General features: G+C 38.6%; 1 protein-coding gene, 1 long non-coding RNA gene and 1 pseudogene across 10 annotated transcripts; 1 reads left to right on the forward strand and 2 right to left on the reverse strand.

The window, feature by feature from the left end:
• Positions 1 to 98,594: 98,594 nt before the first annotated feature.
• On the reverse strand, positions 98,595 to 183,674 carry TMEM64 (transmembrane protein 64). 5 transcript variants are annotated; one of them, XM_057307672.1, is made up of 5 exons: positions 182,702 to 183,665; positions 167,637 to 167,792; positions 162,322 to 162,493; positions 146,945 to 146,997; positions 98,595 to 101,812 (listed from the first exon to the last, which is right to left on the reverse strand). In XM_057307672.1, exons 1-4 carry the CDS (start codon positions 183,497 to 183,499, stop codon positions 146,969 to 146,971), a joined length of 1,155 nt encoding a protein of 384 aa, XP_057163655.1. In that variant the 5' UTR covers positions 183,500 to 183,665; the 3' UTR covers positions 98,595 to 101,812; positions 146,945 to 146,968. The 5 variants fall into 5 exon arrangements, with proteins under 5 accessions (XP_057163655.1, XP_057163654.1, XP_057163656.1 ...); XM_057307671.1 differs by lacking the exons at positions 98,595 to 101,812; positions 146,945 to 146,997 and adding an exon at positions 152,168 to 155,822; XM_057307673.1 differs by lacking the exons at positions 98,595 to 101,812; positions 146,945 to 146,997; positions 167,637 to 167,792 and adding an exon at positions 152,168 to 155,822 and having other exon boundaries at positions 182,702 to 183,674.
• LOC130542861 (uncharacterized) lies at positions 183,388 to 243,521 on the forward strand. Of its 5 annotated transcripts, XR_008957709.1 has the most exons (7): positions 183,388 to 183,578; positions 186,167 to 186,402; positions 193,035 to 193,606; positions 196,693 to 196,891; positions 198,736 to 198,829; positions 216,814 to 216,917; positions 242,794 to 243,521. It is a non-coding gene; the product is annotated as an uncharacterized LOC130542861 (long non-coding RNA). The 5 variants fall into 5 exon arrangements; XR_008957706.1 differs by lacking the exons at positions 183,388 to 183,578; positions 242,794 to 243,521 and adding an exon at positions 183,690 to 183,819 and having other exon boundaries at positions 193,035 to 193,102; positions 216,814 to 242,055; XR_008957708.1 differs by lacking the exons at positions 216,814 to 216,917; positions 242,794 to 243,521 and having other exon boundaries at positions 198,736 to 215,142.
• A 16,107-nt stretch (positions 243,522 to 259,628) lies between these two features.
• On the reverse strand, positions 259,629 to 260,391 carry LOC123000819 (protein FAM133B-like; annotated as a pseudogene).
• Between the last annotated feature and the right edge of the window lie 14,671 nt (positions 260,392 to 275,062).

Below are 275,062 nucleotides of genomic sequence, written 5' to 3' on the forward strand. Positions count from 1 at the left end.
TTCATGGTTATATAAATAGTATGGCATTTTTAGAAGATGAATTGCAGAAACTATGTTTAGAGGAAATTTGCATACAAATATAGGTAGGTCTGAGGAAGGGGATGGAAAATGACAGTGGAGAAGGGGAGAGAAGAAAGATGAACACTTGTTATTTTGTATAGTTCTTTATCATTATATGTTTTAGAATGAGAATATATTTACGTATTACTTATGAATTTATTTTTTTAATTATTACTTTGAGTTAGAACCAACTACAGAAATAGAAAACACATCACAACCTTGAAACCCAAATGTATTCACTAGAGTTTACTCTCATGTCAAATGAGTACCCATTGCTCTAGCATGTATAGCTTAGATTCTAAATAATCAAAATGTACTTTCATTTGTAAGAAGTCAACATGGAACATGGATTGCTCACAGTCTCTCTGCTGCTACTAACACCTTTGTAAACTTGCTTTTCTTTCCTTGTTAATGAACACAAATTCAGCTTCTCTGTCGAGTCCCAGATACTCCACAGTTATTTTTATTGCATATGCCTCACTAAATCGGTCTTTAGTTAATTAAATTTGCTTTACAGCTGCTACAATTTTGGGGGGCCATTAGGCTTAAGGGAACCTATTAAATACATAATTTTATGGTGTCAAAATCAGGGAGAAATTGAACTTGGACAAGGTAGTGAACTATTTCTGAGCAAATTCAGAAAATTTGTCTATCCATTATTCCTGTGTTTAATAAGCAAATTAAGAAAACTCTGCTGTCTATCCATTATACTTAGTTGGCCAATCTCCAAACAGGGCTCAATCTTAATGTTTGCCTCTTCTTTGCCTACATCTTGATTGCTAAGTCCTGCTAAAGAAAGTTATAGAACAGTCGAGATGAGTACCACTAAATATACACTTAATGACTTCAACTAGGCCTCAAAGCTCAGAATTTCTTTTATTCTCTCAAAACTTACTCTCTTCAAACCTGGATTTCTGTAGGAGTCTTGCCTTCTATTCCACCGAGAAATTAGATACCATCATAATGTATATTTCTCAATTTTCCACTGGGAAACCTATAGAACTACCCTCCTTCCTTTATTCTGAATTCTGAACTGTAAGAGACATTCTTCTTCCAGTCTAAGACTATTATATTCAGCCATAAAAAAATAAAAGGAAAATTTGCCTTTTGCAACAATATGGATGAAGCTTAAGGGCATTATGCTAAATGAATAAACCAAACAAAAAAAAAAACAAATACTGGGGTGCCTGGGTGGCTCAGTTGGTTAAGTGTCTGCCTTCAGCTCAGGTTATGATCTTTCTAATCTGTTCCGTTGATATATTTGTCTATTCCTTCACCAATACCACACTGTTTTGCTTACTGTAGATTTATAGTAAGTTTTGAAATTGAGTAGCATCAGTCCTTCAACTTTGCTCTTCTCCTCCCACATTGTGTTGGCTAGTCTGGGTCTTTTGTCCCTCCACATCATCTTTAGAATCATTTTGTGGATATTCATAAAATAATATGAAATTTATTTATTTGAGACAGAGAGAGAGAGAGTACAAATGAGGAGGAGAGGCAAAGGGATAGGCAGAATCAGACTTCCTGCTGAGCAGAGAACCTGACATGGGAGAAAACACACATATAGTCTATCTCTGACAAAGAAACAAAGGCAATACAATGGAGCAAAGATTGTTTCTTCAACAAATGCTGCTGGAACACTGGATGTCCACATGCAAATAATCTAAATCTTATACCCTTCACAAAAATTAATGCAAAATGGATCATAGACCTAAATGGAAAACACAAAACTATAAAACCCCTACAAGGTAACATAGGAGATAACCTAGATGGCCTTGGGTACAATGATGCTTTTTTAGATACAATACCAAAGATATAACCCATGAAAAAATCATTGATAAACTGGGCTTCATAAGATTAAAAACTCCTGCTCTTCAAAAGGTAATATCAAGGGAATTAGAGGACAAACCACAGATGGGGAGAAAATATTTGTAAAAGACACATCTGATAAAGGATTACTATCCAAAATATACAAAGAATTCTTAAAACTCAAAATAAGAGAACAAACAACCTGATTTTAAAATGGACCAAAGACTTAATAGACACTTCACCAAGGAAGGTACACAGGTGGCAAATAATATGTGAAAAGATGCTCCACATCATATGTCATCTGGAAAATGCAAATTAAAACAACAATGAGATGCTATTACACACCTATTAAAATGGCCAAAATCTGGCACATGGATAATACCAAATGCTGGTGAGAATGTAGAGCAATAGGAAATCTCATACATTGTGGTAGGAATGCAAAATGGTATACCCACTTTAGAAGATAGACAGTTTCTTACAAAACTGAACATGATTCAGCAAATATGCTCCTTGGTATTTACCCAAAAGAGTTGAAAACTTATGCCCACAAAAAACCTGCACACAAATGTTTATAGCAGCTTTATTCATAATTGTCAAAATTCAGAAGCAACCAAAGTGTCCTTCAGTAGATGAATAGATAAATAAACTGTGGTACATCCAAACAATGGAATAGTATTCAGCTCTAAAAAGAGATGAGCTCCTAACCATGGAGGAACTTTAAATGTATATTGCTAAGTGAAAGAAGTCAATCTGAAAAGACTACATACTCTATGATTCTAATTATGTGATATTCTGGAAAAGGCAAAACTATGGAGACCATCAAAAGATCAGTAGTTGCTAAGAGTGGCAGTGAGAGTAGGGTGGGGGGAGAGGCGTGAGTAGCAGAGAACAGAGGATATTTAGGGCAGTAAAAATCTTCTGTATTCTAATGATAAATATGTCATTATGCATTTGCCCAAACCCATAAAAGGTACAACACCATGAGTAACCCTTAGGTAAACTAAAGTCTTAGGGTGATTATGATGTGTCGATATAGATTAATCCTTGGTTTTTAAAAAAAGTGTACAGTTTTGGTGAATGATAGTAATAATGGGGGAGGTTATACATGTGTGGGGGGCAGAAAGTACATGGGAAATCCATGTTCTTCTGTGTTGTAAACCTAAAACTGCTCTAAAAATTGTCTTTGATAAAAATATCATACCTTAAATATATACAATTTTGTCAATTATATTTTAATAAACTGGGAAAAAAATAAGACTATTAGACTCCACAGAATTCTGGGTGCCAGCCTCTATTACCTTCACAGGGACCTTACTCTACTGTTAAATCCCTCTTTGTAGCTATGTCTACTTCTCTCTTTCTCTAGGTCCTTCTCTTTATTATTAAATATGCTTGAGTAAAAATAAAACCCTATCTCAAACTGGCATCCACCTCTAACCTCCATATTTCTTTCTTTTATGGCTACATTTCTGAAAAAATAATATCCTCTTATATGGTAGAAATATTTCTAAGTTATTAATGTCAAATGGTTTCTCATAATATTTCCTATTTCTCTTTCTCTCTATTCAAGCAGGTAGTTGCCTCTGGCTATTTTCTCAAGAAGGTGACTGACTAGAGAGAGAAAAGAATGTGCCTTTGAGACCTCCCTTTAATTCCATTGTGGAAAAAGATGTTTGGGTTGTAGACAAAGTGAATGGAAAAGAGAAGAATTACTATGCTTGTCCTGACACCCCCTTCCCCTGTTGAAAGATGACCTCGAGTTGAGGAGGGAAAGAAATAGTTTAAGTAATGAGGATAAGGCAGTTCCCCTGTGAGATTTGTAGCATTTGAGGGCAAAGATAGAATGCCTCTGCTTTTTAGGCACAACTTTGAGGGGGGCCCAAGAAAGATAATGTCCCTCCCTGCTGTATCTAGCCAAAGAGACCACTGATACTCGTGTCAAAGTGTGACACAGATGGCAGGTGGGAGCCTCAGGATTTAGGAGCCCATGTAGGCACAGTCAGGAGATGTCTAAGAGGCACCCTGTTTGTATCAGTGAGTAAGAATCATCTCCTCTTGCATTCCCAAGCACCAACTCCTCAGAAACTTGACTGAATCTTGAAGATAGAATGAACCTCCAAAAGAACTGAGATTAAGTAGATGCCACCATAATGAACTATAGACTTGAAATAGCATAAGTAAGTATCCAGAATGAGGTTTCTGCCAAAGTAAGCAACAACTTTTATTCCTGCTAAATTCAACTGATATACATTTTCTTATTTGACCTGTTACAGGTAACTCATTGACCACTCTTTCTTTTAAACCCTCTCTTGCCCTGAAGTTCACGACACTGAAAAATTCTGGTATTTCTACCAACTTTCTGGCTGCTTCTTATTCCAATTTTGTGGTTTCTTTGTCTGCTTATTCTTTAACTGGTACTATGTATTTATTAAATTGATATTTGTTCAGCATCTGCCATGGACCTGGCATTGTTCGAGGCACCAGACATAGGACAATAACAAGGCAGATTTGGCCTCTTCCACTATAGAGTTGATGGCCTAGTGGAACTAAGAAACTGAGTCTGAACAGAGATGAAATTTGAACCCATGTCAGGTTTGGATCACCCACTCCCTGTGACTTCGTCAGCAAATATTGATTCAACAACCTGTGCTGTAGGAATGACTTAGACATCTCCAAGTCAGGCTAGATATCTGTCTAGAGTTTTGGACATTTTTATCCATCTGCATCCTGGATATGTTTTCTTGGATATCCTTTTGCACCTCAGACTCACGATGTTAAAAACTGGCCTGTTTTGCTTATTTTATGAATGTCATGTATGTCATCCTATTGCCCAGGCTAAAAACTTGGCCTTTATTCTTTTTTTTTCTCCCCCTTATCATCCTCATCTGTCAGTTCCTAAGTTCTTTTGTGATATATCCTATCTATCTCTTAATTTTACCCACTGCTAACCCTCCCTTAGATTACTGAAATAGTCTCATGGCTTTTAATTTTATCACACCCAAATTGTTCTTTATGCTATAGTCAGAGTCATCTTTCTAAAGCAACTCTTATCAGGACACTGTCTTTCGTAACTCTTCAGTCATTTCCCCAATTCTGTTGGGAAAAAGCTTAATAATTTATATGGTCCCTAAATTCCTGCGAGATCTTATACCTACAAACCTTCCCATTCGTATCTCCTGCCACCCCATCTTTGCCCTCTTCTACCATTCCTAGACCACATGCCACAATTTGATCATCTCATTTTTTTTCAATTTTGCAAACATGCCACAAAGTTTCTTTCTTGCATCCAGTTCTTTGCATACATTTCCCCTTGTCTCAGGAACTTTAAATTTTTGCCAAACTTCCTCCCCACTTTCATTTGGAAAACTTCTGATCATCCTTCAAGACTTGATTTGGATTTTATTTCTTCCCTCAGTAGGAATTCTATTCCTCCAACACGCTTCCATAATACATGGCACTTTTTGGAACACCACTTAGTCACATGTATCATAGTTGACTACTTATTTGTGATCCTCCAACAGTAAGTTCTTTGAGGGCTAAGACTCTTGTTCTTTTCACCATTGCTCACACATAGTAGGAGCATTATATATATACACACACACACTTAAATATAAATATTTATATTTATTAAATATATAAGTATATATGTATTTTAAAAAAATTACACATTATATTTACTATGGTACTTTAAATAAATAAAAGTATTTATACGGTAGAACTTCTAAATAGAACTGAAGTCACATTTATAGTACACTAAAAAGCCTATTGAGTTTTTCATTTGATGAGATGCTATTTGAACTTCTAGGACATCCTGGGTAGTGACTTTAATCATTAGGCAGATAGAAAACTCGCCTGGATTTTCCTCCCAGGCAGATTTACTATGAAGCTAATGGAGTTGAAGTTGCAGGGCTCCTCCATTGCATGGCCTCTTCCAAAGTCCCAGAGGGGCCCTAGCAATGTGGTCACAATCATATGGTCTCGTAAACTTTGAACACGTAAGATACTTATCCACAATTGTCTCTTTTCATTCCAACTTATTTTCTGACATTATTTCCTCGTATATCTGGTAATGTTGGAGTAGTTGTAGGCATTTTTGAAATCTGAATAAGGGGAAGCTGAATGCTAGGTATACTTAGTGGGATATATTTATTTAGTTTGCAGTTATTTCTATGCAAGTTGCTAGTTAATTAATAAAAATATTTTTCTGGATTGTTTGACATTTATATTTTTTATGATTTTTTCCTTATTAATAAATAATTGCTTTTCTATTTGTTTTAAATTTATAATTTTGTATTATTTTTATTAAAGAGCCCACTCACAAATTATATAAGCCTCAGGTCTTACATAACCTGGATGTTTCCTTGATATGGACAAAAAAATGGGAGGCAAGAGGGAATGATCTGTGGTTTCTATCCTAATCTATTTTTTGTCTTCTTGGCAAGGTCCACTTAAGAAGGTGATGTGAATCACAGAGTCACGCAGTTGTCAGGCAAGAAGATATTTACTTCATCTCCAGGTCCCAGTCTGAGATTATCCTTAAGGTGACTCTTCCTTAATTCACTGATTACATTCTTTAGATTGGTTCCTTCACCACGTGCAGCCCACTAAGGAATGATAAACATTCCCAGAAAACAATGCAAATGTACGATGCCATAGAAGTTATGCCATTTTTTTCCCACTGGTGTTTTGTAACTGCCTGTACTACCCTAATACTGGGGATGATCCCACCCAGCAAGGAGCATCCAGTCTAACAGCACAAATAAGAAAATGGGCAACCACCGCAACTACCCAGATGTCTGTCTTTACAGTGGTCTTGCATTTTTTTACTTACTCAAATATTAATTGACCCCATACTCTGTGCAAGAATTTTATCTCTAAATGTGAGGTAAATGAATAGAGCACTCAAGTATGACCTCTGCCAGAAGAGTGTCTGATTTAAATTGGAGCCAAGAGATACCAGTGAACTGTCAGGTGACAATCTTCAGGCAAATCTCATCATCGCTAATTGAAAGCAGAGAAATTTCAGCTTCCACCAAAGAGCCTTAGTGGTAGCAGTATTTAAGCAAGTCAACATGTGTAAAATGATCTGATGTTGAAAATATTCTGCTTCATAAAGAAAATCAAAAAAACATCTCAGAGGAAATTGAAAATTATGAGCTTTCTGCTGGCTCCACTAAGGCACAAATCTCTCGGCTTTTGATTAGACAATTGGCTATTTCATGTTATTAAATAGAAACACTTCTCTTCTCAACAGTGAATGACTAATTAGCAAGGGATATGAAATAATGTCATCTGTCTTCAGGAAATCTCAGGGAAGTAAAGAAAATATGCTTTATCCCCATTGCAGTTAGCATGTGTAATGGGCTAAACTTTCTTCTCCTCTTTGCCTGATTCTCCCCCTAATAGACAGAAATGTTTTATATGGTGAAGGAGAGAAAATTAAGCCTCTGCACCAGAGGTATGTACCATTTATTGACGATCTATTATTTCTGCATACTATTTGTTTCATTCTCACAAGAGCCCTGCAATATAAATATCATTACCTCCATTCTCCAAAAAAGAACCCAGTCTCAAGGATTAAGTAACATGCCCAAAGCAGCTAGTAAGTGGTTGAATCAGAGGTGAAGTTCAAGTCTTACTGCACCAAATCACATTCCCTCCTACAGTGCGAAAGTATTCATTCCTCTTGTATAGGCTTGAGCTTTTGTAGATTTTGCAGATGAGCTCAAGGGTTAGGAACTCTGTGAGGCAGAGCTGGCCAACATGGTTATGTAGCTGACTCTAATCTCCATAGAACAGAAAATATTCATACATGTAGATTTGGCTCCTGCTTCTGCCAAATAGCAGTGTCTAGAAGGGATGACCACTTGACTATGAGTTGTTTGCTTTGGAAAATATGGGAGAATTGGAAAGAAAAGGTCTTTTCCCTCCCGCATCTCAGATACACACTATGAACTAGTGACTTTCCTGTCATCACATATATAAGCCCAAGTACCATATAAGAAATCTGGCTGAAGAGATAAAATGCATCCATATCCTTCATTGGATTAGAAAGCATGCCCTTCCATGTTTCAATTCTTTGCTCTCCTTTTGCTTCAGGATAATTCCAAACTCCTGAGAATGACAAATCTTGCAGTAATTACTCCTCACCCTAATCTGTGCACACTCCAGACCCGAGGAACAAGTTAACATTTCCACACCTTCCTGTGTTTTCATATATTCTTTGTGTCTTTGACTCACTTTATTTCATGTACCAGAAATGCCTTCAGCACCTTCTTCTCCATTTGGTGAAACTCTTATGAGTCTTCAAGACGCGGTTCAGTTAATGTATTTCTGAAGAATCTCTTGACCCTTTTAGGCAAAATTAATTTTTCCAGCCTCTGAGTGCCTATGTTAATTTGTGCATATCTTTATTTGAATATTAATCATATTATAGTATGATTATTTAATGGTTTCTGTGTCTGAGTCCTCTGCTGAATTACATCTATTTCCTATTCATCTTTCTATCTAGGTTCAATTAAGAAATGGATAATGTCCTGATTGTTCCCTCTTCTATTTTATTTAAGTTGGGGTCACATGCTATACTTGTCTTCTTTTCCTTTCTGGAACTATAGAATCAGAGACTTAATTTCAGGAACAGGTGCAATTCTACCCGAGGAGCCAAAAGAAAAGATGCAAGAATGCAAGTAGAAGGGGTGGTGATAGTCAGTGGATGCCAATCTGATGACAGTCTTCACCGGCCTTTCTGAAGGGAGAATCATCTGTTTTTGAACCAGTGCTTTCTCTTACTTCCTTGTCAGAATGCCATTAGACATGGAACATTTGAAATGTGACTGGGAGAGAATGAATACAGATCATGACAGAAAGGAGATCATGACAGTTTCTAAACTGTCCAATATTCTTCAGAGATACCTTGGTTCAACCGAGGTCAGGAGTGAACAGAGATTGATGTGTCGCTCATGGAACTGAGTGCAGCATGGTACAGCTGAAAAGACATGAGGTTCGCAGTGTGACAATTCTGAAGTCACACACCAGCGCTGCCATGTAGTCACTGTGTGTCCTTAGACAGGTTATGTAACTTCTCCGTGCCTGGCTTTACTAACCCCCAATGTAAGAACAACAGTTCCAACCAGCATAAAATCTATCAATGTCAGGTTCACAGTAAGTGCTCGTTAACGCTATGTACCTCCCTTGGGAAGAAATAAGTGGCATATATTTACATGAAGAATGAGGTATATCCAGCAATTTTCTCAAAACTGTAACAGATGCAGTTGGAAATTTTCTTGGTTTCTCAACTCCTTAGTTTGTGAAATACTCGAGAATGCTGTTATCTGGTGGTAACATATGTGAGATGGAATTAGTTATCTCTGATGGGAAAGTCAGCAAAGTACTGAGCTAGAATTCCTTTTAATGATCTTCCCTGATCCAGAAGGGAAAAGCATCCATTGCTTGGATCTTGGGCAGAAATGTTTTCAAAGAGAAAATTGTAGGCATTTCTCATGTTGATGGTATATGGATCTGCTCAGCTTCTAGATGAAAACATTCTTATTTAATCATGGGTCAGAATATGCACTTCTCTTAAAATTTGCCTCATTGGAAGCTTTCAAACAGAATTGGCATAGTTCTCTCTTTTTACTTTCAAAATAAATAGTACATAATTAGAACTGGGGTGTCTGTGGCAAAACCCCCCAAATCATGAGCAAATGAATTAAGGTAACACAAGCGCAGTGTGACATTACTTAGTTTCCCCTGCAATTTTGAAAGGTTAATTGAATTGTTGAGCAATATTTTAATTTATTCTAATTTGCTTCATTGAGATTCATCCTTCTAATAGTTTTGAATATCTTTGCATGCATTAAGGTCTATAAAGTAAAGCCTTTTTTTTTTTAACCAAATAGTCATTTGTGGTCACTTTCTCCATTTTAAATTTGAACCCCATTGTTAGCCAAATGTCAAACACTTTAGAAATCTTTGCATTAAAGGTCACTTTTCTGATAGCTGAAGTCATCTTACTCACATAATATCCTGGAAAAGAAAGTGCTGGGTTATTCAAAAGTCTCATTCCTATCTTTTAAATGGGGTGCAGATAAAGACTGTAGTATTTTTATGGATGTGGAAATGTTGCCAAATCAATTCCTAGGATTTCATTTTTATAATGGCAAGTCAGGCCTCTCCTTGCATCCTAAGAAGAAAATTTGCTGAACCGCAAGTATGGAATCAGAAGGCCATATGTTAAAGTAAATTGTTACTATACGAGGAAATGGCACACTGCCACCATCAGAAGACATTTTCATTACTTCTCATTCACTACAGGCGCCATAGTTTCCCCACCAGTTGTAAAGATCATTTTAAGTAAAGAGATAGAGCAACACTTTCAGGATGAGATGTTTTAAGAATATTTTATGCAGCTATGCCAGAGCTTAGTGAACAAAATGAACATCCTAGTGATGAAAGGAGAGAAAAGAAGCTCCCACCAATGAATTAATGTCAACAGTCAGCGAATGTCCTTTTTTCTATCTTTTAGAATCACAGATATGAGGAAATTGCAACCAAAATTTATTCTCAGATGTCGAAGTATAATTATCGGAAGCTAAAATCATAATTCTCAGGCAAATATAAATATTGTATGTGCAAATGATATTATTTTATTCATTAATTAATGGGGAAACCAATAAGATATCAATGATTGACTCAAAGAACATTTACAGTGCTAGAATATTTATAAGAAATTTAACAAAGAAGTGTTGGGTTAAGACTGCTGATTTCCATTTAAAAATACAACAGATTTATGATGGTCCAACAAGTCATAAATCTTTGGCAGCATTTATTTGACTGAACAGGAATTATTTTCATCTTTACTAAACAAAAATATATGAGTTAAGTAACTTCATTAAATCTGGGACCTCTAATAATAAATAATGAGACAAACTAGGTACATTCTTCTAGACAATCATTGAATGGCCTTTGCCCTGTATGATATTGAAGAGACATACCCCACCTTTATAACTTGTTCCCCAAGTTTTAGATAATTCTCTGACACAAGTAATGAATTATGAAGTAGATGCCTGCTACAAGTTTTAAAGTACCACTAGTAAATGAATTTATATTTTATTGGAACATTATGCATACTCAATCCTGTTTTGGCCTTTTTTGCACACAGGAATTTTAGGAATCCTGCTCAACCTTATATTAGCATATATGAAAGTTGAGTTACAACTAGGTAATGAGCATTTTTAAGACATTTTATACTGTTTTCATATTCTGAAGCCACTACATCTCTTAACACATGCAGTTTCATAGGCCTTTGAAAACTGTGAAGAGCTTAGACACCATAGGTCAAATAGATAAAATGGCCTTGTTCTAACACACATAGACCCACCAACAATGAAATCTTCTCCAGGTTAAGGAATCACTTTTGTAACACACAGGTCTACATGCTACTGCCTACATATCAAGGTCTTCCATAATTCCTTTGAAATTGCTTCTCTGCTATTTCCCAACACACATGCCTGGTTTGGAAACAGATCAGGATGAATCAGTGGCCTGCTGCACACATACATGGGCTCTTTGCACTGAATCCTGATTAATCAGAATTCTACTCTGGGCAAATTATTCAACCTCTCTAAGCCTCTCTCCTAATTTCTAAAATGGGTCAATAAAATTACCTTCCACAAAGAGTTCCCATGAGAATTAAATGAATAAATTTTCATCATTTACATAGGACGTTGCCTATGTCATTGTGAATGTACAGTAATCGTCAGCTCTTCTTGGTCAGATAAGCCTCTTCATCCTCCATTCTGTGCCTCCCTTTTTTTTTTCTTTCTCACTTTTATCTCTCCCCACACCTGTAAAGTTCTCTCAATCAGAGCCATCCTTCAATGCTCTAGCACAATCTTTAGTTTCTCTAACTCTTAATGAATGCTCTTCTAAACATCATCCCATTTAAGTATATACTCTCTTATACAGTTAGAGGCTGCTTCATGTATCCTATTATTTCTGCAACTAGACATAAACACCTTTAGGACATTGTGACATCAAGAGGCACCAATAGTTGATTAACACATATTTTGTATGTTATATGTATTAAGTACTATATTCTTAGAGTAAAGGAAGCTAGAGAAAAGAAATGTTACTAAGAAAATCATAAGGAAGAGAAAATACATTTATAGTACTGTAGTGTATTTATCCAAAAAAATCTGTGTGTAAGTGGACTTACACAAATCTGTGTTCAAGGGTCAACTGTACATTCAATCTCAAATATGGATCATCTCTACTCTCTAGTATTTCTGTTCCATGGGAGACCCCTGTAGGAAGAGAGGAGCTCATATCAACTCACCTTACAGCCACCTTCTGTAGATTTTGTACACGAAACACTTAGGCCCAAGAAGCATTTGTTCCATGCGCTGGGACTTTGTTCTCTAAGAGGTCCTTCTGCTGTTGCTGCTGGTGTCACAACTGAAGCTGTGTATGCCCCAACATCATGGGTAAACAGTACCGTGCTTGCCCTTGCATCTTCGCCATGGTCCTCTGTGGAAGGTAGCATTGTGAGTAGGCTGCCCAGCCACCCCCATCTGCCTGGTTTGAGCACCAAAAGGCCTGCATGCCAGGAAATTCTTCATTCCTGGGCAAACTGGGAGCCTTTTATGCATTGGCAGAATCTTCCCTCCAGCAGTGCATCGGACAATCGGTATCCATTCACTCCTATGCCAGGCAGTAAGTCGTTCCCTGCTTCTTTACTTTACAGCTTTTTCAGGAGCTTGGGGGGGTCAATTCCTCCCTCCCGCTGAACTCTGCATGAGTCACCACCAGTTTCCTAGAGATGAGGTGGGTTCCTGTGAGGTGCACTACAATGGCAGCTTTAGGTTCTGGTGTTGTGTCCGCCTGCTTCTTCCCATCAACAGCTTCAGCCCCTCTCTCGTTTTCCTCTTCCTCCCCACCTCCCCATAGCTTCTGTCTTTTGGGAAGAATCACCCATTAGCTCTCCATACATTTGCATATTTAAACATAGCTCCTTAGTATCTTTTTATCACCTCTGAACCAAGATCCTTGCCTCAATGTTTTTTTCTAACTTTCTAACTATATAAGAGAAATACATCTGCCAAGTCTGCTATATTTAAATATCTGAAGCTGGAGTCAAGGCCGTTTTTCCCTTGGTCAGACAGACTGTGTTCTTCGTTTGGTTTTACTAAATGCTAAATCTGGAAAAAAAAAAATATATATATATATATATATATATATATATATATATATATATATATATATATCTACTTTAAGAGTCATAAGAGTAAAAAGAGAAAAGCTGAAGAGCATCCCAAGCTGAAAAAGTTATTTCTCATTTGATTAATGCAAGAAGAAAAATAGTCACAAAGTTCTCTAAATATCTCTTTTTCAGAAAAAGAACCAAAATGTATATTTGATTCCCCAAAACGTATTTTTCAAAGTTCTAAGCTACCGAACATATGAGTTGGTAGGAACCCTGAAGAATTCATAATTATAACTCTGTTATCGTGACACAACAATATGCTCCAAAGCAGTATTTGGATAATCTTCCAACATAATTGATAGCTAAGCATATGCATTTTAACTATGGGGGTAAGAATCACATGTAGAAGTTTATGTCTTGGTGTAGTTTGGAGAGGGTATATGAGGAGATAAAAGGATTATTTTATGGGAAAAAGAAGACACCCCTCCCTTACATGCCATAGTACTTCATAGACTACACGAGAAATACAAATCTTTCACCTAACTTTCCTATTCAAATCCTTCAGGTACCTCCCACAAATTTTTATATGGTCTGAGGGGCCCTGTGTGATCTGAACAGGTGGTTATTTGGCTCTCCCATGCCTCTACGGGGGCATTTGGCAATATCTGGAAACATTATATGTTGTCATGAATGAAGGGAGAGAGGTGATCTTGGCATCTAGTGGGTAGAGTCTAGAGATGCTGATAACATCCCACAAACAAGAGCTTCCCACAGCAAAGAGTCATCTCACCCCAAATGTCAGTACTGCTGAGCTGGAGAAACCCCTTATTCTAGCCCCTCTCCACCTATCTGAATGCGTCTTCTACCCCTTGCAGCCTTCTTTGCTATGTTCGTCTCATACTTGCCATCTTGCCGTTCCTTGAATGGGCCCTTATCCTTCCTACAACTGGTACTTTACCATATTGTTCCCACTGCTGGAACATTTTCCCCCAAGACTCCTCTTTCTTTGCCTGGTCAAGTTTCTGTTCTCGAGCTCTCAGCTTCAAAAGCACTTTATTAGAGTGCCTCACACCATGAGATCAGGCAGAACTTATATGGACTCCTGGCAGCCTTCACTTTTCCTTTCTAGCTTGTTTCACAGATTGTAACTATATATATGATCAATGGCTTAATTAATATCTACGTCCTTCATTAGGCACCAAGAAAGGGCCCTGTTTCTTTGCCCACATTGAAATCCCTAATCCAGAATAATTCATACAGGTAGAAAAGTCTCAATGAATATGCTTTTGGATGAATGAATAAATATTCAAGTGCATGCTTAGAACAAGTAAAGAAGTATGATATCAAACATTTATTGAATGTGTGCTGTAAGTCAGGCACTGTGCTAAATGCTTTTTGAGGATCATTTCCTCCTTGTACCATCCTCATGATAAAAGTACTCAGCTCTTATTATCCTGTTGACAAGTCAGGGAATGGAGTCATTGAGAGGTTATATATCTTGCTTAAGATCTCCTAGCTTTGTAAGTGGGGGAGCCAAAATACCTACACAGGTCTGTCTGACTCCAAAGTCTCCCACTTAAAAAGTGCCTAGCAGAAGAGTGGAATATTCAGGGAGAAAAGAAAGCAAGGAAATAAAGGAAGCTGTCATCTGCTTCTGGAGGAGACTTTTTTTTCTAGTAGATTGTGCCCAGAAGTCATTGTTTCTTAACAAAAACCATCAGGTAAGCACATGCTCAGAGAAACTTCTGTGCATAGTCAACAGATGTCACAGTCAAGGGTGAAGCTGGGCATAGCTGGTGGCTCAGTATGATAAGGAGAAGGTAACCATAGAGAGTAGGGGTCTTGCAACTGTTTGTGTAGAGTTGTGTCCTCCACAACAGTGCCTCCCAAGTCTGATTACTCACCTGAACCTTCTGGAAAACCTTTTAAAATTTCCATGCACATTCCCCACTCTTGGCATCCCAATCAGGATATCGAAAGTGATGTTTGAATTCTGTTTGTTTACTTGTTTTGTAACGGTTTCTGCTGAAGTTACCAGTGTGCAGGCCAGGTTTTCCTTTGGAGAATTCTGATGAGAGAGGAAAGCAGCAGCCCAGCGAAGGCTAGCCCAGCACCCAAGGAGAGGGTGGGGTTAGAACTGTGGTCTTACCAGGTATGTACGCTATGTGGGAAGGTTTTGTCTGCCCGTCAGTTTTCCTGGGTTCCAGCTTCTGGCCACAGTGCCTGCTTTCCCGAGAGGAATTCCTCCCCCTCCGTGTTGTTTTAGTTTGGCTTTTAACTATAGTGATAACCACACACACATACACACACACACACACACACACACACCCCTACCTCTGTCTCTCCAACAGGGAAGCACATGAACTAGAATGGGCCCCTAATGGTTATCCATCCATTCCTCTTCACAATTAAGCTGGAGTTGAGCATTGTCAGTGCTGATAGAATCCTCCTGGAGATTGTCACGTATAGGTTGGGAGAGAGAAGTTTTCTTTTCACTAGGGTTGTGAAGCCATGAACATACAAAGTGGTCATATTTCCTGGTTGTACAGACAAGTCTAGCATAGGAGAAGATGTCAGAGGAGGGGAACAGAATTAAAAGATGGAGAGAAGAGAGGGTCCCGGTGGCATAATTAGAATGGTCTCTATATTACACAGTCATATGACCCAACACATCCTTGAGAATGCTGTGTCCTTAGGAAGTATGTGTATATCCATGTACACATTGGCTTTTCTCTTGATAGCGAATTGAATAGGCTTGTGTACAATTCACAATGGGAGATGATCTTGAAGGGAACATAAGCAAAACTGCCTGTGCCCACACTGAACTCTGCTGCTGAGCTTGGGCTTCCAGTGACTCTAAATGAGTGCCCTGCTCAAGCTCTCAAAAATGACTTAGAAAAACATGTTGCTGGGATGGTTGTGTGGGGGGATGAGGTACTTGGTGGAAAGAGTATGGGATGAGATCAGAAACTGTGGTGGGGGGGGTGAGGGCTTCCTATAAGTTCATGAGACTTATGATAGCAGCTAGAAGAGTTAAGGGCAGGGACACAAAGACAACAGAGAGCATCACCATACCCTCTGGAGAATGTAAACCACAGATGCTTCCTTATGAAATATGGGAAAAGTCATATTTAAGAGCACAGGTTTAACACTGTCCCTTTCACATTATAGTTGTTTTAAGTGACCCAAACTTTTCACTTTATTCTGATGCTCCTATCTAGCCTCGTGTGTTATTGGGGGTATAGGAAACCAATGGCGTTGGTAAAGAATTCCTTATGATCCTTGGAATTCAGCCTCTCCCTTGACTCTTGGATTCCGGCAAGGAAAAGGTAGCTATGGCACACAGGGAGCAGACAGCAAGAGCAGGAAGAGCCAGCGGCTGCGGGCAGGGGCGCCTGAGGAATTCATTGATAAGACTTTTCTTCATTCTTCTTGCAGGGCAGAGAAAATTGACCCTTGATGTGGGGGTGGGACAGCAGGGGGCAGGGGCAAGGAGCTGTACCAGAGATGCAGATATTTGTGTTCTGATCAAAATTAGGTCTAGACTAGTCACAAATTATAGAGCCCTAACACTAAATATGGAAATAATTCCAGAAGAATTTCATTCCTTTCATAGTTCATCCTTATTCTGGAGACTGAGTTACTATGCTTTTCTTGTTGTTCTTGCTTATTCTGGGAATAAATCATGAGCAGGTAATCTAAACAGGGTTTCCTTAAATTTCTGATTATAACAAGGTCTGACTTCTAATGAACCTTGAAAGCTTACTAATAAAGGCACTTCCCACTCACCTCTAGCAGGATTACCATAGATTGCATGAGACTGCAGTGATTTTTCAAAGCTGCAAACATTTGATCTAAGGGCAATAGACAAAGTGATAGATGGCTGTCCTTTGACCTGGCCTCAGGAAACAGATTTCCTCCAACAAATTTTCCTCTTCAACATTTTTGTGCTGAGTGAGAAAATGCTGTGCCTCTTAATGAGAGAACCAAACAATTAGGATTTAAGTCACAAAATAAATATGAACCAGCGTCCTCATGAAATCTTTACGTGGGAAAAGTGAATGATGAGTAGAAACTCTATAATACAAATCATTGGTCCTCAATTGAAATAATGCCATCGTGCTCAGGGTAGGGGACCTAAAATTAGTTCCTGGGTGGAGGGTAGTGGAAAATGTGAAATGATATGTCACAGTAAAACAAGATCAATAAACGCAGTTAGAATTAAAATCTGCATGAGTCCATTTGGAACGAGATCCTTCTTATGGTTGTGTCTGTTACAGTGTGAGACACAATATGGATGCTTACTTGGGAAAGGAAATGTAAAATATGACCCTTATTATAATTTCAGAAGTGCGAGTCAGTAATGTGTAAATCACTAGTGTATTCTGTAGCTTATAACACCGAACATTTTGATTAACCTTAAGATGTAAAGTAGGCCTCTATCAGAAGGGACATAGTAACCCTTATAACTGTCCTAAAAATGTAGAAAGAAGTTCAATCCCTGTAATCCATAGGAAGGAAGACAGGGTTGCATTAACCTCAGAAGGAAAGCAACCTCTTTCTTTATTTCTTCATTCATGCAATGTGCGTTTACTGATAGGATGAAGGGGGGGTAAACAGAAGGGGGAATGAACCATGAGAGACTGTGGACTCTGAGAAACAAACTGAGGGCTTCAGAGGGGAGGAAGGTGGGGGATTGGGATAAGCCGGTGATAGGTATTAAGGAGGGCATACATCGCATGGTGCACTGGGTGTTAAATGCAAACAATGAATCATGGAACATTGCATCAAAAACTGGGGATGTACTGTATGGTGACTACTATGACAAAATAAAAATTATTTTTAAAAATGTGCATTTACTAAGCATCTAGTATATGCCAAGCACTTTGGTAAACTCCGGGAATAGTTCAGTGAATCAGTCGTATGTGTCCCATGATATGAGGCTTGCATCTAACAAGGAATATAGAAATCAGTAACATTATCAAAAAGTAATAGTCATTACTCATCCAATGGATTTGCTCAAAAAGGGCTGTGGGTTACTTTCCAGGAATTGTTTCCCCTCTGTAACCAGAAGACATAATCAGTCATTTCTTTAACAGTATTTCGTGTCTGCTAAGCACTAGGCACTATGTTTTGTTTTGGATTTTTGGTGGAAAGCAAGACAGACATAGCCCCTGCATTTTTAAATGTGAAATCCATTACTCCTAATCATCCCTGAATTGGCAGAGCTGCTGAGTTATTAATGACTATGTTAACCTTTCATTTCAATAAGAACTGCAATGGGTAGTTGCTAAGCATTATATTTTTCTCAGTAAAATATTAATATAAAGAACAGTGACTCAAACATGAAATGCCAGCGGCCTTAATTTCACAGGCATATCACATCCATATGCACACGCTTTGGGCAGACGTCATGTAGCTCTGAACTCATTATGGGGTGATTTTCAAGTTCTATCAAGCTTTATATGGAAAGGAGAGAGAATTGTTCCCTCACTCTGGCAACAAGTGGGCAGCCTCAAACCAAGCCCCCGAGTCTCTCACGGGATGAGGCTACAACGGGGCTGGACAGGGCAACACTGTAGGGGCAAAGCCACCTGTGCGCCAGCCCCACGGTGGTGGTCTTGGTATATCCTCCATAGTAAGGTTGGAAATTTTAAAAATTTAGTGTGGACACCATGGGATCCAGAGAAATTATTTCTTGTCAAAGTGTCTTGGCCTGGTTAAAGCAGGCAATGAACAAACTACGACTTTCTTGTTCCTCTGTCCCTCTAGTCCTTCCATAAGCGCCTGTTGAGCTAATGGCCATTCTTTGGAGATGCCCCGTGATCATCTTTCATATTATGCTTACATTTTCTGTTTGTCAGTCTATGTTCAAGGAAGATCAGATAGCTGAGACATTTTTTCTCTAGTCTCACCATACTTAAACAAAGGTATCCAAGGTACAGAGCCATTTCATTTCTCTATCATAGCTTCATTTCCTTCTTGAGCCTCGGCTGAAAGTGTAAACTTAGCTCCAAATGAATGAAATCCTTTCAAGTTTAAACACAGGTAATTCGGAGTTTTTCCCTTGAACCGCTTCTCCTTGGGGTAACACTTAAGTCCTGGATATTGAAACAATTTCGGCTTACAACCAGGCCTCAGTGCCTTCTAGGCCAGAGCCCGTACAAGCTCTAAGAACCAAACTGTCCAATGGGATCCCTGAGATCAGGTTGTGTACGTGTGCATATGTGCATACGTGCATACGTGTGGTGGGGTAAGAAGGGAGAGCAGGGGTACGGGATCTGGAGCAAGGACCCTGCTTTGTGCTTCTCGAATGATATTCCATGAACAGTTGCTTACAGTGGATCAGAAATATATATATGGATTCTGTGGTATTGAATTCTCAGTGTTATTTTAAAAAGCCCACCTGTTGGTTTTAATTAACCAAAAGGTCAGTGAAAGCTAAACAATCACTTTTATAAACCATCCATTCAAGGTATTTGAATGGATGTCAGACAATGGTTTAAGTCACAAATATTCAATGTTTTCTGAATCCTGGACATTACATTGTGTTTAGGGAGCTACTTCTTATGACTGGCACTATCACTGCCAGTTTAGTACACTGTCGGTAAGCAGGAATCACTGAAACTGTCACGTCAAATGCCTCCTGGATTTCCAGAATCCATCACTGGCATTCTTCTCCGGAGAGAGATGAATTGTTCTTTTGTTGTTGCATAATCTGACTGCCGCGACCAACGTGAATAGGGTCTGTTGCATCAAGGAAATTAGACACCGTTTCTCTTGTAATAATTCTTAAGAGCAAGAGTAATAATTCTTAAAAGTCTTCCTGTCTGCTAATCCCAGAGAGGATCACACTAGCCTAAGAGGCACTGGGTACTGCTTAATAAGCATACGTCATCACACTGTGTTTTCATGGGGGGGGCCGTTACCCTGAAAAAGACAGTGGGGTGTATGCCAATACTCTCACACTACCAGAGACCCTTCAAAGAGGGCATTTTCTGTTTTTACCCTGCTTTCCCACTTTCCACCATTTCATGTTAAATAGCAAAGGATTTTTTTAATGCATTACATTTAAAAATTGCATGATAAAGAAACAAATGTAAGCCTTCATATTTTTCTGTCAGAACTATCAGAAATAAGTCAGGCGGTTCTCAGAATTTGCTTATTTGTGTCACTAAGAGACAGTAACTGAGACCATGGACAAATCAGGTAACCTCTTCAAGCTACATTGTTTTTATCAACAAAAGAGTTTTGAAATAGTAACTTTGCAGGGTTTCTGTGAGTAATAGATGATAAAGTGGGAGTGAGATTGCACAAGGCAAAGGGCCTGGATTCTGGATTCAGATAACACTCTATTTGAATTTGAGCATTAGCTCCAATTTAATGATTTTAGACAAATTACAAGAATCCTGAGAATTTAATGAGAAAATGCCAACAAATCACACAGCACAGTATATGGCTCCAAATAAATTCCCAATACTCATGGCTTTTTAAAAATTACAATTATTATAAAAAGTATGTGAATATATATAACACAATACCTGCTACACTGAGATATCTAAGCCATAAGAAAGCAGTGCTTTCTTCCTTTCCTATTTCTATTTATTTTCCTTTCTTCTTTATATTAAAATCAGTCACTCCTGATTCTGACCAAATGAAACCAATATCAAAGACTAAATTTAAATGACTGGAAATAAATCAGCTATGTTTCCAAAATTACACATGATCCACCAATTGTTGTATTTTGGAAAAAAGCTATGGACTTTGAACCAGGACTCGAAGTCAAGTTTGAATTTCACCATTCGCGGCTGTGGGAATTTAGGCACATCCTAGAAATTCTCTGAGCCATTTCCCAATCTCCTTTTGCACCCCATGCGTTAGGGCTGTAGTTGCAGACTTGAGCTTTAGGTCAACTAGTCTGATCATGGAGAAGTTATGAAAATTTATTAAGTGATAGTAGTGCAATAATACATATAAAGCATTTAGCTTACTGTTCAATAAAAATGGTAGCTACCATTGTTCTTCACAGCTATTCAATTATTATTCATAATGACCAAAACACTAGACAATTATTTAATTGATATTTTTGTTATTGCCATCTAAGCCGACGAAGTTGACCTGTAGCAAAAATGACTGAGTAAGAGAATCACTAACAGCAAGGATGGATAGTAACAACTGAAGAGAATATGTCAGGAGGATAGTCAGGAGGCTGCTGTTCAGGGAACTGAGAAGGAGCAAAAAGGATTTACTGTTGCATGGATACAAAGTAGGTACAGACAGGCGCTGCTCACCAGCTCGATTTGCTGCAATCAGGAGTCAGTGGTAGCCTCCTCCTATGATCACTGCCTGCTCTTCCCTGGAGTGGATTGGTTTTATGGGTGGTAAACAAGGTCAGGAAAAATTTGCTGTAGACACAGCACAGCACTGAGGTTAAGGCTTTGGGCTTTGGATGCAGACACCTGGGCTCTACGTATCTGGCATGCTCCTTTACGGCTTTGCACATCAGCTCCCCCTTTTCTAAATCGGAGGTGCTAAAAATAATATCTTCCTCATCAGCATGTTGTAAAAATTAAATACGATTATTCACTTGAGAGTTTAGCACAGTGCCTGACACACAGTAAGTATCAATAAACGTAAATTCCTATTTTTCCTAATGCCTTTGTGCAGATGTTGTATCTAGGGAAATAAGGACTGTGTAATCTGCCACCTAGGTAGTTGACATTTATTGAGTCTGAAAACAAGAATGAAAAGGTAAAGGCAGAATTTATGCAAAGACTTGATTGAGTTTGTGGCCTAGTAACCCATGACATAATTTTAATAGCTGATTATTACTTAGTAGCTGATTTGACTCTAGGAAAGGAATTCTTTCATTAACTCACTGTTAAATTACAATCTTTAGCCAGCATTGAAATTTAAATTCTTCCCATTCACAACAACAAAAAACACCCCTAAACATTTGGACCAAATGTATATAACCTAGTGATAGCGACTTTGCTTCATATATCCTGGCTTTAGGTCAGGATAGCTAAATACTGCTTAGGCAACCAAGGATATCCTGGGTGTTTGTAAAGTCTCTGCACAATTTTAAAATCAAATAACTTTATACACAATAGCAATAAACCGTAAACATCATTTGGAAGAATATTATTACTATACGGATATTTTAAATGCTAATTTTAATGTTTCATCTTATTCACAAATCAAACACAATGTCTGTGAATAGTTCTTTTTTGAAAGAGCAGCAGTTGGTGAATATTCTCAAATAATGTTGCAGGATTTCTTTATATATGAGTCATGAAAATAGAGCCTTTCCAACTGTAACTTCCTCAAGCACTAGTGTGCTTCCTTATAAGATGCTTACAATACGTGACATTTAGAAGAATGATGGATTTTTAAGACAAGTGCTTTTGTAGAGGGCTGAATTGCTTATCCATATAGTTTTACCTAAGCGTCCTCATTTCAATAATTTCCATTTCAAAGAGCTATCTTAACCCTACTAAGCGTGTCATAGCCATTAAAAAAAAAAATCAGATGCTTAAGATCAATAACTTCAACTTAATTCAGGAAATAACAACATCAACTGGAGAGTACTTCGCAAGTTGGAAAATCAGAATTCAAGGTGCTTTACTAAAGATTTCACAGTGGGCAGCTTTTGTTGATGATTCATCTCCATAAGGAAGCCCCTTCTCTAGAAAGCTCTTCTCAAAATGTTGAGGCAGAGCCTGAAGCGGCCATGCTCTCATACCCTGAGGCTTTGGTCAGATTTACACAAAAATAGTGTTTAACAAATGAGAGCTTTGTTAAACTTCACTATGTGTTACCCATCAGAAAGCAGGCCGATTATGCTCAGGGCTACATATTTGAACCATAGTCTTAAAAAAAATCAGTAAATTATACTTTCATATGAAATTCACAAGCGCTTTCATGGGGCTACTTAGGTTGTTCCAGAGCTGCATTTGCACATATTTGGCCCCCTATACCCCTGAAAGGACACCTCGATTTTTCTGCTTGAACAGAGCAAAGCAGTTTCTTAGTTGAGACTTTGAAGGTTTTTTTTTTTTACTTCTAGTAAGCGTTCACTGAAAGGTACATTGTTGTCTCTGTTGCTGAAAATGATCACTTATTGAGCTATTACTATGGGTCAAATGCTGAGTTAAATGTGTCTGTTTGCTCACCTAATCTACACAGTGGTGCTGTGAGGCCGTTATTCTCTCTTACCAGATGAAGAAGAGATTAGGAAAGGTTAAGCAGCCTGTTCAAGACTGGCCATAAGGTCATAAGTGGCAGACCCGATTCAAAACCAAGTCTGAGATGGTCCTATAAACCACAAAAAGGAATTGGGATGATTTTTTGTAATGCCAAGAGCATTAAGCGAGTAACAGAGGGTTCTTGGCAAGGGAGAGAGAAGATATGCCCTGAATATACCCAAACACCTTATCTGCAAGAAAAACAAACTTTCTGGGCTAGAATAATCATGGTGCTAGTAGGCATAAAGGCCCATGATGCTTGTCTTTCCAAGTTCCAAAGTCACCCACTGCCACTAACAGGACACTAGCAAATGATGACGTCCTTTCCCAGAATAGCATCTTGATAAGATTTGCCCTGCCTCCCTTTCCAGCAGCCATTCCGCATCTCCCCAGCTCTGCTCTCCAGTTGCCTGAGTGGCTTCCTGGTCCTGTCTCACCAGGTGCTTTCACACGTCAGTGTCTGCGTGCACGGTACACTGTGCCAGGACCTCTTCTTGTGATTAGTGCCTCCTGGTCCTTCTGGGTTCCTCTCCCCCAACATTCCATTCTCTTCCATAGATCGTACTTTAAGTTCCCTGAAAGCCGAGCCTGGGCCAAGGGCTTGATGCAGCTAGATTATCTGGGAAGTGATTCCAGGAAGTAACGGTGTGGGAAAAGCGAGAGTGAGAACAGGAGGAGGATGAAGCCAGTAATGATTACCTTTGTGGGCAATGAGGCTTCTTCCTGCCGAGGCCTCTGAGAAGCCGTGTAGAATTCATTCCAAAATTGCCCTGGAGAACCACCAGTTAGGTTCCCTTTTGATTGAGGATTGCGCATGGGGACCTGACTTCCCTACATTCCCAGGCGGAGCCAGCCCACAGGGAGGGCATGGGAAGCCCTCAACAGGACTGGGCACTCCCCCCACAGCTGCAGCAGGTCAGAGGGGACCGGAGGGTCATGGTGTGGGGCACTGAGAGTCTCCACTACGTAAAGCGAACTATTTCCCTCATACACTTGTCACAGTTTGTGATTACTCATTTTTTATGTATTCATTTGTCTGCCCCTCACTGAACTATGAGCTCTTTAAGAGTCAGAACAAGGACCCTTGTTCACCAGCCTCTTCTAAGACTCTGAGAATTTTACCTGGCATTTAATCAGCACATAAACAATGTTGCTGAATGAAAAATGTAATTGCTTTTGGCTTTCCTACCAATCCTTCAGCTTACATTAATTGTAGAAGAAGCCTCAGCACCTTCTCAAGGGCTTTTTCTCTTCCCAAAATGGAAGCGTCTCTAAGCAAGTCCCTCTTGTCCGTGTGAGCAGACACCAGTTCTGAGATCCTCAGACTCCGTTCTCTTTAACATTGGGATAACCAACATTGAGGCAGCTTTGTGTCTTCTCTGAGAGTGACACCCCTTTTTCTCCCAGGATTCTCTTTACCAGCAGAGGTTTGTGCTCTCCTCAGTTATCAGAAATTGCTTGTTTGTAGGAATCAGAATTGTCATTCTTAAAGGGGGTATCTCAGATCCTTTCACAGCTTGCTCTTGGACCCATTATATTAAATTAAGAAGTAAGTAAAAAAAAAAAAACAAAAAACCAAATACTAATCAGAGTTTGCACTATCTTTTAAATTTCAGGCACAATAGTAAGGTTTGAGAAACTGGCTGTGTTCATAAACTCTCATTAGATATTAGGCTTTTTCAACACTAGGATGACTTGCCATCCTCCTCCTCCTCCTCAAACATAATGGCTATTATTCTTAAGCGTGTACAAGAGAATGTCCTAGAATTTTATTCAACTAATCCTTACAAAAACTTTATAAAGTGGGCATCATTCCTCTTTTAACACGAGGAGAGTTGGACTTGGAGAGTGAAGTAACTAGCCCAGAGTCACTAAACTAGTTTGTGAAAGGGCCAGGCCTTCACTGTCTTTCCTCTTTGAACCCCCATCAGCATAGCACAGTGGCTGGCATGTGAACTGGGTGCCAGGTCTTCACCACGTGCCAGGGTTATAGTGGAACTCAAAGTGTTTGCTCCCAGTCTCTCCCTACAATGGGCTTCTGTGCCTGTGTCTAGAATCTGTGCTGGATTTCATTAACCAGATAGACAACATAGGACCTGCCTTATTGCCACCACAGGTATAGGCCATCTGGCATTCGTGAACGAAAAGGGAGGCCAGGAATATAGGAGGAGAGAAGAGATGCACAGAAAGAAATAATTAGAATTGGACACATATATCTCACTGTTCTTCTCTCATGAGTCTCCAGAAAGGTCTCCATGCCCTCCGAGCATATGGAGAATACAAATCATTCATCCCCAATGTTGCCCAGACCCTACTTCCCCAAGACAGGGCCAATATTAAAGAAAATATATACAGAACAGGAAAAAGGATTGTGGAAAGCAGTAGGAGATAGAGCTAGAAAAAGATAGGCTAGGTTGGGCCATTCCTTTGAGAGAAGGTTAAAAAGTATAGTGTAGGGCAGTAGAACATTTCCTAATGTCCATTGTTGTTTTTAATTGGATTTTTTGCAAACAAGTTTAATTTTGTAGAATTTTCTGCCTGTTCTTGTGAGGTTTTGAATCTTTTCTCCTAGTCAATTTTTTTATATAATTTGCTTTTCAAAAGATGTAGTTTTATGAAATAACCAGCCTCACAGTAGATGTACTTTTTTCTTTAAGAAACTGTCTTTGATCTTGATTGCATAAGAGTTAGGTGAGGTACTGAAAGAAGTTAAAAAGCTCACACAAATTGGAAATGAGAAAAAATCAGAAGTTGTAATCATTTCCTTCATCTTTGGAAAGACCCCAGAGAGCAACCAGTTTAAACTTGACTGGAGGCTATTATTATGAGCACTCTAGAAAGAGAATGAGTTTTTACCCAATTCTATCATTTTTCTGACACGTGCATTTTTTTTTTCAAAGCCTTCTGCAAACTGAAGTGGGTATTTTCAATACAATTCTCAGTTCTATTAGAGTAGATAACTAAATAAATACTTGTTGAATAAATGGGCCAATTATTGACAATAAAGGGTGGAGTACAAGACAATGAAAAGGGATGATTGAAAAATCATTTCATTTGATATTTTATCATCCGTTAATTTTTGCAGCAAAGTTGTATGAATCATTTACTGTGTGTAAGACACTGGCAGTGCTGCGGCTGGAGTAACAAGTAATGCTTATATAAGTGGCAGGCACGTTCTAAGCAGTTGACGCATATTGCATTATTTCTCACAGTGCTGTGTGGTAGGTATTCTTATTTCCCCCATTTCAGAGACAAGGTCACTGAGGCACAGAGAGGTGAGGTAACTTGCATGAGGTCACACAGCTAAAAGGTGGCAGCAGTGGGATTTGAACCCATTGCAGGCATTCTGGCTGCAGTGTCTGGCACTTGGCAACCAGGGAGTACTACCTCTAATGAAGCCTAACAAATGAGTAATGAAAACGGAAAATATATCGTCTCTGCTCTTGAGGAAATTACGTGTTACTGAAAGAGATGGGACTAAACACATAAAATTACAATAGAGTGTGGTAAGAACTGTGAGGATGGTAGGAAGAGGATCCTACAGAAGCAGGAAGGACGGCCTCAGACCCTGTCAGGAGAAGGGGGTGAATGATAAACAGGAGTTAGGAGACAAACTGAGGAGAAGGGTTGGTGTTTCCAGTGTGGAAGAAGCATTTGCAAAGCCATTAAAGTAATAAGCCTGGGAGATTCAGGTAAGAAAAATAATTCAGAAAAGCTGCTAGAAAGAGAAGAGGCTGGCAGTGCTGAGAGATGGGGTTGGGGAATTAAGTGGGTTCTAGATCATGAAGAACCTTATAAACCAGGCTGAGGAGTTTTAGGTGTTCCCTTTGAGGGATTTTATACAAGGATGTGATTCAATCAGATTTTCAGGGAGACCGTGTAGATTCAGTTAGAAAATATTCCTCCGTGTGGAGAACAGGTTGGAAAGGATTCAGGGGGGAGATATTGAAAGATATTAGGGGATTTTTTACAATAATTATGGGGAAATGGTGAGGACACGAAGTCTCAAAAGTCCTACTTATCAGTTGGGCTGTGGAGAAGTAACCTTTCCGAGGTAAGAAGCCTATATTTCCCATGTATTTTTTCAATTACTTTTAATAAGAATTTTATTTTCTGAATAATGAAACTTATTTCACATCAAATTTTTCCTGTAAATGGGCCAGTGGTAATATGTGGATGACTTTGTGAATATCCAATTATTATACTTTATGCACCAAACAAAACATTTTCGCTTAACTAGGTTGAAGCATTTTTGGAGGTCTTTTATCTAATTAGTCTGAAAAAAATTGTATTGGGAATTCAAAAGGGAATCTAAAGAGATAAGACATTACAATATTAGAAAGAATGACCACATTCTTCACTTTTGAGAATTGAATATGGAAAAAAATTATGTTTAGAGGAAAGTGGATTGTATCAACATCCCTTCAGGTCAGTTTATCCGTCCTTTCCCTTTTATTTGGTCTGGGTTCATAATGAGCTTCCATCACTTTGTACTTATGTCTTGAGAGAAGAAAGCAGCCCCTCTCGGCTAAATTTAGTGCAGCCTAGGCAAACACTACATTTATTCTTCATGCTGTAGTGCTCTCTGCAAAGAGGGAAAACTGATGTGACTATTATATTCAGGGCAGAATTTCATACACTTTTCAAAATAACAGTTTAAAAACGTGGAAAAGGTTAATGTGAAAGAAAAGAGTTGTGCTCTGAGGGTAAATGCAAGGGCACCTTACGTAGTAATAATCTATTTCTACATCACAACTGAAATAACGCAATGCCTATGTGCTAAAAGAGATGTTTCCTAAATGCCCAACCTATTACCCAAGCATAACTGGGGAGAATCTGGCTTTGAAGCTGAGGTTTCTGTCTATTTTATAGTATTCTTCCTGTAATTTAGCCAATTAAGTCCTTATTGTCATAGCAATTACAATCATTTCTTGTCCATAGTTATTCTGGAACAGTAATATCTAAATTGTTCAATAAAGGCCATTCACCTAAAGAAATGCACTGTGACCATTTATGGCCCCAGGTTTTCATATATTTCATAGATAGATGGACAGATCAATAGATAGATAGAGAGGTGGATGGATAGGTAGGTAGATAGATAAGTATATAAATATATGTGCTTTGAATAGGTTGGTAATAAAAAATTAAGAGAAGTTCATTACATGCTCTCTTGTCATCTGCTCCAATTTAATAATATTTCTAACATTATTAATAGGCCTAAAGTAAATGACAACTGGCCTGAATTTTTTTATTGGTAATTCAGGCATTTTATAATATGGAGTTCAACCTTGCCAATCATCTTGTATCAGTTTAAGAGCTCTAATCCAGACAAATAGATATTAGTTACAACTCCATGTTGGGAATACTCTCCCACTTCAACCACACTAGGTCCCCTCATCACAGGAAACAGTAATTTTTCCACTAACTGGTCTTTAAAGTTGTTAAACACTTTCATAATTTTCTTGGAAAAAGTTTATTCAGATAACCTGACAGTTTTGAGTGACCCCTTTACTATGCGTTCTCCTGATTTATTGGCATTCATTATAATATTTATTCTAATATTTTAGATAGTTTTTATTTCCACAAAGCTGGGCATAAACATGGAGCAGGTTCATTTCTTGTGAATCCTGAGTTCAGTGGCCAAGCCACTCATTAAGAAACAGGTCAAAGGAGATGGAAATTCTGATCATTAAGATTTTGAAAACAATTAAGCCATCATGGAGAAAATGAGAAGTATAAGTTAATGTCTTACAAAGGGCATCATCAGTTGGGCTACTGAGAAAGTAAGCTAAGTTTATGAATCAGAAAGGATTGAGTTATCACTGTAATTCAATTCACACATTGAATTGGGACATAATCAGAGGGTTTCATAAGATGTTCTCCTTGAAGTCCTAGAAGAAATGCTGCTAGAATCTTCATGATTGACTTTGTGTAGAAGAGCAATAGAGTCTGCAGCTGGTCAGACAGGAAGTTCAGCCCTTCCCAAACATGCCATTCCAATGGCTGTCAAACTAAGCGAGGTTGCACATCACGAGTTCTCTCCTCTGTGCTTGCGAGCGCAGGTTTCAGCCAGTACTGACCCCAGCTCATAAGTAGACACTAGGACTGGCCCAAACAGAGCTGGGTCCAGATTCCAGGGGAGATTTTAGTAGGGGAACAAGTTACCCTACCAATTAGCAAATCTGTCCCATCAAAATAATGACAGTGCCCATTGCTTCCTAAGGTGTCCAGGGATCCCAGTGGGCAGCCTGCTGGGTACCCATCTTAGGAACGTGACACCCGACGAAACCACACGTCAGAATGCCTTCTCTCTGACTGTTCAGCATGGCCTTTTCCCAGAATAATCTGAATTATGCTAAGGGAGGAACTGACCTCCTTTTGGAATCCCATAGAGAGCCAATTCACTTTTTTTTCCCTCATGGACCAGTTTCAGAGCAGCAAGCATTCAGTGTAAACAGAAGTGTGGAAGGAAATGAAGACTAAACCTAATTCTTCACATTTCAAAATTCACTCACTGATTTTTACTTATTTTCAAACTACTTAGTCAAATTTTCAAGTTTTAGAGACAAACTCCAACTTGATATCGTTCTTTAATTTTAGTACAGCCTAGTTTTAAAATCTTAATTAGGTTACCATACCCCTATTCTGTGCTACAAAAAACCTTTTTCGTATATTTAGTATATTTAATAATACACTAAACATAGTAACATTACCTTATATTTTTAAAACGTCTAATTCTTTTCAAAGCACCTTCACATGCAGTGCTTCAAATGACCCTCACCTCTTACCTCTCAAAATAAAAATTAAGCAGCTAGGTCAGGCGTTAATTACTCCATCTTACAGATGAGAATACAGGTGTGTTGATGTTAAATGGCTGTAAATGGCACAACCAGCCCCAGATTTTAATCACATGATTCCTAGTTCAATACTCTTCTCACAAACTCAAACATTGTTCCTTTTAACATTTTCATCCTTAATATATTCTTAATTATGAATTTTGTGCAGAGGCAGAGATATTTGTGGAAGTACTATCATTTTTTTTTCTGTTAAAAGATATGTTCTAGGATTTTTTTTTTTTTTTTTTGTAATTTTGTGTCTTAAATCTGTAAACTTCTTGAGACATTTCTCTGGAAATTTGGAATACGTGTTTAAATTTTCTTATTTTCTATTGAAATTTTCAAACTTACTTTGCTGGAAGATCCCAGTACTTCTGATAAAATGCCCTTGTTGATTCATGATGGGTTGCTGAGAGAGTAGATCTTAAATGATCTTACCACACACACACACACAAAATAATGTTGTAACTGTGTGTAGTGATGGATGCTAACCAGACGTATTGTATGTCAATTATATCTCAATTAGGAAAAACAGTAAAAGGGGAGCCACTTGAGAGAAGAAATTTTTTTTTTCATCTTGGCATGACATACCATTTGCACCAATAGATGCTAGGACTATCAGTCTTCGCTCAGAAAATTATGCTGGTTCTTTAGTACCTAATGATTACCACCCAGTTTTTGTCTATTACATTTCTAAACTGAGCTTCTTTTATTAATTGCTCTGTTTGGCGTGTCAAAGGCTTAACTTCTTCCTCTTTAATATTCTAAGACATATGTTAAGTATGCAAGCTCTTTCTATATTCTACCATCTACTAGCTTTCTATTTGCATTCCCCTTTTTAATATTTGAGAATACACATTTCTTTTTTTTTTTTTTAAAGATTTTATTTATTTATTAGACAGAGATAGAGACAGACAGCGAGAAAGGGAACACAAGCAGGGGGAGTGGGAGAGGAAGAAGCAGGCTCATAGCGGAGGAGCCTGACGTGGGGCTCGATCCCATAACGGCGGGATCACGCCCAGAGCCGAAGGCAGACGCTTAACCTCTGTGCCACCCAGGCGCCCCGAGAATACACATTTCTAATAGAGTTAACCATCAAGTTCCTATAGGTCACAAGTATTGTTATCTATTCTGCTTTATTACTTATTGATAAAGGCAGGATTTTTAATATCTTGGCATGAACTAGAAGAACATGCCTTTTAAACCAAAATAATGGTTTCTTATTCAGTAAAAGTATAAAAATTAGTTTTGTTTTAGGCCAAAATATTTCACCAGTTTAAGTACTAATACACTCTTTTCCCAGTGGGAAGGGAGATCAGGAATCTAGCATAGAATCCAGTAAAGAATACAACTATATCCCTTGGATTTTACTATCGTAATGGCATATTTAAAAGATGATTACCTGGGGCGCCTGGGTGGCACAGCGGTTAAGCGTCTGCCTTCGGCTCAGGGCGTGATCCCGCCGTTATGGGATCGAGCCCCACATCAGGCTCCTCCGCTAGGAGCCTGCTTCTTCCTCTCCCACTCCCCCTGCTTGTGTTCCCTCTCGCTGGCTGTCTCTATCTCTGTCGAATAAATAAATAAAATCTTTAAAAAAAAAATAATAAAAGATGATTACCTGAAAATATTACATACTCCTATCAAATATGGGATAAAATTTTATAAAAGCAAAATATTAATTATAATGTTTTGGACTGGCAGTGACTTTTGATGGCTTTTACCTCTGATCTCTCCAATAAACAAATAAATAACTTTTGTCAGGTATAATTTTATAATATCTACCATCTGTTTAGCATAACAATAATTATTTTTTAAAAATTTCTAGAGGTTTTAATTCCTCTCTTTAAGTTGCATTTAAACAGCTCACATTCTAATATTATTTTCAATATTAGAATTAGAATACTCTTAGCATGTTATAATTTATTTTATACATGATGAAACTCTTAAGAAATAATTTCCAAGCCTTAGAATTTTATATACTCTTGAGTTAGAGTTTTATGTGATATGTAATTGCGTATTTGTCCTTATGAGCTATGAATCTATGTAGGAATGGCTGTTTCAACTCAATACTACCTCCTTATTTTTAAACAAATATAACCAAAGCACAGGAAATAGGAAATGAGCATAATGGTAAAGCAAGAAGGCAATGAGAGCGATGTTGGGTTATCCAAGCCATTTTTCTTCTTCCAATAACTTAGAAGACCAGAAAGGAGGTTGATGATTCTTCATTGTACTGAACTGTCTGTCCTCCAATGGTTAGATTTCTATGATTTAGTTTCTGTTTTTGTCTTTTGAAAAAAAGCATTCTTGAGTTGTTTGAACCACATAAACTGACAGTGTCTTATCTACTTGTATTTATTAGTTTTTAATGTATAAGAGTTTTCCTGTGGTTTGCTATTATATAATTGTTTTTGTCATCTATATATCACCAATTCCTTTCCATTCATAGAACTGGAGAGAGATGGGGAAGTCACATTTTATGATGCTTTTGTGCTTCTCCAATCTGTGCTGGTAATGGATTGCTTTTCCATTCAAATTGATGAAAAGCCTTGGCTCAAGCAAAGCTTTAATTATCAGTGAGCTTGTTAGTTCATACTTTCCCTGAGGAAGACAGGCTAGTGTTTCAGCTTATACAGCATAATCTCGGGGGTTCTGCAAACTAAGAATTCTGCTTTTATGAAAAACACTGAGTTGGACTGACTAGATAATGTATCACTTTTAGAAAGCTATAAGTTAACTATTCCAATAAAAAATATTTCTTTTCTTATCAATCATTGATACAGGAATCAATATAACTGCAGCAATGTTTTTTTTTTTTTCTTTAGATCTTTTTCTCTTACTGTCTTATTGTTGAACAGAGACTCCAAGAGACTATTTTTCTAACAGATACAAGATGGTCTGGAGGGATTTACAACACTGTAGGGTGACTGAGCCCTTGGGAGGACATCATACAAAGAGAAGACACAGTGAACATTGCCCTTGATAATAATCTTAGTAGAGAGGATCAGTCATCACTGTTATTGGCCAGGGGAACCTGTGCTTCTCTACTTCCTTATAGATACCTTAAGGAAAGGTCAAAGTCCACAAGAAAAACCTTTGACTCAGCTCAAGCACTGACTGCTTTCTTGCTGATGAGCAAGTCAATCCATTACTTTCAGAGTGCATGTAAGACGTCTCCTGGTTTCCTCCTTCAGACTTTCTCTTTTGTATGCAGCTGAAGTGGAGATAAGAAGCAACGCTCTTCATATTTGTTTGCAAAAGAAGTAGGGCAAAAGCTTTTCTTACCAGCATACCTCCTATCCTGCCCCCCCCCCACACACACATCAAATAGGAGATGCAGGGGATAGAGATTTGGGGAACAATGGAAGAGAGGATAAGGGGCTTTTGGACCTCCTTTGGTTTCAGGTTACTTTAATGTTGGTGTATGCAAAAGCAGAGCCCTTCATGAGATCCAGCAAGTTATGAAATTTCTCTTTCCTTGCTGTGCCTACTCCTTACATCTCCTGGAAACTTTATGGGCTTATATGCCCCGTGGCTCACAAAGAACCCATTCCACCTCTCTGCACTCTTTGTTCTACCTTCAATATGATACACTTTATTTTACAATGATGTACATTACAGCTTTACAATGATGTACGTTACAGCTTTACAATGATGTACATTACAGCTTTACAATGATGTACGTTACAGCTTTACAATGATGTACGTTACAGTGGAAGCTACTTGGTCAACAGCCATCTTCTCCACTGAAATGAAAGTATGAATGAGGGAGCCCGACGAATGAAGGACTATGTATATTTTGTTCTCTGTGGCATCCTCCAGCACATAGCACAGTGACTGACAGATAGTAGAGGTTCCGTAGGGAATTTACCAAATTAACAAGGGATTAAATGAGAGGACAGGATTCAAAGTCCAAATTACTCCTCCTTGCTTTGCCAACATACTGCCTCTAGCATTTAAGCCCTTCAGATCCCTCTTGAATGTCATCGCTTCACAGGGACTTTGCCTGACCTCCCTACCTGCAGTAGCTGGCCCTCCTCACCTCCCCCTGCCACCCATTATTCAGGTTCGCAGCACTGTTTTCTTTTCTTCACATTTATCAACTTGTTTGCTTTTTCTCCCTCCCTCTTCTCTGTCTTTTGCTTGCTTGCTTCCTTCCTTCTTTCTTCTTGAATCTATCTCAGTCGCTACTACCATTGAAGCAACCTGAGGATGAGGCTTATTCCCTCTTGTTCTCTGGAATGTATGCATCATCTAACTGGAGGCAGAAGCTCAATTAGAATAATTCTCATAGTCCTACTTTAGGTTAAAAGTATGGGGATATGAATCCAGTATTTCTGGAAACAAAAGACACATCTGATCTTGGAGAATGTGGGGGTTCTTAGCACCAGCAAAAAAAATTATGTATATATATGATTTCTGTCCCTAGATGAAAGCAGACATGAATGCTATCTCAACAGCATCTCATTTTGCCTTTCCTATTTTCTAGTCCAAATTACACTAGGTAAAGGTAGCCATCTATCTGCATTGAGGAAGAATGCAGAGACTATATACTATTAAAATATGATTAACTTTGTCCTACATGACTCACAGCTTTGTTATCTCTTTTTTAAAAGATGTTATTTATTTATTTGAGAGAGAGAGAATCTGAAGCAGACTCCTTACTGAGCATGGAGCCCGATGCAGGGCCCGATCTCCTGACCCTGAGATCATGAACTGAACCGAAACCAAGAGTCAGATGCTTAACTGACTGAGCCACCCAGGTGCCCCAAGCTTTGTTATGTTATGTAAAAATAGTTTAAATCACCTTAGCACCAATGAGAGAGTAAATCATTAGGTATTATATGTATAAGGATGCCTAAGTGGATGCTTTTTATTTTTTGGAACAACCAATATTACCCCTTTTTCAGAATTAGTATGCCTTAGGTCAGAAATCACTATTTTAGGAGCTCTCAGAGGACCGATATTTATCTACCAAACACATTACTTACTCTCTTGCACGTCCAATAAATGTTGGCTTAGATTTTCTCTCTCTTTCCTTTTTGACATGACTTGACATATTTGAATGTGGCAAAATGATTTCTCCTTGGCCAAATTCCCAGCTCTGTATTTAATCACCTTATGCATGCTAATGCAGCATTTGCGTCAACAACAGTAGCCGAAACCTCTGGAGAAGATTTTGAGACAATGTTTGAAGTCTCTGTCAAGTCCACCTTTGAGGCTGTCTCCTCTAATTACTAGAAATTTGCTGCTGGTTTTAGGTTCACAATGGGAGATAGAATGTATTACATAGCACTTTCAGTTCCTGGTCAGTAGTCATGGCAACACCAGAGGCTAGGTCTCAAAATAAGGAATACTCTCCAAGGGCAAGAGTTTATATCTTGCTGCCAGATGTTTGCCTTTTATTTTTGGAAATAAATATGCTATTTGGGTTTTGAAAAGCTTTAAAAATCTATTTTAAAGGTACAGTGTTTGTAAAAAATTTCAAAGTGAAGAACTCCATCATGTTTTCTAAATATCACCATATGCTAAATTTCCTTTACAGCTTTTTTGAATGCTTTTTTTGAATTTTCCCACTTGGGAATTATATGGAATGTTGTTTTAATGCATCCACACAGTCACTAAATATTTATCGAGCACTTAGTACGTACCAGACACCTTACTAGATATGGAGAATTCAGAGGTATTTAGCTGGCTATGAATCTGGGAGCGAGATTGTTTCATTAATGCAGGCCCAGAAAGCATTAATATTTGTTCTATTTGTGACATGAATCCACAAGAATCAGAAATATGTACCTGAGAGGTATAAAAAAAGAGACAAGATTATCATTTTTCTATGATACACATTGTCTAAGAACCACATTGATTATAATTATATATTTTTTATTTATAAACTGAGATTTAAGTAATAATTGTATATTTTAATATTAGGTAACACTGGCATAATAACAGGCATTATTCTCATACATTGGTACCTTTATCCTCAGGTAAAAACCACTGTGCCTTGCTTATAGAAAAATATCAAGGGTTATAAAGGCTTAGAGTTAATAAAGTGCTGGTACTTTTCAAAACACAGTAGAGACTGGATGTTCTGCTCTTTTCCCCTATTCTCTATCTTGGGACTCTCTCATCCTTTTCTGAACATCAAAACAAATCTATAAAATTGTCGAAAAATCTAAAAACAACTAGTTTGACATCCTCTCAATGTTCACATCTTCGATTTCCTATTTCCTGCGGAACATTTCCATTTGGAATATTGCCAGCACCCCAACCTCCACCAACGGAGGCTTTATGTGGGTTTGGAAAGAAATTATCAGAAGAGCAGTTTGGCCTGATAGTCATGAAGAACAGAGCACCTGGTGGAGTGGTGACTCCTAGAGGGCCTACACAGCAGCGGGGCTCTGGGGGTGCCCCTCTCTAGTGTCTTGTGAACAACAGACCTATACAAAAGATGAGTAGAGTGTGAACAAGTTTGTTCTGAAGTATCTGAAGTTTATCCTCTGGGACCTCCAGAATTCACTAGACTTGGGTGGTGGTTTTTATGTTCCTATGAAGAAGTGATGGCAGAGACCACATACTGAAAACAAAATCAGCTGTTAATATTAACCTAAAAAGGCTGGTGATGCTTGGGAGAATATACTTACAAATGATTTTTGAGATTGCTATCCAATTTTTTAAAATGGATTTATAGTCTACTGTATAAAGTCCAAAATTCTTATCTTTGTCCATTTAAGATCTTTCTCAAACTCATTCCAATCTCCTGTTCAATACTTATCACCCCTAATTGTGTGGGTTCAGTTCAATATAACAGTTCTTATACCTATCTTCAAGGTGCCAAGCACTGTGTAGGGACTAGTGATACAAAGATGAATAAATCAGAATCTTTTCCTTCAAGGAATACCCAGAACAGTAGAGAAACAAATAGAACCAGTAATATTGCAACACAATATATACAATAATTCATAAGTATACTTAGGACAGATATAAACCAGAAGGGAGAATGGCTGTGTGTGTGTGTGTGTGTGTGTGTGTGTGTGTGTTTAGAATAGAGCACTTGAAGAGTAAAAGGACTTAAGGAAGTCTTCACAGAGGAGGTGATTTTGAGGGATGAATACAGTGTGTTCTGTTAGAAGTAAAGAGGGTAGAAAATAGCATTGCAGACAAGCCTAGCACTTGTCCACCTTTTTGTTTTTCCTTAATATTCCTTTTACCCATGATCTCCTCCCTTTCTACACTTCAGTGCCAATTTTATTTATTTATTTTTAAAGATTTTATTTATTTATTTGACAGAGAGAGATATAGCGAGAGAGGAAACACAAGCAGGGGGAGTGGGAAAGGGAGAAGCAGGCTTCCCGCCGAGCAGGGAGCCCGATGGGCGGCTCCATCCCAGGACCCTGGGATCAGGACCTGAGCTGAAGACAGACGCTTACCGACTGAGCCACCCAGGCTCCCCATTCAGTGCCAGTTTTAATAGCAAATTCTCCATAATCTTTTCTGGCCACTCCAGCTAAGTTGAACACTTCCTTAGTTAGTGGCTGAAGGATACGTTCAGCAATTCCTAATACACAGTGTTAGGACTTCTCTCTTATCATGATCCCGATATGCATTTAAATCTTTTATTCACATTATTTCATTAAACTTTCAAATTCCTTTAGAGCTTGGATTGGTTCAAAAGGCTTCTCTGGAGTAACAGCAGAGCTTTGATTTAAAAACTACATATGAATTGGTTTGGGGGGAAGGCCAAGACAAATGAGGTAGGTGAACCTCCAATCTAGTGAAGTGTTGGTTTCTTAGTGGAGGTTTATGTTTTGGGATCCAGTTCTATTTCAGAACTTTACAGTTTTCATCAATTATTTTATAAATTCTACATCCAGAATTACTCTTTCCATAACACTTAGTTTACTCCTTTCTTTAAATTAGAGCTACCCTTTTTTTTTTTTTTAAGATTTTATTTATTTATGTGACAGAGAGACAGCCAGCGAGAGAGGGAACACAGCAGGGGAGTGGGAGAGGAAGAAGCAGGCTCCCAGCGGAGGAGCCCGATGTGGGGCTCGATCCCGGAACGCCGGGATCACACCCTGAGCCGAAGGCAGACGCTTTAACGACTGTGCCACCCAGGCGCCCCTAGAGCTACCCTTTTATTGTGACTATTTATATGCTTTTATTTCCTAGCACACTATGAACATCTTAAAGTCCCTGAATAAGTTCAATTTACATTTTCTTCCCTATAATATCTTGCCAAGTATCTTCTACTACTAGTCAGGTGAAAACTGTCTCTTGAATTAAGTGATACAATATGTGCACTGAACCAAAAAAAATTATATCCAGGAATAGCATAATTGAATGCAGAGTTAAAATTTCATGATCATGTAGTAAACATAATGAAGATTATAAACATTTTTTTTAAAGATTTTATTTATTTATTTGACAGAGAGAGAGAGACAGCCAGTGAGAGAGGGAACACAAGCAGGGGGAGTGGGAGAGGAAGAAGCAGGCTTCCAGCGGAGGAGCCTGACGTGGGGCTCAATCCCACAACCCCGGGATCATGCCCTGAGCCGAAGGCAGACGCTTAACGACTGTGCCACCCAGGCGCCCCCAAAGATTATAAACATTTTTAATGCTTAGTGACACATTTTTCTTTCAGACCCACTTCTCTATGCCACTCACATAGCCAAGATTTGAAAATTTGACAAGGAAAAATTTTCATGCTTTTTAATATATGTTTTCATATAGGTACACATATCCCTAAGGCAATAATGCTTCTATGAAAATGATATTCAATTCATATCATTTGTAAGAACTGTAAGTCATCCACCACCCTTCACTTTCACTTTCCACTGGATCCACTTAAGAGTTTGTGACATAGGTCTTATAAGTACCTGCCATCTGAGGAGGTTCCAAGGAAGAGGTAGGCTGCAGACACCAAATATTCCCGTCCCTGAACCCCCACCCCGGGCTAAAAAATTAGCAAGAATGAGAAATCAGACAGACACTGAGAAGGAAGTGGTTACAGAATAGAGGACAAATACAGTACCAAAGAAAAGGATGTGAGATTGAAGATAAGTTTTACCTATAGCATACTTGTATGAGATGAGCTTATCTGAATATTTTGTTCATTTAAAATGCATTTCAGTAAGTAGCCTCATCATTATCTTCAGTAGAGCTCACACTGACATGTGTTTCATGGTTTATAAAACACTTCCAAGTTAATTAGCTCTTTTGATATTTACTACAGTTCATAAATGAGAAAGTAGAGCCTTTAAAATATCATTTCCTTATTCACTATCAGGTAGTTATTGCCAGGGCTAGTCTGGAGATGTACTTTCAAGTCAATGAAGAATTTCAATTTCCCAAAGAATTACTAAAAATGAATCTTCTCATTATTATAAGTCCTGAATGAGTTTTCTGATTTAACATGCAAGGGTAAAAGCTTTCCGTTTTAGAAAAGCAAACTCCCACTTTTAAGTGGGACTGTGCAAAAGGATTGTCTCTTGCTTTGAACCTTGGCACTTTCCTTTCTTCTGTCTTAACTTGTTTTTGGTTTTATTAGATCCCCAAATCCCTTTTTTCTGGGAGGGATTAAAAGACTAATAGTATCTTTAATCCAAATACATGAAGTACTAACCTTTAAAGGTCCATCCCATAAAATGCTGATGTCTTTCTGCATGACCTTTTATGCTTGAACTCTAAGTCAACATGTAGAGGAAGCCATTCAACTTGTTAATGTTACAAATCTCTTCTTTTCCAAAGGAGCACTGGCATTCAAGGGAACACCACTGAAAAATCCTTTCCACGTCAGCCGTTCAGAGTGGCCTGAGCAGCAGTGGAGGGCATTTTACAGCTGTGTGGCTACACTCGGAATGCCATAAACACTCCACGGGCTTGCCATCAAATTCCGTTCATTATGTAGCATTTATTTTTGCCTTAATTGAGTTTACATATTGCTCCAGTAACATTCCATCAAGTGTATATTGCAAGTAGGGAGACAAAACTTGCTGTGAGAGGTAAGAGAGAGAGCAAAATGTCAAGTCAGGGCCAAAATAAGCTCTAGAGTATACTGAAACATATAAGGAAGAACAGGCCAGGCAGGAGATAATTAGATTCAATATAACACAGTGCTGTAGGGTCAACCCAGGAATTGGTGTCATAATTGTACATACTTTTATAGGCACTTTAAGGCACTGTAACTCGGTAACAGTGATTTCATTGCCATCATTGCTGATTTGTTCAGTATTATTATGAGTGCTGTATCCCTTCTTAAGCACCATTGAAAGGCTAATATTCACACGTGTAGTATATACCCCCCCCAAAAAAAAGCAAAACACCTGTTTTAAGGTTGTGGGAACATTGCTAGAGGAGTGGGAGACTAGAATCATCCTAACTTTAGAATTGTGACAGCATGTAGTATTTTGTTTGTAAGACCAAAACTACTTAAATAAGTGATTAGCTTTGAAATATCTCTACAATAACAATATGTTTCTGCTCCAATCCATTGATTCATTGCCATTTTATTGCCCATGAATTCTATGGCTTCTGTAATATGGCTTCCAGAATTTGAATTGAGGCCCCCCCCCAAAAATACTAATTATGCCCCAATATCCAGTTTCTCTTCTTTCCTTCCAATAGTAGACTTCTTTGAATTTTAACTGGTAGCATGGTTGCCCAATGTGGAAATGGCATTTCCCCACCTCCCTGGCAGCTTGGTGTGGCCATATGAAAAAGTGAAGCCAAAAAGGTGAGTGGTGATGCATGCAACTTCTCCTTGCCTGATTTTCCCCTCACTGGGGAGTTTCAATGACTGAAGAAAACTTGAAGGCCATATCTTAAAGTTGGAAGACCTGCTGCACTGGCCCTCGACCACTCACTTCAGAACTGTCTATGAAGGAGAAATAGGGGCGCCTGGGTGGCTCAGTCGGTTAAGCCTCTGCCTTCAGCTCAAGTCATAATCCCAGGGTCCGAGGATTGAGTTCTACACTGGGCTCCTTGCTTGGCGGGGAGCCTGCTTCTCCCTCTGCCTGCTGCTCCCCCTGCTTGTGCTCGCTCACGCTCTCTCTGTCAAATAAATAAAATCTTAAGAAAGAGAGAGAAATAAACTTGTATTCTGTTTAAGCTGCCAAATAACTGTGAAAGCAGCTTCATGTGTTCCTTAACTAATAGAGGGGTGCAGAGACTGTGATCATGAGGCTGAATGCATTTCAGCAGTCTAGAAAGTTATCGAAGGTACTGAACTCGTCGACTTCATGTTCTAACCAACACAACCCTCACAGCATCATAGACTCACAAGACTGGAAGAAACCCAATGAAATGCCATAATTTACAAAACAGAATTAGGTTTAAGAGAATTAACTTTTCTGAGGATACATATCTTCTGCTAAAATAATGGATTCTTTGTTTTGGATATCTCTGCAAAGCAAAAGTGAAACATTTGTAAGACAAAAAATTTCAAGTAAGTAATTATGCCACGTGCCATTGTCTTTTAAGTTTGAATTTATAAGAAACTACTTACTAACTAATAATTAGATTTAGAGTATGCTACTCCCAACTAGATATTGAATTTAGATCAGGGCCTGCCATTCTAAACAACTACTCACTATAGATTTGCTTACTTGGAAATACACAGATTAATATGTTTTTCATCCAATTCCTCTTCTTACAATTAGAACTCTTATACTAACTTATTCAGTTATATAGACCCCAAAAGCATATTTGTGCATAATAACTTGAGATGCAAATATTAAAAGAAGACTAAATCCTACATACATCAAAAGTCTTATAAGTTCATCCTTAATGATTATAGATTCTTGCCCATGTTTACTTTTCCCTTGGTGGTATTATTCATTTCCCTTCTTTGACTGAAATATCAATAGTCCGTGGCTCTTAGAGTTTATATTCCCTTTCATTTTCCAAGAGAAAAAAATAGGCTCTGAGTGTGAATCTCAATTCCACTATTTATTTACCAAGTGCTTTCTGGAAATTATTTACTAAGCCTTGGGTTATTTATTAATAAATTTGGGGATTTTTAAAATTTGAGTACAGCTGATACACAATGTTACATTAATTTCAAGTGTACAACATAGTGATTCAACAAGTTTATACACTATGTTATATTTACACGTGCAGCTACCATCTGTCAAAATTAAGGAGTTTTTAATGTTTACCTCACTGACTATCCTTGGTCTTGCTCCATTACTCTATTCTCCACAAAGAGTTCCTTCTAATTGTTAAATCAGATGGTCTCTTCTCTGCTCAAATGCCTTCACTGACTTCTCATCTCAATCAGAATAAGAGCCATTCCCAACAATAGCCTCAAAGGTCCTGAAAGATCTGTAGACCTCTGTCTTATCCCATTTTCTGTCCCACTTTCTCCTTTGCCAGCCCAATCCCGCCACACTGGCTACCCTGCTTGTCTTTGAACAGGCCAAGAAAATGATTTCTTCAAAACGTTTGCATCTGCTAATTCTCCACCAAGAATGCTCCTTCCCTGGAAGATGCCCCTTGAAGATCTTTAGATTTCTGCTCCAATGTCAATATTTTGAATATTGTCCATCAATGCCTTGTATAAAACAGCAATCCCCTAAGGAATACTATCCCCTTTACCCAGCTTTATTCTCTATAGTTCCAATAAGGGCAGGGATTTGTTTTGTTCACTGCCATGTCCCCAACATTTAGAACAGTATCTACAGCATAGTAAGCACATAATAAACATTTGTTGAATGAATGTGTTATTGGGAGATTAAATGAAAGCATATAAATTACTTAGGGACATGGAAAAATATAAGGGCTCAATAAATGGTAGCTGTTATTGTTTTATCTCTATCATAATGACAGCTGCTTGCTTTCCTGGATTCTTCCTTGCTTAGCTATTGGGATAATTCCACAGATATTTTTAATTAATTTCTTTACAATTCAACTTTTCTCATACATATAAATTGGTTTTTAAAATACATAATAGATACACAAGACACTGTAGTATGCCTTCATAATTATCTTTTACTAAACAGGAACGAGTAATTTTTTAAATTTCAAAGTGCAATCCTGCCCATAAGATCCAGTATTTACAATATTTTATTTTTTTGATTGAAGACGAAGTGTTCTAACATCCCTATCCTAGTAAGCAGAAATATTATTCAAGGTCTTAGTTACTGAAAACTATTATTACAAATTAGAACATTGTATTTTCAGAAATACCTCAATTAGTTACATGTTAAATCCCTGCAAGTAATTACCATTAATTTTGTTTTGTTTAGTTTAGTAGATCATAATCTACTTTGAAGTTGGAGAAAGGCATTACATTTAAGGGAATGGAGAAGATTAGAGGGAGAAGGAAAAGAGGAAATATTCGATGAACCAATTCATTGAATAAAGGAATCTAATTCAGTAATTTTCAACTGAAGGAACTTTCCCCACCCCATCAGGATATCTGGCACCTTCTAGAGATATTTTTGGTAGTCGTAGCTGAGGGCGGGGTAGTGCTTCTGGCATCTAGTAGGTATCGGCCAAAGATGAAGGATGTGGGACGCAGCCAAACATCCGACCACGCACAGGACAGCCCTTCTACAAAGAACTCTCCTTCCCCAAATGTCAACAGTGCTGAGACTGAGAAACCCTAATAATCCAACCTTTTCCAGTCCCATTAGCCGACCTGATATTCGGTCTGTCAGCAGCCAGCATCTGTGCTGATTCGCCTGAGCCCTATCAGCTGCTTAATGTTTTGAAAAGTACTGCTGATCATGAACTGAGTGATCCAATATGTAATGGGAGAAGTAAAACAGTGACCTCTGTCTTCAGGTTCTCGTCATCCCTTTTCTTACTACAGCGCTACTTCATGCGACATGTCGGGAGCGCCGTGGTGTGATTACGGGCTCCTTTTGCAGGAAAGTAATAGCTTGGCATTCGCCGCATATGAGGAGGGGAAAACCCTGGGGAAAAGCTTGCTTTGTTTGCATCGACTTGCTCTCTGGTCTTCTGCTCTACCGTGTGTGCTGCACACAAACAGAATGAAACAAATGAGTATTCTTCACTTCTCTGAACTTTGGTAAAGTCAGAAAAAGGTCTGTTCCTTGACCATCCTGGCTCCTCTCTGCCGAAATGACTTTCTGTGCTCTGCTGTGTTAAATAGATTTCAATACTGCAATGTGTGTTCTTTTCTTGATGGTGACAAGCTGTGGAAATGGGATTTTATGTCTTTTATGGTTTCATTTACTAGGTAACTCCTAAGTATGGGATTATATTTCACACATATTAAGGGGTGAATGAAAACCCTCTTGCTGATTAGACCCTCAAGTCTGTTAATAATGCCTTGGTTCCATCAACAGCCGTTCATCATGTTTGAGGGAGAGTACCATTCTTTCTAATTCTTAAGAATCAAATCTTTCTCTAAAATAAATTGAAAATAAATTTCTAGTACTGAACTCATTCTCATCTCCCTGTTCAAAACACATTTCAATTTGTTGTGATTAGTACCCTTGCCCCGAAGGATCTTGGTGGTAATGGGAAAATATTAAAGGGTTTCAAAGAAAGCGTTGCAGAAGGAGATTTGGGATATAGGTTATCAGGGGGAGAATAGTAAAGCATCTGGTTCCAGCTACATTTCCTAGATGAACTCATTAGTTTAATTTATTAAATACAAGGTTCCCCCCCCCAAGTGGGTTGTTTTTTTGTTTGTTTGTTTGTTTTTTCCAGTAGGTTTTAACCAACAGTTTAGAACTGAGGACTAAACTCAACTCCCAGTAGTATTCAGACTACCAAGTGCCCTTTCTAATTGTATTCATTCTTTCTTTTCAGTTTCCACTGCCACTGCTTAGTTGAGGTTTCTATTACTATTGCATTGCAATAGCTTCATAACATTCCACCTCCCTTCAGCTGTAAGCTCCAGTCTAACCACTAAAATTCTCTGCCATATTGGTAACACTGACCTCTTGGAAGGCACAGTCTTGATGTTAACTGTTATCCATCTCCCCGTATCGCTTATTTAGGAGGACCTGCCATCAGTGGGCACATATATTTCCAGGGTCTTATCTCTTCATAGACCATGTAGTAGCAGCAATGATTCACAGCCAATTAAAAAATACCCCAGGAAAGTCCAATGTTCTCCAGGGAAGGGCTGCTTGTCCTTCTTCTGTCAACCAGCTGTCCTGATGCTAAAAATCATTGCCTTCTTCAGTGGGGACTTCCCCAATTGGAACACATCACTGTTTATTGTTTTTGTTTTTGTGTTTTTGTGCCTTGACCAAATTTCCTAGGAATCATAGTATGTAGACAACTAGGTCTTTCGTTTCTTGCTCATATTCTAATGCTGATTGGGTACAAATCTTATATATATTTCATTCTTATTCTTTTTTTTCCCATTTGATTTGCAAAAATGTTGTTTAGAATTTGTGTTCCTAGGGATACCAGCCTGTTGTTTGTTTTTGTAATGTCTTTTTCTCCTTTTGGAATCAGAGTAATGCTGACCTCACAGAATGAGTTGGGATGCTTCCCATATTCTGGAAGAGGTATGTAGAATTGATATTACTCTTGTTTCCTTAAATGTTTGATGACATTTATCAGTGTGGCCATTAGGGCCTGGAAGTTCCTTTGTGGGAAGGTGATCTGTAAAGTCAACTATTACCACTTTGTGTCTTCTTTTCCTGATCACTCTGGCTGGAGTTATAAATTGTATTCATCTTGAAGAATCAGCTTTTGAGGGGTGACTGGGTGGCTCAGTCGTTAAGCATCTGCCTTTGGCTCAGGTCATGATCCCAGGGTCCTGGGATCCAGCCCTGCATCGGGCTCCCTGCTTGGTGGGAAGCCTGCTTCTCCCTCTCCCACTCCCCTTGCTTGTGTTCCCTCTCTCGCTGTCTCTCTCTGTCAAATAAATAAATAAAATCTTTAAAAAAAAAAAAAAGAGTCAGCTTTTGACTTCTCTCTATTATTTTTGTTTTTTCTTTCATTGATTCCTGCTCTGATTTTTATTCTTTCTTCCTGCTTACTTTGGATTTAATTTTTTTTTAAATAGACTTTAATTTTTAGAGCATTTTTTGGTTACAGAAAAATAATTGAGCAGAAGGTATGGAGATGTCCTTGTATGTTTTCCCTCTAGTTTCTTAAGGTGGAAATACAAAGATCATTAATTTAAGAACTTTCTACTATTCCAATACAGGTATCAGAATAGCGCTCTAAGTTGTATCATGCAGATGGTGCAAATAATTAGATGAGAAAATTCTTCCCAACAATTATTTGCATAATACTGTTGCTTATTTCTAAGCCACTTGGTTGGATTATAGATGTTTACTGTCATGATTTTTATATCATTCCAAAGAATCAACAGAAATAGTAAAAATAGGATTTATGACAAAGCCTAGCTGGGACAGAATTTCCTTCCCGCTCATCTTCTCTCAGATGCATTAAAAAAGAACAACCATTCCTATATTTGCAAGTAGATTGCTTTGATGGGACGAGTGTGATCAGTAGATTTTCTTTTCAACTATTTTCATTGGTAGAGGGTCTAAAACCAAGAGAAAACTGAGCATCAGGTGAAAATTAAGGAAGCTGTACACCCCACCATCCTATTGAGGATTTCTCCATTTTTTTAGAAATGAGAATTGGTAGAGAAAATTGCCTTTCTTTTCTACTTCAAGAGTGAACATTTCTCCCAAAAGATATAGAAGTGGCGAGGCATGAGTCTGTGCTTGCAATGGTGTGCCTAAAAAGAAGGAAAGGGACAAAAGATAAAGAGAAAATAAAATAGTTCGTGACTCATGTTTCCTTTGGAGAACATTTAATGCATTCTATGAGGTAGTATATAGATGGAATCAAACGACTTAGGGAAAAAGTGTGTGTGTGTGTGTGTGTGTGTGTGTGTGTGTGTGCGCGCGTGTGTGTGTGTTTGACTACCTAACACCTGGCGTTTAACAATCAGCAAATATTTTAGTGGCCACTAGCAGAGTTCTTTTTGCATTAGTATCAGCACACACATCTAACAACCTGCCTTGTGGTCTGTTGGCTAGCTCCCAGCCCTTTTCTATGGAGCCAGCAAGAGTTTTCTTGGAGCAAATCTCTCCTTCCTTATTTCAGAATGTTCACCTCCCTATTTGAAGCGTAGGCCTCCAATTAGAAAAAAAAAAAAAATGTAAGCCTTGCTCAACGTATCATTGTCAGTACAATAGAGTCTTTGATAAAGCTCTGTGTTCTGAATTTTGATAAAACAAATTGCGTAATACAGTATAAGCAATGATTTTTAATAGGTTTGGGAAAAATAGTATAAACAATGATATGAACATTTAAATGTATGTTTTTGTTGTGGGGCTGATTACTCCTTTCTACAGTAAAATGTTCCAGAATGTTTTAAGAAATAATCACATTGGATTTTCAGTCAACAATTTTTCTTAGCAATTAACCTTTCACCTAGGCGCAACCACATGTCAAGTATTTTTATCAGTAATATTTATTTCAGTATTATTTGTGTTACCTTTTCAACCTGTCCTTAGCTGGGCAGCTTTTTAAACCTCCCTACAAGCAAGCTGTTTTCCTTCAGTAATTAAGCAGACATTTACTGTGTTACTTTCTGACTGACTCCCCTGAAAATAGCAAATGTCTGTTATCGGATCTTGGAAGAGATTCATTGCTTCTCCCTTAACATCAGCATTGTCCGCAAGCACAGCAAAGTCAGCCCTGTTTTTTCATTGTTCTGTTTCATGGCGATGTCTATTTTACAGAATACAAGTGACCATGGCAACCTGCAGTTGCAAAAGCAATGCCCAGGAGGTGGCAGCAATTTTCAGCATTTCAGTACATTTCCTCTCGTTAAACTACGCCTTGTATCTGCCCCTTTTACTGTTTAACTAGCTCAGTGATTTAGTGTTTTCTTAATGTACCTCTTACCCCCTGCCGCTTCCCATTTTTCCCTTCCCCTTTCCTTTCTTTGTTACTCTGGACGGAGAAACCCCCTTAGGGTCCCTGTGCGGGGCGCACACCTGTCTGGTCAGCCTAAGAGCAGCTCCCGCTCCAAGTGCTCATCTAAGAGCTTGCCAGAGCTTTCGGCTATTTGTAGTCTCTCTTTTACTTCGATCTGCCAGCCCCGTGACAAATGATTTGGGGTTTTACTATATTGAGTGGCCATCATTCTTTTCACAGGGAAAATTTAAGCAATGCCATGTTGACTACTGACGGCTGGTTTTCCTCAGAATGGCTAATAATTTCTAAATAAATTTTATTGAATATGTCTTTATCTTTTGTCACACAAACCACTGTTAATATTTTTTAACATTATACATGTATATCAAACGCTTAATATTTTTCTGGTGTGTGTGTGTGTGTGTGTGCGTGTGTGTGTGGTTAGGTAAATAGATAGTGTGAAAATAGAAAATATATATACTGGTCTCTACTTTGAGCTCCTGGCATAGAGCTCCTAAAACCCTTCTAATTTCTGAAGTGATGAGAGCGCTAGGAGCACCTTCTGTGCTAATATTCGGTATTAGACCCTGGGTCTTGACAAAGAGCTCCTAAATCCTTGTACGTTTCGAGGAGCACTAGGAGCCTCTTTTATTCCAATGAGGTGACTCTGGGTGGGCTCCTGGATGGGGGCTGCTCAACAGAAAGACCAAACCATGATTAGAAGCTTGGCATTTTCAGCCTCACATCTTATCCTTTAGAGAAAGGGAAGGGGCTGGAAATGGAATTCATAAGTGAGCATGCCTATGTGAGGAAGCCCACATAAAATGCCAACCGTCTGGGATTTGGAGAGCTTGGAGGTTGGCGAACACATCCACATACTGGGAGTATGACACACCCCAGTTACACAGGGACAGAAACTCCTGAACTTGGGACCCTTCCAGAGCTCACCCTATGTATTTCTCCATCGAGCTGTTCATGGAAGGGTCCCATTAATGAACTGGTAAACTAGCTACTCTAGCAAATTAATCGAACCCAAGGAGATGGTCCTGGGAACCTCAGATTGGTAGCCAAGTCTGACAGAAGCTGTGGGTAACCTACTTCTTCCGATTGGCATCTGAAGTGAGGGGCATTGTCATGGGACTGAGCCCTTAACCTGTGGGATCCTATGCCATCTCCAACTTGATAGTGTTAGAACTGATTAAACTGTAGGACACCCAGCTGGTGTCGCAGAATTGCTTGTCATGAAAACTCAAACATCTGGGGTCAGAAGTGTCAATGTGGTAGTTGGATGACAGTGAAGGAGAAATGGGGGAGGAAGGATGGAGGTTTTCTGAGAAAGGGAGAGACATTTTTTCCTAAGGATAGGCTAGTAATCACCGTTCTAACAAATAAAAGGCTTTGAGAGTTCATAAAACCTTGATGGTATCCCAAAAGAAGAGTTTCTCCTTTTTCTTTTTCTACCTACCAATAGCTCAAAAGTTCATGTGTTAAGTATTTGAGTCTTTTAAGAGAGAGGTAAATACCAATTATTTAGGAGGACGATTCTCCTGATCTATTACAGTTATTCTGAAACTATGCTTTTCAAATATTTTGGGGGGTTGCAAAGCCATCTTTTTTTCTAAAGGCAAGTGTATTACACACACACACACACACACACACACACACACACACACCTAATACAGCAAAGTGGAGCAGAAGTGCTCCTATTGAAGGGAAAGAGGTTCACAGACTTTCTGCTGGCCTCCACTTACCTCACTCATTCCCTAAAGTGACTTCTGAGATACCACCAGGGGTCCCCAAATTCTACAGAATAGAGTTTGAAAACCACCATTTTAGAATACTCCTTAAGAGTCCTAGAGTAAGGACGCCTGGGTGGCTCAGTCAGTTAAGCGTCTGCCTTTGGCTCAGGTCATGATCCTAGGGTCCTGGGATGGAGTCTTGCACCGGGCTCCTTGCTCAGCAGGAAGTCTGCTTCTCCCTCTGCCTGCCAAGCTCTTACTCTCTCTCTCTCTGACAAATAAATAAAATCTTGAAAAAAAAAAAAAGAGTCCTAGAGTAAACTTAAATTGTGTAAATACCAGACAAAAATAGAGAAAAGTCTTATTAAATGACTCAAATGGCTTTAAGATCTAGTCACGTCAAGATAACCTCTTTATTTCCCAGCAGACAAGCATTGTGCTAGTCTTCACATCTTTGTAACTCCTGGGGCAGCTTCCTCTGTAAGGAGTGGGAGTCGCAACTGTCATTTCATGCGTGAGACCCAGAGTAGGAGTGAGCTGTTAGCATACAATAGAGCTTTCATTTCCTCTGGGTCCAAAGCTCTCCACCTTGGCTGTGGATCAGCATTACCTGGCAAGCTTTAAAAAATACACAAACACAGGCCACACTCATGTATAGTTTAATCAGGCTCTGAGAATTAGGCCTGGGTAGCCCTGTTTCTAGAATCCACCCTTGCTTGATTTTAATGAGATTCCAGAATACGGCACAAAGAACTCCTGATTTCCCTTTTTCTGTTTTCAAAAGAATATACAGTTGACCCTTGAACAATGCAGGAGTTAGAGGCACAGAGCCCTGTGCAGTGGAAAATGCATATATAAATTTCAATTCCCCAAAAACGTAACTACTAATAGCCTACTATTGACCGGAACCCTTACTGATAACATAAAGAATCAATTAACACATGTTTTGTATAAGTATTATATACAGTATAATATAAGTAAGCTAGCGAGAAGAAACTGTTAAGAAAATCACAAACAAAAAGTATATTTACGGTGTTGTGGAAAAATAAGAATCAGACTGGCAAGAGACCAAGTGACACTCAGAGAAGTAGGAGAAGTCGGATTTATTTTACGCCGTTGGACCCAGATGAGCTCCTGCTCCAAATTCTGGGCCCTGGGCAACGGGGTTACAGGGCTTTCATAGGGCACTGCAGGCATTCAGGCTCCAAGGGCTATGCTGACTCCAACGGCTAGATGGATTTAAACTGGGAAAGTGCGGGAACAGTAGTGCAGGGAGCCTGTGTCAGGAAGCCTATTTACAGAAGCAGAAATGGCTGGTTATCTCTTGCTCGAAGTAGGGCTTCTGCTTATCTCTAGCTTATTGTTAGTAACTTTCCATCTTCTGGGGCCTCCTGGCCTGGGCCTGCTCTGGGCAGTTTCCCTCTTCAACAGTCCTATACTGTATTTATATTTTGAAGAATCTGTGTTTAAGTGGGCCTGCACAGTTCAACCTGTGTTGTTCAAGGGTAACTTCATATCTAGTTGAAGTTCTGACATTTCTAACCTTTCTGACTTCTGACCTCTCAACTCCCCAAAGTTGAGTTGTTTTCCTCTAGCCATTCACATGAGGAGATAGACCCACAGCCTGCTGGGCATTATGCCACACCTAAAATGAATTAACTCCTCTAAAGTAAAAACATGGATGTCAAAAATAAAAAATTATTTGCTAAAGCCATGAATGTTATACTTCTTCAGGCTGTAGGGATTGTTGTCTCAAAAATGCAGGTTTAGTGTTAAAATACAGAAAAAATGATATTCTAGGTAAGTATGTTTTGTAATATACTTGATTTAAGGGACCAAATTGAATTATAAAATTCTATAATTGTTTGTTTACTGTGTAAACTTTTTAAATTTTCCTCTGTGCAAAATCTCAGCACCTTGTTTATCTTGTTCTGTCCTAATCCATCCTTCCTCCCTTCCTCCTTCCCTCCTTCCGTCCTTCCCTCCTTCCTTCTAAACAATATGATTGTTTTTCCACCTCTACTTTCAGATTAAGACTTTCCTTATCTGGCTTATATTGCTCTTCTTTCTTTATTTTACATATAAATATAAATGAAATGCTCTTTCTAAAACACAACTTGTTTAAAACTTTTCATTAGGGTTCCATTGCCTTTGGGAAGAGTCCAAACTCATCACCATGAGACTCAAAGCTGGACATGGCCTGGTCTTGCTCATCCAGCTCCTTCCATCCCAGCCTCCCTGAACCACTTCCAGTTTCTCCAGCGCTGAGCCATTTCATTCTATGTGCCTTTGCTCGTGTCCCACCAACTCAAACTTCTTATGATTTCCTGAACATTCCAGGATATTTAAAACCCTAAGCCTCCGTACATGCTGTTTCTTCTCTGTGTTAAAAGCAGTTCCCCAAATCTTCACCGGGGCAATTCTTGGTCATCTTTCAAGAGCTCAAGCTACATCTCTTCTCTGTCCTTTCTGAGTCTGCTGTCCTCCACAGTCAGCTAGAACAGTAAATTACTTCCTGTCACTTTACTTCAATTATGTATTTGTGAAGTTATTGCTCTAATGTCTCTTTACCTTGGTATATTTCAAGGTCCCTGAAGGCAAAATTTCTCTCTTTTATTCATAATGATAGCTCCTGCACAAGGACCATGCCAAGCTCAAAGAACACTCATTCATTTATTGACTTACCAAAAATTTTTGGGTGTCTAATTGTGCCAGGCACTTTTCTCAGCCCTAATGATATAAAAGTGGACGATATAGACAAAAGCTCTGCCTTTATGAAGCTCACATACTAGGAGGAGATTAAAAATAAAAATCACATATATGTCAGACGGTGACAAATTATGCATAATAAATATTTGTTGAATATATGACCACCCTTTCCTGAGTACGTTATGACCTGTAGTTACTTCTAATCAGACCATACGTTCCCTAAGGGTAGATTTAATGTTATTAGTTCCTCTCTATCTAACACAGAGCTTGATATATATAAAAAGAACATACCTATTTTCCTGCAGAAGCAATAAAGAACTGTTCTGACAGTAACATTTTATAAAAAGAATCTCTTACCATCTTTGGAAATGCAATTGACAGGGACCTAAAAGCATAGCTATTCTTGTCGCGTCTTCATTTAGAGCAATGGTGTTCTTTCTTCTAAACAGCATTTGACAATGTACAATGAACTCATATTCTTTTTATTTTACTTTATTTTGTTGGATTCAATATGGATGATGCCTTTCTAGGATGTCCTTATCATTCCCTCCCTCTAAGTTTTTCCTCTCCTGTTCCTTATCAAGTCCTTGGAGGTTAAAATCTGGCAACTGCATTTGTGCTGGGCGATCTTGCCCTTAAGACAGTTGTGATGACAGAGAACCATTGGATTCCTGTCCCGTGTTGGGACAAACAGATTCTCTGTCCCATGGGTTTAGACCTGGCTCTGAGAGGCAGCATATTGTTCTCCGTCTATGCTGGCACTCTAAGTAGCTGGGAGCTGTGGGACAAGAGGAGAGAACTGAGAAGTTTGAGGTCATTGAAGAGATGTATGTGGGAGAGAGCACAGAGAAATTAAAGGAAAGGAAGCAAACAGATCTGGAAAGTAAGGGAGGATGGTCAGGCAGGGGGATGGTAGTAAAGGCTGGGTGTGGAGGTGCTGGGAAGCTTGCTGTAAAATGCTGCAGGCCGTGCTGAGCGCCTCTGTCATGGGCTACCATTTGGGTAAATACAAAGATAAAGAAAACGTTAATTGTTTTTGTTTTCTCTCATGGCTTCACTAATCACTTTTTTCTCCCCATCTAAAAAAAAGAGACATTTTATTTTATTCTTTTGTTCTGGATAGTCTCGGCAAATTGAATAGAGTTTTGAACTAGCTTTGTCAGTGTGAAGAGTTATTAAATATTAACATGTTGAGGCAATTTCCTTGTCATTTTGGGAACAATATAGGCCAGGTCTATCTGTCAAGGTTAATTGCAGTTAAATAATGTGTTTATAATTTCCTGGAAGAGGTGCTTATAAACTTGGGTAACTGATCTAGAAATAGCATTGTAATTCCTAATTGTATTAATAATTATGTATTATTTACACGGTAACTTTTATGTGAGGCTATTAAAACACATTAACTCTACCAACTCATTTGTAATCTGAATATTTAAAGTTACTGGACAGGAAGAATTATAATAAGAATAACCCAACATAAGATGTAATAATGGAAGAGCTTCATATTTATCAAGTCCTGGGGCCATATACATGTAGTATTAGTTGGTCTTTATATCAACCTTCTTTGGCAGGAAATCTACTCCAAATTCATAGGTGGATATGATTTACTGACATCTTTTAAAATTCCCATTGACTAGAATTCCGGAATTACAAGGGAGCTTCGAAATTAATCTATAAAATCTCATCTAATTTTATAGATGAGAAAATTAAAGCCCAGATAATTTAAATGATATGTCTGGGTCACATATTTACTTTTTACCTCTTCCACAAAGCATTTGTAACTAACATAAAACAGAGAGCAGAAATCGATCTTCTGAATCTTAGAGTTCTTCGTATATTAGGACTTATGTCCCTACCCTATCTACCCTTATAGTCCAGGAGACCATCTGCAATAGGCAAAAACATTATCCTTCATACCCACCCAGAGGTTTATTTCAAGCCCAGTCCCTACCTTTCTGACCTTAATTCTATTCTTTTCCCACATTTTCTGTTATTCTCACTCTTACTTCTTCTTACTCTAAACACTACACATATGCCTCAGTCTCTCTAATCCGGGGTTGGAGGAATTACAAACTCTCACCCTTTGTCTAAAGCCATCATCTAGCTACTGTTGGATCTCTCACCTTTCTTTCTCAATTAACTTTCTGGAAATATTGGTCAGAATCCCCCATCTGCTCCAACCTACTACAATCCAGCTTCTCACTACTCCACTGATGCTGTCCTTTTTAAGGACAACAAGCAACCTTCAATATCCAAGTCAAATGATCTTTTCAGTCCTTACTTGAAAGATAGTCTTTCATTTCCAGGGCGGAGCATAGTGCTTGGCATATATAATGTACTCAATAAATCTGTCACAATCAAATAATGAATGCAAAATATTACAATTTCAACATTACAAGAGATGAATACAATGAACACATATGCATTTCAAAGTGTTCATTAGTTCACTCTAACAAAGGAGTGAATTCTTAAGAAGGTTTATGAAAGAAACAAGAGGGACCTGTGGTGATTTATTTGGTATACTCTTTGGCTCTCCCACACATCTCCTCATAAGCTATGAGGTTATTGTCTTTTTTTTCCCCTCTTTCTTTCTTTTTTTAGATGCTGCAGAACTGAACATAGTTGTGGGTGGCATCTGAAGTATTTTTTAGTATACTTAGGAAGGCATGGAAAGGAGGCCTGGCCATCCTCACTGTGCAGAAGGAGCCTGTTCCCAGGTGTGAATGAAATTCTTAATCCTAGTGAAAATAGTGAACTTCTTTGCCCAAAGTTTGATTCTTTGGAATTAGAAAAAGTTGTCCTAAGTCAGGTCACAAGGCTGCTATTTTGTGCTGTAACAGTGAGCCTTATTTACCCAGGAGGAGGAAGAAAAGCCACTGTCCTCACTCATATGTGAAGGTATGGGCAAAACAGATGAACAGAGACATATAGGAAAGAGTTTTAAAAATTTTGGACCTAAATAACAGCAACAGAGGGGAATAAATATGTATCCCTCAAACTTAGAAACATAGTCCTAAGAGTTTCCATTGAATTTATGAATTGTCTTTAGAGCTTCATGCTTTATCTTAAGAATTTATAGGGTTTGGGCATTCTGACTCATGATCTATGCAACTTAGTTTTAGTATAAAATATGCTTTAGAAAAATGTGCTATTCCTGTGGATCTGTAAGCTCTCTGGTAAATGTACCAACCATGAGAATAATTTACCCTGGATTAATTGCATTAAGGTAACATCACTATGATAGAATACTCTTTCATTTTAACTTCATCCCACTGAATGATCTCCTGGAGGCCTGAAAGTGTTCTACAGCCAAAACACTGATGTCTTGCAGCGAACTTTATAGATTTATTGAACCACAGGAGGTGATACCTACTTCGTTTACCATAATATATAAAATGAGATTCTCTAAAATTTCATATCCTATTAAACTTTAAACCCATTCTATATAACTGTATTACATTTTACTCCAGTCTTTTCTGTTCCGTGGTAAGACTAAACATTTTCTTTCAAAGTATATAGAGATTGTTTGTCTAGATAAAAGTGGAATTGGCTCGTTTTTAAATCCAAAACAAAGAGGAAATAGGATATAGTTATTTAGTAATTAATGCCATATCTTTTTCCTTCAAACACATTTCCTTCTGTGAAGATTTTCCTGACTCACAGGAAGTATAAGGCAAAGGAGGCCATCTTGTGGAGAACCGTACTCCCTTTAAACTTCATGGTTGACCTAACTCCTCTGCAGTACATCAACATATAGATTTTTTTCATGAATGTTCAAAGCAGTGTTATTCACAATAGCCAAAACACTAAAACAATCCCAATGTCAATCAATTGGTGAAAGGATAAATAAAAAGAATACATCCATATGATAGAGAACTTTTCAGCAGAGAAAAGGAACAAAATCCTGATACATGCTACAACATGAAGTAACCTCAAAAACATTGTGCTAAGTGACAGAAACCAGACACCAAAGACTATATATTTTATAATTCCATTTGTACGGGCTATCCAGAAGAAGGAAATTTATAAACATAAAGAGGAGATTACTGGTGGCCATGGACTGGGGCTGAGAAAGGGAAGTAACTCCAAATGGGCACAAGGGATATTGGTGATGGTGGTACTACTGAGAAATTTTACTAAAAATTGTTGAATTGAGCCCTTCACATGAGTGGATTTTGTGGTTGGTAAATTATACCACAATAAAGTTATTTTTAAAACTCTGTTTTAAGAACCAACTCAAATAATACCTTCACTAGGAAGACTAGGAAGTCTAATCTCTCCTCCCAATCATCTTTTGTGCCCCACCTGTACCCTTTATCTGTCAGCCACAGAATTGTCAGAATTGCATGTGTTATTGTGTATATGTTATGATCCTAGATTATAAGAGCACAGACTTTTTCATAAGACCGGTGCCTAGCATAGGGTCAGAAACACAATAGGTGTTTTTTGTAGTGTTTGCTGCACTTTAGCTAAAATAAACTAATCCCAATGTCTAATTATAGGCTGCAATGAATTTAGCATAATTTAAAGATAATTTGTCCCTTTTAACAAAACATTTATGATATTAATATTCAGCTTTTGGAAGGGAACCAGGGTATAAGGGAATCTGAACTATTATTCTAGCATGCTTTTCTTCTTTATTATAGATTTTCCTTGGTGGTAACCAATATATGTGTCAAATACATTTCCCAGAGTTGATGATCATGAAGCTTGTCTTTCATTTCTAAAAACGTGAATTATGCACTTTTTTACCCAATGTGTGTGTGTGTGTGTGTGATTATCCCTTCTTCCCCTTTTTTTTTCTTTCCTCAGCATTCCCTCAACCCTTTACCTCTGGATGAGGAGAGAATATTTAATATGACTGTAAAAAAAAAAAAGGTATCTTTCTTATACAATAACTCATTGAAGATACCCTGTTCATTACATTGAAATCAATATTGGCAGGAGAACACTGGTCTTATAGATGCTCCACTTTGAGGGATAGAGGAGACCTAGGGCTTTTTCCTTCAATATGCAATCACTAGATCTCTACACTGGCCTTCAGGGTAGAGAACGTAGTCACCACTCAGAAACGCAAGGATCTGGCTGCTCCTCCTGATGTGGCCAATACCCTGAGGACAAGTCAGGAGGTAGAAAAAACCCTGAGGGCACGGTGAGGGGAGAGAAATGAGAAGGGGATTCAGAGAAAAGGAGCAGGAAATCCTAAAGAACCACCAAAGTGAACCATACAAGGATTATGTTGTGTACACATACAATTTTGAGTAGAAAATACCCAATCTGAGACCAAAGGGGGTAGGATGATCCTCTCTTATCTCTTACCTCTTAAAAGGTAAAACAGAAGTTACTGGACTAATATCAACCCATTGAATGCTTCACTACCCCAGGATTCTGTCTCCTGGCAGAGACAAAGCACGAATGAAAATTCCTGGTCTAGGGCAGCAGTATATGCGGTGAGAGTGGTGATGCCAGCAACGTCTCCTAACCAGACCTTCTCGGAGCATGATTTTGACTGTAGTTCCTGCTACCAGTTCACCCCCGCCTTCTGCTCATTTTCTGAGCCGGATGCTCTAGCGTGCTTGCAGTTTTCACAGCTACCCAGCAGATTTCCAGGAAAGCCTCTTTGTGCTCAAAATAGCTAGAGGTGGTTTCTGTTGCTTACAACCAGGAATCTCAACCGATTTAGACAGGGAACATGACAGAAAATGCAGGATATTCCTCCGTCTTCTGAATTTCATAAATGTTCATTATCAGGCATTATTAGAATTGTTTTCTTTCTGATAACAAGCCTGCCTGTTACTACGCACATTGTGGACATCATTAAGGAGAGACACTGCTGCAGAACCAGTATCAGCATGCTTCCGTTTTAAAAGAAATATCCTAAAATGGCAGCATCAAAAATTAACATAATACTGGGGCGCCTGGCTGGCTCAGTCGGTGGAACATGCTCTCGATCTCAGGGCTGTGAGTTCGAGCTCTGTGTTGGCTATGAAGGTTGCTTAGAAATAAAATCTTTTTAAAAAATTAACATAATTCTTATATCAATGTTCCTGAAGTAGCAGAATTTACATCATGTAGGAAGCCATGAAATCCACTAAGTCTAATATAAAATAGAATAAAAAACAACTTTGCAAAATTTAGCTTTTACAAAAATAAGTTAAAACATGAAAAAATCACATATATCCCTTTTATTGATTGAAATTAGAAATCCTTATTTATGCCAACTTTAAAAATTATTTTTTATTTTATTTTTTCATATTGAATAGAAGTTGCTGTTAACTAAGGTGTTAATTAAATTTATGAATCCTACTTTTCAATTGATATTTGTTGAGAATCTGTTGCTAATTTCTGGTGTCTAAAACAACATACTTGCTTCAAAGAAAGGAAGTTGAGATACAAATTTTTGCTTTGTCCTGGCTCTTTTTTTCTGAGTCATATAGATATATAGTTTGGAAGTCGTCCTATGACTAGAAATATTTTCGATTCAACTCTTGTTGTCCTCATTGTGATTTTGTCAAATATAGAAAAACATTTAAAGATCAATTTATAGGTTATAAAAAGAAATATCTGACATCATTCTGAGTTAAACAAACTCAGCATCACAAGAGTATTAGGAAAAAAAAAATGTAAGAAATAATTGTGTTCATCCAACCTCACTCTTTCAATATAGAAACCCATTTTCCCTTAGGTGATAGTCAGGTTTTACTGAATAAAATAAGTTTTTATATTTTTCCAGAAACTTTGGCTTCTGCATCATTGTAGCTGTTTATTTTATTTCCAGTAATAAGGGCTGTATGAAGACAACTTCTACTTCTTTTAGATTAATGGTTTTCAAACTAGATGTCACAACACACTGGTAATTCATAGCCAATAATGAAGCATTACAGTAACAGTTAAAGTACTAAAATTTGCAAATGAGTCCTTTAAAATTTAATCATAATTTCAATGCTATCACTATAAATCTTTACTGTCATTCACTTGCTATCTGAGATTACATATATTAGTAATATATAATATATATGTCATATAGAATAACTATATATATTCTCCATCTCTCTTCATATGGTTGTAGTTATGGTCAAGAACCAGATCATAAACAACCCCTGACATACCCAAAAGGCAAGAAGCACCTGACTTCCCACATTTTGAGTTGTGTTAGGCAATGATAACCACTACTCTGGTTGGTGGTTCTCAGGCAAGGGTGAGTCTGCCTCCCAAGGGGTATTTGCCAATATCTAGAGAAATTTTTGGTTATTACAACTGGGGATATCACTGGCATCTAGTGAGTAAAGGCCAAGGATGCTGCTAATATCCTACAACTCATGGGAAAGCCTCCACGATGAGGAATTATCTGGCCCAAAATATCATTGGTGCTGAGGTTGGGAAACCCTGCTCTAATCCACCTCTTTGATATCCTGTCCTACTTATTTTACCCTGTGTTTTTGTGTGGTACAGTCATGCCAGGAAAATGTGAGCATCACCCTGATATGTGAGGACTGCCCTCACTGCTAGTAGTTTAGGCAGTGATTGAAGATGCAGTAGGAGGGGTGCAACAGGGACAGTATTTTCAGGCAATAGTATTTTTTAAAGAAAATACTGTTTGTTAAGAAAAAATAAATACTCCAAACTGGCCTCCATCATATTTATTTTTTTAATAATAATTTTTATTATGTTATGTTAGTCAGCATACAGTACATCCCTAGCTTTTGATGTAAAGTTCCATGATTCATTACTTGCATATAACACCCAGTGCACCATGCAATACATGCCGTCCTTAATACCCATCACCAGCCTATCCCAATCCCCCACTCCCCTCCCCTCTGAAGCCCTCAGTTTGTTTCCCAGAGTCCATAGTCTCTCATGGTTCATTCCCCCTTCTGTTTACCCCCCTTCCTTCTTCCCTTTCTTCTCCTACTGATCTTCCTATTTCTTATGTTCCATAGATGAGAGAAACCATATGATAATTGTCTTTCTCTGCTTGACTTATTTCGCTTAGCATTATCTCCTCCAGTCCCGTCCATGTTGCTGCAAATGTGAAATCATTCTTTTTGATGGCTGAGTAATATTCCATTGTATAACTAAAGCGCGACGTGTGTATGTCTGCCCAGAAAGATTGTTAGCAATGGTTTCTTTTGGAGAGTGGAAATGAATTAGGACAGAGATATGGAAGACATTTCTGTATATGTGAATATTTCACAAGGGAAACATTACATTTTTGTTAACATAAACATGTTATAAAACATCTTTTTAGAAAAAGTTGATGTTTTCTAAATGGAACCTAGAAATGAACTCTTGTAGTGTTTAGTCATATCCTTTTTATTAAAATGAAATACTACATTATTTCAAAGTCAAACCATGGGGGAATAATACTACCCATGCCACAAACAAATGTGTATTAAGTGCTTATCATTTGTTCATGTATATAAGGAGACAGTACTGAAGGATATAATTTTGTCATCAAGTTACTCATTGTCTAGTTCAGGAGACAGACAAGCAAAGCAGCAATAAAAGTATCTTATGGAAATTATTATGTGGACACAGTGGAGGGATACCTAACTCAACCTGGAAGTATCAAGGAAGACTTCTTGGAAGAAATGGCTTAGTCTGAGTTTCCAGGAATGAATAACAGCAAATCAGGAGGTTGGTAAGGGAGTATAGTCAGAAAAGAAAGAACCTGAAGGCAAAGGATATTGTGTTTAAGAACCAAAAGGCTTTGTGGGCACAAGGTACTAAGGAGTAGAGACCTTCTGCTCCTGGCCCTTCCTCTTTCCACCTTCCTCTTCCCTCTCCTTATCTTCCCCCTTAAAGTTATGAGAGGGGTGCCTGGGTGGCTCTGTCGCTAAAGCTTAGACTCTTGATTTTGGCTCAGGCCATGATCTCAGGGTCGTGAGATCGAGCCCCACGTTGGGCTCTGTGCTGAGTGTGGAGCCTGCTTAAGATTCTCTCTCTCCCAGGATTATACTAAGTGAAGTAAGTCAAGCAGAGAAAGACATTTATCATACAGTTTCACTCAGATGTGGAACATAAGCAATAGCATGGAGGACCATAGGGGAGGGAGGGAAATCTGAAGGGGGAGAAATCAGAGAGGGAGACGAACCATGAGACATTGTAGATGCAGGGAAACAGACTGGGGGTTTCAGAGGGGAGGGGGTGGTGGGAGGCAGTAACAGGGTGATGGGTATTAAGGAGGGCACCTGTTGTGATGAGCACTGAGTGTTATACATAACTAATGAACCATTGAACACTACATCAAAAACTAATGATATACTATACAGTGACGAACTGAACATAATAAAAAATTTAAAAAATAAAAAAAGCTTTGTAGTTTTACACTTCAAAAAAAAAAGATTCTCCCTCTGCCCTTCCCCCGCCCCCACTCACATATGTGCACTCTCTCTCTCTCTCTCTCTCTCTCCCAAATCAATTAATTAATTAATTAATTAAGTTAGGAGAGAGTTGAGTATTTTATATATTTAATAAGCCAATAAATAGATGAAGGTAAAAATACAAAAGAGAGGGAAGGAATACATTATGAAGAGACATCTACCTTTTGGAGAGGCAGAAAATCTCAAAGCAGGGCAGGCAGGGGGAGCACAATTAGCCTGGGATAGGGAAATGGCAGCCATTCCACTGAGATCAGAAAGCAGAGAAGGAAGGACATGGATGAAAATACATTTAATGGGTTGGTTTGGGATCAGGAAACAGATCCTACCTGATGTTATTCTGTTTCCTGAGATTGTGGAATTTACTGAGTAAATGAAGTGCTATTGGTGATTTATGTAGCTTTATTTAAAGGTATGTTAAATAAAGGTCCTGTCTTCATAGAATCTAACAGAAGAGAGAAAATGCATATTGAGATAACTATTATAAAAAAGAGTGAGTTGTAGGCTTAATAAAAGAATTAAAGCTGAAATGTTAGGGGATTCAGAAATGGGGATATTGTCTCAGGCAAGGATATTATTGCATATTGGTATATTATTGCCAGATAATAAAAGTAATTGCACAATAGTAATAAGCTGGAGTCTGAATTAAAAATCAAATGAACAGATAAACGGGTCAATCCAAATTAATCATCATAGTGAAAATTAAAAATAGGCTGCCATCATTATCTCCAACACAACGGGTGTCAATTGCTTCTCAATTATTTATGAAAATGGTTTAAATTGTGTATTATAATCTGTCCTCTCTCTCTCTCTGTCTCTGTCTCTTTCATCATCTCTCACTCCCTCCTTCTGTCCTCTCTCTCATCTTTGGAAATTTCTTAAAGTCTACTGGGACTTCCTGGGCTCATCTTACTCTGATGAGACGCTCCAGAGGTCTCACTAGATGAAGCCTAACAAGAAAGTTTAAGAGAAGTGGGGGGGGGGGGGAGAAAGAGGAGGAACACTAACAAAAAGCAATGAGGAGAAGAGAAAGAAGAGTGTGTTTAGATTGAGTTAAGAAGGATGAAGAGACAGAATAAACCCATCCCTGACACCCCAGGAGATTAGAGAGACGGATACATTAGACTTGTGAAACATGAGAACCAGGAACTAATCCTTTTACTAATTAAAAAGAGAAGACATTACAATACTCAGGTTGTGTTTTCTTCTCTAGATGATAATGGAGAAATTGGAAGAGGCTTGGAGAAGAATAAGTCACCAAATGTTTATTAAGCCCTGAAATATTCCAGGTAGTATGATACACATACATATCAGCTGTAAGTCATTGAGGGGATAAAAGTAAAGAGTATCCCTTTCAGCAGCCGTGGTCTTCTGCAAGCGCCCTGAGCAGAAGGTAGGGAACTTGCTCTTGGGGATGTTCAAACAGCCTTCCTGCTCCCCTCAGCCACTCTCAATTTAGGCAGACTTCTTGACTATACCTCTGACCTTTCTTTTCATCCAGTATTTACTTTAGAAGACTTGTGAATTCTTTCTCTGTCCCTTTGAGATGTAAATCTTTTAAAAGCCTCTTGCCAATTTGGCAAGACAGGAATGTCTTTCTCAAAAAGGCATCCCTTTGAAATGTAATTATCAAGGAAGATAGCACCCCTGTCTCCCAGTCTTTGGGAGGGTAGGCGTTTCTCTTCAGTTGACACCTAGCTCCAAGTTGTAAAACTACCTCTTGTCAGGAAGACAAAAATTTGGCCCCTATAGTGAGGAAGACAGGCATTAATCAAATTCATAGCAATTAATGTATAATAACAATAAGAAAAGTCCTATAATGGAGTGGATCACAGATATCTGAAGGCACATATCGAAGGAACCTAATCTAGATGTTTGGGGGTAGAGCACTGTGGGAAATTCTAATTAGAAATTTGAGCTGAATCCCAAAGACCACAAGTTAACTAGGTAAAGGGTGGGGTGGAAGGGGAGGCATGAATAAATGTTCCTGGAAGAGGAAAGAGCAAGGGCAAAAATCCTGCAGTCAAGACACATGGTGACTTAGAGGAACTCAAAGAAACTCAAACTCAGACTGTGTGGGTGGAGCACAGAGAGGAGGGGGACATCTGGTGCTGCATGAAGTTTGAGAAAAGAGACACAGGCCATGTACTAAAGACAGAAGGTAGACACCAAGTCAACCCATAGGTAGTTACTGACTCTACCTCCAGGTTTTAAGCCTAAGCAGGGGGAGGAGACATATTCAGACTTTCATAAATTGGTGCCAGATTTAAAAAAAAACTTTTTTTTGGAGCCATATATAATTCCAGGAATCAGGAGATGCTTGCAATAATCCAGGTGATAGATGATGATGGCTTAGACTAGAGAGAAGCACAGTTGATAGATTCAGGAGGGTGGTAAGAGGTTACAGGAGATGGGGCCTTGTAGGCGACCAGTTGTTTCAAGTTGAGCACAAAAGGCTGAGTGGGTTGTCCAATGAGTACTCTGGGGAAGATGCTAATTATAAACAAGACTTTATGTTGAATTTTGCCCAGGGTTCTATTTGACTGCTCCCATTTTTTATTAATGTAGATTCAAGTCTCAATACTCTTAATGGAGAAAAATCCTTGAAAAAAGTTCACAAAATCAGAAAATCACTAAGTCCCTAACAGGATAGAGAGTATGAGCAAGGAATTCTTAAAAGAGCAGATACAAATAGTGAATGAACATTGGAATATATGTTCTACTTAATTAGTAATGAAATAAATGCAAATTAATGTAGCAAAGAAATAACATATTTGACTTGTAATTAAAACAAAATGAAGACCTTGCTAGTGAAGGTGAATTGAGACAGCCCTTGGGATCTGCTGGTGGGTAGAGAAAACTAATACAACATTGTTGGGGGAAAACTGGCAAAAAAGTATCAAGTGATTTAAAATACTCATGGTCTTGGGCCTAATAATTCCAGTTTTTGGAAAATACTCAGTGGAAATGACTAGAAGTTTAGACATAGACTTATGTGCAAAGATGTTTATTAAAGAGTTATGTTTAATAGCAAAAAAAGGAAAGAATGGAAATAGTTCTAATTCCCAAATCTAAAGACATAGATACATCATGATCTATTTATATGTTGGTATATTATGTGATTATATTAAACAATGATTATGAAGATTTCTTAATGACACAAAATATTTCTGATACATAAGCTGGGTTAATTAAGCCAAAGTACAAAATTACAAGTGCCATACAATGCATAGATGAAAGACGAGAAGACTATATGGGAAGCTTTAACACTGGTTAATTCGGGGGCTTTACAAGTAACTTATTTTCCATTTACTTTTCTCTATTTTCCAAAGATGTAATAAAGAACATATTTTATGTTTTAATTTAAGCAAACACATTAAGGGTGCCTGGCTGGGTCAGGCAGTTAAGCATCTGCTTTTGGCTCAGGTCATGACCCCAGGGTCCTGGGATCGAGCCCGGTTTGGACTTCTTGCTGAGCAGGAAGCCTGCTTCTCCCTCTCCCCCTGCTCGTGCTCTCTCATTCTCTCCCTCTCTCAAATAAATAAATAAAATCTTTAAAAAAATAAATAAACAAATACATTAAATAAGTCTGATAGGATGTGTAGTTTGCATCAGCTCTCTGGAAATTTAGTTTGGGAGCACTAGTATTTCATTTTGCCAATCATTAAAATAAGGACAATCAACCTATATCCATTTAGAACATTTCCAAAATGAGGCTACTAACTGTTCTTGCAGAGAATAAAAACTATAGTCAGACTGGGTGTTTACCCCAAAGATACAGACGTAGTGAAGAGAAGGGCCATATGCACCCCAGTGTTCATAGCAGCAATGTCCACCATAGCTAAATCGTGGAAGGAGCCGAGATGCCCTTCAACAGATGACTGGATTAAGAAGTTGTGGTCCATATATACAATGGAATATTACTCAGCTATCAGAAAGAACGAGTTCTCAACATTTGCTGCAACATGGACGGCACTGGAGGAGATAATGCTAAGTGAAATAAGTCAAGCAGAGAAAGAGAACTATCATATGATTTCTCTCATCTATGGAACATAAGAACTAGGAAGATCAGTAGGGGAAGAAAGGGATAAAGAAAGGGGGGTAATCAGAAGGGGGAATGAAACATGAGAGACTATGGACTATGAGAAACAAACTGAGGGCCTCAGAGGGGAGGGGGGTGGGGGAATGGGATAGACCAGTGATGGGTAGTAAGGAGGGCACGTATTGCATGGTGCACTGGGTGTTATACGCAACTAATGAATCATCGAGCCTTACATCAGAAACCGGGGATGTACTGTATGGTGACTAACATAATATAATAAAAATCATTATAAATTAAAAAAAAACTATAGTCAGACATGAGGGGGAGGTTACTGAGTCTCATTTCATAAAACACAATTCATAATTAGCACCTTGGTTGTCTCCCGTCTGGTTTTTATCTCATGCATGCCATTCTTTGAGCTATAATTGGATCCTACCAGATTTTTCTAATCCTCACAATATCTAGTAGTATAAAGTGGAAATGAGAGCAACAGATGACTCTCCATCCCTGTACCTTGGAAAAAGAATGGAAACATTCTCTTTTGTTTAGGTATCACCTGACTTCACACAAAGTCTGGGACCAAATGTATACTTGAATTCCATTCAGGTCCAATTATCTTATGATTGTACTATAGAATACTGCTCAAAATTAATTTGAATATATTATGATCTCTGCATGACTGTTATTTTTCTGTTTGTCATAATAGCACAGGTCTCAATTTTCCGTGCATTAGCATCAGCCTGGTGGAAGGCTTGTCATATTAGAGTGCTGGACCCCCCACCCCCATAGCTCCTGATTCAGGAGGTCAGGAGTCCAGCCATGACTTTCCATTTTTAGCAAGCTCCCAGGTCATCCTGATACTACTGCTTTGAAGACCACATTTGATTGCCACATTGATTATTTTGACTTCCTATTGTAAACTTACTTAAAGCAGTAAATGATCTGTTTTCATTAGCAATATTTACTCTAGTTATTTATTTCATTATACAAGAGGATGAGAGTGCTTCTCATTCCTTCCAGTAGACATTTTTGATATTGAGAGCACAAGCACCCATCCAAACAGAAAGAGGACTATAGGTCAAGTACATGAAATACAACATTACTGCCTCTCATGCCCGTTACCATGGCTGCAAAATGTGCAAAGAATAGTGGTACATTTCACATGAGCTTTGGGATTATGTGCTCCTTCCTCAATGACACATATTAATGAATGAACATGGAGTTTTGAAATAAATCTCTTAGAGGACAATATCAGGGGATTATCTATAAAATGTGTAAAACCTACCGTCAAAGAAAAGATTACACTGAGTATTATATTCTGACAATTTTCTGCCACATTCCAGGCCTTTCTAGCACAATCAGAGTTCTTTACTTTCAGCCTGGTTTTAGATGAGTTTCTTAAAATAGTACAAGGTCTTGACCTATGAGCCATCAGGATTAGAGATGAAAACATAATTTTGGATTAAATTAACATTTAATTAAGCTATGTTATCTTTTATTTAATTTACACAGATATGAATTTGATTGTACTCGGTTAGTATTGCATATTAAATTCCCACTGTATCCATTTAAATCAAGTTAGGTAATATAGGTGAAGGAGCTCTGAGAAAGAGTTCAATAGAAATGTAGAAGTGTAATGATCCTAATGATCTTCTCCACTATGTGAATGAGAAAACTGAATAGAGAGAGTTTAACACTATAATTTCTCAGGGTTGGGGCGCCTGAGTGGCTCAGTCAGTTAAGCTTTTCAGCTCGGGTCCTGATCTCAGGGTCCTGGGATCTAGCTGGCATCAGCCTCCGTGCTCAGCATGGCGTCTGCTTGGATTCTCTCCCCTCCCCGCCTCTGCTCCTCCCCTCACTCACACAGGGCTCTCCGTCTTTCTCTCTCTCTCAAAATGATAAAATCTTTAAAAAAATAATTTCCCAGGGTTGATCAAGAACCAATTTCACAGGTATGATCAAGAACATGATAAAAAAAAAATCACCATTTATTGGGTGGCAAGATGAAGTGAGAAAGCTTGCACTTTAAAGTCATATAAACCTTTGTTAAAATACATGTGAGGCTTTCGGCAACCTGCTTAGTTTCTACGAACCTGACTCAGTGTGCTTCCCATCCAGATGATGCTGATGATAGCTACCACTGAGATTAATAAAAATTATCAATAGAATATTTGATTCTAACTCCTGAAGGAAACTATAGTACATTATCGTAACCTTTCCGAACAGCAAGGATAAAGAAAATCCTAAAAGCTTGCGGGGCTGGAATGAGAGAACAGCATTCCAAACATTTGTATCAGAATGGCCTCAGGTGCACAGCCTTGGATACTAGAAGTAGACAGAGTAATGCCTTCAAAATGCTCAGGCAAAATCATTTACAACCTAGAATGTAAAATTCTTAGACAATATTCTTAGATAAAATGATTTATAACCTAGAGATACAAATAATCAAATATGAACATAAAACAATGACTGACTAAAAATGAATGGTGCCAAAAACTTACAGTTGAGGACATGACTGGAGATCTTCTTTCACCAAGATTTTGAGGACACCAAGAGGGAGAAAAACTAGGAACTAGGGGTTAAGTTAAGGAAGAGGAGAGAGAAAATTCCTAGGTGATAGTGAACTGTTAGGAACCCCAACAGGACAAAAGAACAAGACATCTACATTGGAGGAAAGATGCTTCATGGAGATGCCTCCAAAAGAAATGTGTTTAATAGTATTGAAAGGAGTGTTGTCATTCTCCAAGAGAGTTAGTGAAAGAAATAACAATACCGTAATAGATAGCATTATTTACTCAAAAACATTTGCTCTTTTTCCCTGACACTTTTCTCCATGAAAGTAGTATATTTCCTGCATTACTGAAGTCAGAGATGGCTGTGTGATCTGCTCTGGCCAATGAAATGAGAGCAAAAGTAGCACGGCCACTTCCGTGTGGAAGTTTTAAGAACCATCTTGTGGTTATTCCATTCCCTTTCCTATGTCCCAGCAGGTTCCCGATAAGGACTGGTCCTTCATCCCAGAACCTAGAAAAAAGGAGCCTGGAGGAGACTGAGAGCCAACTGAAGTTGAAAAGAACAGAGTAAGAAATAAACCTTTGTTGTCATAAGCATCTAGGATTTGGGGGTGATTTTTTATCTCAGCATAATTTAGCATAAATTGATTAAGTGGTTTCTATGCAGAAACCAAACAATCCAGCAAACAAAAGCAGTGTTAATGCCAGGGCAGACAAACAGTTGCATAAGAAATGAAATGAACAGTAGTGTATTACATGGCTCAAATATGAACCATTCATTCATTCACTCTACAAATCTGTCATTAGAATCTATTATGTGCCAGGCATTGTTTAGGCCCTGGAAATAGAACAGTGGATGAACTAGACAATACTGTTGTCTTCACAGAAATTACAAACATGTGTGCATACAGACAATAAACAAAAATCAGGTAAATATATCATAGTTCAGTGAAATATTAAGTAAGGAAGAGGAGCACCATGGGGTGTATTTTACACAGGACATACCATTTGCACTGAGACTAGAAGGAACGGAGGGATTGAGCCATGTGATAGCTGAAGTAAGTCTTCCAGGAAAGGAATAAGCATAAGGACTCAAGGCAGAGCACATCTGGCATTTTTGAGAGGTGGCAAGCAGGCCAGTGGGGTTAGAAAAGAATGGTGAGAATGACAGAAAATGACAAGATGGGGGGGGCAGTTCTTTACTTGGGATCTGAAAGATCATTGCAAGGGGTTTGAATTTTACTTTAAATGGATGGCAAGCCATTGGCTGTGGAGCAGAGAACTGCAAGGATCTGACTTAAGAGTGTTGAAGCGCACTCTGACAGCTCTGTTGAGCACGGTCTGCAGGTGGACAAGGGCAGCAGCAGGAAGACTATTTAGTACGCTACTGCGGTAATTTAGCAAGAGGGGAGGGTGTCTTGGGCCAGGGCTATAGCCATGTAAATGATGACAAGTAGATGGATTTGTATATGGAATGGGCAGTGTTATTGTGACTATAGAAAAACATAATTTATAAAATAATGTGAACACTGAATGTTGAGTTAAACCACAATAGCAACATAAATATATTGAAGTGATGAGGAGAAAGACATCTGTGTATTTATGTGTGTGTGCAAGTTGTGTGTGTGTGTGTGTGTGTGTGTGTGTGTGTTGGAACTGTGTTTAAAAGAACTGGCACAACAACAGACACATAGATCAATGGAACCAAATAGAAAGTGCAGAAATGGACCCACAACTACATGGTCAACTAATCTTCAATGAAGCAGGGAAGAATATCCAATGGAAATAAGACAGTCTCTTCAACAAATGGTATTGGGGAAATTGGACTGCTACATGCAGAAGACCACTTTCTTACACCATATGCAAAAATAAACTCAAAATGGATGAAAGAACTAAATGTGAGACAGGAAACCTCAAAATCTTAGAGGAGAACACAGGAAGCCATCAAAATCTTAGAAAAGAACACCTCTGACATCAGCCGTATGTCTATGACTAGGTATGTCTCCTAAGGCAAGGGAAGCAAAAGCAAAAATGAACTATTGGGACTTTATCAAGATAAAAAGCTTCTGTTCAGTGAAGGAAAAAAATCAACAAAACTGAAAGGCAACTTTGGAATGGGAGAAGACATTTGCAAATGACATCTGATAAAGGATTAATATCTGAAATCTATAAAGAACTTATCAAACTCAATATCCAAAAACAATTTAAATAAATAAAAATCCAGTTAAACGTAGGGCAGAAGACAGGAATAGACATTTTTTCCAAAAAAGACATATAAATAGCTAACGGACACATGAAAAGATGCTCAGCATCAGTTATCATCACGGAAGTACACATCAAAACCGCAATGAGGGACCACCTCACACATGTCAGAATGGCTAAAATTAACAACACAGGAAACAACAGATAACTGAGGAGGATGTGGAGAAAGAGGAACTCTCTTAAACACTTGAATTCCTTTGTAGGAATGCAAACTAGTGCATTCCGAGAGTGGAGCCACTCTGGAAAATAGGATGGAGTCTCCTTAAAAAATAAAAAATAGGACTACCCTATGGTACAGCAGTTACACTACTAGGTATTTGCCCAAAGCGCCTGGGTGGCTCAGTCGTTAAGCATCTGCCTTCAGCTCAGGTCATGATCCCGGGCATTCTGGGATCAAGCCCCACATCAGGCTCCTCCACTGGGAGCCTGCTTCTTCCCCTCCCACTCCCCCTGCTTGTGTGTCCTCTCTCACTGGCTGTCTCTCTCTCTGTCAAATAAATAAATAAAATCTTTTTAAAAAAAATTCTGATTCAAAGGAATACATACACCCTGATGTTTATAGCAGCATTATCAATAGCCAAATTATGGAAAGAGCCCAAATGTCCATCGACTAATGAATGGCTAAGGATGTGTTATATATATACAATGGAATATTATTCAGCCAACAAAAAGAATGAAATCTTGCCATTTACAACAACATGGATGGAGCTAGAGTGTATTAAGCTAACTAAAATAAATCAGTCAGAGAAAGACAAATACCATGTGATTTCACTCATGTGGAATATAAGAAACGAAACAGATGAACATTGTGGGGGAATGGCTCTTGACTATAGAGACTCTTGACTATAGAGAGCAAACTGAGAGATGCTAGGGAGAGGTGGGTGGGGAATGGACTAAATCAGTGATGGCTATTAAGGAGGGCACTTGCTGTGAGGAGCACTAGGTGTCATATGTAAGTGATGAATTACTAAATTCTACACCTGAAAACTAATATTACACTGTATGTTATCCAACTGGAATTTAAATAAAAACTTGAAACTACAAATAAAATAAATAAGAGAACTAAATCCTCATCTTTCAAAACTGGAAATTAGTAGATACTATCAAAAACTGAAAAATCAAAAAACAAAGTGTGAACATATTGTTTAGAAACATGGAGACAAAATCCAGAGAAAAACGGTTGAAAAGGTTAAAAGGGTTTGCCTTTGGCAAATGGGAGCAGGTGAGTGAGAAGATGGAAATATAGGACAGCTGTTTCCATGACGAGCCTTACAGTATTATTTGACAGGTAAATCTATGTACATGTATGACTTCGACAAATGTGCTCAAATACTTTAAGAAAATACTTACCACCTACAATGTAAAGAACAGTGTATGATGGAAGCTTTGTTCTCAAGATATTTATACTCTTTATTATTTAGAATCAGAGACCCCAAAATAAGGTAGAAAGTTATTTTTTCCCATGTAACATTCTTGAAACAAACTGTTCAAGGCTGGTATAGGAGACCAAAGGTTCAGGAACAAGGAATCCTTCCAACCTGTGCCATGAATACTCAGATCAATACCCAAATCATCCCTGACTTATTGAATATATGTCTTTAATTTCAGTTCTTTGGTCTCTGTAAGATTTCTCATGGAAAAGGAGAAGTAGCAACAGGGTGGGATGAGTGTGGACCTCAGAACCAGACAGTCCTGGGCTTGGATCCCAGTTCCATCAATTATTAGCAGAGACAACTCATTAATTAGACCCTTTATACTTCCATTTCCCCATCAATAAGATGGATAAAATACTGTTTCATGTGTTAGGATTAAGTGAAATATTATGTAGGCCTAAACAGTGGCTCCCATGACATAATTTTTCAATAAATTGTGGCTATAATATTAGCTAAAGTGAGGATCTTAAGAGAAATAGTTAAAATATAAATCAGATCTTGTCACATGTTCCCTTTCCCATTTAGAATCAGGCCCAAATTCCTTATCACACCCTACAAGACCCCACGCGATCTGATTCTTGGCCTCCACTCTTTATTCCATCCAAGCAAATTCACACCTTAGTTCCTAGGTCCTTGGTGGTCCCTTTGCCTGGAATTCTCTTCCCCTAACTATACACATGACTTGCTCCCGCATTTTATTCAGGATTATGCTAAAATATCACCTCCTCAGAAAGGTACTTCCTAGCCACCCAGCTAAAATAATAACCACCATTCTGTTGTCTGTCTCCTAACTCCAGTTTCTATTTTACATATAGCATTCATCAATGTATCACATGCTACATTATCCCTCTCTCCCAAGAGAATGTTAGCCCCTTGAGGGCAAGGACTTTGTACTGCTCCCCAGCCATATCCCCAGCATCTGAAAATATGCCTGGCATGCTCTAGGCCCTCCATCAATGTGTGTTGCAGATGCCTTGTACCCATTCATAATCTGGATGATCACGGACAAATTGATTTCAGTAGCAAAGAGAAGCAGCTAAGGCAGAGACTGAGGGATGAAGGCAGACAGAATCCACCAAGGGAAAAACCTTCGGAATGTGACTGAGGGTTATATCTGAGTTCGCTGAAAGGGCAGCTGTCTGAGGAAGCCCTTGACTGAGGCCCTTCCACCGAGACAATAACCCCTTCATCTTGCGTTTGTTTTGTGTGCCCTGTTTCTTGACTTTGGGACGATCTCTGTAGTACCACACTGAGCTTTGAGTCCATGCTCCCATACTTAAGAGTGATGAAATAGTCCTTCTCTGAGCCAGATGTTCTGGTCCAGCTGTCTATACAGATCAAATAAATTAGGTTTTGACCAAGATGTTTCTCATTTTGTACAAAATACTTTATACTTAATAAAGACTGGTGGGGCGCCTGGGTGCCTAAGTCAGTTAAGTGTATGCCTTCGGCTCAGATCATGATCCCAGGATCCTGGGATCAAGCCCTGCATCGGGCTCGCTGCTCAGCAGGGAGTCTGCTCCTCTCCATGCCTCCCCCTTACTTGTGCTCTCTCTGTTTCTCTCTCTCTGTGTCTCTCTCTCAAATGAATAAAGAAAATCTTTAAAAATAAAAATAAAGACTGGTGAAATGGAAGGGAGATGTGGAAAGTTAAAAAAAATAGCTTTTAGAATAGATAAACTTTCAGGGTTTAGATACCTGATTAAATACACGTGTTTGATGGAAACAAATTAAAGAGCTTTCTTTCTCTTAACAAGTATTGGGTTTTTTTTTTAATTTAATGATTTTTTATTATATTATGTTAGTCACCATACAGTACATCCCCGGTTTCCGATGTAAAGCTCGATGGTTCATTAGTTGTGTATAACACCCAGTGCACCATGCAATACGTGCCCTCCTTACTACCCATCACCGGTCTATCCCATTCCCCCACCCCACCCCCGAGGCCCTCAGTTTGTTTCTCATAGTCCATAGTCTCTCATGTTTCATTCCCCCTTCTGATTACCCCCCCTTTCTTTATCCCTTTCTTCCCCTACCGATCATCCTAGTTCTATGTTCCATAGATGAGAGAAATCATATGATAGTTCTCTTTCTCTGCTTGACTTATTTCACTTAACATTATCTCCTCCAGTGCCGTCCATGTTGCAGCAAATGTTGAAAATTCGTTCTTTCTGATAGCTGAGTAATATTCCATTGTATATATGGACCACAACTTCTTAATCCAGTCATCTGTTGAAGGGCATCTCGGCTCCTTCCACAATTTAGCTATTGTGGACATTGCTGCTATGAACACTGGGGTGCATATGGCCCTTCTCTTCACTACGTCTGTATCTTTGGGGTAAACACCCAGTAGTGCAATGGCTGGATCATAGGGTGGCTCAATTTTTAACTTTTTAAGGGACCTCCACACTGTTTTCCAGAGTGGCTGTACCAACTTGCATTCCCACCAACAATGTAGGAGGGATCCCCTTTCTCCACATCCTCTCCAACAATTGTTGTTTCTTGCCTTGTCTCTTTTTGCCATTCTAACTGGCGTGTGGTTTTGATTTGAATTTCCCTGATGGCTAATGATTTTGAACATTTTTTCATGTGTCTGTTAGCCATTTGTATGTCTTCATTGGAAAAGTGTCTGTTCATATCTTCTGCCCATTTTTTGATTTGTTTATTTGTTTCTCGTGTATTGAGTTTGAGAAGTTCTTTGTAGATCTTGGATACCAGTCCTTTATCTGGAGTGTCATTTGCAAATATATTCTCCCATTCTGTGGGCTGCCTCTTAGTTTTTTTGACTGTTTCCTTGGCTGTGCAGAAGCTTTTTATCTTGATGAAGTCCCATAAGTTCATTTTATCTTTTGTTTCTCTTGCCTTTGGGGATGTGTCATGAAAAAGGTTGCTTTGGCCGATGTCGTAGAGGTTGCTGCCTATGTTCTCCTCTAGAATTTTGATGGATTCCTGTCTCACATCGAGGTCTTTCATCCATTTGGAGTTTTTTTTTTGTTTTTTTTTTAAGATTTTATTTATTTATTTGACAGAGACAGCCAGCGAGAGAGGGAACACAAGCAGGGGGAGTGGGAGAGGAAGAAGCAGGCTCCCAGCAGAGGAGTCCAGTGTGGGACTCGATCCCGGAATGCAGGATCACACCCTGAGCCGAAGGCAGACGCTTTAACGACTGCGCTACCCAGGCGCCCCTGGAGTTTATTTTTGTGTATGGTGTGAGATAGTGGTCAAGTTTCATTCTTTTGCATGTAGCTGTCCAATTTTCCCAGCACCATTTATTGAAGAGACTGTCTTTTTTCCACCGGATGTTTTTTCCTGCTTTATCAAAGATTAGTTGCCCAAAGATCCGAGGGTCCATTTCTGGGTTCTCTATTCTGTTCCATTGGTCTATGTGTCTGTTTTTGTGCCAGTACCATGCTGTCTTTGTGATCACAGCTTTGTAGTACAGCTCGAAATCCAGCATTGTGATGCCCCCAGCTTTGTTTTTCCTTTTCAACAGTTCCTTGGCGATTCGGGGCCTTTTCTGGTTCCATACAAATTTAAGGACCGTTTGTTCCAGTTCTTTGAAAAATGTCCTCGGTATTTTGATCGGGATAGCATTGAAAGTGTAGATTGCTCTGGGTAGCATGGACATTTTAACTATGTTAATTCTTCCGATCCGTGAGCATGGAATATTTTTCCATCTTTTTATGTCTTCCTCAATGTCTTTCAAGAGTGATTTATAGTTTCTAGAATATAGGTCCTTTACGTCTCTGGTTAAGTTAATTCCAAGGTAACGTATGGTTTTTGGTGCTATTGTAAATGGGATGGATTCCCTAATTTCTCTTTCTTCAGTCTCGTTATTCGTGTATAGAAATGCAACTGATTTCTGAGCATTGATTTTGTATCCCGCCACATTACTGAATTGCTCTATAACTTCTAATAGTTTGGGAGTGGCTTCTTTTGGGTTTTCCATGTAGAGTATCATGTCATCTGCGAAGAGAGACATTTTGACTTCTTCTCTGCCAATTTGGATACCTTTGATCCCTTTTTGTTGTCTGATTGCTGTCTTAACAAGTATTGTTAACCGTGGACCAGGAATAGAGATTTACAGCACTGTGACTCTGGACTTCAAATGAGCCAAAAGAGCAAAAAGGTAAAATCCAAAGTAGACAATTCCGAGCCAAAATTAAATGAATCGTTCCCACCAATTTCTAATGTATTCTTTTTCCCTGTTAGTTGAAATAATTTAAAAAGCAAGAATCGAGATGGTTTGCCTTTTGGGTAGCTGAACTGTCTGCTTTTTAATAGATTGTAAATTTGAATATCATATTCAACGTAATCAGTACTTTACATATAGAGGTACTTACGAAATAAGTATCAGTTGGTTTATTAGTTGCCCAAAGAGCCGAGGGTCCATTTCTAGATGAAATGGACTGCTTTCTAGATGAAATCAGCACATGTGGAAGAAAACTCCAATGCTTTAATATGACTTAAATTTCCCTTATGTTACTCCATGATCCATTTAACACTTGCTTGGTACAATTTTCATTTTAAAAAATCCTAAGATGTTTATAACTGACTAACATTAAGCTTCTATTTCCCTGATTCCTACCAATATACTATCAGCTCAAACATCCTTACAAGCCTATGTCACATGATTCTCATTTCCTCTTACCACTTCTCTACCCAGGTACCCACAGAATGCCATAAATCACTTCTTTGCTCTTTGGTGTTTGATATTGTCTGACCGAGGTATAGGGGCCTCTGGCAGACTCCATGCAAACCTAAGAGCTGCTGTTGAGGAGAATCAGAAGGGGGGATGATCTACCTTCTACTTCTTTAATCCATAAACAAACTCTGAAGCGGAAGAGTTTCCTGGTCTGTCATAGTCATATTTTTTCCCATCTTCATATTGTATCTATGTGAAACAGAGGCAGCTAGGAGTATAATATTCATATAATATTCCTCAGTTATTTTTAGAAAACTTTTGTTTTTAAAGTACTGTCAACCATTGCTATAAATCAGATTTTAACTTAATAAGAAATTGGTTAAATATTGTTAATGGTCTACATAAAAATGAGTCCTTGTTTAGGGTGCCTGGGTGACTCAGTCAGTTAAGTGTCTGCCTTTGCTCAAGTCATGATCTCAGGTCCTAGGATGGAGCCCCATATCAAGCTCCCTGCTCAGCTCAGCAGGGAGTCTGCTTATCCCTCTTTCTCTGACCCTCCCCACACCCACTGCACACCCCCCACCCCCCATGGTGTGCTCCTGCACCTGTGCACTCTCTCTCTCAAATAAATAAAATATATATATATTTTTTAGATTTTATTTATTTATTCGACAGAGATAGAGACAGCCAGCGAGAGAGGGAACACAAGCAGGGGGAGTGGGAGAGGAAGAAGCAGGCTCCCAGCAGAAGAGCCTGATGTGGGGCTCGATCCCAGATCGCTGGGATCATGCCCTGAGCCGAAGGCAGACGCTCAACTGCTGTGCCACCCAGGCGCCCCTAAATAAAATATTTTAAAAATAATAATAAAATAAAGATGACAGATTCCTAGACCCATTTAGTCTCCACCAACTTCATCGCCTGAAGGCGAGCCTGTGAAAATGCATTTTCACAGGAACTCCTGGTGAGTCTTTCTGGAGAACCATGGCTACACACCAGTGGTCTCCCAAGTGGAATACACATGACGGTTCAGTAGGGTATGGAAAGAAAATAGAGGAAATTCAACTTCTATTCCTTTATTTCATCCCTTTATAATTTCCACTTTGTGGTGTTACACAATATATTAATATCATAGTGCATGCATTTTATTAAATAAATAAGCATAATTATTTTTAGCATATCCGCAGGAAATCAGGTAAGATTTCCCGAAGGAGGTGGCAACTGAGGTTGACCTTAAAAGATGGATAGAATCCACCTCTCCCAAAGGGGAGAGGAGAAGGCAGGTGGTCAGGCCTATGAAGATATTCCAAGTAGGGAATATGTTATGAACAAAAGCTTAGAGGAGAGAAGAATGATGGTGTGTGCTTTGAATTCCAGTGTGGTGCTCTTGTAGAACAAAGAGGCGGAAAGAATGCGGCAAGAAAGGACAATGGAAATATACATGGCGTGATGATCTGAAGCATATACACAGGGAGAGCAATTACTACATGAGCAGAGAAGTGACAGGAGGTAGGAGACATACCAAGACAATTTGGCCTGTACTTCATAAGATACCGTGCGAAGAGCTCCATCTTTCTTGTCAGAGGACTTGAGTTCAATTCCTGATTCCACCACGGACCAACTAAGGCCCTGCAAAAACCACTTCATGTCTCTGAGCCCCACTTTTCTCATTTTGAAAAATAGATTTAGTATCAATGCCTGCATGCTTTATCTCACAAATCTTGTAAATATTGCCTAACATGGTTCTTAGCGTCAATTAAAGTATTAACATCAATTCCTAAAGGTATCGATATTTAATATAAGTCCACAACTGTACACCTTGTAAGCCATAATGCTAAGATGGGAAACATAGATTTTTAAGTACTATTTGTTTAAATACGCAATTATAAAAATTGCCTCTTTGCCTAAAACAGGGTTTAAGTTCTGGTTTAATTAAGCTCCTCCCCTGATTATGTTATTATTCAGTTTCCTGTAAACTGACGTGGACTGAGAGGTTAGCGATAACTCCTATGCCTCACCACATCCTCCTAATATGACTTTACAGTGTTAATTCTCACGGAAAAGAACTTACTTGAAAACATTATGATCTCAATGAGAAAAGCCAAATGCATCTCGTCAGTTGGTCAAATGAAAACTACTCACAATGATGTTTAAAGAGCAATACAATTCATGGTGCAGAGACTATCTAATTATCCGGGAATAACCTTATGATCGGGATAACTTAAGAGCGGGATAAAACTCTGGAGTGTGATTTTAACTGTCAGGAAATCATTTTCTCCCCCACCCTGCCCAAACCCTCCTCCCAACCCCAACCCCTGTGCTACCGGAAATTCATCTCTTTAACACAGTGTGTGGGTTTAGAACCTCATTTATACTAATGAGCTCTTATTTCAAAATGTCAGTTCTTCAGGAGTCTATCAGGTAATCTACCTTAGTGGGTTAACTAGTTAACTAGCTATATTTCATTCTAGCATGTGGTTGTTATGTATGTCAGCCAGAGATTAAGAGTGTGGATGATGAAGAGAAATTAGAAGGAATTGGGGCGCCTCGGCCCAGTCGTTAAGCATCTGCCTTTGGCTCAGGGAGTGATCCCAGCGTTCTGAGATCGAGCCCCACATCAGGCTCCTCCACTAGGAGTCTGCTTCTTCCTCTTCCACTCCCCCTGCTTGTGTTCCCTCTCTCGCTGGCTGTCTCTCTCTCTCTGTCAAATAAATAAATAAAATCTTAAAAAAAAAAAAAAAAGAAATTAGAAGGAATTAAGGAGCAAGAGACAGTTGAGGAGCACAGCCATCTTGGGCACTTTGAACAATCAAAGGTTCTGAAGGTTCTAGGATTTTTTTTTTTTAAGATTTTATTTATTTATCTGGGAGAGAGAGAAAGTGTGTGAGCAGGGGGAGGGGCAGAGGAAGAGGGAGAGAGAATCTCCAGCAGACTCTGCACTCAGTTTGGGGACTCAATCTCATAATCCTGAGATCGTCATCTGAGCCAAAGTCAAGAGTCACATGCTTAACTGACTGAACCACCTAGGAGCTCCCCTAGGATATTTTAAAAGCAGAATGAAGACTAGAGGAAAGTTCATCCTATATCACATTAAATATCCTCACAGACACATTAATGTAAGATGCCCTTTTCTGGATACATCAAACTTGTTGCCCTTGGTTTGCCCTCTTTCCCAAATTAGTTAACTCTGCTTTAGTGTGTGAGTGCATGCTACTTTGTGCTCTGATTTTCAGGCAAAAGCAGCAACAAGAACAGTAATAGCTAACATTCACTGAGAAGGTTGCCTGGCATCATGTTAAGATCACAGATGTTGGCCAGTCTGCCCGGGTTCAAATCCTGGCTCTGTCACTGCCAGGTTATCCTGCACCTCTCTGTGCCTCAATTTCCTAGTCTTTAAAAAGAGAAATAATAGTGGTACCTCCCTCCTAGGATTGTTGTGAGGGTTAGATGAGTATGTAAGGTGCACAGAATGGTGTCTGGCCTATCGGAAGTACTCAGTAAATGTTAGTCTTTCCTGTTGAGTGTTAATCCAAACCAAGATCCCATAATAAGTCCTTTATCAACATTAATATAATCCACAGAGTAAACCTTTTACAATTTAGAGATGAGAAGACTGAGGTTCAGAGAGCCCAAGTATTGGCCAGCATGGGACTGGCCACCAAGCGATTAAGAGTGTGGATGATGTGGGGCGCCTGGGTGGCACAGCGGTTAAGCATCTGCCTTCAGCTCAGGGCGTGATCCCGGCGACCTGGGATCGAGCCCCACATCAGGCTCTTTCGCTATGAGCCTGCTTCTTCCTCTCCCACTCCCCCTCCTTGTGTTCCCTCTCTCGCTGGCTGTCTCTATCTCTGTTGAATAAATAAATAAAATCTTTAAAAAAAAAAAAAAAAGAGTGTGGATGATGAACAGAAAGAGATGGAGCCAGGACTCCAGCTCAGGTCTACATGATGCCAAGTCCAAGCTCTGAGCCCCTGTGCTTTCCTGCAACATGTGTGAGGTGCTGGTAATGGTACAAAGAGAAATTGCTAGGTTCTTTGTATGTTAAGAATTTAAATAACTGTGCTATGGGGCCTATTATATTTTCCTGAAGTTTTGAGGTGGGATCACAGGATAACTCCAGGTACCTTCAGTCAATTTGTTCTGGAAAAAAATTGACCACTTGCTCTGTGCTTACTGACCCACTCCAAAATTCTCTGAGAAATCAAAAATGCCTTCTCCGTATCTAAAAATTTTATGACATAATCACAACGTTTATTTGGCTGTACTCTAGATGAAGGTACAGATTAGTGCGCCAAAGGTTTTGCTGGTATGTGGAAACAAAATGTTTTCCTCCTGATATTTAAAAATATCAAAAGATAAGATCCAGCCAGGTACAATCCAGTCAGTTTCTTTTCTGCAGTTTTCAAGTTTTAAGACAAACACTTGTCCTAGGAACGATCTAAGAAATTACAGACAGCCCAACACTATGGATCCTATAGGAACTGGTTTTGGAAAGGGATGGCCAATAGTCAGATGATGCATAACTTAATTGGTACTTAGTATAACAGAAAAGTAGATAGGCTGCTTTCTCTCAACAGAAACCAGCTCTGGAACGAAATATCTGATGTTTATAATCATGTCTAAATACGATATCTGTTTTAGAGCTACTGCCTGGTCTTCACCTGGAAATAAGTGCTCCAGGCAGAGTGCTGGGAAATGAGACATGGATATTTTACTGTGGGCAACTTTAAGCTGTCACTCAATTTGCTTTGCACCTCTATCTCCGGGAGCTTACGCCCACACCGGACCTCCAGATATGACCCAGCAGCAAGTTGACACCCTATGACTCATTCTCCTTAGAAATGGTACGTTGACCCACAGCTGGACACTTAATAAAACTGGATCAGATTCAAACTTGTAGAAGCTGGTCTCCATGTGTGACAGAACCTTTGAAACGCAATCACAGAAACTGTGGATGTGAAGCAAAGAAGGCTAACCTCACAGAGCTAGGAGATGGAAGCAGTGATGGAGAGTCAGAAGATGAGAGCAAGCTACTTCTCCAGATCTTGTCCCAGGCTGCGTCTCCACCCATGGACCCAAAAGGAGAAATACAAGACACTGTCCATTGGATGGACCTGTGAGATTCAAAGAAAGTAAAAAAGCCCGTCATAAAATCTGTTGACTAATAAGTGGTCTTTTTTGCTCTTGCTAACATGACCCACTACTTAAAGCAAGATTCCTGAGGTATGAGTTATGCAGTAGATATGGGCTTTGGAAACTGACTCTCATTTTATATGCACAGGAAAGATTTTATTAAATGAATCCAGGCATGTAAAATTTAGTCCAATTAGCACCATTCAGTATTGTTAAGCCATCTAAGCAATTTTCATTAGTATCTTTTTATGCATATTCAAGAATATACAATGAGAGTAGGAAATACCCATTTCTACAGTACACTAATTAGAGAGAAAAATTCAGTTTGAATTCACCAACTGGGAAGCTTTTTTTTGGATTAATTATTGATGAATGGCCCATCAGGTGCTCATAGACTACAGTGACAAGATTTGTCTTGAATACATTCAAAAGTGCTTTATTTATGGTAGCTCTAAATTATCGATTGTATTACAGAGATTTTAAAGCAAAGTTTTTCCTCTGGGGGATAGTTTTTTTAATGTAATATTGGTCAGTAGTAAGTTTAGGGACACTATTTATCCCTCATTAACTTGTTTTAAAAATTATATAACAGTTGCTAGATATATAAGTGAAGGAAAATGGAGAATAGAACCAAATCTCTTGGGGGAAAAGCTAAGGGGAGAAGACACGGAATGAGGTAAATAAGTCAAAAAATGTATTTGAATTCTTATTTTTATTTCAAGTGTATGTGTAGATACAGCTCGAGACTAATTAAGTGCCATTTTTATGTAATCAGAATTATATAGCCAGGTGAAACTATTAAAAATACAATGCAACAAACACGAATTCCTTCTTCCTATTTCTTGCCTCCTTTTTTTCTTTTTAATTTTCCCAACATTACCTCATTCTTGCGTTTAGATAACACCTAGTGCATATGACATATTTACAGAAAAAGTGTACCCAATTCTACTTCAGATTATAACAACATTAGAGAAAATGATCAGGTCCTTGAAAGGCTACACAAACACCAGGGTTGAAGTGCACTCACCAGCTCTCTGAAATGAGTTACAAGATAACAGCCACAGGCTCCTAAGCTGGGAACCCGGGTGAGTTCAAAGTAACCAAAACTAATGATCTCATCTCTAGAATTTAATGAAGGTTTAGATATTTTATACCTTGGTGTGGTTTTTCAAAAGAATAGTTGGTAGTGAATAAGCTTAGGGACCTTAAATAATGTCAACAGAATGAATCTTCAAATGCTAGAAATGATGAAATAAAAACAAACCATTTGAAAAATGTCCAGTGAATCCAATGTAATCTTTAGTAGTCTGCTCCAGCATGAATTGTATTTACAAAAAATCGTTTCAGATATTTACCTGGAAACTTCTGAGGATCTGTTAAGAAATGGCAAATTTCCTTGCTCTTGCATCATTTCCTTTTTCTTCCCTTTCTCAGTATTTATTGGGGTTACTGATAAGAACTATAATCTTTGAGAAAACTTGAAATATGTATGACCTATTGTTTTAACCATATTACCTTGGATGAAGTATGGTGAGGCCAGATGCAGCTCGAGAGAGAAACCAGAAAATGTCTTACAGTTTTGTTACACTCACAGTTCCCTGGGGGAGAACACAACACACCATGCAAGACCACTGAGGTTCGGTCAAGAGGCAGAGACAGAGAGGGGAACTATATGCCACCTTTATTGTGGTTTCTGTGGGAAGAAACAAGTTAAGCACAATAAGTAGGTTTTGGGTTGGCTAGTTCAGGTAATTTCAGTAGGATCTGGGGCGCAGGGGCTGTCCCTGCTTGTCTGGTACTTGCCCCTGGGGCAATTAGGTGTATAGCTATAGGTATAAGTTGGCAGATGTATACCAACCCAGAGTGTAAGAGGCCAGTATGGGAGTTGGCTGGGGATGTGGACTTAACCTCTGCCCAAGAAGTAGAACTGACCAACATTTATGGAAACTAAATTACACCAGCAGATATAATGTGAGAATAAATAGAGAAAGCCTCAGGCTACTACAATCAGGGAGGAATATCTCCTAAGGATGACCATGAGGTCATTACTCTACCAATGAAGGAGCGACTGCAGATGGGTTTTCACCTATAAGTTCTCTTGCAACCAAATGGAGTGTGTCACGGCATTCTCCCCCAATCCTGTCGTAATTTGGTAGAGATACATGAGGCATAACAGAAAAACGTCAGCCAGGATTCTCAGAAATATAAAATCTTTTACAGAATATAGGCAAAAGCAAACATCTTTAATCAGTCATTTGGTAAACAATTTCTTACTAAAATCTAACCAGGGAGCGATTACCAACAGAGAAACCAAGAACTCCTCTACAAGTGATATTTAGAAATTTAGCACAATGGGAAGAAGCACTGCAACATGGACTGATGGGGGAAAGGGCAGTGTGGCAGAGGGAGGAAAATGGATCAATGAGTAAAGATCCATACCCAATAGCAAACACACTTCCTTAAAGAGGAGGTCAAGAATTTTATGACAATCTCATTAAATGTATTTGTAATCACTTGCTTAGATATGAATATTTTTTTGTTCCTTGTATAGTGAATGCATATAACTCTCATTTCAGTGTGGTTTAACTATTGTCAATTTCTTATTTTGCCACTATAACAATGATGTGACATATATACAATGGAATATTATACAGCCATGAGAAAGATGAGATCATGACATTTGTGACAACATGGATAGACCTAGAAGGTATTATGCTAAGTGAAATAAGTCAGACTGAGAGAGACAAATACTACGTGATTTCACTCATAAGTGGAATCTTAAAAAAATAAATAAACAAAAAGCAGAATCATACCTGTAAATAGAGAGAACAAACTAATGTTTGCAAGAGAGGAAGGATGTGGGGGTTGGGCAAAATGGGTGAAAGGTGTGGGAGACACAGCCTCCAGTTATGGAATGAGTAAGTCGTGGGAACAGAAGGCACAGCACAAGGAATATAGTCAACAATATTGTGGTAGCATTATATGGGGACAGATGGCAGCTACAATTGTGGTGAGCAGAGAGTAAGTAGAGGCTTGTCCATTCACTATGTTGTACACCTGCAACTAATGTAACAGTGTGTGTCATCTACACTCAAATAAAACAAAATAAAAACATAAACAATAGCGGGGTGCCTGGGCGGCTCAGTTAGTCAAGCGTCTGACTCTTGATTTTGGCTCAGGTCATGATCTCAGGGTTGTGAGATGGAGCCCTGTGTTGGGGTCCACACCGGGCATGGAGCCTGCTTAGAATTCTCTCTTTCCCTCTCCCTGTACCCCGCCCTCTCTAAATTAATTAATTAATAAAACAATAGAACTAGGTGATAGGGAAAATTAATAGTATTTGCTAATAGAACAATTTAAAAATAATATATGTTAGGAAAAATGTAGAGATGTTTATATGGGTGAAAGGGAGTGAGAGATACAGGCTTCCGGTTATGGAATGTATGTCATGGAATAACAGGCACAGCATAGGGGATATAGTCAATGATATTGTCATAGCGTTATCTGGTGACAGAAGGTAGCTACATGTGTGGTGAGCATAACATGATGTACGTTGTACCCCTGACACTAATGTAACATAGTGTGTCAATTATAACTTTAAAAAATCGTCTGAAGTATGTTGCTAACGATGCCCAGACTAGGCCGGCAAGTGATGTCCAACCCTTTAAATACAGGAAACCCCCTTTGCCAGTCAGGGCCGTCTGCCTGTTTGGCATGGAGCAGTTACAGACCTCATTCTCAGTTGTTAGGAATGTACATGGCACCACTAACTATGGGAAATGCTTGCAGGAAAGTTTGCAAAGGAGAGAACTGAAGTCCAGCTGGATTAATTAGATTGCCTAAGGTCACACAAAGCTACATTTCACAACAGCAGACTTTTGGTCCAGTATTTCTTCAACTAACCCACAAGTCTGTGAATCCCTCATTTAGGGCCCAACAAAAAAGGGAATTGGAGGCTTGGAGAATATCAGTGATTTCAGCTATATGACTAATTGGTGGCAAAGAAAAGATGAGAACCCAGCTTTTTTGCTTTCAGGTCCACAGATGTTGCTGCTAATGAACAGAGGTCAGCATTGACTGGAGGGAAAAAAATTAATAAATGAGATAGATGTGGCAGCACCGCCGATAGAAGAATGATCAATAGAGGAGTTAGAAATACAGCAGTAAAGATTTCAGTGTAATTGGCTAGTGGTTGTTCAAGGAGTAAATACAGGAGATGGATGAAGTAAAATTGATCTCATTAAACCCTACAGATACTGAACTGAACTAACTTTTAATGTATTATAAACTCTCTTTAATCCAATTTCCTGTTATCAACATGCTTGCAACTTACTTGGTTGGCAGAAATATTAATGCCAGAGATAAAACTAAAATCAATATAATTTTTAAATTATGTTTTCATGTCTGACAATCTTTAGATTTATGGTATGTTACTGTATGGCATCATATTTGTGGCATAAGTAGTTTCAAAAATAATTTATTCACAGCTCCATCCTTTTACCTACAAGACATTCAAATACTGAAATGTGTAACTTCTACCTCCAGCCTTATTTTCCTTCTGATTTTCATTGTTTCCCAAAAGAAATTATTATGAGTTTGAATAATAGTTAATTCTAGTAGTTCTAGGCATAGCTTAGAACCTCCTCAGGCATCCTCTTTCTGCCTCTAAATAACCCATTTTCTGGTATTTTTGGATGGGCTGGAGGAAAGGACAGTTATGCGTCAGAATGTGTATTAAAAATGTAAAGAAAGAGAACATGCTAACCATGCTTCAGGCAGCACATGTATGATGCTTACATACATTTTCCTATTTAACCCTCAGAAAATCCCTACAAGATAAGTGCTGTGATCCCTACTTCGCAGATGAAGGAAGAAGGAACTAAGAAGTTAAGTCACAAGGTCACAAGGTCACATACTTGGTAAGTGACATGGGAGTCGGGAATTAAAATTTATATCTTTCTTTAGTTCTCATCACATCAGATTTTTATATTTGGAAGATCCAAAAATATTCTTAAATAAAAGGCATATCTAAGACCAGTCACCAATAAATAAATGGCTCAAATTAAGATTGAGATCAATAAGCACACAAATGGTTGAAATTTATGTCAAGCTGTGGTCTGATTCAAGCAGTATCTGGCCTTCAATTCAGAGCAAGCTGACTTTGCAGGTGTTTAATAATCAGACAGTAGTGCAGATGTTGTCTTAGAAATGATTATTTACTTACTTATAAATAACACTGTGATTTGCATAAATACAGACAGAAGAGGCAACTAAAAATCATGCCCATATAAAAAATCTAGTACAGAAACTAAGGAACTTCCAGCTGTGCCAGCTCAAAACCAACAGATGTGGTTCACTTTGTGTATTTTTCAAGTAATCACGACAGCATCTTATAAATACAAGACCATGAGCAAACAGCGAGTCAAAAAACACTCTTACTCTCTTTTCAGACTGAGTCACATAAATAACCTGGACGATTACCGATTGTCCCTGTAAAGATAATACATGTGTTAACGCAGAGAGAAGGCATCAGGAACCCACAAAAGAAATCCACTAAAACCAGAACGTGCAGGAAGAGGAAAAGAATAAGTTGTAGCGTTTTTTTTAAAAGAAATGCAGTATTCTTCCTGTTGCTTCCTTGTTTATCCACATTTACCGCATTTAAAAAGGATGTCATGAAAATATTTAAAGGAAATATAAGAGACTCATCATTATTTAAAAATTTTTTCCATCCTCCTACCACCCAACATATGCTAACATTTTTCTTTGATACATAAACACACATTTTCCATCACAATTTCCAGAGTGGAGGGACACCCCGGTGGCTCTGTCAGTTAAGTGCCCAACTCTTGGTTTCAGCTCAGGTCACAATCTCAGGGTGGTGAGACTGAGCCCCTCTTGGGGCTCCAGGCTCAGTACAGAGTTGGCTTGAGATTCTTTTCTCTTCCCTCTCCCTGCCCCTCTGCTAGCCACCCCCTCTCTCCCTTAAATAAACAAACAAAGGAACAGACAAAAGATTTCCAGAGTGGAAATAAAAGACCTGACACTTTCTGGCCTGCTGAGGGGATGAAAAACAACAGGACAAAAGTCCTCTATCTCTTAACAAAAGGCCTTTCAAATAAATGTGTTATTTTACTTCTAAAGCCTTGGTAATTCAGATCTAATTCAGGAGATGTGGGGATAGGGGATATATCTAACACAGATTTCAGATAATACGAAACAATCATAGCTTGTCACTGAGTATGCTATAGCTTATGGGAGTTGGAACATTCTTCTATAATGGGCCACATGGAAATAATTTTAGGTTTGCAGGCCGTATCATTTCTGTGGTAGGCAATACATAAACTAATAAATAGAGTCATGTTCTAATAAAACTTACTTACAAAAACAGACAATGGCCAGATATTAACTAGACGTACTGTGGTGATCATTCTGCAATATATACAAATATCAAATCACTATGTTGTACACTTGGAACAAATACAAGGACATATGTCAATTATACCTAAAAAAAAAAAAAAAAAAAAAAAAGCCTGCAGTAGGTGTATTTTGCCAGCAAACCAGAGTCTGCTCATTTCTATAATGGAATAAGTCTCATAAGGACTTCCCTCTTAGAATTCATGGGGTTTCAGGAATGTTAGAATTCAACTTTAAAGGCCTTTTGTCAGCAGGAAAACATTAAAATTTGATCTTGAATTAGCTATAAGGATTATTCCCCTGATCAAGCCCATTGAAGTAAGGCCAGAGACAAGCAAAGAGCTATGTCCTTCAATGAGAAATAAGCACGGCAGGCATGTATTCCAAAATTGAATTTCTTGGGAAAATGTGCTAATATTTCATAATTCAATAGAACATTTTTATATGCTTTCGTCAAGCAGATTGAACATTACTGGCACCATTGCTAGAAGCTAAAATGGCGATGAACGGTCAAGAAAAATTATCATCAGAATTAGCTTGAGCAGAATCAAGCTATGTGTTGAAAACTCTTTTTTCCCTCTAGCGAGCATAATTACCATGCCATTGATTGTCTCTCCTGGCATGGGAGGGAAACAAAACACTGTCCTCAATGACAGGCAACACAACATCTCTTACCTTTCTCCTGATTCACATTAATATTTTCTATTCGACTGGCCTATGAACTTCTTGGGGTTAGGAACACAGATACCCAAGCCAGGTTGATGACCAAAATGTATTTGTTTTATGAATAAATAAAAGCCTTAATAATAATGTTCGAGGCTGGAAAAGGAAAGCACAGCTGAGTCACAGAACTGTTATCTGGAAGCTCTCTAGTCAAGTTGTTCCACCATGGGGTTTTTGCCATCCCGCAGGTTAACAGAGTATTCAGAGTAGAATAGTGTCAAGACATTGCAGTTAAATTTAGTCACATGCTTATACATCACCTCCAGTGTGTTCGTCGTAGTACAAAAGCCATGAATACAAGGAAAGGTAAATTTTCTGGTCCCTCCCACAGCATGTAGTCTACATGCCTTGACCACACCCACATTTGTCTCATAAGCACTCTGGTAAAAATAACCAAATAACTAATTTTTTCAAAAGTTGGGATACTTTGGGGGAAATTATGTAGCTCCATTTAGAAGTATTAGAATGTATAAATAGACAAAGAACAGCTCAGACTTCGGAAAGAAAGAAATACAAAATGAAAACTCACTGGCATTTTTCAAAGTGCTGCATTTATGTTTATTGTTGTTTTATGACATTAATTTTTGAATGCTACAATTCATCATGAATATAGGTAATACACTTGCTAAATACGAATCCAACCTTGGAGTATTAAAATTTTAACTGTTTGACTGATTTGCATCGATATTTGCTACATTTGTCTGCTTTGGGGTGATGATGCTGCATCGTAAACAGTCCCCCAAATATTTCCACGGCTGCCTACAGAAACTAATGTTTCATTCACAGATCTGTGGGTGGGCTGGGGCAGCTCCACTTTAGACTAAAGCACATGTCCAGGTTGGCTTCCTTCATCTCCCATTCCAGAACCCAGGTCAAAGGGGCAGCAATCCCTGGGGCACTACTTTCTCCCCTTCTCAGGACAAAGACAGTAGTCAAAGAGACTGAGGGAGCCAAGCCATGGAGCCCCTGCAAAGCCTCTGACTGGGTAAGGGGTGTATCGCATTCACGGATACCCCAATGCAAGGCACTGAGTCAAGCCCAGTATCAATGGAACAAGAATGTTTACTCTTGGGGCACCTGGGTGGTTCAGTCAGTTAGGAGGCTGCCTTTGGCTCAGGTCATGATCTCAAGGTCCTGGGATCCAGCCCCACATGGGGCTCCCTGCTGAGCAGAGAGCCTGCTTCTCCCTCTCCTCCCCGCTTGTGCTCTCTCTCTCTCTCTCTCAAATAAATAAATAAAATCTTTAAAAAAGAAGGTTAACTCTTTGTGCTGGGCAAGGGGGACAGTGAATATTACCTAAACAACAGTTGCAAAGTCTAGAGTGGAGTTAGGAATATAGAAGAGAAATTTTATTTGGAAATTTCAAAAATACTTTAAATATGTAATTATAAGATACTGGAATACTAGAAGAGCAGAGCACCAGAGAAAGGGAAGGTGAGTGTTGAAACACAGAGGAAATCAAACAGGCTAATCTCTTATAGCACAGATCCAGTTTTAATCCCTATAGAATGCAATTTGAGTTTATCACCAGAAGAGAACAAATAGTATATTTAAAAAAATATTTCTGCTCCAATGGACAATTGAGGATACCATTTTCTTGAGTTTTTTAAAAAAGATTTATTTATTTACTTGAGAGAGAGAGACTGGGCAGAGGGAGCAGAGACAAGTGGGTACCCCACAGAGTGGGAGCCCAATGCCGGTCTGCATCCCAGGACCCCTAGATCACAATCTGAGCTGAAATCAATAGTTGGACACTCAAACGACTCAACCACCCAGGTGCTCCCATTTTCTTGGATTTTTTATTTTATGTGTTTTTGTTTTGTTTTTTAAGAGATGCTATGTTGATGCTGGCAATAACTAATCTCTGTGCATAGTGACTGGTAATATCTAAAAAGAATAAAGTCTAAAATTGCTACCATAAATAAGAATATAGTTTTTCTCTACGGAATTTTTTCTGAATTGATTTAGATTATAATAGCCAAAATTAAAATAAAGAAGAGAGGCATGATTTCCCAGAATTAAAAGGAAATGCAAAATTTACAACCCTGGAGCAGTGGCTGTGCTGTACGTTATAGGAAATGGACTTTCTGACATTAATCTCAGCGTATTTGTTCATTTCTGAAGAGCAGCCCAGGACACTGAGAGCTGCTAAATTTTATATTATGAATAATCAGTACAAAGGAATGAACAAAATCAGAGTTGGGAAAAAAATTATTCTATAAATCTCTACTAACAGAATTATATTGCAGAAACTGCAAGAAACTGAAAAGCATCCTCAAAACTGAGCCATGTGAGAAATATCTGTCTCCTTCCTCCCTAGATTAAGAAATCCTATTTTCTAGTTCAGCTCAGCAGGTATCTAATAAGCACTGTTCACTGATTTGGTGGACAGTCACTGCATGCTTACTAGGTGCATACTTTCTGCTAAGTGCGGAGAATACAGGTACAAAATGCAATCCCAGCTCTCAAAAGCACTCTAGCAAGGTCAAAAGCAAGCGAATAATTGTAATACACTGTGGTGAGTGCTATAAGATGCTCTCCTAGTCTTATTTCCCCAAGAAACAAAACTAACACAGGGATTTGAGTAGAAATAATTTATTTGGGGGGGGGGTGAAGGAAACACCAGTAGGGAAGTGGGGGAAGTGAGAAAGGAAGGACACAAGACAAAGCAAGGTACCACTGTGAGCCACTGGGATTACACCTGCCAGGGAACACAGGGAAACAGTGTGAATCACACGCCTCGACAAGTGGGGCTAGACCATTAATTTCCCAGCCTTGTTCACCTGCTGTGTGAGCAAGCAGAGAGGGAGAAGGCTTCTGGCAAAGGGGGGTTGGGCGGGTCTGCGCTGTAACGGTAAGGTTTGAGGGCACATGGACATCGCTTACAGATTCACAGCTAACCTTGAAAGGGAAAAGGAAAGAAGTGAGGAAAGGCTTCCTGGAGATGACACTTGAGAGGAGATTGTAAAACGTTTAAAATGTATTGAGGTTAAGAAAGAGAAAAACAGTATTTTTGGCAAGACAAGTATGAGGGCCTCCCAACCAGAAATTGCATGGCCCTTGAGAGGAAGTATGTGTTCTGCGTGCATGTGGCTAACATATAGGAGCTGGAGAGACACAAGGGAGAATTGTTAAGAAATGAAGCTCAGTGGATCAGTGGGAGCAAGGTCAGGGCTAGCCTCGAATCCCGTGCCAAAAAATTTGGAAATGAAATATATAAAATAGGGATCTATTTTAAAGGATTAAAGCATAATTTCAATAGCATAAACTTGGCAGTCATTCGAAACCTTGCTTGACCTCCACATCTTTTGTTTTCTCAATGAATAGCCTCGGTTGAGTAGCTTGGGCTCCACTCTGGTCCTGGGGATATATAGATCAGTGAACAAGAGACAAAGAGAATCCCTGTATTCATTGGATTCCTTGGGCGCGGAGGAGAGAAAATAAATAATTAAACAAATAATAAGAATTTCAGACAGAAGTGTATTAATGAAAGAGCAATGAAATAAAGAGTGACTGGGTTCTTTGGCTAGGATTGTTAGGGAAGGCTGGCCTTGAGAGGACATTTAAGCTGAGGGCTGAATGGTGAGGAGGCAAAAAAGGCTGAAGAAAATGCATTCTGTGTGGAGGATGGGGCCAATGAGACTATCCTGAGGTAGAAATCTGAAATGTGATTGTTGACGTGGCCAGAAGGCAGATCACGTCACAGTGAGGAATTGTGATTTTAGTCTAAGGGTGACGGGAAGCCACTGGAGGATTTTAAACAGTTGAGTAATATGATCTAATATACATTTAAAAAAAAAGAATTATGTTCCTCCCTGGAGAATAGGTCATAGAAAGACAAGTGTGGAAATAGGGAGACCAGAGGGAAGACTTGCTGTAGCCTAGGGGAGAGATGAAGGTGGCTTGGCTGTAAGAGATGGGAAATAAAATGTGGCTGTAATCCACTATTTTAGAGATTGTCAGGAATTACTAATATACAATGAGAAGGGTGAGGGAAAGAGAGGATTCAAAGCTACTGAGCGAGCAGTGGTCCCATGAATGCTCTAAGTCTTATGTTATCTGATGTTCTTATTATTATGAAACTAGAAGTGTAAATCACAGGCTTGGACTATAGAAAGTCGTAATTGTTAGATATTAGCATCATTATTAAGATGATGATGATGCGGTACAGGAGTAATGTTAAAAATAATTCTAAATCAAATTCATCCCATTTTCCAGAATTAAGCCAGATTCCCTGTGCCCTGTTGTTCTATGCCCAATACAAGGAGGCCTATTATGACATCTGTTTTACCTGCAATCTCTTATCAACTCTTCCTCCACGTTCCTAAGCTATTACTTCTCATCACCTAGCTTATCACTTAACCTCCTTGACTTCTCTCGGCATCTCCTTTTCAAATGTCCCAGGCTCCACCCTATCCTCAGGTCTCTTGATCCATTACCTGAATCAGAGCCTCCTTTTCCTATTTCTGACAGGCACCATGGCCATAGCAACAGCATCAACAAATGAGTGGAGGTGAGGAGGAACACTTTATCTTATGTATCTTAACCATGAGCTCCCATTCTGCTGGACTGGTAGGAAATTTAACCACGTAGGTTCCCCCAGGCTGTTCCACAGTTTGTATTTCATGCGATGTCAAAGAGTTAGAAGAGGCTCTCTCTGGTTATTGGTCATGTCTCCACACAGGTCACTGCTGACGTGTTCTTGTTCATGTCCACACTGTCCTTTCTCTCTGTTCTTTTCTTCTGGCCTTGGGGTATTCTCAAAGTAAAATTACACCAGAAGAAGTTAACCAAGCAAGGAACACATCACTCAGAACTGTTGCAATTGGGAAGAGAGACTGAACTCAACTTAGTTGAAACAAAAAGCCAGAGTTTTGAAGTGTGGGGTGAGGTAGTGGAAAAGTACGGGAGAATGCTTTTAGCCTAGAGATTTATCAGTGTGATTAGGACTTCTGTGTTTGCTAATTGGTGCTTATCTGAGGCTCCTACACTCTCACAAAGATTGGGAGATAGGTGCCTTATCTTTCTTGCGGATTACATTTCACGTGGGTAGCTGGCAGGTCTTTAAGAAACAAATTCCTGACTGTAAAGCTGGCAAGAGGCTGGCAGATGATTTACATCTCAAAGGGGCAGAGGGAGTTTTAAATTTAAATTTTTCTAAAGTAACTACTCCAAGAAAGGAAGGTTAGAGGCCAAAAGTCAAGAAGAAACCTATTTAAAGTTAAGACCAGCTGAAGGGAATGTTAAGGCTGTCTTGACAAATGTGGAGAATTTTTGGAGATACGATTCTTGGCCCTAGCCACGTCAACAAGCCACACTTCTCTGGGATCTTTCAGCCTCACAGGGACATTGTCAAAGAATAGTGTTCTAAGCACCCTGCTCCAGTACCTCAGACCTCTCTCCCTCCCACCCCAGCCAGAGGACCCTCTTTCTTTATGGGCTGGGAGGCAAAGGGTGGGTGAGTTTCTATCTTCTCTCTTCTTCCAAGTCACTCTGCTTCTTAGGAAAATCTCTCACTCTTTTCTTGTTGTTTATTTCCTAATTAACCTTAATTAGAAGGAAAATCAATACCAAAAAATTTTTGCTTTTTCATTAAGGACTAGAAGGACTTAGTAAAAAAGAAATGAACAAAACAGGACTAAGTTTTCATACTTAACCAATTATGTTTACATTCTGCTATAAAGACAATGTACTTCATAGAGTAATTATGAATTTAATGGAAAAATACATATTTCTGGAACACATTCAGACTTCAAGATAATAAATAAACTCCTTTCTCCCTCCTACACATTCATTAAGAAATGAAGTATTATTACCTGTGTATTGATAAAACATAGAGTGCCTGTTCCATTCCAAGATCTTTTGAAATTTTTTCTCTTCTGAATTTTCAAACTCCAAACTATATGCTTAATGTATTTGTCTTATTCTGTTCAACTGCCATAACCAAATACCATAGACTGAGTAGCTTAAACAGAAAATTATTTTCTTACATTTTGGGGAGACTGGAACCCAAGGTCAGAGGGTCAGCACGGTCAAGTTCTGATGGGCGCTGTCTTCCCGGCTTGCAGACGTCCTCCTTCTGACTGTGTGCTCACATGGCTTTTCCTGGAGGAGGCATGCATGCCTCTATGTGTGTGTGTAGAAAGAAAGAGCATGCTGTCTGGTGTCCCTTGTTATAAAGGTACTAATCCCATCATGAGGGCCTCACCCCCATGACCTCATCTAGATCTAATTATCTCCTGAAGACCCCCATCTCCAAATACCATCATATTGGGAGTTAGGTCTTCAATATATGAATTTGGGGGGCACACAATTCAGTCCACAGCAATTTTTTACTAAAGTCAATAGAAATAAAAATAGTTTATCAAATTTTAGGGCAAAAAAATGTTCTGCCCTTTTATTTTTGAGTGGAAAGGGCTTGTGGGTCAGTCTTATCACTAACAGATTTATTTGTTTCCTGCCAGGTGAGGCAGTGGACTTTGCAATGCCAACTCTGTGAGCGCATATGTGTCACCGTTGCCCTAAAAAAACAGTAATGCCAGGTACCGTCACTTGCTGGTGCTCCAGCCAAGCTGATTTCTCTGTTACATAGACACCACTCTTTTCCTAACGTAGGATTAAACGAAATAGCGGTTAATGTGAAATAGAAATAGTGAATCCATATGTGTGTGTGTGTGTGTAATATATATGCACATACACATGTATATATATACATTTATATGCATATAAAACTTTACCTTGGAATTATTTTCTTGCTTCTAGATAAAAATAAGGGCACCAGGGTACAGAGGAAAGTATGTAAGCTTTTGGGTTCTCCTTGATGATAGTGAGCTTCCCGTAAAGTTCTTTCCCTACCCTTCCATTCATACGTAGGCAGCATTCCAAAAGCGTTCATTTGCATCTATCTTTCCTCATTCTCTTTTCATATTTCTCCCTTGTTTGCTGTGTAGATGCATAGTTTATGAGGCCTGTGACTCCACTGATCGGGGGCTGCGGTCGCCCAGTAGGATTTAAAGGCAGCAACGGTGACTGCGGGAAGTGCATATTCATTGTGTCCTACCCGCTTGTCTCTGCTGCCTGGTACACAGCTCTGTGCCGTCCTGATCCAGACTCTTGTTTCCATTGTTTTGACTCGGGCGCCAACTCCCCCTCCCCTGGGGATGATGAATAATTGAAAACTGAACATGAGCTTAATTTGCTATGCTTCATAAGAATCTTTTTATGCTGATTTGGTTTAGTATGCTCTGAAACATCAAGCGCCAGACTCCAAGGTCAGGAATAATTACTATACCCCATACGTAACACATACCTCGAAAGTGAACTGGGACGTAGATGACCTCTCACATCAAGATAGGAGTAATTTAGATTTCTTAATAAATGTCAAGAATTATAATAAAGAGAATTGTATGGCCCTCTTTTCTAGGTATTTTGAAAATAAGTATTTTTATTTTAAAAGGAAGTGTAATTTTGTCCAATAAGACATAATAGGAGTATTGTGTTTGATCCCATCTACTGTTTGTTATCTGAGCATTCACCTGGAGTTATTATCCCTAGATAATGGATCAGAGTGAAGTCTTCAGTAATAGGAATACAAGAAATGCTCACACTTTTCTGCTGCCATTTAAAAGAATATACTTGTCATGGACTGAATTGTGTGCCCCCCCCAAAAAAATTCATAGGTTAAAGTTTTATCCTTCAATATCTCAGAATGTGATTGTATTTAGAGACAGGATCTTTACAGAGGTAAATAAGGTTAAATGAGATTATCAGAGTGGGCTCTAATCTGACCCGTGTCCTAATAAGAAGAGAAACTTGAGATACAGACATGCACACACAAAAGGCAGACAATGTGAATCACAAAGAAAAAAGAGCCATCTACAAGCCAGGGAGAGAGGCCTGGTATCGATCTTTCCCTCAAGTCCTCAGAAGGAGCCAAAGCTGATGACACCTTGATCTTTGACCTCTAGCCTTCAGAAATGTGAAAATACCGGTTTCTGTTGTTGGAGCCGCCCAGTGTGTGGTGCCTTGTTACAGCAGCCCCAGCAAACTAATACAACACTCTCATCAGCCCAAGGGACTTGAGTCTACTCTTCCTGCCCACGACCAACTGGGCTGAGGAGGGATACCAGTCCAAGCCCACTAACCCAATGAAGCAACCCATCGACTGCACAGGAGCCAATAAAAGTCTCTCAAAAATCGGAACCAAGAGGCCAGGCTGGGAAAATTGGAAGCTGTCTTTAAGGGCACAACCCTAGAGTGGATCCTGCCTTTAAAGACCCTTTTCTGTTTGGTTGGTTCACCTCTCTTTTGGATTCCAGGTAGTCTGTGCCCTTGACGTAAACTGGCTTGAAGAGTTTTAAGTAATTCTTACATCAGACATTAGAGCTAAGTCAAAACGGGCCCAGAGGCAGTCTGAGAGAAAGATAAAAAAGGGAAGAGAAGAGTAAAGCAAAGAATGGAGAATAAATGTGTCCCTGACTTGATTCTAACCCCAAATCATCCATTCCTTCATTCCATAGAGTCTCTGCGGTTGTCTGGGGGCTGGGTTATGGGCAGCCGGTGGTGAGCAAGGCTCAGCCCCTGTGCTCAAGAAGCTTAAGGTCTAGTAGTATATGGCTTATTGGTTATTTTGAATTTGATATCCTTCTGTCTCTTTTGATTAATACAGAGAAGTTGACCATATCATTTAGGTTATATGTCTCTCTCATTATATAAAGATGAATTTTTAAATAAATGGCTCATTCTTGCCTTTATCCCCATATCTATAATAAGTTTTGATGCTATTCCTAACATCTATCATAAACTCTGTGAGGGGAGCAGTGTCCATACAGGTATGAGAAAAAAGAAGACAGAAAAAGGAAGTTTTCTTATCTTTCTTGTATTTAGGCATGGCTTTGGAGTAAAAAAAAAAAAAAAATCCAGCAAAACATTATTTTAATGTTCTTCTCCTTTTTTTTTTTTAAAAGATTTTTATTTATTTATTTGACAGAGATAGAGACAGCCAGCGAGAGAGGGAACACAAGCAGGGGGAGTGGGAGAGGAAGAAGCAGGCTCATAGCAGAGGAGCCTGATGTGGGGCTCGATCCCATAATGCCAGGATCACGCCCTGAGCCGAAGGCAGACGCTTAACCGCTGTGCCACCCAGGCGCCCCTAATATTCTTCTCCTTTTATATCTCTTTCTCATCTCATGCTATCCTGTTCCCCAGGCTCTAAATCTTTCTGAGACATACTTCCAGGCCTCATTCTTTCCGTGAAGTACTCCCTGCTCCAAAGTTATTTATTACTCCTTTTATCTTCTCACTTCTGCTGTCAAAATCTCATTAAATTCGCTGGAAGTGATCTTACCTGGTGTCAGTAAAAATGAAATTGGAATGAGCTAAAATGTATGAATCTTTTTTACTAATAACACTATACCCTCCCTATAGGTATTTCCACACTTTCAAAGAAGATATTAACGAATCTAAGTTATTGTTCAACTGATAGAATTACAAGCAACATAGGAAATTAAAATTTTAAAGTCCAGAGATATGTGTGTAACAGACCACCGCAAAAACAGGAAAATTCCCTCTGGGATAATACTATCCCTATTGTCAGTACCTATACTGCCTCTTCATTCAGAATATTTCTTCCTCCAATTCTGCTTCAAGAACTCTCTAAAAGATCCAGGGTTTTGTGGGATTTATTTTAAATGTACTCACATCAACAGATAAAGTTCTAAGAGGAAATTGGAGCAGAGACATCTGTATTACAAATAGGTCCACTATTTTATTCATCCTTTCATTCCTTGATTCAAGAAGCATGTATTAAACACCTATCTTATTGCCATTTACTTACTGGTTACTTGGGATTCAGTAGTCAATAAGCTGTGGTTTTTGCCTTTGCCATGCACACTCGTAAGGACATACAGTTCTGAAAAGCCATAGAAGTCTGGGCCGAGGTTTATTCCTGCTGGACCGTGATGTGCCAGTGAGGGGAGAGGGATTAGTAGCAGATGGGATGATGATAAAAGCAATTATCATAGCTAACACACGCATGATGCTTGCCATGTGCCAGGCAATGTCTAAGTGCTTTATATATAATAGACACATGATTCATTATTTAGTTCTTAAAAATCTCTAAGAGTTAGGTAATATTGTTACTGTCATCATCCTTGTTTTACAAATGAGGAAACTGAGAGATGGAGAGATTAAAGCCAGAGCTGGCTACTGACGAATCTAGGGTCCAGGCATGAATCTGGTTGCAGATCTGCGTGCTTAGCCACTACTTTATTGCTGGCATGAGATCTTTTTATGTAAGATGGATTTTCAAGTCAGAAACTCAGATAGATAGATAGATAGATAGATAGATAGATAGATAGATATAGATAGATAATAGATGATAGATACAGATAGATGATAGATAGATAGATAATAGATAGATAGATAGATAGATAGATAGATAGATAGATAGATATAGATAGATAATAGATGATAGATACAGATAGATGATAGATAGATAGATAATAGATAGATAGATAGATATAGATAGATAATAGATGATAGATACAGATAGATGATAGATAGATAGATAGATAGATAGATAGATAGATAGATAGATAGATAATAGATAGATAGATAGATAGATATAGATAGATAATAGATGATAGATACAGATAGATGATAGATAGATAATAGATAGATAGATAGATAGATAGATATAGATAGATAATAGATGATAGATACAGATAGATAGATGATAGATAGATCGATAGATAGATAGATAGATAGATAGATAGATAGATAGATAGTATTAAAATGGAGTAAAATAAAATATAATCAGAAACTTTAGACTCAATGTGCTCTGCTAGACTAATCCTAGTAGGCTCCTCTAGGACTCCAGGTGACATGTATATTTTTGTCAAATTATTGAAGTGATATTTATAATAAAACCTGAAACTAGAAACCATCCCATTCTGAACTATTGGAAAAGCAGATTAATGTATGAAGAGGTGAAATTTTTTTCCCTATGTCCAGTTCTGTTCACTAACCTACTGCATGCCTTAGGCTTAGGTCATATCAACTCTCAAATTCCTCATATGTTGGGTGACCACATAATTAATTCTCCAAATGGGGACACTCTAAACAATGAAGGGGGGCGCCAGTAATAATTACGCCAGAACAATATTTCCTGACAAACCATGGTGTATGGTTATTCTCCATCTGTGTGAAAACAAGGCTTCACTGGCTAATCCCTAAATCCCCCTCTGGGGAGGCTGTAGAGGGTGTGTTTGTGTTTACTTGGCTGACTGTTTATCCACATGTATTGGGGTCATTCAGTAAGAGGCAGAAGAAAAACCCAGAGGTCTGACTTTTAACCCTGTGCCTCGACCTTGGGACATCTTTATTCTAGTAAATGAAGTGAGTAATAATAATAATAAGTAAATTGACCATTTCTATATTAAATTGGAAGCATTGTGCAAGGAAAAACAAACACAAATTAATTCCAACTGGGCTTAATGCCCAGAAAAATCATCACTAGGCAAAATACAAGACAAAACCAATGCCCCAAAAAGATTGCTGATTAGAAACCAAGAATTAATTTCACTTATAACAGGAATTAATTCTGAGTCTTCTGAAACTGAAGAGCTAACCTGAGTACTTCCAAACAGTATGATCAGTGTGATCTGAGCTGAAAGACCCTGGCTTTGTACAAAGAGTATAGGGAAGATATTTTAGATTCTTCATTCATTTACTCATTCAACAAAATGGCAAGAGCTTATTATATGCCAAATAGGATGTTATGGATCAATGATATAAATGCAGATTGCTGGGCCTCACCCCTTGAATTTAAGTTTAGTAGCTCTGACATAGAGGACTATCAAATTTTAACATTAAAAGTCCTTTCTCAGTAAACCCTTCAGTCCCAGGTAAACAGAAGTGATTGGTAACCCTAGGTAGGGCATAAGAATTTGCATGTCTAACAAGTTCCCAGGTGACACCAAAATCTCTGGTCCAGGGACCATATTCTGAGACCATGGCTGTAAACCAGTGGTTCTCATCCTTGACTGCCCAATGGAATAACCTGGGGAGTTTATGAATATGTTGATTCTGACCTACTTGATCTCAGGTGAAGCATGGATATTAGCCTTGTTAAAATCTCTTCAGATGATTCTAGTGTGGAGGCAAGGCTAAGATCCCTGAAACTAATCCCTGGGTACTGTGATTCTAGCCTGTTAATATCCTGTAATTGTATCTTCTTGCCATCTCTGCTACCATTACTATAAATCAAGACATCTTCATTTCCTGCTTGGGTTATTGCACTAATCATATGACTAGTCTCCCCACTTGCAAGTTTTCCATACCATCTCTAGTTTATCCTCCATACACTGCTAGAGTAATCTTACTAAAACATAAACTTAATTATATTACTCCCTTGCTGAGGGTCCAATGGACTCTCTTGTATTAGTCAGTGTAATTCATGTTATCTACTCTAAAAAACAACCACCAAATCCCAGCAGCTTACCTCAACAAAGTTTATTCCTTCCTCACACCATAGTCTAATGGCTGCTCTCCTGGACAGTTCTTCAAGCAATGACAAAAGATCCCCCCATCATGTAGCTCCACTATCTCCTCTTCTAGATCACCTACATTTAATTACTTGACAGGTGAATTGAGAGAATGTGGAAGATGATGCAGGATATTTGAGGCTGGATCCTTTTAGAGTGATAGCGTACATTACTTCTGCACATATTCCATTGATCAGAAGAACTCTTATGGCCCCAGATAGATGACAGGAGTCTGGAAAATGTGCCTAGAAAGAAAATTAAATGGCACAGTGAATAGCATTGTCTCTGTCACACCTCTTATCAGAAAAATACAAATGTACTGTGTATAATCTTTTGGGTTTCATCCTTATTAGGTGATGAAATAAAGTCCATTGTATAATGTATAAAGTCCAAAATCCTATGCTTGACCTATAATGACCTTAAGAATTTGTCTCGTTTCCTAATATCATCTCTTGCTCCTCCTTACGACATTCTGTCTTTCCATTTTACTGTTTCTCAAATGTCTCATGCTGTCATACCATTTTGGGGGTCTAGAAAATTTTCATTCTTCATTTAGCTCTTTTCTACTAGTTTCTCAGAGCTTAGCTCAAGAAAGCCTTTCAAAAGACTTTCCTGTCCTTCCATCACCTTCTGCTTCCCAGTTTGTAATAGTTTCTTCCACTCTCTAATAGCCCTGAGATTGTGCACTTGTAGACCTCATCTCACTATATCTCTTTGACGTGTTTCAGAGGATCTTAGTCGTGCGCATCTTATAGGTGACCAGGGTACTTTATTCTCAACATTCTCAGCACTAACTTGATGCCTAGCACATAGCAGATATTGAGTAAATGCGTGTGTGAATAAATGAATAACAGCTTAAAGACAATAGACAACATTAACTTTATACCACTGAGGGGTCAAGATGGTTCCCATTATGATTTGATAGGTACGCAAAGAATCCCCTACTTCAGAAACTTCTGTGTAATGAGTCATTGAAGATCCCTTTCCTATTATAAGTGAGGCAGTATGTTAAAATTTTATTTACCATTAAGCATATTTCTTCTTGAGTTGGTTTCTCAGTTTGTGTATCCAAATGCTATGCAAGAAAAAAACCCAGGAGAAGTAAGTTTTAGTAAAGACTGAGACTAAAAAATATAAGAATATATCTAGATCTTGGACTATTTTATGAGTGCAGACCTAGACTGTGCACACTTGGGGGATCTTGGACAGCCAGGGATAGCATAAGAACATTTGAATGAGTCCCAAGGGATACTGATTAATAGGTAAAGTACAGTCACAGAAGGTAAATCCCAACATTTATTGCTTTTGTCTTTGGACAGCCCTTGGGATCATATAATTGTAAATACAGAAGTCTGATGAACTTAATTAGGACTCACCTAGTGCAACTAACCTATCAACTACCTAGTAGCAGCACAAGGCAAAGTTATCCTCTTCTAGTGGAAATCTGTTGTGCACCATTGTATAAATATATAATGTATAATTATCTGTCCCTTGTTTGACTTATTAGCATAAGAGATGCTCAGGGACTTATATCAGGGAAGGAATGCCAAGTCCTTTCCCACTTTCCTCCACAGTCTTACGGGATGTGATGGGCATAGAAAGATGAAAGTGAACTTGCGACTACATAAAATATATATTTCTAGAATATTTCCATTTGCCTCTACAGATCTATCCTCTACCCTCTCCATCCTGTTCTGCGACCTGGGAGCTGACCTTCCTTGACTGTACCAACAAATTCCCTGTCCTCTTCTAACTAGATTTTGTCATGGACAGCATGAGCAGTGAATCAGAGGGTGCGAGGGAGGGAGTTCAGCACATTTATCCTCTGGCTTCCCTACAAGTTACCGTAAGTAAGCCGACTCTCTTTACACAAGGCCAGAGGTCCTGTAAGTTGACCTCCAGAGGTAGAGTTACTCTTGCAAGTTTCCATTAATTGCTCTTTCTCCTAGGATTGATGCTGGTTTCCTGCAGTTATTAGCCTTATAGTGTTTCGTCACCCTCTCATTGGTTTCCTTTAACCCAGTAAATAGTCCCTTAACCATTGAAAAGCCCCTTTACTAAAGTTTCTTGTTGGAGAGTGCCATTTCTTTCCTCCAGGACTCTGATACAGTAACTTTCTACTAACTAACTGACTAGCAATAGTTAGTTAACATTAGCAACAGTTAGTTTACATTTAGCAGCCACTGTGAGGCTGCAAATAGAGTTATACACTTAGTCCTTTTTCATAAGCTACAAATACTTGCTTAATTACTTATGATCAATCTTTAGTAGTTTTTTGAAGATCTCTCCCGGTGCACAGTGCCTATCTATGATTCAGTCTCTTCTTGTAAACAGTGTTGTAAGTGAGAGGGAGAGAGTTTTAGATAGATAAGTAGGTAGGTAGATAGATGATAGATAGATAGATAGATAGATAGATAGATAGATAGATACTCTCCAGAGTTAGGCTTAGGAATACTACCACATTGAATTAAAATCTCCAGTTCTATAACCAGTGCCAAAAACATTTTAATGTAACCTCTGTAATACTGTTGGTTCAGCATCTGAAATTTTGAAGTCTGGAACTTGAACACTTACATGGCTACCCTAACATGGCCTATCTGATTAAACTATCAATGTGTCTCTGTTTAGGTCTCCCTAAGAGTGGATGTACTTATAGCCCTACCATATAAAACACTAGATGTATGAGCTATTAAAAATCATTTTGCTTACTACATGTTAATATATAATGATTCAGGGCTCGTGTTACGAAATAAATAAGCTCTAGATGAAATGCCTGCTCCCCCACTTACTAGCTGTCTTAAAAACTCAATGTCTCTAAGTCTTGAGTTTCTGAAAATGAAGAGGGTAGTAATAGTACCTGCCTCACAGGTTGTTGTGACACAGAAATGAATTAATACATTTAAGTTTTAGCACAATAACTGATAAAAAACACTAAATGAATGTTATCTCTGATTATTACCTAATTTTCTTCTGTGACCATCAGCCTCCAGGCTGCAGTGTCTATTCCCACATAATCATGATATTTATTTATTTCTGCTAACAGCATTCCATCTTGAAGATTCCGAGAAGTTTATAAGAGGGAGGGACTTTGGACTTGTTGTAGCTCAACCTGCTCATCTTAATGATGAGAAATCAAGGACCAGGAGAAGTGGGGGGACCCACTAGCTCACTGATGTGTGGTGGCTGAGCAGGGGATAGAAGTAGAGCTTCCATCTCTCCTGAAGCTATCTTGTCCACCACACTAGATACCTACTGAAGTGGTTCCTATTGGCATAACTTTTGCTCTGAGTCCCTAATCTTTCTGGATCACTGACAGTTTTCCCCAAGACCTGAGAAAAACTCCAGTTATGTTCTCACTACCACCATGAACTCAACTGGACTTCATGACTTTCTAAGACAGGTGCTGAGAGCTCTGCTTCCAACTCTCCAAGGTGTGAGGTCAAGTCAGAGTTCCTAATTTAGGCTTAAACTCACTGGGTAACACTTAAAAATAAATTATTTTCTTCTACCTTCAGGGCTAAGGAATCAGATGCAGGGAAGGTGAGGACCCTGGTCAAAATCATTGGGTGCAAAAGATCACATATTGTATGATTTCCCTTATATGAAATATCCAGAACAAGTAAATCCATAGAGGCAGAAAGCAGATAAGTGGTTGCCAGGGGCTTGAGGGAGGGCAAATGGAGAGTGACTGCATAAAGCATATGTGGTTTCCTTCTGGAATGATGAAAATTTTGAACTAATAGAGGTGATAGTTGCACAATACATGAATGCACTAATGTTATTGAATTGCACACTTTAAAATTAATTTTGTTATGTGAATTTTTTAATAATATTTTTATTATATTATGTTTGTCACCATACAATACATGCCTAGTTTTTGATGTAAAGTTCCATGATTCATTACTTGTTAAGTGAATTTTATTTCAATTTAAATCAAATGTCTTACAACAGCAATAACCTAAAATGTGAGGAAATAAAACTATAAAGTATATGAATTCTATTGAAGTTAGGTTGTTATCAGTTTAAAATAGGGTGTTTAAGATAGTTTGTGTAAGCCTCATAATAATCACAAGGGAAAATCCTGTAGTGATTAAATAAAAGAACAAGATAAAGAAGTCAAAGCATACTGATATCAATAGACATCAAAACATACACACAAAAAGAGCAGGATAAGAAATAAGGAACAATGGATCTACAAAAGAATCAAAAAAACAATTAACAAAATAGCAATAATAAGTCCTTACATTTCAGTAATTACTTTAAATGTAAACAGATTAAATTCTCCAGTTAAGAGACACAGAATGGCTGAGTGGGTTAAAGAAACAAAAAACGAGATCCAACAACATGCTGCCTACAAGAGAACCGCCTTAGCCTTAAAGACACACGTAGACTGAGAGTGAAGGGGTGGAAAAAGACATTTCAAGCAAATGTTAACAATAACAACAAAAAAAGGAGGGTTAGCTATACTTTTATCAGACAAAATTGGCTTTAAACTAAAAATGGTAAAAAAAAAAAAAAAGACAAAGGAGGTCATTATATAACAAAGGGGTTAAATATATATACATCAGGAAGATACTACAGTTATAAATATTTATGCAACCAATATTGGAGCACCTAAATATATACAGCAAAAACTAATGGAGCCAAAGGAGAAATAAACAATAATATAATTATAGTTGGAGAATTTAATGCCCCACTCCCCACAATGTAGAGGAGAATCACCCAAGGAAACAGCAGGTTTGAACAACACTATAGATCAAATAGACCTAACAGACCTATCCAGAACATTCTGTCCAAGACCAACAGAATACACATTCTTCTCAAGCACATGTGAAATGTTTTCTAGGATAGACCATATATTAGGCCAAAAAACAAGTATTAGAAAATTCGAGAGAGGGGCGCCTGGGTGGCACAGCGGTTAAGCGTCTGCCTTCGGCTCAGGGCGTGATCCTGGCGTTATGGGATCGAGCCCCACATCAGGCTCCTCTGGTATGAACCTGCTTCTTCCTCTCCCACTCCCCCTGCTTGTGTTCCCTCTCTCACTGGCTGTCTCTATCTCTGTCGAATGAATAAATAAAATCTTTAAAAAAAAAAAAAGAAAAGAAAATTCGAGAGAACTGAAACCATACTGAGTATCTTCTCTGTCAACAATGACATGAAACTAGAAGTCAATAACAAGAGGAAAACTGGAAAATTCACATATGGAATATTAACACTCTCCTAAACAACCAATGGATCGAAGAAGAAATTAAGGGGAAATTAAATAATTTCTTGAGACAAATGAAAATGGAAACAATATACCAGAACTTGTGAGATTTATCAAAAGAAGTTCTAAGGGGGAAGTTTATAGCAATAAATGCCTACATTAAGAAGCAAGAAAGCTCACAAATATACAATTTAACTCTATGCCTTAAGGAATTAGAAAAAGAATGCACTAAGCCCAAAGTTAGCAGAATAAAAGAAAAAATAAATATTAAACCAGAAATAAATGAAATAGAGAGCAGAAAAATAATAGAAAAAATTAACCAAACTAAGAGTTTCCTCTTGAAAAGATAAGCAAAATTGACAAACCCTTAGCTAGACTAACCAATGGAAAAGAGAAAGGATGTAAATCAATAAAACTATAATTGAAAAAGAAGACATTGTAACAGATACTACAAAAATTTAAAGGATCATAAGAGAGTATTTGAACAGCTATACACTAATAACCAGGCCAACCTAGAAGAAATGGAATAATTCTTAGAAACATACAACTTACCAAGACCGAATCAGGAAAACATAGAAAATCTGAATAGACAAGTTGCTAGTAAGGAGACTAAATCAGTAATCAAAAATCTCCCAACAAAGGAAAGCCCAGGACCAAATAGCTTCATAAGTGAATTTTACCAAACACTTAAAGAATAATGAACACCAATCCCTCTCAAACTCTTCCAAAAAATCAAAAAGGTGGGAACACACTCCCAAAATCATTTTATAAGACCAGTATTATCCTGATGCCAAAACCAGAAAAGGAAACTACTAGAAAAGAAAACTGCAGGCCAATTTCTCTAATAAATATAGATATAAAAGTTATCAGTAATATACTAGCAGAACAAATCCAGCAGCACATTAAAATGGATTATTCACGATGATCCAGTGGGATTTATCCCTGCAAAGCAAGGATGGTTCAACATAGCCAAATAAATCTATGTGATATGTCATAATTATATAATGAAAGAAAAGAATTATATGATCATCTCAATAGATGCAGAAAAAGCATTTTGTAAAATTTAACATCGATTCATGATTAAAAACTGCTAACAAATTAGGCATGGAAAAATACATCCCAACATAATAAAGGCCAAATATGACAAACCCACACCTCACATCATACTCAATGGTAAAAGGATAAAAGCTTTTCCTCTAAGATCAGGAACAAAACAAGGGTGTTCACTCTCACCACTTTTATCAGCATTGTACTAGAAGTCCTAGCTAGAGCAGTCAAGAAAAAGAAATAAAAGGTATCAGAACTGAAACACAATAAGTAGAATGGTCTCTCTTTTGCAGATGACATGATTTTATATGTAGAAAATCCTAAAGACTCACTCAAAAAGCTGTTAGATCTGGGGCGCCTGGTTGGCTCGGTTGGTGGAGTATGCAGCTTTTGATTTCAGGGTTGTGGGTTTAAGCCCCACACTGGGTATAGAGATTACTTAAAAATAAAATCTTAATTAAAAAATTACTATTAGGGGCATCTGGGTGGCTCAGTTGGTTAAGCATCTGACTCAATCTAAGCTCAGTTCTTTTTTTTTAAAAAAAAGATGTATTTATTTATTTATTTATTTATTTGAAAGACAGAGAGCACATGCAAGTAGGGGAGGGGCAGAAGGAGAGAATCTTTCAAGCAGTCCATACTGAGTGCAGAACCTGATGTGGGTTTTGATCCCAGGACCCATGAGATCATGATATAAGCTGAAACTAAGAGTAGGACACTTAACCCACTGAGCCACTCAGGTGCCCCTCAGCTCAGTGTTTGATCTCAGGGTCATGAGTTAAAGCCCCACATTGGGCTACACAGTGGGTTGGAGCCCACTTTAAAAAAAAAAAATACTGTTAGATCTAATCAGTGAATTCAGTGAAGCTGCAGGATACAAAATCAACATTCAAAAATCCGTAGCATGTCTATGTACAGTGAATTTTCTGAAAAAGAACTAAATCTATCCCATTTGCAATAACATTAAAAACAATAAAATACATAGAAATTAATTTAACTAAGGAGGTGAAAGATCTCTGAAAACTACAAGACATTGATGAAAGAAGTTCAAGAAGATACAAATAAATAGAAAGTATCCTGTATGCATGGATTAGAAGAATTAATATTAAGATGTCCATACTACCAAAAGACATCTATATATTCAATGCAATCACTATCAAAATTCCAATAGCATTTTTTTACCGAAGCAGAAAAACACTCCTAAGATTTATATGGAACTACAAATTACACCAAATAGCCAAAGAAATCCTGAGAAAGAAGAACAAAGCAAGATGCATCACATTTCCTGATTTCAAGCTATATTTTAAAGCAAAAGTCATCAAAACAGTATGATATTGTCATAAAAGCAGATAAATAAACCAATGGAATAAAATAGAAAGCCCAGAAATAAACCCAAGCATATATGCTCAACTAATATTTGACAAGCGATCCAAGACTATTCACTGAAGAAAAGACAGTCTCTTCAAGAAATAGTGCTGAGATAATTGGATATTCACATATAAAAGAATGAAACTGAACCCATATCTTACACCACGCACAAAAATTAACTCAAAATGGATTAAAGACTTAAATGCGAGACCTAAAATCATACAAATCCTAGAAGAAAACATAGGAATAAATCTCCTTGACATGGGTCTTGGTAATGATTTTTTGGATGTGACACTTAAAGCACGAGCTATAAAATAAAAATAAACATGTGGAACTATATCAGACTAAAAAGCTTCTGCACAGCAGAAGAAACAATCAACAAAATGAAAAGACAATCTATGGAAAGTGAAAAAATATTTGCAAACCATATATTTGATAAAGAGTTAATAAACAAGCCAAGTAATCCACAAAACCATCTATACTTGATAGAAGAAAGAGTAAGGGATTTGGAGACAGCTGGGCCCATTGTCAACTTTGGTTTTTTTCTACCGTGTGACCTTACTCAATAGACACAGCTTATGTTGCCCTATTTTCTTCACCCCTAAGTGAGGATTTGGGGGAAAGAGGAAAGCAGACAATGTGTGTGAAGTGCCCACTACAGATCACACCACAGAAGTCTTCAGTAGGTGGAAGTTTATTCCTCAAATACTTCTATGAAAGTCTATTAAAATTTATTTTGAGAGGATAAGATTTGTCCAATAAAATATACTGAAATTCTTGCACATTTTCTCATAATTTTTATAACTTCGAATTTTAATTGTTTTAAAAATAATTTTTTAAAACCAAACATTGGTATTTTTTTATGTCGACCACTGCTGAAAAGGCGTCTCTGAGTAGAATATGTACATTTTAAACAGATATTGCTCAGCTCAATTTTAGGTAGGAAGTAAAACTATTTCAATCCTCTGAATCTGTAAGATACATTCAAACATCAGGCAAGATGTCAGTTGCCAAGTCAGCCTTAAACATTCACTGTACTTGTTATCTTTTGTACTTGTTTTTTTACAACTGGTTACTCATAGCTATTCATCATGGATAAACCTTGAAAAGATGAACTTTCAACTTTGAAAATTGTTTTCCCACTTCTCTGGAAATAAAGGAAGTTTTTAATATAACAATATTAAAAATAGAGCTACCCTATGACCCGGCAATTACACTACTAAGTATTTATTTGAAGGATACAAACGTAGTGATCTGAAGGAGCACCTGCCCCCCAATGTTTATAGCAGCAATGTCCACAGTAGCCAAAATATGGAAAGAGCCCAGATGTCCACTAACAGGTGAATAGATAAAGAAGTTGTGGTATATATATATTTTATATACAATGGAATATCACTCAGCCATCAAAAAGAATGAAATCTGGTGGTTTGCAACGACATGGATGAAACTAGAGGGGATTATGCTAAGCAAAATAAATCAGTCAGAAGACAAATACCATATGATTTCACTCATGTGGAATTTAAGAGACAAAGCAGATGAACATAGGGGAAGGGAAGGAAAAATAAAATAAGATTAAAAACAGAGGGGGAGCAAACCATAAGAGACTCTTAACTCTAGGAAACAGAATGAGGGTTGCTGGAGGGGAGATGGGTGGGGATGGGATAGTTGGGTGATGGGCATTAAGGAGGGCACTTGATGTAATGAGCACTGGGTGTTGTATACAACTGATGAACCACTCATTCTACCCCTGAAACTAGTAATACAGTATATGTTACCTGAATTGAATTTAAATAAAAAATAACATATGTTTATAAAACTTAATAGCCTTATATGTAAAGTAATCAGTTTTATTATTCAACACCTGGTGTTGAACACACACACTGACACACATCTTTTCAAGGAGTTCTTTAGTATTTAATGCTGATCAATTTTTCTCTCCCTCTCCTTCCCTCTCTCTGTCCCTTACTCCCTCCTTTGCCTTGCCTCCTTTCTTCCTTTCTTTCTTCTTTACTTCCTCCATTAATGTTCATCAAGTACTTTTTGTGTGCCAAGAATATTGAGCAGTAGATAAACATAATGAATAAGGCATCATTCCTGAGTCCAAATTGTATACAATGTATTAGGGGCAATGATAAACACACATGAAATTAGAGCACAGATCAAGGACAGCCAAACCACTCTATGGAATCAGGCAAGATTCTCTCAAATAAATAAGCCCTGGGTGAATCCTTTTCCCCTTTTCTCTACCCCCATCTATTTTTCTTCAGTTTTGGAATGCTTTTAGTCATTATCACTTTATTTCCTAAATCCTATTCTCTTTATATTCACCTTTGGAAATCCTACTAATGCTTATGGTGAAGCTTTTAATTATTTTCTCTGTAGCTTATGACTTTCATATTTTCCATTCCTTTTTCCCCACTATGTTTCATTCTGGGTGATTTCCTCAGATCTAATTGCTAATTCACAAATTCTTCCTTCAACTGGATCTAGCCTACTGTTTAATTATTAATTATTTTAAATTCCGGTTGTCACATTTGCCATTTCTAGAATTACTATTTTGTTTTTTAAAAATCCAATTTCTTTTTCTCCAATGCTCTGAATTTATCTTATAGATTTTATTCATTTTTAATCTCTTTGATTATTTTAAACATTTACGTGAAAATTCCCTTTCATGTAATTCTTCCATCTGTAGGTTCTGTGAATTGTCATAGTATTTTGTGCTAGATTTATGATGGGATTTCTTGTGTGTTTTATATTTGAGCTCATTTCTGGTGGGAGTTGTGGAAATGCTTCCTACGCTGCTACAGGGGTGGAGGGACTTTCTGCCTAGGGCAGTTTGGCATTTGTCTCTACCAAAGTTTTATGAGTCTCCTTGGTTCCATACCAGTTTTAACTTTAGCGTCTCATCGAGGTTTCTATCATGTGAAGGTATTCACATCCCAGCCATAAACCTGATGTTCATATTTTTGGTGGGTGCTTATCTATTATAGCCCAGTGAAGTAATCTGGCATCCAATTGTGCCCAAGTACTGCCACTGATGAATAGAGCTAATATGCTCATAATTCATAGATTAGACAACTCCTTCATGGTTCCACTGTTCAAGGAGTCCAACTTCCTATCACCTTGTAGGTGATGGAAAAACAGCCTAGAACACTTTCCACCAAGGACCACATGGCTTCAGCTCTGTTCATCTTAATGGTTCTGAGCTTTTGCTTTGTATCAGACTCCTAACTAGTTCCTAGTCTTTCTTTTCAATTTATCTAAGATATAATATTTTTATACATATTTTATCCAGTATCTCTTTATAGATAACCTGGGAAGGGCAGAGGAGTGGGCTGCTGATATCCACATCATCTCTGTCCACCATGTTACCTCCATGATCATCAAGAGAAGATTGAGGATTTGTAGTTGCAATGCTAACTCCATGTCCACTCCAACTATAAGGATTTTACTCCTTATGTGATTCACTTCTTTTCCCTTAACCACAAACTTGTTTGAATTCAGGTAGCTTTCCTTATCCATACCCCACATTCTCCCCATCTTTGGTTTTATCTCAGGAGCTGATAACTAGATACTAGGGAACTGGGGTCTTAGACATTAATTGAAGTGTGTTTTGAGTGTGGAGGGGCATAGTGAGGAACCCAGTGACTGGCAACCTGCCTCCACTGTGCGGATCTGGCAACAAAATGATGTGGCAGTGACGACGGTATGAGTCGCAAGGGGATTCTTGGCAATGGTGCCTAACTTCCTCTCATTTATTCATTTAGTAATCATTACCAAATACCTCATATGTTCACCTAATACATGCACTGTGTGTAGAACTATATACTCTTTATCTATATACTGTCTTCTGGAGCAAGTATATAATAAGGTATAGCACAGGGATGTGGAGGTTGTGGGGCACAGATGAGCCATCTATAATGTGATGGCACAGCAGAAGCTCTGGGGCCACATACACCTAAGTAGAAATCTGGATCCCAAAGGATGTGTCAAGAGCTTGTGAAAAGCAGGCCCTTGCGTGTGTAAGTCCGCATTATCCAGAATACAGTGCACTTTCAATACAGACAATATTCTAATAATAAGCTAATAGATACAATCTAACTTGAATCTTGCCACAACTCCATTAGATAAGAACTATTATTCGTGTTGGTGGAGTCTTTTAACTATTCATTCAACAGACACTAAGTGTATTCCTTCTGTGTGCCAGGGCCTGTTGCAGGCGCAAGGGTTTGGGGCTGAATCAGCCAGACGTGATTAACAAAACTGGCTAGGGGCGCCTGGGTGGCTCAGCGGTTGGGCGTCTGCCTTCGGCTCAGGGCGTGATCCCGGTGTTATGGGATCGAGCCCCACATCAGGCTCCTCTGCTATGAGCCTGCTTCTTCCTCTCCCACTCCCCCTGCTTGTGTTCCCTCTCTCGCTGGCTGTCTCTATCTCTGTCGAATAAATAAATAAAATCTTTAAAAAAAACAAAACAAAACCAAACAAAACTGGCCAAACACTACGTCAAAAGCTAATGATGTACTGTATGGTGACTAGCATATCTAAATACACACACACACACATACATACATACATACATACATACATACATACATACATACAAAAAACTGGCCAAGGTCTGTCCACCATCAAAGCTCCAGAGTCAGAATTTAAATCCAGATCTAGGTACCTACAAACATATTAGCCACTACCCAGGGCTTCCTCTCAGAGTTTGCAAACCAGCCTTTGTAATTGTGGTATTGTGATCTTTTTTTCCTTTTTTTATTGCCCATTTTCTATTTGTCTCCCTTCTAGTCATCTTCTCTCCTAGGGCTGCTTTCTCTTCGTGAAGGGTGTTTTAAGCACGTACTGGCTTGAATTTTCAACAGAAATTTAAAATGATGCAATAGAATAAGTGAAGTCTCAGTATGACATCATATATTAAAACAAATTTTAAAGAAAATAAAAATTCAGAATATTCATAGCTTACTTTCATTTTGATGTCTTTTTTCCCTTAAGACTTCTCTAACTTCCTTTTCTTTCCTTTCTTCCTTTCACTTCTTTTCCCAACATCCAGATTAGCACTTTATTTCAGCTCTACAAAAGAGGGACCTTAATGTTCAACTTCTTTATTCTTATATTTTCTAGTTGTTCACATCTATTTTTTGCTTTGCTTTCCAAGTCAAATCTTCACATTTCTTCCACTGGTAGTCTCTTCTCATCCTTCAAACGTGGTTTCTTTAGTTTTTTAAAATTCTTTCTTCACAGGCAAGTTGCCTTTTTTCTAAAATGTTTTGAAATTTTTCTGTAGTAAGGGAACCAAGACATAAGGAAAAGCTTTAAAATTTATGTGCCAGTAGTTTCCAAAAGTTTCCTGTTGTACCGCAAAGGAAAATATAAAAAAGGAAAATAAAAAACATTAAAGAGATTTGGTTTCTGCTTCCACCTTATATTGACACATCGTTCTAAGAAAAAACAAAAAAACAGAACATTTTGCTCGTCAATGTTGGGCTGTAAGAACTTATGATCCTGAACCATGAGTACAAACTGTAGGAAGGGCTGGTTTTATGCATCAATAGAGGCCTTGTCAGCACTCTCTCAGCCAAATATCCCTCTTTCCATCACTGGACATTGGGCCAGGCACTAACTCTTGGTTTACCTGTTAGGATGAAGGGACATCACTTCTAGCTGTTTTCAGTTACTAATGCCTTGGAATGAGTATGTGTATCAGATGTCTCTGGGTGGGTAGCTCAGAAAGAGGGTACTGACAAGAAGGGGAGCAGATTGGACAAGGCACACTGGGGAAGCGAAGAGGGAGGTGATGGAACATTTAGTACATTTAGGTAACCTAGAGGCCCCCGAGAGTGCTGGGACCTGGAGTGTGGAGTGAGGAAGTGAAGGGGCACCACCAAAAGGAGAGTGGGGCCTGAGCAGAAACTTCTAAACTAGAGCAGGAGGGCTTGAGAGAAGGCTCCATTCGGGGACCTTCACAGGGAAACGAGAGGATCAGCACATTCACCGCTGGTGCTGAAGGTTCTCACCTGCGTTGGCCCATTGGCGCATCTCAGGTTCCAGGCATGTGCTCACCACAATTCCCCCCAAATAGTGGGTTTCCCTTGTGTGCTGAAAGAAAAACTCACTCATTACATCACTCAGCTCTATGCACAAACCCCCCTCTTTTACCCAGGATGTTTTTACAGGCTTTCCTACTTCTTTGACCTTATCAATTCAGAGGGCAAAAGCAAGCACGTTGTATTTACTTTGCTGAGACTTTAGGATTCAATGAGCAGTGAGATCTCTGAGGGAAAAAATAAGTTGTCCATGTACAATAGTTTAAAAAAAAAAACAACTTTGAAAATCGGGCTTCAAATTCATTTATGACAACAAAGCTCCATCAAGGGCTGGCAAGGTATCGACCTTCCCTCTCGCCTCTTTCCAGGCAGACGCTACAAGTGGTCTGTGCGCTTTCCCACCCACATGGCTAAGATCTTTATTTCTTCCCGACTGTGTTCCAGGAAGCTATAAAAAATTAATGAAGCCCGTGTGGACCTGATGATCTAATCCCTGTTATAAACAGCGGGACCCAGTGTGGTTAAGTCGTGAAGTTGGGTTTAAGTTTGTCTTTTCTTTCCTGGTCCCTGGCAGTCTTACCTTCTTCTGCACATGTCATGCACACCTGGGTGTCCAGGTCTTTCCTTTGCCCTCTAGGTCATCCCCCATCAAGTAAGAAAGGCTTCACCTGTTTCTCATGACAAACTATAGTAACTATAGGACTATAGGTGGTGCTTAGAAGGGTCAGTTGGTGATGTTGCCACCTTTTCCTTCCTCCCGAATACCCCTTTGATTTCCCTGGGCCTGAACTAGCCATTATGCTTTCTGTCTTAGCAAGAAACATAAGTGTGTTTCTCCTGAAGGTAAATCTTCCAGTCACAGGCATCATGGCGTCGTGGGCTCTCTGTTAATCCCCGGCCACACATGACCCTGTTAGCGAAGGGCAGCAACTGTCAGCGCAGGCCTGGGTCACTTCCTTGATGACTTATTTACCTTTTTCACTTAGATTTCCTGTCTGAATCACTTTCATGTATAGTAGTTAGTTAGCAAGTGGGTTCCTTTCTTGAGATTCCAAGTCAAGCTAATTTGGAGAAGAACTTGAACGTGAACATTTGAAAGAGTCAGAAATTCTCCAGGATCAGGGACGCCTGGGTGGCACAGCGGTTAAGCGTCTGCCTTCGGCTCAGGGCGTGATCCCGGCGTTCCGGGATCAAGCCCCACATCAGGCTCCTCCGCTATGAGCCTGCTTCTTCCTCTCCCACTCCCTCTGCCTGTGTTCCCTCTCTCGCTGGCTGTCTCTATCTCTGTCAAATGAATAAATAAATAAAACCTTTAAAAAAAAAAAAAAGAAATTCTCCAGGATCTGATCCTGGTGTCTTCTGTGTCTCTTTAAGGACTAGAAGGCGCACTTGCCTCTCCTGGTTCCCAAATGAGAATTCCGAGGGTTCTACACAAGTTAAGATGCTACTTGGGACACTTAGCAAAACTAGGACTGGAACCCTTTTCTCTGCACTATGCTTGTAGGGTTACTTGACAACAAATGTTTGCTCTCTACCCCTCAAAATACCATGCACTTTTCTGACTCAACCTGTGACTCACACCATTCACTCCCAGCACACACATTCATGAGAACTCTCTTTTCCTGTTCTCTGCTATCAAAATTGTCCCATTCCCCCAGAGTTAATGTTCCCACGCCAGCCAGAAATGCTGTCTCTCCTCTGATGCCCAAGGTATACACTCATTCTGTCTTACACTGTTACTTGTCATTTGCTATAAAGCACACGACTCCCCGATCTCCCTTCTGAAATCCTGGTACAAATTCCCAGGTGATGCTCTCACCTTCACGACCTGTGGAACCCCACCCCACAGAGCTTTGGCGGGGGGTGTTTCTGGAGCCAAGGGGAGGGTAAAGTTCATGCAGCAAGCATCTTTCTTTTGAGCTTCAAAACATTGACCACAGCAGAAATTGAAGACTTCCTACCACGGCTGCTACAGAGTCAGTGATACATGAAGCTTTACCAGACGATTTTAATTTGTCCTTCAGTGGGTAATTTATTCAACAATGTTTACTTAGTACCTAAATGTGCCATGTACTCTAATAGATAGTGGAGATCCGGCCATGACGTGGGCAAACAAAATCTCTTACCCCAGGGACCTTGGCAAGCACCTGTAGTACTTGGCTGGTGAGTGGATTCACTTGTTAAGATTCCAGAGCAGATACTGAACAAACAAATAAGCCACCGCATGGTATTACACGCTTTAGGGAGAAATTAGCATGGGAAGAAGATAGGGACTGTTGGGGGCGGGAGGGGCAGAGGGTGGTGATTTTAAGCCCCGTGCTCAGAAAAGCTCTCACTGGAGTGAAATATGTGGGCAAGGACTTAAACGAGGTAAGGGAGTGAAGATATCTTGGGAGAAAATTATTCCTGGCTGAAGGCCTAGGTAGTGCAAAGGCCCTGAGACAAGAGTGAGTCTTGTGGATTCAGGAGTGGCAGGAAGGCCCGTTAGCTGAAGTGAATTATCTGAGGGGAAGAGCAATAGACAATGAGGACAGAGAAGCACGGGACCAGGTCTTACAGGCGGTTGTAAGGATTTTGGTTTTTCATGTAAAATGGGAAGCCAGCGGAAGTTTTTGAGCAGAGAACTGACATGATCTGTTTTTGGTTTTAAAGTATCACTCTGTTACGCTAAGTGAAATAAGTCAAGCAGAGAAAGACAATTATCATACAGTTTCACTCATTTATGGATCATAAGCAGGGAGATCAGTAGGAGAAGGAAGGGAAGAATGAAGGGGGGGGTAAACAGAAGGGGGAACGAACCACGAGAGACTATGGACTCTGGGAAACAAACTGAGGGCTTCAGAAGGGAGGGGGGTGGGGGATTGGTATAGGCCAGTGATGGATAGGCCATGTATTGCATGGAGCACTGGGTGTTATACACAAACAATGAATCATGGAACACTACATCAAAAACTAAGGATGTACTGTATGGTGACTAACATATCATAACAAAAAAATTTTTTAAAATTAAAATAAAAAATAAATAAAGTATCACTCTGACCAGCGCGTTGAGAATAGAGTGAAAAGACCAATGACAGAATCAGGAGGATCAATCAGAGGTTATTACAGTAATTTAAGCGAGAGATGGTGGTGGCTTCAACCAGGATTGTAGCAATGGAAGTGCCCACAGAATTTGCTGATGGATTGAATGTGGGATGTGAAACAAAGAGAGGGCTCAAGGGTGTGCACGGTCAGGTATTCATAGGGGCAGTGTCCAGAGATCCACTGAGAAGGGAAATGGAATAGATAAGATGAAAGCAGAAGCATATACTTTCTCCTTTTTTTCTCCTTCCACTTTCCTAATATCCCTTACGCCTCCTCCAAGGAAAAGTGTCCCAGAGCAGGCTGATGACCTCAAGCTGTTATCAAACCATGGGCACTGAGTTGGACTGATCAAGTGATTTTCATTTCCCGGAGAATACTTTCCTGCCCAATGAAAAGACCAATAACCTACTTTATTCTTCTAATGGAGGGATGTACCTGGAAGAGATTTTTGAATGGAGTCAGTGAAGTAGGGAACAGACAGTGCAGACTGCCTAGATCTCTAGGTCCTGATTGTGTTACATCAGTCTCGTGCAATACTAACTGGTCGCAAACTGATAGCATCAGGATGTTTATTACATTCCAGGTGCTGTTCTAGGCACTGAGGATATGGTGGTGACCAAAACAGATACAATCTTGGCCTTGTGGAACTTACAATTAAGTAAGGGAGACAGACGGACCACACAGGCAAAAATATTATTACATAGTATGGAGTGACTGATGAAACAATTGTAGGGTATCTGAGGGTGTATAACAGGTAGATACATTCTCTCTTCCCCACTTTGATGAAGTAGTTCTGTATCCTAGGATAGACACAGGAAATACTCAAAACTAAAGAGAGAGAATTAGGAAATATAAAAAGCTTTTCATATTTTCAAATCATTGCACATGCCAGTCATGTGATAAGGGAACGAGAATGAAACTTACTCCATAGCTCAAAGCTCATTATTAGTTATTACAAAAGGAAGAGCATTTCATTTTTAAAGAGTAATGTCTTCAAAATGCTACATAACATTTCCAGAAGTCTTTTTCCCCTTTAGACACTTTCTTTTTAAAATGAATAAATGAGTGAAATATATGTCATCTTTGTTATATGAAAAGACATAACCAGAAACCTCTAGATTCACTATAAATGATAAATTTCCAATCCTCAATATGTATATTATAACACATATATGACACCATCAAATCTTTACTTTAATTACATAAATATAAATGTACAGTAAGTGTAAAAATATACACCTGTTAACTAATTCAAGATTTCATTCATTCACATGAATTTAATAAGCTTATTTTGTTTTGTTTTGTTTTGTCTGGTAGCTTTGGAGAATATTTTTGGGAAGAGTTACGACGTAATAATACACCTTAATTTCCCTGACTTAAAAGCCTACAAATAAAGAAGTTAGATTCATGGTAGGTAGTTAATGTGTCTTTCAGAGAGAAAGCAAATTATTTAAATAGCTAAAAGCTGACATTTATTTATGTAAAGAAAGACCACTAAATGGAAGCAATCAAATTCAAAATAAAACTTCAAAGTTCACTTTAGGAAAATTCAGTGACAAAAAGAAAGTCTTTTAATGTTACCATGTCCAGGTTATTTAAGCAACTCTAACATTTCATTCCAATTTTTTTCCTAAACTAAACCTTTTTTTTTCTAGTACTTAATCATAATTAGGATTACAAAAGTATTTGATTGTGCTAAGTATAAAAACAAAAAAAATACAAAAACTCTAACTCAGTATAAAAGAGATGGTTCCAAAAACTGATCGAACTTAATGCTAGTCTTACCCCGGATATTCTAAGGTCCTGTTTAAGTTTATCTAAGCTTTTTCATCCTGAACTTTGAAAAGCCCAGTTGAGATACTTATTTCTGAAATCAATATGGTGATTCTCAATCACTCAGGAGCATAGAATCAGTCATATTTTTTCTGTACACCTCTTGGAAATGAAAGTAGTGCAAACCCTCACTCTCTTCCTTAGGGAAGCACTAAAATTGAGGATCCAGAAATAGGTTTATTGTTTCTTCTAGCTTACCTGAGAAATGAGTTATATCCTCCACTAATTAACTGACACACTAATGATTTGCAATAAGCCAGTAGTTATAGTTTTAGAATGATGGTCTATTTGATCCAGAAATGCATAAATATTTTATGAAAAATATAATTATTGTTTATGTTGACCCCGCAAATGAAATATTTGATTGACATCACACTTATCCACTTATCACACACACACATTAAGTAAAATTACACACACACACACACACACACACACACACACACACACACACACAGAGCGAACACGCTAGTCTTTTAAACACTCTTCCACCGCATCCTCCACAAAAGATTGCGAAGAGAACTTCCAAAGATAAAGCAAGGGTTGGTGAAATACTGAGTCAAAAGTGTTAGCATCCTGCCACCCTGTGGTTATATTCAGTACTACAGTGTTATATTGTTTGGACTCTCTGTAGGAGTTATGCCCCAAAGTATCAGAAATACAGTTAACATTAAGAATGAAGTAACTTTAAAAAGCATTCAGAACATAGGGAATCCTCCAAAAGGACCTACAAATTCATTTAATCCTAAGATAAAAACTTCCCACTGAGGTAGGCCCTGAAAACTCAGTGCTGTCCCTGTACATACCCTGTGTTTTGATTTAAATTTTTTGACAGATACTTCTTCAGTCATTAGATTAGGAGTGGTATCTTAATGGGCTAACCATTTTCCATTTTAATAAACAGAACTGTCTCATCGGATAAAAGATAAAACAGTTCTAGTTTTCCTATTCTAAGCATAGCACTGACCTTTAACTAAAAAGATGAGTGATATTTTAGCTGAATCTGGAAAATTCTAGGAGTAGCTCTTGGGTTTAAAGGGAAGGAGAGCCGCTCATTACTCTAGTCCTCTACCCTCTACTTCTGCCTAACTTAGTCTAGATGCACACAGAAGAGTTTTATTTTTATAATACAAATTTCGTGGTAGGATCCCACATTTTGTCACACCTATTAAATAGTGTCTATAAAAGACTGAAGGACCAGAATGGTTATTCTAAATTGTAATTAATACTATTTCATTCCCCACACCTTCCCCAAATATAGTAACAAGCTGCCTTCAGTGCCAGGCAACTAGAATGGCCCACTGCAATTACCGTCCAAGAAGCAGAGCAGCCCGCTACCATAGTCTTTGTATTCTCACCTGCCCTGTTCTAGAAGTAATGACTCAGCGAAAAATCTTAGCACTTTGTTCTTACAAGTCAAACATTGGATGTTTGGAAATATCTCAAGAGCTTACTACAGTTTGCTCTCACCCAGCTGTAAGCAAGCCATCACGTGCCAATATTCACATTTATAAGACTTACAAAGGATAGCTTTTTTGTTTCCCTTATGTGCCTATTTACTCCTATCCTGGCTTGCGTACCCATTTTACAGCTCTCTGAGTCTTCTTCCCTCTTCTCTAATTTTGCTTCCTGCTTTTGGTTAGAGCTCTTTCTCAGTTGCCCCCTTCTATGACATACTGCATATAAAATACAAATACAATATCGAGTGTGAGATGTGGTTAGATTCACCACAGGTTTACAGAAATCAACTCAGATCTTCAATCTGCTTCCCTCAATATTTGTTCTATAGTAGGAGCAAGCTAGTTGTGTTGATCTGAATTTTTGAGACTAAATTGTCAAACTGGTTTACTGAGGGCTAGGGCCTTGGAAAGAACATGTCCGGAGATTAGAATTAATGCTGATAAAGCCAGATTTTAAAAGTATTCAATTTAGAAAGGCTGCAAACATTGATTTAGGGTTGGAAATAGAAAGCTCTCAAAAGCAAGAAAGAAGAAAGGAGAGGAGGGAGGGAGAAAGAGAGAAAAAATAAAGAAGAGAAGAGAAAAGGGAAAAGAGAAGAAAAGAAAAGAAAAAAGACGGGCAACTGGGTGGCCCAGTTGGTTAAGCGTCTGCCTTGGGCTCTGGTCATGATCCCAGGGTCCTGGAATCGGGTCCCTGCTCAGTGGTGAGTCTGCTTCTCCCTCTCCCTCTGCCTGCCACTCCCCCTGCTTGTGCTCTCTCTCTCTGTCAAATAAATAAAATCTTAAAATAAGAGAGGAAGGAAGGAAGGAAGGAAGGAAGGAAGGAAGGAAGGAAGGAAGGAAGGAAACGGAGGAAAGAGAGACAGAAAGAAAAGAAATGATTTAAACCTCAGCATAGAAATGACAACCGTTGATTGAGTCCTTACCGATACTCTATACTTAGTATCTAATCCTCCTCAGTGGTGATCAGTGTTAATGAGGCTCTGATTTTTCATATATTAGTGTGAATGTTTATTGAACACACACCATGTGTGTTCTGGGCATTTTACATGTGGCCTTGTGAACTAAGCACGAATTTTATGCCCATCTTACGAATGAGAAAACTGCGCTAGTGAGGAAGGTGAAGGAACTTGCTACAAAGCTGGGGTTTACGGCCCCAGATGGCCACCAGAGCCTCCCTCAGCTCATACGTTAGACCCCTCTCCCTGCCCAGGAGGAAACAAACTGAAGAGACACGTGTAAGACAGGGACTAGGATCTGAACCCCAACCTCCCTGTTGTTCCAGCAGCACCCCAGAATATACACACTGCCCAAAGGCTAATGGCCTCAGTTTCCCCTTCTGGCAATACACCCGTCCTCTTTTTCCTCTGGGAACTCTATTTTTTCTTCAATCTGCCTTTCTTCCTGTCATCTCTTTTCTCTTTTCCTGTTTCTAGATACTTTTTTCCTGTTTCTAGACACCGTGATATATTTATCACAATAGCACTCTTGCTTCCCTTTTCTGTTAGCCCGCAGAGGGTGAGAAGCAGGAACAAACGGTGAAGTGCACATGGGCCTGAGTCTGACCCCTGCTGTGTGACTTTGAGCACGGATTTAACCCTAAATCTCAGGTTCCCCATCTACAAATTAAAACAATAGGACAAACCTCATGAGGTTTATTTTAAGATTAAAAATCGTGACCCCTGAAAGTACTTTCTCTAGCATCTGGCTCACAGCAAGAATGCAGGGTCAGCACCTCCTTCTTTTCCTCCTCCTCCTCCTCATTATCATTACAAGTAAATGCAATTCATTTCAAAATATTTCTTTAGTAGAAATGTTGAAATGCCCTTCCCTTTTAAATTTCCCCTTTTCCTTTCAGATGGCAAATTGCTCGAGGGAGGTGACCTCTCTTTTTGAATGGCCAGAGATTAACACAAATTAAATAGTTGCTATTATAACACAATCCCTGGTCTCCAGTGTAAAGTTGGCAGAAGTCTAAATTTAGAGTAAATTGTTACAGTAAAGGTCAGTTCCTCAGTGAGGACAAGGGATACATTGCTTTGTGCTTTAAAGTGGGGCAGGAGCCGAAGAGGGACTGATTGAAGAGGCACCCTACGGCCACGATTCTTGGTGCCTGTGCTTTTCACCAGGCTGCACCAGAGGCCGTCAGGGTGGGTCTGCAAGGGTTCAGGGATGCTTCCCTTACCCCTGACTTGCAGTTACCCATTGCCTTTCAATCGAGTGTTGCTTTCCCTAAGTAGTCCACTATGTGGTTCTCTCCAAAAGGAACAGAGAAAATCGAAGGCCATGTGAATTCACCTTTTAAAAAAGCATTTGCAACACAGCCATCATTAAAACAGTGTGGGAATAAAGGAAAATAATTCCTCAAACAAGTCTCCCTCAACGAGTGAAAATCATTCTCGGCGTTTTCTTCTTTTAATAAAAACATGATGTTCTTGATTCGGCTTAGGAAAAAGTACGAACCCAAGTTCAAATATTAAATTCCACTTAGGTCTCTGTTAAAAGCTTTAAAAGTGAATTCTGATTTCTAATTTCCAGGCCATATTACATTCATGATTTCTAAATTGCCTCTCCTAAACATACTTATATTTGCCCCGGCATTAGGAAACCTTTTGATTTTCTACTTTGTTCTCCGCATACCCCTTTTTGTGCTATTTTCACCCTGCCTCTCTCCTCCTACCCCGTCTTTCCATTTAATGATTAAAAAATAGCATAAGTAGATTTTTCAGAGTTGGTCCAGTGCTTGAAACACAGTTCATGCACTGAAATGTTGCATACCTTTATGGAGGACATTTAATCTCAGTAATTACCTTAATCACACACTTGTACCTGTCTCGTTCCTTAGAATCCATGAAGGAGAAAGCCATTCTGATAAAACCTCCAAATTCCCTGTTACGACATTGTCAGACTTGTCATGTAGATGTCTAATGGAAAAGACAGGAGGACCCTGTAGGTTTTATTATTGCTTCTGTTGTTGAAATCATACTGCTACCATTCCCCTGAAATGTCTGTCAGATGGTACTTTATCAATTCAACATTTATGTTTTTCATGACATTCTGCATTATTGCTTTTGAATGACTAAATAATATTCAGATTTTTACTGACTTGACATTCAAAATACAGTCATGGATTGTTCATGTGTCTTAGCCTTATTTATGCTTTCAGGTTTGTCCATTAAAAGCTTGTCCATGTGCCTTTAACAAAATGATATGCTATCAAAAATTCTTTTGATTTGGAAACAGATTTGTGTGGGGTAGGATTCTCTTGGTCAACTCAGATGCACGTGTATTGGGTTAGTCAATTCTGTATTCGGTTAACAATTAACTTGCCTAATCTGAAAAATCAGTATCATTACTCTAATCAGCTTCTGCTGTTTGAACAAAATATGTCAAAAGAATCTGGAAATATTTGTTCCCAGACAAAGCATCAAGATTGCACCTTGTTCTTAATAAAGAAATCTCCCAACCTCACGAAAGACAAGTATGTATACCAACTAGCATTCTCCTTGTCCTTTACATTGTTGACAAAATCATTCAACACATAGACACAGTGGCCTTTTGGGGCTGGGGGGTGAGGGTAGGATTAGGAGGCTCAAGGCTATTATGGCTGTTTTCAATCTACAGCTGCTCCTGCTGACAGGTTGGACTGAGGAAGGGAATCCTGGGTAAGGATGGGGTTGCCCTGGCCGATTCCTACCTATCTGGCACGCAGCTCATGAATGTATTTTACAGCCCGCCAATCGTATCTTTGACCTTCTTAGTTTGTGGGTTTTCTTGTGGCCCCCCAGCTCTGCTGTACATAACGATTTCACCTCGTACCTAGAGCCCCAGAAGCTCTGCCTGACTCGTACACTCTCCTGGATCATGCTTCTCGCAAAACACCAGGTTCCAAACTATACCAACCCTGCTTACTTCAAGCACCTCCTATATTTGACCTTAGCAGTTTAGAATTCTCATCTATCAGAAAACAAATGGGTTCAGGAATGAGCATAGGTAAGTCAGGTAGCCGCTAAAGACGACCCCTGGGTTGTAAATAAGTTTCTTGGTGCCTTTCAAAAAAAAAAAAAGAAAGCCCAATATTGGAAATAATCAAGAAATAAGTATTAAATGAACAAGAACAATAATTTTAAATCCCCAAGAGACTGAAAAGTTTGCTCTTAACATTTACATGGAAAAAGTCTTTTAAAGTAGCAAAGAAGTCTAAGCTCAATGATGTGTAACTGGGAGGAAGAGAAGCTCTTATCAGTCCCTGGATCTTCGGCACACTGTATGTATGTCATTTAAGGAGAAGCAGGAAGATACAATTTATTAGAGTTTGTTCTTTTCTCCAAATAGATAGTGTGGGGGAAAAAAATGAGCTCCTTAGAACTAATCCAAAGTAGCTTCCTCCACTTCCTTGAATCGTAGAATTTGTGATCCCTTGGCGAAAGAGGATGGGAATCTTGGCCTCATCGTGGCTTCTGTCATTGGGAGAGAAGAATGCGAGGCAGAGGTTAAACTACTGTGAACAGCTGGATGGAGGTATAAGGCCAATTTGACATTTATGAATGCTGCTTACAGAATCTTGTTATCCTAAGCCATGACTGTGCTATCACATAATCAATAAATCACAGTGCCTCCCTCTGCTATCTCTCTGTTGCCGAGGCCCTACCCCCGCTGGCCTTGCCTTTGCCTTCATCAAGAGCTGCAATCCCTCCACTGCCTCACGGTCTCATAAACCATCAGAGCCTTTCCAAGCTCACCTTGCTCCTGATCAACTGTGTGTCTTAGGCAAATTGTTTACCGCTCTGAGGTTCAATTTCTAAATCTCTAAAACAGGGATAACAGAACATGTAGGCTAGAGGGTCATGAGAATCACTTTATCTTCTGCAGTGAAAGGCCGCCCATAGCACCTTGCACAAACACCTTGGATTCCCTCCCCCTGTCAGCCTACAGCCCTTGCCAATCCCCGGGAGAAAACTATCCTCTACTTTCTTTGCTCCTGCTCCTGTTGTCTACACTGTCTGATAGGTCAGCACCCTCACATCTCAAACTTCTCCGAAGACATTGCTCTAACAGTGGAAGAAAATGAACAGCCGCCTGCAGAGTCCTGGGAGGGCTGGGGGTTGCAATCCAGAGCTGCTTACCACAAGCATTTAATTTGGAATTTCTCATTTACCTCAAAACTATTTACCCTGATTTTCATTTAATCTATATTAAAACTATTTTTAAAATAGTTAAGCAATTAAAATTTCATTCCAAATGTTTCGAGTAAAATTGACGCTGGAGGAAGACATGCTGTATTCTGTGTGTTGTGCGTCCCAGGCACACTGCTGACAAACCCAAGGGTACAGATACCTGAATTCAGAAAGCAGAGCCTCGCTGATTGTTCTGTTCTAGACTTGTGACAGGCAACTCTACCCCAGCCTTCATCCTACTCGACAGTTTTTTCACTCATTTAGTTGACTTTCTATCACATTATTCACAAGTATTTTTATGAACATTTCTGCCCTTCAAACTCTGTTCTAACATGTACCTTAGTCACTGAAATCATTGTGACATCCCTCAACTTCCATCCCCAAATTTAACAAAACAATACTTATTCTCACCTCTCCTTTCTCTCTTCTAAGTCCATGACCGCCCCTCCTCTGTCACGGGGTTAGCCTCTCCTGAGCCCTCGTGCCTCTTCTGACCTTATGCTTCTATCCCCTTTCTTTTGCTTTTTTCAGTCTCTTCTCTGAGTTGTATCTTTCCCTCTAAACCACAAGCATGTGCCCCTGTAACCTAAGTTTTTCCAAACACTGCCCACTATCCAAGCCTCTTATCTTCCTGTTATTAGGTAGTGTTTCCAAGATTTCCAGTGAGATTTGAAGTGTATACGATGAATTATGACAAGGACTCACTGGCCACCTAGGGCATGCAACTTCCTCTCTACAGTCAGTAATTGTTTTTCAATTTGCAGAATAAAAACAGCATCCAAGTGTATAAGAACCCTAAAGCAGCATCCTTACTTCTAAATATGACCAAAATTCCATTTGACTCAATTGTTTCTGTTAGAAAGTTTTCAGATAACAGCACATCTTCCCCGAGTCGTTACTGAGAAAAAAGCTTTAAAGGATTTTCAATCCTTAATTTCTGATTTGCAAGAAGCAGATCCTGGTCAAAACTGGAAGACTGCCTGAATAGTGTTTTTCAACCAGGGACACTTGCCCCAGAGAACAAAGTGGCATCTTGTTCTAAGTCATTTTCCATAAAGCCAGAAAACATCTTCATGTTTCTCTTTTTCTGAGCATATTCTTTGGTAAGTTATTAGCCTTGCTGAGATGAGCCCGTGCCATGGGGCCCTCAAAGCACCACAGCTAAGTGGGAAGTGTCTTCAAGGGGCTTTGGCAGAGATCCAAGCAGCATTCAGAAATCCGAGCTGCAGCGGAAGTGGGTCGTGAGCCTAAGAACCTCTCTCAAATATTCACCACACCAATCCACTGTCATTAGCTGCACTCTCTTGAGAGTGAAATTTGAAAAGGAAAATAGCTGAACCCAAACGTCTTTTGTGAAGTCTAATTGAAATAAGAGGTTTTGAATATAAATTCCTATAGGGAAGATGCTGGGAAGAGAGCACTAATATTCTGTTTTACATGGTAAACACAAAAATGACTCTGGTGAGTCTGCAGACTGATCTGGCATTCTTTGATAACCTTTCATCGGTTTCACCTTTGTGCAGGGCAACGTGGCATTTTGCCAGACCTAGGATTTCACACAGATACCAGAAACAAGCAGCTAGTGCAACCCTGGTATACTGAAGAGAAAAAGGTGAAATCTGCAAAAGGAATAAACTTGCATTTTGCTGCCTGACCCTCGGCGCTAAAAGGTCGGTGGGGGGGTCTAGTCAAGGACACTCAGGAATCCTCCCTACTATTTCTTGTAAACACAGCCAAACAAAACCAAGCTCTATTATGCCCAATGAGCAAGGAATTTGTAAAAAGCCAAGTTTGTGACCCACATTAACTAACACATTTCCTGGAAAGAGGCATCACATATTTTTTTAAGTTCCATTCCTGGGCTTCCAGCCTCTTATTAGCAAAACTGAATGGAATGTTCTAAAGGAGTTATTGTTTTCTGAAAAGTTCTTTTTTTTTCTTTTATGTTGAAAGATGTTTATTACAGCATAGTTTGCAACAAAATAAATCAGGTAACAACCAAAATGTTGATACACAGAAGTTAAATTATGGCATGCCAACACAATGGAGTACTCTATAGACATTATTTTCTTTTTAATGTGTATCTTTTTTTTAATATTTTTTTATTATGTTAGTCACCATACAGTACATCCTGGTTTTTGATGTAAAGTTCGATGATTCATTAGTTGCGTGTAACACCCAGTGCACCATGCAATACATGCCCTCCTTACTACCCATCACCGGCCTATCCCATTCCTCCACCCCCTCCCCTCTGAAGCCAAAAGTTCTTGATAAAAAAAAATGATAACATTTCTAATACGTGGGGCCCATTCTATTTAAAAATCAAAATATGCGTGCGTTCATTCCCTATGGCTGTTATCAACAACTCGGCACTTACATTCATTTTCTTACAATTCTGGAGGTCAGAAGTCTGAAAGCGGACTGAAGTTAGGGTGTTGACAAGGCCGCACCCCTCTTGGAGGCTCTTAGGGAAAACCCCTTGCCTCGCTTTCTCCAGCTTCTAAAGCGGCACTCCCTGCATTCCTTGGCTCATGGTCCTTTGCTCCACCTTCAAGGGCGACAGCATCGTATCTTCAAATCTGTCTGGTTCTGTCACATCCCCTTTCCTCTGCCGTCAAATCTCCCCATTCCTCTTCTTCTAAGGACATTTGTAATTACATTTTGGGCCCACCCATACAATCCAGGATAATCTCTCTATCTCAAAATCCTTAATTTAATCACAACTACAAAGTCCCCTTTGCCATACAAGGTAACATTCATATATTAGGACATGGACACAATCAGCCATTAATTAAGCTGCTAGAATGAGTGTCAACACAGTTGACTTAAATATTATAACGGAAAGTAAAAGAAAGCAGGAACAGTGTGGCAGCTAGATCCATACACCCCCTGGATGCTAGGACCCATCTTGTCATTGTCCTTTGCGTGAGCCTGGAGTTGGTGAAGTTCCTGCATTAAACAAATTCAGACTGAAATGGCTGGGACTCCAGATCCTGAGTTTTGCAAAAGGGCAAGACAACTAGGTCACCCTGGAGACAAAACCAATCATCCTGAGATGCCGCGTAGTAATCAGAAGGCGTACTTATTGCTAGCAGATTCAAGTGGACATAATTATCTGCCCTTTCCTAAAAGCCCTTGTGCCCAGATCAAACCTACAGTCAACAGCACTATGGAGAGACAGAATAAGCGATATTAACGAAATGACAAGAATGGCTTGAAAGGGGGGGCAGGAAATGCTCGGGAAAGCTGTAAATAGCTTTTATTCCTAAAGAATAAAAATGTATTAGGCAATATTGAATCTGGACATTTCTGAATTAGGTAGTGACAATGATTGAGTTAGCATTATGAATAGCAATGATTCTTCCCCGGAAGGTCTGGATGGGAATACTTTATTTATAAAAAAGATTTTATTTATTTATTTGACAGAGAGAGCGAGAGAACACGAGCAGGGTGAGTGGCGGAGGAAGAGAGAGAGGGAGTAGCAGGCTCCCCACTGATCAGGGAGCCCGACACAGGGCTTGATTCCAGAACCGTAGAATCATGACCCCAGCCAAAGGCAAACGCTTAACCAACTGAGCCACCCAGGTGCCCCTGGATGGGAATACTTTAAAATCTAACAGACCTAAGTTTGAATTCCAGCTCTGCCACTCACCAGCCAAGGAGTTACCATAGACAAAGTACTTAACTGTTCTGAGCCTCAATTTCCTTACCTTAATCAAGGTTAAATAAAACCTAATTTATAGGGTTATTATGAGGGTTACATGAGATTATATATGATCTGAGTGCGTGGAACTCATGGCTATTTATATAGCCCTAAATGCAGGTGCAGCAATAGCTGAGGGGGAGGGGGTATAAGACAGACTTTGGCGCAGTTTATGGACGTGAAGCTACAGGCAGTGGTGAGAAACCTCTAACTTCCATTGACAGATGCTGGGATGTACTGGCTGATGTGCCCTGTACGTTGCTGTGTATGGTACAGTGGTCGTCTGGAGAGTTGCTAAGGTTCTCATGAATTCTTGACTCCCATGCTATCCTCCCGGCACAAATGCTCCATGACATGAATTTCTGGAATTCTTTTGTCTCTGGCTTAATGGGCTTTGGTGTAGGGATGAAAGCTACAGTTTGTATCACCAGGCTGAAGACCTCACAGATACTCAGTATGGACTCATTGACTCACTTGACTTTGCCATCAAGTTGCTTTACTGGTAATGCTCTTACCACAATCACCACTGAGCTCCCCTGCTTAGGTTTGAGCCAACATTACCCTCCTCTTCTGACTGCTTGTTTCTTGTTTCCTCCTAGAGACTCCAGTCTTGCACTATCTCTACTCATTTCAACATTAACACAAAAAAGATGAACCGTGTGCAGATACCATGAACCAATCATATATAGTAATCCTATTGGTGAACTGACCAAACACCATATGGGAAAAATCTTAGGTCTTTCATGCTTTTTACTAGTGCTTGCACAAGAGTTTTCCTGGATCCCAAAGGCATGATTCCTTCCTCCATTTTTTTTTCTGAATTAATAGCTGTCCAGCATTCAAGACTCTCCAGCTAATGATTCTGATTCCTCTGGAATTATCACAAATCATGACTAATTTCTAGAAAGCATATATTATCATTTATTTGTTTAAAAATTGAAATGGCTTTTTCTTTTGCTTTTGAAAGGCTTTAAACTACTTTTTTTTTTATTTTATTTTTTAAAAGATTTATTTATTTATTTATTTATTTATTTATTTATTTATTTATTCGACAGAGACAGAGACAGCCAGAGAGAGAGGGAACACAAGCAGGGGGAGTGGGAGAGGAAGAAGCAGGCTCCTAGCGGAGGAGCCTGACGTGGGGCTCGATCCCAGAATACCAGGATCACGCCCTGAGCCGAAGGCAGACGCTCAACCGCTGTGCCACCCAGGCACCCCTAAACTACTTATTAATTAAATCAGGTTGAGACAAATAAGGATACAAGAGAAAACATCCAGAAGAAGCAAATGGAGTAGATGGTTTTAGGTATACAAGTTCAGCTTTTGGACTGTATACCTGGGTTACAGTTTTTGGTCAATGCACTTGGTTGCTGGGTGCTGGAGTGAAAAGAGTAGCACCTGAAGATACACTTTTAAGAAGGAAAGCATAAATATTAGCATGCCAAGACAAAACTTTTCTTGCAACTAAACTCATATAGGAATTTGTTATAATGGTCTTTATCATAGCATTTTGGTATCTTTAATAATAGCTTTATAAACTATAAAGGATTATTTGTTTAAACAGAACATTTTCCAGATCAATCTGAAGGCGGAAAGAAATGTATTTAATCCTAAATCAATGAAGATCTTCCTGTGAAAGACCACGTATTAGTTTGCTAGAGCTGCCGTAACAAAGCACCACAAACTAGGTCACGCAGACAACAGAAATTTGTTGTCGGAAGTCTGAGCTCAAGGTGTCAGCAGGATTGATTGCTTCTGAAGGCTGTGAGGGGTAATCTGCTCCAGGCTTCTCCTAGCTTCTGGGGATTTGCTGGCAATCTGGCATTTCTTGGTTTATAGAGGCATTACCTCCGCCTCTGCCTTTATGTTCACATGGTGGTCTCCCTGTGTACGTATCTCTGGGCCCAGTTTCCCCTTTTTATAAAAACACCCATCAGATTAGATTAAGAGCCCATCTCACTACAAGACCTCATCTTAACAAATTACGTTTGCGGGGACTCTATTTCCAAAAAGGTCACATTCTAACGTTATTAGAGATTAGAATTGAAACATATGGATTTGTGGGGGACACAACTCAACCCGTAATAGACCAAGATGATATGGAATAAATATTTTAGTTACAAATGAGCTGCCCCAAAACAAATTCAGACCGGGGGCATTTCATTGAATGGACTGTAGCTTTGTCCAATGTCTTACTGAAGCTTTTGTCAAGTCCTGAGTTGTATGTAATTCCTGACCAAGCTCTCCATCATCTACTTGTTGGCAGAAAATCTTTGCTGTTGATAACCTATGAATGAGATTCTAAGTATGAGGAACGTTCTGAAGTCTTTTTCCAGGAGTGATGATTTTGTGGCATCCATACTCTTTCCATTAAAGCTGTAACTCAAAACCCCCAGATCATTTGCAAGCATCTTACCAAGTGACCTAAAAATATTTGTCACTCGGGTAAGAGCAAGACTACGTCTAGGTGCAGTCACCACCACTAGTAGGAAAAGTAACTCCATGCTATGACCTCCTGACGTTATCTTCATATGAAGGCAGGATTATTATTGTGGGGGAAGAGAGATAGCTCGTCCTTCCAGGGATTCTAGGAAGACCACATGTGCCTTCTCTGTATGTGAGAAGATTTAAAAAAAAGAAAAGTAGTGTCTGACTTCTGTGACACTTCTAAAAATAGAAAACAGGTAACTGGGCAATAAATAATCAGTATCGAGGTAGTAAACAAATCAGCAGATGATGGGTAGATAGAAAGACAAGCAACCAAAACGTCTTCATGAGGAAGTACTCGGGGTCCTGCGAAGCACAACAGGACGGTGATTACACACAGGGTCGTTGCCAGGTTTGAACATTATTTTCACACTGCTGCCATCGTGGCAACATAGTGTTCTAATTTTCTTGTTAAAAAGATGCATCTTTTGAAGGGCGTGTTCAGGGGAAGCCAAATATTCCCTCTGCTCCTCTGTAGCTATATGCCTGGCTAAACACCAAGTTCTAAATCAAAATAGACCTGGATCAAATCCTGTCCCTGTTGCTGATTAGTTTTGTGACCTTGCACAACTATAAGCTTCTTAGCTGAAAAATGGGTGTAAATAACCATTTTCTATCCCATTAGATTTTTAGTATGGTTCCTGCTACATAGTAAGTGCCAATATATTTCGGGAATAATTCTTGTGAGCAACCTCCTCTTTTCTAAAGTAATGACAATCTTGTAATTCAATGCTAATTGATATAGAGGCTACTTGCCGTGTTTTGTTGGAGAAATAAACGGGATATGTGTTCATATCAAAAGTAATATTTAAAGCCTCTTATGGTACATTTCTAACATCTCTCACACTCGAGCACCCCACCGCATTCTTGCTAACATTAATCACCAGGCAAAAAGTAATGCTAAGAAACCGAAAGCTTTAGAGGATTCTCTATCAGTAACAAGGGAATACGCCATTCTGACTCATTATGGTAATATCTTGCTCTTTAATCCAGTAAACAGTAAACAACTCATAGAAATAAGAAACAATTACACAGATGCTACAATATTACATCAGGAGGCTTGTGGATATATCATATATTCCCACGGGAAGGTTAGTACATTAAGACAATATCTTCCTTGAGCTGTTAGAGATGTAATACCCTGAAAATGTAACCCCATTTCATAAGAAGTTCAGATATAAGCTTGAAACAAAGATGGCTTTGGCTAGGAGACTCGAGGCATGGGGTTCCTTTATTTAAAAGAAAACATTTCAATGTGACATTCATTCCATGTCTTTACTGCAGTTGCTGGTCTAGACAGAGGTTTTTCATCCAGCCGTAATTTGGATCGACAGCTGGCTATGTCAAACCCTGGCATGCAGTCTGAAAAAAGGTGATGAACACACTATATGGTATTTTGACTTTTCCTTATTTAAGTAGAACTTTCTGAGAGTTTCACAGAAAGGGTATTTTTTTATTGCTCCTTGATTACTTTAGATCATATGCTCTCTTTATTCACAGTTCAAATTATTGAAGCTTGATAGGAGCCAGCACAAAACAGAACCCTAAAGGTAATCCTTACGAGGTCTCCTTTTATCATCTATGCTATTCTTCAACTTGAAATATTCGATACACTCTTTTTCTCATACCTATTATCCAGCACTTTGGCTGGGTAGAGACGGCTTAGAAGAAATGAGTTAGCTCTGTGGATCTGGTGAAGACTTTGGGGAAAGAAGTGATAAAACAAGAGCAGGGCAGGATAAGAGTGGAAAAGAAGGGAGGAAATGATCATACCAAGGTCCTGGATATTTTTGGAAAGGTTCAATATATAATTAACTAAATAAATAAATGCATACAGGAAAAGACCTGTTCTACTCAGAAGATTTTAATTTTAATAATTTGGAAGAAAAGATTGACCTAATTTTTTTTTAAGTCTGTTCCCCAGCCATCAATAGACATCCATTAGAGATTCTTGGGGGGGGGGGGGGAAGTACCGACTATTTTAGATACACTTAATCCATTATTGTCTACCCTCTTTTATCCTCGCCTCTCTCTACCAGAAAAGAGGGTATTTGGGACAGAAAAGATAATATTCAAAGAGATCTACAGCCTCACAATGTTTTCAAAATGATTGTTATGAAAAGTTCAGAAATGCTTTTTAAAATATTCTAGATTCTAAGACTCACAAAAATGTCAAATCTTTATGAACATCAAATAGTCATACCAAGGGCAGGGTGGAGAACTCATTGAATGTAGGATTGTAAAAACTAGACATTCTCTTTTGGAATTATATTGCAATTGACTATAGGACACAAAATGGTTTAGCATAATGTCAATGGATATCAAAAATAAACCAAAAATGTTGGAGGAATTTAATGAAATCTTCCACTGGCCATGGCAGAAAGACCATATTCCGACCTGGAGCTTGTTGGTGTCTGCGAGCCACGTTAACGTCAGACGGTGGCGTGCAACCATGAAACCAAGGATCCGAGATAAGACGGTCAGGATATTTCATCTCATTTTACAATATGCTGGATCTCTTGGGAGGCAGCAGAGTGGATTCCAGGGCACTTTGGCAGAAGCCTCAGGGGACCTGCATCTAAACCCTGACATTATCACTTAAGAGTGATATGAATTTGGACAGCTCGTTTAACCTCATTAAATCTCAGTTTCTTCATTGGGAAAGCAAGGATAACACTAGAGCCTCATTTTCCCTTTCACAGGTTTTTATGAGGATTAAATGACCTCTAATATATAAAAGAACAATGTAAACGATAAAGCTCTGTAAAATTATAATGGTTACTACTGCTACAGGAAATGTTTGTTACAATTCAGGTATATAAGGGCTTGATGTTTTTCACCCTTCAGTGTAATCCCACTGCTATATATAAAACATATGTGGTCAATTAATTAATTTTTAAAAAATATTCTACCTCAACAAACTGTTGAATCATCACAAACATTTCAAACCAATGCCTCCTAATACAATCATTCATAACCGTTCCTTCAGAACTTTGAGTGCTGCCGTCCCTTTGAGAATGCATGCCAACATCCTACTTTATTTTCAATTAGTGGTTAATTTGCTTTAAAATGTAAGTTATCAACACTACCTAGTCCTGAGAGTTTCCAGAGTATTGGGAACCCACCTCATTTCCCTTTTGTGAAGCATTAATAGGTCACATAAAACCGCAGCCTTATTCTGAGCAGACTTTCGGGTAGACACATGAGGCTGCCCAAACCTCAGCGTTCTTCTGTGCAGCTCAGCCTACTGCTCACTTCCTCCTCAGCAGGGAACTGAAATCATCTGCTTAGACATAAATGTTAGATAAGACAGATAGTATGAATAATAATAGCTTTCCTAGGGGCGCCTGGGTGGCTTAGTCGTTAAGTGTCTGCCTTCGGCTCAGGTCGTGATCCCAGGGTCCTAGGATCGAGCCCCACGTTGGGCTCTCTGCTCAGCGGGAAGCCTGCTTCTCCCTCTCCCTCTGCTTGTGCTGCCTCTCTCACTGTGTTTCTGTCAAATAAATAAAATCTTAAAAAAAAATAATAGCTATCCTATATGACAACTGTATCCAAGTAATAAAATGAGTTATAAAAAATGGTCTCACCTACAACCCTGATTATCATATATAGCAAAGATGACGCTTCAAAACAGCGGTCCAGTTGTCTAAATGGCATTTATTTGGACAACTGGACCGTCCGAGGAAAAAACAAGTAGATCCCTATTCCAATCATTTAGAAAAATAAATTTCATACGGATTAAATATCTATATAGCTATATATATAAAACTGTACCAGAAAAAAATAGAGGTGAGGACTTTTATAATCTTGAAGAGAAAATGGCTTCTCCAAGTGGGACCCAGAACTCAGAAGCCACATAGGAAATGTTTGGTGGTTTGCAGACTTGATTACTTAAAAAATTAAAATCTCCATAGAGTGAAAGGGTAGCACAGAGGTAAACTGCATGACCTATAGCCAAAAGCAAACAGGATCGGGAGAAAACATGAAGGTCCTACAAATCAATAACAAAACAACCTAGTAGGCAAGTGGACCAAACGCCGTGAGCAGACAATTTATTGATGAATACAGTGGCCAACTAACGTAGGCAAAGATGATCAACCTCACCCCCGCCCCAAAAATCAAATACAAAAAAATAAATACATTCTTAATCTGAGAAAAATATTTACGATTATATCTGGTATTTTAAAAAGATGAAAGAGCTAGCACTCTCTAACATAATATACCTTTTTGGAACACTATCTGGAATTATCTGCTAAAATTTCAAATGCCGTGCCGTTTGACCCACCCCGCAACGTCACATCCTAGAATTTATGTTAGCGCGAGAGAACAAAGATACATCTGTGAGAATATCCATTTATTGGCAATTGTAATGGGAAAATGGGGAAATAATATAAATTCATCTTAAGAGGGCATGAATAGGTAATTTGATTAACGTAATCTTAACAATGAAAAACTCTGAACCTGAAGAAGAAGACGATGAAGGAGGAAGAGACGCAGGAGAAGAACGTCTACACGTGCTAGTGTATGAAATGCGTGCAAACTACTGTTAATTCGAAACGGAATTTCCAGAATAATAGATGTAACCTGCTCTGGAGACATACATCATATAGTTAGCCATGCACATCTTTAGGAAATGACCTTAGAGGGCAGAAGGATTTTCACTTTTTTAACTTCATGTCAGAGACTACAAACTAGTGACCTATCTGCCTTGACTTAACCAGCAGATGTATTTTGTACACACACACACACACACACACACACACACACACACAGAGGGAGGATGAGAGAGAGGGATTGAGAACCAATGTTTTAAAAATCCAAAGAATTCCTGAGAGAACCTGCATTTCCTGACTTTTTTTTTTTTTTTTTTTTTTTTTTTAAAGTGAGAAGATTTAGAAGCCCAGGCCCTGTGTTCCTGCATGGCGGCTACTGGCGAGAGCTGAGAAATGTTGCCGCTTTTAAAAGGTATGTGCCCTCTCTCTCAGTGTCAAACTTGACTCGTGATGTTACCTTCCAGCTTTCCAGGGGCATTGGAATTTGTTTTCCTTATTCCATATGCTCTTGGATTCTATGACTTTGTTACTTTTGTAAATAAAAAAATAAAGATTACAAGTAATGATGGCATACTATGTAAATGTGGAATGAAATACAGAAGTCTCACAGTGCTAGCATATCAAGGGTATTGCAGGACAGGTCCATTTCCAGGAGTTATAAATCCAGCATGTTCAATTAGCTGCACCAAAGTCGAGTCTAGCTAACCCAGAAACATCCTAAATAGTGAAATCAGATATTCACAGGTGCAGGGACTACAGTCCCATGTACTTTTTGCAATGTACAGCTCTTGGCCTATCGTTTAGAGCCTCTTGATTCTACATTCATCAGATAGGTACCTTCTATGCACAAAGCAAAATGATAGAGGCTTCACAGGATACAAAAAAGGAGGAAGATTTCTAAGTCACTGTGAAGTATATCAACACCTAACTGGTTGCCCTACGTTGAGATATTTTTTCAAAGTATTCCTCATAGAACTTATTTATACTCTAATACTACACTCATTTTACCTCCCCACTTACAACACTGTAACAGAGATTTACTACTATTTCAATAACCTTTTTACGGTGTTTCCATCTTTCCTGGCCAATCAGTTCTGCATTCATTATCACATTAATCTCCAAAGCTCTAATCCTGACATGTCTCCTTTATTACTTCAATTAATACTTTAATTATAATTTTATTATTTTTAAAAGTAATTTACTTCAATTAATTACTGTAATTAATTTTATTAAATTCCTTACTTTAGAAAATCAAAGTATGCCACAATTTGACCCCAACATGTCTTTTCAGCCTTTATTTGTATGTACTATTTTTCATGTCCTCTCTTTTTCAATCAAAACTGAACTGCTGGGTGTTTTCTAAACACTGTAATTTCAGACCTTCTTGCACTTGCTTGACGATTTCTTCTGCCTGGAATGCCAACTCTACCTTCTTGTGGCGGTTCAAAACCCTAGCCAGCCTTTAGCTCTTAGCTCAGGATGTCACTTCCTCCAGGAAGCTTTCCTCCACTCCAGTCAGAGACCTAGTCCTCTGAATAGGTGGTCGCGGTTTGCAGGATTCCTAATATAGCACACTATCAACTGATTTGCCTCGTGGTAATGTAAGCGTATGTCTTTTCTCTCCTTCTAGATGTAGGTTCCTTAAGAGCAAGGATTGTGGTCTGCAAGCGTGGAGCTTTGCATGGTGTTAAAGTCCAAAAAGCCCATTTGAAAAGTCACGAGACGTGCAAACTGATGTTAGGCAGAAGCAGAGCAGAGGGAACTGTGTGGGAAGGATAACCCAGCAGACCTGTAAGGACGATTCCCAGGAATTCCCGTTGCATCAGGGGTGCCTGTGTGGTGATGAGAGGCGTGTGTCACTGCACTTGTAACACATGAGCCTGGCATTTTCTTGACACGATGGCAAGAATGGAACCTCTTCTCAGGAAAAACAGACCTTTCGGCTGATGTCAACGAAGGATCTGGGACAAGCTGCTTTGGTGCGGCCTGTGGGTGGCTCACTTCAAAATTCTAAGGTGGAGAATTGCTTAAGGGATAGGGTTCCTAGGAAAGTCAGATAAAGCTTCCAGGACAGTGTCAGGCTGGCTGTTGGAGGACTCGCGATAGCTTTCAAAGAGCTGTTGGCGGTTTGGCAATGAATTATGTGGAAGTAATTAGCCTTGACTGTCATGAGTCCTCAAGAGGAAGTGACACCACGCCTTGGTAAAACTAAGTAGTCATCAGAACTTAGGGCTGTGACAGATATGCAGATCAGGTAGCTAAATGTCCAATATGAAACTAGGTCAAACCCATCTACCGAGGCATGCAGTTTACTTCAGTTAGGACTAGATTCCAGAATAGGCTAGTACATACGGCATGTGGCAAAGAGTGGGTGCCTGCTAACCAAAGCTCAGGAGGGTTTTTAAAAGCAAAAGGAAAGAGTTGAAATAGGCATTGGTAGAAAAGTTGGAGGATGAATGGTTGGCAGTGGTAGAGTGCACAGGAGTCATGTTATTCATTACTCTTTTCCCACATAAGAATAGAAGACTGACTTTGGACTGCTCTGAAATAAGTCAGAGCAATTAAAACACGTGCTTCCAACAATCTACAGTTTGACAGAGACTCTCAGAATTTCCACCATTCCCTAGCAAAGCAGGATCCTGGTCCTCCACTGAGCTGGTGCTGGACAAAGTCAGGACTAGGGTTACCTAGGGCACTTCCAAAAATCATCGAATAGGAAAGAAGTTCAGTCTTTGCTTCTAGAGATAGGATTTCATTTGGCAGTTCAAGCAGCAACTGGGAGGTCATTAAGAAATGCCTGGAGCTGATGAGGAGAGCTAACAGAAGTTGTAATTGAGAGCAATGGATTATGAATCAGAAACGGCCAGCAAAAAACGAAGCAGAAATATGGAAGCTCTCAGGGCCATTTTCTTTTCTCTTTCTCCCTCTCCCCTCTCCCTGTCCTCCTCTACCTCCTTCTTCTTCCTTTCTCTTTCTCTGTCTCTGTCCCTCTGTCTTTGTCTCTGTCTCTCCCCACACAAGGTCCTTCCTAATGAGACACCCAAGAGCATGCCATCTCCTGCCCAATAGCTCCTTAAAGGGACCACTGGATACCTGACTGGAATCCAGAACCATGAGTCTGAGTCCACCATAGAGGTAAACAGCTCATTATATCTCGGTAGCCTCGGAGTACCTCATTACACAATTAATACTGAAGGAGACTTTGAATCACTGAGATAAAATCATGTTTCCTTTTCCTGTAAATAGATAAAACTAGTCTTGTTTAAAGGCATACAAGTATATTTTTCACATTCGATTTGATCGTGTTTTTATAATTCCATTTTTGATAGCTAACATATGCGCATGGTTCAAAACTGGCATTCCTGTCCCCAGCCATGAAGCAAACAAGGATAATAATTTCTTGTATATGCTTCCAGAAATTATTTATGCACTCACAATGACATATGTAGGCATCTTGCGTGCCTGCATAATTAATGTTAACACCTGTAATATATTATTATTATTAATACAGTACTGAAAATATGCATGAAAATGCTAAACATTTTCTAGCGCATATGTTATATTATGTCACGTCAACCCCCAATCCCCAATTTCCCAAACCATATATAAACTACAGTAGAATGCTTACATATGTAGCAAGCTGTCATATAAAAATATAAATTTTGGGGTGGCTCAGTCGTTAAGCATCTGCCTTTGGCTCAGGGCATGATCCCAGGGTCCTGGGATCGAGCCCTGCGTTGGGCTCCCTGCCCTGCTGGGGGCCTGTTTCTTCCTCTCCCACTCCCCCTGCTTGTGTTCCCTCTCTCGCTGGCTGTCTCTCTGTCAAATAAATATATAAAATCTTTAAATATAAATATATATATACATTTATATATATATACATACACATATAGACACACACATATATATTAAAACATTGCTTCCTAATCTTCAATTAATAGAATTATCAACAAACTTTTGCTTTGTATGTATGAATAGGGCATCTTCAAGCCCAACCTCAGGAAAGTAGATGACCATTATTAACACTTGTGAGCTCCCCAAAAAGTGTACATTTGATTCTTAGCATACCAGTTGTGCCTGGACTATTATTTGAGGTTTTCCCAAGTAACATTTTGTTCAAAATGTTGTATTAAGTTTAGTGGACCTAAATAATTTTTTTCTCTATTAAAAAAATGGCTAAGAGGTGTTGAATTGAGATACATACTTTTAATAAGATGCCTAAAATCAGGATGTGTTCTATCAAAAACCAAAAACAACAACCATGAACTAGGGAGACTTTGCCTGCCTTTTTCTATCATTCTTCACAAATAGGTGTTCTATATATTCTATTTTTATACTATTATTTTCATTTATTTTTATACATACAAAGTTTTGGATTAAAATAAAAATGACAAAAGGTATTAATATTAAAATGTTAACAGTAGTTGTCTCTGGGTAGTTGGATTATGGGTGATTAGCTCTTTTTATCTGAATTTTCTAGATTCTCTACATCTTGCATCAAGAAAAAAAGATTTTTAAGAGTATGATATTTTTAAAAAGGAACTAGTTCAATTATTTTTAAATGACTATGTGACCTCACTCCTCAAACAAACCAAATAACTAAGTCACTATATTTTTGAAAAGATAAACTCAATTCATAAGCCCTGTTTCAGGCTGTTCTTAGTTTATGATTAGTAACAGATCATGTTTCTACATATACATGGTCTCCCACTCAATCATTTGTACTTTTAGTTGGAATATATTATTGATAATTACTGTGATAACTGTAATAATGTGAGCCTTAGGATGCTTACTTCATCATGTATTCAACCATGAAAAGGCAAATAATATCCTGAAATAAGAATTTCACGCTTTAACTTCTAACCACTTAAAATAATTTTCCCTATTTATTAAAGATCTAAAAGAAAGCTTTGTACACTAAGAAACTGACAAATTAATTTGCTGTTCTTTGTAAGCACAATCATGAGAGGATGTTAAACAATATCGCTAGAGGCAACAAAAATTACTATAGAAATCAATCTTGAGAATGGTGCCTGCTTGAGGACCACCTGTCTATTTTGTTTACGTTAGCCTTGGGAGAGAGGCAGGTTGAGCAAATCTGCAATTGAAATCCACAAAAGAAATATTCAACACAACGAAAACTTAAGTAAAACACTTTTCAAATCAACTAACGGGGAAATAACATAAATCTGAACTCATGATCCAGAAAAACAGCTGAGGAATGGTTATAATACACCATCTACTACAATTAAACCGTGCCAAGGTCATATTTGAATTAGGACATAAACAAAACAATTTCAAATAATTCAGCAATGTTTTTGCCTTCATAATCAAATACAATTCTGCTGACAGCATAATTTCTAACATCCTTGCCCTAGAGTCAAGTGGATGTAAAGATAAAGAAAATGCATTTCTTGATTTAAAAAAAGATTAGGAATTGAGAAAGAAATACATACTTCGTTTTTCCATATTAGGGGAAATTTGCATTGAAAGACCGGTTGTGGATCAAGGGTCAAATGGCGTACTACATCTAGTCTCATCTAAAATCAGCCTGATGCTTCCCTATGCTGCTAGTACATTCTCTTGCCCCTGCTTAGCATTTCCCAGCTGGCCACTATTTGGATCAGTGCGTAAATTTTTACTGACATTACCTAGAAGACCAGGGTTAATTTCCTATAGACTGTAAGTAGATAAACAAAACCCAGAAATATTAGCAGATCAACCTGTCAGTCTAACAAGAAAAAGAAAGAAGAAAGGACAAGAAGGAGAAAAGGGCGGAGGGGAGGGGAGAAGAGTGGGAAATAATTAAGTGAAGAGATCAAAGGTCTAATAAAGCACCCACAAAGTACAAACTGGCTGATAGGGAAGTGTCTGCAGTGCCACTTAAGGGCAGGAGAAATTTCTTAATCGTGCAGGTTGAAGGCTTCAGTCATGCCCCATTATTTCTCCACCTAGACAAGGGGTCCAGGGAAATGAGACCAGGTAGTCCAATCTGCCAGAAATGTAAGGTGTGTCTCATAAACTCAGGGTCAGAAGATAGATATGAAACATGCAGTGTGATCAATGTTAAAGGCAAGGAGAGTACAGAATACCACGGAACACATAGGAGAGGCAATGAATATTTTAGCCGAGACTGAAAGGATGGAAGAGGTTCTCCAGGCAAAGAGCAGGGAAGGCTGTTTCATAAAGAGGGAATGGATTCTGCAAATGCCCAAAGGCAAGACAATTGTTAGAGAAGTGAATGCAGCACAGACTTAGAGGAGACTAGTGAAGAGCAATGAAGTAGGGTAGGGTGCCATCAGGAGACTAGGAGATCTTGTAGGTCACATCAGGGACAGAGGAGGCCAATGCAAGTATAAGCAAATGACTTGAAAAAAATCATTTACTAATGACTGGCACTGTGTATAATTTTACCTTTATACTAGAGGAATTAAGACAATTTAGGCTAGAGAATAATTAAGAATTTTGCAGGGCCCCAAGGATATCGCTATGGCTTTTAATCCTCATTGTACTTTAATGTAGATGAACCCGATATATCCTACAAGTGGCCTTTTAACTTCATCACCTAATATATTTATTATGATTTAGCTCTCTCTTATGAAAATAATGTATCTTTAAAAAATGTTCTAGTTCTTTGGATTACAAAAACTAAATGCTTATTATATTTTAGAAATGCTGGAAGTTAACCCTCAAATTCATGAGAATTCCTAATATTTTGTAATTTCAAAAGTTTTTTAAAATATGCTCTTCAGAATTTTTTTGATCACTCAATTAATCGATAAAGCATTTTGAGCATGTACTCCATATATATATACATAAGTATATAAAATAAAAATATATGGATATACATGAATATATAATGTATTATAATGTACATAATACTACATGATTTCAAATATAAATTATATATTATAAATATATACATTATAAAGTATATACAAAAATAGAAACTAAAAAATAATAACCAAAAAAGAAAGAATAAAAGTAGAAATTCTAATAGAAGAAATAGACCCCTCCAAAGGACTCTCTTCTGGACCCACTCTGGAGACAACTGTTATAACTCACGCAAATAAAATCTCCTAAGTGATTCCTGATATTTTTTTATATAGATAATAAATTCTACAAATGGGACTATTTTTTTCCTACTTGGATCGAGAGCATTCCTAATTCTTAGTTTACAGGCACACCTTCACAGAAAATTATTCAAATGTTCTTACTATTTTGATTAAAAGAGAAAAATTCCAACCACAAGAGTCACTGAGGTCACCATTTACTCTTGGATGAATTCAGCATGTTATGTTGACAAGGAATTTCAAACATGTACAGTTGTATGGCCCTCTTGAAGCCTTATGTTTCCTACTGCAAGGAACAGAACAGATGGCTTTTAGTTTAAAAACAATTAAACCTAAGGACCTCAATAGAAGAAAAACAAAGAGGATAAGAGGGGGGAAAAGTAGAGTAAATCATTTAAATGCACATTTAAGCCTTCCAGAGGCTCCCCAATTTAAAGGAATAACACAGTATTACTTTTTCTGAAGTGAGGACCTGCATTTGAACGTATCACTGAATATTCCAGCATGGTGGCCAGACCACAGTTTCTCGGGTTGGCCTGGTTTGATCCAGCCCTGCCACTTGCTGTGTGAAGTTAGGCAAGTTACATAACCTTTGTAAGCCTTTGTGGTTTTGTTTCTATAAAATGGGTATGCGTGACACCTACCTTCTAGGATTACTGGGTGAATTAAATGAAATAGTATATGCAAGGTGTGTAGCACAGTGCCTCGGCTGTAGTAAGCACCCAATAAATACCAGCACAGTTGTTCAAAGAAACAGAAGTATACGTCAAACATAGCATCACCTTTTCTAACAAAGAGCCCAGAGTGAACATAAAATGTAAACATGGTTTTGGTTTTGTTTTTGTTTTTGGAGATTGTTCTTGCAGAATCTTCCTCTCTCTTGATTATCACAGTGTCCTTTCAAATGTCTGTCTGAATCACTGGCGTTTTGTTTAGGTTAGAAGCTAGAGATAGGAGGCTATCAAATTTGCTCTGCAAAGCAGCAATCGGAGGCCTGAGGGCCAAGGGTACGGATGAGATAAAGGTAATTAAATCACAAGGGTGGCGATTTCCAGCCTGCGGTCTTAGCTTATGCCAGGCAGAGAGCCTGAGGTTGGATGGGGCCTTGCTAGCAGAAGGGCAAATGGGGTGGAAATTTCAGTTCCCAAATACTGAAGCGAGAAGCTGTGAGGTGGTTGTTGGCAGAAAAATGAGAAACAGTCTCAAGGAGAAAGCGTGCTGGAAAAGTACAACACAGACTTGCATGCGTCTTTCCCAAATCCAATATTTACCTGCATTCCTGACTACGGGCCACATGTGGTTCTAGGGCCTCCACAGGCTATCTTTATCCACCTATTTTACAGATGAAACAGCCAAGGATCAGAGATAATTCCTTGCCCAAGATCAGACCAAGGAGGCAGAAATTGCTTTCCAAGGTGGCATTTGTTGTTTGCAGTAATGGTTGTAGTAATCTGGGTCACGGGCATCCGAAAGACGGCTGTGAAGGCACTGAGCTAGGGAGAAACCGTCTGCTCCCAGAGAGCACTTGTAGGGCGTTCCGCTTAACTGATAAAACCTCATTGGCATGGGCAAGTGATTGGAGTAGGGAGTGTAACCCTAAGAGAGTTCCTGTGGGTAACTGGTCGCTGCAGAAACAACTTGCTTGGTTATGGGCTTAGCAGTCCTTATTTTTTGTCCAGGAATTAGGAATTGGCATCATTGTACTGAAAAGAGTGCAGCCTTACTTGCCAGGCCGGGAGACGCTCCATGAACTCGTATGCTTGGTAAAAAGAAACAGGTTGCGTAATTGCTACACATCTGTGAGAGAAACTTTTAAAATAGAGCTTTTTCTGAATAATTAATCTTATCTCTTGATTTAGACCCTCATCTTTTAGTAATGAATATTTATGTCTCATTACCATCTATTTTGCTTACTGACTGCAAATTTACAGTCACTTCGGGGAAAGGAGCCGGGAGGCTGATCGTGAAAAAGCTGCAATACGCAGGCTGAAAACTTTTCGACTCAGCTACAATTAAAGCACCCAAGCATTTGAGCTCCCTGTCAGAAATATTTTCAGATTTTATAGTCTCTGAAACGAACGCTGCTGCCGTGATGTTCGTGCAGATAGACTGGGCATTTCGATGCGTGGTAGAGATTGTTTTTCTCCTACTGAGATTGTGCCTGCAATTAGTAAATACTAGCAAGAGGTTGGTGGAATTTAGGCCTTTTGAATGTGGCCCACGTAGTACAGGAACCCCAGGAATCAATGACTAAAAAGTGTGGATTTAGCTTTTACTATTAATTCTTTTTTAATAAGCCAGACACAAAAGGACAAATGTCGTATGATTCCACTTACATGACGTATGGAGGATAGGCAAACTTAGAAAGTAGGATGGTGGTGGTCAAAATCTGGAGGAGAGAGAGAGAAATGGAAAGTTACTGTTTAATGGGTACAGTTTCAGTTTGGGAAGATTAAAAAGGTTTTCAAGATGGATGGTGATAATGGTTGCCCAACAATGTGACTGTATTTACTGCCACTTGACTGCGTGCTTGGAAAGTGGTGAAAGTGGCACGTTTCCTGTTATGCATCTTTTATCACAATAAAAAAAATCCTTAAGCCACAACAATATTGCCAATGATACCTACTAGTTTTGACTGTTGTGCTGGACGAGTGCTAAATGCTTTTCATGGGCATCCTCCCATTTAACCCCTAAGGTAAGTACCAAAGAGAATGAGGTACAAAAGTTTAAGTCGTCTGTTTCAGCTTCACACGGAGAGCAAATGGTAGAGCAGGGTTGGAACCTGGGTCTATTTACAAAGCTCATGCTATGCCTGTATCATTATAAATATATTAATATTTATATATAACATATAAAATATATATTTAGAACTTGAGAGGCCTCTTTAAAATTTGCATAAGGTTTTCATTATTATATTTTCATATCAAACCAAAGGCAAGGTTTAAATAAAAACACTGAGGCTCAATATTCTTTTTTTTTTTTTTTAAAGATTTTATTTATTTATTTGACAGAGACAGAAACAGCCAGCGAGAGAGGGAACACAAGCAGGGGGAGCGGGAGAGGAAGAAGCAGGCTCATAGCGGAAGAGCCTGATGTGGGGCTCGATCCCATAACGCTGGGATCACGCCCTGAGCCGAAGGCAGGCGCTTAACAGCTGTGCCACCCAGGCGCCCCGAGGCTCAATATTCTAATGCCAACAAACGGCTTTGTCGTCTGCTGATGCTTTTTTAACTCTCCTTCATCTACAGAACCTCAAGCACAAGGCAAAGGCAATCCAGGGGCTCAGCATCCTTCTCTCTGACGGACTATAATTTTGACAGTAAGATAGAGGAGGGGGGAGAATGAATTTTCTCCCTTTCCCTTCTGCCTCCTACTGTTGTTTCACTTGATGGCCTTTGTATGATTTCTGGCATGGACTTCTGTTACTTCGTATTGTTTCTGCCCCCATAGCATACCCTACTTGCAAAACTGTCCCACCTCTCCCCCTGGGTGGTCCGTCAGGGCTTCCACCTGCTCTAGACTCACAGGGGTGGACAAGTGACCCCAGGAGAGACAGAGTCATTTCAGAGCAGTGAATGTGGACTTTGCCGTTACTTAGGGAAAGCCTGCCTGAAAAGGAGTACCTAGAAAACCAGAGCCAAGAAATGGAGAGTCCTGTTGACATTGTTTAAAAATGTTTGGCCTTTGTTGTGGGAATGGCTGACACACAATGGGCATTCAGTTATATTTTCCTTGAAATAACACATGCCATCTGACCAATTTATGAGAACGCCAAGATCTCAAGTGCTGAAATGTGGCCTGAGCACAGTCTCTTTCCATTCTATATATCCGGTTCATTGAGTCAATGAATATTTACTGTGTAGCAGGTGAGACAGGTAACTGTCATAGTCTGTGGCTGAATGTAGCATTAGAAACAGAGTATTATGGGAGCACAAAGGAAGCACTCTAACTCTGTGGGAAGAGCATTCCAGGCTGAAGTTGAAAGGGAGCTATGTTTGGTGGGTTCAGGAACATCAAGGCAGCCAGTGTGGCCTTTGTCAGCCTTTGCCACCAGCCTTTCTCCTCCTGTGAAAAGCTATCCCAGTAATGTGATGAGGCTCTTCAGCTTATCTTTATCCTTTCTTTTTTGGATAGAAGGTCTCTTTCACCCCTAAAATTATGAGTAGATGTCTCCCATCTCAAAACTTCTAGTCCTAATCTTTCCATGTGATCCCAGGTAAACATTTTCAATTGCTTTCATGAAACTGCCACTTGAATCTCCTCCTGGTTCCTTCAGATCTACATGTGCTCCAAAGAACTCATCATCTTCTCCACCCCATACACACCCAACCAGCAACTCTTCCCGGTGGTACTTTCCTTCACAATGGCCCATTGCCATTGAGTTAGTGAGGCTTACAACTTCAAAGTCACCTTTGCTTCCTCTTCCCTGGTATTTCACATGGAATCAGTTATCCAGACCAGATGCAAATGGTCAAAGCTCCAAAGATGGACCCCACCAAGGTACTAAATGGGACTGAACGTGTTATAAGTGTGTAATCATTCTCTGGCTTATTGCAATCAAGAGGAAATGATTTTTTTCCCCTCTTTGACTTGACTCATCTGCAACATGTTTATCTTTACCTGGAAACTTTTACTGAGGTAAAATCTGGAAGACCACAAACCACACTTCCAGATGAGCTTCCAAATTAATGGATTGTGGACAAATCACTTTAAACACAATGAACACATATGAGTGCAAGTGTTTGTGTCTACACTTTGATTTAAGCCAGTTGGGATTACCAGTTGGGTTCATTCTGAGCTGTTTCTAAGTATTCCGGGACTCTCAACTATTTTGTCTTTATTTCATTCTGGTACTGAAGTGATGTGAAGTCTCCAAAATCACTTTAGTGCTACACAAGAGCTGCTCTGCACGAGCACACTTATTCTCTCCAGCATATATTTTTTTAAACCTACAGACATCCCTTCTTCAGAAAGCATTCCCTTATTAACCTTATGCACCCTTATGTGCTTTGTGGTACCTCAACATTCAAGGTGAAATATTTGCCAATTCGATTAATTAGGAAGCAGGCAGCCCAAATAAATAGTCAAAAATGAATTATCAATAATAATGAAATAAAGGCAGTTTTAACGATGTTAAGACTTCAGGGTAACTCTAGTTACTCTAGTCAGGATCAATGTTGCATTACGTACAGGAAAGAACAATTATGTGCATTGTAACAAAATACCAACGGAAGAAACGATTAGTCTTTGTTCTCAAACCTCTTTTCATTTGTAATAGTTGAATAAGAAGCAACATAAGGTAGAATTATGTAAGGTATACATGTTATTTCTTGTCAAGAGATAGCTGAATCTGAACATTTAATGTCAGTTACAAGCTAGGAAACACAGTTCATATATTTATCTCTAAACGTGTACTTTGTTCTGGGGCAATTTGCTAGTCAAATACTTTCACACTATGGCATATGTAGAAACCAGTCATCTTCGGGTAGCACACTGGTCTGAGTGAATGAAGCTGCTCACAGCCATGGGAACAGACTGGTGTGTTGGGGTCCCATCCGGCAACCCCACAGGCTGGGAGGATCCATGTCTGAGCACACTTACAATCCATCCGCGACTGAGAAGCTCTAGTCTAGAAAAAAAGAAGGCAATATGGCATAGTGGTCCTAATCTCAGCTCTGGAATCAAACTGTGTTCTCAAGCACTTCCTAGGCACGAGAGCTCTGTGCTCTTCAGTTTCCTCATCTGTAAAGGGGCTAATAAATTCTACCTCACATGTTTCGATTATCCCTGTGAAGTGCTTAGAATCATGCCTGGCACTCAGTAGGAGCTCGAAAACTGTTAGCTGTTACTTTGTACTCAAACCCTGAGACTATCCAAATAGGAGGAAGCCAGATGGTACTGAATAAAGTACAGGAACTTCCCAGGAGATGGGTGGGTCACTAGAGAAAAGGCTACATTGTTACTATGGAAATGTCCTTGCTCTGCTGGTAAGAGCAGTATAGGCTAAACTAGATTGTGGCACACATTTTCCCAAAGAATAATTCCAGATACAGACTAGAATTCAATGGGCAAACAGGATTTAATTTACAGGATTTACAGCACAGATCCCTACTGCAAAAATGAATCTATTCACTACGTAAAAGTAAATATCACTTAAATTATTTATTTTGGCCATAACAGTATTTTCTTATTAAGAATCCAAGATAATTTGGGATTTGCAATATAATAATGTGAAAAATTTATAAATCTGAATGTGAATTTAATGAAGTCGAGAAGTAAGTTTCCTTATCTTGAAAAGGCCTGAAATATATGAATTAAATAGATACTTGTCAATATAATACTTAAATAGGATTTAATTCTCAGACTTTCGATCTCTACCTTATTCATATAATTAGCATCTCATTTAGTCAATTCATATGTTCTGTGGGTGAAGGGCAAATTTAGTTAGTACTTTATTTCCCACTAGATAAAATTAGAACATATAATCCATATCTGAAATCTGTTGAGAATTATTTTGAGTTCTCTATATTTTCTCTATGAAGAATTTGCTACAAAGAAATCTTTTTATAAAATTATGTGATAATTCTGTGGAATAATAAAAATCCCAAGAAGCACAAAAAAGAAAATCCAAGATGAACAAATATTCAACATTAATTTATAATGGCACTAAGGTCAAAATACTGGGATACATTTATTGTCATTATTTTTGAGTGATAGTAGTAAGTACATGACTCCGATCGCCCAACGTGTTAAATAGGAATTGTTCAAATGTGCTCTGAGTCACAAACATTCCAGTGACTTGTTTTTTTGATGTGTTCATATTGGCTACATTATCAATATACCTGCCCAGTTATATGGATAATGATGACAGTAATAGTCAGCTCACATCTGTAACACTTTTACCTGGAAACAAAATGTTTTGCCATAATTTTAATCACAACTTAAAGACAACAAGCCCTAGTAATCATGAAACAGTATTTTTTAAGTTTAGGAAAATAAAGAATTTATTTTTAACTGAGTAATGTTAAGCCATTCATATAATTTTCTTCCTCGCCTGATTAATATACATTTCAAAAAGTTTTAAAACTGGGAAGAAAATAAAAATGCTTTTAGAATGAAGCAAATGAACTATTATGACAAAGGCTCAAGGAAAAACAGACATTGCTTGCCTTTCACTAATTTTTATTACCAGAGGGAATATACTAAATTTTATAGCTATTTTATTTCAAATATAGGCAGATATTTAAATCATAAACATAATCTATGTGCCATATACCATCCTTAGATATCATTTAGATAATTGTAATACTTTTGATTGTTTAGAACCCATTTGTTAACATGGATTCTGGTTCTTGCACAAAGAATGCTTCAGTTTTAAAACAGTTTTGTAAGAATGATCCCTTCAGGACATTTGACTTATTTTCTCATTTAAAAAAATCTGAATCTATAGATCTAAAATAAATTACCTCTTTTTAAAAAATAAGCCTTATAAACTTGGTTTTACTGTAGGATGCCTCGGATATCATGGAACTTAGGAAATACACCGAGATGTTCATACATTTTGCTTTATAAATTTTATTAGATATTGATAGTCATGATTTCAAGGCTTTGGAAACAATCAGAAGGAAAATATTTTTAAAATTATATAGTGTAGAAATAACTTACGTATAGTTTTCAGTAGTGATAACACCAATTTGGATCGGTTGGAATGGCGCTGTAGGACACAGGAGATGGAGTATTGAAATAATTATGTGCCAGAATATTTGGTTGCTACCTTAGGGGAGAGTCATTTTAATTGTAGACAAATGAATTTTTGAAATTACAAATAATGCATATTTGTTATTAAGAAACAAACTAGGAAATAATTGAGTCAGCCCTGCCACTTACTCATTCTATGACTTCGGGCAAATTAACCTCTCAATGCTTGCTTTGCTCATCTATAAAATGGAGCTAATAGTAGCACTTACCTCACAGAGTTGTTGCAGTTAGATAAATTGACATAGGTAAAATGCTTAGAACCTGGCAAAGTATATAACAGGCAATCAATATTAGCTGGTATTGTTTTTATGAAAGCGTCCATTTTCCTCCAACGTTGCATACATTGGCTGTTTTCTTTTTTGTGTTTTTTAAGCTTTGGTGGTTTAACAAAATAGTATCATCATCATCTTCTTCATTTACATTTCCTTAATTACCAGTAAGACGGAACTGTTTTCCAATTATTGGCAATCTGGATGAATCGCTAGAGAATTATGCCGAGTGAAAAAAGCCGGTTCCAAGAGATTACATACTATATAATGCCATTTATATTAGCACTATAAAATGACAAAGTTTGCCACGGCTAGGTACGGGGTGGGGACAAGAGAGTAGGTGTTGCTATAAAAGGGCAAAATGAGGGGCCCTTGTGATAGAACTAGTCTATCTCGACTGCATCGATAGGACTACCCTGGTGGTGATACTGTCCTATAGCTCTGTAAGACGCTACCACTGGGAGAAATTGAGTAAAGGGAACGTGTTTGCCGTAGTCCAGAAAAACAAAGATCCTTTGTTATAGCATAATTGTATTAAATTATATTCCCTGATTTTTATAGAACATATACAAAGTGAAAAATTGACAAATGATTTAAAGCCAACATTTTTGGAATATTTATTAAATCCAGAACGTAAGCAAGCCATATCCCATCTCTACAAGGTTATGCTAATTTTACTATTCAGTAAGTCAACAAATATTTATAACGCATCTACTAGGGGCTGGGCACTATTCCAGGTGCCAGCAAGGCAGGGATGAACAAGACAGAGAACAAGACAAATGCCTGAGAGTGAGGGTGAAGAAAGAAAATAGTGCACATTAGTAGGGATCTCTAAGACTCCATGAAACATGTTATTTCCATGTATATGCTTCTGCTGAGCCCTCTTCAGGGTCCTTAATCAACTCTGGGGAAAAGGAGAAAAGCAACTGTGCATTGACGGTGATACTGAAGAGAGACTGTTCAGCTGGCCCCTCCTTTTGCTCTGTGCAGGGGCAAATACCACTCAAGTAACTCAACACACTACTACTACTACTACTGATTTCACTATTAACATCTGGGAGGGTTAGAAGCCAAGAACTCTAGCTAGATTGTTTATAAATATGAGGACAGAAAACAGGAACCTGGGGAAAAGTCAGAGCCAAACTCCATTTGGTGAAGCTTCTCCCTAGTGAATGGCAGAGCTGAGACAGAAGTCTTACTGTTAAACTGACAGATTAAATAAAATACTTTAAGTCAACATCAGCTTTCTCAAGACCTCTCGAGACAATCTTGAGTAGGGATTATACAAAATACACATCGTACAGGACACTGGAACAGATTTCTTGTCCCTATGAATATTTGTGACATCTTCCTAGAAATCCCTTCACTGAAATGTCAAGATCACTGCCCCCCTTTTTTCACTCCGAAAGAATTGTTTTCCTGCCTACTTAGTTTTGTTTTTGCTTTCCTACTCACCTGTTACTGGGGTACCCCCAAAGAACTACCACCTATCTTTATCTAAAGAATGTTGGCTATTTTTTTAAATCAAATTTGTGTAATAGCAAGCATATAAAATATATAAAATCAATCTACATGTTTTATATCTTTCAGACACAGACCAGAGTTAAACATGTTTAAAGAATGTTTTCTGAAAGAATACTTAAATAGCCTTAAGATAATCGTATTTAAGAAAACTCTCATTTACAATTCCCTTTGATGGTAACAGTGATGGTGAATTGAAAATGAGAGTAGTCTTCCCCCTATTACATATGTAATAAGGCAACTAGTTACCTGTTTGTTAACCCTAGGAAGCTTCTAATGAGCCCCAGGAGAGAAAGTAATTCCCAAATATCTTATGAGGAGTGAGCCTATTGCAAGTGCAAATTTAAAACCCCAGTTAGAGCCCGTCTTGTTTTCAGCCACTCTCACAATGGAGGGCGGATGCTGCAAGCAGGAATGGTCAGCCCATTGCAGCCTGAGGGAAAAGTACAATAGAGAACTATTTTCTGAGGCAGGTGCTCACAAATCCAGCACTGTGGCATGCCTCTGTCTCGGATCAGCAAGCAGAATCCTACCTACATTCCATTTTAAAAGTCTGAGACAGATGAGTAATTATTTAAATTTGTTCCATCATAGTTGGTCTCCTTAAGCTGCATCTCTTCTAACTGACCCACAAATGGTGGAGATCATCAGGTTTAATTCAGTGACTTCTTTTAACGTCTACTTTTTCCTGGAAGGTGATCCCATCCATCTCAATGGCTCTATATGCTATTACCTCCTAAATTTACATCTCTATCCCAGACTTCTACTCTAAGTTCTAGATCCATATAACCAACTCCTTACTAATACCGGGCCTCTCAAGTATAACATATCTGAAAGAGAGCTCTTGAATTTCTTCCCAAACCTATTACCCCCTCCATCTTCCTTGCTACACTGAGTGGCTAGCCTCCACTTAGCTGCTAAAGCTAGAAACAAAAAATTATCTTTAATAACACTTTTTCTTATCCCCCATATCCAATTCATTAACGAGTCTGGTTAATTCTATCACTTACATCTACCTTGAATCTCTCTGCTTACCAAACCTGCTGGCCCACTCATTGTTAGCTAGACATCTGCAACAGCCTTCCAGTTTGTCTCCAGACTTTCCTTCTTGGCTTCTCTGAGTCCATTCTCCATATTCCACATCTACTTCTTGAAAGATGAGAATTTCAAATTTATAGGCAAGTTGCAGGAATAGTGCAAAGACCTTTATTTTCTGAACCCAGCTTCAGACATGATGATCCATTCATTATCCCTGAATTCTCCAGTGAGCATTTCCTCTTGTGTCATCAAGATGGTTACCACCATTTAATACAAAGAACCAGTTCAAGTCTTCCACTTATCTTAATAATATCCTTTGTAACAAATTCAATATATGATCACACATGCATTTAATTATCTCTTCAATGTGGAATGGGTTCTCAGTCTTTTTTTTTTATCATAATCTTGACAGTTTTTGGGACTGTAGGCCAGTTGTGTTTACAAGGTACCTCAGTTGGGTTTGTCTGGTGTTTCCTCATGAAGAGATTCAGATCATGCATTTTTGGCAGAAATACCATAGAAGTGATTTTTTCCCCCTTATTGCATCATGGCAGATTGTATCAGTTCAGATCTTCCAAGAAACGGATGCAAGTTGAATTAAACACAAGAGAATTACTGCGGGAAATGCCTGTGAAGAATAAAGGGGAAGAAGCAAGAGTTGGCAGAGAGGGCCTTTTGACCAAGACTTGGGACTAACACCTCTGAAAGGAGCGAAGGATGGACCCCAGATTGCAGTTCAGTCCTGAGAAGACCTCAGCCCAACTGATTGGGTGTCCCTAAGGAAATATTTCCTGTTAGAGGAATCCCGTATCAGGCAGGAATGGACAGGCTCAAGCACCCCCACCTTGCCCAGTGACTGGCTGGGAGCAGCCTAGGAGAGTGGACGTCAGCATTCATGGACACCCACCTAGTTCTTCCTTTCTATGAAGTGGCTGCGCAGTCTCCCTTAGTGTGGATGTGCCATAATTTGTGCAGCCATTTTCCTACCAGCTGTGTTCACTTTGTTTCCAGTTGTTTGACACTAAGAACAATGCTACAATTAATACGAAACAACAGAAATGCCAAGGATGGAATGTGAAGCAGGCAGCCTGTGAATTCCTTGGAGGATGTTTGCAGGAAGCTACTTTGTACATGGTCTTCCTGAATTCTCTCCTTCTCTGGCAGCAGGAAACATTCAGGCCACTTAGCTGCTCTCAGCCTACTGGAGGCCAGGGAGAGCTGACATATTTTGGTGGGGCCCATATCAAACTTCCATTGAGAAGCCCATGAATTTCAAAGTAAAAGTCTCCCCAAGATCTGCAGCTCTCCAGTCTTTCCTCCCAGCAGAGAAAGCCTTGCTCTGGTTTTCCCTGCCCAGACTCCCACCAGAAAGCAAACCTCATCTGTGCCCAGCAGTGTGCAGATCCTAGCAGCTAAGTGTAAGAAAGACAATCTCAGGTTCAGTGTTCCCAGAATCTGTTCCATGTCCATGTAATAATGTAATGCACTCCTATGAAAACTACCTAGAATATGGATTCCAAGCAAAGCTGTTCTTTTGTAAATTTAAAGTAGAAATGTGGTGACATAAAACCAGTTAATTAACTTAAAATTGGAGTAGTGAACTGAAAAAACTTAATGGAAAACCACTCAGTTCCTTGCCCTCCTTTCTGAGGTCAACTTAGTGCAGGACTGGGAGAGATAATGAGTATGAAACAGGCCATGCTTCAAAACATTTCTACTGAAAAGCGCTTTGTAACTAATAAGGACAGAATCAAAGAATTCCCTCTTAGCTGCTTCTGCTATATGGTGGTCATGAATTTTATGCATCCTAGGATAAACACACTTACATTAAAACATACCACTCTAGGGGTGCCTGGGTGGCTCGGTCAGTTAGGTGTCCAACTGTTGGTTTCGGCTCAGGTCATGATCTTAGGGTCCTGGGATTGAGCCCAGCATGTGGCTCTGTGCTCAGCGTGGAGTCTGCTTGTCCCTCTCCCTCTGCTCCTCCCCCTGCTCATGCTCCATCTCCATCTCTCTCTATAGTGAATAAATAAAATCTTAAAAAAATATATATGGGGGGCGCCTGGGTGGCACAGCAGTGAAGCATCTGCCTTTGGCTCAGGGCGTGATCCCGGCGTTGTGGGATTGAGCCCCACATCAGGCTCCTCCGCTATGAGCCTGCTTCTTCCTCTCCCACTCCCCCTGCTTGTGTTCCCTCTCTCGCTGGCTGTCTCTATCTCTGTTGAATAAATAAATAAAAAATCTTAAAAAAAAAAAAAAAATATATATATATATATATATATATATATATATATATATATATATGGGCCTGGGTGACGCAGTTAAGCATCTGCCTTCTGCTCAGGTCACGATCCCAGGGTCCCGGGATGGAGCCCCACCTCAGGTTCCCTGCTCAGTGGCGAGCCTGTTTCTTCCTCTCCCTCTGCCTGCCACTCCCCCTGCTTGTGCTCTCTCAAAATCTTAAAAATAAAATACCACTCTAATTGTATACCTACTGTAAGAATTTTGTAATTTTCAAATTATTCTTTTTGGTTCAATGCATATTCTACTCACTCTTTTCTATTCCACTTCTCTGCATATTTTGTGATTTTTAAGCCTTTCACCTAGCAGATTACCCTACAGCATATTAGTCATTTTGAAGATAGTAATATCAGTTAGTAATTACTGTTTAATCAACTTTGTTGAAACATGGCTGAATGATTAAATTTACCATATACACATATACTAATACCACTGGGCATTTAATGTTATATCTAAAAATGTCCAATATTGACCTCAAAATACAGTATACTATTACGTTTTCCCCACAATGAGTGCTGACAGGAACCCTCAACAAAGGAGGGCGAGCGTGGCAGAAAGTACTATGCCATCTCAGGTCATGAGCACACGCACAGCCAAACACGCTTCTCCAATGAGCGCTCCACTGCGCCTCTCCACTGGAAAGCAGTCTGTCACATGTGGTGTCCCCCCTTTGGCCTATTTTATGTTCTAGCAAGCAATTTTGATCAAAATGGCCCCAAAAGATGTACACGACAGTATGGTAACTGCTACAAATAAACAAGGACAAGTATTTTAGGTGCTGAGATGAAAGTGTTATGATAGCAAAATATGCCTTCAAGGCAACAGTCATGAAGGAGGGTAGAGATCAACAGGAAATCATGTTGGTGAGTCTTGTAACATTATGAAAGCATCATAAACATTATTGCAGCCTGGGACAAATGACTAAAGATTTTTTGACAGGCAGGTGGCATTTCATGATGTAGGGGTATTAGAAAAAAAAAATGGAGGAGTAGCAATGTTAGACATCAGAATCATTTCTCCATAGGGCCTCTGCTATCACCATAACCATAACCACCCTCATCTAGGGTCGGTCACCACCATTTCATCTTAGAAGCATGTCCTCCCTTCCTCCTAAATGGACCCCTTCCATGTCACATGTCTCTATAGCCATCAAATTATAGAGGGAAAGAAAGAGAAGAAAGAAGGAAAATAAAATATCACCTTTTATTTTCTCAGGCACACAAGTGATCTGGGATATCAATTATCAAGAGATTTTACTGATTCACCCTTCGAATTATCTATTTTAAATCTTCAGCTACCATAGAAAATAGTTTGCAGCAATCACTTAGCAATTCCAAAGTACCAAGTTTTAATTTAGTTGTGAAATAAATTAACAGTTCATGTTCAATATGCAAAGTTATTAGAACTCCTGAGTTTCAGATATCCTGTGGAACAGGGGGTTCTTCTCCCTTCTTTAAAGGCTTTTAAACTTAAGGAGATGACCTTTAAAACAATGATATCCTAAATAGCTCATTGTAACAGAGATCAGCAGCGTCCAATCTGAACACCAGAGAGTGTTGTTGCTCTGATAAGTGAGTCGCCTCTGAAACAAAATCCCATCACCGAAGTCATTAACCTAGGTCAGTATCACTGCTCCTGAGGTCCCCGTGAACCTTCCTTTCTCTCTGCGAACACCACCTGGTTTCGAATAGCATGGATTAACCATGCATCTAAACATTGACTGGTATCTGCCTGGCACATACCTAGGCTCTTTCTCAAGCATTCTAAAGCTAGTCCCACAAATACTGACATAAATAAGCCACAGAACCTTCCCCAAGAACAGTCCAAATCAGCATTGCACATTAACTAGAAATGCTGGGACATGCCAGTAACTAGACCACTTAGCTCAGTTACAGCAAGGGTATAAGTAAGAGAAACTACTGAACTTCGCCTCTCAAGGAGGGAAATGTTTTATTAGTCAGATATTTGACCCTATCAAAGGAAAGTCCTCTTAGACAGGTTTGCAGTTGGTTACAAAGTACATAAAACAAGAGTATGGCTGGCTCTGAACAACTCCAGTCAGTTTTGAACACGAACTCAAAACAGACGTTCTAATGACAGAGATTTGGCTCTATTATTTTCATAAACCAAAGAGTACAGATTTCAAGTTATTTCACAAATCAGATGATCAAATGAAAATGGAGGTGAAAGCACTTAGTAAATTATTACAGACACATTTTTAAAAAGATGTGCTGTTTAAAAATAATTTACATGACAAAATTTGGCAAAGCGTAAACAAATCATTAACAATAAACCAAAAAAATATGGAAAACTAAGGGAAAGGCCCAAAGAATTCAAAATAGAACATATCTTTCATCAGATTGAGAAATTAGGTATGTTGCATGCTTTTTAAAATGTTCATAAAGCAACTATATACTGCAGTTTGAAAAATCATAACTTTTACAAATACACATATTCTAGAACTGGAGGCATTATTTGGGCAACATATAAGGATCCTGTTAAATCTCTTGGTGCCATAAATCTAGGATTAAGGGTTAAAGATGGAGTGAATAAGGCATGGCAATGCTTCATACAATTTATAGAGAGCACATGTAAAACCCAGTAACCAATTCGGCTATCAAACAGCATGAATATAATGGATTGTTCTTTACTTGGAGGCCGGAAAAATGAAGCAAAGGAAAACTGCAGCTTTAGATTAGTATTTTAGAAATAGTAAATCCATACTATTTTAAGTAAAAATGGATGATTTTATTATATAAAATTATGATTGGCAGAATACAGAAAAATTATTTCTCTTCTACCTTTACATATTTAAGTATGAAGCAAAATGCAACAATTGGAAGAACTCATTACAAACTACCAAAAGGTATTCATTTGGTGAAATTATTCAAGTTACAAAATGCTAAGTAAATAAATGCACTTCAGAATACATGAAGTGTAACACAAGTCTGAAAGTAGTGATCTTAAATGATTCCTTTAACAAAAACTTACCAACAAACAAGCACAAGAAAAATACTGTCAAGTTAGACAGAAAAGAATAAATCAAGCATATTGTTCATTGGGATTATTAAACTAAAATACTTTAAAAAATAAAAACAAGTAATTAGGATTAAAAAAAAAGAATAAGAATATTCTAGCACTATATATTTTTTCTACCAATGAAAGCAAGGATTTGGAGGCCAATTAAGTACTGTAGACCCAGGTGCCTCTTGGATCATTTGCACTAAGGTCTTGGTATGGACATAAAAATGAACTTCTCTGTTACCAAAAGGTGAGAAAACTTAGACATGATGAAATAAAGAAAATCAATTATAACTGCAATAGGGCAAAAAAACTTATGCATTTAAATCAAATGCAATGTGTCTCTAGCATAAGACTAGAATAATCTGCTCCCAAAGAATTCTTTTGCACTTTAGTAAATCAGGGTTTTACCCTAATGAAAAGGCAAATCGGAGGTCTCTGATAAGGGGGAATCTTCGTAGCCAAAGAAGAGATACCAACCAGAAAATCTGCATTCATATCTATAATCTGGGTTGTAAAAAAACTAGTCATCAAGTTCACAATTAAACCATTTTAAAAACATAAGATGATCAATGTGTGATACGTGTCGTATGAATCATATGCCAAATTATTGTATGCTATACTCCTAAGTGCTATTAATAAATACACTCAATTCAAGCTGCAAGAGAAAGAATTGAGACTTAATTTCACATTTCAGAATTCCTGAGTCTTATCAGAGAAAAAAAAGTACCAAAAAACAAACAAAATAAACCTACTTTATAGGAGGGCAAGTAATACAAATTTGGGCATTAAGTTAACATTATATTTATAGTTTTAAAGCTGAAGACTATGGGGACAAATATATATGTAATTCAGTGGACTTATAAACATGATTTTAAAGCTTGTTTTTTTTAAAAGGCGATTTGATCAAACAAGGCCACCTGAGTGACATCTTCAATGATGGTAAGTCCATCACTTTAAAGGAATAGGTCTTTATCTCAAAGCCTAATGATGAATATAAAAAGAAAAAGAAGTTTATTTTACTAAAACTTTTTAGTAAGACTGCAATGGGACAGCCCTTTGATGAAAGATCTAAGCCAATGTAATGGAATTAGAACATGGGTTCTAATTTGAGCCCCCGTCCATTAAATAATTTCCCTTTTGCTTTGCATATTCCACAGTGAAAATAAAAAGGTATCTTAAGAGCACTTCAGTCCCACAATGTAGGATTTAAGCTTGTGTAAATAGATGTAAATGGCCCTGCAATGATGCTTGCAAAAATACATTCAACCAAAAGTTAATGTCTATTTTCTAACTAGTAAGGAAAAGGGAAGCAAAGTGGTCCCACTTAAAACAAAAAACCACTATCTTTTCGGAAAAGGACAAAGAACATCTAAATAATACCATACACTTAAAGTTACACACTTTTACTCATCATTATAAGTAGGGAAGATGCTTACAACTATTCATGGACTTTATAAATAAAGACACTAAGCAGAAAAATATTTGGATTATTTCTCTGTTCATAAGTACCCAGAAAGAAAACAATTAAAAAACACTAAAGTGCAGACCTATAGGCCACTGCGGGCGTAATAAATGATAAAGAGGTGCAGCCCAAATTTGCATCTACATTTACACTTACATATCCAGAAAATGATTCTTCCTTTAAAAAAATTGTGCAATTTAAAAACTAGTCAGTTTTGTTTGTGCCGTAATACAATTAGAACTTGTCTCTGCCCACTGGTAAGGTGACCACTAGACCTTGGACAGCACACTAGCTCTTGACAATCATACATTTCATTAGAGTCATACAATATTGATTCCACCTCCAGAAAATGTTAGGGTCCTCTTGTTGTAGAATGAAGAGCCACTGGTATTTGGTTGATTTCCTTTAACCAGAGAGGTTTTCAGTTCCATTTCACAAGCTACAATAGCTGCATTCAATTCCACTTGAGCTCGATGAACTACATAAAACATGAGGCCTATACTTATAATAATCTGTGAATAAAAATAAAACATTACAGTTAACAATATTTTACACAGGGAAAAAAAAGGAGAAATAAATGCAATAAATATTTGGCTTAGAAATGTTTCAAACAGGATGCTTCTCAAATATGGTCAGGTAAGAATTTTAAATAGGTTATAATACAGTTGCCATTCATTCTTTCCTAGGCTGCCTCAGTTGAGAGTAGAGGGCTACAGTCTGTAAGTAACCATCATAGGATATCAGGTTAACACAAGGCGAGCATACACCCCTTTTAGTCCATATAAATGATGTTTGCTCGATACAAGTCAAACTTGTCTCTTTGTACCAAAAAGCTTCCTTCATGGAATTAAAAAAAAAAAGTGTCTACAACACAGGTGTGCTTAATAATCTTAATAATGTAATTAATGTAATATCATATCTTTGCATGACTATAAATATCCATGGGTATTCCTAAGTCCACTTAGAGAAAAGCACTACCATTTGCAAATGAACTATCTGGTGCAGCCAAAACTTAAAATATAAACGACCACTTTAAAACAATGAAGTGCCAATAAACTTCAAAAGAAATTAAGAAGAGACCATGAACATGAAATTGTCCGTGCTTAGGGGAAAACAAAACCAAAGGAAAACATGGTGATTGAGAAAAAAATGGCCATCAGAGGGATACTAGAAAAAGCACTGACATCAAAGTCAGGTGCTAGTCTTGGTTCAACCACTCAACTAGTGATGTGATTTCACATCACTACGTGGGCTTCTGCCACCGCCCGATAGGAAGCTGTGGCCCCTCTTTATGTGTTAACATGCTTTAACATTCCATATACAGTTCATCAGGATGTCTAGGCAGGATGCATCTTCTAAATGGTATTTATTCCAAACTTCATCTGTAAATCAGTTCTTCAGAGTTGGGAGACTCGGTGCAACAAGGTCAGAACAGTGATGTTTAATGTCCCAGTAGGTTTCGAAGGCTATCCCTATCACTATCCCTAGTGACCCTAAAATATAACACTGCTTCAATTAAGCCTACCCATAATTTTAGCAGTTTTGTGGGAAAAGTATTCTAAATACAAGCATTGAAGGCAGTTGGGGAAGGGTAGAGGCAGACATGCTGGGGGTGGGGGAGAGGGGAATTTGGAACATGTGCAAGGGGGGCACTAGTAAGTGGGTATTCATTACTCCACAGAATTCTGAGCAAATTGGTATTTTAAAGGTGGGCCTTCAAATCTCGTGTTTGTTGTCTAACATATGAGCTCTCTTAAAAAAAACAACAACAACACAAGATCTACTTACTGAAAACCCTTAGTCTGATACTTAGTGTTATGACGACACCATGGGAAGACACGGAAAGCACCTTAACTAAGTTGGAAAGAGTGTGGATGAGATGCTAAACTCTGCCTCAGACATGTTGAATTTGAGGGGCCTAATAGAGATCCAAAGCAGTGCAGGGAACAGGTCCAAAGCTATGGAAAGAAGGCTGGGCTCAAGATGCGTATTAGGGAGTCCTTACACAAATAAACATAATAGCAGCCACCACAATAACAGGATTTGCTAAGAAGAAAAGTTTTCAAAGAACAGAAAGCTTAGGCTAGAATCATGAGGAACATCAATTCTGGGGTGAAAAGAGTAACAGATACTGATAAATGAACCAGGAAAGTGGAAAAAACAATCAAAATAGCTAAGGGAAGAAAGTATTTTAAAAAAGCATGGTTTTTTTTGTTTGTTTGTTTGTTTTTAAAGATTTTATTTATTTATTTGACAGAGATAGAGACAGCCAGCAAGAGAGGGAACACAAGCAGGGGGAGTGGGAGAGGAAGAAGCAGGCTCATAGCGGAGGAGCCTGATGTGGGGCTCGATCCCACAACGCCAGGATCACACCCTGAGCCGAAGGCAGACGCTTAACCGCTGTGCCGCCCAGGCGCCCCTAAAAAAAAGCATGGTTAACAGAATCTTACATTGCTAAGAGATCAACCCAGATGAGAACTGGAAAATGCATCTGATTTCAACAAAGTTAACGATGACAGTCATAGAAAGTAGGCTTAGATCTAGCAGAAAACCTTTCTCAGGTTCCCTGTGAGGATAAACTGGCTACATCTTTACATGGGATTTTCCCAGATGCCCTTCTAGACCCAAGGCCTGGCAATTTGTACCGATTCTTTTCCCAACACACCACACCTTAGTGAAAATGTAAAAAAAACCCAAAAAACAAAAACTTGTTTTAGAAAGTTTCCCTATTTAAAACAACAGAATCAAACACAAGTAGAAGGACAAGCCTTCTACAACAAGGTGTCTCTTCCACTGTCAAATGGAGAGCAAGCTGAGAGCATGAGAGGAACACAAGAGCATTACTGGCTTTCTTAGATGGAAATTGAGGGGTTTCCCATTTGAAGGCTTCTGATGTTTCTGTTAAGCAAAAGAGGTAATCTGTTGAGACTGAAGAGGAAAGTGGGGATAGAAATCAAAATTGTGAGATGAGATAGGTTCGCAAGTCTTTGAGGAAATGGGGGAGTGGGAAGACAAAGGAAACAGTTGGGCTATGGGGCAATGTTGAGAAACTAGCAGAAGGTTTACAACGATGAATTAAATATTACCAATCTGGTTGTATGACTTCCCGAAAACAACAGGTGCAAAGCATATCAAAACTTGGACTCATCCAGGGTTTTGGCTGGTGGGTACACAGAAAAATACAGGGCATGGAAAAGAGTAACTGAATTGCGAGTCCACAGAATCTAAGTTGGATTTTTGTACAGGAAATAGTTGTGCCCTCCTCTGAACATCTATTTTGTATTGCTTTAATTTTACACACACTGGATTCCATTTAGGTGGCTATAAAGCTTAGAGGCTCATTTGTGGCTTATTTCTAGCAAAATATGAGAAACCTCATGAATTCATTTACTTTCACCTAAGCTTCATCCTTTTTTCCTATGTACTTCCCCCTTCAAGATGACTTCTTTTCCCTCTTGTTTTATTGTCCTGCATATCTTTTGTAAGCTAAATTAAATCCTTTCTGAAATATACTAAGCTATAAGTAATATCAATAAATAAAACTGAGGCATAAATATGCCTTTACTTTTTTTGTTGTGGTGGTTATTGTTTTCATAAATGTCTGGGTTAGGAACTATTTGCCCTTTTCCCCCCCTGTCTTGTATGCTAAGCTTAAATTTGTCAGCTCAAACAAAGGAGTAAGAAATCACTAGATAAAAAGAAGACCCTATATTTTTAGAAACACTACTGACAAATACATGAACTATTTTGTTCTATTATAACTACCAATTATAGTTGAATGATTTACTAAGATGCACAGAAATATAAAGTATCAAATAGTGAAAATCTTATGAAACCTACTAATAATGACAAGTTCTAATTACTTAAACATCAGATAAGGGGGGAGAAAGATATTTCAAATGGGTTATTCATTCTCAGGAAACTAGAAAAACATAAAATATTCTTAAATTTATACTAATAAAAAATCTGAGAATGTGGTGTATGTTAGAATCTTATAGTACCTCAAAGTAATTATAAATTATCATGTAGCTATAATGCATAAAAAGTTTAATATGTGATTAACATACTACATTAATAAATATAAACCAACTATAATAAAAACTCCAAACCTAGATTCAGGTTCTTTAAAATATGTATATATATAAAACTTTGTAGAAAAAAAGTAAAAAAAAAAAAAAATTCCCTGAATGTCAAAAATATTACAAAATTTTTCTTAAACCAAGCCATTTAATTGATAAGTTTTATTTATAGTTCAGTACAAATATTCCTGGACTTACTCTGTTTACAGAACTTGTACTACATAAACACAGAGAAAATCAACTCTGGCTTTATTTATCATAGTATTTTTAATACAATATAGTACCTTAAAATTTGAGAATAATGCTAACACTAAATTTCTAATATGGTACCATATATGTAATAACAATATAAATTAAAACAAGTTAAGGGATCGATAAGATGTTGGCTAGCTCAGTGTTATCTGCTCAGTAAACTATGGCCCTAGTTATGAGCATATGAGTTCACAGAGCCAACTGCCTTGGTTCATATCATGGTTCTACCCCTTGCAGCTGGGACTTGAGACAAATTACCCTCCACTGGTGTGCTGATAAACTAGCTCTTGGAGATCAGAGGTAGGAATCTTGATTTGGAGCACTTGCCATTTTCCATGGTATAAATACTCCTGCCACGATCAATTTCAAGTTCCAATGCTGATGTCCCTGAACACAGAATTGGGAAGAGTTGTATACACAATTGGCTGGAGATAATAAAAGTACATACCCTCCTAGCCCTTTGGTAGGGATTAAATGAGCTTAAATATATGGTATATAAAGCTCTCAATAAAAGTTATTATCAGCATCTTACTAAATCATCAAAAATTATGGTGATTTTATATTTTGGTAAATCTCAGGAAGGACATGTAGCACAACCAAAGAAATGAATTTTTTAAATTCTTCCTGTTGCAACTTAAAGGAACTGAATAAATATGCCTACATAGCAGGATTCTTCTCTTTTATCAACCTTTTATATGTAATTCTTTGTACCCTAAACTACATTACAATTTGCATGGCAATAATAATCCATTATGCAAATCTTACTTAAATTTGTAATGGAATACTTCAGATGCTTTTTATAAAGCAATACTTTCTAAAAAAAATATTCTGTTCTACATAAAATTGTACTGAAAAAAATTTACATTGCCAATACTCTTAAAAATATTAAGAGTTTAATAATTTGAAGATAAAGTTTAATAATTAGAGTTTAGTTGGAGAGTTTAATAATTTGAAGATAAAGATAACTCAACTCTACCAAATCTCACTAAAATTATCTTCAGAAATATAGTATTAACAACTCACAAAACTCAAAATAGAGACTGATTCTGAAAGTCACTGCAAAAAGAGCCTTATTTTTGTCATTCCCTTTTTCATTTTAAGAGAATTTTCAGTAAGTATCAATTCAGTTCTATAAACTTCCATATATCCACACAATTAAAATGTAAATGTCAAAATATGAAGTATAATTGAAAGAACAAGAAAAGATATAAAAAGGAAAAATCCTCCTAAATTATTTTCAATGAAATCTGTTAGGTTTAAATCAGCAACGCCATAGAAAAAGAAAAAAAAAAAAAAAAAAGACAACCCTTGGCCTTAAACTCACCTGTAAACAAAAAACAAAATATCCACTAACACTCTGTTCTGCAATGACATCTTCCATTGTCCGCAGGGTGGTACCCAAGTAAGAATTCAGAAGCTGGGTAGGAAGCAGTCCAACCGAAGATGCCATCAGATAGTTGGGTAAGGAGAGATCAGTAATCTAGAAGAGCAGATTAAAGGAATTGATTCATTAACAAGTAAAATTTTAATTTTACATAAAACTGTGTGTACAAGTCTTCTTAGTGATTTCTCCTTGGGAGTAGAGGGAGCTGAAACACTTTACAAAGCATTCCAATTTTTAAAAATGATTGTAAAGGGAATACATGCACAATGTAGATTTAGAATGAAATTAAGAGTGTAACGAAAAATTTTAATATTCTATGATTCTACCATTGAAAGATAACACTTGTGACTATCTTTTTTCTTCGATGTAAATAAAATGTGCACACACAGATCACTTTGTAAAAAACAGCTTTGTAAGTCTTCCTCATGTCATTAAATAATCTTCACAAGCATACTTCAGTGGCAGTGTGGTTACGGGGCTTGGAAGGCAGCTAACCTTATAATGGCATGCCAGTGCTGAGAATTCAATGAACCACTTTGTCTCTGAGCATCAATTTTTTCATCTGTAAATGAGGACAATAACCGACCTTACATGGTTGTTGTCAGGATCAGAAATATCTGTACAATATGTAGCAAATGGACAGCACATGACTGACACTCAAAAAAGGTAGACATTATCATTATTATGCAATTATCCTACCGCTGTGTGGATGTAGCACAATTTAACCATTCTTTCGCTATGGAATACTTAAATTGCTTACTTGTTTCTTTGTCTATATGTGATTATTTATATTTTTGTTATGAATTTAAAAAAAATGAAAACGTTTGTATATTAACCTGTATAGGGGTGTCTAACATATTCCAACAAAACTCATCCCCTGGTATTCATGTCCTTATGTGATCTTTTCCCCTAGAATGTGGTTAGGACCTGGTGCTTACTTCAGCAAACAGATTCCAGCAGAAGTGAGGAGAAGTTACCTTCAATATCAGGTTACAAAAAAAACAGAGCTCCATCTCTCCCTACAGCAGGCAAGCCATGCTGCAAAGTACCTCTATGGAGAGGGTCATGTGGCAAGGAACTAATGTCTTCAGCCTACAGCTAGCAAAGACCTGAGGCCACATGAGTGAGCCTGGAGGCAGATTCTCCCCCAGCCAAGCCTTAACTATAGTCCTGGCCTCCCCTTGATTGCAGGGTTGTGAGAGAACCTGAGTCAGAGACACCTGGCTATGCTGCACAGGAATTCCCAACCCACAGAGGCTGTGAGATAATAAATGCTTATTTTTAAGTTACTCAGTTTCGGAGTGTTACACAGGAAGAAATGACTAAGACAATATGTATCTCCACTATTTTAGGATAGATCACTAGGAGAATTATCGGATCCAATAGTAAAACCTGTTTTCCCAAAAAGTTCACACTGATTTATGTGTCTACCAATAAATAATGCATGAGTGTGTATTTCATCATACTCTTACCAACTCTAAGGATTAAATTTTAATCTTTCCTAGTCTGATGGAGTAAAAGTGATATTTCATGATTGTTTATCCTGTATATTTTAATATATATTGATACTAGTTTTAAAGATACATTTTCCTATTTGCATTTCTTTATGACTTTCCTTGTTCATATTTGCCCATTTTTATTGGAATGTTATTTTTTTCCTTATTTATTCATAAGAGCTCTTTATATAGTAAGGGCAAACTGTGTCTATTTTATTTGGCAAATATTTTCCACTAAAGTGTCACTTATGTTTTAATTTTATGTTTTGACATACAAATGTTTCAAAATTTTTATATAATCAAATATTATCAATCTTTTCCTCTGATTTTTCCTTTTTTTTTTCTTTAGGTCCTTTTTGATTCCCCCCCCTTTTTTAAATCTATCTTTCTTTTCTGATTCTATTTTCCCATTTAATATTTACTGCTTATTCCTTCTGGAATTAAAGGTAAGGACATAGCCTTATTCCTCCCCTTCCCCAGTAGCCAATTTTCCTGGCACTACTTATTGAATAATCAATAACTTCTCCTATGATTTGTGACGTTTACTTTGTTGCAAATGAAGTAACTATATATAAAGCGTCTATTTGGGGCTCTAATACTGTCCACTGACATCTTAAATCTTGTATTGAAATCAAATTGTTGCAAAGACTATCAGTTAACATCTGACAAAGAATTCCCTATCCTACAAATCCTTTCATTGCTCTTCTTTTTAAAACTGCCATAACCATTTATACCTATTCATTTTTAAAAATAAGTTTTAGGATCATTCTGTTATTCAAAAAGAAAAAAATCTGTACATTTTATATCAGGACTAAGGTAAATTTTTTTTTTTTAAAGATTTTATTTATTTATTTACAGAGACAGCCAGGGAGAGAGGGAACACAAGCAGGGGGAGTGGGAGAGGAAGAAGCAGGCTCCTAGCGGAGGAGCCTGATGTGGGGCCCGATCCCAGAACGCCGGGATCACGCCCGGAGCCGAAGGCAGACGCTTAACAACTGCGCCACCCAGGCGCCCCAGGACTAAGGTAAATTTTTAAATTAATCTGGATAGAACTGAAATCCCTACAATATTCAATATTCTTATCTGGAAATATTTCTATAATTACTTAAAATCTTTTTCATCTCTTATGAAAGTTTGATGGTCTTATTCATATTACACATTTCTTAATCATGTACCTTTAAGGATCTGTGTTGTTCTTGTGGCTAGTGCTATTAATTTTGAGAATAACTTTTCTATATCCCCATCTAGGTTTACTAGGATATAAGAAAGTTACTGGCCACTTGACTAAACTTTTTTTTTGCTAATGTTAAGATCTGGTATTTTAAAAGAGTAACCTACAGTTACTCTAACCACAAGCCAACCTACTCTAATAATCATGTAAGTCATATTTTCGATAAAGCTACATGCCTCTCTCCTCACAGATGATGGACTGGAGATGCACCACTGCTGCTCTGGAAAGAATACACAGTGGCTGGTTAACAATTTACCAAACAATTACTGACTCCAGGCTGCCTACACAAGAAGTTCTCGTAGGTGCTGGCCAGAGACAGAAAGTAAGATACAAGTCCTACCGCAAAGAATTTACACACTGACAAAGACACATCAGCTACCTCAAAAATGGGCAGTGAGGGATTCTTGAGAAGGACGATGTGTAGAGCATTAAAGAGTAACCAGGGATTAATATCAGCTGCAGGAATAGGGGCCAAAGGGCAACCATGTGGGAAAAAGAGGCACTTGAAATGGACTCTGAAAGCTAAAAATGGGTCTGGCAAGCAGAGATAGGTGCGATGAGGAAGCTGAGGTGTTCCAAGAAGAGACTGAACAAGAACAACGTGGCACGGAGCATGCAGGACGTATCCGTGCGGCTGGCAGTGGGCTCTGGATTGTTTACAGAGCACATGCAAGGGAATCCTATACAGGACAGGTACTTACGGTGATACCTGTTAGGGGCCCGGGGTGAAAAGCGAAACAAGTCTGTCCCCGGTAGAAAAGCACTGGAGAGTCTAGTCAAGGAATGAGGTGAATGAGAGGAAGAAAGGCCCCTCTGTCAATTTGGGGTACTTAGGGCAACAGAGACCTTTCTTTAGAATAAACAGTCAAATGTATAAAATGAGTACACATGACAAAAAATGAATCATAAAAATTATTATATTGCAGTTAATGAAACATTACAGGTTTTGGAAGTTGTCTTTAAAGTATTTCACTTCCAAAATGTCAGAATGCAAAGCTTCAGTCCATAGTCTTTAAATGTAATGAAGTTTCTCCAAGTAAAACATAAAATTGACATTCAGATGTGAAATCAGTAATGTCCAAATGGCGATGTTAAGAGCAGATCTCATAAATGTGAAACCACCCTACAACTCAACTCTTTAACAAGACCCTTGATCAAACAGAAATCAAATATCACCAAACCTTTTAGGACAAAACGTCATCCTAGGGAAAAAGCAAGTGTTATTGTTTGTGTATATATATATATCTCAAGAAAGTAAAAAAACGGATTTTGGCTAATCATTCTAAACAGTTTTGCTGGAGTGTCAAATAATTTAACCAGGACAGCAACACAATCACGTACACACACATTTTCCCACTATTCCTAACTTTGTCAAGTTAAACAGGTTCCAAATTATTCCAATACAGCACTTCCTAAATGTTAACATCCTCTTCAGAATCTGCGTCTAGCTCCATTCTTTGAAAAACATAATAAATTTAGAAGACTTGTTCCCAGAAAGACCTATTCAAACTTCTCTCCCCAATAAGTTCTCACCCACCAACTTCTTAAAAATCTGTCTGCTTGTCCTACTTGCCAGAAAGACATTAAATGTGAGCCTAGAATATTCTCACTGGAGTTCCTGCCTACAACATCCTGGGATCTTGGCTCAAGATTGTTTTCGTACTCCAAAGAACTAGAAATCTCAACCTAGGATGTCATTGTTGTCCTGTTGCTCAGTCTCTGTGATCATAAATACTCCAGTAAGAGTTTCAGGGATGGTGAATGTTGCTTGATTGCCGTCCTCTCATGCTTTTAATACTTTAGAAGCACCGTAGAGGTATACACATTCTTATTCCCAGAGGTACTGTGCTTTTCTTGGAGATGTAATTCATTCTCTGGGCCAGTATGGGTGAATGTACAACATGCCCTTATACCAAACGAAGAGAACCCCTATCTTCAGATGGATGGCTCAGATGTTCCCAGAACCCAGGGCCTGCTGTCCTCTCAGGCATGGCACAAAATACAGCTCCCCAGGCAACCCCTCCACTTCCTCAGTTCTCAGCTATTTATACAGTGGCTTTACCAGCTTTAATTTAATCCACTAAGAAACTATATAATTTTTTACACAGAATATATTGACATAGATCTAATGAACAATATAAAGGGGATCTATCTGTGTTCAGAAGAACTCAAATTTTATCTACAGTTCTGTGAATCTAATATTAGTTTCGGCAAATTATACTTTCCTGAGTTTTCTTGGCTTATACAATAAGGATGCTGTTTTATTGACAAAGTTGCAATTAAGGAAAATTCCAATTAAAAACATATTTAATAATATTATATAAAAAATCATGAATCCCCAAAATAATTTTTAAGAAAGGAATGGCCAAAGGAAATGAAAATGAGTACTTATTGATAAACTGTGTGTTTTATTGTGTATATATATATATATATATCTTCAAATACTATCTGTATTTCAGAAACAATTGCAAATGGCAACTACAGTTGACCCCCAAACAACACAGGTTTGAACTGTGCAGGTCCACTTGTACATGGACTTTTTCCAGTAAATATAGTACACTCCTGTAAATGTATTTCTCTTCCTTATGATTTTCTTAATGGTATTTTCTTTTCTCTAGCTTACTTTATTGTAAGAAAACAGAAGATAATATATTATTTGTATATAATAACATACAAAAATATTTGTGAACCGACTCCTTACGCTATCAGTAAGGCTTCCAGTCAACAGTAGGCTATCAGTAGTTAAGTTTTTGGGGAGTCAAAAGTTCTATGTAGATTTCTGACTGAGCAGGGGCAGGGTGGGGGGTCGGTACCCCAACCGCTGCATTGTTCTGAGGGTCAACTATAGTTTTCACTTCCAGAAACATAAAAATTTCAAAACTAGTATAAGAAAAAACATTAACAGCTCATTCCACCTTCCCTCCCCAAAATACCTCTCCCCGTGTCCCTAATCTCAGTTTCCCTAGCTAGACACCTCAGAAGTCAGTCACACAGCTCATTCTTCCCCCATTCTCTCGTCTACTCATCTGCCCTGTCTCATCAATTCCACTTTCTAAATACCTAAGAAACCTACCTACTGGCTGTTCTATTCCTATCCCATCTCCCCTCTCTAGTCTGGACATGGAGAGGAGACCCACCCGCACTCACCACCTATGCTAAACCTACAGAAATCTTTTAAGAATGCAGGTGGAATCCTGCTTCAACTCCTTCCTACTGCCATCAGAATACGGTTCAGGTTCACTTCCACAGGCAATGTGCTTCACGACCCAGACTCTGACTATCTCATGCTTCATGTCACATTATGTTCCAGGCACATCAAAATTCTCTTGTTCTTAGAACACTCCTTGCTGTCTTTTCCTTCTGGGCCTTTGCACAATGTTCCTTCTGGCAAGGAAACTCACATCCTTCCTCCCACTCCTCTTACTTGGGCAAAAGTCCTAAACTGTCTTTCACTACTCAGTCACGGACATCTCTAGCCAACCTTCCCTGAGCTGGTCTGCATTAAGAACAGCTTTCAAGTTCTCTGATGGGACATCAGACCATCCCCATCCCCTTCACGCTAGTAACTAAAGATTTCACTATCTGTTTGCCCTTCACCTCTTCCCCAGACTAGAAATTCTGTGAAGGAAAGGACCTGTCTTGTTTTTCATTGTGTCTCTAGTCTTTAGCACGATACCTACTATATATTAGGTGCTAAATATATGTTCATTGGATGTTGACAATAGCAACATCAAAACTGTTTATAAATGTGGAGACTTACAATAGTTGCCCATTTATAAACAGGTAAGGACACAAAGTCCACTTGTAATCAGTTGTTCAGAAATTGAGAACACCTTCCCCCAACCCCCAGAAGGAAATAATATTATAAATGAAAATTATCAGCAAAATTTATGCCATACTATGCCTAGAATGTTATTTCTCCACTAGACTGCAAGCACCTTAAAGGATTTGGGATGAACTTTGCCTTGTTCACTGCTGTAACTGGAGCGTCTAGAACAGATTCCGTACCTGCCAGTTACTTATTAAGTGAATATTGAATGAATACTAAAAGCATTTCCAGTAACCTCTGAGGTCAACCTAATGTCAAGGCTGAGATCCTCTGGTTAAGCAGTAACTGTGAAAGTACTGGGAAAAATCTTGCTACTAGAAAGACAAGACAAGGCCGAGGCTCAGAGAGACCCACTCCAACAGCCAAAGAGGACTTCAACGTGCAGGTTTCCACAGACAAAGATGGTTAGGTCAGTAAGTCTACCTACAAGGCAGAGGCCATCTTCATATATACTGACCTTTTCATTAGTTCGATGTACCTAAATTCGGAACTGCTTTTAATGGTTAGTATTTTAGGGGTCACTGATCCATTTGAGAATCTGATTAATACACACACACTAAACCCTTTCCCCAGAAAAAAAAATACACACTTTACTGCATATACTTTCCGGAAGATAAATTAAAAAGATCTTATTTGTAGAGTTGAAAAACTATAGGCTTATTATTTTTACTCACCCAGGGAAAATTTATCAAATGCCTTCTATACATAAGACCCAGCTGTCAGCAGGGATAGAGACACAAAGACAGAAAACCATAGTAGACTGTGTCCATTTTAAGTCATTCTGTACCATTCTTAACAACCAAAATGTTCATTACATCCAGTAAAAGGTTACAAGAATCATTAATTACGTTTACTCACAATGTTAAATAAGGAAAGCACAAGCATTCATTAATGCAAAGACTAAAAAATAAACACTAAAATGTTAATGCTTGTTTTCTTCTTTGTACTTAACTATACTTTTCAATTTTTACAATGAACACTGCTAAACAAATACTGTTGAAGTAAGTTTTAATAAAACCCATCTGCTTTTAACGAAAAAAATTTTTTTATCTAGATAAGGGACAATAAGACATAGTCTATGTGTTACTAAGATACAGTAGGCTAGAGATACTGATTTGTGAATTGTAAGCCCAAAGATGAGGCATAAAAACCATGGAAACTATAATGAGATAACTGAAGGGGCACAAAGAGGGGTAAACAGTTTCGAAGAAGTAATGGCCAGTTGGATTCAGTGGTATTGTGAGGCCTACGGGTGTGGGCTGAGGTGGCATCACATTTGTTACTTGGCCATCATATCTGATCTCCATTTTCCTATTCCATCCAACCTGTACCACTGGCAGTGAATCAGTGTACCTTAATAGTGAGAAGACAGGATCATTAGATACACAGGTACAGTGACAAGTATCACGACCCATCACCTACACCTGAATCTATGGTTATACCTACAATACAGAGTAAGAATTTAGGATGAGAAAATATTTTTATAAACTATACTATCACCAAACTGTTAAAATAAAGGGGGATGTTAAATTGTTGCTCAGAACATTTGCCTTCTTAAGAGCAAACTATGAGACCTTGTCTAACCTCTCTCCTTACAAATAAGAAGATTGGGGGCCAGATCACTAAATGACTTCACCAAAGCCACACAGGAGCTGCGACAGAACTACAGGTCCCCAAAGAGTCCATGAGGCCAAGACTTTACCATACTTGTGCTCTTACAATCACTAGCCTGTCAAAAACTTTAATTGTAAAATAAATTTCAGTTCAACTGTGAACTAAATTACTAAAACTTCTCTTTCTCTTGATTACTCAGTGCAAACCTGAGGAAAATTCATTAGTTGTATTTGCTTCAAGTTCATCTTTAATCATCTTTTGCTGTCATTTAGTTAGTATACCAGTTTCACAGCTCCTGACCCTCCCAAAACCAACAGAAAATCTTTGTTACTGTTTTTAACCTATTATGGGCTCATAAAAATAACTGAAGTAATTAACAGTTTGCTAACACATAATTCTTTAAAATGGTTCCACTGAACAGTAAGCCAGAGTGATAGGGTCAGGTCTTGCACTTTTAAATTTACTCATTTCTATTTTGTTTGCATTCTATTCACAGTATCTGCATATTAATTGCTTTTGTTTTCAAAAAGACAATTTTGTTAAATACAAAGGTAAGTAAGATATACAGGAGAGCTTAGGGTCCCTTCGTACAGTTGCAGGGGCTCAGGTTTAATGGCTATTTTATTAGAGTCACTGCTGAAGTATTAATGCAAACTTTTTCTATAAAGTGTCAGGCAAGAAATATTTTAGCCTTTGCAGGCCATGGGGTCTCTGCTGCAACTCTGCCAGTTTAGCTTAAAATGAGCCACAACCAGTATAAACATGAATGAGCATGGCTGTAGTCCAATGGCTGTAGTCCAAACTATTTACAGAAACTGAAATTTGAATTTCATGTAACTCTCATGTGCATATAATATTATTCTTCTCTTGACATCTTTTCCAATCATTTAAAAATGAAAAAAAGAAAAAAAACTTTTTGGTTTGTGTGCCATACAAAATCAGATGGTGGACCCAACCAGGGACCACAGTTTGTTGACCCCTGCTCTCAAGTCCTGGGATAAGGTCTCATTCAACTGTATAGAATCTGGCCCAGAGCCTGACATGTGGGAGGTCCTCCTTAACATGTATGCGATGCATCACAGGGCAAGTGCTCCACAACCGGAACTAGGAAATCTCTGAGAAATTCAGCTCTTCTTGGACCAACAACAGAACCTTGGGTAAGTTCACGACTCTACCATTTACTAACTGCATGCTCTTGGGTTAGTTACTTTGCCACTTTGTGCCTCCATTGCCTTAGTGGTAAGATGAGGCTTAGGGTTGATATGAGTGTCAAACAAGTAATGTGTGCATGTCGGAAGGAACAGTGCCTGGCACTTAGTAGGTGTAATACAAATATTTGTTAAGTTACGAAAGAAAAAAAAAAACCTCTGAGTTTTGATGTTCTCTCTTTGGAATGCAGAGGATGGAGAGAAAGAAATGGTAAATAATGAGCATATTATATATCTTACCAGATTACGTAGCAAGTATCATTAAACACATTTTACAATAGAAAGTACAGATCCAAAGAGTAACTATAACTAGCTCAAGATGTCACAGTGAATGTCAGGACCAAGTCTAATTTCAAGTGATACCTGTCCTCTATAGAACTCTGCCTCTTAGTCATGGATAGCTCCTCAAAGACCCGCTGTGATGATTACGGGGTATCATATACATAAATCTGCTCTGCAAACTGCAAAGTGCTATGTAACATATGAAAAGAGAATCATGCTATGCTTCACGTTTTTATTTTAGGTTTCAAAGATTAAATGATGATGGAAACAAAATTTCCCATGGGGAATTATTTAAGAAAAGGAACCCACCAGATCTTTGACTTTTTAAGTTCTTCCGTGACCAAAGTAAAAAGAGACGGAGAATGATTTTTAGAATCGCCCCTTTGGAAGCTGCAAGTACCATTATGGATTCTGTTACCCATACCAACCACTATCACATAATACTTTTTGGATTAAAATTGACATTTCACAGAGGGTAACTAAGCAATATAAAGTCCAGATGTCTCCAAAGGGGCATCTTAGAGCAGACCTTACGAGACTACTCTAATGCTCACTAAATATAGGATGGGATGTTATTCTTGTGAATGTTTTTAGTTTCCAAAGTCACAGACAAGTTTCTTCTAGGAAAAGGAAAGGAAAAAAGGAAACCTGAAGCTTCAAAGCTACAGACAAGATTTGCTGTTTGAATCAGAAATATGTCTACCTCCTAGAATGCGGAGGATTAAAGACGTTAACACATCAAAGAGCATTTAGTAATTGAGGAATGGCAAGAGACAGGGTACAGAGGTATGTATGCTGTGAGGGTTTGGAATTTATCCTGAGGGGAAAAAGAAAACCCATTTGAAAGTTTCCTGCAGGGGAGTAACAAGATCAGATTTGCATTTTAGAAAGATCTTTCTGGAGAGAGAAAAAATTGGAAATCCTTGGCTCAGAGAGAAGGAGACCAGGTGGGAGGCCGAGACGCCCGAACCAGAGTAATGGCGGCGGGTCAAACAGAAGCTTAACCCATCGTTAGTTGTGGGGGATGAGAGAGAGAGGAGGTAATCAAGTGACGGAGTCCTGAAGACTGCCACCAAACACCCCAGGTCTAGCTCCTTCCTGGCACCTGCGTGCCTCTTTTGAAGTGACCAGGGGCCAGGTAACTTGTTCAGGCCAGTGAAAAGTGAGTGATTTCCAAAGGAAGGCTTTAAACACCAGTGTGCACTTCACCATGTCACAGCAACCAAGTGAAAGTCGGTGGCTCTGTCAGCCTGCATCCCAGGGTAAAAGTGACCTAAAGCAGAGACTCCCTGCCCCTTCCCCAAACCAAGCTGAACTTGAAGCTGTGTCAACAGATGAGCAAACCTCTGCTTCTTAACTCACTGAGATTTAGGGCGTTTTACTACAGCATAATTTAACTGGTCCTGACCGGAGCTGTAAGAAATGCTCATCCTGGACATGTGTCCAGATAAGAACAGTACTTAGAAACACACACAAACTAGGGGCGCCTGGGTGGCACAGCGGTTGGGCGTCTGCCTTCGGCTCAGGGCGTGATCCCGGCGATCTGGGATCGAGCCCCACGTCAGGCTCTTCTGCTGTGAGCCTGCTTCTTCCTCTCCCACTCCCCCTGCTTGTGTTCCCTCTCTCGCTGGCTGTCTCTATCTCTGTCAAATAAATAAAATCTTAAAAAAAAAAAAAAAAAAAGAAACACACACAAACTAGAAGTCTATAAATCTGTCTTTCACAGGCAGTAATAACTACAGGTACAAGATTACATTAAAAACAGGGGAGGGGGAGCTTTAACTATTTCCCAGAAAAAAAAAAAGTGCATTTTTTTAAAAGGAAAATGTACTTGGGAAATTATATTTCTTATGATCTAATAATTGATACTATAAAGTGTATGTACTTTTTTATTTCAACAGTTTCAAAAGCGGAGAATGTCAGTTTGCTTATCCCTTTGTAGCACACATGGAAAAAGCAAAGAAATATGGTTAATGATAGACACAAAGCAAAGGAAAGCCCCTTTCCTTCTTCTGTATATTAACCTTTACAATCATCTCCTGAGTCTAAAATGTAAATACCACTACCTGCACCACTAATAATAATAATTGCTAACAATGACTGAGAATTGACTATGTGCCAGGTAATACTTAAAGCCTTCACTACACTAGCTTATTTAACCCTCATAACTCAGCATGGGCTAATCAAGGACTATCTCCAAAGCCTATGCCTCTCATGACCACTATATCTCACTTCCTCTTTAAGGTAAGCTCAGATAAATATCTTTAATCATGGGCATTAAGAAAATGAGTTTTCTTAATGGAACAGAGAAGGGGGGATCTTTTAAAAGATAGGAAGAGAAGAATACCAAAAATATGCCTGGAAAGTGGGCAGCTGTGGGCAGTCAGAGGGGTATGGGGTAGAGAGGGCGGAAGTAGAATTAAGTTCTAGAAGACAAAACAGAAAGTCAGACTAAAAGAAAAATCAGCCTAAACTAAGCTTTCTTTTCACCCATATACCCTGGGTGAATTCAGCAAACTGTTTTGGTTGAAAGAGCTAATAAACAGATAGTTAAGAATAAAAAAATAAACAAAATATAACAGACTATATCCACTGGCTCTACAACCCACCCTGCTTATGGCTATGAGTAAAAATATTACAGTATAACATACCTTATCAGCCCATCCTGGTTTCAAACCTCAGCTCCACACTTGGTAGGTGACTGACCCTGAACAAGTCCGTGGAGGGCTAAGCCTCTGTTTCTTCCTCAGTAAAATTATGCTAATAATATCTCTTTCAAGAAACCATTTTCCTTCTTTGCTCTTGACTCCACAGCACCAACTTAAGAGTTGCCCCGTCAAGCGCGGTTTCAACTACATAATTACCTTAAATTATTTCCAAGCACAAAGTATAACTTCTTATTCACGTATTTAATATGTTTAAAAAGCATTTTTTAAAAACTGTCTTTTTATTTTTAAGATTTTATTCACTTATTTTAGAGTGAGAGGCGGGGGAGAGGGTGAGGGAGAGAGAATCAAGCAGACTCCCCACTGAGTGCGGAATAGCACACAGGGCTCAAGCCCAGGACCTGAGCCAAAACTAAGAATTTGAACACTTAACTGAGCCACCCAGGTGCTCCAAAACTCTTATTTTTAATTAATAAATATATAATGAATCCTCATTATATACCCAGGACTACAGTAGCTACTAAATATACAATGAAGAAATAGAGCCATGGGTTGAGACCCTGTCCTCAAACCATAGTGCATAGTTTTATTTTATCATTTATTTAGTACCCAGGTGACCTTGGGTAATAACAATAGTAATGGTGACAAAAAAGAACACGTGTTTATTAAGCCAGGCTCTACTGCATGTATTTATCTTATGTAATTGTCTCAATAATCCTATGAAGCAGGTACCACTTCTTTCCCCATTTTGCAAATAAGGAACTGAGCACAGAGAGAAGCAACTTGACCAAGGTCAACAGATTCTATGTAGACAGTAAGACTTCAGAGCACTAGTCCTGTGCTCCAAACTACTAAACAAGTCTACACTATATGCATAAATACATTCTGCAGGGCTGGTTTAAAGATTAGAAATAATATCTGGAAAGAGCTTAGGGTAGTAAGCACACAGTAGGTGAACAAGAAAAGACAAAAGGATACAAGCTATACTGGAGAACAAAGCAAACTAACAGAAGGAAAGGATTCAGGTTCCTTAGTCCCAACCCTCTTCCAAAGTCTTAGAATACTGTATTTTACCAAGTTGGGTCAAAGCTCAGGTTTATACTTAATACTATAGGTTGTTAAAAAAGGGAAAAAATTAAGGCAAAAATATATCAAACCACCATAAACACCAAACTTTCTACAAAAAACCCTTTATTTCCATGCCTACATAAGCCTCATTCTAGTCGTTGCTGCTGTTGATTAGAATCAACAGATTTCCGAAAGGCATTAAAAAGAAGACAAAATAAAAAATTCTTAATTTCATCATAAAAATTGTAGGTTGGGTAGAATTATTCTTTTTTTCTTTTTTTTTTTTAGATAAACTCCTAGTTTATTCAAATTGTTTAACCTGGTGGTTACAGATTGTTAAAGTTACATATTGGTTTGAAAGCAATTTGTGGTGATAAAAATTATTTAAAATAATGAATCAGGAGATATTTGGGCTTTAAAAAGATATCACACTCCTAAAAATACCAATTTTTATCTTTTAGGAATCAGTGGTTGGAATTATTCTTAATACAAAACAAAATGTGAAAGTTTCCAGAGACTAACAATTTATTTTTGAAACAATACAATGTCTTAGAATCACTAACATAATATAAAATACATCTACCCCTATGGTTTTGAGTGCCTTACCTCTTTACTTCCATACCACAGTTTTATTTAAAATCAAGCTGAAGGGTTGAGGTCCTGGAAATTGCTATATGAACTTGTTGTAGTTTACAATCATTGCATTTGGGGAACTCAGTACAATCTAGTTCAATCCCTTCACCTTAGAAAAGAGGACAGCAACGGCAAATAGGGTTAATGATGTGGCCCAAAGTCAGGAAGTTTGTAAAGACGGGATTCCTTTCTTCCAGGCAGATGATCTCCTCACTAGCAGTATTTCTATTCCTCAGTCAGTTCCACTGGGCTAGAGAAAACTAAATAAGATAAGCGACACACATGAATGCAAGGCAAAAAAAGAGCGTTGAAGGTGTGTATAAAGAAGAATACGTGCTCACGAGGCAAAAGGTTATCTGTCCTATTTTGTTTTATCCCCTACCTAGTGATTTCAAAATGCAGTTCCTCCAAAGAAAAATAAACAGGAGGATTTCCCCCTTTGCATTGTACTAAAGCAAATTACTTTGTGAAGAAAAGGCCTATTACAAGTTTTAGGAGACTATAATATGGAGTCTGAAGCTACTCCCTCCACTGTTTACCCAAACACTTCCTTCAGCCCCATGTCTTTAGAAACTTGAGTCAAAACCCTGGATGCATTTTTGCAGGCAAGAGAGAAAGCTAGGAATGTGAAGCCTTCACTCCTTGACTGTTGCCAAAGCTGCTACAGAAATAAGATGACAAATGTTTAAAATGGACATTTTCATTCATCTCCCCCTCGAAGTTAAAAGGACTCTTCATTTTTAACCACACTCACATGCCAAAAAAGAGCAGTTCTTTCTCGACCAGGTCTGAGGCCCCGACTTATTTTTGTTTTATTTGTATGAGATTTCTCAGCGTGCGACGCAAAGTGATTCTTACTCCTGTTGTCAATGTCACTTCTCTGCGGGCATTTATCTGATGGAGCGCCCTCCCAGGGCCTTCACAAGACCGCTGGAAAACAGTCTTGGAAAGGGATGGGGGCAGCGGGACACCACTTACCGAGAACACTGCATTCTGAAGCCCAAAAGGTATGGGGGTCAGTCTGGCCAGCGCCACCACTTTCAGGCCGCTTCCTCCCTCAACGACGCGAATAACGGCGCTCAGCTTCTCGCTGCTCTGGATCCTGGCGGCCACCCAGGCAGTGAGCAGCCGCTTGCAGACCACATGGGCGATGAAGGTGCCGATGAGGACGCCCACCACCATCAGTCCCATGCCCAGCACGAAGCCGTACAGGTAGCCGGCGGCAACGTTGAGCACGATGTAGCCCCAGCCGCAGGGGAACGAAACCACGATGAAGCCCACGACGAAGAGCAAGACCCCCAGCAGCGAGTCGAGGCTCTCCACCCAGAGCAGGAGGTGCTGCAGGTAACGGCGGACCAGGGCCAGGGAAGCGAAGCACAGCGCGGCCAGCACGCACACCAGCAAGAGACTCCGGCACCAACAGGTGCTGCCGAGGCAGCAGCAGCGCCAGTTTCTCACCTCCGCCACGCCGACCACCACGCCGCCGCCGCTGCCGCTCCCGGGGCCGCCCGCCAAGGCCCCGCCCGGCGCCGGCAGCTCAGAGGCCGCTGGCGGACCGTGGCGCTCCAGATAGGCGCCGAGCAGGGCGCCCGAGGCAGCAGCCGCCGCCGCCGCGGCGCTCGCCCCGCCCCCGCGGGGGAGGCGATCGGCCGCGTCGTCCCCGCCCGCTGCCCGTGGCAGGGCCCAGCGGGCCGGCAGCTCGCTTCGGCCCTGGAGGGCGGCGTGCTGCAGGAGACGGGGGAGTGTCTGGAGCAGGCTCCCGCCCGGGCTCCACATGCCTCGGCCGGCGCGGGCCCTCAGCCGGCCAGCCCCTCCGCCGCGGCGCCTATCAGGCAGCGTCCCTTCATGGCGCCCGGTACGCCTGCCTCGACTCCCTGCGTCCGCTCGGAGGGCAGGAGAGGGCTCGGGGTAAGGGCAGGACTCCGCGGCGGAGAGACGGGTCCAAACGAGAGTGAGAAAACTCTGGACCCAGCTCCGGCCGGGCCCGCCCCTTTTCGGCCAGAGGGGGCGGGAGCCTCGGCGCGGGGGCGGGGCCTAGCGCGAGCGGCATTCTGGCCCCGCCCCCCTGACGCACTGTCGGGCCAGCTGCAGGGATGGTGAGGCGGGGGGCCGCGGCAGCGGGGGCCGGCCGGGGCTGGGCTTGCTGAGGGGAGTTGCTGGGAGGGGAGAAGGAGCCCAGGGGACGCGCGCACCGGAGAGGGGAGGAGGTGGCAGTGAAGTGAAGAGTGCGGTGACGGGCTGGGGACCCGGCGCGCTCCCGGCCTCCCTGGCGGGCGCGCGCCTGCCTGCGTGTCAGGGCGCGCGCTCTTCCCCCTGCCCGGACCCAGTCCCAGTCCGCAAGCTGCTTGGATCCTTGCCCATTGGTCGTTTCTGCAGTAACCCCAGATTCGAGCGAGCAGCTTTTGGGACGCTCACATCCACAGCTCCTTGGGCGACACTGGAGGAAGAAGAGTTCTTGATTTGCTCTGAGGAGAATTTGCTAATTGTTTACCTCCCCAGTCCACAGGCGGGTTAGGAGGTGGAGTAATTAGGTAGAAAGGCCCACCCTTGACAGAATGCCCCTTCTGACCCAGAGGTCCTTTACCAAGTGCCAGATACTTGGACTAGGGACTTCTCGAAAAGATTCACGGGAAGACATTTCTTGAGGATTCCCACTATCAAAGGGCTCCTCAAACTTTTTTGGTTTCTTTTCCGCTTTTCGCCTTTTTTTACTTTAATGTTCCCCGGGTCCTCTTTACTTCTTCCATTTTTGAGTTGGCTGAGCCATTCATCCAGGCCCATAACTTTGATCCTACCGTGTTTGCCTTGTTCTGATGACACCCAAGCCCGTCCTTCCTTTGAGCTCCAGACTGTGGACACATGTGGGTGCAGTTCCTGTAGGCGCCTTAAACTTATCACGGTTTGGTAGATAGCAACTTCGGCTCCAATGCAGAACATTTAGTAAGCGTGGAAGTGGTCAAGTCATTAACCTCTGAGTCTCAGGGTTTGCTTTTAAATTGCAAAATTAAGATAATAGTACAACTTAACAACATAAAATTATGAGGATTTGATAGAATACCGCTGACCCTTGAACAACAGTGGTTTGAACTGCGTGAGTCCACTTACACTCAAATTTTTTAAATATACTACTGTACTGTGAATGTAGTTTCTCTTCCTTCCAATATGCTTAATAACATCTTTTCTCTAGCTTGTTTTATTATAAGAATCTACTACATAATACATATATGAAATGTGTTAACCAACTATTCATTGGTAAGTCTTCCAGTCAACAGTAAGCTATTCGTAGTTAATTTTGGGGGGAGTCAAAAATTATATAGGGATTTTTGACTGTGTAGGGATTAGATTCCCACATTATTCAAGGGTCAGTAATAAAGTAAGATGCTTGGCCCTATGCCTGGAATCAGTGTTTAACTATGTGAAGGTATCCATAATTAAAAGTATCATCCCCACAAGACCTACTCTTCCTTTTGAGTTTCTTATTTCAGTGGATGACCTTCTACCACTTGCCTGCAGGATAACTGACTAGGACACTTTGGGTCCTTACTGATCAGGTTCCTGCTAGCTCCTTCATGCCATTCCTCTCAATCCACCTTGGTTTGGCTGAGTCAGGAAAAGTACCTCAGTGGTGTCAGACACATGCTTCTTTCTTCACCTTTTCCAACTGCCGTAGCTCACATGGAGGAGCAGCTCCTAATGCCTCCTCATTTAGCTGAAGTTTTACTTTCTCTCTGGAAGCTTCCAAAACTAACTTCCCATCAGCCCCACACTCAATTTGATGTTTCCTTTCCATTTCTCCACTATTTGCTATATAATTATTATCACATTTGTCCACTGTGTTGAAATTTTTAGTCTACATCGCTGTCTCTGTCTTTAGACTGAATTTCTTCAAGGTGAGCTCATTACTTAAGCACTAAGAAGGAGTAACACTTTATAAATGTTTGAGAAATGAATAAATTATCACAGTTTATAGTAGAAGATATTAGGGCAGAAAAACTAGATGGGGCCAACACAATTGTCTGGGCAAGAATCCATGAAGGACTGAGGTAGGGTAATGGTCATGGGGTTAGTAGGATGAGAATAAATTAGAGAGGAACATCTATAGGCTTGGCAACTAACTGAATATTGGAAGAGAGGGAGGAGTCAAAGATAACACCTGGGTTTCTTATTTGATATAGTGGCTTGATAATGGGACCACTAACCAAGAGAAAGAACACAGTGAGTTTCTGGGAAAGATAAAGGATTCAGTCTTGGTTCTTTAGATTTGAAATGTCTATGATATAATCCAATTGTGGCATTCCAGTAGGTAGCTGAAAATATGGATAAGGAGTGACAATGGGGCATCTCTTAGAAATTTTGACATTGGTGTATAGGCAGCAGTTAAAGCCATGGTTATGGATGAGTTAATGGTGGTGAGTGTATCAAATATTTTCTGTTCTCTTTCAGGTACAAGTAGGATTCCATTTCCTGGCTTCCTTGTAGTTGGGATGAGCCACATTACACATTCTGCCATGAATTGTGAGCATAACATGTGATTGCTGATGCAAGACCTTCCAGAACTCTTTTTCCTCTTTGCCATGGCAATCAACAATGTTCCAGAGAGTATATGCTCTGTAAGTCTTGGTCTTACAGGGAGGATGATCCAGAGAAGAGTCCCATTCACCTCATCATGGATATTTAAAGTGAGTGAGAAGTCAACTCTGGTTGTTTTAGGCAACTGAGATTTGAGGGGTTTATTTGTTACCAGAGCAGATCTTTGTCTTTTCTGACTGATGGAAATTAAAAGAGAAGAATGAAATCTTGAGAACACCATTGAGTTCATTAGACTATTTTGCATGTAAGAAAGAAAGACCCAGAGACCACCTCAATAAAAAGGATGAAAGCCAAAGTGTTTATATGGATATATGAGTAGTTATTAGGAAGCAAGGCCCCTCTAGAAACTGTTCTCTTATTTCTTTCCCATTGGATCTGCATTTTTTTCTTTACCTCTTTGATCTGTCCTCACACTACTGACTACTCATTAATTCTCTTCTTACCCTCTCATCCACATTTCAGAGGAACACAGTCCAGTTGTAAGACCCCTTATCTCTAAGTAGTCATGCTACTTGTGTGTCAGGCACCCATCCTGACCCAAACAGTGACACCCGTATACAAAACACCTCCCAGCTCTCCTGAACGTGGGAGCTCTGGTCAGGGCAATGCAGACTATAGTAGGACGTTTCCATTCTTGTCTGCTACAATTTATTTTTCACAGAATTGCTGAAGCTATGTTTTACAAATGGAAATGAGATATGTCTTAAGTTATAAACACTCTGACCTGCCACCCCCAGCCTAAAACCTTTCTGTTGCATTAGCAAAAACACCCCAAGTCTTGCCAAGTCTACAAAGCCCTTTATGATCTAGCTTCTGCCAACCAGTCCTACCTCATCTCCTGCCACTCTCCCTCCAGCCACACTGGCCTCCTGTCTCTCCCTTGGATAAGCCAAACTGGTTTCTACCTCAGGATGTCTGCACTCTGCCCTTGCTAGTCTCTCTTGTTTGAATACTCTTCCCCTAGCTTTTAGAAAGTTTATTAGTCCTTCCTTCCTTCTTATTTAAGTTCTACTGTCCTCTCAGAGATAGAGTCTACATTAGATTTGTGGTACTCCTTTTCTTCATTTGTATCTATGATCTGAAATGTGTATAGTTATTGCTTTACTGTCTTCCCTAAGGAGACTGAAAGCACCATGAAAATGGTCATCTTTTCTGTCTTGGGATCCTCTGTATTACTTAGAATAGTTCCTCACACATTAAAGATTTTTGAGTGAATAAAGGGGGTGGTAGGTAGTGTGCTAGTGACTGGCTGTTTTCTGCTAGTCCTCCATCTGGGCTCATTCTCTGCTTTTCCCTGCCTTGCTATGTGTCTCAGGAAGCTGAGCTCTAGAGTTTGCATTACCCAGCCTCCTCCATGCTCTGGGTTTCCAGTTAGGTTTGACCAATGAAAGGCACAGAAGAAGACTGGAGGATAGTAGGAGTAAGAAGTGGTCAGGGTATTTACCTCTCCCTTAACCCAGCTTCACTGTGTTTTTGGCAGTGACTGAATTCTTCCATGACCAAAGTTCCTTTATCAAGTTTCCAGCTCCATCCTGGCTCTGCTAATGGTTTCTTGATGCTTCACCATCCTTGTAATACTCCCTTGATTAGACTCTCTTTACTGTGGCTTCTGTTGCCCACTGGGACCCTGACTGATAGCTGAGAAGGTCAAAGGCTGATCAGTTCAGTACAACTAACACCTGAGTTCACACAACTTACCCAAGGCTACACAGAGAGAGTGATGGAACCGGTTTTAAAATCAAAGTTCAGGCTTTATGAAAGATCAGGAGAAATTATTATACTGGAAGTCCAAGGAAGAGAGAATATTAAGAAGGAAGGAAGGGTCAGCAATGAAAGGGTTCAAGGTGAAAGAAGGACCGATAAGTGTCCCTTAGATACTCTGTTTTAAAAGTAGCCACTATGGGGGCACCTGTGTAGCTCAGTCAGTTAAGCATCTGACTCTTGGTTTCAGCTCAGGACATGATCTCAGGATCGTGGGATCGAGTCTCGCTTCGGGCCCTTCACTCAGTGAGGAGTCTGTTTGTCCCTCTCTCTCTCTGTTCCATCCCCCCCCACACACACACTGTCTCTCTGTCTTTCCCTCTTTCTCTGTCTCTCTCTTTCTCTCAAATAAATAAATAAATAAATAAAAATCTTTAAAAAACAAACAAACAAAAGAAGTAGCTGCCACAGTTACTTAGGAAATTGGGGAAAGTACTTTCAATGAAAGGAAAATTGCGGAGGTTTGAGAGTAAATGAAAGGTGAGTATAGCAGAGTTTAAAAAGCTCTTTTGATGATCCTGAACAGAAAGAAAGGAAGAAAAGGGTGACAGCTAGGAGGTAATGCCAGGTGAGGAAGATGGGGGAGATTGTGTGATGTTCCACAGTGTTCATAAGTTGAGATGAGGAAGCCTGGGGAGAGAAAAGGATTGAGAAACAGAAAGAAGAAAAGAAGTGATGAAGCCAGGTTCCCAATGAGATGAGGGGGGTGGGATTAAGATCTGGGGAAAGGATTAGATTCAGGGAGGCAATGCTTTCTCTGAGGTTTAAAGGAATGACTAGGAATGAATGCAAATTTGCCAGTGCTGATTTCTAATTGTAATGGAATCTGTCATTGGGGGTTTATTGGGAGAGATGCAGATAGTTTTTCTCTCCCCTTTGATAGCCTAGGGCATGATTTCCATGAATTTCCCTGATCACAAATAATTTCCCTGATTTATCTTCTCAGCTCTTTAGGTGTCAGTCATACAGTGAGTACATTTTTCCAGCTTCCTTGTTATAGCCTTTCCACTGTGTTTGTCATTTGAATTCCCTACTTTGTTAGTATCTGTGAGGAGAGGGAAAGAGGTAGACGAGGGAATCCAATCAAACATTATTAATTACATTTAAAAGCAAAATGTTAAGATGCTATTAAAAAGTAAGTCAATGGTAAATTACTGTGCAAACTCTAAATTATTTTATAATTATGGATTTCTCAATATTTCACAATATTACCTTCACTTAAATTTAAGTACCTCCATAATGATAAGCACATTTTGGTATGTGGATATTAAAATTAATAGTTAAAATTAATTTGCTGAGATTTATTGTTCACACAAATTGTTTCTCATGCACAATTACGAGTCTTTGCACGAGCGTAATGTCTTTACCTTTCTCTGCCTCATATCTACATCTTTGTTAGGTTTTTGGGGGTGATTTTAGAATTCTGGGATCAAAATTAGAATCTGGTTAATTTTGTAATAGAGTTTCAAAAGCCTTGAACTCACTTCATGAAACTCTGTGCCAAAGGAACACACACAGCAGGCATCCTTCAGTGACGACTCCTGCAGCCACAGGAAATGGAAGTGCCAGTGACACATCAAATCGTGGGCTCCGAACGGTGCTCTTCTTCAAGAAGCTCTCCAGCTAGCAAGGCAAATACTTCGAGCACTACTTTTCGGAGCACTTCACAGAAGACAAGTGCTTTCTTTTTTTTTTCAGACTTGCTTAAGATATATAATTTAAATGAGTGTCTGGACCCTGTGTGAAGTTGCTATTTCAGTGTTAGCAACTAATTGTTTCTGAATGATGTATATTTAACTTATTTGTTCAGCAGAAGCATAGTGGGGATATATACTTTGCTAGCTGCCTTGAGAATATAAAGATGAAGGAAATTCATTTCCTGCCTTCAGAAGTACAGTCTAATTGTGAAGAAGGGAACATTAACTCAATTACAATCATGGGTAATGGGTGCATCAGAGTGGTGTCAAGAGGTTTGGGATGGCAAGGGCAAGGCTGATGATTCCTGATGGCTGGCCATTTCCAACACGTGTTCTTTCTTCTGTTCCTGGGTTTCCTTAATTCCAGGAGCTAGTTGTGAATATAACCAGTCTTCCTGTATAACTCCCTCTTGTCTGTCATTACAGTGGTGATGGGAAATGCTATAATCTTTTCCAGCCTTGATCTGCCATCATTTTGCTCACACACCTGTGCCTCCTTTACCAAGTGTCCATTTTCCTGAGGAGTATATCTCCAGCCTCCCTCTCCTCTTACAATGCTCTTCAATACATATTTGACCCAGAAGAAGTGAGCCTTGATGGAGGTGACAGGTAAAAATGAGTGGAAAAGGGGGAAGCACCCACTCATATCAGCTAAGTAACTGTTTAGCTAATTCCCACTCACAGTAAGAAAATGGGAAATTATAGGCTGATGCTACAGTTATAATTTCCAGTCCAGAATAGAAGATTTGATGTTTCTAATTTCAAGTATTTTTAATTCTGTGAAAACAGTGTATCAAGGTTCAATTAGAAAACTATTGTTCATTCATGATAGTGGGGGAAAATGCCAAGCCTCGCAGTTATAGTTCTGTTACTATACAAGTAGATGTACACACGAAGTGTGGCTCAGTCTAGCCACCACATTGATTAACACCATATCGGATATTAGGGAGACAAATGAGTATAAAATATTATGTTTAAAGTTTTGTTTAGAAAGTAAGGAAAAGGAAAATTCAGAATACCCTATTGCCAATGAGCCTTGTTTCCCAGTATAGAAAATATGATCAGAGACTAATATTATTTCTGTAGACTTAATCTATTATTTTTAGGCACACATACACAGAATTTTATGATTTCTAACATTTATTAAATACTTGCGGCTTTTCAACTGTTCTCATAAGTGAAGATTTATGAAGAAACTAAGATTAGAGAATATTTTTAAGATTTGGATTTGTATCAAGATCATTTGTTTCATCTATTAAGTATGAGTTCAGGAGGAAAGGCATACTCTGCTGACCTCCAGGCATAAAGTGACCCAGCTGGCTGATTTTTCTTTTGCCTCATCTCTTCGTGTCATTCTCTCTCAAATCTGTCCTCCTATTTGAAGAGGAAGAAGAGAGCCATCTCCCTTGGAAGAGGAGGATTCATCTTCAGTTAAAAGAAAGGAATTAAAAAAAAAAAAAAGGCATAGACCGGCTCGTTTGTTAAACCACCAAATAACGTCTTATTCAGTAATTACTTATTGGGAACATCTCTGATTCCAGATTTTAAAGGACACGCTGAGGGTGAGACTCCGCCATCACAGATCCGTCTTGCGGTGTGAGAAGCATAAGCAACGGTAGCATGGAGTGTTAGGTACAAGGGCAGCACAGAGGAAGGAGTGACTAAATCTGTCTGGGTCAGAGAGAGTTTTGCAGCAAAGGTGATATTTGAGCTGGATGTTGAAGGATGAGTATACATTTATTTATATCCTGCTTATTCCAAAAGGATTTAAGGGGCCTTATAGGAGTTGACCAGATAGTGGAGGAGTGGACTAGCATTTCAGACACAGGAAGTGCCAAAGCACAGAAGTGTGAAAGGGCACGATATGCTTGGGAAGTCGTGGGAAGATCTGAGGGCAGATGATGCATGGAGTACACATGTGAGCTGGGGGAAGGGAGACAGCATAACCATTGTGTCAGTCTCTAGCAGTAATTTGCAAACTTGAGCATGAATCTGAACCCCCTGGAGGCTTTTAAAAGCACAGATCCCTGGGCCCCATCCCCAGAGATTTTGAGTCTGCAGATTTGGGGTGAAAGGGCAAGAATTTACATTTTTTACAGATTTCCTAGTGATGTTGATGCAGCTGGTCCTGGGACCACACTTTCAGAACCACTTCTTTAGAGTTTGGATTTTATCCTATAGTCAATTGAGAGTACCTGGAATTTGTGTAGCTTAAGAAAGAAAGAAAATCAGATTTGGATTTAGAAGGTTTACTGGCAGCTGTGAGGGGAATGAGAGAGGGAAACTACTTGGCAGATTATTTCACATGTCCAAGAGACAAAGTAAATGGACCTCAACCCATTTATGGAAAGATAAAATACACTTGAGAATGTCTAGAGGCATAATCAAGGTTACTAGGAATGTTTGAGTATGGGGAATGAGGGAAAGGGAAGGAATCTCAGAATGTTGATTGTGTTCCATAATGTAACTGAAATACTGTAAAATTTATGTATTCAAAGAATCACATGTTACTAAAATCTTTAAAATGGGGTCTAACAAATCATACAAAACTTCAGATGACTTTCTTGCAGTGTCATGTGTGATGTGTTTATAGTTAGAGAGGGCTTGGTCATAGTCATTCAGCAGTCAGTCATTCCTCAAAATGTGTGACATGAAGTCCACTCAGGTATGGTCAGGGCTTCCTAAGGCAGCATCATCTAGGTCTAGGGGAGCTGTTTACCCACTGTGCCCACTCAGAACATCAGAACTTTGGCTACAAGGATCAGGTGTGGTCTTTCTAGCCTCGATATACTCTTAGTAACTATATGAGTTTCCCCCCAATACATAGGACTTTGTAGATACAACATGAAGGATAAATTGCAACTGGCTGAAGCCATAAAATAGAAAGAGAAGTATAGATGGTAACTGGATCCGAAATTGAACCCATAATAACATTCAGTGAAGTTTTGATTTTAGCTTCAAATTTCTCTTTGCAACTGAGTCCTTAGCCAAGTGTGCCTGTTGTTCTGTTCTGTTCTCTTTTTGTTATTGTTCTTAAGGTGCCAGTTTCTGCTGACCCTGTTCTTGTGTTCTGTGCTGTTCTTTCCTCTTACAAGGCTGTTGAAATGGTCAGTTCCTTGTTCAAACCCTTTTTTATCTTTTTGCAATTTCTGAATGTTTCCATCAGTGTAATCTCTGCCAATGGCATTTCTAAGGAGGCTGCTTTGTTCAGTTCTCATTGCTAAATACTTACAACTCATTAGCTTCTCTTTGTTTTTTTGCAGCCCATTAACCCAGTATGTCTTTTGCATTGGACTCCGGCCTCTGTGTGCTGCCCCTTGCTAGTGATGAGGTAGGAGCAGGCCGGAGGAAAGTATGGAGTGGGATGGGAGTAAGGTGTCATATTTTGCTCCTTTTGAACTAGAAGAATAACTTTCAGATTGGGTGTAAACTGAAAACAAATCTCTCCCTTGGACAGAAATGTTGCCCTTTCTTTAACAACATTAAACATAATCTTTGGCTGTAGCCTTTCAGGAATTTTTCTGATTGACTATTTTATGCTCACAAATCATGTGGGAAACAAAAAAAAGCTTCATAGTCATTGTTGAGATTAAAGGGGTTCATGTTACTCCTTCTCACCACCTAAATTCTGAACTGAGAGACATACATGAGTCAGGAAAAGGAAGATCAGAACTTTAACTCTATTACTGGTAGGGGTGATGGGGATTCTTAGAGTGAAAGCCAAGGAATGACAAACTGCTGCCAGTCTAGTCCTCAGAACAGCCCACTAGAGGGAAAGTTGGAATCTGCAGCCCAGACACATTAGCCTAAGCCATTGGCTATCACCCTCCTTCAGGTAATTCCTTCCACCACTGTAGGGAAAGGTAAAGGGGTGGAGAGCAATAAGTCCAGATAAACACTCTTTCATAGAAACCAGGGGATGAATTACTCAAGACAGATATATTTTCCAATAAAGTTTTAGTGATAGTTCTAGGAAAATACTAATGACTTAACCGCACAGTGTCTAACAACTGACTTCTGAACAGTGTCAAAATAATCTCTTCCTTTAAAGTAACTAATGTCAAAGACATTAGGAATTTTTAAAAAATCAGGAAAGTTAATGTTTATTTTCCAGTCTACAAATGAAGATGACAAATGGTGTAATTAGATGCATAACTTGTGATAATTCCACCAGTGATCTATTTAATTTAAAAATATTTGATTTGGAGAGTTAAAGTTTTGTTTTTGTTTTTGTTTCTTAAGTTGTCACATGCTGTTGGTTATTCCCACTCCATTCCTCCACCTTCCACTAGCGCTAAAAGTTCTATCTGGGTGTGTGGCCGCCCCGCTAGAGAAGCTATTGCCCAGTCTCCCTTGCAGCTAGAAGTAGCCAAGTAAATAAGTTCTCAGCAATAGAATGGCAGAGAAGAAGTGATGCGTGCAACTCCAATCTCATTTGCTTAAAGGAAATGCCTTGTTCTCCACTTTCCCCTTCTTGGGCTAAGCTACTGAGATGACAGAGATCAGTGGCATCAGGGACCCTTAATGACCTAATGGACCAGAGCCTATCTACCAGCCTAGACTGCCCAGGCTGTAAGATGAGAGAGAAATAAATTTCTGCCTTTTTTAGGTCACTGTGTTTTTTGAGTCTCTTTTTAATGTCAGCTTAACATTTGTACCAACTAGTACAAATATTTATGTCTATTTTTGAAACTGTTAAAATATTCAGTAGGAAGAAATCTGCACAATTAGCTATTGTAGTGGGTTGAATAGAGACCCCCAAAAGATAGGTCTATCCAGAACCTATGAATGTGGGCTTGTTTGGAAAAAAGGGTGTTTGAAGATATAACAGATAAGAGACAGAAGAGGAAAATACAGAGAGAATCGGGAGGCCATGAGAAGAGAGGGAGGGGTACAAGGGATGCATCTGCAAGCCAGAGAATTCCTAGAGCTGCCAGAAGCTGGAAAAGGCAAGGAAGGATTCTCCGCTTTCACAGGGATGACCCAGCCTACACCTGTGAAGGAATAAATTTATCTTGTTTTTAAGCCAGTTTGTGGGGGTTTGTTAACAGCGGCCCTAGGAAACTAACACAGCTATCTAATAAAATTTGATAATGAAGATTAAGAAGGACATGGAGAAATTAAACAATCATTTCTTGATTTGTTATGAAATACTGAAAGGAGCTCTATGCACTAATATGAAAATGGTTCATTCATTTGTGAGACACCTTGGGGCACCTGGGTGGCTCACTTCATTAAGCACCCAGCTCTTAATCTCAGCTCAGGTCTTGATCTCAGGGTCCTGAGTTCTGGCCCCGTGTTGCTCCACACTGGGCGTGGAGCCTACTTAAAAAAAAAAAAAATTAGGGGCACCTGGGTGGCTCAGTCGGTTAAGCATGTGCTTTTGGCTAGGGTCATGATCCCAGAGTCCCAGGATTGAGCCCCAAATCAGGCTCCCTGCTCAGCAGGGAGTCTACTTCTCCCTCTGCCCCCTCCCCTCTCATGCTCTCTCTCCCACTCTCTCTCTCTCAAATAGATAAATAAAATCTTTAAAAAATATTTTTAAAAAAAGACACTTTCTGATTGCCTGACAGGTGAAGGGTATATAAAAATAAGAGAGACATTGTCCTAACCTTCAAGAGGTTCATAGTCTCCTTGGAAAGGATATATGAACATGGACAACACTGTTTGATTCATTTTTAAAAGAAGCTAAAAGGAAAAAAACTTTATGTCACAAATTTAGGCTATTTGGCAATGAGAAAACCTCCAATAGGCTTGTTGGACAAATAAGTTTGACCATCTAAGAAAATCAGATATTCAGTTTGTTGCACAGTGATCATACTATCTGGGAAATATGACAAAAACTGTAATAAAAATGGTTCCTGGTATTTCTAAAGCTTTCACTTTAAAAAAAGTTAGGAATATTATGCATCTGGACTCCTGTTTTTGTATCTTTATTACCTTGCAAGTAAGTTGATGAAATAATACACCCTTCTAACCAGTGAACATCTCCAATTTAGAATGTTTTAAAATTTTATTTATTTATTTATTTATTATTTATTTATTTATTTATTAAGTGGGCTCCACACCCAGCACAGCCCAACATGGGGCTCACACTTATGACTCTGAGATCGACACCTGGGCCAGAATCAATGTCAGACGCTAAAATGACTGAGCCACCCACTCGCCCCTAAAAATCTGCTTAAAAGGAAAATTTTTCTAGAGTAAAGAGAATTATTTGTAATTCCTCCTGATATCCCCAGTTTATGAAATATACTTTTCTGTGTTCGGCAACTCCATAAATCAGGGATTTATTTCAAAATTATGTCCAAAACAACAAAAATTGCTCTATAATCACACAGAAAGAATGCATTATTATTCCTTGGACTCCGTTTAGACTTTGGTATGAGCAATGCAAGATTCTCCCCTACATAGATAAACTACTAAACAATATGGAATCTATTGTCCAAGTCACCTCTAAATTTTATTTTGGAACCAAAGATTCCTACTAGATCCTTTTATTGGGAGGGACCTATTCCTTAATTACTCCCACTGTCTTCAATATGATATTGGTAATGTGAAAATCTGATTCTACCCCTTCCCCTAGTATTTTAATGTTTCGTATCATTTTTTAATTTTGATTCACTTATTTTTCACTCAACGCTGAACTTGTATGATATTTCCTTTTATACTAGGCAGTCTTATCTTGGACCCACAAAATGAGGATTTACCAAATAGGAAACATACTGAAATTAAGTATGCATAAAAATACTGGAAGGAAATACACCAAAATGCTATCCTTTGGGTGTTGGATTTATGAATGAGTTTTTAAAATCTCCGTAGTGCTTTCTGTCCTAACCTTCTATAATAAAAATTTAATTGATTTTGGTATTTGCTTATTTGCAATGTAAGGTATCAACTTTGTTCTACAAATGTAAATAGGTAAGAGGAGATTGCGGTGGGGTCTTTATCACCCATGCTCAAGTGAACACAGCTGGGCCCGAAGTTGTCTTCCAGGATCAGATGGAGAAGCTGGAGCATCCCATCTGAGAAATCCCTACTAAGGAATCTTTGCCTCTGCATGCTTGCAGGGCAAGAGTAGCTCTGTAGAGCTCTTCTCACCAAGCCATGAAGCATTCAGGTAAGAAGAAACCTACTTTCTAAACATTTTACTCAAACCAAATTCATTTTACGTAGGAAATATTTACAATGATATTGAGAAACTATAGTCCCGAAGGAAAACAAAAACAAATGGCATCACTGACATATTCAAGTTTAGCCTAAGTTTTAAAAAATGTAGGGAAGTTTCATTTTCATTTAAATGCCTAGGTATTTACTATAATCTTAGAATGTCATATGGTGTTACTAATTTATTAGGTAGAGACTAAGAATGTATTCATATGTATTTGTAGATACCTAGCATTTTAATGAATTGTCTTTTTTTCCCACTAAATTCTATATACAGCTAATCTCAGTAGTATTCGTTTTTGGTAATATAATGTTTGATAAACTGATAACTTTTGGTAGAGGTTCTATGAAATTAAAGTGGCCAGGAGCACTTTTTTATTTTAAACATGTGCTCAGGCAGAGGGCAAACAACAAAATCAGTTTTGTGTAGATGTTGCTGTTTCTTCACTCTGTCTGAATAAGATGTTCGTTGGACTTACAACCATTTTGCTTCCTGGTGTGAATCTTCTTTCATATTTTTTCATCCAAGTTTTCATATGGATGTTTTCAAATAAAATATGTAAGTGGAAAAATATGAAACCAGTAATATTGCTTTTCAAGTGTTCGGTGTCAACCTCAAAACACAAAAAAGAAAAAAAACAACGAATAAAGTTGTCCTGTGTTGTTTTTTCTTTAAAGATTTTACTAATTTATTTGAGAGAGACAGCATGAGCAGGGGTAGGGGTGGAAGGAGAGGGAGAAGCAGGCTCCCTGCTGACACAGGGCTCCATCCCAGGACCCTGAGATCATGACCTGAACTGAAGGCAGATGCTTAACCAACTGAGCCACCTAGGCACCCCAAGTTGTCCTCTGTTTTTAAGACTTACAACATTCACTTATAAAAACACTGATATTCTCAGACAAATAGAAAAATGTTCCCCTGGGTGAAACAGTATTTGCTATTGTAGGACATATAGTTACATCAAATGAGAAATAAGGGCAAGCATAGACAGATACTAAAGAAAAACTTCATTGTGCAAATGTTCTCAGAAATAAACTTGGAAAAACATACCTCCCTGAGTATAAATATTTCAGCTGAGTTTATGAAAAGGTGTTATCTGTTGAAGTCAGCAGAAATCATGCCTTCTTTGTAATTCTAGCTAAAAGATGGTTTTTTAATGATTGCTGAAGTCTCATAGAAAGGTCTATAATTTCTTGTCTTAATTACTTTAAGGAGGAGTTCTTGTTTCCATGTTCAGCTTTTCTGCAAATTAATATTTTAAAATACCAATTTCCTAAAAATGAGGGGATGATCATTATTTCGGTTGTAAACAGTTACACTATTTTCTTTTGCAGACCTGCCTTACAAATATTATGTGAGCATTTATGTGTTAGCATAACACCAGATAGCCTCATGTGATGTTTTAGTAATATCTGTACAGACATTTCATCTCTGGGAGATATTTCATCAGTCCATCATGGATCAACCCACTAGTAAACTATGCTTATTTGAAGCCGTCTGTTTTTAGCCTAATGATTTATCTAACTGACTTTTGGGGTCTGTTAAAGAACAAAAATAATGTGGAATTGAAAACAATCCATATTTTCACAAATAGAGAAAATGTGTTATAAGGAATAAACTAAAGCGGTTTTTAGCACATCAGATTTGATGAAGGCCATCTGCTTTGTTGCCTGCATAAATTGCCGCCTTTAGCTTACTTCTCTGCAGATGCTGCCGTAGAGCCTCTGCTCAATGCAAGACCAGCCCGGGTCATGCCTTAAAACAATATGAATTAAGCTGGCACTTTTTCCCCCCAGAGTTGTTCAGCAAGCAGAAGATTATACCACTCAGGACACAGAAGAGAAATGCAGCCTGGAGATACAACATTTAGGTGGCACCAGCATTTTAATGGTGAGTAAAGCCGTGGAAGTGGGTGCGATCATCTAGGAAAAGGGAGTAGAACCATCTTTATCAGCTGTCTAAAATCCTGAATAAGCACAACACCTTCCCCTCATCCTCACTGAGTTCATAGCCTCAATATCCGCATTGTCCCAGCTTTGGTGTTTGTGGTCTGTATTATAAAACTAATATTTTTGCGTAATTTTCAAATTACTATAAAATTTAATATGCACTCCCGGGTTATACATGCAAAACCCCTGATGAATAAGGAGAGCAGCTAGATGAGCACAGTAACTCAACTAAAGGAATAGCCACGGCTCCTATCCACCTCCCGGGCTCACTAGAAACAGCAAATGAAACACTTTGGGTGGAGATCTTTGAGAATTGGTGTACAAAAGTCAGAATTTATAGGATGCTCTTGCAAGCGGCAGATAATATCTGTTTCTAAACGTATGTGCAATGGGAAGTCTTGAGCATTTGCTTTTGGAAACTCGAGCACGGCGTATTACGGTGATTAGTAGTTCTGTTCATCGCACAATTTCAACAATGTGGCCGCAATGCGACTCACGGTAGATATAATTTTATGACTAGTATTCAAATCATTTGTGTTTCTCTTAATGTTTGATAGCTCTCAAATTCCAAACCCAGTAAAGCAGATGAACAGGTGTGGGTCGTAGTATGGGTAGCTTTTGTTCAGTGTGGGCAGTCTTGGGTTCACTGTCAAGATTTTATGGAACTTGAAAAAAAAAAAAGGATTTTATGGAACTCCATGGGCTGGTTTGTAAATGTTTTATTACTCTGTATACCCTCTTGTTGGGGCCTTTGCTGACACCAATACCAGTAAAATGTATTCTGCAAACAAAAATAGCATTTTTACTTTTAAATCAATTTTTCATGCTTACATTGTTAGAAATTTGAGTGAGTTCAGGGTACTATTTAATGATGTTTTGCCAGAAAATATCAAGGATGTCCCTGAAATCGCCTCAAATAATTATATCCTCTCCAATGCCTCTGAGAGGTACATTCTCATAAAGCAAAATTCAGGGACAAAAATAAACAGCAACAGTAAAAAATTTTATTAGTTGGGAATTTGGCTTCAAGCCACAGTACAAAGCTCTAGTAAACTGGGCTGAACACATGAAAGGTTTCTTTTTCTTGAGCTTGTTTGGCCTAAATAGCTTCAGGCTATAGCAGACTTGTAGGATTACTCTCTTACTTTTTAGCTTCAAAGGCAGCCCCAAGACTCCAGTGAGCACTAATGGAAATGGAGAGAAAGCTAAAGAGGACCCTGTTAGCTCCCTTGTGTGTTGCTGAAGTAAACTCTTCCATTGTGCCCCAAACTTAAGGAGAGGATAGCCTCTCTGTGCCTCCCACACCACCCTGCCCTGTCCTGCCATTAAGCCAAATGGAAGAAACAGAGAGACCTGCATAACCTAAGCCCCTTGGAAAGCTTTGACTCTTGAAAAAAGCAGCTTAATCAGTATCCTCTGATCTTACTAATGCAATCAGCCCTCTTCCCTCCTCTATCCCTAGAGTGGCATGAAAAATGTGAATGTGGAATGGTGTTCTATACCTAAGGAACAACAAAACTATTTCAAGTAATTGAGCACATTTCTTTTAAAAAGGCAATGTGTTGTTGCCTTCTTGTTTTCTGTTAGATAGATTTTTGATAAAAAGAGGCTCTTCTGGGATCCTCAAGTCTGGGAAAAATAAATCAGCCATCTTCTGATTCCTTGGGGATCAGTGGAAAACTGTAAGCATGCATGTGCATGCACACACACGCACACACACGCACACACACACACTCACTCTTTACATAAGTCTCTGGCATTAACCCAGAGCCTTAGTGAACAAGGCTGAGTCACAGAGTTCTACAGGGACTCCTTTTGTCCCGTTGGCCTAAAGCCTAGATAGAAAGAAAGCAAAGAGGCCCCTTTGACTTCTCTGCCCTAGGCCTGCACCCAAATTTTTGCTTTATGAGTCTTGTTACTTTATTAAAAGAGGGAAGAGAGGAAAGACAAGTTTAAAAAAAAGGAGCACCAAAGGTAAAAGATTCTTTTTCTTTTATACCTAGAACTGATCTTACCTGAGTTACCAAGTTCTAGGCCACTCAACACTGGGATGTGTGTGTGTTGGGGGGTATCTTAGTACAAAAATCATGTAAAAGGCCACACTCTGTATGAGACAAAGCGCAGTGAAATTGAGATACTCACAGAATCCTGAAGATGCCAAAGTCAGAGCTATTTACTTACCTGCAAGTCTCTTTGAAGCCTTCAGCTCATGGCTGACTGGCTTTGCTTCTTCATAGTATCTTCCCTCAGCCTCTCCTTTTGAGATGCTCATCAAATTTTGTTATTCTTCAACAGCCATCTTTTCTTCGATGGGAAGCTTCCCAAGGGCCGAGACATGTTTGCCTTATTCTCTAGTGCTTAGTAGGCACTCAGTAGACTTTTTTTTCCTATTGAATGACATTTAGTTGTGCCTTTGGCTGTAACTTTTATTCAGAGCAGCATTGAAGAGGGTATTTCAGGTGAGGGTTTCTTCACCTCCCCCAAAGCATAGTGTGTGTGGCCAACCTTAATTCTAGAAGTATTATCATTTGCATAACTAACAATGTTGGGAAAATTAAATCTCATACAAATACATGTTTTGTTCATTGCTAACCCTTCAGACTGGGTTTAATGTGTCCATAACCCCATGGCCATCCTCCTTTCATAGATCTCTTATAATTTCTCTGCAAAAATCTGCATTTCAGCTGGACTGTAAACTACAGGAGTGCAGGAAACAGTCTGGTTTGCTCACTGCTGGATTCCTAGCACCCATCACCTGGCCTAGCCTATATTTAATAAGCATCTGTTAAATGAATGAACAAAACATTCAGGAATCTCTTTTCTAGACACTCTTTTCTAGACACTGATCATGAACCATACTTTACTCATTGGATCACCTCCACGTTTTCAGTCACAGACCGTTAGAAGACTAATGTGTGTGCTACCTACTGGAGTTACTGCAGCCATTCGTGTTCACGATGGTTTAGACCCATGCTTCAACAATTCTTATATTTCATTAGAAAGACAAAGGAAGGGGCGCCTGGGTGGCTCATTCGGTTAAGCGTCTGCCTTCAGCTCAGGTCATGATCCCAGGGTCCTGGGATTGAGCCCTGTGTCAGGCTCCCTCTCCCACTCCCCCTGCTTGTGCTCGCTCTCGCTCACGCTCTCTCTCTGTCAAATAAATAAATAAAATCTTAAGAAAAAAGAAATAGAGAAAGGAAAAAGAAATATCGCTATAGCTTAAATAAATTGTAGAAGATATTTAAAACTCAACTCTAAAACACATACCTCTAACTTTTGACATTGCAAAGCAGTGCACAGATCTGTATGCATCTGGCAGTATGGAGTTTTTACTGCATAAAAATTTGTATCAACGTTTATGTGTAACTAAATTTTTTAATAATAGGTAAAATCCATTTTTGTATTTACATGTGGTCACAAGTAACTTTTGGTCCAAAGTGGTATTTCTATTTCAGATAATCCTTATAGTTCCACCTACTTAAGGTACCTTATGTAAAGCAGTTTTCAGTACTTAAACATAGATGCCAAAATGACTTTTAATTTCTTGAGTTATTGAATTTCCAGCAAATTATACCTATCATTTAATCCCAAAGTAGAACTTAAGAAGTGAATTTTAAAGCCCATTGCTGCCTCATAGAAATTTTTCTATTTCTTTAAGGTGGAAAATTGAGAGAGCAGAAGACAGTAGTAATATCTTATTTATAAACTATGTATTTTTAAAAAATATACTTACCATATTTCATGTTAAATACCTCTTAGTTAACATTGTCAAAATAATAAAGCCCTCAGAAGTCAAAGCAATCTAGGAAGGCTCTATTTCTGAGAAAAACTTGTTAACGTGAACATATTATTAATATTTAGTCCAGGAAAACTAAAGTTTATTCAATAAACTTTTGAATGTAATTTATTTCCATAAGAAACAGCTTATGGAGGTAGAAAGACAAGCAGGAGGAAAGGGGAAAATACAAACCGAAAATAAATTTCACACAGAAATGAAGGAACAGAGGGTGAACAACTGAGAGGAGTAAAGAACTCTTGTCTGTCACACCTTGCCAGTCACTTGGGCTATAAAATTCAGCATGTGATGCAATTTCCCATGCCTTTTGAAGTACTAATTACATGATTAAGTATTCTTAACCTTGACCAGGAAGCTCCATGAGATTTCATTTATTATTCATTAATGAAGCTTAAGACTGTTTTACTCTGGAGATACAGAGACTCCTTTGCCTTCAAGGAATATGCAGTGAATTAGAGGAGACAGACATGTGATGAGGAGATGCTAAAATGGTCTAATATGTACTATAATACTGGAAATGTTATTTTCTCGTGTGTGGCAAAGGAAAATGCTCCAAAAACTCTGCATCAGGTTTTTTTATGTGTCAGATCCTAAAATGGCATTTCTGATGCACTTAAAATACACATCCTATAGCAATGATACATAAAATTATTTTATAGCTTCCTATATAATTAAATTAATACTGTTTTTTTGTCAGATTCTATTTCAAGTCACTGTAAAACTTTTATCTTCTCCCAGAACTAACCATGCAACCAGCCTGCTTCTGACAGCACAGAGTAAATGGAGAAGAAAACTGAGAAACAATGAATTTAGCATTTATTATCTGTTTTAGAATAGGGTTATGGTAGGGTGCCTGACTGGCTCAGTTGGTGGAGCATGTGACTTGGTCTTGTGGTCATGAGTTCAAGCCCTGCCTACAGCTTACTTAAAAAATAAAAAAAGAATAGAGTTACGGTTAGAATATGTTTAAATGGTAACTCCTTTGCATCTGCCCCCAACTTTTTCTGAGTCTAGGGTGTTGGTATATATGTGGTTCTAGGGGGGATGGACAGTGTTGCTGTAGAGAACTATATGTAGCACTCAACACCATTTTGGTACTTTTGTTTATGTGATCATGATGATTACTTTGATCTAAAATTAGGTAAAGTTCTGGAAGCTTCGAAGGCATCATTACATTATCTAAATTGGGCTGAGCAAATAGGCTGGGCAAAGGCTACTCCAATTAGTTTCTTGTGAAGGATGCTGTTCAGTAGGTTACAGGTGGGGAATTCCCAGGGACAGTCAGAGACAAGCAGGAGCAACGTCGTGAGTGAGCTCATATGTCATGTGAAGGAGCTTAAACTTTATTGTGAAGTTAAAGTATTTTCTGTCCTGATAGTATTTTACATTCTAGTAGAAATTTAGACAGGGTCCTGCTGCCTAATTTATCTTGTTAAGTGTATGTTAGCATTAACTGCTTTAAAACAAAAATCTCAGTTTGGGCAGATGTTCTCTCTCCTCCTCTGAATGAGGCCATGTTACCTGTCAAAGGTGAGGTGAGGTGATTATGTCAGGATCCTGAGGAGAGTATTAAAGATTCCCAGTGGATATTGTGGGTAAAATGTGGGACAGGAACAAAAAACAACAGCTGAACAGAGACTATAGATTTGTAAGGAAGTCAGTGCATTCATAGCATGATTTTTTTCTAGGAGTCCTCAACAACATAGGAGCAGAGAAGGCAAACTTTCAGAAGATTGGGATTTTGCTCCAAAGGTGCAGCTAGAGTTATTAGAGGTAAAAGATATTGTGAAGAACAGTTACTCTATAATCGTTGACTAATATTTAGGATTTAAATCATAGTTTAGAACAATTACTCTGGCAGTGGTATGAAAGTTCCTTGTTTCTTCAGGAGTAGAAAGACTAGGGGCCAAAGCAATAGTGCAGGTGAACACATATGATATCTGGACTTATATAAGGTAATGATAGCAGAGATGAAGAAGGGACTGATTTGAGTGTAATTTTTATATAGAATTAAATGAGAGTTTTGAAGAAGCAGGAGAAATGGGAGATGGTTCCCAGGTTCTTGACCAGGGTGACTAGTGGATGTTAATGTTCAGGTTGAGGTAGAAGTTAGTGAATTTAATGTTGGGTATGCTGAATTGAGGGGCATCCATGGGAAGATATCTAGTAAATAATTGGATATTTGGTATGATGCTCAGGAGAAAGATCTAAGCTAGTGTTGTAATTTGGGAATCATTGTGTCTTGGTGATTTAGATGTTATTCCAAGGAGAGTGTATCTAATGAGGAAAGAGAAGATTAAGGATGAGTTCTAGGGGAATACCAATATTTGTAGGGTAGAGGTGTCGAAGATATTTCTTAAGGAGATAAAAAGAAACAAATGGTTGTCATGGAAACCGTGGGAAAGAAAGACTGTAAAAAAATATAGTGGTCAAGGATGTTAATCACTGTGAGGGGTCAAGTGAGATAAAGACTGGCTAACATCCATTTAACTTGGAAATTAGAATAGTTTCAGTTAGTGGTAGTAGCAGAAATCAATCCTGTGGGTTGAGGAATGAATAGAGAATGAAGAAATGAATTCAGATTATTCTTTCAAGAGGCTTATTTATGAAGGTAAGAGCAGAGATTAAACTATAGCTAGAAGAGAATTCAGGATCAAAAATTTTTCTTTAAGATGGGAAAGATATAGGTACATTTACTTGTGGAGGGGAAATCGGTAGGAAAAAAATCTTAGAGCTAAGCAAGAAAGCAAAATTGATGCCACAGAAATTAGGATGAGCAGAGATAGAGCATGGAGGCTTGGAGGAGGAATTAGCTTTAGACAGAGGACTTTAGATCGGTAGATGGTAGAGAATTGGGGTTTTAGAAGTGCACTGATACCTAGTTTAGTTTAGTTATACTCAGATGTGTGATTTACTCTTTCTTACTCTTTAGTGAGAATGCATGCATGCCAGGCTGTCTCTACTCCTTCCATCACACCACCTTAGGAACTAATGACATACTTTGTAAATCTGACTGGAACAACTGAGCATTAGAATACTTGGCTGAATTCCAATCACTCTTCCTTTTGGGAACAATCTGCCTGCAGAGAGCATATTTTCTCCTGCTCCTTCAAGAGCGCACTTTCCCCCACCACACAAGAAGAGTTGCCTTGGTCCAGTGCTGCCTTAAACTTGATTATGTGTGCCTCATTCTACAACTCAGTGTTGTAATGCTCCTGTGATTAACATAGACAAAGCCATATCCTACCACCTGGCTTTTGTCAAGTAATAAAGATGATATTTTGGTCTCTGTTATTCCTTTCTTTCGTTTCTCAATTAGATCAGTGTAGAAGAGTGTTATCTTTGTGTCAGTTAATCATTTACTCATCAAGAATAGCCCTGCCTACAATGAATATGGAAGACAGCTAGTGGCTTCCCACAGTCTGCTCTTCCATTATTAACTGAACATGTTGGCCCAGATAGAGTCTGTATTTCCCAGTCCCCTTGAAACTAAGTGTGGTCATAGGACTTGGTACCACTATGGAAAGTGATCAGCAGTAATGAGTTTAACTTCTACCTCACTTGATTAAAAGGATATAACTTTCCTTATTTCTTTTGTCTGGTACCTTAGATATGGCTAGAGGCTTAGATATGGCTAAGATCTTAGACCTTAGATATGGCTATGAGCTAGTTTGACTTTGTAGAGGAGGAATGAGCCCCAAGGATCAGCAGGGCATTAATAGGGAGGGAATCTGAGTTGCTGAATATCCATGCAGAGACTTGGGCCACTGGGCTAACCTGGACTATTACATGACAGAGAAATAAACATTTATCTCATTTATGCCATTGTGTGTTTGGGGCTCTCTCTGATAGCAGCTTCATCTTTACCTTAAAACCCAGGACTGAGTTGTTTGGGCCTTAAATAATATTTTAAGATCCAAAGAGATAGATGGAATTTGACCTCCTAAAGTCTTTAGCTATGAACTAGACCACTGGAGTATAGACACTATTGTTTCTTAGATAAATTAATAGCGTAATTTCAAATATAAAAAAGGTGACAACTAAGGATATAATATTAATATGCTCCAAGAATGGTAGGTGAGACAGAAAGCTGTGTTTATGCTTAGATATACAAGAAAGGAGGCTAAATAAACTTACACTCACTCTAATTCTGTTTACTTGTGCCAGTTAGTATTCAGTGACATTAAGGAAGTTTAATTGAGAAAATTGTTCTGGGCACTCCAGGAAGAGAGCACAAAGAGCAAGGATAAAGTTCTTAAGCTACCAATGAACTCAGCGTGCTCAGGGTTAGGAAGAACAGCATGCCTGGCACACTGGTGAGGAACAATCAGAGGAAGTGAGTTTAAGCAGATTGGCAGGTCCTTGTAAGTTGTGATAAGAAATAGGAATTTTATTTTAGGCATGATGGAAACCATTAGAAAATTTTAAGCAGCTCAGTGGCATGAAAAAAATCTGCCTTTTAAAAATACCACTCTAGAAAATGGGTGCAAGGGTGGAAGCAGGGAAACTGGTTAGGAGATATTGCAGTAACCCAGGCAAGTAACCATTGGACAGCGGTTTACATCTTTTGGGCAATTTGGGGATATTGAGCAAAATAAGCCCCTTTATCAGTAGCAAAGGAATAAAAATATTTAGTTGAAACTAAAGAACTCAACAAATATCAAAGATGTTTGTCTGGCACTCATTAGCCAGAACATTCCTTCACTCCCAAGCTGTGATACTGCTGCTGGCTGCTCCCAACATGCCTTTGTTGTCAGGGAGTGAATGTCTTGGCTCAGCTCAGAAACCCTGAACAGGGGCCCTTGACCACAGCTGCTTGCTTCTGGGAACATGGTCAGCAAAATGGATGTCTAGATTTTCAGTTAATCAAATGAAACACCAGCTAGCCTTTTGGTTTAGTACTTCCAAAGTAAGTTGCTGCCAAGTCCAGTCAATATTGTGAGCTGTTAAAGAGGCTTCTACAGCTGCTTGGCCCTAGAGAGACTTGTGATGGTAAAGCTATTGACAGCTCACAGATGGGAGAGCTTTCGATATTCGTTGATGCAATGTGCTGGAAGAAAGAAAATAACAAAATTAGCAAGAAATGGGTGCCTTCTGATTGGCACAGAGATGAAGTACCAGGGAACGGAGGCGGATGAATCTAACCTAAAGGGACATCCTAAAATGGAGAGTAAGTTGGTTCTTTTTCCTTGAAGAGCTAGTTCTCTTGCTCTAATCTTGACATCTGATGCAGGCTTGACTGACTCCTTTACATGCAGGAGCCCTTCCTACTGTGCATGCTCCAGCAGCACCAGAGGTAGGCGGAAGCAACCGAGAGACGCGCCAACCATGATTCTGAAACAGATACTGCCCACCACCGATCAACCAATTTAGATAACCTCAATCTGAGGAAAAACTGTCTTATATCTGTGTTCAGGCAGACATTCTCTCAAGTGACACACTATATACACCTACTTTAACTAGAAATTTCAATTTTTCAACTTTTTTTGGCCGTGTGTGTGTGTGTCTGAAAGCAAAGCTACCCATTGAGAATGAAGGTGATAGAGGAATGTCAGGGACATTGAAAAGAATAGTAGGTGATAGGAAAACCTGAAGAATTGGAGAGAAAGCTGACCAAGACATGTGGAAGGATTGTTCACTAGATGAGATGAGAGGACATACACATACAGAGGCATAATCTGCACTACTGTTGGTTTTTCCAACAACATTATGCAGCTTTGCAGTAAAGTAAGAGAAAGCAGATGTTGTACAGAGCATGGGTGCAGATTTTTCAGGAGAGTGGGGCAGAGAGACCTGAGTTCATGGTGTTGACTGGTGACCATGCATTTGGAGCAATGGAGAAGGCAGTGTAGGCTGGATAGGGATGGACGTGAGATCAGGGAATAGCACATATAATGTGATTTCTCTCATGGAATTCATGGAAACAAAGAATGAGTGAAGTGAGAACAAGAGGGAGGGGGTCAAAAGAGTAACAGGAGCCCTTTGACAAAGATGCATTCCCATTCAATCAGACAACATTACCTAGAGTCTAACCTCTAAAAGGGTGTTCTTCTCCTCTTAGTGAATCATCAGGAAGTTGAAATCCTGCCACCGCCAGAGTGGTGATGCTGTGTGTCTTGGTTCAGGCTGAGATAACAAACAATACAATAGATTGGGTGGCTTATAAACAACAGAAATTTATTTTTCACAATTCTGAAAGGCTGGACAGTCCAGGATCAAGGTGCTGGCCGATTTGGTGTCTGTGAGAGCCCATTTGCTGCGTCCTCACATGGCAGAAGAGGGGCTAGGATTGCACTACTGGGTGTTTACCCCAAAGATACAGACGTAGTAAAGAGAAGGGCCATATGCACCCCAATGTTCATAGCAGCAATGTCTACAATAGCTAAATCGTGGAAGGAGCCGAGATGCCCTTCAACAGATGACTGGATTAAGAAGTTGTGGTCCATATATACAATGGAATATTACTCAGCTATCAGAAAGAACGAGTTCTCAACATTTGCTGCAACATGGACGGCACTGGAGGAGATAATGCTAAGTGAAATAAGTCAAGCAGAGAAAGACAACTATCACATGATTTCTTTCATCTATGGAACATAAGAACTAGGATGATCGGTAGGGGAAGAAAGGGATAAAGAAAGGGGGGTAATCAGAAGGGGGAATGAAACATGAGAGACTATGGACTATGAGAAACAAACTGAGGGCCTCAGAGGGGAGGGGGGTGGGGGAATGGGATAGACCGGTGATGGGTAGTAAGGAGGGCACGTATTGCATGGTGCACTGGGTGTTATACACAACTAATGAATCATCGAGCCTTACATCGGAAACTGGGGATGTACTGTATGGTGACTAACATAATATAATAAAAAAATCACTTAAAAAAAAAAAAAGAAGAGGGGCTAGGGCACTTTCTAGGATCCCTTTCATAAGGGGTCCACCATCTCCCAAAGACCCCACCTCCTAATACCATAATATTAGGGCTTACAGTCTTAGCATATGGATTTTGGGGGAACACACACATTCAGCCCATTCACCATGCCAACATTTATTAAAAGCTTACTGTTTGGCCCTGATAATGCTAAGAGACTTTTACAAGCATTCACAACAACTCAATGGTGTGGATTCTATGAAGGAGACTACATACCTTGCACAGAGTCACACATAACTGATGACAAAACTGGGATTAATACTTGGGCAGAACACTGGCCGACCCCTTCACCCCATGCTTAACCATCACACAGTACCATCATCTTATTACTGGATGGAACTATTGAATATAGTTAACAAAAATTGTGATTTGAAAATTACTGTTGAACATGGGACCATTCATAGATAATTTATGAGTTTGGGAATATGTGAATCACATTAGTTGATTTATTCTTTTTCTTAACAACCTTTTGTGTGACCTGTGATGTGTCAGGCAACACACAGCCCAGACTCTAACACAATATAAATTATGAAATAGTGTTACCATCCTCATGTGAAATACTGTATATTTAGCAGTTAGGAATGAAATATTAGAACATTGCATGTAATTTTTTTAGAATATTCTATGCGACTTTGGACCTTACAGTTGAGTTGGGATATATAAGTTTGAGTAATTATTCAGAAAGAACCAAGGAAGTATATAACTTATTGACACACAGATATTAAAATAAAACTCAAAATTGGCGCCCTAAATTTGGTAAAAGAAGAAACCAAATAGTAGTCTCCATGTAATCTGAAGGATCATTTTCTTAATGGTTAGTAAGCAGCCTGCTACACTTTACCACAAACTCCCAAAGGAAGAAATGAGCAATTATCTATATCCATGAAAGGCACATTGAGAGAACATAATCATGGGGACAAATTTAGGATAAATGCAAAGTATTTCTTGCTTATGGAAATTGTCAGAGACTAGAATGCCAGGGGATTGTGTGGGATCTTCCCTTTGGGTAATGAAGGGGAGACAGAAGACAGGCAGTTACTGCCTCAGTGTCTTTCATTCTTAAGTTGTGGGTCATCTGTGTCAGATGGATTCTAAGTGTCATCATCACCTGAACAAATTGGGTGACAAGCCAGGTTTTGCTGTTATCCAAATAACCACTCTATGATGGAAGTAGAAGCTCTGTGTAGCACAGTTGTCCCTTAAATAGAGAAGATAAAATATAAAGGGAGGAAAATAGCTTTAAAGACAAAGCAAGAAAATATCTTAAAGAAAGAATGAGAAAGTTCTTGCCATCCTCAAAATGGACACTCATTTAAAGAAGTCTCCTGGACTTGTATTTCAATATTTATCTTTAAATATAGATTTTGGGGGGCTTATGATGGGGTTACATCCTGACAAATCCATCATAAGTTGAAAATATCATAAGTCAAAAAAATATCATAAGTCAAAAACAAATCCATCATAAGTTGAAAATATCATAGGTATTTAATATACCTAATGTAGCAGACATCATAGCTTAACTTACCCTCTCTTAAATGTGCTCAGAACACTTACATTAGCCTACAGTTGGGCAAAATTGTCTAACACAAAGCCTATTTATCATAAAGTGTTATGTATCTCATGTAATTTATTGAATACTGAACTGAAACTGAAAAAAGTTCTGTATGGGTACAGAATGGTTGTAAAGTGTATCAGTTGTTTACCCTCGAGATCACCTGGCTGATTAGAAACTGCAGCTGGACTTGCTAATTCAAAATTCAAAGTACAGTTTCTACTTAATGGGTTTCCACCATGGTAAAGTGAAAAAAAAAATCATTGAAAGATTGTAAGTTGGAGACTGTCTATAATAATATGTTTAAGTAAGAATGACACCGTAGAGAAAACATCAGGTAAAGTACACTTTAGTCTGAGGCTTAAAGTACAGTTCACATTCCTTTATATGAGTCTGTTGTATCTTATGTTATAGGAACACAGTTGAGAGTTGGGTAATTATCACTGAGAAGCTCTTCTTTTGCTTAATACATCTCATTAACTCTGCTAGTAAAGTATTCAAATGAGAACATGTTTATGTTGGATACTTTTAAAAGGACAGTGTAGTGTGGGGGTTGAGTTTGGTAAAGTGGAACAAATTAAAAGTTGAGGCTCAGAGGTTTGTGAGGATGAAAATAATTTTTGTTTCTGATTTTGTTAAAAAGGAAGAAAAGGATCTTGGTCAAATTGAAATAAAATTTTAGAACTCTAAATGTTTGGAGGCAATAACCTCAACAAATCAAGTTTGTACTTTCAGTAGAATATCTTATTATGAGATTCCGTACTTCAAATACATAGCAAAATGAATAAACCAGAAGTTGTTGTACTTTACATAGTTGGAAGAATACTTTCCTGATAGATACCTAGCCGGTGTTATCTAAGAACTTACACTTCCACATTCTTCCAAAATATACTTGTAACAATTTTGAATCTATGCCATGCTTCAGTCACACTCCATGCCTTTTATGTAATAACTCTTGATCTTTCCCCCCTGTTGTTATTTCCAGGGCTTTTTGTTATTGTTCTTTGCTGCACTCTTGGTGAAGAACATTCTGGAATATTACAACCATTTAGGAAAAATAGCCTTCTAATAGAGAACACAAAACCAAAACAAACAAATAGAAATCCCATATCATTTCGGATGAGAAAACAGAAAAGTATTCTGATAATAAATGATGGAGACTTGACTTTACCTCACAGACCTTCATTTTATGCTTGGGACCTACCCCTGACCCCGACACCTTTAGTTACATGAATATCTGGTAAAAACACCTTTCTAAAATGGAAAAGTTCAAGATTCAAGGACTTCACAGGATAAATTACTCTGGAAAAGTTAAAACTTGCTTGCTTTTATGAAGGATGAAATTGACATTTTGCAAATTACATTTTCTTGAGGAAAATAGTTGCTTCCCCCACCACCACCAAATCTACTTTATTATGTACCTAGAGTTTTATCAAAAATACAGATTATGTTATCATTCCAGCCCTACTACATCAAAATTGGAGTGGGGGAAGGTGAATGTTGTTGCCAGTCTGTATTTTTTTATTCAAGTATAATTGATATACAGGATTATATTAGTTTCAGCTGTACAATACGACCCAACAACACTGTACATGATTCAGTGTTCATCATGGTAAGTGTACTATTTATCCCCTTCACCTATTCACCCACCCCCCACCCACCTTTCCCCCGACAACCACTAGTTTGTTTTCTATATTTAAGAGTCTTTTTTGTTTGTCTCTTTTTCTTGCTTGTTTGTTTTGTTTCTTAAATTCCGCATGAGTAAAAGCACGTGGTATTTGTCTTTCTCTGACTAACTTATTTCATGTACCATTATACCCTCTAGATCCATCCATATTGTTGTAAATGGCAAGATTTCATTCTTTTCTAATGGCTGAGAAATATTCTAGTGTGTGTGTGTGTGTGTGTGTGTGTGTGTATTCATACACCACATCTTCTTTACCCATTCATCTACTGATGGACACTTGGGCTGCTTCCATATCTTGGCTATCATTAACAATGCTGCAGTAAACATAGGGGTGCATATATTTTTTTGAATTAGTATTTTCGTTTTCTTTGGGTAGATGCCCCACAGTGGAATTACTAGATCATATGGTAATTTTATTTTGAATTTTTTGAGGAACCTCCATGCTGCAAATTCTGTAGGTTGCCTTTTTATTTTGTAGATGGTTTCCTTCACTGTGCAGAAGCTTTCTATTTTGGTGTCATCCCAATAGTTTAATTTTGCTTTTGTTTCCCTTGCCTCAGGAGACATATCTAGAAAAATGTTTCTCTGGCCCATGTCAAAGAAATTACTATGTTTTCCTCTAGGAATTTAATGGTTTCAGATCTTATATTTTTGGTCTTTAATCCATTTTGAGTTTAATCCATTTTGTGTATGGTGTAGGAAAGTTGTCCAATTTCATTCTTTTGCATGTAGTTGTTTGGTTTTCCCAACATCATTTGTTGAAGAGAAAGTCTTTTTCTCATGTTTATTCTTACCTGCTTTGTCAAAGAATAATTGACCGTACAATTGTGGTGTATTTCTGGGCTCTCTGTTCTGTTCCATTGATCTGTGTCTTTTTGTGTGTGTGTGTGCCGTTACCACTGTTTTGATTACTACAGCTTTATAGTTTATCTTAAAATCTGGGACTGTGGTACCTCCAGTTTTGTTCTTTTTCAAGATTGCTGTGAATATTTGGGGAATTTTTTGTGGTTCCGTACAAATTTTAGGATTATTTGTTCTAGAAGTTCTGTGAAGAATGCTGTTGGTGTTTTGATAGGGTTAGCATTAAATCTGTGGATTGCTTTGGGTAGTATAGCCATTTTAACAATATTGGTTCTCCCAATCCATGAGCATGGACTAGCTTTCCATTTGCTTGTGTCATCTTCAGTTTCTTTCATCAATGTTTGTAGTTTTCAGAGTAGGTCTTTCCTTGGTTAAGTTTATTCCTGGGTATTTTATTCATTTTGGTATAATTATAAATCAGATTATTTTCTTAATTTCTCTTCTGTCACTTCATTATTAGTGTAGAAATTCAACAGATTTCTGTATATTGATTTTGTATCCTTCAACTTTAGTGAATTCCTATCAATTCTAGTAGTTTTTTGGTGGGGTTTTAGGGTTTTCTAAATATAGTATCATGTCATCGATAAATAATGAAAGTTTTACTTCTTTTATTTCTTCATACCAATTCATACGCATCATTTCTTTTCTTGTCTGATTTCTGTGTTTAGGACTTCCAATACTATGATGAATAGAAGTAGTGAGAGTGGACATCCTTGTTTTATTCCTGATCTTAAGAGAAAAGTTCTGTTTTTCACTATTGGAATGATGTTAGTTGTGGGTTTTTCATATATGGCCTTTATTATGTTCCCTCTAAAACGACTTTTTTGAGGGTAATTTTCACGAATGGATATTATACTTTGTCAAATTCTTTTTCTGCTTCTATTGAGATGATCACATGGTTTTTATGTTTTTGTTAATGCGATGTATTACACTGATTGATTTGCAAATACCAAACCACTCCCCTCCTTGGAACATGAGGATCATAATAATCATGATGAATGACCTTTTAAACGTATTGTTGGATTTGTTTGCTTATATTTTGTTGAGGATTTTTGTATCCGTATTCATCAGAGATATTGGCCTGTAGTTCTCTTTTTCTGTAGTGTCTTTGTCTGATTTTGGTATCAGGGTAATGCTGGCTTCATAGAGTGAATTTGGAAGCTTTCTTTCCTCTTCAATTTTTTTGGAATAGTTTGAGAAAAGTAGATATTAACTCTTCTTTAAATGTTAGGTAGAGGGGTGCCTGGGTGGCACAGTCGTTAAGCGTCTGCCTTCGGCCCAGGGCGTGATCCTGGCGTTATGGGATCGAGCCCCACATCAGGCTCCTCCGCTATGAGCCTGCTTCTTCCTCTCCCACTCCCCCTGCTTGTGTTCCCTCTCTCGCTGGCTGTCTCTATCTCTGTCAAATAAATAAAATCTTTAAAAAAAAAAAAGTTAGGTAGAATTCACCTGTGAAGCCGTCTCATCCTGGACTGTGGTTCATTTGGAGTTGTGTTTTGGTTTTTGTTTGGTTTTTGTTTTTGTTTTTTTGCTGATTCAATTTCATTACTGTGGGAGAAGATGGGGCAGGACACAGATGTTAGCAAGTTGGGTGGAAAGTGTTCTTGCTGGTTCTGGAAGTGTCCTGCTATCTAGGCTGGAGAGGGGTGTGGATGGCACCTTCCAGCTCTTTTGTTCTTGGGCAAGTCTCCCAAAGATCTCTGTCCTTCCAGTGAGCATGGTTCTGAGGTTAGTAAATAAATCTTCCTATATAGCCCAGGCGCTTTTCAAACTGCTACTTCAATGCTGTATCTTGGAAAGGTTGTTTGTTATGCCCTCTCTTTAAGGGCATGGGCCCAGTTTCCTAACACCCCCCTGGCTCTCCCAGATCTAATAAGCCCACTGATTTTTAAAGTACCCAGAGTTAAGCCCCGCTGGTTGTACAGAGTTGTGAAGTGAAGCGCCACTGGTTTGCAAAGCCAAATGTTTTGGGGACTTGTCTTCCCAGTGCAGATCCCCTGGATCTTGGGTGCCTGGTATGGGGTCTCTTCCTCTCCCTTCCCTGTGCTTGTGGTATCCCTCCAAGTTTGTGGTTAGTCTCACTGGGAGTTTGTTTCCCAACTGCATCTCCACCCCTCCCATCCTTTTTGATGTGGTTTCCTCTCTACAATCAATTGTGGAGAGTCTATTCTGTCAGTCTTTGGGTCATTTTCTAGGTTAGTTGCACTGATGTGGCTGTTACTTGACGTGTATCTGTGGGACAAGGTGAGCTTAGGATTCTCCTACTCTACCGTCTTCCCAGGCTCTCAAAAATAATTGCTTTTTTGCTTTTTGTAATATTGATGTAGACTGTTCTACTGGGGTGGGGCTCAAGGGAACACTTGTTTTGTGGGGAAAGGTTTATATGTCTTATTTAAGCCCTTTCATCCCAGAAATAAGGAGAACCAAAGCTTGGAAGGAAGCTTGGGGAGGTATACTGAAGGTAATATTTTGAAATATTTAATTTTTTCCCCTTGTTTACACTGAAGCCTCCTTGCCATTAAAACTGGACAGAATATCCATGACTTATTACCCCAAAGAACAGAGACCAAGGGACATAGAGAAGCAGAGAAATTGATTTTATAAATGGACTTTGAAATAGCGCAATATAAATGGTAGTTTTGACAGCCTTATTTTCAAGTGCAAGACCCAGTTGCTTATATTTTCAAACTTCAGAAGTTTCTTTTTAATATCAGGGATTTAGAACATGGAATTTTATGTGTATTTTATTTGATGAAAGTAGATTGAGTCTAAGATTGTAAATTTACAACTGTGAAGAAATGGAAGATTTTGAGTGAAGTTCAGTTATCAACTAGAAAGAAAAAAAGGTACATTTCTGCACAGGAACGCCAGTGACTAAATTTTGACAGGCACAAATCAAAATTATAAGGGAAAGAACAGCATGGAGCAATGTGGCCTCCTCTTCCATTTGATGTCACTTTCTGCAGTGGAGGACGGTGATCCCAAAACTAACAGCAAAATAAACGGAGTAGAAAGCAAAATTTACTCTGGAACTAAATGACATGAGAGATGCATATGGAAGACAAACAGCTTCCTTCCTCTCTTTCCTAAACCCCCTCTCCCAGGTCATCTATCCTGAGGAATAGGACCCTTGAAAAGAGGAAGAAAGGCGGCGGTCCTGCCAGTCCAGAGATTGGGGCTGTTAGGTCAACACATTTGGATTTAGAAGGTATGGAAAAGAATGACATGCTTATTTGTTTCTTTTTTAACAGATTCACTAGGAGAGTTTTAGCACACAAAAAAGATTAACTGCTTCACTGCAATAGCATTTGTTTTTATTAAAGATAATATTGATGTATTAGTGAACATATCAACAGATCTCACTCTTCCAAGATGTACAACATGCACACACTTCTCTTTACATTTTTGCATTTTTTGGATATAGACTCTCACATATTTTGCTATTCCCACCAACCACTGCATAATTAAGAATTCTCAAATTCTTCCAGTCATCCTTTTATTTCAAAATGGTACAGAATATTCTGTTATGTTTCTGTGCCATAATTTGTTAGAATCGTGACCTAATGACAGACGTCTTGTTTTTCTTTTTTTGCTGAGGAACAGGGGTGGGAATTCAGTGTAGGGCTAGTATATATAATCTTTTGCTTCTATTTAATTATTTCCCTTAAGTTTATTTTTCCTTGAACTTGAACTGACTGGGGTTGCAGGTGCTTGGCTTACTTCCATTCTCAACATTCAGTTGACTATGAAAGAACAGTTGACTTCCTAAAATGAAAACAAAACATGGATTCTCCATTTGAACAATAACAGAATTCTCTTTAGCCAATAAACAAACAAAAAGAACCAAATTTGAGAATAGGGCTGCACCAATGTATTTGTGTTGTCTGTTTAAACAAACAATGTCAGGATACTTTTGGAATTATTTTAAAAAGTTGTACAAATAGTACAAAATTCCCATATACCCTGCATCCAGTTTCCCTTCTCGTTAACATCTTGTGTTAGTATGGCACTAACTGAACAAATGATGACACATTATTATTAACTTAAGTCCAAACTTTATTCACATTTCCTTCCTTTTAGGGTATTTATTTAAACTATTGTTACAGCTTGCTTTATACAATAGGTATTTTAATTGTATGAAAAATTGGTTTTAAAAAATCTATTCATACTGATACAAATGGATGCTCTGAATTAGCCTAGAAGTCATAGGGGCATAAGAGCTTATTGAAAATCCTTCCTAACTCACCACACAGTTATATCTAGGCAGGAGTCTTGTGGCTGGAAAAGAAGAAAGCTCTAATTCTTCACTGTTCTTCTTCTGTTGGTCCCAAGGCAAGGCACTGCAACAGATGGGTATTTTCTCTGGGCACACTGTGAGAGGCAATGGTAGCCATATAATTATAGCTTTTAAATGCTGGTAAGTCCCTTGAATTTCCACTGCATGCTTGAAGGGTTGAGTTGGATCTTAACATATCACTGGTGAAAGCAAGCTCTGCATACATGAGAAGCTTCTAATGACTTGGCAGATCCTCTCAAGTATTATAGATTTCCCTTATCTCACCTTGATCCCAGACCTTAAGCATGGGATTCTTTCTATCATAAGAGGTCCTGCTTCTTAGAAGGACATGTTTCTATTATATCTGAAGTATGGCCATATTTCCTATTGGCTTAAGTATTCCTAAGACTCAATGAGAGAAGCAGGTGGGGCTCAGCTCTCTTCCCTTACTCTGAAAGATAAAATTATTCCTGAGCATAAAAATTAAACTTATGTATTATGTCCAATTCATGCTAACTATGTAATCTTATCTCTAGATAATTACAAATAACTGGCATGGGCCCATCATGGGCTAAAGCATTTTACATAGATTATTTTATGCAATCTTCACAACAACCCTTGGGAACTATCATTATGTCCATTTTGCAGATGAGGAAACTGAATGTTAAATAACTTGCCAGAGTCTGTCAGACATTTAATAAATGGCAGAGTCATGATTTAACCTCTAAGCCTATGGTTTTAATCATGTTGCTATAAATTTTACCCCTAGTTTTGGAGGTATAGGAAAGTCAACAGATATTTCATAAATGAGTTAATGAATGAATAATGAATAAACGGAACACTGCCCAGGTGGTGAATCCTTGAGTGAGTTATGTCTTATAGGAGCTGAGCTTAGGAACTGTTTACTTTATCCTCATCTTTACCTTAGCTCAGTTATTCAGGATGGCTTCTTGAAGAAATACAAATATATTTTTGTACAGTTTTGAGTTTGAATAGGAATAAGAAGACTGACCTAAAAGATATAAAAGAGTAAGTGATTCTGTATATAAAGAGCAACGTGAAAAAGTCATAGTAAAGGAAATAAAAAGAGAAAGAAAAATAGAGCTAAACATTCCTTTGAATTCAGATTATCCAGTGGGAATCGAACGAGATTGGAGACCTCTGGTCTGGTTAGGTAATTTGAATGTATGCAAAAAGCAATAAGGAATCGTCAAAACTCAGAGAGAGGGGATGATGTAGTCCTTGTTTCTCCTATTTAGTTACAGCCTTTTGTGCTGATCAGGATGTAGCAAGAGACCAAAGGCAGGAAGTGGGAAAGAGAGGAGGCTTCATTCATCTTCCGCCTGGATAAATGATTGGCCATAGACACAATGCAGAAGGAAGCATTGGAGGAACTATTGTGGGGTGATGGGGGGAGAAGAATCCTCCTTGTTAGAAAGTCATTTTGAATATGAAAAGAATATAGCATAATTCATTTTTCTTCCCAACTTCTAAGATTCTCATTTTTATTTTTTCTTTTCTTCATTTCTTTAATAGTCAGAATTCAAATTAATTTTTTCCCAATAAGTATGAGGTCTAAGGAATTTCAAATTTGACTGTTGTTAATTCTAAATTATGCCATCTAGGAAACAATAACACAGAAAGTCCAAAACCATACTTTTTTTGACTTTAAAATTGTATCTGGTGTTTTGGAGTACATGAGGACAGATAATTCTTTTTCTAATTTCATTTTGCTAAAATTATGGTGAAGGAAGTTCACATTCTCACAAAACACAAAACAGACAATCAAGAAATAGCCTGAGGTGGAGTTTCAGAAATACTGAGTTTTCAGGGAGAAATGAAGTAGGGATTTAAAACTTCCCCTGAAAAATAAACCCAAGAATTAAGTGCCTAACAATTATGAAATGCAAAAGAATTTTTAAAAATATTTAGAAGCCCTGTTCTGTCAATGGGTACTTTCCAAATACAAATTCTACTGGATAACTGTGACTCCAGAAAATAAATTAAGCACAAAATGTGTAAAATGACAAAGGTTAAAATTGTGCACTATTAGGCAATAATTGTAAAATCATTGCAGCAAGTATGGAGGTAACAATGACTAAAGAGATTGATGTGTAAATACAGAGAAAAACTCTAGGTGATCTAACACTAAATTTCTTACATAGGTTACCTGTTACCCTTGGCTGACTATTAACGATATACGCTTCTCTAAACTTATGCAATTTTGACAGTAGACATGCATTATTTAGAAAAAAATAAAATCATGAATACAGAGTTGTTTGCTTGAGAATATGTCCCCAAGTTAAGGTGGCTTATCTGAGCTATGTAAATATTGGATGACTAGTTAGGGAATTAGTTTGAACACCATAAGGTACTCTATGATTTTTTATTAAGACTCAGGTGTTCTTTACATGGAAGAAAAATTATGTCGAAAAAGTAAATGGAAGAATGACATGATCCCCTTTTTGAGCAATATCATTCTCAAGCTGCCGATAAGGCTTTCACTCAGCTTTCATCTTGTAGCCGGCTTTTCTCACACACAAACACAACTCTGGAATTGTCTGTGGGGAACGCCAACAGAGGGGAGAGTTCAAACATATAGCACTAGCAAACTTCTTTAAAATCCTCTTTGAATATCTTTCTTTCTCTGGGATTCCATCCTTCATGGAAGCATTCATGTATCTCTTTTCTTTCTTCCAGAAAAATCCTTTCAGCATTTCCAGTAAAATGCTACTCTCTTCCCCTTCTTTCCTTTACGAAGTTCCGAATGTGCTTGCATATTACAATTAGCTAGACAAAAGCAAAACAAAACAGCACCAAGCCAAATCCACAGCCATCTATTAGCCCTCTAAGTGTGTCACTGAGGAGGCTCAATTTATTACATTATATAATATATAAATAATAAATTAGCCAAAAGTAAGGTTCTTTTTCAAATGCAAGGAGCAAAATAAAGCATTCCCCTTCTTCATCCCATTCCTGTGCTAACTGCTACTTCTTTCCTAGTGATACTCATTTCATTCTTGTGATTCACCCTTATGCAGAGGTCACATACCAGTCCATATGTAATATTTTTTCATATGGAAAATATTAAGCCATCAGATGAGTCATTTACAGAAGAAGCATTTTTAACAGGTGCTATGAAAAAATAAGGCCCTAAATTTATATGTCAGAGTTCTAAGCACTAGTCTAAGAGATGATGTGTGCACATGCCAGCCTTCTTAAAAATCATCATGATTTTAAATGTTTACTTAGCGGATGGTAAGGAGATACTTCAACAACAGCTGTTAATAGAGTCAAAGAGCCTGCTTTGGAGAAAGTGGTGGGTGAGTAGAGGTTTTGGAAATGAGAGGAAAGGAAGACATCCAGTTTCACGGTGAGGCCAGTGGATTTGATATGCCAGGCACTGTTGCAGTATTGTGCACAGGCCATAAGAGTGTGTGTGTGTGTGTGTGTAAGGAGAAGAGTCAGTCATCTGCCTTTCTGCTATCCCAGTGAGCATCAGAGGTGTAACAAAAGCATAAATCGTATCACATGCAAAATAAAGAATTCAAATGTGGTTAGTGGATATGTTAAGATAGGAAGGGTTTTTTGTGTTTTTTGTTTTATTTTTGTAATTGTTGTTTTTGCTTTTATGAAGACCAATGAATTGATGAAACAATATAGTGTACCTTACTTAGAATTATTATAAATGGAGAAAGACAAATGCCATATGCTTTCACTCATATGTGAATTTAAGAAACAAAACAAATGAGCATGGGGGAAAAAAAGCGAGGCAAACCAAGAAACAGACTCTTTTTTTAAAATATTTTTTATAATAATATTTTTTTATTATATTATGTTAGTCACCATACAGTACATCCCTGTTTTTTGATGTAAAGTTCGGTGATTCATTAGTTGCGTATAACACCCAGTGCACCATGCAATGCGTGCCCTCTTAACTATAGAGAACAAACTGTTGGTCACCAGAGGGGAGGTTGGTGGGGGGAATGGGTTAAATAGGTGATGGGGGTTAAGGCGGGCACTTATGGTAATGAGCCCTACGTGGTGTAGGCAAGTATTGAATCACTATATTGTACACCTGAAACTAATATTACACTGTATGTTAGCTAACTGGAATTTAATGAACAAAATTATTTTTAAACCTTCAAAAAATAAAATACGTTCAGCCAATGGAAAAAAAAAAGAATTATTGTAAATGTGGGCCGCCCACATGGCTCAGTCGGTTGAGTGTCCAGCTCCTGATTTCAGCTCAGGTCATGATCCCAGGGTGGTGGGATTGAATGCTGCGTTTGGCTCCACCCTCAGTGGGAGTCTGCTTGAGATTCTCTCTCCCCCTGTATCTCCCCCAGCTTGTGCACTCTCTCTCTCTCTCTCAAAACAAAACCAAACAAAAGTTATAGATGCTTTCTTGCCCTAACAGTTTAAGATTTGGTTCCTGTGATGAGACCCAATTCCCACTAGACTATAAGTACAATGAAGGCAAGAACTAATTTGTCATTTTTACCATAGTGTCTCTAATGCCTGGCATGCAACAGGCACCATGATAAGTATTTGTTGAATAAATATGATGTGAGTATACATCATAGGTCCAAATCATCTCTGATCTGAAGGACCTTGTGATGATGTGACGATGATGATGGTGATAAGTAATAGCTATGATTTATTGAATTCCTTCTTTGTGCCAAGGACTACACTATAAATTTGTACATGGTATTTCACATTTCATTTAATCCTAAGGCGTATGTCTTATCATATTTTACAAATGAGAAAATTGAATTACAGAGTTAGGACTATACCCCACCCAGATCAGTCTGACATCAAGCCTAATTCTTTTACTGAATATCATTGGACAAACATATTTTATTCACACGTTGTGAACGTAGAACTGAGTTAGGGACAATGGATTGAAGGTAATATGTACTCTTGACTCTTAAGGAGACAGCTGAAGGTAAATAACAATACTGAAGGGAGATGTTGCAAGGCCAGTTTGCCAGGTAATTGGTACAGAAAGTCAGTGCTGCAATTTCAAAGGGGAAGAATTTGCTGTGTCCTGAAGAGCTCAGAAAAATATTCATGGGGGCAAGAAAGCTTGAACTGAATGTTGAAACATGAATTTAAATAGGGAGAAAAGGAGGGAAGGATATGTACCAAGTGGAGCAGCAGGAATGCACAACATGTGTTTAGAAAGTAAGGAGGAGACTCAGGTGGCTGGAGCAGGCTTTGGGGGACAGCGTACATTTAGAGAAGTGTTTGCAGGTACAGGTGTTGGAACACCAGTGGTGAGTAGCTTAAACGCCTGGCTTAGAAGTTTGAAATCAATCTCTTGACAACCCAAAATGGTTGAGATACTATATGATTGAAAATAATTATTTTGCTTTCCATTTAAAAATGTTCTATCTCTAACATTTTGATTGTCCTCCTAGTTTTATTTTCCTGGACGTATCTTATAAGTGGGGATCATTTTCTGTGTACAGTTTGGAATGAAATACGTCAAAGTTAAAATTGAGTCTATATCCTGGCCATGGCAGTGTCTCCTGCTGCTGCACCAAGGTGCAGGGGCCAAGTGCTGGCACTGGCAGTACACGGGTTCACTCGTGAACTGCCCACAGGGCTCCAAGTTGTGTGCTTTTGTAAATGCCCTACAATTATGGTTTAATGGTGGGTTCTCTGAACTGCTGGGTCCCTGAGCCATGTCTCGTGGACTGCTGCGCATAAGAGGTGAGACTGTTCAGGGAGGCTTAGAGCCCTTACAGCCTGCTGCCCTTTTTAACCGCTGCAACTCCTCCACCAAATGTTTACTGAATCGGAGTAATGCCTATGTTATTATTTGAAAAATAAACTCTGCTAAAGAAATACATTCAAAAAGTTCTTCTCCTTCACAAGCTAGACCCAGTCCAATCATTGCAGGCTTTAGCGATAAAAAATGCCATTTTTATGGCAAAGAATTTCAGTTTATCATTTGCCTTATAACTTTCTTATGCTTTTTGACATCTTAAATATTTTTAAATATGTAGTCAAATCTGATTTTTCTTTTGTGATTTCTTTCACAATTTTTATTTGGAGAGTGGGGCGCCTGGGTGGCACAGCGGTTAAGCGGCTGCCTTCGGCTCAGGGCGTGGTCCTGGCGTGATGGGATCGAGCCCCACATCAGGCTCTTCTGCTATGAGCCTGCTTCTTCCTCTCCCACTCCCCCTGCTTGTGTTCCCTCTCTCGCTGGCTGTCTCTATCTCTGTTGAATAAATAAATAAAATCTTTAAAAAAATAAAAATAAAAATAATTTAAAAAAATTATTTATTTGGAGAAAAGTCTCTTACCATCCAGGAGAAAAGCTGCCTGTACTTTTCCTTAGTTTTATATAATTTCTTCTTTATTGATTTTAATTCTTTAATCCATCTGAAAAATTTTTGGAATATGGTGTAAGGATGTATTTAGTTATTTTATAAACAACCGTTTTACCAATTCTATTTATTGGTTAATTTATTCCATCCCTGTTAATGTGAGTAATTTTATACAAGGGTTAGTTTTTATACAGTACCAATTATGTTTTATTTTTCTTTTTGTGACTGTTTATTTTGTTCAGGATGGGGGAAGTATCAGCAGTATCTGACCCTGAGCCTGACTCTTAGAAAATAGCTAGATTTTCCAATTTATTTTTTTTTCCCAGATGAATTTGAGTCAGTTTTTTATTGAAGTATAACTGATCTACAATGTCCTGTTCATTCCAGGTGTACATCATAGTGATTTAATATTTTTATACATTGCAAAATGATCCCCATGATAAGTCTAGTTACCATCTGTCACCAAAGTTATTATAGGATATTAACCGTATTCTCTATGCTGTACATTACATCACCATGACTTATTTAACTTTATAACTGGGAGTTTGTGCCTCATAATCCCAGAACTTCACCTATTTAGCAGGCCCCCCAACCCCTCCCCCCTCTGAGAGCCAACAGTTTGTTCCTAGTTCCTCAGTCATTATCTTCACCCCCACCCCCACATGTATCCCCCACATTGTGTTTCAGAGTTATGATGGGTAGTTTTGACAATTTCAGATAGGTGTAATCTTGTGAAGAAAGTCTAAAGCAGTATTTCAGTGTTTCTTGGTCCACTTTATCAGAATTACTCAATCAGCACCTTTGGGGGTGGGACCCAGAAATGTGCATTTCAAGCAAGCTTTCTGGGGTTGAGAGCCTCTGGTGTGGAAACATAAGTACACATGAAGAGAATCCTGCACAGACTAGGCCTGAAGCACTAGGGTCTAAATAAAGGTAGTGGTAGTGATACAAACACAGACAGCTGTAATCTATTTCAAGGTAAAAGTTGATAGTGTGGTTTGTTTGTTTGGTTTTTTTTTTTGAGCATTTATTCTATTGAGTTTGAATTCGGGAGGTTGTTAGAGGAGATGCCGCTGTAGAAATAGTGGATTCAGGAAGGATATTTTTCCTTCTGGGGGAAAACAGTTCATTTGTAAACATGTCAAATTTGACACGATGTCAAGATTTCTAATTATTAAATATCTAAAAAAAATAGACACATGTAATTTGGTTCAGGTAAGAGAGGGCTCTGAGCAAAAGATGCACAGGGGTTAAAGCATGAGCTTTGGAGTGATGAAGTGTCCATTTTGCCACTTAAGGCTCCGTGAGCTTGAGCAGATTATCCAATTTCTCTAAGCCCCAATTTTGACACATGCTTATAAATGAGGTAGATATGATGGTTGTCTATGGAGAGATGATTGCAAAGCTGTCAAACTGGATTACTTCTCCAGTGTGGAAGGGGTAAGAATGGGAAGCAGAGGACAAAGGACTGAGTCCCGAGAAGCCACCACATTTAAAGAATTTTAGAACAAAGAACTGGTAAACCAGCAGAGAATTTGGAGACAGTACAGGATAGAAAAACTTCCAGTCTCTAGTGTCCCATATTTTTCAGTCCCCTGTCAGACTCAGTTGGACACTGATTTCTATTATGTTTTTGTTAGCCACAGGACTCTTTATTCAAAGGGCATCTGTGGACAGTCTGATGTACAAAACAGGCAAGAGAAGATGCTCTGGCTGAAATGGGGATGGTAGCAGGAACTTTTCTTCTCCCTTGGCCTCTGCAAGCTGAGCTCCCACACATCTCCCTACAGGCTTCAGCTTGAACTCAGTTGGGATAGTTGTAGCTGGGAGAACTATACTCACTCTGTCTATGGAGTAGCAAGGTAAACTCTAGCATGGCTAAAAGTACAGGGGAAACCTGATCTTTGATTTGTCAAAGCAGTTGGCTGACTACTGACCTGGCTTGAAGAAGACAAGTTTGAAATCACAGCTTGTCTATGCATGAAAGTGTTGTTGTCACCTATACCCACCATTCCAGAAATGATTTCTACTTAGTACATTCATATCTTTCTTGTTCTAAACCACTGTGGATACTTGTGTTATTTAAGTAAAAATATTTATTATTATTTATTATTTATTATTCTTAGTTCACCAGAAAGGTGATATTAAAGTCCCTGGAAAGAAATACAAGGAAAACAGGTGATTATAGAAAGGTGTGCAGGAAGTTCAGAGGTGTTTATTTTTTATGACCCATTATATTTTGTTCCCTTTATCTACTATCTTAAAAATAAATCCAGAATTTGCCTAATGTATTTTTTAAATATCTGTTATAGACATTAACCTTGATTGTTACTTTGCCCTCTGTCAGACTACTAGTATTCTAAATTCCACTTAATAAGCACTTTGCCCTCTGTTGAGAAAGATAACAATGCAAGCAGTTAATTTCTTCTTTAAGACTGATTCTGGCTTTTATATTCTAGTCTTCTGGAAACTAAAATTAGACCACAAATTACTTTAATGAAGAACACAAAATTCTGCTAGGCAATAGCAGCTTCCTGTAATTTTCCGAGATTTAAGGACCTTGTTCCAGAGTTGATATAAAAATTCAAAGCTTTCCTGGAAAAGTGGATCCATTTATAACTTATAACAACTTGGGGACTAATTTGGCTAACTCACTGAGTTGTGGTTCTTAAATTTTTGTGTGGATAGCAACCACTCAGGTTGCTAATTAAACCCTAAATTTCCAGGTTCCACCTTCTGTACTTTGATTTCAGTAGGTCTGGGGTAGGCCTCTGCCTTTTAATGAACTACTCCAAATGATTCAGATACAGGTGGTCCATAGGTCACACTTTGAGAAATGCAGGAGTACAGAGTAAGCTGACATTTAAGAAATCTTTTGAGGGAAGCAATTGATAGGTTTCCTGGGAGTGGCTAAACCATGGAGAATTTCCACTTTGCCCAGCAGCCCAGTGTTTATGTCAGTGCAGAGCTGCCAGGTGGTGAGCAGGTGTAGGTGATCCATTTAAAGATGGAAATGAGGAAGTAGATAATCAGCAATATTGTGCTCCTACCATAGTTATTCTGGCTGCGCTCTTGTTTCTGTTTTGGAAATTCCACAGGCTCCTCTGATGATACCTTAAGTAATTTTCACACTTTCTCGTCTTTGGGGTCTATAAGCCTTTAAAAAATATATAAATAGGGGCACCTGGGTGGCCCAGTCTGTTAAATGTTGGACTCTTGATTTCAGCTCAGGCTGTGGTCTCAGAGTTATGAGATTGAGGCCTGTGTGGGGCTCTGTGCTGGGTGTGGAGCCTGCTAAAAATGCTCTCTCTCCCTCCAAAAATCTATGGATATACATATGGATATATATATATCTATAGATAGATATATGGATATATATATAGATAGATATGGATATATAGATATATATATATATGGCTATATAGATAGATATATGGCCAGATAGATAGATAGATAGATAACAAGCTATGCAAATCCAACTGTTAGGAAATTACCTTGACCACCATGTTTCACATTTTTATATGTTTATTTTCATTATCTGTTTTTCCTTCAATATATCATCTCATATTAGAACTTCCCTTCCAAAGACACTGAAGAAGACATAATATCAAGTTGTTTGAAATTGGGACAGTTTTCCAAATTATGGAAGAGTTGTCCTTGTAATACACACACAACTACAGATCCATTCATGGATAAGTTTCTTTTAAAGGAGATTGTGTAAAGAGAATATTATTGTGCCATTGGTCTCAATAGTAACTGGATGGTGAAAGGGTTACCTTCTCTTCTGGTGATCTTCAGCTGGTCATAGCTCTGCACGGTCATCGTTCAGACAAGCAGAGAGGTGTTTGCCGGGAGAGCACCAGATGGCGTGAGAAGGTACAGCCTTGAGATTTGGCTTCAGTAATTCCCAACCATTAGACCGTAGTAACTAAATTTAGCCACTTTCTGCTCTCTGCTTCCTTATTTTACATATATTATCTCATTTTCATTCATTTTTCTCAGTCATTCAGTACATTTTCTTTTACACCTACAACATGCCATATTCAGTGTTATGTGCTGAGAACACACTGATAGCACTCTGGAAGGGGATGATGCAGGTGAAGATGGAGAGAAGTTGATGAACGTACTGTGCAGTTCTAAGTTGAAATGAGATATAGCAAGTAAACATTATTTCAAGATATAAAGTGCTGTACCAATGTAAATTATTAATGTTTTGTTTCCCATAACCTATCCCTGTCTTCCCATGTAATTCAAGTGCCCCAAGGTATCTATTTGAAGAGCCTTATAAAAATAAATCTTCATTCAACACTGTGTGATATTTAAAAATTAGAAATAATATAAATATCAGTATGTTACAAATTAAATAAGTTATGATATTTCTATACATATGTAACAATATATAGCAATAAATAATGACAATAAGAAACCTTTTTCAGAACTTACTGGGTGCCAGGGATAACTATAAATTCATTATTTATACATTAAATTGCTTAATTATTATAACGCCCCTCTGAGGGAACTAAAGAACAGAGAGGTTAAATAATTTCCCAAAGCCTCAGAACTAATGAGTGATGGCTTTGGGATTTGGACCCAGGTGGTTTGGTCCTTAGTCTCCACACATAACACTGGTTTTTTCAACAGTCAGAATGAATAAAATGGCTCTATATGTAGTGGAAAGGAAAACTCTCAAAAACATATTATGAAGTGCAGAAGGGGTACCATCCCCAAAAAGAAAGGAGGCAGAAAGTAAGAAAAGGAAATCTAAATAGAAACGTGCATGCATCTTCTTTATCCACTCATCTGTTGAAGGTCATCTCAGCTCCTTCCACAGTTTGGCTATTGTGGACATTGCTGCTATGAACATTGGGATGCATGTGCCCCTTCTTTTCACTACAATGAAATATTACTCAGCCATCAGAAAGGATGAATACCTACTATTTACATCCACGTGGATGGAACTGGAGGGTATTATGCTAAGTGAAATAAGTCAAACAGAGAAAGAGTTATCGTATGGTTTCACTAATATGTGGAATACAAGGAATAGCTCAGGGGACCATAGGGAAAAGGAGGGAAAACTGAATGGGAAGAAATCAGAGAGGGAGACAAACCATGACAGATTCTGGACTCCAGGAAACAAATTGAGGGTTGCAGAAGGGAGGGGGTGGGTGGATGGGGTAACTGGGTGATGGGCTTTAAGGAGGGCATGTGATCTGATGAGCACTGGGTGTTATATGCAACTAATGAATCACTTGGAGAGGGCCTCCAAGTAGCTGAGAACAAGGATGGAAGACTCTTCACTACAAGCCTCCCTTGTGGCTTCCGATTTTTGCGCTGGGTGAATACATAACCAATTTTAAAAGTAAATTTTTTTAAGTGGTAAAAACCTTATAATGAATCCTTCTGAAGCAAGTAACAGTCTTGTAATAGATAACTTACCTCCCAGTTGATATAGTCTGCAATCACAGATTCATGTTTGGGGTGCCAAGAGGATCTCATTGTAGGATAATGACTTCAGGTGATTTCTCCATATGGTGCTTTGCAACCTGCATCAGCATGCAGCTGGGAAGCAAGCAACACGCCAAGGAGATGGCCTCAGTCAGCCTGCTCACTGACAGACCTTGTAGCCCAGTCCAGGCTAGCCCAGAAGGTCCTGTCTGTCGTGTCTGTCACCAAGGCCAGCATATTAAGGCTTAAGAAATCTGGAGCAGAAAGGAGGAAGGGATTTACCCAATGAACAGCACATAAAAGTTTTCTAATACTCTCTGAATGGGTAAGCCAAAAAGAGCAAAAAAGGGGGGGCAGGAGACCCAAAAAGTAGTGGTATAAATGTATGTGCCCCTCCTCTGTACAGTGAGATTGATTTTTTCATCTACATCTGATAAACTTGCTCTAAATGCACCCTGAAACAAGTTCCCAGAATGATTTGAGCAAGAGCCATTAGCTTAAAAGTCATCAGTGATACAAAAAGTTCTATTTAAACTTCTCTTTTCCCCCAGAAGTGAGTAGGTGGATGTGGGTATGAGAACAGGATTTTAACTTTATCATCATAGCACGTACCATTTATCCAGTCCATAAAAATCCTTGAAAATTATAAAAAACAAAACACAGTGTTCTATTTAGATTTGTAGTTTTAAAGAGACTTGTAAGACTTGAATTGAGACAGGCAAATATTTGAGGTTGTGGTTTCAGGATCGGTTTGGCTACCAGACAAGACAGGGCTCTAAGGCTCTAACTCCTTGCGGATGGCAAATACAGTGTATGTCCAGATTGGATTCATGCATTGAAATATATCAGAGGCCAAATTAAGTTCCTGGTCCTGAGGAGAGGACACTTTATGAAATCAGAAATGCATTCCACTTCTAAACACACAAAGAATATGCTATAAATTATATGATTGTTCCAAATTTTTCTCAGTCTTCCCCATAACACGGTTGTAATCCTGTGCATTGCCATGGAACTTGAAGTGGGCCTTCTTTATGGAAGGATTATATTTCTCCATTCCATTTCTTTCAGGCTTGAACCTGTGACTGGTTTTGGTCAGTGGAATGAGAGTGGAATAAACATATGGGATGTCTGAGCAGAAGTTTTAAGAGCTGTCACAAAGTTGTGCCATCATTCCCCTCTACACCCAAAATAGCCCGTGGCAAAGACACACTGCTCCTTCAATCCTTTGGATTGAATCCTTTGGATTCTGAAATAAAGATGACATTCGGAGCAGTCTCTGAGACAGTCCCTAGCTAATTTGTAACAGAAACAGGAAGTAAATCTTTGTTGTTGTAAACACTATGATTTGGGAATTGTATTTTTACTTCAGTATAACCTAATGAAAGCTGATTGATACAGAGTTACAATTTGAACAGCCATGCTTACTGCAGGAAATCTTTAAATGAATGCAGTAAAACATAAATTCCTGTGCCAGCATCCTTACTCCCTCAGGCTGGGTGAATGATGGGCTTGGCAGGGGGGTGGGCTCCTGGTGGGGATGCCCAGGTTAGTAATCAGTGAGTGGGTACCTGGGCATTTAAGCTCCATGTGGGACCACTCTCTGCCCTTGGTGTCTGGGCTTATATGGATGAACACTTGGAGCTCAGAGTGTGTGTTTGGCCATCCATGATATGCAATCATCAAAGCTGCTGGGAGAAAATATTTGAATTCCATGAACGCTTTGTAGGGGAAGTAGATATTTTGAAGTAGAATGTTGATGGTCTTGGCAAGCTTCACAGGCACGTGGGTATCTTCTCAGTATCAACCGGGAATTACCCACTCTTGTGAAAGTGGACGTGATATTTGAAGAACCAGTAGAACTTTGACATACATCAAAGAACATGTGTAAAGAGCCAGATAATAAATAATTCTGGCTTTGCAGGTCATACCACCTCTTTTGCAGATACCCAACTCTACCATTGTATTATGAAAGCAAACATAAACAATATCTAATAAATACTTGTGGCTCTATTCCAATGAAATCATATTTACAAAAATGGGTGACTGGCCAGATTTGACCTCTGGGCCATACTTTGCTGAACCTTGTTCTAGTGGAAAAGAAAATAGAACTTAGTTCCATTGGTATCATACTAAGAAATTTGGTGTCAGTTAAAGAGAGTTTGTAGTACATACCTCATCCAGAGAAACTTGAAATCACTTTGCTCACCCAAGAAGTTATTAACCACCAAGTTTACCCTTGGGAACTATTTGGAAAGTTTAATGACAAACACTGTATCATCAAACACAGTGCAAAATCCAGATGCCTTGACAGTGTGATCTGCAGACTTGTCACAGAATCTGGGGATTGAGAAGCACCATCCTATGAGAGAGTATAAAACATACAGTGGCCACCAGGAATACAAGTTCTAAGAGCATAGAAAGTATGGAAGTTGAGAAGCAAGTGTCAACAGGGATTTTTTATTCACCCTGCATCACTGAAATGTGCACACTCATTCTGCATTTGATTTATCAGAAAGAACATTGGCTCTTAGTACATGTCAGAGAGTAATTTTGAGAGTAATTTTGAGTAGATCTAGGAGAGAACACTAGAATAGGAGTGATTTGCTGTATCTTGGCCTTTTTTGTTACTTTTCTAGGAAGAAGAAATATTCTGTTCCAAGAAAGGGGGTTTTGTTTATTTGCTAAACAAGGAATGAATTTAAATATTTGATATCCTTTCCCCAAAGTCCAGAACAATGAAATATAAATTTCTTGGGAGTTTTGTTAAGTTTGTTGTAATCATTGACAGAACATTCTTCTTAGCTTATTCAGAAAGGATGCTATTCTTAGAGAATCAGAGCAGGGTTCTTAAACCTAGAGACCTAAGGATAACCTGCGTAGCTTTTAGCTTTCTACAATTACAGATTTATGGGCTTCAAAGATGCTGTTAGTTCTGGGTTGTGTTTCCTTATTATGCTGTTTAACCAGCAGTGCCCGTGACCCTGGTACAGGTGGTCATCCAGTCAAGTGGTGAGGACACCAGGGCATGGATTCCTTTTGACCGAATCGTGTGGTTGCTGGTATAGCTCCAGGACAAAATCCACCTGCCAGAGCTCAAGAGCAGGTTCTATAAATGTCACAACTACGTCCATATACCTCTTATCTATTTACTGGATTTTACTACCTCCACTGACCTGAGACCTTGCATTTAACTTAGGAGATGCGTTTTTTTAAAGATTTCTTTCTTTTTATTTGAGGGTGGGGGCAGAGGGAGATGGAGAGAGAAACTGAAGCAGACTCCATGCAGAGTGCAGAGCTCCATGCGGGGCTTGATCTCAGGACCCTGAGATCACAACCTGAGCTGAAACCGGAGTCTTGGAGGCTTAACCAACTGCGCCACCAGGCGCCCCAAGAGATATTTTTAATTATATGTCTGTAACAAGTAACATAACACATAACTCTGTCATTTTAGTTTCTGAATATAAATAGGATATTTTTTTTCCTATACTGTAACCAAACCAAACATTTTTGTTGTTTCAGAGGACATGTGGGTACCTCAAGAGAAAAAAATTATTTGCTAATGGCATGTTTTTACTTGAGGCTTTATTTTATGTTAGAAGTAATTTTGCCAAGAGCATAGAAATAATCATGAAGTTTGCCTTTCTTATACTCTTAATTTCTAATGTTAAAATCTTTTTTTGGGGGGGTAGCCTTTGAATAGAGCAAAAATAAAGGCTTTCTATAATGGAAAGCAATACAGTAAATTTATGTGTATTAAAAAAGGATGTGGGCTGGGGTCATATATGATTCAAATAAAATTACTAAAATTAACAATGGGTTCTATATAAATAAGAGAGCTTTATATGATATACTGGTATCTAATAAATAATTAATTAGAGATGTTTTCAGCTATTTATATAAAAGTTATATCTCTTACTCAGGAATGTAGAGCCAAATTATAAAAGTGTTCCAAGGAGAAAATCAGTTACAGGGGGAGATATAGCAAAACACTCAGGGGGCTTAGAATCAGAGACATATAGGATTATTGGTTTTGCCACTCACCATCTATGTGGCCTTTCTCAGGCTGACTAATCTCTCCAAGCTTTATTCTCCTCCTCTGTAAAGTAGGAAAAAACATATCCACTTCATTAAAATTGTTATGAGTTGAGCAGTGTTTATAAAATACCGAGTTTACAATGCACACTGAGAAAAATGTCAATTCTAGTCCCTTTACACAGTTTGACTGAAAACATTCCTGAACCCTGAACAGAAACATGTTTTTTGGGGACACCTGGGTGGCTCAGTTGGTTAAGCATCTGCCTTTGGCTCAGGTCATAATTCCAGGGACCTGGGAGCCTCCTTCTCCCTCTGCCTGCCTCTCTCCCTGCTTGTGCTCTCTCCCTCTCTCTTTCTCTGACAAATAAATAAAATCTTAAAAAAAAAAAAAGAAATGTGTTTTTTGGTTTCCTATATGTGTTTAAGTATTATATATTTCTTTTTACATAGCTTCCCTTTACAACATGCTTTTGTTTCTGATCTAATCTTTTCATAGTATAAAAAAAATGTATGGATAGAGAAGAAAAGTCATATTCATTAAATAAAATTTCATTTCTAATTCAAGCCCTAACATGGTAATGCTAATGAACGTTGTATTTGGTTCATCAAATATTTAACCCAAATTAGTTTGTGTTTTTACATTACTTTCAAAGGTTAATTTTTAATATTTCTTTTTTATGAATCTTGGAAACAAAATGTATATTTCATCTTGAATCATGCAGCATAAGCACAATCCAAGCACATTATTGGTTTTTCTTTAAACTTTGATGATTTTTTTTTACTACATAAGTACTGTGTGTTCATTATAAAAGGATTAGAAAATACAGGTTTTTAAAAGAAGGAAGACTATCCATAAATTTATGAATCAGAGATAACCACTGATTACATTTGGTGTGGACTCTGAGACATTATTTACATATATAATATTACAACCCTTGGGAAACTCTAAAATAAATGAAGATTATCTCTCTTGAGTATACTTTTATAATATAATAACTATTATTTTATTTTTATATATTATATAGCACCATATTTAGTTGTTTGTGTAAGTTATAATTTATGTCACAAATTCCTATTTTTGAGTAGACTATTCATTTACTTTTGTTATTATAAAAATGCTGCTGTCAGTATCCATTTTCATAAAACTATTTCCTTAGAGTAAGTTCCTATCTGTAGAACCCAGACACATTAAAAATCCATTATAAAGTTTCCTATGGAACCTTATCTGATTTCCGTGCTGGAAGCTTGTTTCTCTGCTTCTAAAAAGTCGCCTGTGTAGATGTTAATTCACGGTAGGTAGCATTGTAGACATGAAGTCCATAAACTCTTTTTCTTTTTCTTTTTCCTTTTTTTAATAATAATTTTTTATTATATTTTGTTAGTCACCATACAGTACATCCCTAGATTTTGATGTAAAGTTCCATGATTCATCACTTGTGTATAACACCCAGTGCATAAACTCTTTTCCTTACTATTGATGTTTCATAACCAGCCTCTAATTAGATCTACCAAGATTCTTTTTTTTTAACAATTGTAGCTGTCCCAAAATAAAATTTTATCTATCATTCATTTTTTATTTATTCAAATGTAGTTGAGATTCAATTAGAATAAGACGTTGAAAATAAAAAGGAATTTGGGTATTCTCCACCCTAGTCATGATTATATGATTGATTAGAACATGATTATAACGTTGGTAGGAATCTTTTGAAAGAGGGTTTCCTCCTTTAAATATCACTCTGGCTTCTAAACTAAACCCTCAGCATGGTGTTGGTTTTGGATCGTTCCCTGCCTGCACCATGTTGGACATCATGTTTAAACCCTGAGGCTTTTTCCTGTTTCTTGCTGTGCCAACAGCAATACATCCACCATACAATGTCAAATGTCATGAGGGGTATGAACATTCACAAAGAAAGGACAGGGGTTCAGATGGAAAGTCTCTTCTGAATTGGAGTCGTCAAAGGACAATCTGATGAGGAGATAATATTTAAAGTTAACCTGGAATCAGTAGAATTTTTATAAGTAAAATAGGAAAGAAAGTTCTCATTATTCCTCTGATGAGTACTAGTGAAAAAAGCAGAGTGAGACCATATCTTCTAATTCTGCCTCGCTCACTTTCTAGCCATAGGTCCTCCTGTGCTATTTTTGTTGTTTATAGATTGGATAATACTACCCTGACATTTCACCAGAGAGTTGTGAGGTCAAACTGAGATAATGTAACTGAGAATATTTTAAAACTGTATTGCAATATATGAGCATAAGAAACATTTAAATACTAGTGTTAGCATGTTTGGTGTCAAGATATCAATTCACAGGGGCGCCTGGGTGGCTCAGTTGTTAAGCGTCTGCCTTTGGCTCAGGGCGTGATCCTGGCGTTCTGGGATCGAGCCCCACATCAGGCTCCTACACTGGGAGCCTGCTTCTTCCTTTCCCGCTCCCCCTGCTTGTATTCCTGCTCTTGCTGGCTGTCTCTCTCTCTGTCAAATAAATAAATAAAAATCTTTGAAAAAAAAAAAAGATATCAACTCACAGCTTATGGTTCTACCTAAAATGAATCTAAAGAAAGATCATAAGAAAATATAAAATGATTTCAGTATAAATTCAGCTAGTATTTTGAAAGCAGGTAACTTTCAAGTTAGAGTGTTTAGAATTTTATTAAGTTATTTCATAGATTATATTCCTAATTGCAATAACTGTTATTGTATCAAATACTGTGTTAAGTACTTCACATGTAACCTTTGTGCCTGGGCCTTGATTTATTTATCATGTGACTAAATGATGACATGGAGAGGTCAGTGCTGTTCAAAGAGAAGCTTAATATCATTCACAGTCCCCTAGAAGCAAGAAACATGGCTGGTCTCTTGGAGAAACACCAGGTTTTGATCAGGAAGCAGAAGCCGGAGAGAGAGTTAGGTTTAGGCCTGAGCTTTTACTGCAGTTTCTGTGGGAAAGGCAAGATAGGACAGGATAGACAGTTTGGTGTTGGCTTGTTTGAATAATTTCAGCAGACTCTAAATTTTACGAGTGGTCCCTAGTTGTCTGACACCTACCCCTGGGATGATTAAGGCAGAATATTTCCTCTTGGAGCACAGGCTGAGAAGAGGGGTATGGCTCTGGATTAGTGAGTTTTCATATTAGAGGCCTGCTCCTGGCTGGTCCTTTGCTATCTCTGAGAACTGGCATGCCCAGGGAAGCACAGTCTAGTCCCAGCAGGAAATGTTTTGCAAGATATCAAAATGATATAATGCAATGTAGTATTTTGTTAAATCATCATTATGCTTAACTGAAACTTTATGCTCATTGATTAGTAACTCCCCATTACTAATAAGCTCTAGAAATCTACTGTACAACATGGCACCTGTCCTCAACAGTAATGTATTGAACACTTAACAATTTGTTAGGAGAGCTAATCTCTTGCTGTGTTCTGCTATTACCACAAAAAAAATTTAAGAAACTCATCACAACTCTGTAAATAGGCACCACATTCTCCCTATTCTACAAATAAGTACATTGAATCTTAGAGAAACTATGTGATTTGCCCAATGTCACACAAATGTTAAATGAGAGAATAAGGATTTAAATACAAAATTCTAAATGCTGACAACCTATAACTGCAAAAGTACATGTATATACAGCCCTCCAGTAATGTATTTTCCATCCTTTGATAGCTAAGGTAATGATAACGTTGGTTGGTGATCACTGTAAACTTAGAAGTCATGGTGACTTGGCTAAACACAGTATTGAGGCTCAGAAGAGCTAAATGGAATACCCAAGCTAAGACATTGTTTTGGTAATCATCGCTGCTTAACAAACCAACCCTAAAGTTTGTGACGTGAAACATGGGTTTTATTTTGCTCAAACTTCTTGGAGTCAAGAATTCAGGAAGAGCCTGGCTAAATGTTTTGTCACTGATTCAAATGGTATCAACTGGGCAACTGGGCAACTGGGACCAGAGAAACCCTCACTTTCAAGATTGTTTCTTCATATATGCCTGGCAGCTTCTTTTTCCTTGACCTTTCTCATTCTCCACAGGGTCTCATATCCTCCATAGCCTACCCATATGGCTTAGGCTTCTCACAGTTTGGTGGCCTCAGAGCATTTGCATTACTTAAATGGAGGCTAGCTTCCAAAAGACAAGAAGCAGGGATGCCAGACCAGTTAAGGAAAATGCCTGAAACCCGCAGAACATCACTTCCACCATATTCTATTGGTCAAAGCAGTCACAGGACCCCCCCAGATTTGGGAGCTGGAGATTTGGATTCTGCCCTTTGCTAGGGTTGTGACAAATTCTTATCACAAAAGAAAACATAGGATGGGAGTTACTATTATAAGCTATCTTTGGTTAATATAATGTCACACATATCTAATCAGTGGCTGAACTCGGGTTATCTAATACCAAAGATCAAATTTTTAATTTTTGCATTACAATGAAATACAGTTTAGCAGAGCAATAATCAATAGAACTCTTTTTTTTTTTAATTTAGGGTGACACTAAACATATGCCATTGCCAATAAATTGACATTCACATCTCCATTATCCACCTTAAGAGGACAGCAAAGGTCTTGATCCATTAAGTAGGCTGCATTTCTGTGACTTTTTGCCTGATGTCTTACCCTTCCTTTATGGTTCCACCCTTTCCAAAAAAGCATAAGCCTAGCGGATTCAGGACTCCGGTAGACAGGACAGGTTCATCTCAGGGATCTGAGGCTGCCTGGAAATGGCATTGCTTTTCATCCTTAGGATGTAGCCCATTCTGCAGCATCCTGGGGCTTCGTCATGCACAGAACCTGCTTCTGAAAGTGGGGTTTTCTATGTACAAAGCAAACTTTCTGTCACCTGATTAAAATTAGACAGTGAACAGAGATGGAAAACAAAAGTGGAACAAATTCTACAACTTCCCTTCTTTATATATTGCTAAACAATTTCAAATTATACTTCAAAAACAGACACTATTCATATTGAGAACTCATATTTTTAAAGACTGAAAACTAAAGCCCTATCTATGGAATGTATTGAATTTCTGTTTCTCTCCTTGAAAGCATTAAAATAGCACAACAGTTTTTAAATGATAAATAATTCTTGAAATTTTACCCCCTCAAACTATCTAATTTACTACATGTGAAGCCAAAATTCTGTCATTCATAAAGTAGCTCCTGGATGCCTTGTTTCCCTACCCTAACTTATTCCTGCTTTTTAATTGGGACATCTAGTTCATTTACCTTTAATATGATTATCAGTATTGTTGGGTTTAAGAAAATCTTGCTTATTTTCTATTCTGTTTTAAGACTCTATTACTCCTTTTTTATCTTCTTTTTAACTAATAATTTTTTTTAGTATTCCATTTTTTCTCCTTTTCTGAATTATCTATGGCTCTTTTATTTTTAGTAGTTGTTCCAGTTCTTATAATATGTATTATGACAATCTGTCTTAATATTATAACATTTCCCTACAATGTAAGAACCTTCTTAATAATTTGATTTATACCCTTCCTGTACTTTGTTCTATTATTGTCATATATTTTACTTTAACATGTGATATAAGCCCCAAAATACATTGTTATTATTTGTACTTTGAGCAGTCTGTGTCTGTATCTGAAATTTCACCATCTGGATGATCCGTGCATCTGTTATATTGTCTATTGTTTTCCTTGGTTTCAATCCCATAGTTTTGTCTCTGTGTGCCTGATCTTTTAAATTCATTGCCAGTTGTCGAATTTAAAAAATTATAGAGACAATTTGATGCCTAAGATAGGTACCTTCATCCCAAATAAGATTTATAGCTGTTTCTGGCAGATAACTTGGGGGACAAAAACAATACAGATCACCTTAATCCAAGCAGGGATCGAATGGTTCAAACAGCTTCAGTCTTTGTGAGAGCTGGGCTATTTTATGTTACCCTTACTCCTCAGATGCAGCTCTCAGGGCTCCCAACCTAAAGCCTGAGGATTTGCCGGGAACCCCTTCTCCTTGCAGGCTCTACGTTCCAGTTTTGTCCTAAATTTGCAAGGAAAGCCCAGCTTAGCTTCTCAGCTTTTTAACCATCTCTTGCAGAATTATGTCCTGAAGGAGTAGTCCAAATACTAGGCTTGCCTTTCTGGATTTTCTTCTTCTCTTGGCTTTTGGTCTAGGGATTTGTTTTATGCCTTTGTAGCTCTCCAATGCTTTCATATTTTTTAAAAAAACATTTTGTCCAACCTTTATTTATATGCCTCCCTAGGGTTAGACCAATAATTATTTAATGCCTTCCTAGTCTTTCAGTAATACTAGTTCTGAAAAACTTTTAAAATTATGAAATATAATACATTTAGAAAAACTCATATAAAATATAGGTACAACTTAACTAATTATTATAAAGTGAATATTGAGTGTAACTACCACTAAGGTTGTATCTTTTAATTTTAAGCAAAATTAAAATTATCTGACTCTAGGAAACGTTACTGCTATCTCACAGCAATGATTGTTATAACCCAATAAAATATAACGATCTTAATGATAATGATAGACACATAGAAACTAAACAAGTGATAACTTACATAGAAATGATAGATTTATATCTCAAGAAATTTATTCTAAAGTAGAGTGTAAATTTTTCTTAGCTGGGGCAAAATAATATCTGAGATAGTTTACTGATTGAGGTTGAAAATAAACATACAGCATGGATAATTAAAAGAAGTAAAAAATTGATTATATTGTTTCTAATACTTTTTCAACTAGAATTAGGGTAAAGAAGTTGAATATCAAAAAAAGGAGGGAGGTTTCAATTTGGGCAAAATAATTCAATATCACTTATTAATTTTATGCATTTTAAGAAAAGTTACTATCTCTTACAAAAAACACAAAGATGTGGAAAAGATAAAATGATGAGAACATCTGGTAAGAGATAAAAATAATGGTAGAAAATGAAAAAAAGAGCTAAGATTAGTGTACAAAACCCCCTTTTTTTACGTTTCCATACCATTTTTAGAGGTAAGCCACCCTTTTGACTCAAATTTCTTTTAGTACAAGAGCAAAAAGGGAAATACAATCAGTTTCAAAATTCACAGTACTGCAAATAATTGTACATTCACAAACCAATTGTTTAGGAGATGCACAGCTGTTCTTGGTATTTATATTGGAGAAAAAAATTCTACTAGGGGTTCTTATTCAGGAACTTGTTTGATGAACATATAGAGTGGAATGAGATGGATTTATTTTTGACCAAAAGGAGACCAGACACATTAAATGTGGTGCAGAAAGTAAGTTGCTAAAAAGGACTAGGCAAACAATCACATAAATAGTTTTGAGATATTTATTAAGCAGATGTTCTGTGCCAGGCAGCCTGTGAGGCCAAGTACTCAGGGTCCTATGTGAGAAGCAGACAAGTAAATTTATAGCACCGAGATTATAATAGAACTGCATGCAAAGGGGGATGAAAACAGGAGGAGATCCAGTTATTACTCCACAGAAAGATGATAATTAAGCAGAGTCTTGATGTATGAGTAATATTTCTCAAGTGGCTAGGGGAGGATTGAAGGTAGACAGAAGAGTGCATAATAGGAATGGAGGCCAAAAAAATTGAGATCTATAAATAATTAGAGAAAGAAATGCAAATTGGGAAGAAACGGGATAAAGTTAAAGAAGAAGACAGCCATTTGGATGCCATTTAATAGCTAGTGAGCCATCTAATGGTTTAAGGCTATATAATGACAAAATCAGAGTTGTGCTTTAGAAGATTACTCTTGAAGCAGTGTGGAAGATGATTTAGAATGTTAACCCTGAAGGTAGTGAGAATAGTAAAAAGCATATTGCAAAAACCCAGGAAAGAAATTATGCATGTCTGGATTAAAATAGTTGTAGTGGATACAAAGAAAATTGATACATTTTTAAATATTCAGGAATCTAAGCAATATGACTTGATGACTGATTGGATATTAGAGCTGATGGAGATAAAAGAGTTTAGAATATCTCCTGGAATACAGTCAGGAAGGATTTGATTTCACTAGTCAGCTTGGAGGCCGTAAGAGAGTTTGTGTCCATCAGTAGACAAATGGATAAGGAAAATGTGGCGTGTACACACACACACACACACACACACACACACACACACATACACACACAGTGGAATGTTATGCAACCATAAAAATAGAATGAGATCATGCCATTTGAGACAACATGGATAGACCTAGAGGGTATATTGCTAAGTGAAATAAGTCAGACTGAGAAAGACAAATACCATATGATTGCACTCAGAAGTGGAATCCAAACAAAAACAAAAATGAATGAACAAAAAAGCAGAATCAGACCTATAAATACAGAGAACAGACTGATGGTTGCCCGAGGGGAGGGGAGACAGAGGGTTTGGGCAAAATGGGTGAAGGGGAGTGGGAGATACAGGCCTCCAGTTATGGAAGGAATAAGTCACAGGAATAAAAATCACACCATAAGGAATACAGTCAGTGATATTATAACAGCTACACAGCAGAACAGATGGTAGCTGCACTTGTGGTGAAGGCAGCATAATGTATAAACTTATCAAATCAGTAAGTCGTATACCTGAAACTAATGTAACGTAGTGTGTCAGCTAGAAAATAAAAATACTCCAAAAAAAAAAAAAAATAAAGAGGGCTTGCTTCATAAACTTTGAATGTGTTTTATTTGTGACATGTATAGTACATTCAAGTGGAGCCATCTAGTAGTCAATAAGATATATAGGCCTGAGGCCCAGAAAGGAGATCGGGGCCAGGTAAAGAGGAGTCATCACTGTAGTTTCAATCATGACTGCATGAACTTGAGCAGGGAAAGAGTACAGAGAGAGAAGAAAATGAGATTAAGGACAGAGCATTGGGTTCATCAATATTAAAGAGTTGACTAGTGGTAGAAAGAAAGTCTGGGAGAAAGGCCAAGGATGTGTGGTCAGAGTACAAGGTGAATTCCTAGAGGGTTTTATCCCATTATAACTGTGCATTCTTTTTCTGATTGAAAAAATATTCCATGTTCTTGACGATCCTGTTTAGGTCTTCAGTGCTTACAAAAATATACAAATGGCCAAGAGAGTGGCAGATCATGTTTCTTTCACCAAAAATTATGCAGTGCCCATGAACTACATATGTAGAGGTAAATAAAAAATTATTCCCATCCTTGGTATTGTATGGTATAATATAGCATGGCATGGTATGGTATGTTTGGAGGAAATGTGTAAGTATCAGAAAACTTCAACATAAAGCAGTAAGCAGGGTTCACAGTGTAAACCACAGTGTATTGTGTGAATGTGGAGGACAGATGCCTCCTCTCCTTGCAAAGTTTTCAGATGTTGTGTTATATGATACACTAATTATAAATATGAACAGGAAAGATGGTAAAGAAGTATCTAATCAAGAGAGACTTAAACTAGAGGAGAATTCATTTCATCTGGAGGACCAAGATGAGATAAATGCTTTCCTCTGCCAGTGCCCCATAAACAGCTGTCAGTAAGAAGCAGTTTGATTTTACTGGAGTATTTTACAGTAGAAATGAGGATAGCCAATGTGAGAATGGTATCTTTGGGTTTTGAGAGGTGATGATTTTCTAAACAGCATCTCAGAAACTAGTCTTTTTATCAAAAATCATAGAGCAAATATATTATCTCCTCTCATACACAGAGGGGAGTCATTTCTTGTTTAGGCAAAAATGTGATGTTTCTAGCTAACATCTGCTGAAAACATCTGCTCACAACATGCTGTGAAAGAAAAGACAAGAAAAGAAAGGGAAGGAGGGTGGGAGGGAGAGGGAGGGAGGAAAGGTGCAGAAAACTCTGGACAGAAGAGAACAATGCAAAAGAGAATAATGGAGAAGAATGAAAAAATAAAGTCATTAAATCATCAGGAGAAATTACTTAGATTTGCTAGTCAACTGAAACACTGTTAACTGTTAACTAATCTATATAGCAACCTAGATTGGCATTTGACTCTTGACATTTTTCCCCCTGATATCTCAATAAAGAACTGTATGAAGTCACCTGAATTCAGGTGGACTAGAGCCTTGCTACTCAAAGTGTAGTCCACAGACCAGCAATATCTTCTGAGAATTGTCTCTCTCCACATTGACTGAGAGTCAGCATTTCAACAAAAGTTCCAAGTGATTTGTATGCCTCTTAAAATTTGAAAAGTACTGACAGTTTATTCTTGTGCCTTGTCAAAGACTTCCTTACCTCAAGTCTGTCAGGTTACATGTTATATTAGCTTCTATAAAGTGTTTTTAGCCCACATAACGTTACTAGTTAAGTGTATTACTGTCTACAAGTAATATGTATGTACTATAGCAATACAAGAAATTCAGTTGAATTGTCCTCTATTCCCTTGTTCAGCAAATAAGTATCTATAGCATACTGAGAATATAGGTAATAAAATAGTCCAAACTACAATTATTATTTTGTGGAAATAAAATCTAATTGAGAGGTTATATCTTCACAGGAAAACACTAAAAAAAAATATGTGGCATAAATGTTCAAACCATTTTCTAACCTATAGATCCAGGACCCTGAAGAACCACAAAGGTATTTCATGGGGTCCTTTTACTAATTTACTTATCAATGAATATCATTATCTTCCCAATCAAGAAAAACTAGAAGTACAACTACTATCATGTGGGGTCTATGAAATTTTCCAGTGTTAATAGGGTTCATACTGGATAATTAGCATAAATTACACAAATTGTTAACAGAGTGGAATTATTATTGATCTGAATGGGTGGAATGTGAGTACCCTGGGTATTATAGAAAGTGAATTATACTGAGTGTCTGGAGGGCATTCTAGGTAGGAGGAAACAGTGTGTTTGAAGTTATGAACAAATGAAATGGTCAGAGAATGGGAAGCAAACTTCTACTAGAGGTGAAAGACGTAAAATACTGGGGCAGTAATAAGATTCAATTATGTAGATAAGGAGAGGTAAATTATATCAAAATCAATCTTATTTTTATTTACCCTGTATCTTACTCTCCTGGTCTTCAGAGATTGGTGGGACATTAGAAGCTCACAGCTCACAGCTGTGGTGTCCAACCCTGTGGAGGGATTTATGTTTCAGAAAAATAAAGTTTCCCTTTAACAGGAAGTGATGGTTTCTTTTTAGAGTTAGATTTCTTTTTTTTTTTAAAGATTTATTTATTTATTTATTTATTTATTTATTTATTTGACAGAGAGAGAGACAGCCAGCGAGAGAGGTAACACAAGCAGGGGGAGTGGGAGAGGAAGAAGCAGGCTCCCAGTGGAGAAGCCTGATGTGGGGCTTGGTCCCAGAACACCGGGATCATGCCCTGAGCTGAAGGCAGACGCTTAACGACTGCGCCACCCAGGCGCCCCTAGAGTTAGATTTCTCCTCTGCATTTTTTCCGGTGGCACTGCAATTTGGTTTTGTGCACTTAGAATCTTTCATAATGGTTCTTTAAATAAAAGTAAATACTTTTACAATAAAAGTAAAAAGTTTGGGAGTGAAGACAGCAAAATAGCAGCAATGTCCCTCCCCACCAACATCAATTTGAACAACTGTCTGCAGGTAGAAATACCTTCACAAGAACTAAGGACTCCTGGTGAAGGATTACAGCACTTGAGTGAAACACAGAATAAGAAAAAGATGCATTGTGGCAATTAGAAAAGATAGATTTACATTACCCCCATCACCCTTTCCACAAGCTCAAATTGACCAGCATGATGAGAGAGACCCTCCCCATGAGAAGAGAGTGAAGTGAGTTCTGACTTCACCATGGACCTAAGTCAGCTCACTCTGGCACCAAGCCCATTCCCATGGCTGTAAGTGACTCCCTGAGGGTTCCCAAGAACTAGGCTCTCAGCTTGCCTGGCACCTGCAAGATTTAGCATCCCCAGTGGCTCTTGCAACCCTAGATGGCTTCCATGGCACCAAGCTCCCAGAAGGTTCAGCAAACCCAGGCTCCTCATCCAACCTAGTACCAGCTGGTTACAGCAGCCCCAGGTGACTCCTGTGGTCCCAGGCACCTGGTCTAGTCAACTCAGGCACTGACCAGATCCAGTGGCCCCAAGTAGCTTCCATGGAACCAGGCTGCCAGATCAAACCATCACCTACTGCTTCCCACTGCCTCAGGTAGCTCTCATGGCACCAGGCTTCCACTAACCCAGGTTCCAAGTGTATCTCAGTGCTAAGCAGCTCCTGTTATCCTAGGTCCCAATTAGCCCATGTGAACCCAGACTCCAGGCCAGGATCCATGAACTTCAGCTGTCAGCCAGACCCAGTGCCAACTACCATGGACACAGGAATTCAACTAACATCAGCACCAGGCCAGCACCCACAGCACCAGACCCCAGGTTCACCCAGCATCAGGCTAGTCCTTATAGACCTAGGGTCCCAGCCCACCCAGTGACAGACCAACCCCAAAAGAACCACCTCCAAGTCAGTCTCCAAGGCCTCAGGCTATAGGCCTACTCCTGCAGCCCCAGGCTCCAGGCTTTCCCTAGTGCCAGGCCAGCCTTCATGAGGCCAGCCTCCATAACCCCAGCCTCCAAGCTAGCCCCTCTCAGTATCAGACCAGTTCCTGTGGAGTCACATACTGCACCCACCCCAATTGTCCTTAGTTCCTGATTAGCCCCTATGGACACAGGTTACAGGTCTGCCTATACAGACCCAGGTCCTAGGCCCATCACCACTGACCCAGCCACCAGGCTGGTCCCCATGTCTCCAAGCACCAGGCATGTCCACCTTCTCGTTGAGGCACAAGACTTGAGAGCTCAAGCAATCCAGCATCAAGCCTAACCATAGATACCCCCAGACCCACCCAGAGTCGTCTCTAGAAAAACAGATTGTTGAAGGGATTTGCCTGCTGAAGCCAATCTGTAAAGACTGAAAGAGGCGCACTTCCTTAAATGTGTAGGCACCAATGTAAGGGCACAAGGAACATGAAAAATTGAACTGTACCACCAAAGGAAATTAATAAAGCTCCAATAACTGACCATAAAGAAATGGAGATCTATGAACTGTCAAAGAATTCGGAATGATACTCTTACAACTACAAGAACACACAGACAACTAAACAAAATTAGGAAAACAATGCATGAGAAAAATAAGATCAACAAAGAAACGAAATTACCAAAAACAGAACTGAAAATCCTAGAGCCAAAGAATACAATGACTGAACTGAGTAATTCTAAAGAGATCTTCAACAACAGACATGGCCAAGCAGAAGAATCAATGAACTAAAAGGTAGGTCATTTGAAAGTATCTGGGCAGAGGAGCAAAAAGGAAAAAAAGAATGAAAAAAATGAACTGTACATGAATTATGCCATACCATTAAAAGAAGCAATCTATTCATTATTTGAGTCCCAGAAGAAGAGAAAGAGAAAGGAACAGAAGGTTTAGTGAAAGAAATAATGGCTGAAAACTTCCCAAACTTGGGGAGAGAGATGGACATCCAGATTTATGAGGCCCAAAGGTTTTCAAGTAGGTTGAAGCCAATAAGGGCTACACAGAGACCTATTATAACTGTCAAAAGTCACAGACAAACAGAACTATAAAGGAACAATTCAAGTTTGCCCCCATAAGACTGTAAGTGTATTTCTCAACAGAAACTTTGCAAGCCAGGAGAGGGTAGGAAGATATATTCAAAGTATTGAAAAAAAAAAAAAAAACTATCAACAAAATTCTATACCCAGAAAACTGTTCTTCAGAAATGAAAGAGAAAGCCTTTCCCAAACAAAAAAAGCTGAGGGGGTTCATCTCCACTACATTTGCTCACAAGAAATGCTAAGGGCACTCTTGAAGCTGAGATAAAAGGATGCAAATTAGCATTGTACAAACATACAAATGAGTAAAATTCACTGGTATAGGCACACTTGATTTTAATCCACTTCACTTTATTGTGCTTCACAGATAGCACATTTTTTTTTTCAAATTAAAGGTTTATGGCAACCCTATGTTGAGCAAGTCTATTGCAGCCATTTTTCCAACAGCATTTGCTCACTTTATGTCTCTGTGTCACATTTTGGGAATTCTCACAATGGTTAAAATTTTTTCATTATTATTCGTTATGGTGATCTGTGATCAGTGGTCTTTGATGTTACTATTGTAATTGTTTTAAGGCACCCTGAATTGCACCCATATAAGACAGTGAAGTTAAGAAATGGTACATGCGTTCTGACTGCTCCATCAACTGGCTGTTTCCCCATCTCTCTTCTGCTCCTCTAGCCTCCCTATTTCCTGAGACATGACAATATTGAAATTAGGCCACTTAATAACCCTGCAGTGACCTCTAGGTGTTGAGGTGAAAGGGAGAGTCACACGTTAGGTCAAAAGCTAGAAATGATTAAGCTTGGTGAGAAAAGCATATCAAAAGCCAAGATAGGTCAAAAGCTAGGCCTCTTGCACCCATTAGCCAAGTTGTGAATGCAAAGGAAAAGTTCTTGAAGGAAATTAAGAGTGCTACTCCAGTGAACACAGTAATGATAAGAAAGCAAAACTGTGTTACTGCCGATACGGAGACAGTTTGAGTGGTCTGGATAGAAGATCAAACCAGCCACATTTCCTTAAACCAAAGTGTAATCCAGAGGAAGGCCCTAACTCTCTTTAATTCTTTGAAGGCTGAGAGAGGTGAAGAAGCTGCAGAAGAAAAGTTTGAAGGTAGCAGAGGTTGGTTCATGAGGTTTAAGGAAAAAGACTGTCTCCGTAACATTCAAGTGCAAGGTGAAGCCGCAAGTGTTGATGTGGAAGCTTCAGCAAGTTCTCCAGAAGATCCAGCTAAGATAATTAACAAGGGTGGCTACACTAAACAACATATATTCAGTGGAGTTGGAACAGCCTTCTATTAGAAGAAGATGCCATCTTGGGTTTTCACAGCTAAGGGGATATAAGTCAATGCCTGGCTTCAAAGCTTCAGACCAACTCTCTTTTTAGGGGCTAATGCAACTGGTGACTCTAAGTTGAAACCAATGCTCATTGACAGTTATGAAAATCCTAGAGCCCTTAAGAATTATGCTAGATCTACTCTGCCTGTGCTCTATAAATGGATCCACAAAGCCTGGGTGACAGCACATCTGTCTACAGTATGGTTTACTTAACATTTTTTTTTTTAAGATTTTATTTATTTATTTGACAGAGAGAGAGAGAGAGCCAGTAAAGAGGGAACACAAGCAGGGGGAGTGGGAGAGGAAGAAACAGGCTCCCTGTGGAGAAGCCTGATGTGGGGCTCGATTCCAGAACCAGAACACCGGGACCACGCCCTGAGCCGAAGGCAGACGCTTAATGACTGAGCCACCCAGGCGCCCCTGGTTTACTTAACATTTTAAGCCCACTGTTGAGTTCTACTGCTCAAAAAAAAAGGATTCCTTTCAAATATGGCTGCTCCCTGACAATGTACCTGATCATCCAGGAGCTCTGATGGAGATCTAAAAGATCATGTTGTTTTCATACCTGCTAATACAACAATCATTCTGTAGCCCATGGATCAAGGAGTAATTTCATCTTTCAAGTCCTGTTATTTAAGAAATACATTTTTAAGGCAAAGCTACCATAGTTAGCAATTCCTGTGATGGATCTGGGCAAAGTAAATTGAATACCTTCTGGAAAGGCGTCACCATTCTAGATGTTTAAGAACATTTGAAATTTATGGGAAGAGGTCCAAATACCAACATTAACAGGAGTGTGGAAGAAGTTGATTCCAACCCCCATGCATGACGTTGAGGGGTTCAAGGCTTCAGTGGAGGAAGTAACAGCAGATGTGATAGAAATAGCAAGAGAACTTGACTTATAACTGGAGCCTGAAGATGGGACTGAATTGCTGCAACCTTGTGATAAAACTTGAACGGATGAAGAGTTGCTTCTTATGGGTGAGCAAAGAAAGTGGTTCCTTTTTTTTATTGAAGTATAATTAATATAGATGTTATATTGGTTTCAGGTGTACAATATAATGATTGACCAATTCTACAAATTACGCAGTACTCATCATGATAAGTGTACCATTAGTCACCTATAAGAAAGTGGTTTCTTAAAATGGAATCTGCTCATGGGGAGGATCCTGTGAAGATTATAGAAATGACAACAAAGGATTTAGAATACTCCATAAACTTAGTTGATAAAACAGTGGCAGTGTTTTTGAGAGGAATGACTCCATATTGGAAAGAACTTCTACTGTGGGTAAAATGTTATAGCTACAGAGAAATGGTTTATGAAAAGAAGAGTCAGTAAACAGCATTGTTGTCTTAAGAAATTGCCAGAGCCACCCCAACCTTCAGCAACCAGCAAACTGATGAGTCAGCAGTCATTAACATGAAGGCAAAATCCTCCACCAGCAAAAAGATTACGACTTGCTGAAAATTCTGATGATGGTTAGCAGTTTTTAGTAATAAATTATTTTTAATTAAGGTATATATATAATTTTTAGACATGCTATTGCAGACTTAATAGACTACAGTATAGCGTAAACATAACTTTTGTGTATGCTGGGAAACCAAAACTTCATTGCTTTATTGCAGTGGTCAGGAACTGAACCCATAATGTCTCCAAGGTGTGCCTGTAAATCCACAACAATGTGTGAAGGTTCTCTTTTCCTACATCTTTCCTAACACTTGTTATTTCTTACCTTTTTTGATAGTAGCTATTCTAAGTGGTGTGAAGCGATATTTCACTGTGGCTTTGATTTGCATTTTCCTGATCATTAGTGATGCTGAGCACCATTCCATGTACCTGTTGGTCATCTATGTGTCTTCTTTGGAAAAATGTCTATGCAGATCCTCTGCTCATTTTTTAATCAAATTGGTTTTTTGCTATTGAGTTTTAGGAGTTCTTTTTGTATTTTGGATATTAGCCCCTTACCAGATATGTGGTTTACATATATTTTTCCCATTCCATAGGTTGTCCTCATTCTAGTTATCATTTCTTTTGCTGTTGAGAAGTTATTTTATTTGTTGTAGTCACACTTGTTTATTTTTGATATTGTTACTTTGCTTTTATTGTCAAATCTAAAAAATTATCACCAAGAACAATGTTCATAGCTTACCTCCTGTGTTTTCTTCTAGGAGTGTACAAACTTCTACAGATACTCTCAAGTTGGAGCAAAGCAGAAAGAGAGTGCAAAAATGGTACTCACTGGCCTCTGTACCCAGAAAGCACCTCAGTAGGCCTCTAGATGTATATTAAATTAGATGCCTACTTCCCAGCTCAGTGCTTTAAGATAAGCAAATAGGCCTTTTCACAGAACGTTTGGGCAGTTTTTGATTGCTTGCTTCTGTGTTGGGCCCTGAGATGGGCAAGTCCTTGGGGACTTTTAAGAACTGTTTCTCAGTTTGCTATAGCCTTGTGGGGCTTGTGGACACAAGTCCCTTTGGTTTGCAAAGCTAGATATTTGGGGGTTTGTCTCTCAGCTGCAGGTCTTAAAAGTGCCAGATGTAAGGTTTCAGCCCTTTACTCTTTAGGGAGAATTTGATGTTGTGAGTTCCCTCCCAATTGTGGGTTGATGCTCTGGAGATGGGGTTTATAGCAATTGTGTCTCAACTATAGGCTTCCAGTTATGGAATGAATAAGTCACGGGGATAAAAGTTACAACATAGGGAATATAGTCAATGGCATTATAGTAGTGTTATATGGTGACAGATGGTAGCTACACTTGTGGTGAGCATAGCATAGCTACGTAATAACATATAAACTTGTCAAATCACTATGTTGTACACCTGAAACTAATATAACATTGTGTGTCAACTATACTTCAATTAAAAAAAAAGAAACAAAGATTGTATCTCAGCTTCTCCTATCCACTTTGATGAGGGTTTTTTCCTCATTCACCCTATATGTAGGTGTCAATCAGCTAGTTTGGGGATTTTTTTCATAAGAAAGTGGCCCACGTGTAGCTGTAAATTCAGTGTTTGTTGAGGGGGATGAATTCAGGATCCTTCTACATCATTATCTTGAACCAGAACTCCAGTTTTTCATTTTTTATACTTGTTTTATTTAAAAATTTTAATTTCTATACTTAATTTTGCCAGAGGGCAGGCTCCAAAAGACTCCAAGAAAGGTAACTAAATCTTCAGTAAAAAAAAAAAAAACAGTCTTTCTAGCTTAGAAATCCAGAAGATAGAATTTGGTGTGACCATGTAACTGGAAAATGAGGAAGGATATTCAGAAAAGAGGAGACATACAGGAAGGAATTTCAAATTTTGTGTCTAAAATTAGTCCAAAATTATGGCTGATTCCCTGAACTATGTATGCACAATTGGAATTCACTTGTTGCCTATGCAGGAATTACAAAGTTTGCAGATTTAGTTCAGAATTTGGTTGCAGAATTTAGTTCAAATTAACTGCCTGTTGAAACAACAAAATGAATACTTTTTAGAGGAATAAAAGACAATCCAGAGTCTTTTCAATTCACAATGTCTAGGATACTATCTATAATTCTTAGACATATAAAGAAAGAGGCAAGTGTGATCATACACAAGAGAGAATACTTTCAATGGATTCTGACCTAGGTTGACCCATATACTGAGATTGGCAGACAAGGATTTTAAAGCAGTTGCTTTAACTATGCCAAAGAACATTAAGGAAAATATGTGTATAATAGATAAACATGTTTAAAATGTAAGCAAAGAAACAGAATCTACTGAAAAAGAACCAAATGGAAATTCTAGAACTAAAAAGTACATTATATAATATGAAAAAATTACTGGCTGGCCTTAATAGCTGATTACAGAAGAAAGGGTCCATAAACTAGTAGAAATTTATCCAAACAGAAGAACAAAGAGAAAAAGATTGAAAAAAATTGAACCAACACATGTGAGACAATAAGACTTCTAGTATTAAAGGAGAGAGACACTGGAGCATAAAAATTATTCAACAAAATAATTTCCAAGTTAGTTCTGCTTCTGTTTAAGATGTAGAAAGTCACAAAAGAATATGGCTCCTACCCAAATAATGAGTAAAACTAGATGGTCTACAAAATCACAACTTTTCTTGCTTGTCGACAACTATTACACTCTAGCCCTGGACTGTTAATGTTATTGCAAACTCAATATAACCAAAATTCCCTGGGGTATACAGAAGTAACATTTGTGAAAGAAGCAAAATCAACATCACTTCTGTAAAAAAGATCTTTGCCATAGAAACTCTGACATTCAGGGCACCTGGGTGGCTCAGTCGTTAAGCATCTGCCTTTGGCTCAGGTCATGAGTGGGATCGAGGCCCGCATCCGGCTCCCTGCTCCGCTGGGAGCCTGCCTCTTCCTCTCCCACTCCCTCTGCTTGTGTCCTCTCTCTCGCTGGCTGTCTCTCTGTCAAATAAATAAAATCTTAAAAAAAAAAAAAAAAAGAAAAAAGAAAAGAAACTCTGACACTAGAATTTTATCAGCCACAGAAATTATCTATGGGGGCTAATTGTCCTCGCATCAGTATGGTTATAAGGCAGCAGATTAACTTTTTTTTTTTTTTTTAACAACTTAATCACCTTTGTTCTGCCCTTCAGATGGTGGGAAGTTGGGCACATCTTTACTATACAGTACACCACAAAAATTAAAGAACTCTTTTGGGTGCAGCTGGAATAACAATGTCTAATATTTTTTGAGTAATTACAATATACCATTTTAATTTTAGTTGTTATTATACTTAATCCTTCTAATCTGTTAGGTAGTTACTGTTTTCATCCCCACTTCACCCATGAGGAAACAGCCCCTGAGAGGGTGAATGGGGATATTTCCCAAAGTCGCAGAGCTTGTAAGGTGCTGCTAAAATTAGGACCTGGGCAGTTTTTCTCCGGAACCCAGATTGTTAAATAATTGCTATGCTATGCTCGTTTCCATCTAGGACAGAAAGTGTTCTGGTCAAAAGCAACAGCTTATTGTATAGAAGTTTAGAAGCTAAAAAAAGTTAGGTAAGAGGTAGGGAAAAGGTACTGGTTTTAATAATCATCAATGACCCAGCATACTTTAATGGCTTCTATATGCTCATCTATCTCCTTTACAACTTTGATTTTAAAAGACACTGTAAACACATTTAGCTGTTCTGAACATCTGTCTCTGGTAATACTTTGCTATTCCTTTTCACTGATCATATCAAGTGTTAAAATATTAGGGTCATTCTTCATAATAGTTTCTTGTAAAAATACAATTATGATACTATTATGGTCTTCATCAAGAAAAATGTTGCAAACCTAAAAGTTTCAGAAAACTAGTATAGCTATTATCACTGTCATTTCAGTTTTAAAAATCATCATTCCATTCAGGTAAATATTGTTCTGCCTCTTCATTCTTTGATGTCTTTTTAACAGAAATTAAACTGTGACATGGAAGAAATAAAAATTAAAAATGGAGACCTTAACCTTGCTATAAGGGACAAACAAACCAAAGAATTAGGTGAAGATGAAACTCTTTAGCTTCATTTAGTCTTTATCTACTTTTCTCTGTGGGGCTCATCAGATCTTCTGCCAAAATGGACTCTGCCCATATCTACTACTGGGATCTCTTCTTATACTGCAATGGTACTCCAGTTCACTGAGCAGATGGCTGTGTTGTTCAGCCACCTTAGCACTGGTTTCTGGAAAGTACTTGTGTGCACGTCTGCCCAACTTCTGGACTTGTATAAAATAAGACTGATTCAGTAGGTAGAGAAGATCCAGCCACTCACTCACCTTGGAGATATGCAAGAGTTCCATTTAATTGGAATTGAAATTAAAGAATTAAAAGGATTAGGAAAAGGTCAAACATCAGCAGAAGGAAATTAAGATCATCATTCTGTATGACATCTTTGAGCATCTCAGTCCAAAGAAGAGGCTTTCTAGTTACCAACATAGTACATACAAGTGGAAAAAAATAATTGGTAATCTGGTATAACAAAGATATACTTAAATGCAAGTAGAGGGGATACTAAAAATTCTTTCATTAGATCATTAAACTGTTTTGTATTTGCCTTTGAAAATAGATATTTTTAACTCTCAGTTTCTCAGGAACTAGCACTGTGTAGATTCAGTAATTTGGTGTCTCTAACATTTCTTTGGGTGATTTAATTGTATAGGCATGGAAGGAATCTCTTCAGCAGCAAATATAAAGATCCAAAAAAGAACAGGGGAAATCTTGGTGAAAGAGTTGGGGGTTTTCAGGATTATGTTTTTAAGTGCAAGACAGAATTAATTTTATATATTTTCTGTCTTCTAATGGTGGAATGAGAAAACATTCTGTCAGGAGGGTAGCGTAGTCATATGAATATATACTATAAAGAATATATTAAATAAAAATATATTCACATTTTTAAGTTATATACTCATATTCATGTATATACTTATTTATATTTCTGGAGCTAAGAAATTCTGAATTTTTTTTAAGTACTTTTATTTTTTTTGAAGGTGTATTTATATAGTTCAGTATTCAACAGTTACAAAAAGTAAAAACATCTCCCTTCATCCTGTGTCCCAGATACCACATCCTGTCTTCAGATGTAACATGTTACTGGGTGTGCATGCAGAGCTCTTCTGTGCATGTTGCAGTAGATATATAAACCTAAATATTTTCCCTTTTTACCCAATGGTAGCATACTACATGCAATATTCTCTGTCTTCATGGGTTTTCTTAACATATTAATATATGTTTGTGTATATTTTTTTATTGCATAAAGAGCTTCATTACTCTTTTATACGATGGCATGTGAGTGAATCTTGATTTACTGTGTCCCTCATTCAGCTTATGCCAGTGTGGCCATGAGGGAATGTGGACCCAGAGTAGTCAAATCTTACAATTCTCTAGGAGAAGCCAATGGTTAAAATTTTTATGCTTAATTTTCCACATGTTAAATACAGGTACTAATTTTTTTTTTTAAGATTTTATTTATTTATTTGATAGAGATAGAGACAGCCAGCGAGAGAGGGAACACAAGCAGGGGAAGTGGGAGAGGAAGAAGCAGGCTCATAGCAGAGGAACCTGATGTAGGGCTCGATCCCACAACGCCGGGATCATGCCCTGAGCCGAAGGCAGACGCTTAACCACTGTGCCACCCAGGTGCCCCAAGGTACTAATTTTAATTTTTTTTCTAGAAACCTGTGCAAGCCACATAAATAATGTCTGCAAATCAGATCTGACCAGTGGGCTACTGTCTACTTTAAAAATTTTTCTGCCTTGTTAAATTTGAACAGTCAATGGATGAAGAAGCGTATGTGTAATATCCACTCTACATGAATGTGGACAGAGTTTCCTAATGATTGTCTTTCCTAAAAATATTTTAAAATTTGTTATCTTGTCATTGAACCTAAACATTCTGTTTTAAGACTAAAGCAGTTACAAAATTGGGCCAGCAAGCAAGACAAAAACAGACTTTTGCCTCTTTCTATAAGATGACACCGTAGCAACATATGTAGTGAAAGTTAAGTTTTTCTTACTTTTCCAATTAATTTTAATTTTATATATTAGCCTTATTTTTATGAAAGCTATACATAAATGTTATCTTTATTAAAGACTAAAATAATTCTATGAGACTTATAATTTTAAAAAGGTTGTTTTCTGTCCCATCCCTACAGATATTCAGGTGTTATTTCTAGGAGGCAATCACTTTCAATTCCTTTAGCTATTTTTTTAAGCTGTTTTCTCCCCCTCATATTTGCCTTCATTTCTCAACAAAACAAAACAAACTTTATACCAATATTTGTTTTTCTAAATTTTAGATACTATCTATTGACCTTGTACTTTGAAAGATCATTTTCCCCATTTCCCGTTTCCCCATTTTTTCCAACTTCTCAAGCATAGTTTTTGGTAAGATTACAATTTGATATTTACTATATAAGCACTGATCCAACTATGTAGTATACTACAAATACTTATCCTTTCTTACATTGCTTTTTATTTTCTCATGAGGTCATTATCCTTTTTCTCAGTTGCTTACTTTCTATGTATCTATCACTAATTTTACCCCAACTCTCCACGTCTCCAAACAGTCAAGCCTTCCATTGCTATGAGTTTTTTTCTGCTTCTTCCCTGTCTCTCTTGCTCTCTCTCTGACTTAGACATCCTCTCTGGAGCCCTCACCTCTGCTCCTGATGAACTAGTTGTTCTCTGGCTTGTGGTACAGCTGTCTCATCATGGGCTCTTCCTTCCCCTTTAGCTTGGGAATTTCCTTATGTGCTCAGCTCTGTTGAGTCCCTTATGTCCTGGATGTCCTGTCTTTCTCTCTTTGTTTAGTCTCATGATTGGGTGCAATGCATTCGTCAGTGGCTTCCCAAGAAAGGGCATGTGGAAAGTGAAAATTTTTGATAAACTGTTTATTAGGATTCTCTAGAGAAACAGAACCAATAGAAGCATGTATATATAAAAAGAGATTTATTTTAAGAAATTGGTTCATGTGATTATGGAGGCTGGCAAGTCCAAGTTCTGTGAGCTGGCAGAATAGAGACCCACAGAAGAGCTAATGCTGCCGTTAAAAGTCCAAGGTTTGTCAGACTGGAGACCCAGGAAGGACCCAACGTTGTAGTTCAAGTCTAAAAGGCAGTCATCTGCTACAGAATTCCCTCTTGCCCAAGGGAGGTCAGTCTTTTGTTCTATTCAGATCATCAGTTGGTCGGATGAGACCCACCCACATTACGCAAAGCTACCTGCTTTACTCAGAGTACACTGATTTAAATTTTAATCTCAGCCAAAAGCACCCTCACAGAAACATCTAGAATAATGCCGACCACATATCTAGGCACTGTGGCCCAACCAAGTTGACATACAGAATTAGCCATCACACATACCTAAAATTTGTTTTTTATTCTATCTGTACGTTGTTTAATAACTAAGCACAGAATTCTAAGCTGCAAGTTCTTTTTCCGCAGAATATTGGAGACACTGCCATGATGCCTTTGGCTTGCAGTGTTCCTCTTGAGAAGTCTAATGCCATTTTGATTCTTTTTTTTTTTTTTTAATTTAAACATTGTAAGCCTTTGGTGTCTTCTCTTTCCCCCACTGTTCTCTTTTCTCTCATTATTTCACCATGTTAGGCCTTCATCTGGACCTCCATCACTCTCTGTGCTGGGCATCATTGGGCCCTTTCAAATCTGAATGCTTAGGTTCTTCATTTTTGAGCAATTTTCTTCAAATGAATTTTTCCTATTCTTCCCATCCTGGGTGTATTTTTGTTTGGTGTGTGTGTGTGTGTGTGTGTGTGTGTTTGTTTTTTTGTGTTTTTTTTGGTGTGTTGGGGGAAATTCTTACACTTTGGATGTTGAATCTCTTGAACTAATCTTTTTGTTGTTGTTGTTGTTACTTTTTTCTCCTATAATCCATTTTTTTTATTACTGGTTTTTGGGAACTTTCTCTACTTTATCTTTGATCTCTTTATCAGACATCCCCTTTCTGTATCGTATTTTTAATTTCTAGAATCTCTTTATTGATCCTAAAGTAATACTCCTTTTTTATTGCATACTGTTTCATGGATTCACTACCTTATCTTTCTAAAGATACTAATTATAGCAGTGGAGTTTTTTATGTTTTTTTAATTTTTTTAAGTAAAATAGCTATTCAGCCTCTTATCATGCCAAAATGTTTTGTGCATGTACCATTATAATTAGCACACCCTCTGTAACAGGCAAAATTGTACATTAAATTATATTTCATGTTATCTGATTATATTAAAATATAAAGTGAAAATGATTTATCAATTCCTTTTAACATTAATAGTAAATAACTCAGCAGTAGATATGAGGCACAAAATCTTAGTAAAATATGACTCAGGAAGAGCTATAATGTAATTCTCACTTAACTTGTCATAATTTATTCTGAATTATACAAAGACAAATATTTTAAATATTATATTTACTAAGACTCTCGCAATAGCTTTATGTAACAAGACACAGCCTACCAGGCCTGCCACTCAACTTGTTTATGGTAAGTATCGGCTTCAATATGAAGCTGTTTAAAAAAGAAATCAAAAGTCTGCTTTTTTTTTTTTTACATGCTAAGTATCTTAGCAAGTATGCCGTTAGACATAGTAAGGAATTTAAGATAGCAAGAATAAGGAGTTAATTAAACCCAAACATTGCAGCCTAAACGAAATTCATACAAAAATAAAATAACTATCACTGGTTACATAAAATCTTCCTGACTGGCTAAAACTTAACAGTATAAAACATGCATTTTAGAATCTTTAGCTAACAAGTTCAAAAAGTACCAGTGTCTATTTGAAATGATTCCTCTTCAAAGCCATCATGTGGTCAAAATTAATTGAAATGTTATAACATATTCTAATGCTAAAAACCATTCAGTATTGTTGAAGTGGAGGTGAATCTCAGCTTCTGGGGCTCTGTCATGCTGCAAAGGGCTGTTTCTCTGGTTCACTGAAAGCAGCAAATAACAGTCCAAGAATATCAAAGGACAAGACCGCTATACCCAGCTCTGACCTCCCCTGAAGCATGGTTACTGTGTCCACAAAAATAGGATGTGTGAGGATAGAAAACATGCTATTCTGCTCGCGAAAGAGATGGCAAGCCATCCCCCACCCTAAAAGTTCCCTCCCCAGGTAAATGAAAGTAGATAAGGGGAAAAAATTAAAATACACTTATCTACAGAGTAAGGATTCTGAAATATCAGTGTAATCCCTATTTCAAAAATGTTAACTAGAGTCATCTGGTCATTTTTAATTACATCTTAATGATGTATCCAGATTCTATTTTTGTTGATTTATCATTAGATATTTCTAGTCAAAAGTATTAACTCTATCCCCTGTATCTTAACCACTAGCACAACTGCAATGTATTATCTGCCAGAGTTGTTAAGCACCAGAAGAGATATTGGCAACAGTTATGGCCCTTTCACACAGCGGCATCCGAGTGGCTACTGAATAGTCCAGGAGTAATTCTAAAAACAAGGAAGTGCATGCATTTTAGTAATTACATCATAATTTTCACAGTTGAAATTTCCTTAGACATTGCACTTTCTATATAAGGGAATCCTGATTTTTCTTACTGCTACCACGAGTCTGGACTTGAACTTAGAAACTTTATTTTTCTTCTTCTTATTGTGTTTCTTATACTTCTTTGCCTTTTTTGTTTTTTTCTGTTACTTTTTCACATTCATCACTGCTTTTCTTCTTTTTTGCTTATAACTTCTTCATATAATCTGATTCTAATAGGGACTCATATGATAAAGGTTTATCTTCAAGATACATCTTTCCTTTTCTGCTGAATCCGTGCATGTCCTTTTCTTTATCAGTTGCATCCTTTGACTTCTTTTTCTTTTTTAAACTATCCTGACTGTGTGATTCGGTTTCTGACATGGAAGTTTCAGAAGCTTTATGTGAACAGTCCTTTTCCTTTTCATTGTTTTTTATCCTCATCTTCAGAATCTGAAGAATTGTCAGAAGAATCAGAGCGTGATGAAGATACCTAACCAATCTCTTCTTTTCTCTTTTCTTTCTTTTTTTTGGATGTGTTCTCACTTCCCCTTAATAATTTCTCCCTGTGTTTTTCTGGTTCTTTCTTCCAGTTCTCATTTATTTTTTCTTCAAATTCAGCCAGTGCTTTGGAGCCTTTTTCTTTTCTTGTTGTTCTTTCACTTCTTCCCTGGTAGGCCTTAGTCGATTCAGATAATCTGTGATCGTTGGCCCTAAACACTGGTTTGGACCCCTTGATCTGGGCGTTGCTCTTGGGTTCATAGAGGCCACTGGATTGTTCTGTTTCCCCATGGTGTGGGACAGAGCAAACAGTCAGACACCGAGGGAGATCAGGCCAGAGAGCTTTTTGGCTTTTTTAGACTTTTTTTTTTTTTTTTTGGTCTGTTTTCTAAATTTTTTCTTTTTAAACCTGATCACTTTGGCATTTCATGCTTGTGGGGCTTTCCTCTAGTATCTGCTGACATTTGGCTACTGATCATATTTATGAGTGAGGCACTACACAGCCGATGGGGTATCTGGGTGGGTGCTTAATGTCTAGTTGGCTTCTATGAAGGGTGAGTGGCTGAGCCGTTTCAGGGGGAAGAACTTCATTATCTGTAGAACTTTGGCCTAAGGGAAGAACCCTCCATTCTCCTGTTTGGGAGATATAAGCCTGGAGAATAGTATTCTAGGACCCAAATAGGGAAAAGGAGAGAGGAGTTTTATAATTCAGAAGGAGGCTTTTCACTCCATCCTCCAGTTTATATTACAGCACTCCCCACATCTATGTCTTGTGTCCCTGCGTTCAGAACCTCCTTGGTTCAACCTCTTCACAAAGAAGAAAGCTCCCAGCTTCTCCTAAATGGAAGGAAGGTGGTGTCGTTACCCTGCAGTCAGCATGCCGCAAAGGGTAGGGGGAGATCTGGGAACCCAGTGAGTTCTTAATCACATTTCTACTACTTCTCCAGCCTCAGCTGCATCGGCATCGCCCCCTTCTCAGTGTTACCAATAGCGTAACTTCTCAAGCTTCCCTGCAGTTACATCCTTGATTCAGCTTGAATCCTGGCTTCTCCCAACACAAGCTTAGGTTTCAACTTTGGACTGCCGTATCAGTTATCACTGTCTCTTGGCTTTCTGGCTTCTAATTTTTTTAGTAAGGTACTTGTTTGCTGGTGGATATATCTCTTCCTATCCTAAGGAAATCCTTTCATTATAATGTGAGTGCTTTTTTGAAGGGAGGCTGTTCAGTCACTTATTGAATAGTTTTACCATCTCTTATAGTTCTGTTAAGTGGTTGAAAAAACTCCACATGCAGGACCCACGGAGAAGAAGCTGAGAATGGCAGGGCCGGAACTAGGATGCCCTGGCTAACTTATGCCTATGGGGATTGGCCCTTTTGACCAAGCAAGCCTCTAGTTGAGGATGTTGGGAGTTGAGAAGCAGAAGTCAAGCATAACTGGCAAGAAAAGCAATTGCCATGCCCTGGTTGGGCGAGGGGAGGAAAGACAGATTCAGCTTTGCCTAGCGCTATTTTCCAATATTCAGGAAAACTGACTTAATCAATGGCACAAGACAGGAAGGCCTGTGAGCCATGACAGGTCTCATAGATATCAAGATACAGATGTTTCAAGCAAGCCCCCCAGGTTAGAACAGACTCTCAGCCAGCAACTGGCTGAACTGTAAAACAAAATCTAGCTTCTCAGAGAAAGGATAGCCAAGGGGTGGGTAAGTGTTCAGAATCCATAGAGCTGCCTGAACCTGCTTAACCAGCCTGAGTTCTCTGCTTGCCGGGGGGAGGGGTAGCTACAAAGATTTTAACCGCATTTACTGTGTGGTTTATGATTTTACTCCACTTCTGGGTAATGTGTGTTGGTATCACCCTTAAGGGTTTGTGAAAACAAAAACAATGATGACACCTTCTTTTTTGGTGCTTGTTTCCCAAATGCAAAAGAACCTTATTGCAGTCTGGGGTCCGTTGCTGCTAGCTGCTGAGCCTGCTTCATTGCTCTGAGAGAGACAAGGGCTCAGTCCATACACGCAGCTGCCTGGGCCAGTCCTGTAGAATCTGGGGTGGGGTCCAGTCAAGAGCAGTGTGGATCTCAGTGGGCTTAATTATGTCCAGGCAAGTACACTTTGTTTCAAATGAGGGTGCTGCTCAGTCTAGTTCATTCAGTCCCAAACTGGCATTCAGATATACGTCTATGCTGCTTCCTCATGAAAACACTGCTATCATAAGCCTTCATCACAGACCAGGGGCTGTTTCTGGTTGCTTTGATGCCATGGAAAATGTCAGAGCAGAGAAATAAATCAGCATGGGTGTGATGATTCATTAGAAGGTGGGTATGGAGAGGAGTTTGTGGGAATTGGGGGTTTAGGCCAAGCTGACCTAGAGGAAGGTGATAAAATACCTCACATGGTTCTCTCACCCTCTCTTATCTTTCTGTCTAGGGCAGTCAGGACTAATTCCCTTCTCTATTCAGTGTCCCTTATTTTACGATCTTATTTTAAATCTCCACACTTTGGTGACGTGACTTTTTTTAAATAGAGACACGGATGTTCTTTATTTCTCTGAATAAAAGGAATGAGACTGCATTGATATTAACAGAAAAAAATTTTTAGGAAAATTGTATATATCCCTTAACCTAAAGGTAAAACAAAATAATTATAATTTTAAGCCATCACATATTTTGAGCAAAAGAAAAATGTTTTCTGATAAACTACAATTGCAATGTTCTTATAGAAAGAGGATTTAGTAATGGCTGGAGGGGATCATCTCTTATCTGTGTAAAACAATATTTTTTAAAGAAAATAATAATATGAAAAACACTTGCTATTGAAAAATTGGGTATACATGTATATTATAAAACATACATAGAGTGTCAGCTACTGTGTTTTCAAAACTGTCTTTCTGGTAATAAAGTTTCCATGAGGGTATAAACATGAACAATCCTAAAAGTCAAATCTTAAATTGTATAGATTATTTTCATTATGATAAATCTACCTAAGAGTTTTCATAGGTAATATGTAGATGACTTACAACTAATGTATAAGACAAAGCATCAAAATAAGATTATACAACTAGCAACAGGTAAAAGTTATATTGAAATATTTGTATTATAGCACCAGATTTTTAAATTTCTTTAAAAAATAGTTTGCCACAATTTATCAGAGACTTATCCATGAGAAAGTGAAGGGCATTTGGCTCAGTACATTTTTAAAACTGATTTTGTTTAGCTGCTGACTGTATCAGTCTGGTCAGAAGGACCAGAGCCTCTACCCCACCCACACCAAACCAAGATGGACCATATTGCTTTTAAGGACTCTGGGGAAACAGCATTGAATGCAACCAGCTAGAGTTACAGAGTCTTGAAATGTCTTGGCAACCAGCCAAATGTTCATCAGTTCAGTGAAACATCCTAATTAATAGGTGTGAATTAAATGTTTATTTTGGTCAAACAACCAGTTAGTAGCACTGATGTCAACTTTTTGGCACTATGTTGAATAAGTCACTACTTTCCCCTCTCCATAAAAATATACAGGTAATTCAGTGATTGGTACAATATAATAAGAAAGTGCATTGTTCCCAGTTTTTAGATAAAATCTGAAGGTTAATAGTTAAACATTTCCAGTGACTATTCTATAAAGTTTGTACACACTTTTCTGTCATAGGAGACAGAATATAGATCTCAAACTAAACTTTTCTTGACAACTGAGTGTTGCCATTATGACTGTATTTGTTAGAAAGCTATGTCTATAATTCTACACGTAGAAGCTACAAAGTAGAATATAGGCCCATAACTTACCAAAGGGCACCACAGACCTCAAGTAATGCTTTCTTAAATTTGACTTATGTACATCTGTACTTTAATAATTACGTATTTCTAAGATATTTGGGAAAGAACAGAATAGTGTGTTCATATAGTACTTTTTTCTTCTTAAAATAATAGTTATTTTTTAAAGCATAATCACAGAACATACTGGGATCAAATATGCAAAGATACTATGGAGAATCATTTTAGAGGGTGGTAATTATTACATTATTTTTTGTAATTCTTTTTTTTTTTTAAAGATTTTATTTATTTATTTATTCAACAGAGATAGAGACAGCCAGCGAGAGAGGGAACACAAGCAGGGGGAGTGGGAGAGGAAGAAGCAGGCTCCTAGCGGAGGAGCCTGATGTGGGGCTCGATCCCGTAACGCCGGGATCACGCCCTGAGCCGAAGGCAGACGCTTAACCGCTGTGCCACCCAGGCGCCCCTATTTTTTGTAATTCTTAACTAGAAATTCCCCTTAATTCTTAACTGTAATTTCCCCTAGAAAAAAAATGTATTTTTACTTTAAAAAAAAAAAAAGAAAAATTCCCTTATTTAACCATAAAAGCAGAGCGAAATGAGACATTTGCAGTATTATGGCCACCAGAATGACATACTATGAACCAAATGCAGAAATTCTTACCTCTTTCCTATGTTTTGTATTTTTACCTGTTTTCTTCTTTGCATTTATTTAATCATTGATACAAAAGTATTTGCTGAGCATCAACTATGTTCAATATCCCTAGGTTCTGGGATTTTAATGGTGAACCACAACATGGGGCCCCATTCTCCTGATGCTGACCAGTGGTGTTGGTGTTTGGACTAATGGATAGATGTTTATCAGTTATTGCACACATTCCAAAATAAATGGAGAATGACATCTGTGATCTCATCTGAGGGAATAGGGAATGCTGGGAGCAAGGGGATGAATCACACTATAGTCCACAGGAGAAAGTGGGGGTGTAGTTAGAGCAGGACGTAAGAATTACTGAGCAGATATTCTAGACTTCTCTTTTGGGACCAGACACAACTGCTGGGATCTATCAGCTTTTGCACTCAAAGGATTTGACTTTGAAAGCCATCATCAGGAGACGAGTGATCTTTATTCTGGTTAGTGAACCTAAACTTCAATATTGTATCTTCTTATGTCTCCACATCACCTCTTTTAAATTTGGCATTCAGAGTTTGTTCTTTCTGGAACTGTGAAAATCCCTCATATGTGCTGGATAGGAAGGTGTTATTCTACTACCTCTCATCCCTTTAATCTTTGCACATGCTTAGCATATTTTTCAAAATTCCAGAATATAAACTAGAATGTCAGATAACTCTGAGCAGCTTTTTTTTTTTCTATCCTGGGAAGTTACTGGTTTTCTTTTTTCTGAATTAAAATCTCATGGTTTTATGTGCAGATAGCAATACATACTGATTTATAGTAATTAGCTAGATAGAGGCAGTAGAGAAAGGCAGATAATAATGTCTTCATTTAATAGGGATGAAATAAGGTAAATGAGAAGTTAAGTGAATTTATAAAGATTGTATAATAAATTAGTGGCAAAGATGGTATTCAAACCCAGTTTTTTTTTACTCTAAATCCTATGCTTTTTCTATAGTATATCTAAATCAATATTTAGAAATATATTTATATTGTGTTAGGCTTATGTGGGTTTATTCAAGAATGTATTTATTTCAGTCTATCTCTGAAGTTAGATTTTGACAAGATTTTCCAATGTTCTCTTCCCACCATATTAAACTTTCTTTACGTGATCATAAATTTTAAGTTGATGACTTAAAATTTTTGTACTTGATGTATAGATAGATTTTTGCAGGACGAGTAAACAGGATGAGTAAAGTTTCTGAAATAACATTAAGGTACTAACCACTGATGCTAGACATTCCCAAATAGTTGAATTATATTTAGACCAGAAGATGGCATAAGAGCTATAGCAATGGAAAATTACACACAAGAGATTGTGGACTTTCTTAAAGGATTGCATTGTAAACCAGTATATATGTTATGCAATTATCTTTTTTCTGATAAAAGGAAGCATTCTTTATCCTGTGAAAATTTATACTTCCTTATACATAACAAACATACACACACACGTGCACACACACACACATACACACATCAAAATTAAAACCACTCAAAACTCACAATGCAGAAACAACTATAACGAACACATAAACACCTGGAGGGTGGGAGCAATGTACATGCTTTAGAGGGCTAGGTTTTTATGCCTGGGGTCCAAGTTCTATGCCTTTAGGACCAGTTCTCCTATGGAGGATCAGAGTTTGTCCCTGGAACAGCAAGATTCATATCCAGGAGCCCTAAATCAATCATACACAAATTTCACATACACAGTGCTGGTTCTCTGCATGTAAAGCTAGGTTCCATATTTGGAGATTGATATTCCATATTTGGAGATTGATATTCTACATATGGAGTTCCCATTTTCATGTCAAAGAAACTGGATTCCATTCTTGGTGAATGATATTACAGGTATGGAGTGATAGAGTCTATGGTCATAGGGCCAGGTTCCTTGCTTAGAGATTGGGATTCCAAACATGGAGTGACAGGTTCCAGGCCTGGGAGACCAGGTTCCAAGTTTTAGAGGATACTATGTATGGGGTTCATTTAAGGGATTTGGGTCGATCACGGAAACAGATATGGCTATGAAAGGCAGTAACATATAACAAGCTTATTGTGCAGTGCTTGGACAGAACTGTGAGAGGGGAATGTCCCTCATAGCCTAAGTCCATTCAGAGACTTAAAGTGAGTAAGTCACCATCCAGATGGGGATGAAGGTAAAGGAACACCTAGGAGAGAGGAAGATCAAAGTGGGAGCTTATAAGTCTAGGGGATGTAACTCAACAGCATGGCAGGGAATCTCTGAGTCAGAGATCCTAAGGGCAGGGGTAGCTTGGAGTCTTATAACCTCAAGGCTCTATCTTATCAATGACTGGCATATACTGAGTATAGTTTCAGCAGGCAGGCTCTAAACAGCTAAAATTTTGCTTATTTGGGTTATTTCAAAAACAACCCAATGGATATGTAAAAATTTAAGTATGATGCATTTGGGCTTCTGAGTTCACAGTTCTTAGCCTGGAGTGAAGAAGTAAACAATTTAGGGGCAAATGCACAGAAGCCATCTTTGGTTATTTATGTAACATAGTATCTATAACTGAAATCCAGGTACTGTGTCTGGATTGCCAGTTTCTACACTTGTGAGACCATGTTCCATGTTTGAAAAAAGACATTCTGGACATAGAATGCCAGATTCCTTGCTTGTAATGCCAGATCCATATCTTGTAGACCCTTCTGAGATTGAACTGCCCAGTATCCTATGTGGGGTGCCAGGTTCCCCAATTGTAGGTTCAGGTTACATGCTTGGAGATTGAGCTTTCACATACAGTTTGCCACATTCCATGTATGTAGGGTCAAGAAACATGCATGGAATTTGAAACTCCACTCTGAAAGTGCCAAGTTCCATACTTGTAGGGGTCCATGTTTGGAGATTGAGATTCCACACATGGAATGTCATATTCAGTGCCTGGACAGTTTTATAAAGGAGGACTAGACTCAATGCCCAAGGAGCTATCTTTCCATGCTCGGAAATCCAGGTTTTACTCATAGATGGCCACTTTCAAACATAGATAATCAAATTCCATGTCTAGAGTTAATTATCAAGACTGAAAGGCTGTTTTTCATGCTAAGAAGTCTAGATTCAGTATTTCAGGCCTAGTTGAGCAAATTCCATACTTGATGGATTAGATACTGTTTCTTTAGGGTCAGGGTTCACTCCCAAAAGGTTATGTTCCAAGCCTAAAAAAAGATATATCAAACAGATAGGAAGCCATGGTTTGCCTGGGAGGCCTAATTCCATGGCTAGAAGGCCCTGCTCTACATATAGAAGCCCAGATTCCATACAAAGAGGGAGTGATTCTATGGATTCACATTTGAATAGACTTTCCATGCCTATAAAATTAGATTTTCTTCTTGGAGGGTCAGGATCCATGTTTGAATAGCTACATTCAACACTTAGAGGGCCAAAGTTTATCCTCTTCAGAGGGCTAAGTTCCTCATGAAAGTTTAGATGTCAAGACAGAAGGCCTAAGTCTCATATAGAGAACCAACTTTTATGCCTGGAAAGGCATAATTCGTACCTAGAACTAAATCAATGACCAAAAGTATAGCTTTCACATAAGAAGTGCTAGGTTCCAAGCCTGGGAGATATAAGTCCTCAGAGTATCAACTTGTATGACTCAAATGCCAGGTATGAAGTCTGGATTACCGTGTTCCATATTTATAAAACTATGTTTCATGCTTGGAGAATGAGATTCCATAGATGGAGTACCAAGTTCCACTCCTATAAACCCAAGCTTAATGCTTAAAGACTGAGATTTCAAAGGTGAAGTGCCAAGTTTGCTGTCTAGAAAACCAGGTTCCACATCTTGAGGAGACATTCTCTAAGTGTTTGGAATGCCAGATTTCTCACCTTAAGGTAGTGTTTCATGTTTGAGGATTGGGATTTCATACATGGAATATCAGAATCAATGCTTGTAAGGTTGAGTTCCATTCTTAGAGATTGAGATCTGACATATGCAGTGTCATATTTCATGCTTATAGAATCAGGTTCTATGCTTGAAGACAGAATTTTCACCCATGTGATGTCATGTACCTTGCTTGTAAGGCGAATTTCTATGATCAGGGATTGAAATTCCATACCTAGAGTGTCAGTTTCCATTCTCATAGAGTTGGGTTCTGTGTCTAGAGAACAAGATTCCATACATGATGGATGGGTAGTCTAAGAAATTAGGCTCCATGACTTGGCAAGCTGAAGTCTATAATTAAAATAGGAGGTTCCATATCTGGAATGTAAGGCTCCTCACATGACAGATCAAGTTCCATATTAGTAGATTGAAATTCTAACATGGAATATCATGTTCCATTATGGATTTTGTGTCTCCTTAGAAGGAGTGACGGTGTCCATGACTATTCATCCAGTTTCCATTTATGGAGACTGGGATTCCGCACATATAGAACCAGGTTTTCTGCTAATAGTTACAAATTCCATTGGTGGAAATTAAGATGCCACAGGTATGTGTGCAGTTTCCATGCTTATAGGTTTAGGTTCATGCTTAAAGATGCATATTTCAAATGTGGTGTTCCAGATTACATCCTTTTAGAGCCAGGTCACATGCACAGAGATTGAAATTCTACAATGGAGTGTCAGATTTCATGCTTGGAAATTGAGATCCACATGTGATGTGCCAGGTATGATGCCTGGGAATCTATGTCTCAGTCTTTTATAGATTCGAGGTCTGTGATTGAAACACCAACTTCCATGACTGGAGTTCTGGACTACAAACATATCAAGTCATGCTCTATGCTTGTAGCTTGAGATTCCTTACATTGAAATCCAGATTTCCTATTTGAAGGGTTATATTTAATACAAAGAGCATGAAGATTCCATAGTTGGTGTGTCAGGTTCCATGCTTGGAGATTGATATTACTACATACTTGGAGCTCCAGATTTCATGCCTGGAAGACCAGGTTCCATGATTTACAGAGTACATGTCAATTAGTGACAAGCAACTTTAGATACGATAACCCATACTTCTGTGGCCAAGCTGTATATTTGGAAATTAAATATCCACACATGGAGTGCCACATTCCATCATTGTTGGTCCATGTTCCATACATGAATGTTATATTCCACACACAATGAGAAAGATCTCATGCTTTAGGTCCATATTCCATCTAAAGATATAGATCTTTAAAATCCATTTGAGCAATAACAAGTTCCATGCTGGGAGTCAAGTTTGCCTGTCTCAGAAATACAAATTCTAATAGTGAAAGCCCATGTTCCTTGAAAGGACTCACAGATTTCAAATAGTTGAAGCCAAGTTATATATTTGGAGACTAAGATTCCAAACATTGAATGCCATGTTGAAAGCTTTTAGGGACAGGTCCAGCTTCAAGATTGAAATTCCACAGATGGAACATCAGGTCCCATTCTTTTGGGGGCGAGATTCCATGTCTAGAGATTGATAATCCACATGCAAGGTTCTAGCTTCCATGCTTGTAAGGCCTGGCTCCATGTTTGGAGATAGAAATTCCAGGTACAAAATGTTATTTTCCATGTTTTTAGAGCCAAGTATATGTTTGCATACTGGGAATACCTACGTGTATTTAATGTTCCATGCCTGGGGGTAAAGTTTCCTTGCCTTAGAAAGCCAATAGGTATAACTCACACCCATGACCAATGTCTGAAATGCCAAGTTTCACCCATATAAAACTGTTCTGTGCTTGCAGTTTGAAAATATGTATATGGAGTGCTTGGTTCCACACTATTAAGACCAGGTGAGGGGTGCCTGGGTGGCTCAGCTGGTTAAGCGTCTGCCTCCAGCTCAGGTCATGGTCCCAGGGTCCTCGGACCGAGCCCCACATTGGGCTCTCTGCTCAGAGAGCTTCTCCCTCTCCCTCTGCCTGCTGCTGCTCGCCCTGCTTGTACTCTTTCTCTCTCTGTCAAATAAATCAACAAAATCTAAAAAAAAAAAAAAAAAAAAAAGACCAGGTAAATGAGTTTCCCTTCCCTAGGCGCATGTTCTACACAGAAAGGTCGAAACTCCTTATTTTAGGGTTAAATTCTATGTTTAGGGCTAGGTTTCACAACTGGATGTCCATGGTTCATGCCAGGAAGGCGGGGTTATGTGCCTGGAAGTCCAGGCCCCACGCCTTAAGTATGCCAACCTCCCCACACATACTATATATAGTTCTGTGGTAAAAAGGCAGGTTACATGGCTGCAGGACCATATCTGGAAGACCAGATTTCATACATTGTGGGATGGAATTCTTGCCTGGAAAGGCTGAGTCCATGTTTGTAAAGTCCATGCAACTTTCCATGCCTAGAAGGTTCACTTCTGGGATGCCTGGGTGGCGCAGTCGTTAAGCATCTGCCTTCGGCTCAGGGTGTGATCCCTGCGTTCTGGGATCGAGCCCCACATCAGGCTTCTCCTCTAGGAGCCTGCATCTTCCTCTCCCACTCCCCCTGCTTGTGTTACCTTTCTCACTGTCTCTATCAAAATAAATAAATAAAATCTTAAAAAAAAAAAAAAAAAAAGAAGGTTCACTTCCACACTAGAGGGACACATTCAATGCATGGGGCCAAGTTTCATGCCTGGGGGTAAAAGGAAGGAAAGGCCTCATTCCATGCTTGCAAGGCCAGATTCCATGCTTTAAGACCCAGGTTCCTATGAATAGAAAATACATGCTTTTCCAAGCCTAAAGACCAGTCCAAAGCCTAGATAGTCTGGTTGCACAACTGGAAGGCCAGAGTCCGTGCTCCAAAAATAGGCAGTCCAGTCCTAACTGTGCTCTAGCTGGAAAAGAGGATTTACCTTCAAATTTATTATTCCAGCAACGGCCATTCTACTTGCCAAGTTGAGACTGTCTTGTGACATAACCCAACAATAAGCAGAAAATTATGAGGCTTGCCAAGAGTTTTTATGCAGTGGCACAGTTTAAGAAAATGCTTCTACTGAATAAATTTATTTGAAGGGACAATAAGAGACACAAATCAAATATTTTGGTTTCATACTTAATAGTCATAACTGTTCAACTTAGTATTTGCACCAGCAATTACTGAGTACTAAGTAAGTCTGTACCTGCACTGCTAAGTCTTTACCTGAACTGTATCATTTAGTTCCACGGGGTATGTCCTTCTATTTGACCGATTAGCTGTGGCACAGAGAGTTTTACTCGTTTTCCCAAAGTCTCCTAGCTGGATACAGTAGAGGAAGAATATGAACTCTGCTACATTTTATGTATTTTAAATTATAATGGGCTCTGTCTGCAGTTTTAAATGAGCCCAAAACAAGTAGTTAGTGTTAATTCCCTGACTGCACAACCAGACTCAGCTATCTCTGCAGTACGATACAGAAAACCTACATTTTGAACTGCAAAATAACCTTACGAAATAGCCTTAGTATAAGAAAGTAATGGTATATGAATTCCAATAACTTACTTATAGCAATAAAAAAAAGTTTCATTCCACTTCAGAGGTATAAATGTAAGGCATGCACACAGTGTGATATTCATAATTAGTTCTTATAAAGCAATTTTCATCCCTGAAGCATTTTATGAAATTAACTAATTAATCTTTACCATATCCTTTAGTGAGAGATAACTACTCTGTCTGCAAAGAGTCTTTGTCATGGGACTGAAAATGCTTTATGAATATTATATACTGTGATAAGCAGGCTCTAGGCACTTCAAATACACACAAGCTGACATTGAGGATATTAGGATTCACTCATTCACTAAGCAAATGTTTATTTAGTGTCATTACTAGAAATCCATAACTGCGGGGCTGATGTCCCCAGGAGGTAAGATAATGTCTGCCTTGTGGAATGCAGTAGAGATTATGAGGGTGTGATGTTCTCTTTAGAACAGACAACAAATCCCTCTTGACCTCTTTGCCCCAGATATAGAAGTGGTCTCATGAGGGCAGTTTATCCAAGTGCAGAGGCTTCCTCTTCCTTCTTTTCACATTTTTACCCTACAGAGTTGATTTCTGGTTTGGCTACAGAACATGGATTGCCTTGAACTTGTCATGGAGCCTCCAGTGTTTGCATGTCTTAGTCATCATAGCTGGTAACACTGCTCACTGCTTCTTTTCCAGTCCTGTTCTGTTCTCTAGCACTCCTCTCAACCACAGTCTGGAAATAATTCAGCATCCCTAGCCCAGAAATCTGAGTTCAGTATTCAATCTTCTTGAGTAAAGCACTGAATGTTAGTCTAGTAACACTTCTTGAAAAGTAGGCTTGTGTCTTAGATGAGGTTCCTTAGAAACAGACTTTGAAAGGGAACACTGGTGCAAATGATTTATAGAGGGAATGCTTTCAGGAGAAACGAGACAGGGAATGAGAAAATCAGGACAGCATGAGTGCAAGATATGGTTTAACAGGTCTGGTTTCAGCCTGATCTACTTACCACTGGAGTGCAATTCTCATTCCAGAGGCAAGGGAGCGAGACTAGTACATGGCCATAGAAGTCAGTCATTGGATACGAGTCACCCTCAAAGAGGGACCAGGTCCATAACTGGGACATCTCTAGGTGAGGTGGCCCTCATTAGCCTTACAAAAAGTTTTTCAGCAGTCAACACCTACAGTACCTGGGGGATAGGTAAACTGGTGTGGTGAAAGGCATCTGGGCAGAGCACTACCAACATCTGCAGCAGCCCTCCTTGTATCATTCTGATCCACTTATTTCTTACATTGAGTTTTTATGATACACTCACAGCTTTTTCTGGCTTCTATTTAGTCATAATTTCTGTGTAAACTAACAAAAGGAGCCTTAGTACAACAAACTATAGCCCTCCTGCTTTCAGTCCCGATGAAAAAACTGAAACTCATTATCACCTTCTTTTATCACTATTCAGTGCTTCTCTCATCCTCAGTTCATACTTTTGATGGTCTAGGTGGCTTGACTGGTAACTGGCCTAGACCCACAGTCCCAAAGGCTCTAAGCCTCTGATTACCATGTCCTTATCAGATCATAGTTGTTGTGTTTGCCCATTTCAATTACAATCAGGCACAGGAGTATGCCTAGAGATGCGCAGTGGATAACGTGTGCCAAGCATATTTCTCTTTGCCTCTCTAATACTTCCTTGAAATGATTTGTACAGTATCTTATTTCTTTGTCTGCTGGTCTATTGGAACAATGACCACAAAATAAACAGGTGGTGGCCATTCCTTTTGTTCAGTGAGACTTTTACTGTGTCCTTGGGTGGAGTATTCCCTTTCTGGGAACCAGGATCTCTCTTCCACATGGCCTAAAGTTACAGAGGAGGGAAACACAGATTTCCCAAGAGGGTGACTGGGAATAATGGTGACTGGGTCATTTCTACTGCTGCACCTTAGTTCCAAGACCCATGCATTCTGTCTATTGGAAGTACAATACCATGTAATAGATGCTGATATAGGGTACATATGGCGTCTTAAAGGAGAGTGTCCCACACTCACAAGGGTTTTTTTTTTGTTTTTTGTTTTTTGTTTTTTGTTTTCGTAAGCTGGCATGTAATGTGGTACAGTGGATCCCATCATCATGTGCCCCCTGGTGCACCTCCTTTGCTGTGAAGTGAGTCTCTTGTCCCAAGTCAGTGTGATATAGGATCCTGTAAAGAAAAATCCCATTCTTTGGTTATGAAACTAGTTGAGACTCCATGGGAAGGAAAAGTAAACCCCTATGCTACCTCAGGATGAATTTCTGTCCTTTTTAGGGTAGAAAGGTTTTTTGTAATCAACTCGTTACAACTGTCTGATTGGTCTCCTTAAGAGATTATGTCATATCAGATGTTCAGGATTGCTCTTTCTTATTGGGAAGTCAGATATTCAGCAGTGGTATTAGCTAGATCAAGCTGGTGAGAGGGTACCTAAACTTTCTGCACCATGCATAGCCTTCTTTTATGGGCCCATTGCATAAGCACAGAAGTAGACAAGGACAGAAGTTGATAGGCAAGTAATCCTGTGCACTTGGTACTTCTGCACTGGATGCTTTCCAGTGGACATTAATGTAGAATACAAGGATACTGACACTTTGTGCCCCTTCCCCTAGGTACATTCACATACCTCTTTCCTGGGCCTCCTTCTCTTCAATCTTCTCATCCTGCTCCTTCTGGGACTCTGACCAATCAGCCAAGCCATTCACCACTGCCTATGATTTTATGTACATTCTTAATTCAGGCCATTTTTTCTTTCCACACAAATACAGTATGAGGTTCTCTGCACAGAAGCTCTATCCCTTGGGGAGATCTTCTCTCACCACTGGCTTCTAGAGCACCCCTGCCTCATCAGTCCCTTTTCAACTTGTAGAACATACTGAGCTAAACTATCTGTGAACCAAGCCTAGGCATTTTCCTCCTCCATCATCTGATCTCAGGGAGCCCCATGAGGCCATAGCTCTGAATGTGTGGGATATGGATCACCTATTCTTGTATATTGCTCTTGCCTCCTGGGCGTGATTAAGTCCAGTCTCAGATATTTCACCTTCACTTTATGACGGATTTCTGCTGATCGTATGACATAGTGAGTCTGAAAGGTCTCAGCTTATGATAGATAATTCTGGCTGGATGGTCACTTAATGTTCCATGATCAGAAGCCAGTATTTA

The sequence above is a fragment of the Ursus arctos genome, unplaced genomic scaffold (genome assembly GCF_023065955.2).
Source record: "Ursus arctos isolate Adak ecotype North America unplaced genomic scaffold, UrsArc2.0 scaffold_6, whole genome shotgun sequence".
NCBI lineage: Eukaryota > Metazoa > Chordata > Mammalia > Carnivora > Ursidae > Ursus > Ursus arctos.

Bases quoted from the DNA above. Each gene is read 5' to 3' on its own strand.
- TMEM64 (XM_057307671.1), bottom strand. From the start codon at position 183,499: ATGTGGAGCCCGGGCGGGAGCCTGCTCCAGACACTCCCCCGTCTCCTG. The intron at 167,793-182,701 runs GTAAGTGGTGTC...CTGCTCTTCTAG, and splicing joins TTCAGAATGCAGTGTTCTCG to ATTACTGATCTCTCCTTACC. The intron at 162,494-167,636 runs GTGAGTTTAAGG...TTTTATTCACAG, and splicing joins ATTTTGTTTTTTGTTTACAG to ATTATTATAAGTATAGGCCT.